General features: G+C 43.1%; 11 protein-coding genes, 1 non-coding gene and 1 pseudogene across 20 annotated transcripts in view; 8 read left to right on the top strand and 5 right to left on the bottom strand.

Moving 5' to 3' along the window:
* aldh1l2 (aldehyde dehydrogenase 1 family, member L2) overlaps window positions 1-11,313 on the top strand; it is a 22,145-nt gene extending 10,832 nt beyond the window's left edge. The window contains exons 6-23 of the mRNA XM_076051447.1: window positions 550-639; window positions 1,380-1,514; window positions 1,854-1,979; window positions 2,397-2,488; window positions 2,887-3,034; window positions 3,320-3,439; window positions 3,545-3,672; window positions 4,517-4,667; window positions 4,867-4,937; window positions 5,434-5,539; window positions 5,668-5,755; window positions 6,655-6,748; window positions 6,840-6,939; window positions 7,896-7,994; window positions 8,146-8,311; window positions 8,990-9,095; window positions 9,724-9,923; window positions 10,827-11,313. Of these exons, the coding sequence (XP_075907562.1) occupies window positions 550-639; window positions 1,380-1,514; window positions 1,854-1,979; window positions 2,397-2,488; window positions 2,887-3,034; window positions 3,320-3,439; window positions 3,545-3,672; window positions 4,517-4,667; window positions 4,867-4,937; window positions 5,434-5,539; window positions 5,668-5,755; window positions 6,655-6,748; window positions 6,840-6,939; window positions 7,896-7,994; window positions 8,146-8,311; window positions 8,990-9,095; window positions 9,724-9,923; window positions 10,827-10,882 (2,076 nt within the window). The 3' untranslated portion in view covers window positions 10,883-11,313. The remainder of the gene's footprint in view (window positions 1-549; window positions 640-1,379; window positions 1,515-1,853; window positions 1,980-2,396; window positions 2,489-2,886; window positions 3,035-3,319; window positions 3,440-3,544; window positions 3,673-4,516; window positions 4,668-4,866; window positions 4,938-5,433; window positions 5,540-5,667; window positions 5,756-6,654; window positions 6,749-6,839; window positions 6,940-7,895; window positions 7,995-8,145; window positions 8,312-8,989; window positions 9,096-9,723; window positions 9,924-10,826) is intronic.
* A 755-nt stretch (window positions 11,314-12,068) lies between these two features.
* On the bottom strand, window positions 12,069-15,221 carry nopchap1 (NOP protein chaperone 1). Its single transcript, XM_076051448.1, has 4 exons — window positions 15,074-15,221; window positions 14,322-14,396; window positions 13,752-13,885; window positions 12,069-13,104 (listed from the first exon to the last, which is right to left on the bottom strand). The coding sequence occupies exons 1-4, from the start codon at window positions 15,132-15,134 to the stop codon at window positions 12,901-12,903; spliced, it is 474 nt and encodes a 157-aa protein (XP_075907563.1). The 5' UTR covers window positions 15,135-15,221; the 3' UTR covers window positions 12,069-12,900.
* A 578-nt stretch (window positions 15,222-15,799) lies between these two features.
* slc41a2b (solute carrier family 41 member 2b) lies at window positions 15,800-54,534 on the top strand. The gene is made up of 11 exons (XM_076011357.1): window positions 15,800-16,010; window positions 17,126-17,761; window positions 18,563-18,670; window positions 24,735-24,806; window positions 26,234-26,378; window positions 26,609-26,755; window positions 32,971-33,118; window positions 34,212-34,291; window positions 41,498-41,629; window positions 43,183-43,331; window positions 53,939-54,534. Exons 2-11 carry the CDS (start codon window positions 17,246-17,248, stop codon window positions 54,122-54,124), a joined length of 1,683 nt encoding a protein of 560 aa, XP_075867472.1. The 5' UTR covers window positions 15,800-16,010; window positions 17,126-17,245; the 3' UTR covers window positions 54,125-54,534.
* Window positions 54,535-79,110: 24,576 nt separating this feature from the next.
* On the bottom strand, window positions 79,111-156,873 carry chst11 (carbohydrate (chondroitin 4) sulfotransferase 11). 2 transcript variants are annotated; one of them, XM_076011585.1, is made up of 4 exons: window positions 156,481-156,873; window positions 99,279-99,364; window positions 81,017-81,246; window positions 79,111-80,930 (listed from the first exon to the last, which is right to left on the bottom strand). In XM_076011585.1, the coding sequence occupies exons 1-4, from the start codon at window positions 156,596-156,598 to the stop codon at window positions 80,306-80,308; spliced, it is 1,059 nt and encodes a 352-aa protein (XP_075867700.1). In that variant the 5' UTR covers window positions 156,599-156,873; the 3' UTR covers window positions 79,111-80,305. The 2 variants fall into 2 exon arrangements, with proteins under 2 accessions (XP_075867700.1, XP_075867701.1); XM_076011586.1 differs by having other exon boundaries at window positions 156,496-156,873.
* Window positions 156,874-161,160: 4,287 nt separating this feature from the next.
* On the bottom strand, window positions 161,161-173,399 carry LOC142877164 (thioredoxin reductase 1, cytoplasmic-like; annotated as a pseudogene).
* A 1,116-nt stretch (window positions 173,400-174,515) lies between these two features.
* nfyba (nuclear transcription factor Y, beta a) lies at window positions 174,516-181,440 on the top strand. Of its 2 annotated transcripts, none has more exons than XM_076011320.1 (7): window positions 174,516-174,655; window positions 176,605-176,695; window positions 177,309-177,439; window positions 178,682-178,879; window positions 180,392-180,470; window positions 180,697-180,776; window positions 180,877-181,440. In XM_076011320.1, exons 2-7 carry the CDS (start codon window positions 176,605-176,607, stop codon window positions 180,907-180,909), a joined length of 612 nt encoding a protein of 203 aa, XP_075867435.1. In that variant the 5' UTR covers window positions 174,516-174,655; the 3' UTR covers window positions 180,910-181,440. The 2 variants fall into 2 exon arrangements, with proteins under 2 accessions (XP_075867435.1, XP_075867436.1); XM_076011321.1 differs by lacking the exon at window positions 174,516-174,655 and adding an exon at window positions 174,687-174,967.
* Window positions 181,441-181,959: 519 nt separating this feature from the next.
* On the bottom strand, window positions 181,960-189,249 carry glt8d2 (glycosyltransferase 8 domain containing 2). Its single transcript, XM_076011318.1, has 10 exons — window positions 189,165-189,249; window positions 187,541-187,586; window positions 186,463-186,555; window positions 186,117-186,366; window positions 185,048-185,165; window positions 184,875-184,959; window positions 183,662-183,774; window positions 183,350-183,516; window positions 183,102-183,214; window positions 181,960-182,374 (listed from the first exon to the last, which is right to left on the bottom strand). Exons 2-10 carry the CDS (start codon window positions 187,557-187,559, stop codon window positions 182,196-182,198), a joined length of 1,137 nt encoding a protein of 378 aa, XP_075867433.1. The 5' UTR covers window positions 187,560-187,586; window positions 189,165-189,249; the 3' UTR covers window positions 181,960-182,195.
* Window positions 189,250-190,438: 1,189 nt separating this feature from the next.
* Window positions 190,439-193,006, bottom strand: LOC142877022 (uncharacterized). 2 transcript variants are annotated; one of them, XM_076011336.1, is made up of 5 exons: window positions 192,854-193,006; window positions 191,927-192,431; window positions 190,952-191,227; window positions 190,752-190,831; window positions 190,439-190,642 (listed from the first exon to the last, which is right to left on the bottom strand). In XM_076011336.1, the coding sequence occupies exons 2-5, from the start codon at window positions 192,414-192,416 to the stop codon at window positions 190,508-190,510; spliced, it is 981 nt and encodes a 326-aa protein (XP_075867451.1). In that variant the 5' UTR covers window positions 192,417-192,431; window positions 192,854-193,006; the 3' UTR covers window positions 190,439-190,507. The 2 variants fall into 2 exon arrangements, with proteins under 2 accessions (XP_075867451.1, XP_075867452.1); XM_076011337.1 differs by having other exon boundaries at window positions 192,858-192,985.
* Window positions 193,007-193,697: 691 nt separating this feature from the next.
* On the top strand, window positions 193,698-214,800 carry LOC142877028 (rab GDP dissociation inhibitor beta-like). Of its 2 annotated transcripts, XM_076011359.1 has the most exons (11): window positions 193,698-193,709; window positions 201,300-201,382; window positions 206,605-206,712; window positions 208,344-208,443; window positions 208,611-208,745; window positions 209,459-209,654; window positions 209,767-209,898; window positions 210,775-210,874; window positions 211,462-211,633; window positions 212,791-212,990; window positions 213,069-214,800. In XM_076011359.1, the coding sequence occupies exons 2-11, from the start codon at window positions 201,338-201,340 to the stop codon at window positions 213,216-213,218; spliced, it is 1,338 nt and encodes a 445-aa protein (XP_075867474.1). In that variant the 5' UTR covers window positions 193,698-193,709; window positions 201,300-201,337; the 3' UTR covers window positions 213,219-214,800. The 2 variants fall into 2 exon arrangements, with proteins under 2 accessions (XP_075867474.1, XP_075867473.1); XM_076011358.1 differs by lacking the exon at window positions 193,698-193,709 and having other exon boundaries at window positions 201,225-201,382.
* ankrd16 (ankyrin repeat domain 16) lies at window positions 193,739-200,752 on the top strand. Of its 2 annotated transcripts, XM_076011360.1 has the most exons (7): window positions 193,761-194,311; window positions 195,401-195,621; window positions 196,392-196,434; window positions 196,532-196,640; window positions 196,722-196,883; window positions 197,544-197,622; window positions 199,765-200,752. In XM_076011360.1, exons 1-7 carry the CDS (start codon window positions 193,974-193,976, stop codon window positions 199,923-199,925), a joined length of 1,113 nt encoding a protein of 370 aa, XP_075867475.1. In that variant the 5' UTR covers window positions 193,761-193,973; the 3' UTR covers window positions 199,926-200,752. The 2 variants fall into 2 exon arrangements, 1 of the variants encoding a protein (XP_075867475.1); XR_012923772.1 differs by having other exon boundaries at window positions 193,739-194,311; window positions 196,722-197,622; window positions 199,765-199,833.
* Window positions 194,450-194,537, top strand: trnay-gua (transfer RNA tyrosine (anticodon GUA)). The gene is given in 2 exon segments: window positions 194,450-194,486; window positions 194,502-194,537. It is a non-coding gene; the product is annotated as a tRNA-Tyr (tRNA).
* Window positions 214,801-214,929: 129 nt separating the features above from the next.
* Window positions 214,930-218,694, top strand: asb13a.1 (ankyrin repeat and SOCS box containing 13a, tandem duplicate 1). 3 transcript variants are annotated; one of them, XM_076011363.1, is made up of 6 exons: window positions 214,933-215,444; window positions 215,688-215,839; window positions 216,726-216,882; window positions 216,974-217,108; window positions 217,738-217,929; window positions 218,015-218,694. In XM_076011363.1, the coding sequence occupies exons 1-6, from the start codon at window positions 215,402-215,404 to the stop codon at window positions 218,143-218,145; spliced, it is 810 nt and encodes a 269-aa protein (XP_075867478.1). In that variant the 5' UTR covers window positions 214,933-215,401; the 3' UTR covers window positions 218,146-218,694. The 3 variants fall into 3 exon arrangements, with proteins under 3 accessions (XP_075867479.1, XP_075867478.1, XP_075867476.1); XM_076011361.1 differs by having other exon boundaries at window positions 214,934-215,444; window positions 215,652-215,839; XM_076011364.1 differs by lacking the exon at window positions 216,974-217,108 and having other exon boundaries at window positions 214,930-215,444; window positions 215,652-215,839.
* Window positions 218,695-218,856: 162 nt separating this feature from the next.
* LOC142877032 (ankyrin repeat and SOCS box protein 13-like) lies at window positions 218,857-224,204 on the top strand. 2 transcript variants are annotated; one of them, XM_076011365.1, is made up of 6 exons: window positions 218,857-219,029; window positions 219,969-220,156; window positions 221,679-221,835; window positions 221,922-222,056; window positions 222,234-222,425; window positions 222,985-224,204. In XM_076011365.1, the coding sequence occupies exons 1-6, from the start codon at window positions 218,987-218,989 to the stop codon at window positions 223,110-223,112; spliced, it is 843 nt and encodes a 280-aa protein (XP_075867480.1). In that variant the 5' UTR covers window positions 218,857-218,986; the 3' UTR covers window positions 223,113-224,204. The 2 variants fall into 2 exon arrangements, with proteins under 2 accessions (XP_075867480.1, XP_075867481.1); XM_076011366.1 differs by lacking the exon at window positions 218,857-219,029 and adding an exon at window positions 219,078-219,326.
* Window positions 224,205-288,358: the final 64,154 nt, after the last annotated feature.

The following is a 288,358-nucleotide window of genomic DNA, read 5'->3' as shown; positions in this document are numbered from 1 at the left end:
CTGATGTCACGGTAGCAATAGAAGACGATTAAAGTTTTCGGACACACTTATAATTTTATTCATCGTTGTCAGTAATTGTTTGCCAGAGAATTTCTTGTTTGTGCCTCAACATGTTTGACTGCATCAAAGGCACAGCAAAAAAATGGAAAAGCTTTTGATTTTGACCCTGGAGGTGTTGCATCTTGCAGAGTCCAGTCCAGCTCTGACCCGGACAGAGCAGCGCAGCATTGCGGGTCGATGTTGGCGACAGCACCAACATAAACTGAGCTTGGAGACTTAAAAACCGATTCTTAGCACGTTGCAGTACATTACGAAGGCATGACGCTTTTTCGACCACTATGCATGTGAACGTTGGGTCGCTGCTGATCCAAAGGGTGTATATTTTTTAACACAGTGTATATGTGTAGAGGTCAGCCTCTAGTTCTTGCCAGTCAGTTCCGAAAGGGGTAAAAACGTTTGGGGTAAAAAAAAACAAAAAAAACAAAACAAAAATGTGACAGAAGAATGTTCAGCACCGCATTGATCCCCGTGTCACTCTGCCCCCTGCAGGTCAACCTGGCCCAGCCGGCTGAGGCCATCCACAACTGGATCCGCGGCCACGACAAAGTTCCCGGGGCTTGGACCGTCATCGGTGGCCAGGTGCGTTTCCTGGAACACACCAGAGGCTGATTGATGGCACGCTGATGAATGAATTAATTAATTAATTAATTAATGGAGGTTTTATTTCAAACGTGTGAGTAAAAAACGAAAAACGAAAAAAGTAACAAAAAATCAGTCAAGAATAAATAATAGGGAAAAGAAATAATATTAATGTCTGAAACAGAGTTTATTTCATATAAACCCGTTTTCTTTATTTATTTTTTCACATACAGTTAACCAATACCAATAATGAGCATCCTATGTGCAACATGAAGTACCGAAGGAATCCTTTAGTGTTTTATCTGCATTACAGCAAGGGTTATTAAAAAAAAATATGCAAAAATGGATTCTACTGGAAAAATTAGCCTCGGCTTCAGGCTGCTCCTGTTTCCCAGTTACAGATTTGGTATATTTTTGTTGAGTGAGAATGTATTGCGCAAATTTGTTAGTAAGGTTTTATCCTCATTGCACACAACTTCATTATCGTACATTGTAAACGAAAATAAACTCCTCATTCATTCATTCAGGTAAAAAAAATAGAATAAAATGAATAGAATAGAAAATTTGCTTTTGGCTTCCATTTTTGCTTGAATTTTCTTTTTTAATTCCCAATTGTTAAGAATTTGTTTTAACGCTGCTTGTGTGTGTGTGTGTGTGTGTGTGTGTGTGTGTGTGTGTGTGTGTGTGTGTGTGTGTGTGTGTGTGTGTGTGTGTGTGTGTGTGTGTGTGTGTGCACTCAGAATGTGACCCTGTACGGCTCGTCCCTGCTGGGCGGCTCGGCCCCGGCCGGCCAGCCCCTGGAGATGGAGGGGGCGTCCCAGCCGGGCCAGGTCACCAAGAACGGCCTCGTCCTCTACGGAACCGACGGCAAAACTGTGAGTGCCTGTTGGGATTCTGTCTCTGATAAAGAAGCAAATGACAAATACAACTGTTTTGGAAACCTAAGAGCAACTTCAGGGCTACTGAGTCTTATGAAGGGCAACCAGTTTGCTAAACTCTCCTGAAATAACATGTTTTCTCAGTTAGCCTTCAGTTATATATGATTATTTATGATACTGATCTATGTGAAGACACTTATTATGTTCATGAGTTCTCAATCATTTTCAACAATGACTTAACAAGGTTGAATACAATTAAATCCTAGATGCAGCTCAATATGTAATGTGTGACGAGGTCCGTTCAGCTTGTCATCCAGCGCCGTGTTCTCTCTGCAGCTGCTGGTGAAGAACCTGCAGTTCGAAGACGGGAAGATGATCCCGGCCTCCAAGTACTTCTCCTCCGGGGAGAGCTCCAGTGTGGAGCTGACTGACGAGGAGAAGAAGATGGCAGCGGAGATCAAGGTGAGCAAACTCCAGAATCAGCTGCTTCGCTTGAACTGAACCCTCTTGAAAGGTCCAGTGTGTAACATTTGTAAGGAAGCCCGTCTGATGGCGTGTTTCAGATTTAGTTCACTGTCAGGCAGATTTATTTAAACACCATTTCCTTAAAAATGGTGGTGCAAGATGGCGGCTAGCTGGGAGCAAGACCCTTCATCTATGCATATTCTTATATATGAATAAGAACTGTACTATGGGTAGGAAAACCAAATGACCTTTATTCTACTGCAAGTATACACCTTTTTAATGTAATGATGGGCAGTATGTTGCGCTTTTACCAATATAAAAATCATAAATCAGGCCAAATTTTACACACTGGAGCTTCAAAGCTGAAGTATTATTAATATATATATATATATATTTTTTATTCTTTGACCACAGAACATCTGGAAGGGCATCCTCAGCAACGTCCCGGCCATCGAGGACTCCACCGACTTCTTCAAGTCTGGCGCCGCCTCCATGGATGTGGTCAGGTGAGAGTCAGACGAGGCTGGGCTCAAATCATTCAAGCAGGTTGCTGTTTTATTTTGTTTTCTAAGAGACTCTGACTCTGGCTTTGGCTCAGAGGGGTTGTACAGCCAAGACTGATATTGATCCAGTTGTACATCAGCTCGTCCCCTACTTTGTGAATGGAGATTCTGGGGACATTTTATAACCTCTTGAACAGTCATTGAGTCCCGCAGCCAGAAAGAATCGTCTGTATCGCCCATGCTCGTGTGGATTTTGCACTGAAGAGGACCTTTAAGGTTGCAGCATGGTTTATCCAAGTGTCGTACCTGCAGCCAAACTGGCCGTGATGCAACTCACGTCCCCCGCAGGGGCGACACTGGCACAGCCACCCGCGGTGCTCAAGTCCCTTCTCTGTGTGCAGGCTGGTGGAGGAGGTGAAGCAGAAGTGTGCCGGCGTCCAGCTGCAGACCGAGGACGTGTACATGGCCACCACCTTCCAGGACTTCATCCAGATGTTTGTCCGCAAGCTGAGAGGGGAGGACCAGGAGGAGGAGCTGGTCATTGACTACGTGAGTCACTTTCCTGGCAAGCCAATGTGTCAGTTTGGTCAGTTTAGTTAAGATGTAGTTTATTTTGAACACGTTCAAAACAAGAATGGAAAGAAAAGATACACTATAAACAGATTTACAGGCAGATATAAGAATACATGGACCTAAACCTAAGCCATCAGCGTTCCTGTGTCAATCAAATCACACCACACAGGTGTTTGATCAGCTGGGCTGCCACCTTTATTTCCCAACAAAAAAAAACACAAAAAAAAAAAAACACTCTAAATGTTCCTCTCTTGCGTCCAGGCGAGCAAAGACGTGAACAACATGACGGTGAAGATGCCGTACCAGTGTTTCATCAACGGCCAGTTCGAGGACGCGGAAAACGGGAAGACCTACGACACCATCAACCCCAACGACGGCTCGGTGAGTCACACCAGCAGCCTCTCAATGGACAGTTCCACGCGCACGGCCACCCGCCGCTTGCAACCGCTCGCTCACTCCCCCCCCCCCCCCCCCCCTTCCTATCAGGTCATCTGCAAGGTGTCCTACGCCTCCGTGGGCGACGTGGACCGGGCAGTGGTGGCGGCAAAGGAGGCGTTCGACAACGGACCGTGGGGCAGGATGAACCCCAGAGACAGAGGAAGTCTGCTTTACAAGTGAGTGGCGTCGCTATTACATGTGTATTTTTGCCATATTGTTAAAAACTACACTCCCCAGGGCACAACAGGCATGGCTAATGTTTTTTTAAAGAGGGAATTTCATCCAATTGTCGATGCTTCAGTACAGAAAAATAGGCATATTTGTAATTAAATGTTACTCATTCATGTGGGTTATATAAAAAAAACAATCAGTCCATATGATGGAGAAGCTGCAGTGAGATGAGTGCACAGTGCTAAGTAGGAGCATCAAACAGAAGCTGGTTTCACATCCCAGTCTTTAGTTATCAGTCAAAGGCAATGTGGGTCTCGAGAATGGCTTTTAAACACCAGAGAATATTTAAATGTGAGAACTGAAAGGCTGTAGACGGTGTTACAGTGAAAAATGGTTGGTCTTGAGTTGGTCCCTCTGTTCTTTGCTGCCATCTGCTGTTCCTGGGGGTTAAAGCACATTCCCCCTCTTAAAAACGTCCAGCGTGGAACATTTGGCTTGATTTATGATTTTTATATTGGTAAAAGCTCAATATACACACCATAAATACATTAATAAATATGTGTACATGCAGTACAATAAAGGTCATTTGGTTTTCCTACCCATTGAATGGTTAATTGTACATCAGAATATCCATAGATGAAGGATCTTGCTCCCAGTTAGCTGCCATCTTGCATCGTCATATTTCTAAGGAAGCCTGGTGTGGACAATCCAGCTGCCTGACAGCGACCTAAAATGTACTGTCAGGCAGGGAAAAAAACATTTTTGGAATAAAAACATCTGGGTCTTTTCTAAAATTTGAAAAGGTCCTCACAGTCTGCCCCCTCTCCCTCCCCCCCACCACACACACAGGCTGGCCGACCTGATGGAGGAACACCAGGAGGAGCTGGCCACCATCGAGTCCATTGATTCGGGGGCCGTGTACACACTGGCCCTCAAGACGCACGTGGGCATGTCCATCCAGACCTTCAGATACTTTGCCGGCTGGTGTGACAAGATCCAGGTATGCTGGGACTAGTGTTGTAGTACTGGAGATTGGTCTGGTGATGTGATTGTTGTGATGTTTCTTTGATACATACAGTCTTGGTCTTGTCTCGATCTCAATGCTCTCTAGTCCTGATAATATTTTGATCTCAGTTAATGCGGCCTTGAGTACAGTACAAAACCCTGACATCCTCAACAATGACTGTTGCTTGTCGCAGGGCAAGACCATCCCCATCAACCAGGCCCGGCCCAACCGCAACCTGACCTTCACCAAGCGGGAACCTCTGGGGTAAGAAATAAGTTGATTGGCTGCATTTTGATGACTTCAGTAAATTACTTTTAACGACTGGGAGTGATTTCTTTTGGCTCTTATATTAATATTAGGGATGTACTCATACCAGTAGAGTACAAGATTACTCAAAGATACTGATACCGAGTACTTGATAAGGCCATTAGAAATGCCTTCATTTATCCCACACTGTAGATATTTGAATAGATGTAGCAGATATGCACAGTGCAAAGACAATAATTAAAAGAGTGCAAATTGTGAATTAAAAAAACATAAAAACTTTTTTATATTTTTCCAGACGTTCTATTATTTGAACAACATTCCTCAGCATGTTTTTAGAACAAGTTGCACTGTAATACAAACACAAATTGAACAAAATTGTCATTTACATACAACTGGTATCAGTGTCGTGATATCGGTATTGGTATCGACACCTGGTACTGGTATCGGTATTGACGCATCCCTAACATGAACCCTGTGTTTGTCTCTCTGGCAGCGTGTGCGCCATCATCATCCCCTGGAACTACCCGCTGATGATGCTGGCGTGGAAGAGCGCCGCCTGCCTGGCTGCAGGAAACACGCTCGTCCTTAAACCGGCGCAGGTGAGTTCAGCAGACACACACGTTTTCGATGGAAAAAGGTACAAAAAGCAACTTGGGCATCACTCGGGGGAAAAATTATGATCGGGACGTTGACTGTTTTACACGCTTTAATCCCCGTGTCTTTACAGGTCACTCCGCTGACAGCGCTCAAGTTTGCCGAGCTGGCAGTGAAGGCCGGCATCCCGAAAGGAGTCATCAATATTTTGCCAGGATCAGGTAATTATAAAAAATACTGAAAACATGGACAGATTAAAATGTTCTATATTTTTGATCACCAGCATCACACTTTTATTCTGGTTTTAGAGGGCCAGTGTGCAAAATTTTGTTTCATTTATGATTCTTATATCAGTAAATGGTTAACATACTGCCCATAAATACATGAATAAAAGTGTATACTCGCAAGTCGAATAAGTATAATAAGTAATTTGGTTTTCCTACCCTTTGAATGGTTCTTACTTATATATGAGAATATACATAGACGAAGGGTCTTGCTCCCAGTTAGCTGCAATCTTGCACCACCATTATTTGAGGGAGCCCCCTTGATAGTGGCCGAAATAGGAAACGCAGGCTTCCTTAAATATGACGCTCCCTTAAAAGTTTGACGCACTGGACCTTTCAAAAGAGTCCAAAAGTGTGGAGCGGTCAGTGTTCTATGGAGGTGCTTTGCATTCACCAAAATAAAAATAAAATAAAATGAATTAATAAATCACAGCTTATCTCGTTAATTACAAGATGATTTCTTCGTAGTTAACGTGATCTTTTCCCATAATTCGGAAATCTTTTTTTTTTTTTTTTTTTCGGATTTAGGAGATCATTTCCCCGTAACTCAGAGGAAAGGTCTCCTAATTTCGAGAAAATTCTATTTGAATTTTCTGGATAAACTAGACGGGCAGCGTGCCCACCACCACCATCATCACACAACTGAAAAGAATGCATGTCAAGTACACAACTTTATATCCATGGAGCATTTGGTGTTTCCACAGCAGGAAGAGAGAAACTTCTAGCACAAGAAAGTCATCTCGCAACGGCGAACGCAGTGCTCTTCCGTAGCTCTCAGCTACAGCAAACAGCTTGGTCGAAAAGCAAACTGACGCATCACTTGTCTCCCCCTGCAGGCGGCATGGTGGGACAGCGTCTGTCCGACCACCCTGACATCCGCAAGCTGGGCTTCACCGGCTCCACGCCCATCGGCAAACAGATCATGAAGAGGTTCGACCTGTGGCGACGTGACCGAAGTCTTTGTCCTTGCGCCTCCTCCTGTCTGATCTCCTGCCTGCTCTGCAACTCTGTGTTTCCGCAGCTGTGCCGTCAGCAACCTGAAAAAGGTTTCTCTGGAGCTGGGCGGGAAGTCGCCCCTCATCATCTTCAGTGACTGTGACATGGACAAGGCTGTGCGCATGGTGAGACACTGTGACACACTTAGAGGGGTCTAGGTATCTTTTTTTGTGGTTCAAAGTCTTTTTTGTTAGAATTTAGCAAATATGTTTTACAAATATTCCCAAATAATTTGTTTGAACTGTGACCCACAGAACTGTTTGAACTGTGACCCACAGAACTGTTTGACTGCACCATCCATTAAGCTAGCAGAAAACATTCTACTGATACTTACGTGTACATAAAAAGCAAACTTTAGAGTTTAAGTGTATAATATTTATAGATTTTAAAGAAAAAACAGCGAAATCAAGTGGTCACATTTTAGATTGCAGTGCTCTGTCACTCTCCCTCCCCCCCCTGAACTTGCCAGCGAACTACGGTGGCCTGCTCACCCAAACTTGGATACTTGGTCCACCTTCTTCTTCTTCGTTGGTTTATTTAACTACGCCAGCGTTCACCCTAAATAACAAATATGCTGTCAGGCAGCTGGATTGTCCACACCAGGCTTCCTTAGAAATATGGCGGAGCAAGTTGGCAGCTAACTGGGTGCAAGACTCTCGATCTGTGAATATTCTTATATATAAATAAGAACCAGTCTCTGGATAGGAAAACCAAATGACCTTTATTGTACTGTGATTATACACTTTTATGAATGTATTTATGGGCAGAATATTAGGCCGATCAGGCCAGAATTTACTCACTGGACCTTTTTTTGAAAAAGAGACAGAAACAGAAAAACACTTAAATTACAAATATGTGCAATATGCAAACAGTGATGATGAGTTGCATCCAATTTTTCCCCAGAAGGCTGTTGAGTTTCACCTGCTTCTGCACCTTAGTTATTGTAAGTTAATTAGTTAGTTACGGTTAAACAGTCATTTCCTGCACTCGCCCTTCCAGCTAAGAGAATACTGAGGCAAACTTCTCTTTGCTCTTTGGTGCCTTATGTCAACTTATTTATTTTGCTCTCGCTGTCCCTCAGGGTATGAGCTCGGTGTTCTTCAACAAAGGGGAGAACTGCATCGCCGCCGGCCGCCTGTTCGTGGAGGAGTCCATTCATGACGAATTCATCAGCCGAGTGGTGAGTGAGCCCCTCTTTCCCCCACCAAGAAAACTGAGGCATCAAAATAAAGACAATTGACAGACAATTTCACTTTGGTTGGAGGTTTCCACCAGGCTGAGTGTTCTCTGTCTCTCCCTCTCCCTCTCTCTCTCCCTCTCTCTCTCTCAAGGTGGAGGAGATCAAGAAAATGAAGATTGGAGACCCGCTGGATCGCTCGACGGACCACGGCCCTCAGAACCACAAGGCCCACCTGGACAAGCTGGTGGAATACTGTGACACCGGGTTGAAGGAGGGCGCCACGCTGGTGTATGGAGGCAAACAGGTGGACCGGCCAGGTAGGAAGAGGCTGAAATCACAGAGTTCTTGACGAGCTGACAACAGGTTCAGATCATTTCAGGCTCCCCAACGCACAAGTTGTTTCCGTGGGAGACTAGCATAGCCTATCACTGCCTCTCACAGCATTTCTGCTACTCACACTGTATTTTTTTTATATATGTATACATATTGACTCCGTTGTACCGACCGGTAGGAGGAACTGATATTTTTACAGAAAAAAAAGTTAAATAGAATGCTAGTTGGCTAGAGAGCAAAAATGCTAGTCTTGTTTCTTACATTATTTTTCTTTCCACACATTACAATGATTTCCTTGATTGTAATGCAATGAAGCTGCTTCATCCTTTCCTCTGTACGAGCTCCACAGGCACTTAATGCAGGGTTTTTCAACCTGTCTTACATTGAAAAAAAAATCCCATGGCACACCACCAACCACAAATATTATACAATGACACTTTTTAGTCTAATAATGACAGTGTGGTCTTCTCATTCATTTACACTCCTGGCAGGAAAATAGGTTGATGTTCCTTTCAACGCACACGTCACTCAACAACGGAATGTCTTTTTTTTTTGTAGACAAATTAACTGTAATTGGATCATTGTTCCCGGCCCGCCTCACATTATCTCACAGGACACTTGACTAGTGACACTGACTTAACAAGACGCTGTTTTCCTCTCAGGTTTCTTCATGGAGCCCACTGTGTTCACCAACGTGGAGGACCACATGTTCATCGCCAAAGAGGAGTCCTTTGGCCCCGTCATGGTGGTGTCCAAATTCCCAGATGGGTAAGTGAAACAGTTTAACTTTATTTTCCTTCTTTTAAAAAAGGAAAAAAAACTGATAAAAATAAAATAATGATGATGATGACAATAATCATAATCATAATAATCATAATAATAATAGTAATAATAATAATGATAATAATAATGATACATTTATTTATAGAGTGCTTTTCAAAGACACTTTGCAGATGTAGGTTAAAGCATATCAGAAAAAAAATCTGCAATTAAAAAAAATACCAAAATACTAAGATAAGTACTAAAAATAAATATGCTTTTAAATTGTGCATCAACAGTACAAAATATCCACATGGTGAAAACAAATCAGTGCTCACCAAATTTCAATGCACCCTCCCTAAAACCCCACGCCCTGATGTTGCAGTACAGAAAAAAACAAAACATGATTTAAAAAAAAACAGGAAACATGAAAAAATGAGACCAAACAAAAAAAAGTATAAATATATTAATTCAAAAAAACAAAAACTTGGATAATATGGATAATAAGACAATAAAAACCACCATGGATTGATGGGTGGGTAGTTGCACTGTAAATCCAAAGGACTCAGGCATCTGACTCTTCAGAAATAATGTTTCCTTCACACTTTCTGACCTTCCCTTGCCCTCCCTCTCACAGCGATGTGGAGGGCGTGCTGCGGAGGGCCAACGACACCGAGTACGGCCTGGCGTCCGGCGTGTTCACCCGCGACATCAACAAGGCCATGTACGTGAGCGAGCGGCTGGAGGCCGGCACCGTCTTCGTCAACACCTACAACAAGACGGACGTGGCGTCGCCGTTCGGAGGCTTCAAGCAGTCGGGCTTCGGCAAAGACCTCGGTGAGCTGACGCACGCGAGCTCTCCGCGCTCGCTTGACTCTCGTCGGGGGTTCAGTTTGTGCCACAGTGGTGGAGTCTCTGGACCCACATTTTCCTCCGCATTACAAAGTCGCAAGCCAAATTTATCCAAACAACAATCTAAACGCGAGCCCACTTGCTGTCATGTCTGGTCAATAAATTATTGAAATGATTGAATGGAATAGTGTGTCCTGCAAAATAAATGCCCAACATTTTCACTGTGAATGTATAGGTATTTTAAAATCATTTAAAAAAAAAAAAAAAGAAAAAACAACAACAGAAAACAAAAACTCGCAACTCAATCACAACAGCTCTGTCACCACTTTTGGGTAGCGACCCACCAGTTGAGAAACGCTTCCCTAAAAGTGACGGTTAAGGTCCTTACAAGCAGGGAGCGAAAAAGAGGCTGTTATTTTTTCACTCTTGTGTCGAATTTTGTGGAGGCGAAAAGGCGAACGGCCGGACCTCTGACCAATCAAAATGATGTTGGCGTGTTGACGACATCACATCAAAACTTTTTGGATCAATTGGCTTTCGGTAATTTGTTCTCTCCCTCTGCAAACGTGGAGTCAGTTGACGGAGCAGCCCTTCAAATTGCCTGATGAACATTCTAAAGTGCTGGCCAAATTTCACTGGGTATAATTTGAGCTCCTGGGTGGTCGTGTTCACCCGTCTCCTCTGTAGAAGGCGCCGGTTCGTCTCATGCACGTAAAAGAAAACTTCTCGGTCGCCAGACAGAAAAAAAATCCTATCTTTTATTCTTTCGTTTAAATCTGTTCCGAAAAGCTTTCTAAATGATGAACACATCTGAAGGAAAGCGAAAAAATATTTTATCGAACTCAAATAACCGACTGACACCCGTTCTGCTTCGCTGTCGACCCGCAGGTGAGGACGCCCTGCTGGAATACCTCAAGACCAAAGCAGTGACGGTGGAGTACTGAGCGCTGCTGGGCCGCTTTGTCTGAACTGTGAAGTCCAATCAGGACGGGACTCTCTGCCAACAAGACCCTCGGCTTCACTCAGCTCCCCCCACCCCCTGGCCCCTCCCCACCTCTTTGGACTGTGTGTGTGAGTGAGTGAGTGAGTGTATTGTATAATGTGTGAGATGGGAGCCTTGTTGTTCACCGTGGGATGGACAACGTGCCTGCGTTTTCTAAAGCCTCAGAGGAACATCAACAAAGACACGGTGGATTCCTGTACAGCCGGCCGGCGCCCTGCCACGGCCCGTTTTCACCTCTTCATCAAAGTGTGTTTTATGTTAAAACACACTCCTTTTTCGACAACATCACACACCTATTTTCCTTTCATTGTCAACGTCAAATCAACCTGCCTGCACATTTTAGAGATCTTTTAAAAAGCCATTTCTTTCAAAGCCTCGTGTGCGTTGCTGGTTTTTATTCATTTGATTGTTTCTCTGCCCTTTTACTGACAATTTGCAATCTCCTGGGCTGATGAGCGTCAGATTTATTCAGGGGGATAAAAAGATTGCGAGAGTTTTGTCTTGAAAATTCTGAATTCCTCGAATTGAATGAATCAGCAGAGTTTAAAGAATACTTAAAGAATTGCAGAGGCTTTTACTCTCTATGCCTGAAATAATATGAAGTCAGTCTGACAACAACAACCCCAAAGTGAAGAAGTTTCATATTAAGAAGGTCCCATTATGAAAAAAACACCTCACAAGATCTGATAGAATCCACTCGACATCAGCCGCAACTTTGGAAATGAAAAATTAAATCCCTTTTCTCACAACTGACCAGTTTGCTCCTGAAAAATCTTCATGTGAAGGGCCAGACTGCAGCTCCCCTCCATCCTCAAGTAGAAGAAGAAAATCCTGTCATCTTTTCTTAGTAAATACAACAAAAATGTGACCTAAAAACGGACGCCGTTAACTTAAAAAAAAAACAAGTCAAGATTAGTTGAAGCTTAATTTTATTGCAATAAATCACACTATGATAAAGTAATTTAAAAGTGACAATTTTACTGTACATCATTTATTGTAATCTTTCGGGCAAATATGCACAACTCAAGTCATTTCACATTAGTTTCTTTAAAAAATGAAAACCCGCTGTAAATATGAGAGGAAATCTGTACATTACCAGTATTCTGCTAGGCACAAAAAAAAAAAAAAAATTGTCAAATATCTTTATTAGTGTGAAATAAGCGAATATAATGACAAAGTAAAGTCGACACTTGTTTCCTTGTAAATGGGCACGACGGACGTTTGTAAATGTAAAAAAATGACTTTATGCATTTATATATGTTCTTAAACTTAAAAATCTTAGAATTAAATCAAGTTTTATTCATCACTTTTAAAAGGATGTTTAAATCAGTCGATTGATGGGTGATTTTTGGCCAGTATTCTGCGATAAAGAACAGGAGAAGATGCTCAACAGTTTTTATTCTTCACCTCTTGCTGTATTAGAGCACAATTCCCCCCGCGTGCCTTTTAGCAATGCACCAACACCTCAGGTCTGACGTTGCAATTCACGACACAATCATTCAACCTAACGCACAGACAAAGTGAGCAGTGACGCTGACGAACAGTCGCCAGCAGGGGGAGGACGCCCCCTTTTCTTCACGTCGTCACCCTGTGAGTCTGCACACCCACAGGGAGTTAAAGCTGCAATCAGATTTCATTTATTCTCACACATCAGACTGACAATGGAAACACGTACTGTCACCAGCGATACTCCACCAGTGAGAAATATTGTGGTGAGAATTTATAAATGCTAATTCTGATGCTAAGAAATAATAATTGCAATAAACTGCAGAGTAAAATGTAAAAAAACTAAATAAAAAGTCCTTTGTTCCCATAGGGATGAGAAAGACCTCCCTGTCTCACACAGGGGCTAATCTGTCAACTGTCTCCGTCGAGTTTCAGTCTCTCGGTGCCAGACGTTGACCTTTTGACCTCGGGCAGTTTATCCCTCATCGTCAACTAAACGTGCCAGTCTGTCACCTAGTTGTCCTGCTCCCCTCGCTGGCTCACCACCTCGATGTTGATCTTCTTCTTCTTCTCTTCGCCGTGTCCGGGAAGTTTAAGAGTTTGCTCCGTTATCTCGCTCGCCCCGTCGGAGTCCGAGTCATCCTCGGAGTCCGAGTCCCTCTCGTCGCCTTCATCCGAGTCGCTGTCCGACTGGCCGAGCTCCACAAGCGCCACGTCCTGGAGAGGAGGGGGAGAAAGTGAGGCGAGCCAGTCGAGTTTATTTCAAAATTTATTTAAAATTAACATTTTGCTTCAACACACACACACACACACACACACACACACACACACACACACACACACACACACACACACACACACACACACACACACACACACACACACACACACACACACACACACACGACTATAATTTTTTATTTTTAAGCGCCTTTCTCAACACTCAAAAACACTCTACAAAGGTAAAACAAATGGAATGAAGCGACAGATAAAAGCTGCACGGAGTAAAAAAAAAAAAAAAGCTGGTGGAGGACGACGTAGTGAAAGGAGGCGGGGCTTCTAGAAATTATACAGGCTGCAGAGTTCTAGACCTGTCGGAGCTTGTGGAGGGATTGGTGAGGGGCACCAAAGACCCAGAGATGATTTTTAGATGTTGCCTTCGTACCCTGACATGTTCTGGTGGCAGCTTCTGTCCACCATCCAAACATGTCAAGGTACGCAGATAACATCTAAAATAGTCGTGTCTGTTATATTAGGAAAAATTCGAATAATCGTATAGATTTTATGAAGACACAATCAACCTCATTCAGTTACAGCAAAGCACTGATGAACCCCAACGGGATGCCAAGTCAAGAATAACCCACCATTTCTATGACCTTCTGTGCCTCCTCCACTCTCTCGATGTCAAAGTAGCCATCAGGAGCTTCCTGCATCTGCTGCCTCAGCTTCTCATTGGCCTCGGCCATCTGGGGGAGGAAACTGTGCAGCCGCTCCAGGACTGAAAAAAAGAAAAAGACAACATAGCATAAAAACACACGTTTGACACAAACACTGACTACTGCAAACTAGGGATGCACCGATACCAGTATTGGGTATCGGTACCGATACTGGGGTTGAGTACGCTACTCGTACTGATATACATGCCGACACCGATACCAGTTGTATATGTACGTATATGACAATTTTGTCAAATTTGAGTTTTTACTGCTGTGAGACTTGTTCTAGGAGAACACACTGAGGGATGCTGTTCAAATAACAAAACATTTGTGGATTTTTTTTTTTTAAATAAAAAAATCTAAGTAATTTTATAATGTGTAATGGCCATATTAAGTACTCCGTATTGGTATCGGTGCATCCCTACTGCAAACTGTAACCAGTCAAGAAGTGAAGAAGAGGATGGAATGAAGGGAAGTGGTGTCTCAGCAGCGTCTCACCGCTGCTTCTCGGGAGCCTCTGGGTTTGCAGGGAGCTGCCAGCCTTTGGCTTCAGGAGAAGCTTCTCATTCAAACCTGGAAGCAACAGTTGGACTTAGAATGGCGAGGAAAGAAAAGTCTTCTGAATGAAGACATACTTGATCAAATGCTGATTTCCATATAAAATCAGATTTGGTAGCGATGCTTTAATATTTGTAAAGTGATTTTCAGTTCAGATCGCGCACTTTAACAAAGACAAAAATAAAAGTAACGTTTTAACTAAAGATGTGTGTAACTTGTGTACTTCTTTAAGAATCGAAGTATTTAGGCTTTGTTTTTTTTTAAACTCTTATCCCAACCTTTCTTTGAAACGCTTCGTAGTGTCATATCGTTTAAATTATCAGTTATTTTTCTATAGGAGGAAAATAAGTTACTTTTCCCTAATACAATACCCAATTATTACAGCAATGCTTAGCAGCGTATCACAAACACACGTATACACAGTACCAATCAAATATAGGCTAACACTTTCCCAACTTTTACTAATCTTAGAAGAGGTGGTTTTTCAACTCAAGCAACACTTTTATAGAACTGTTTTGTTATAATAAATCAAAGCCTTGTTCCATTCGATCTTCCACAGGAGTCTCGTATAGTGTCAAGAGGTAAAGAACCTCTAGTAAATGTGCGTGTTTCTTAGCAAGCAACCCGGAGTTCGCTTATTTCCCGATGGCAACTTTTCTTTTGAAAGAATTGAATAAAAAGATCATCCAAACCTCTTCCATTGCCACAAGAGAGCAAAGCCTGGGAACTCGTTTTCTGCGCATTTGTATCCATTTTTAAACGAGGGCGACTGTATTTTTCGGCATGTGCATAGAGAGCTCAAATAACATCCGGTTTGGAGGTGAACGCATGTATTGGATTTTCTTTAGCGCCCTCTGTAGTTCAGGAAGAATCCTCGAAATGTGGGTAGGTTAGAAGGTGCAGCGTAATTGTAATATAAAACCCTGATATATGCATTTTTTAAACTGAAACATGGCCATTAAATTCTCAATCTGATCGATTTACAACGAGTGGGTTAAGAAGATTTAACAGGCTTACAGGACAAAGTGACGCAATATTATTCCAGAACTGCTCAGTGTCACGTTATTTTGTTAATCGGTCACGTTTTATGTGACATTTAAATATTGGGGGGGGGAATAAATAAAATTGAAAGGAAAATATATATATATATATTTATATATATATATATATATATATATATATATATATATATATATATATATATATATCGTTTATTACGGACGCGCATTGCTGCCACACTAGGAAAACAGCGCTCAGTGTCAAGTTATTTCGTGAATCGTCCACTTTATTACGTGACAGTTTATGCGTGACGTGGCATGTAAGAACTTCACGTAAAAACGTGGAACTTTCACGTTTTTACGTGATACTGAGCCCTGTTTTTTTCTAGTGTGGCAGCAATCCGCTTGCGTACTTTTCCAGATAATAATCACGATAGTATTACGACAGCAGCTGAACGTGTGCGGCGCGCTCGGCACTGCCTTAAACAAACGGAGCGATCCTCCCTACCGACATAGACGAGCTTTGGTGCGCAGTTGTTGATGTGACGCGGCTCTCCTGCTGGTTGGCTGTCAAGAAGCAGGAGTCGGACACCACCTCTCCTCCGTATTGAGATGTCTCCGTGGCAGAAAGGTAACTTGTTAAAAAAAGAAATAATATAGAGCAACTAGAAAAATGGACCATTCCGGTTCCGTTTCTGTTCCTTGTTAACACAGGCCACGAATTTATCCTGGTTAAAGTGTAAGAAAGTGCGGTCGTCCGTGTCTTCGCACTGTTTTATTTTCCACCGCTAGCAAACGTAGCGCAACGTTAGCCAACAAACACATATTCAGTAGTAGTCGTGTTATGCCAAATACATTAAAATGTTCAATTGAATTAACAATGTTCTATGTGGCAAAGCCGTTCCTGTGGTGTTGACGACGTGTAACGAATTGCAACTTTAGGGAGTCGCTTAATTTGCAATCTATTTTTTTTTTTTTTTAAGGGTGATGATGTTGATTCCGCGACTTGGCCGTCATTTCCTTTCACTATCGTTAATAATCGAATTGAATATCGAAACGTGACGACACATTGTCTCTTTTGCTTCGCTACCACGGTCGAACTCGCAATATTCCTCGCACGAAACTTGTGTTGGGACTTATGCTAGCAGAGCTGTCCGTGCTACCAGCGGAGGGTGATGAGCTTGCATGGCTGCGCGGCGTCTGCTCAGAAAGCGGTGATTCGATTTATTTGGGTTTGACATGTCAACAGATGTTTTATTTACTTAGTTTCGTAGCAACTAAAGAAGCACACAACAAAATTCCAGGTGCTACTCGTGCTGGGTTTTTTTTAGGTTTTTTTTAGTTTTTTTTTTTTTTTTTAAGAACGTTTAAACACAATGAGATACAACAAGACAAGTAAATTAAAATAAACAAAAAAGTGCAGTGCACAAATAAATAACAGATGGAGACAGTCATTGCACTTGTGAGTTCAATTGCACAGGAATTTGGCTTATTTCATGTGTTGGGTTGGTACCACATGTTGAGACAGTTTTACCAACTTCTACAATTTGTATTAATCTAGTGATGTTTGGTGTTGAAATATTGAAAATTGAAAGTTTTTTTTCTAGATAGATTGATATAGATTTCAATAGTTAGATATATAGAGATATACATTCCCTCCCTCAAGTCTCCTAGCCGTTGCTCTGGGCTGTCACTCTAGGAAACACCTGTGTTGACTGTCCTCTGCTGCTCTTTGCCCTCCTCCAGGCTAAAGGATCCATACAGCCAGCTTCTAAGATGTTTGCGGCTCCTGAGCCGCTGTAAACCATTTTGCGTCGCGCCGGGAGATGAGACAGTGTGGGCAGCGGCGGCGGCAGCGACCCCAACATGAGCATCCAGGGTCTGGGAGGAGCTCTGGGCGACTACCTGGGCTCTAGCCTGGCGGCGCCCATGAACGCCCTCTCCCTGAAGCCCGTCTCGTCCGGCTGGCTGGCCTCCCTCTTCCACACCATGGTGCCCACCGGCTACTCCAAGCTGCAGGAGGAGCGTCTGGCCATGGTGGACCTGGCCGCTAAACCGGAGGCGGCGGAGTCACCGCCGCACCACCAGAACGGCTACCGGCACCTGGATCGGGCCTCCCGCTCCTCGGTGACCCTGTCCGACTGCGGGGACGGGGGCTACTCGGAGACGGAGCCCATGCTGGCCGAGAGGAGGCCGTCGGGCGACGGCGAGGGTGAGGATGGCGAGGACGAGGACGAGGGCGACGAGGAGCGAGGCTCCATGACGGACGGCCACAACATGCCCAAGGAGTCGCCGCTGGCCATGGCCCTGCAGATCCTGGTGCCCTTCCTGCTCGCAGGCTTCGGCACCGTGTCGGCGGGAATGGTGCTGGACGTCGTGCAGGTACGTTTGGAACGCTGCTGCCACCGCCAGTGGAAGAGGGGGACAGAGTGGGAGTGAAGGTCGCAGCTGAGGCTGATGAGCTAACATGACAGTGTGGCGTCTGTCTGGTCATAAAGAGGTGATTTTAGACGTTTTAGTTACAATTTCACTGGCAACTAGAGCAGGATGACGTGTGACGCGCGTGCGTGCGCGCGTGCGTGCGTGCGTGCGTTTGTGTGTGTGTGCGCGCGCGCGTTCTCCTTGACGTTCCTCACTGCACGAGTGGTTGAAAAACACTGCTCTAGCAAAGACCTCTGTTGACTCTCTCTTCTTCATCTGGCCATAAAGTGTTGATGTAGTTTGCTTTGTTTTTCCCTCTGGGGGGGACAGAATCTCCCGAGCTGATTGACGATCCAAGTTGGCCTCGAGGGTGTTTTGTGGAATCATTTTAGGAGATTTGAGGATCAGAAACTTGTTTTTCTTGTTTCAAGAAAAAAAAAAAGATAATCAAGGAACATTAAGTTTCTTTATTCTTTCGACTAAACAAGTCCGCCCACTGTTGTTCGGCTCTGCAGGTGTGATGCATTTGCAATGCTGAATTTGAATTAAACGTTCCCATGTCACAGAATATTTCTTAGATCTTTATTTTTACCTGTAGATCTCCAGAAAACAGGGTAGTTAGCCCTCTGTTTATAGCCAGCCAATGTATCACTGTGTGTGTGTGTGTGTGTGTGTGTGTGTGTGTGTGTGTGTGTGTGTGTGTGTGTGTGTGTGTGTGTGTGTGTGTGTGTGTGTGTGTGTGTGTGTGTGTGTCACTCTCAGCACTGGGGAGCGTTCCAATACATTACTGAGATCTTCATCCTGGTTCCTGCGCTGCTCGGCCTCAAGGGGAACCTGGAGATGACGCTCGCCTCCAGGCTGTCGACGGCGGTGAGGAACAAACACACACACACACACATGCGTGGACGCACGCACACACGTTTGTGTCAAGTCAGACTGACCCAGCGAGGGTCTTTTTATGAGATTTTATTTTCATTTTCAGTTCTTTACAACAACAAACATTTCCAACCCAAGGAGAGAACAGAACACTAAACTAAAACCAGAAAAACGCCCACAATATTTATGACAAACAACAAAACAAAAAACAAAGACGCACAATATATATCACATACAACAAAGCGAGGACATTTTCCAACGCTGCTATACGACATGCCGGCACTCAATCGAAAGTTATTTGTTTGTTTTTTTTGTTTGTTTTTGTTGTTCCCCTTTCCCAAAATGTTCGCAAGAAAGCCTGTTGAGCGGCAAGGTTGTGGTCGGACATCCTGTAATGTGTTCATCATTGTGTAGTTTCAGAAAACAACAGGCAGCTATTTTTAAGACACGAAGCCACGCCCACTCTTCTCTCTGCGACCGTGATTTTTGTTCTTCAGTCAAGCAGAAGTTCCCAGCGACTCCGCTAATGTTTGTGTGTTTATGCCTTCCAGTAGAGCTGAGCTAGACAAGCCCAGTGACTTTTGGCTTTTTTCTTTTTCTTTTTTTTTCTGTCCAGTATAGGATGACGAGCTTCTTGCTTTGGAAAAACATGTTGTAATTGCCACTTGGGTGGATATTGTTGGTCTGTGGCGGCCTGGTGTTTTTTTCTTGCGGCGGCGGTGCGTCACCTCCTCAGGCTAATAAGACAGCAGCTCCCAACTGGTGGAGTCTCAGGAGGACCCACATCGCCACCAAAATCCATTCCACAAAAATAACAATAAAAAGCGCTACTCAATAAATGATTGAAACAATTGAATTGAATTGTGTATCCTGCAAAATCAATGCCCAACGTTTTCTCTATAACAGACAAAAAGGGGGAAACTGCCCACGAAGCCACGATAAAATCAAAACGGCTCCGCAACCTTCTTTTGGGTGGCGACCCACCAGTTGAGAAACGCTGCTCTAACTAAGCTCCAGCTCCTCTCTGGCTTCAGTTTCCTCAGTTTCCAGTGTTGGGTTATTTCCCTCGTCGCACTCAAGTCGTTGGGAGTTTGCAATTACCGCTGCGCGGCCCCTTTGGCTCCATCAGGTGGAACGGAGGAGACGTCAACCCGAGCACGGAACTTTTTAATCTCCTGTTATGATTAGTTTGGAGAAGTGCGAATGGACCGGCGTTGATTTGCGAGAGCTTTTTTGCGGATTAGGAGCAAAGGGGAGGAATTTGCTGACGCTGTGCAAGTCGCGCGCAGGCCTTTTCTGCAGGAGATGGAAGATGGGCCTGCTGCCACTGGGGGGAGGGGGGGGGGCGGGGAGGAGGGTGGGAAGCCATCACTCTGAATACAGATTTGTTTCCTCACTTGAGAATTCTCAGAGCAGGAGCAGGACAAAGGCAAAGAAGAGAGAGGAGGCTTTTGACAAAGTCATGCGCGTTGCTCTGCCTTTTTATTTCCACTCGTCAGAACTCTGGCAAGTGACAGACAGAGCAGAATCCCCTGCTTTGTGTACTTTGTGTTCCCTCCCACCTTCGCGCACCTCCTGCCCCCTGTGCGCAGGCTCCGTTTTTGCAGCGCTGTGTCAACACCGACCAGCTGACGTTGCTCCTCAGCGGTGTCCCGATAAACTGTTTGTCTTTGGGTGCTCGAGTTCGGCAGCGTCCCTGCAGACTTCGGAGGAGTCTCAGAGTAACTGATGGACATATCCATTTCTTTTCTGAGAGTTCATGGTTAAGTTTGTAATATTTGGATATTTTGAAGAGGAAACGGCAACATCAAGACGTCAATCTTTCACTCTCCCTCCCTCTCCTGAGCTTGCCAGTGAACTACAGTGGCCTGTGCAACCAGGCAGCTGGATTGTCCACACCAGGCTTCCTTTGAACTGTTTTATTTTTGTTTATTTTAAGTTGCTTCAGTAAACTGTTGCCATCAATGTTCTACTTTTGGAAGTTATTACAATTGAGCCATGCTGATAATCATCGGGGAAAAGAGACGATAGAAAATGCTTTGAATTAAATAAAGTCTTTGATTGGATGACGCAGACAAGCAAGGCCCATTAGACTAATTAGACACATGCAGTCAGTAGGTGGGGGCACAATGCTTTACCTTGGCCTCATGCTTGATACTGGTAAACTACACGACAGTTAAAGGGTAGAATTCTGGACATGAGAGCTCATTTCCAAGTTAGCTGGGGTGCTATTTATCAGAAGAGACCTTTTCAACACATTTCATCTGGTCCTACTATAATAGTAATAAATAATAATAATAATTAATAGTAATAATAATGTATTGGATTTATATGTGTAGCTAGACCAGCTAGCGCAGGTCAGTGGTTTCTGTTAGCCTGCCAATAACAATAATCTTACCCGCTCCACGCAGTACACCCAGGGCACATACATTTTAATGGCAGTGTATCTATATATAAATGCCTGCTTTGATAGAATATTGGTAATAAAACTACCCTTGCATTGCAGTGCATTTTAGGAACAAGTTTCTCAGCAGTGCTGAAATTTCACTTCCGTGCACTCTACTCTTCTGCTGCAATGACAGCAGCAGGCAAATTAAGGAGCCGGTTGTCAAGGCAAAATCAGCCCACCACCACCGTAGCCTACTAATGACAGGAAGTATAATTATGTTGCTGCTATCTCCTCGTAAAGCAATGCCTTGTGTAACAGGTGTGGTCAGTTACTGTTTAGATTTCACCCAAAATCTGTTTGTCTTTATTTAGCCAATAGTTCTATTTGTTGTATTTTTTTTTATTTTTGCAGCAGTTTTTTTAAATTATTGTTTTATTTATTTGGTTTAATACATTTTCATGACCTATGACCGTAGCAACGTCACTTCCCCGGGGTTTCGCGGTGTTTTGCTGTGTTTTTCTTCACTTCGCAAGCTCTGAGGAGAGAGAAAATATACGCCAATTGAAGCAGTTCTGAAGCGTTCTGTCATCACTCTTGTGCGAGGTCGCAGCGCGGAGGTTGAAGGCGAAGCAGTGTGCAGCAAGACCGGTTACACTTGCATTCCTCATGTATAGTTTGGAGTGGCTATGCTTGTTTTTATTGGCAGGCTAGCAGAAACCATTAGCCATTGCACTGGCAAACTCTGCTAAACTAGGAGGACTGGATGCAATTTTTTTGAAAGGGTTCTTTAGGGATAAATAGGACTCTGGCTAACTTGGAAATGTCCCAAATTCTGAATTTGCCCCTTAATCCTTGTCATCGTACCCATGACCTGATGTTCCACGTTGTTTCAGCTGTTGGGTGATTAAGCTAACACACTAGCAGCATGCAGGCCGGGCTAAAGTGATGGAGATGCAAGGTTTTCAAGGTGGAACTCTGGCGTGAAGTCAGAATTCTATTGTCTGTTTGCTAAAGTCTTGTTTTATTTACAATTTTCACGATGGAGTTTGTATCCTAACTGACCACCTGTGACTATTTACACCCATATGAACTGGCTACCAGGGTAGTTAGTGGTTGCTGAAACACCTCAGTGGTATCAGATGGACCCTCGGGGGTCTCGTCTCTCAAAGATAAAGACCACAACGTGTCTCATCTTATCTCTGACACAAATGTTTCCAAGCATACAGTACGTATGACGTACGACTGTTTCTTTCTGACTGGAAAGCTTTAGAGTCAGCTGTAAATATTTACAAGGGACCAACCCTCCAGCACACCCTTTTGTTGCAAAAGCCATAATGCTGCAAGTGAAGGGGGTGCGGTCTTTAGGATAACAAAGGGCATCTGTTGACGCAAGAAGTCAAGAAAAGCTCAGTGGAGTTGCAAGGGATCCTTAGTGAAATGACGACACTGAAACCTGACTGTTGTCTCACTACCCAGTCAAGTGTTGTTGCTTTATTTGACAGCAGTTAAAGTTCCAGTATGTAATATTTGGCTTGATTTACTATTTAAGTATTGGTAAAAACGTGATATACTGCCCATCAATACATGAATAAAAGTGTATAATTGCAGCACAATAAAAGTAATTTGGTTTTCCTATCCGTAGAACGGTTCTTATTTACATATAAGAATATCCAAAGATCAAAGGTTTGCTCCTAGTTAGCTGCCTTCTTGCACCACCAGCTTCCTAAGGAAGCCTGGCGTGGACAATCCAGTTTCATATTCTGGCTGAACACTGGCATCCTCAAATAAACCAACAAAGAAAAGGTTGACAATGTCTCCAGGTGTGTGTGCACAGGCAACCGTAGTTTGCAGGCAAGCTTGGGAGAGGGAGTGGGAGGGTGAGCTTATGAGCGCTGCAGTCTAAAATGTAACCCCTTAATGTCGCTGTTTCTTCTGTAAAATCTCCAAACATTACACACTTAAGCTGTCATGTTTCAGACACCTTTCTAGCTCTTAAGCTTCATGGCCTGAGTTTCTTTCAACTGAAGCAACTGCAAACCGCATGCATTTTGTCCCTCTCTGGCTCCACCAGGTGTTTAACACAGAGTAAACAAATGAGGACAAACAGAATAAAGGATGAGAAGATCCGCAGGCTGAACAGGTGTTGGAAACTAGGTGAAGGAAGCAATAAAAACCAACCATTCAGCATGTGTATTAAAGATGTGAGAATGGACCTGATGGCTGCCAGGTGGCGAGGCATGATAGGACTTCAAGCAGGACACGTCTCAGCTTTATTTATTTTTTATTGTTTTGAAAGGGCACACTCACTTTTTCCCCTGAAAAAAACTTTTACACTTCCATCTCATTTTAATTAAGATTTATTGGGAACTTCTCACTTTTTAATTTGCTCCCTAAAACCTCCATTTGTTCAAAGCAGGCGAGTTAATGAAGCGTAATGGGAGGATTGTGCTCAGTCTGCCTGCGGGGCTGTTGGACTGAACCGACTAAAGTGCAGGAATTAAACAAATGAAACAATTGTCGAGTACATTCTAACCACATGGTGTGTTTCAAGCCTTTAAGCACACGAAGGACCAGTTCTAATCCACAACACGTAACAAAGATTTGAAAAAAAATATAGGTCTTGCATTTCCATTGGCTAACAAATACCAAATAACCGTTACCAAACACTTTTTTATTTTTTTTTATTTTATTTAAAGGAAAATGCACCTTGAGGCCGCCAATGAAGGCAAATCATCCTATTGTAATGTTTCCAAACCTTGAGGCACCAGTGGCCTCAGAATGACCCAGATATGACGATGATGGTGATGTGCTGAAAGATGAGCTGTTTTCATGACCCAGATTCTTGGGTTTTGTGTTTGAAGTCACACAATGAACTTCCACGCTTGCATAAAGGTACATCTCAAACAATCAGAATATTGTGGAGAAAATTTGATATTTTTTTGTAAGTCATTTCAGCAAGTGAAACAAAGTGCAAAAGGAGGCCCAGTCAAGTATTGGGAGCATGGAACTGAACATAGTTTCTCAGAATCCGGCCATTTTTGCTGAAAACATCCCCCTTTTTTTTTTTTATTGTTTCTTTGTGTGTTTATGTGAGATACAAATTTTCTGCCAAACTGAATTTTAGGTTTTTATTATCTTTAAGCCATAATCATCAAAAATAGTAGAAATTAAAGCTTGAAATATTTCACTCGACGTGTAATAAATCTATATAAAATAATAGTTGCACTTTCTGAAACAACTGACAAAAAATATTGGAACTTTTTCACGAGATTCAAATTATTTGAGATGTTGCTGTATATCGCGGTAACATTTTTGCACCGTTACCCCACGATAGTGTGTTGCTAAGCCCCCAAGAATTCCTGAAGTCCGTCCTTCACGTCTTTCACCTCTTTTGCGTGCTCCGCTTTTCAGACAATGTGTGCTGAAAGGCACAGCTGTGGGAAGCAGCCCCTGATGTTTTCACAAACAGATAACAACTCCTGTGTTGAGTTATTTGAGTTATTTATTCTTATTAAGCACACACACTTGTGTCTGTGTTGGAAGATCGTGGCCCTGCCTTTTTTTTTTTTTACTGATTTTTTTTTCTCCAAATCTTTGCAAATTGAATGAGTTAAGTTGAATGCTACTTTTTTTTGGCCTTTTGTTCATTCTCCCCCATTTCCTCCACAGGTGAACGTGGGAAAGATGGATTCTCCCATAGAGAAGTGGAATCTCATTATAGGCAACCTGGCGCTAAAACAGGTGCACACACACGCACACACCTCCTAAAAATGCATCCAACGTTATTTAAATACTCAAAGCACAAAAACACTTCAGACGCACAAACACAACATTGTACTTGAGTGCAGTACTTGACCTCATAATATAGAATGTATTATTTAATTTTTAGTGGTGTTTTCAGTGGTGGTTTAGTTTAGCCTTTTTTCATTTTAACTTCCATATAGACACAACTTGTATTGTGTCTTCTAATTGTAGTGTTCAGTCAGGAATACGGAGGTTTAATCTGGTTGGGTTGTTGAAAAACTAAAATCCATCAAAAAATGTGGTTTCTGCTGTAGAGCTGAGCCTGGCAAAAACAGGTACCAGCTGTATCCTGTTTTGCTGCACCATCTTCTTCTCCCACGTTCCTCTTTCCGTCATTATGAAGAAGACTTGGTACAATTGACCTCCCAAGCCGAGTGTAGTCAAGGTGTTCCTTGACTCCCTCTGGACCAGACTGTCCTCCCATCCGGTCTGCTTTGTTCCTCTGTGGAATGTCGGCTCCAAAGCTGTGGCTTTTGCATTTTATTTGCAGCATTTATAAGTATATAATTTATAAGCATATCATGAGATATAAAAGCATATTTAAGCAGATCATGGGATAAAATATAAAATCATTTTCATCTTTCTCTAACATTCAATTAATAGTGACAAATTTAATTGAATCAATAAAAGTGTTCATCGACAATTAATGGATAATTGATCAATTGTTAGCATCCCTAGTTGATTGAAGATAATGGGAAGGACGTTTTAGGGATCATTTTTCTGCCAAAAAAAAGGTTTAGGACTTGATAATACAGCATGAATTTTCCATGGTTGTTCCACAGGCTTAATACTGAGCATTATATCAGGGTGATGGTGAGTTGTGCACATAGACACTGTTCTATGAAGGCAGCAGAGGGACTAATGGAGGTAGGAAGTTGCAGTGAGCTGAGTCAGAAAGGAATCTTCACTGAAAGGCGTGTTGCCATCATAAAACAGATGTTAAGGCGAGTCGTAGTCATTTTAGGAACTGATGTGATGCACAACCGTCACACGCTGTTGATAAAGTGTTGGCCACTGATGGTACAGAGAGAATTATCGCACTCCTAAACTGTAACTATGAATGTGTCCAACCCTCTATTTGCAAGAAAGTAGAGCAGAGAAATGTATGTGAAAGGTCTGTGCAAACCAGTTCTGGACCTGCCAGCTTTCTGCTGTAATCTCCTTCCAACGCCCTTGATTTGCAGTATTCTTGAATAAGCAGGAACTGGCTTAAACCCGGTGGGCGTTCAGCTCAGACTGATCTATTGATCTCTGTGTTCGCAAAGACCGAGTACAGCAGGCTGAGTTAATCATCACCGGTATCTCCGTGTTATAGCAAGCTTTCATACTTTGTCTCGTACTGACTAAACCTCCACCCCCTCCAGGTCCAGGCCACCGTGGTGGGCTTCCTGGCCGCCGTAGCCGCTGTAGTTCTGGGTTGGATTCCGGAGGGGAAGTTCCAGATGAGCCACGCCGTGCTGCTGTGCTCCAGCAGCGTGGCCACGGCCTTCATCGCCTCCCTGCTGCAGGGTAGGAGACCGGACCATATCAGACTGCCTGTTTTGGATAGAATAGATGTACTTTACTGATCCCAAATAGGGAAACTATGCTGTTATAGCACTAAAAACAATAGCAAAAAATCTCTATGGTAATTACAAGAAATATTCAAGTGAATATATATATGCACCAAACAAACAAGGGCAAGATGTTTTCTCGCTGCCGAGCGGCCAGCGTTTAACCGGGGACTCCCTCCGCCGCAGGTATCATCATGGTTGGTGTGATTGTGGGCTCCAAGAAGACGGGCGTCAACCCGGACAACGTAGCCACGCCCATCGCCGCCAGCTTCGGTGACCTCATCACGCTGGCGATCCTGGCCTGGATCAGCCAGGGCCTCTACAAGTGCCTAGGTGGGTTCACAGCAGCACCGCCATACCTGCGACTTTTACTACTCGGCATTTCCGCGTTTGTAGCGTGAAACCTAATTTGTATTGAGCTACAGTGGCTGTTTTAGAGAGGGCTTCCCAAAAGGTTTCCTCCTGCAATGAAAAAGTGTAAAGAACATCATTTGGAAGAGAGAATAAGGTTGCGTTCACACGTAATCGTCTGCACCAGATGCAAGTGGAGCTCATTCTTTCTTTCTTTCTTTCTTTTTCTTTTATTCGTTCACAAAGGCAAACCTGAAATTGAGAAACGTCACGTCCATGAAATGCTCTTTCAAGGTCAAGGCTTCTTCGTTTGTACTTGGCGGTAAATGAGCCGTGCAGACAGGAAATCTCGGCATTCACACTGCAAGACATCATAGGTCAATCACACATCAAAAAAATGTCCATTTCAACCCATTGTTGTGAGTGAGTGAAAATCAAAACCAATTAATTTAGGCAAATCCCTAAAAAAAACATTCTAAACTCCTCTCTACTCTGCTGTAATTGAACATGGCTTGATCATTTCCCCAGCACATCAGCCGTTTGTACCGGGTTTGTCATTCAGGACCTTTGGGTCAAACAAAATACGCTAAATAATTGAATCATACATGCATAATGCATAAGGCGATACGCTGCAATCTGAGCAGACTGGCTGGCCAAAGGCTGTGATGTTCCGTTTAGCACCGTGTTTGTTCCCCCGCTGCGCGTTATTGGTTGGTTTGTCGCCGCTGTGCTCGTCTCGTCTACGGCGCCGGAAATGAAATGTAAACATTGAGCTTGTTTTTTTTTGTTTGTGTTTTTCTGCCAATCAAGAACGCTTTCAAGCAGCCTCATGTAACAAAAGCAAGAGTCGGGTTGTATTCTATTCGGTCTATGCCAGTTGGTCCGACTGCATTTTCAAAGAAGCCTTACTGATCTTCACAGAGGGGTTTATTTTAACACTGAGCAACGTTAAAATGCGACGTTCTGTTCCATGAATGAAGATTTACCGGCAACAGTTGTACGCGATCCAATTTGTTAGGCCGCCGTCGTATGCTGCGGGCGAACGGCCAGCCGGTTCAGCTCACAACTTCATTTTGTCAACAGCAGAGTTGGCCGACAAAAGTGAAGTCGTGCCAAATAAGTGTGGGAGATCTTGGCAGTCCCTCTGTGGTGGGAGAACCTTGAGGTAGAGCTTCTCAGGTGACACAAAATTAGCAACACCGCAAAAAAAAATAGTATTGTAATAGATGGTATAGTAATCTATATATGTATATATATATATATATATATATAAAGTTAAGTTCAGGCTTTTACAGTACCAGAATATTGTCTGATTATCGCCTGCCCTGGATTTATTTTCTGGAAACATATTTGCTTTTTTATGATCAAATGATCAAATGAAATGACAAAATATGTCACCTCCCAAGGTTTTATGGTTAAAAACCTTTTTTTTATTGGTCTACCACTAGAGGGCTCCCTTGCCTCGCTAAGTCCGTCCACTCGCTGCCTGTGGTAGCTGAGCAGGCTGTTCCTTATTCTCCCGCCTCTCACTCCTCATGTTTAATTCATCCCGCACCTCAGACTCGTCCTGCACCACCTTGTATCGGTGAACACAGCGGAGACGGGGAGCCGTTCTCCTCTTGTCTATATGAGGGTGTGGCGCTAACTTACTCCGTCAGCTGCATCTGTCGGACATACATACTTAGCACTGTGAGAGAAACAGTTGAATGCCCCCGAGCTAAATCTATTTAACACCTTTTTCATCCCCCCCCCCCTTCCCCTTTTTGTGGAGTTTCCCCTTTTTGCCACTTACCTAATACACTGGTACTGCTATTCTTCAGCCAAGCCGCGCCGAGTACTTCCTGCTAAATTGAAAACTGCTGCCACCGAAAACTCCAGCAAACCAAATTTGGATCACGCCGTTATGTGTGGAGATAATCGTTTATGACCTCTAATGCTTCCAACATCTGGGTAGAGGCAGGAATAAAAAGTCCAGACCAGACAATAATTGTGATTGAGAACATCTTTTAAGGGTGTCCGAAAACCTTTTTCCACGACTGCGTAATCGCATGAGATACGTTTTTCATGAAGAGTCGGTGTCACATTCACAGAGCACAACAACATGACATGTTTTACATATCACTATGGAGCAGGACTGACCATAAAAGTAGATTTTGACATTCACAGTTGGCTCATGAGAGTCCTTTACCACCGGCGGAAGCAGCAGATAACAATAGCAAGTAATGCAAGTGCATTGGTTGTAGTGCATACTGAATACAGTGGCCATTCTGCAGGTTGACTCTACTACTGATTTAACACTTTAAAATACAAGTTCAGCGGTGACCTTGGTAAGTTCTCATTTGTTAACTTTTTGTTCAGTTTGAACCCATAAAAGGAAAATCTTCATTTTATTGGGGGAATCTGCATTGTAAGACATTGCTTGTGTTGGGTTGAGATGCGTCCGAGTCACAAAACACAGGCTTCATCCCCATGACGAGTGTTGCAGGGCAAGTCTTCTAAAAATGAAATACTGCCCTTCAATAGTAAGACATTCTCCCCAAAGTAGTGCAGTATTTATCAGTCACTGCACCATTACACAGGGACAAACTGCTCGAGGGGCTGTGCCTGAAAACAGTTTAATGCTCCCAAATAAAATATGTGCACTAATAGCTTTCATTGGGAACTCAAAGTGACCAGAAATTGCGCACGAGGCTGCTTAAATTTTATTCAACTATAATCGTCAATGCAGTTTCTCTCTAAAGCGCTCCCTAATGGTCTTTTGCAAGGACATTCGTGACCAAGGGCAGAAATATAGTATTCCTTCTGCAGTGAGTTTTCTGTCTGGGGAAATGTCAGTTTGACCAAAAAAGGCCAAAAGGCCTTTTAATCAGACACGCAAACAGCCTCAGCTCCCTTATTTTAATGTGTCGGTGCTGCTCTCAGTGGCCTTTGAGTGTCAAAACTCTGTACCATATTTCAAGGCTGAATGAGTCATTGAAAAACAACAACACATGTTGCCCAAGCTTTAATGGACGAAAACACTACTGGGCTTTTGTATGCGTATGTATCTATAAAGTTTTGAGCTGATGTACATACGCATATTTATTGTGCGTGCGTGCGTGCGTGCGTGTGTATATATACTATATGTATATCTGTATGTATATGTGTATATATGTATGTATATCTATGCATGCATATATATAGATAGGTAGGTAGATCTATCTATCTATATCTGTATATATCTGTGTGTGTGTGTTTCTCTCTTGTTAGTTGGAAGCTTCATGACCTTAGCTAAGGTCGGCTAAGTCAGACAGCTGGCAGCGTTGCTGCTTTTTCCTGGCAGGGCAAGATGTTTTCTACTTCAAAGAACAGGGGAATTTCATTTATCTAATCATTTGTTCTGTAATGAATAAGCAACACTAGACAGGTACAGCGTCCTAAGTTCTTTAAGCCCTTTAAATGTGCAAAAGCACCTGCAGAGGCCCCTTGGCCAGACTCTGACTCTGTGCCTTGGGGATGTTCCTGCCGAGAATATCAGTGTGACTCCATGCAGGTACTCGAGAATAAACGCTCTTCAGAATTGTTATGTGGTTGAAGAGGAACAAAGTGTGTAGCCTCGGTTTAAACCAGACTGCGTCAGTGACGACATCATCATTATGATTATTATTGTGAAATAAAATAGGCCAGTTTATTGGCTCTAAACTCTTTGTTTTCTTTTTGAGATCGGGACTCACAAATCGCCCAGCCGTGCTGGAGGTCATATTGGCGTGGTGGATGGCAGTGTCACTTCGTATCTCCCTGACTGTCAAGGTCCAGTGTGTTATGGCTGAGAATTGTGTTGCTGCAATCAAGCTGGTGATTTTATTCTTTTCAGCTGTTATCGGTCCTCATGGTTGGGTCAGCCTATTCAGTGGTGGTTTACCAGACTTGAAGCTTGAGGAACTTTCTCCATTGGACAAAATGTGTTTCATCAATCAATCAATCTTTATTTGTACAACGCTAAATCACCACCAAAGGCGTCTCAAAGTGCTTTGTACAGTCAAAAGAAAACCAACTGGGACAATTGGTCAACAATTACAAATTCTGTTTGTTTTGTCTCATATCCAGTTAAACTGGACCAGTTTTTCAATCTTTACCCTCAAAGATGCGTTGAGAGACATTTCCATAACTGTGTCAATCCAAATCTCTTGGCATTGGGCTTCTCTGGGGGGTGCACGTACGATGCTAATAATCCAAATATAGAAACGTGCCACAGAAATATCAACACCTGCACCTGTTGTAGGGCAACGACCCCCACAAGCCTACCTCCCTCTACTTCCTCCAAATACATACTTCCATCTGATACGAAAACATACTCGCACAGTCCCCTCTCTCACTCGGACCAGCGGATTCTGCTGGAAGTTCTTTATTAAGAATTTTCCTTCTTGTAGTCTATTTACATAGCTGTGGGAGCAACCTTCAGTGAGGAATGGAGAAAACCCCTCAGTCAAGGGAGGAGGAAGGAGTGGAGGGTGCAGGGTGGGGGGAGACTACCATTGCCCCTTTATGTCAAATGAATGTGAGTCAGTATGTACTGGCAAAATATTCCATCACTGAAGGCTGTAGTCCAAGGAGGATAAATTGTGCATCGGCGTTACTGTAAAAAAAACAACACACTAAGAAAAATAGTTACAATTTGTTTCCTCTGCTATTCAACAAAAAATGTAAAACTTTAATTTGTCTTGAATTAATTACAGACATCGTGATTATTTCAGATGGTTTCCTGTTAATATTGGAAATAAACAAAATCTGATATGTCACAATATTATTTTCTGGCGTAGATTGAAAAGAAAAGTATTTTTAATAGTGAAATTTCAACCTTCGGAAAAGTCTGCTCATTCATTTGTGCCATTGATGCTCAACCAGTGGCTCCTTTTGCCACAAAGAATATAATATGGTTTTTATGCCAGTGCTTTTTAATAGCAGGTCACGCGTGTCATTTGTATACTGTATGTATTAAACTTTATTGCCTTACATATTATTTACTGCTCACTCATACTTCCTTACTTTACACACTGTGTGGACGTCTGGGGATTGACATGCATAACAACTGTCGACACTATTATTGAACTCAAAAGTTCAGCCATATGAGTTTATGAACAAGGCTGATTACTATGCGCATACCGACCCACTGTTTATGAAATCACATGTGATGAAATTCAAAGATCTGATATATTATAAAACAATGCAAAACGAGGTCAAAGATTGTGGCTGACAAAGATTGTTCTGTTCTTAAGAAACAAAGTATAATTTAAGAGACATCTAAATGTTAAGGTACCAAGGGCCAAAAAAAGAAATTAAAAGGAGATGTGTTTGTTTGGTGTTTTGGAATAATATTGATATTGAGTTAAGAATGTGTAAAAATGGATTGTCTGCAAAGCAGTATTTGAGGGCTGTCAGTGTTTACGACTTGTCAAAGGTTTGATTTGTTTTATCATTTCTTAATGTATCTGAAACAGTTGTCAATATAATTTTTGTCTTTGTATTCCATTTGTGCTTATAAAATTCTAAAGGGTGGCTTAATCTATCATAGGCTTAACATAAGCGTATACTTCTGCCTGTGGCTTTTCAGTCTGCTGTTGGATGACCCTGTTTAAGGTCCAGAGTGGAAAATTTGGCCTGATTTATGATTTTTAGATTGGTAAAAGATTAATACACTAATAAATACATTAATAAAAGTGTACAATAAAAAAGTTGGTTTTCCTAGCCTTGGAACAGTTCTCATGTATATACAAGAATATCAAAGATCAAAGGTTTTACTTCCAGTTAGCTGCCATCATGCATCTTCCATATTTCTAAGGAAGCCTGGTTTTGTATTTAGGATGAATTGTCTTCAAATAAACCAACAAAGAAGAAGGTGGACAAGGTACCCAGGTTTGTGTGTGCGGGCCACCGTAGTTCACTGGCAAGCAAAGTAGAGTGAGGGGCTGTCAAACAGCGCTGCAATATAAAATGTAACCACTTTTTGTCACGGTTTCTTCTCAAAATCAAAAAATATTACACACTTAACCTTCAAGTATGTGAATTGAATAAAACTCAAGCTCAAACTGTAACACAGACCTGCCAAACCGGTCAAAGTAAAAGCAGTCAAAGACTTTAAACCTGCTATCTAAAGAGTTACTAATAATAATGGTACAACAATAATAGCACTGATGCATCTCCCACTTTCCCCCCTCCAGACTCCTACCCGTACGTGTCATCTCTGGTTTGCGCCTTCTTCATGTGTCTCACCCCACTGTGGATCGTCATCTCCTCCAAGCACCCGGCCAGCCGCACCCTGCTTTACTCCGGATGGGAGCCAGTCATCACAGCCATGGTCATCAGCAGGTGTGTGTTTAGTCTTCAAAGGGGCAGCAACCAAAAACCCCCCCCCAAAAAAACAGCTACTCTGCGTCTGCGGCTCCAGCTGTCTGGGTTTGCCTGATGACTCATCCCCCTAAACAAATTGCAGCACTGGGACTCTTCCACCCTTCGGTCCCCTTGAGCCCAGCAAGCCTCAGCTGAATGCAACACAGCATAAAGGGATTGATTTTTTTTGCCCTTCCATCCCCGGTTGTTCTTCCTTAAGCTCACCTGTCATCACTCTGTTCAGGTGGTTGTACATCCCTGAGGTGTTTGTGGAGGAGGCGAGCAAAAGCAGCTTGTGGATGCAAGTTTAGAGTGTTTCCCAGTGTGTAAAATCTGGTTTGATTTATGAATTTTATATTGGTAAAAGCTTAATATACTGCCCTTAAGTACATTAGTAAAAGTGTATACTTACACTTGATTTTTCTACCCTTAGAACTTCTCTCATTTATATATCAGAATATCCATAGATCAAGGGCCTTGTTCCTATTTAGATGCGATATTGCACCACCATATTTCTAAGGAAGCCTGGTTTGGACAATCCAGCTGCCTGACAGCGCATTTGGTATTTAGGGTGAACGCTGGCGGCCACAAATAAAGCAACAAAGAAGAAGAAGGTGGACGAGGTATCCAGCTTTGTTTGCGCAGGCCACCGTAGTTCACTGGCAAGCTCAAGAGAGGGAGGGTACAGAGTCCCTCAAGGGACTCAAGTGAAAGAACGCTGCAATCTAAATTGTAACCACTTGATGTCACTGTTTCTTCTTAAAAAGCTCAAAATGTTACACGGTCAACCTTTAAAAATCCTTTTCCATTTCATTTTAACCCCCGTCCTCTCCTGCCTCTGTCCTCCTTAACCCCATCTCCCCTTCAGTGGGTGCAAATGAAAAACGGCATTCAATGGGTCACACAGAAGTGATGCTCCGTCTTTGTTTTACCTTCCTGTTGCCCTTTTTTGTTCATTTCCTCTTGTCTCATCTGACACACACACACACACACACACACACACACACACACACACACACACACACACACGCAGCTGTACCAGTTAATGATTTTATTATGTTGCTGTCCGCAGCATCGGAGGTCTCATCCTGGACAAAACGGTGTCTGACCCCAATCTGGCCGGCATCGTGGTGTACACCCCCGTTATCAATGGTGAGTCACAGCGTTTGGCACCGCTCCTCCTCCTCCTTTTCGCTCTGAATGCTTTCAAGGTGTCGCTATTCAATTCTTGTAATTGCCCCCAAAGCGCCGGGACACAATGCAAGCCTTGTCACGGGGCTGCACCACAAAAGGTTTTAACACGACAGCCGGTCCAAATCCTCTGGGATTTATCCGACAGACCTAGAACACGTGTAAATAACCAATGTTCTTCGCTCGTGTCCATCACCGCAATCCAATGCGGTACAATTTAAAACATTTTGGATGCGGCGCGACACGGCTGTGTTTACCTCAGTATTTCACTCATATCTCAGGGTATGAGTAAAATATCACGCTCACTACTATTTCTACTTAACATCTGCAAGGATGTATCAGTGAAAACATTCTTTTAAATAGCAGATGGAGAAACTCGTGTGAATGAGTGTGTGTGTACTTGATGCATTTACAGCTAGCGGGACAGTTGTGAGACATCAACGGTTGCATTCAGTTGGTAACAGTATTCGATAAAGACGCTCATGTTGTAGACGTTGTTAAGCCCCATCAATCAAACAAGGTATTAAGTACTCAGAACTGTGAAGTAAAGAATATCATCTGGTCTTTATGGATCAGTGTTTTAAAAGCCATTCAAGAGGGATTAGCTCCGACCAGCCAATTGGAAACCGAGCTAAACACCAGATCCTCTGTAGTTGGAGACGACTGAAACGGGGTCCTTTTGTTAAGAACAAAATGTCATGCTGAGCAAAGGGTTTGCAGGGTAGTGTTTGTGCATTAGACGCATAGATGTCCACCAAAGCTCCCCAGGCTCTGCAGGCAGCCACCTTTATTAGCCTTTCATCCTTGATTAGCTATTTAAAATTTGAAGATAAATCAGCATGATAAGAGTATTCTAAATACCAGACCAACTTTTGCCCACAGTCTGGAAGTCTGGGGTTCCTAATTTACCAACAAATGTACCAGGAGCAAAGTGTCTTTAGTGAGGAAGGTTATACCTGTTACATAGGAATAGATGTTTAGAGCAGCTTTCAAACAAGTGGAGTCTATAAATAATAGCACAGAAATCTGTGAAGCCCTCATGATAATCTTTGTCTTGTTCACTCTCTACCTCTTCTTCTATCATATCATTTATTAAGAGCTTTGAGATTCCCAAATCCTACCATAGTCTGTTTACATAAATATATATATATATATATTTATATATAAAAAAAAAACTATAGCAAAAAAAAACTTCAGTGGGTGCCATCATTACTCTTATTCAACATTTTGCCTCCTTAATCAAACTGCATACATGCATTACAGCATTCGAAACCTTGGTTTCGATACCGGTTCGAGGACTGTACTTTTTTTTTTTTTTGATACCAGGTTATTTTAAACCAGTTTGAACAACAACAAACATACATTGCCATTACAGCACAAAACTATGCAGCTAAATTTTTGACACAAACGTCTTATTTTCATCCACCTTAATGAAGTGGAGCCGCACTTCAGACTTTTTTGGCGTGACATTGTTTGTCACTCTAACGTAAACAAAAGGTTGAGTCCTTGGACCGCTATAATTTGAAAGCCGATCACCAGCGACTTTAGATCTTAAGACTCATATCCCAAATTAATCAGTGGTTTCAATTCACTTTCTTGTATATAAGAATTTGGTTTCAAAAGATGATGACATTTTTTTTCGATATTTGATCGGATTGGAGCATTCCGGTCAGTGCTACAAATGTGTATCAGAAGTTCCCTACCTGGCATCTTCTGTTGTCATTGTGAAAGTTGCCCCCATAACAACATGAATTTCCCCCTTAGGGAAATCAATAAAGTTCATTATATTCTTTTCTATTCTAAACACTGATGTCTGGTGGGACTGACGATCAGATGGCAGTGCTCGCCTCGACTTGTTGCTTTTGACTTTCCTCCAGAAGTCTTGTGGAGGTGACGGCTGACTTTCAGTATTGAACCAATCAGTCCACAGCGTGACGGGTTTAAGAGGCATCTGTTTGTGTTTTAGAGCTTTGACCATAAAACTCCTCTAGGGCACCTTGTCGAAAGGTTCTAATAAAGTGTGTGATGTAACAGCCTCATTTGAATGTAGAAATACTGTGAGCAATTTTCAAAATGATCCTAATACATAATTATCAAGCAAGATTTTATGACAAATCGCACCTGTGGTAAATAACAATATAATTTTGCAGGTAGAGGAATGAATTTGCATAAGACGGGACGCTGCATAATCACAGTCGGACGCCTCGAGCGTTTGTCAGCAAAGACAAACAACCACATGCACTAGACGTCATAAATTTTGTGGGGAGCATTAAATCTTTTTGCAATCCAAATTTCAGCCTTTACTAGTAAAATAACAGCAGGAAAGAGTCATTTAATCAACATTTAAAAAAAATAAAAAAATAAAAAAATAAACCCTGGTAAATTTGGTTGTTACGCTCTGTTGTGCTTATTTTCCGCATCCACTATAGTTTTAACACTCAAGTTTAGGAAGAGAAGGAACTTTTTTTTAATTTTATTTAACCCTCTCGGCAACTGATGCAGTCAGTGACCCTCAGTTGGAAGTGGCGTACGGATGGGAGTGTTTATTACACAAGATGGATGGCACGGTGGACGCTCCATTTGTCTTCTCCCATGTGCCAATGAGAAAGTGGCGAAGAAAGCAAGCAAACGTGCTCAGTCACCGGTCCCAGGATAAATAAAGGTGACTAAATAAAGACTCAAAATGTTCGCCAGGGAATCAGCCCGAATGAGACTCGCTCCGGCGGCGGTTGCCACAGTCCGTCTGTTTCCCCCCAACTCCCTCTCCCCATCGGCCCCTCGCATCCATCTTTCAGGATGGCATTGGCACCTCCACGGCGAAAGAGATAAGCTTTTTAATTTAAATGGAATTAATGGGAGGCATTTAACGAGATGGAGAACCATTTCCACTCTAATGGTTTTTTCCATTGATATGTATCCTGCGTGCTGCCGCTCCTCGGGGAACAAAGTGCCAGTATTCATTTACTTATTTATTTATTTTTATGTTCATTCATTTATTTATTTAGCGACGTCGGAAATGTGTTATTTTGTTTATGATATTGGGCGTCTTTCAAGTAGTTTTTCATTCTGTGTTACACTTTCAATTCTCTCTCTTCAAGGTCCAGTGTGTAATATCTGGCTTAATATACTGCCCACAAAATCATTAATGAAAGTCTATAATCGCAGGACAATAAAAGTCATTTGGTTTTCCCACCCTTAGAATGGCTCTCTCAATATAGACGAATATACACAGAGCAACAAGGGTCTTGTTCCACGTTAGCTGCCATCTTGCACTGCCGTATTTCTCAGGAAGCCTGGTGTAAACAATCCAGCTGAACTTACAGTGCGTTCGGTATTTAGGGTGAACGTTGGTGTCCTCAAATGAACCAACGAAGAAGAAGGCAAGCTGGCAAGCTCAGGGAGAGAGAGAGTTGAGCGAATGAGTGCTGCAATCTAAAATGTAACCACTTAATGTCGCTGTTTCTTCAAAATTTCCAAATATTGCACGCTCAACCTTTAAGAATGCGCCAAAATACAATTTCAACACGTATCTTGTTCGACCTTATGTGACCTTATCCAGACTCAAGGAAGTAGCTTCGTGCAGGTCATCCATGTCTCCTGAAAAATCTGTCCTTTGTTTATACAACTTCTTTCAAAAACCATCAGCTTTGTATTTCTTTGATGTGGTGCTTTGATGATGTTCCTTCTACATGGAAGTCCTTCACATCAGGGATGGTCCCATGTTCCACGTGCCCTCATTTTTTGATTTAAAATTCTTTTTTTTCATCATTAAGACTTTGATGTGTACCTTTTCAACTTGTTTTTCAACATCATTGCATGCTGGCTCTCCTCGCAGTCTTTCATCTTTGCTTGTTTTTTTTGCCCTTGTCCATCTTGTCTGTTGTTTGCTTCTGTTTTTCAGCTCACCTTCACCAGGAAGCTTTTACTCCCCCTCCCAACATGTTTGTCTATTTTTATTTAATATGTGCTGTTTTTTTCATATCGCATTTAAAATCGTGGCTGTGCTAGGATAAACCTGGCGGAGCAGATATGAGATGTGCAGTAAGACGGGTCCCCCGCATTCTTCTCCTCCCCCCTGGGCGGACTTGCCCCAGCTGGGAAGAGCAGAGACCCCCTGCAGTTCGCTGGCATGTCCTTGCTTGCAGTCCCGACCTCCTCATCATCCTTGTCCCCAATTACTCTTGTCAGACCCAATGACCTGAATAAGTCAGATCTCCCTAAACCTGCTTCACTCTGCCCATGCTCCCCTGCTGAGCTTGTAAGAACACCCTCCACCCTTTAACCCTCCCCCGACCCCCGACCCACCCCGAGTGTCTGGAAGGAGCAAAAGCCACATAGCCGAAAACCAGCGCTCGGTCTTGGTGCGTAATTAATCCAATTAAAAAATGTGATTTGACAACGAGATTTGAGCCAAGTGGAGCATATAATTCAATTAGAGTAGCTGATTGCTTACAGAAGTAGTTTATCAATGTTGGCCTTGTAATTGGTCATTGCACTGAAAGAACTTCAAAATAGTTGGACGGTTTTGAGGGTTTTGAAATTGTGTGAAATTGTAGAAGAAAGAAACCGGTAGCAAGTCTTAAGCGTTAGCGTTTGGCCCAACTGGCAGTCTGGGATTGTTTGTTCAGTCCAAGTTCTAAGAGCTTCCTCTCGGCTTTTCACTACATGGGCAGGTCTGTTTCAATTAAACCAGTGTCCGCAAGAAGGAGGTGGACAAACGGGTGGTGAGGTTGGCAATGTGTAGGGTTTGAGAATTAGAATCACCTTTATTGTCAATGCTGTACACGACAAAATTTGGACAGCTGCTCCTAAAGGATAGTGCCTTTAAAATGATAATTACAATAATTAATAGGATTGAGGCTGTGCGGGAGTTTGCAGACCAAACAACAACTAAATACCAAGAGGGAAAGAAGGAGAGATACTGACATCACAACATGGAACATATATTTGCCTTTGTTTCATATCCACACCTGCTGTTTTCCGTCAGTCTTCGTCTTTCCACACATTCACGGTGTTTCACATCAATGTATGTTGAGTTTTTTTTTCTTTTTGATGACATCCATCAGACCAGCGGTATTGCGGCCCGATGAGGTGATACGTCGGTGCAGAATGCTCACTGTGTGGTGACGTCTCTGCTAATCCTCCAATAAACCATCACCCGGCTGACCGGGAACCACAGATTGAATTAAGTGGCCGTCACTCTAATTTAATACACTTGACAGTCCACAGGAACAGACCAGTGGCCTTTGTCGTGTCATTCTCATCATGCAACCACTTCATTCACCAAGCCAAGTAGACAAAGAGGGGTGTGGGTTTTAAGCCACTCCACAATTGATTGAAAGAGAAACATCTCTCAGTCTTGCACTTTTTTTTTTTTTTTTTTTTACAGAATGAAGCCAAACCACTAAGCACGTACATTATATTTTATTGCCTGTCTGCTGGCCAAAAAAAAGAAAAAAAAATAGTTCATGACTTGCCAAAGGGAAGTTGTGAATGTGAAGTGGCTGTGTATTTCATCTGTACGGACAGTGAGGCACATTCTTTATCGCCATTCATCTGCTTCATGTTAATTAAAATCTTGGTTGGAAAAATACAGCTGCAAGTGCATATAAAAGAAGAGTCTGCTCTGAAAAAAAGAAAAAACTGCATGTTTTCCATCGTTAGTCCTTAAAGGTCCAATGTGTAAAATTTGGTTCAATTTGCAAATTTTATATTGGTAAAAGCTTCATATACTAGGGTTAGGGTTAAATTAATTAATTAAATTTCGCATCCTTTGGAATGTGACAATCACTGGGACTTTAACTTCACTGGCAAACTCGGGAGAGGGAGGGAGAGTGAGTGAAAGAGCACTGCAATCTAAAATAAATAAATGTAACCACATGATATCACTGTTTCTTCTCCAACTCTTCAAATATTACACACTGGACCTTTAAGGGGAATTGTTTAGCATTTTTTGCATATTTGTCTATTGCCATTACGCACAGTCCCTTTAATCATCAGTGTCTATTTTTGTTGTCTGGGTCTGCTGCTAGGTTTGTCGTAATGTGACTTAATTCTACATTATTATTGCTTTGCAAGGTGACCATGCAGGTCCCTACTTTTCCTCGAGAGCACCTTGGAGTTGTTGGATTGTGTGTCTGATGAGTTTCTCAGGAGTCCGTGTAACCTTCACCTTCATGCGGTTCACTGAGCGGCTCTCGTCTCTGCTCCTTGAATCTCAAAACAACAAGCACTGATAATTAAAAGGGAATGCACCTCATCGTATGAATTTGCCAAAATGATGAACTCTTCCTTTAAGTGAGGCGTAAAGGGAGACACACGGCTTACTTGTGTCAATGTATCACAGACATAATTATGGCACCCCACAGAGCTTTAAATATTTTTGTGTGTGTGTGTTTGAAATCCAAATCTTCACATGAAAAGACATTTGTTAATAAATATTTTAATCATCTGTAATTTTGCAAATATTAGCAGTGGGTTACCGAGGGCGCACAGTGGGCGGTGGTGCACTCTCTTCTCAGGGGCTGTTGCAAGACTGTTGCAGGAGAATCAGAGAGATGATGCAATCTAAAAGCGTGAAGCAGAAGGAAAACACTCGAGGGAAAACACATGTTTATTTTGTATGTTAATATCAGGAAGCACACACTGTAGCCTCCTCACCCCTCCACGTTGATGTAACATTTCATCTCATTTGCACAAGTGGCAGTTTGCATGAGGTCCCATTCTTTTTTTTGTGAGTCACCACGTACTAGTGTTTGAAAAGATTCCAACTTCAACCATACGTGAAAAAGTTATTTTATTTTTCAATTGCAAGCATCCAGGACATCCTCGCACAGGTTTTAGATACAGCTCACCATCCCAACAAATGACCAGATTTTAAGCAGCTTTGGTTCGTTTGTACAATGATTCTATACAACAAAAACAAAACTAGTTCGGGATTATTTGGATTCACTCAATCCCAATTATTGCCGTTAAACATTTGCCAGAAGCTTGGGAGACTCAAGACTGATTCAGCACAATGCAGTACATCACAAATGCATGAGGTGTGTCCAAAAAACTTTTTTTTCCACCACTGGTTATCAACAGTTGGCAGCCTCTGGAAAACACCATTGTCTTTTGTCCAAACTGAATGTTCTGCTCCACTTACCTCTGACCTTGCTCTCTCAGGAATTGGGGGAAACCTGGTGGCCATTCAGTCCAGCAGGATCTCCACTCATCTTCATTTCCACTGTGCTCCTGGCGAGGTCCCTGAAGAGGCCAAGGGCTGCTACTACCCCTGCCGGACGTTCTTCGGTACAGGTGTGTTCTAGCTTCATACTAGTAGCTCTCGGCTGATGGAGTTTGACAGATATTTTATTATTCAGTGTTTATTAACATTGACATTGGCGTGTATATTGACATTCCTTAATTTCTTATCTTTAATGTGCCTTAATTTATGTCTTTTACGATTCTGTTACAGCTCATGATACTTGTCTTTATCTTCCTTTTTGTACCTACCAGCAGTGGGCAGTGGTTACGTTACTTATGCAGTGGTGCATGCCTCAGGCATTTGTGATGTGCCATATTTTGTTAAGTATCAGTCTTAAAGGTCCAGTGTGTAATATTGGGAGATTTTTAAGAAGAAATGGCAACATCAATGGGTTGAATTTTAGATTGCAGCGCTCTTTCATTGAAGTCCTCTTTTGGACTCCGCACCTTCCCTCTCCTGAGCTTGCCAGTGATATATGGTGGCCTGCACACCCAAATTATGTTAAGCGTTTACCAATTTAAAAATAATAAAAAAAACAAAAAAACAAAAACAAATTGTACAGAGTGGACCTTTAAGCCTCCAAGTACAATTTAATTTTGGGCACAAACATTGACCCGCATGCTGCACCTGCACTGTTCTGTTCAGCCCAGAACTGGATGTTTCAGTAAGATTAGGTCCCTTTGCAACACACAATTCTTTTGTTGCTCAATTTTAATAAGACAAAAAAAAAAAAAAAAAAAATATATATATATATATATATATTTATTTATTTATTTATTTATTTATTTATTTATTTATTTATTTATTATTATTATTTTTTTTGTCTTAACATTGAGCAACAAAAGAATTCCCATTTGTTTGTGTGCCTCTCATGCAACCAAACCTTTTGAAATGCACAAAAAAATCTTTGGAAAATATTCAATGGTAATAATTGGGGATATGTAAAATTTTAGGTGTGTCCGAAAACTTTTTTCCAATATAGTTGTCCGCCAGTCTATAGTCGTGAAGTGCAAACATCATCTATTTGTTTGACAGCAGCAAGGAAAGAAACGTCCAGTTGAGTCAGAACCAAAAATATTGCTAGTTATGAGTTCACCATGGCATTATGTGAAGCACTGGCAGAAACAACATTTCGATTGTAAAATCATATTGTTCTCTTTAATATTCATATTTGCCCGAAAGATCCATTATTATTATTTAAAAAATAAATAAAAATTGTACATCATTTTACATAAATTCTCAATAGTTGAAAACAACCTCTAATGGCAATATGATGGCCGATTTAAAAAAAGATGCAATTGTCAAAATTAGGCTTTAAATTGTACATTATGTCGCCAGTTTGAATGTTTGTTCCTTCTGAGCAGTGTTAGCCAGCTGCTGATTAGCACCATTCCGCGAGCTAAATGATTGCCCGTGAGCCAGCTAAAATAAAAGAATCCCAGCAGGTTTTGAAATTCCGGGGATGGTGGATTAGCTTCAAACTGCTCCTTTTGTTCTTTCGGCACCAAATATATATATATATATTTTTTTTTCAATGCTTTTTTCCGAAAGGGAGCTTTGATAATTTTAAGATGAGTTCAAAATAATTTTCATCTCTCTCCAGGAGCCAATCATCGCTCTGCCCAGGTGCTCCTCCTGCTGGTTATCCCTGGTCACCTCATCTTCCTCTACACCATCCACCTGATGAAGAGTGGCCACACCACACTGACACCCATCTTCATGTCCGTCTATCTAGCGGCAGCCATGCTGCAGGTGAGCGCCCTCCGGCTTTTCTTTTTTAATCTCCGCCGCTGTTTTAGTGCGAGACAATTTAGAAACACTTGAGCATTTTATTGCCATTCTTCTTCTTTAGACCTAAATGTTTTCGCTCTCAATCTCTTCATTACTCCAGTGGATTTAAAAGCTGCTCAAGGGAGAGTTTTCTAGTTTATTTCCTGATTTAATTTTTACCTCAGTGCAAAATGGAGAAAAGTGTGACTGCTAGTTTTCACATATATATGTACATATATATTTGTATATATACATACTTACATATATATTTCCCCTTTTTTGCTTCAGTAGCACTGCTGTCGAGGCTAGTAGAAATACAGGGGGGAGAAAAATATTTGAATTTAAATTTAACAAGTGGACATACACAAAAATACATTTGAAGATCTGGCTCCTCAGTTGAGCCTCTTATCAAGCAAGTGGTTGATTAAACACTTGAAGGGTTAAGTGTGTAATATTTGGAGATTTCGAAGTAAGAAACAGCAACATCAAATTTTAGATTGCAGCATCTTCTCCCTCCTGAGCTTGCCAGTAAACTACGGTGTGACTGTCTTTCTTGGTGTGACTTCAGGAGAAAGCCAATGTGCATGTTATTTGACAACAACAGAAATAAAGTATTCCATCTGAAATTTAGCTTCTGGTGATATTTAATATCTTACAATCTATCGTGCAAATTGCGGTGAGGTTACAAGGGCGCAATTTGCGCTTCTGACTCTTCATGTGCTACATTTCTGGGCATTATGCATTCATTAACACAAAAACCTTTGAGGACATGAAGCAAAGGTAACGGAGATACGGCCACAAAGTCGCCTCAATAAGCGCCCTAATTTACCGCCGTGCCTCATTTTTTGTGAATGTCGCCCTTGTAGACAATACACCCAGCCACTCATGTTTTTCCAGAGCAGACTCTGCGAATACTGCCAGCAGGATTATAGCTTCGTAAAAGCTTCATCAGTGAACAGCAAAGCGCTTTTGGCAATATACAAAGTCACACACAGAATTGCACAGAGCAAGAAACCACGCAATAGCAGAGGAGCTCATATTCCTTCAGCTTTAAGTATGGTTTCAACTATGATTGATGAGAAAAGCACAGAAATTGAAGGTGGTCCCTCTCTCCAATGAGCATAGTAGAGAAAGTTTGAGAACCACTGGCTTACACTATCCATGCACCCTGATTCCCACGTGAAGTGTTTCTTGTTTGCTTGTTTGTTTTTAATCTGGACTTGTGTTGAGCAGCAGCTCCCATGAATCCTCACTGTTTCACTGAGTCTTCACACCACGGGCCGCTGCTTTCGCTGTCGGTGTTTTTCCCTGCTGTATTGTAACTTCTAATTGTGAGCACTGCTCCTGGTGACTTGTGTTGCCCCCTGATCCTTGGCACAAAAAAAATACTTTGTATGCTGCTTTGCCAAAAATACGCGGCCGTGCTGTTATTTTTTCACGCTTGTCGCTCGGCAACCGTGTCAATCGAAGCCGATAGAATCGTTAACCACTGTGTTTTCCAACTTTCTGCCTGAACGATTCTATCTGCTTCGATTGACACGGTTGCATATATATATATGTTTACATATGTGTATATATATATGTATGTATATATACATATACACATATGTGTGTGTATATATTTTTGTATGTGCTGTATTTTACTGTGAAACGTCAATGTGTCGTATTGGCTTCAACACTGTTCAGTTTGACTGTCCAATCATAGAGCAGATATCTCTTTAAATCTTCAACTAGAATGAACAAAATGCAGGAATGCTTGCAATACCTGCACTTTGAACGCAGCACTTTCCAGCCTTTTTCAGCCCGTTTTCCAGCAGCCATTGAGCTCGTCCAGAAATGAATGAGTGATTCCTTAAACCTTTGCGGTGAGGTTTAGAATATAAACATTTTTTAGCCGCTGTGTTTTTGAGTTCCAAGATTTTAAAGGCTCCCGACGTTAACCATTTGGTGGATTCCCGGCTGCTGAGGAATTGGAGGTTTTCCAAATCAATTACGACTTTTGTGAGAAGAGCTCCAGTCGCAGCTGGAATTTTGGATTGCATAGACTGTGAGGATGCAGGGACTTTGACTTTTATTTATTTATTTTACAATTTTTACATTCATTTGAAGAGAATTCTTTAAGATGCAATGTCTTTTTAGGACCTCATAACATAGTGTTTTATGTTGAAACATGGACCATGCATCAAGTCAGAACCATTCATAAATAACCTCTGTTGTGCAGCACAATTTCCTGGACTGGATTTAAAGTGACTCGCAGTATTCTCAGCAGGATTAGCGCTCATTCAGGCGTGCTGCTGATTTTACCATAATTATGTCTACGTCAGTATTTGCGCAGAAGCGGATAGCAGACATTAATAAGCGGATAGCAGACATTAATTATGAGTCTTGGTGCTGCACAAAATTGGAAGAAAAAAAAAAACAATGTTCAGTTCCAACTGCAAGTTTTCCCTGATAACATTTTTCAATCTGGGGTTTATTTGTAATATCGCACCATGATTGAAACAGGGGAAGATTTGGGGAGTTAGCTGGTATGCAATCCCAGCCGGAGAAGTTTTTTCAGTGCAAACGCGGTCTACATTCCAACGCTAACTGGTGAAATTGCAATGTTCCATGTCTGACTTTAAAGCACTGAAGTCTCAAGGGGTAGAATAGTTTTTTGCATTCTAGATTGTAATGAAATTGAATTGATTAAGCCACAAATGAAAACATTGTGAAGTTCTGGTTGAGGGTGGCTAAATAGGTGGCTTCATACTGACTTTAATTTGGTAATTAATTGAGGCAATTACACAAGTGGTTCTGTGATTCTTCTTCTCTGGTACATGTAGTGAATATTGCTTTAATCATTCATAATGACTGTGTGGACGACATGCTGAGCTCCCTGCAGCTGCTGCAGAGGAGAGATTAGTTGCTCTCCAGCCATTTGCACTGCAAGTGTTAACATTGCAGGAGCAGTTTTTAAGTTTTTCACACTGGACACTTTATTAGAATTTATATTAGAATGTTCAATCGCTTGTTAATGCAAATGGCTAATCAACCAATCATATGGTAGCTAGACTTGGGGAAGACACTTCCTGGAGTTCAAAGTGGGGAAGAAAGGAGAATGTGAGAGAGACATTTGACGTGGTGGGGTTTTTTGTGCGACATCACGTCTTTTTTTCCAATTTCCAGGGAATGGGAACGCCCAAAAGAGAAATTATCTGCTGAGTGGACATTTTGTTGATATCAGAAGAGAATGGCGCAGACTGGTTGGAGACACAGACTGTACATAAAGATTGACGAAGCTTCTGGTTGTGCCAAAAACTTGCATTGCATCGCTTGGCCAGCAGGGACCGCCAAAAATGGTCGCAAAAAGCCTGAATATGATTGGTTGTCAGAATTCTAACCTTTACGTACAATTTGAATTTTTTTTGTCGGTCTAAATTGCTAATGACGATAAAGTTGTGGACGTTTCTCAAGTGTTCATGGCCGGACATGATTCCAAATATGGAATCTCCCTCTGTCAAAACTCGTGGTAAACCCCAATAAAGTTTTAGTCGAGTGTGTCATAATGTCGTCCACACTGATTGAAGTACCTCATAAACTTACAGTTTAAAGAAATAATGCAGTTTTTAGAAGTCACGAAGGCACTCGGTGAGGAAGTGTGGATGAGTGCACTGCAATATTGTCATAGAAACAATACTTCATCTGTCTTATCTGTGTGGAAACAAATGTGCTTGTTCTGGAGAATTATGTGCAAGCTGTCCTTTTAGTTGTATACTGTATATATTTTTGTGGCTGCTGAGCCTCTTGAGCCTCCTTGCCTCCTGTACTTGAGGAAGACAGCTAATGACGGCAATAAAAAAAATTCCTCCACTGTCATCGTCTCACCTGACAGGACATTTCGCTGAGATAAGAGATATCCGCCCCGCAACACTTTTGTGTGTGTAAAATTGAGGGTGTTGGATGGTTGTGCGTCCATCGTCATTTCTTAATGCCCTCACTTTATGGCCGCCTATTATGCAAATGTTGTCTTTAGTCAGGGTGGGGACGGTCAACTCACTCTGAGTAGAGTGGCGTGCACACTTGTGTGAGTGACAGGTGGAGATGGCCTGAAGCAAAGCCCTCTTGCTGACTCTGATGTGGTGTATCACTGCTTCCCTGGAAAATTAAATCACTTCATTCACGTACATGTGGTTCCTTTCATCTTCCACATAGCAACCCTTAGTTAAAGGTCCAGTGTGTAAAATTTGGCTTAATTTAAAATTTTTATATTGGTAAAAGCTTGATATACTATACATGAATATAAGTATAAGTAAGTATACTCACAGTACAATAAAAGTCATTTGGTTTTCCTACCCTTGGAACAATCCTTATTCAAGACTTTAAGGTGGATGAAGTATCCAGGTTTGGGTGCACAGGCCACCGTAGTTCACTGGCAAGCTCGGGAGAGGGAGCGAGAGTGAAAGAGCGCTGCAATCTAAAATGCAACCACTTGGTGTCGCTGTTTCTTCTTAAAAACCTCCAAATATTACACGCTGAACCTTCAAGAAATATCTGCTGTGTCCTCCTATAACCTGCATTTCAGATTTTCCTTCACCACAATTCCCAAACAAAGTCTTATGAAATTCACTCTTATTCATACAGACTTGGATACAGTTTGCATTTTTCTTTTTTTGCCCAGCCTTGTGGGGAGAAAGAGTTTGGCTCTATCCGTAGCATGGTGGAATTTGCTAATCCTATTCGGGTAGTAAATTGTAAGTTGACTGCCTGTTTTGTTTTTGTTTTTTTTTAAATAGCAGCGATAAGCTGAAAAATAGCACATGCAGAAGAGTTTTTTTTTTTTATATAGCATTCCATTTAAAGTAGGGTTAAAAAAATAAACTTTAAATTTTTTTGCACAACAGCAGCTCCTCTGGTGTAATCTGTCCGAGCCCCACGGCGCAGTGACGGAAAAAGGAAAAGGAATGTACTTAAATTGAGCACGGCTCTGCATATCCTGGCAGACGGCTGTCAGTAGCTTTTGCGTAAATCCATTGCAACGCAGGATAGAATCTAGAAACAATAATCTGAGAAAACAAAACAAAACATGGTCTCACAATGTTGTTTTAGAACACAGTATATTTGGGAAGGCAATGAGGCAATGCAAAGCAAGCAGAGGCTACAGAGCTGAGAACGGGTGGTGTGAAAAGACCCAGAAAATAGTCAGTTAAACTATCAACTGAAAAATAAATGCAGTCGATCAGAGTGGTCATTTATTATTATTGAGTCAAAAGTCATCAGGACAGAAATTATTAATACGCACCTCTAATATTTAAGCAAAATAACTCAACAACTAGTTAATTGTCAATGTGGCACATCTCAAGTTGGAGGACAATCTCTAAATCCTCAGTGGGTGTGATGCCCCCCCCCCCATCCACCTTCAAAACACCGATCACATTTCCAGGTTTGACCTCCAAAATCTTGAAACAGCCAAAGACCTGTCTGGAAGGGCTCCTGCAGCCCCACACAGCTTAAATATTTCATCATTAAGTGCGATCAATAATTGAGAGGAATTCCAAGTCGATGAATTTCTAAGCATCAAATTTTGAAAGGCGTGTATTAAAGAAGAGTACAAGCGGTGACTGAGAGGGTGAGCAGTCCTTGAGTCAAAGTGCCGGGAATTCTTAGGTCTACAGAACCTAATGGCTGTAAAAGAAGAAGAGAGAAAGTGTGTGTGTGCATGCGTGTAATACTTATATACATATTGTATATATATATATGTGTGTGTGTGTGTGTGTGTGTGTGTGTGCATATATATATATATATATATATATATATATATATAGAGAGAGAGAGAGAGAGAGAGAGAGAGAGAGAGAGAGAGAGAGAGAGAGAGAGAGAGAGAGAGAGAGAGAGAGAGAGATTTGAATATTCTGGTATTTTTCATTTCAAGGCAGTTTCAACCCCTTAATGAAAGGCATTTCTTACCAGAAATTGGCCTGAGGGGCGCCTACGGGTTAGTAAAAGGGACATAAAGGATCACGCTGGGTTCACACCAGATGTAGAAGGGGCGGGCCCACGAATTTGAACGAGCACCCTCAAATACTACACTCTCTTTTACTTGCTGCACATTAAGAGGAATGAATGTCTGGAAATTTTAGTCGATCCACCTTTTTAAATTTTAGCTGCCCAAAGTCCAGACAGAAGTCGCGCTCGTCTCACTCCGGGATGTTTTTTTTTATTTATTTATTTTTTTTATAAACCTCCAGTATTTGGGAGTTTGATTTAATGATGTATTTATTTACTTCTTTAATTGCCACTGTGGAGCTCCGCAGGTCCCATGTTTAGAGAGAGTGTTGAGAAGGAAAGCTCGTTGCTGTCGGCACTCTGTCAAATTAAATCGTTTTAGCCTTAACGGTGTGTTTTGTCCAAGTGATGACTACTTTGCTGTGGTTATTGTTTTTCTTTCTGGCTCTGTTCTCCGTCGTCCCTCGAGATATTAGGATACAGAACTTGAGTATTTTTGCACAATGCCAGCAGGGCCTTTTATCATTTCCCAATAATACTTAACAACAATCACATTTCACACTCCTGCTGCTGTTTGATATAAAAGAGCAATGGCATGTGTAGATTATCTGCTGTGATTAATCATTTTGTGTAAATGCCTCGGTTGTTGCTGTGGCTTGTAAACAATACTTATGGAACAACACTGTGATTTTGATTGGGTCGTAAATTCTGGTCACGACTCATGACTCATTTCCTCATGATAAGGAAATAAAATGTGGGTCCTGAGACTCCTCAAGTGAAGAACCACTGAACTGGACACTTCCTGTAGCCTGTAATGAGGGTCTGGATCCTGGATGAAGGTATTTTGGACCATTGCTCCTGACAAAACATCTCCAGTTTAGTGAGGTTTGATGGTTGCCGAGCATGGACGGCCCACTTGAAATCATCCCACAGTTTGTTTTTTGTTTTTTATGTGTGATATTTAAGTGAATTTCAGAATACTGTAGACTTTGAGCAGTAGTTTGGGTCGTTGGCTCTCCCAAGCGCTCGCAATGGACCACAAATCAGCATTCTAAAGCAAGCCGTAACTTATGGGGAAGGAAGCGGCTTAATCCAATTATGTTTGCCCAGGTGATAAACACCTGCAGCGTTGAAGAGAGACTAATGCGCTGCCGTTCAGGGATACAGTGTGACCTCTTTCACAGAGGATTTAGGGGTTTTCTTTGAACAGGGGATTGAGGGTGATGTAGACTTGTGTTGTGAAGAAATCCGCTGAAGTGGAGTCGACCGGGAAGCAGAGCACTTTAAAAGAGCAGTTGTGTACTGTGCTGCAGCCTTGACCGAAATACATGTCAGTGGTTTTTTCTCTTTTCTTTTTTAATTATTATTCTCCTTACCACTGAATCATTATTTATTATGTCAGTGTGGGTGTGATATTGAAGGAGTTGCGCTGTTGTGTTCTGGCATCTGACGAGCCTTTTAAATGGTCTGGCTCTTTACTGGCAAGAGAAGAGAAGAGAAGAGAATAGAAGAGAAGAGAAGAGAAGCTGCTGCCTGAATATATTTCTGCTTTTAAGGGAGACAAATGAGACCCGCAGATTGAAGATGAGATTTATTGTTTCCATATTCCGCAAACGATGAATTTTAAAACGCTGTCGTGCTGTTGCACCAAGCAATTTTTCTCATCGTGACGCTCAATTTTGTTCTCGCAGGCGCCAATAATGCAATTTAGTCCAAAAAAAAGGATGAATGATCAAAGTTAATCTAATACCAATCCCTAATAATTTACACACAGTATAGTAGCCATTGCTTTTTTTGGGTGTCTGTGTCTTTGTTGGAGCAAGAGATTGAAGTACTAATAAGAACAATCCACTCTGCATCACTTCACAAGAGCTCGCTTTGACTTCATCTTCATCAAGTCATAGACTCATTATAGACTTTGATTGGCTTCAACAGGAGTCCTGACAAATCGAATCAAGCTTTATGTGTGTCTGTCTCTGTGTGTGTGTGGATATATGTATGTGTATATGTGTGTACATATATATGTATATATGTATACACGTGTATACACATGTTTATGTGAATACACACACACATATACTGTACGTGTTTGTGTGTGTATAAAGAAAGAAACTTCTGACACTCAACTGCAACATTGTTCTTCTGAGTGAGTAAAAGGCACTGCATTTTTATTCTTATGATTCTATTTTTTTTATATTGGTGTGGGCCTTGACTCTGTTTGTGATGGCAATCAACCAGCCCAGCCTCTCCCTGCAATCCGAAACAAACAGGGCAACACACAGGCACTGGTTTTCCACCGGCTTTTTCAAGGGTTTGTAATTGAAGAAGATGACACAAACGCAGATGTGCCTCTGTCTCCAGGGATCAAACGGGAGTCGTCTCGCCGACGCTGCCGTCCGCTTCCCACTCTGAACGCATTCAAAGACCCCTTTCCGTTGTTTGCTTTTCGTTGATTGTCTTTTTCTCAGCGTCGAAAGTCCTCCACATTTTAAGATTGGCACACGATTCCTGCGTGTCTCTCCACTCCCAACCTCCCCCGCTCCCCCCCCGAAACAATTTCTCTCCTCGGTAGGAAGCCGCTCGAGTCTTGAGCGACGGATCGTGCTTGACAGTTGTGATGCAGGTTGGCGGAAACAAAAGCAGCAACAATAGTGACGAGTCGGGAGGACGTTCCGACCGTGGCACCCTGTCATCGCGGATGAAAGAACTATCGTGGAGACGGGAAGCTCGTCACCACCCCTCCCCCCAAACCCCCCAACCACCCCTGCGAGGCGCTTTCATCGCAGCGAACATCATCGATTGCGCGTTCCCCAAAACTCCCCCTCATTAAGTGAATAGCCGAGCTGTCAGCACGTCATATCTGGGCCCCGTACGTCCAGTAACTCCCCTACTTCCACACAGTGAATATGATTATTTAGTTTTCTCATTGTCAGTACCCCCGCCCCATCCCCACCTCTTTGTTCCTTCATTGCTACTTTTAATATTCTGCCCGGCAATCTTTTTTCGATGGCTGCAATAGTTGTAGCGTAAGTCTGAGTGTGTTTACCGTGATGGCTCATTTCCACGTTACGTCACAGACCTTTGTCTTTCCCTTTTTAAAGGTCCAGTGTGTAATATTTGGCTTGATTTATGATTTTTAATTGGTAAAAGCTTAATATACTCCCCATAAATACATTAATAAAAGTGTATACTCGCAGTACAATAAAAGTAATTTAGTTTTCCTACCCTTGGAGTGGTTCTTATTTATATATCAGAACATCCATAGAGCAATAAGGGTCTTGCTCCCAGTTAGCTGGCATCGTACATCTTGCACCACCATATTTCTAAGGAAGCCTGGTGTGGACAATCAAGCTGCCGGACAGCGCGTTGGATATTTAAGGTGAAAGCTGGCGTCCTCAAATAAAGCAACAAAGAAGCAGAAAGTGGACGAGGTAGCTGGGTTGGGTGCGTAGGCCACTGTAGTTCACTGGCAAGCTCAGGAGGGGAAGAGAGAGGTAGAGACTCTGCAATCTAAAATGTAACCACTTGATGTCGCTGTTTCTTCTTCAAAATCGCCAAATATTGCAAACCTCACTTTTAACAGGCCTCTCACTCTGCTGCCGCTTTATTCCATCCTTTGCGACAGGAGCTTCAGTTTTGATTGCACTCTCGACTCCTCTCACGCTCCGCCGCCTCGCCCAACGCTACAGTTTAAGTCGTCGAGAGCACTTTTGACACAGTGGCTTTTTTTCTCGAAACGCTTAGACTAAGAGTGGTTCGGAGAAGCTTCGCCGAGGCTCAGTGCTGATCCGGGAGGGGGGGGGCGGAGTCAGAACCCTGACAGGCTTCTTCTTTTCCCCAATGGATGTTTCCTTTGGGTGTCGTCACAGTGAATCGTGTGGAACTTGTGTGCTTGATTACAGGCACAGGTTCTTACTTCAGGTGACCTTCCTGTCACAACCCTTATACCTTCTCAAGTGAAAGAGGCCAGAGGCGGCCAAAATTATTCACATTCTGTGCTTCAGTCAAAGTACAAAGTAATTCAACTCATTTACTCTAAAAGTAAGCAAGTACAGGTTCTGAAATGAACTTAAGTAAAAAAGTATTTATTTAACATTTTTGGCGTTAATGAAACAATACTTTTTTTGTTGTTGCAAAAACAAAAAAGTTGTGACAGAAGTCTGGCCTGAACTTAACCAGAGGTCTTGCATGAGCATCTGGATCCCTTTTTTTTTTTTTTTTTTTTTTTTTTAGCTTTGCTACTCTCAGTGCTGTAGATAGATAGATAGATAGATAGATAGATATAGACTTTATTGATCCCTTTGGGATAACTCCCTCAGTAGACAACCAAACTGTAATCTGTAATAGTTCTGACCAGTGAGCCATTATTCGATGTTGACACTTTTAATTACAATAATCAATGTTCATTTCTATATTTTTATTTTTCTCTGTACTGAAAACGTGCTGAACAGAGACCCTCCAAAATTTGTTCCTCTTTTATATTGAACTGCAACCCAATCAGAACAGCTCCGCAACCCAAGATGATACCCGATGTGAGGTATTCTGAGATTCCCGTCCTCAACCTTTGTCCCAACCTCTTCTTCCTCCTCCTCTTCCTCCGCCAGGTGCTGCTGCTGCTGTGCATCTCTGACTGGATGGTCCACTCCATGTGGCGGAGCGGCAAAGACCCCGACAGCTTCTCCATTCCGTACCTGACGGCGCTGGGGGACCTGCTGGGCACCGCCCTGCTGGCCCTCAGCTTCCACTTCCTGTGGGTCATCGGGGACCAGGACAGCGATGTGGGCGACTGAGGGGCCGATGGCTCGAGGGACTGGAGGGAGCGGCCTCGCGGCGGCAACAGGGACTTTGTGCTGCTTGCTGCAGTGCTCCCCCCTGCCCCCCAGCACCTTTGTGTACCTGACTTTAACACTTTGACTTGCGCCACATAGTGGGTCTGAGGACTATTTTCTGCTCCTGCATTAAAAAAAAAAACATTTTTGTACACCCCTGGCTGGATACAGTACAGGCAAAGGACATTGTATTCAGTCTTTTGTTTTTTTTGTTTTTGTTTTATTGACTGTTGGCATTGTTTGCACCAGAGCACTTGTGTAACAAAACAGAGTTAGCAAGCGAAGGCTAACTGCCAGCCAAAATCCCATTTGAGCCTCTGATGTCGGCGAAGAATGAAAAAGGTAAAAAATAAATTAAAAAATTTAAAATTTCTAAAATTAAAAAAAAAGGCATCAGCCAGAGGACGTCTGACTGAAGACAAAAGAAGTTTGCCGTCGACACTTCGAGCATTTATCACTCAATGTGTTAAGTTACGTTAAGTTTGTTACGTTAGCGGGCGTCGCTGCACTCGCAGGTGTTGATTCGACTTTTGCGCCTTGCACACCTTCGACCGCACTCAGCCCAGCGGCCAGAAGGGGGATTAAGTTTTGTCAACAGTAGGAGTTGCTCCCGTGTGTCCTGCACCGGTTTGTCTTCATATCTTCGGCTTCATCATGTAGGTTTGAGTTTGTTATTGAAAAGTTTGGTCTCCACACACTGACGTGTAAGCAAACGTGTCTGGGGAACACAGAAACGGCCATCTTCGGTAAATTTCAGTCCTTGGATTAAAGTCATTTGGAGTAAATTTCAAAAATAATTTCAGTTTAAAATAAGTACATAAGAAAACTACAAACTCAAAACCTTTCTCTTTTGAAGCAACAACCAAAGTGCCATAGAATCATGTTCATCTCACCAGACACTTTCAGATTCCAATAACTGACTGAAATACACTAAATGTATATATATATTTTTTAAATATCTCTTTTCTTTGGCATTAGAGTCAACAGTTTGATGTGATTTTTTTCTCTCTTGTTTCTATCAAATTTAAATTTAACTTCTCACGACTGGCACTTTTGATGTTTGGTAGCAATTCCTGGACGGTGGCATCATTTCAATGTTGGTCAACAACTCCTGGTTGGGTTTTGGGGAAAAGGACACAACCAGGAGTCCATCCCAATATATTTCTAAAGTTCTGTTGGTCAGTTCACAGCCTGAAGTCTTTAACTTCAGGGTGAATAACGAGAAATGTATTGGACCTTTTTTTTGTTTTCTTTATTTCATGTGTTGATTTTCACATTTAAATCCAGTGATTTCTAACGTCATTTTAAGCCTGTCTTGCCTCAGTTGCTAATTTGCGCTTAAATACCGGACATGCTATAGCCGTCTTTATTAGCCACGATTCCCGTTCTGTCCCTGAATCTCCATCAAAATCTGTTTTCAACGGGGAAAACTAACCCGGGAAGGCTTTCGTGTGTTTGGTCAGCTTGCATTTCCCCAACAGCTGTCGTTCCCTTTGTTGACCTCTCAGTGAGGATGCCACTTCCTGTCGGGGTGTAGGGTCGAGGGTGTGCTAGTGCTAATGCTAATTCTAGTTTCGGGTGGTGTTTACAGCGCGAGCTACTGTATGCTCGCGCATGGGTTACCATCGGTTTTTCCTTTTCAGCGCGTTGTTTTGTTTCCCTGCTTAATGTAATAATCTTGCAGGGTCAAATCTTCTCAGACACCGTCGTAAGAAGCTCGGCCATCATTTAATGAATCTCTTTGACCGCAGGACAAACTAGCATTGGTAAGAAGGAAAACAAACAACCACCACCACCTTCACCTCCTTTATCAGATCAATGTGACACTGTACTGTGTGCATGTGAGCTCAGCCGCTGGTTCTCTTCACTGTGTGCCTCTTGAGATTCACATATCAACATATGGTTCTCTTTTATGCCACGTATCATGTGTTTTTCCCTTTTATTTGGTACAAATTTTTTTTTTTCTACATTCCATGATGATATATCAGCCTGTTTAATTTACTAGTATCAATGTACAGATGTCACACAGGTGGTCAGAATGTAGGGGGAACACTTTTTTTGGAGCGAATTCTTTGTCTGTACTCTTTTTGTTTTTTCTTATTAATATTTTCTGGCTCGTAGTGGGTCAAAGAAACCGCTAAATAAACATATTTGAATTGAACATTGTCTTATTTCCATTTTTTTTGTTTTTTTTGTCCCCCTTTCTGTTGGAGGGTTCAGCTGCCAAGTTAGCCGTCCTCTCATTCACGACGGGCATCGCCCAATTAGCGTCATGAAAGGACTGCGCACGAGAGCTCTCAACGCGAGTGGGTGAGCGAGCGAGCGAGCGAGCAGATGAAAGCTGTGAAAGTGAGACGGAAAGCAAAACATGGAGGCTGTTGGGGAAGAAAAAGGGGGGAAAAAGGCATCCCTTCCTTCTACCATTCTTTGTCTGAGCCTAGAAAATCCAGGCTGGATGGTCCCTGTGTTCTCCAGCCACCATCTCCATGACAACAGAGGCAAGGCCATCCGCCACGCTCTTGACCCCTGTGTGTGTGTGTGTGTGTGTGTGTGTGTGTGCGCTTGTGGGAGTGTTATATTTGTACGCATGTACACCCAATTACCAACACACACGGCGGCTCATGCTGTGCCGTCCAATCAGAGGAAGAACAGCCTGACGATGGGAGTCAGTTAGTACCACACTGGCGGCATTGCGTTAGAACAGCTGGAAGTAAAGTTAGAAATAAATAAGTAAAGTTAAAAAAAAAAGAAGAAAATTTGTCATTCTTAGGTAATCTCATAGGACTGTGTACTTGCATATATTTTGTGTAGACAATATATTGCTGTTGTAGTTGTTGCCAGATCCATTTGCATTTGCTTTGGCATTGCTCATCATGTCTGAGCCGCTGGCAGAGATTGAAAGAGTGTGTGAGGGGGGAGGAGGTTGTTCTGTTCAATCACTGAAAGGATCCGTCCAGATGCGCAGAACCTCCTTGGCGTGAAGTGCACCTCAGAAAAGTAGACCTCAGTTCGGCCATCCAACAACAACTCCAAACTTTGGTGATTGAAGGTCCACTGTGTCATACGTAGAGAGATTGTGAAAAAGATACAGTAACATCAAGTGGCAACATTTTAGATTAATTCACTCATTCACTCACCATCCCTCTCCCGGGCTTCTCAGTGAACTACGGTGGCCTGCGCACCCAAACCTGGATATCTCATCCACTTTCTTCTTCATCGTTGGTTTATATGAGGATGCCAGCGTTCATCCTAATTCCCAAATGTGCTGTCAAACAGGTACACATGTATATATACACGCTACTGCGATTATACACTTTTATTCATGTACTGTCATGTCACGTATGTCAATCTTTTACCAATATAAAAATCATAAATTGGGCCAAATTTTACACATTGGACCTTTAAACCTTTAAACCACTGAATACAAATGTTTATGCTTTCGATCTGGTGAATATTGCTGCATCTTTGCCCGCTAGCGGATGTGCCTTTCAGCAGAGCTGGCATCCTTCCTGATGGGCCACAAGCACGACAGCTGCCACTTCAGATGAGGCCTCATCTGCCTCGCTAATTTGCCGAGGTGTAGCCTCCTCTTGCTAACGCCGCGAAACATCAAAGTTTTTCTTTTTTCCCTCGGTGTTTCCGAGTGATGAAAGTATCTGCGAGCTGTGCGGCTGCTCCTGGTGAGAAAGAGGTACGTGAGCGTGAGAGCGATACACACCTTCAAAGATGAAAAGCAACCAACGAGGTGTCGGGGAGACAGGAAGAGACGTTTGCGTCGCAGGACCGATGGATTCCACTCCTCTTTTCCACCGATAGACACTTCGACAAAAGCGCTCAAAGCCAGCAGACGCTCGCTTTCTACTAGATCTTCGCACACCAGGCCTTACTGTAGCAGTAAGCATTGGCTTAGCAGTTAGCACAATTAGCACAATTCCGATGTAGCATTTCAAAATAAAGCTCCTGAGATTTGTGGTCATATTGTGCTTGATTTCAGGTTAATAATTTAGGGAAAATTCCTTGTTGTCACTCCACCCACGGAAGCACCCACACACAATAAATTTCACAAAATTCTGAAGTTGTGTTTCAAAATCCCTGTGACCCTGAGCTCGGGAAGAAGCGGGTATGGAAAATTAATGAATGAATGTTTCAAAATGAAGCTCCTCCAATATTTGAGATTTGTGGTTGTACTGTACTGTTTCTATATTTTGGGTAAATTCCTAATTGTCGCTGGATGATTCCACTTCAGGGTGGGTAATGCACCATCCCAGAAAACACACCCCCTCCAACCCCACTCCCCCCCACTAAATTACAGGAAATTCTGATGAAACATTTCCAAAATAAAGCTCCTCTATGGATTGTAACTTTGTGGTACTGTCACCCGATGGTTCCACGTCAAGCAGTACAAGTGCGCCACCCCAGGATGTCCCCATTTAATTTTTTATAAATTCTGATTAAGCATTTCAAAATAAAGCTCCACCAAAATTTCAGATTTCTGGTTGTACTGTACCTGATTTTAAATTAATATTTATGGTGATATTCCTACTTGTCACTTGATGGTTTCACTTCAGGCTGGTAGAACACCACCCCAGGATGCCCTCCACCCCACACACCTCCTGCTAAATTTCTGAAATTTTTCATGTAGCATTTCAAAATAAAGCTCCTCTGTTTATTATTCTGGAGTTCAGATCATCATTTTCCTGGTGAGAGACAGCCATGCAGACGCTCCTCAACTCCTGAAGATTTTCCCTGATGTGCTTGTGTGATCAAAGGCCCTATGGATTATTCACGCTGGCGAGGTTCACTTGTCCAATAACAACAGCAGGGCTTCTAAAAATACCTTCTGATCAGATCTGCAAGTGAGCGAGCAACATGTAGTGGGGCTGTCGACTGGGCTCCACTGTTGTATTATTAAGAACAGAGGCCATGATTAATACATGTCAGTCGGCGGGTGAGAGCGTATCTTGCTTAACAACACGCCTCTGTTGGCGTCTAGACAGGTTTTTAACGGGTTCAGCAGGATCCCGATGGGTCAAACAGAGTGGTGATTTTTTTTCTGAGAGAGGTGGAGGGGGTGCAATAAGTTTATCAGAGGAATCAGCCAACTTATGAATCCCTCAACAGCGCCTTTACTGCTCTGTACACATGAAACATCTAATATATAAACATTAGAGGTTGTGAAGCCAAAGTGGGAACAGATTCTCTCACAGTGGTATAACAAGTAAAGTAAAAGTACCCCCATTTCATGTTTGAGGCTCTGTAGAGATTTCAATCTTAAAGGTACAGTGGGTAAAATTCTGCCGTCTAGTGGTCAGATTTTAGATTACAGCGCTTATTCGCTCGCCCTCCCAGTGAACTAAGGTGGCCTGCGCGCCCAAACTTGCATACCTCCTGTTTTCTCCCCCAACTGCTCCGACTGTGTGTTGAGTCATTTCAACTGAGTGGCTGCCTGGAAGTGGCACTTTAACCTTTTTGGCCCCGACTACCAAACACCACCCCCATTTACCCACCACTGATGTTGACTCCCCGGGGCGAGGCGAGATCAATAGCTGTCCGCCGAGTCCAGGAGGAGGATGACTCAGCCGGCAGCATCACTGAAACGCTGGCCAATATAAATAAATCTTCACCCAGCGTCCTTTATCAATCTCATTTGGTATTGCAAAAAAAGTGTGGTTTTTTTAACACCCGCATGGAAGAGGTTCACAGCTGTACGCATCACTCACGCCGATGGATTGCTGACGGCCGAGGACATCGCCCCCGCTCCATGCACCTCCCCACCCCAAGTCCTCTCGTGTCACCACTTGGCACTGGAGTGCCAGGAAGTATTCATCACCCTCCGCCAGCCCACCGGCAGCCACAACAAATGATTGGAAATTTAAGTTGACGCATTTTAGTCCGAGCAAGGCAGCAATGCCTCAGCAGATATTTATTTGCTTATACCAGGGGTGGAAAAGAGTAAACAATGAGCAAAGAAAAGAGTTTTGTATGTCTGAATGTGCTGGAAATCTTGATGCTGCCTACAAAGAAAGAAAAAATAAAGAAGACAACAACTGCACGAAGAGCAAAGTGACTCGTAAAAGTCCAGTCAAAATGTAGTATCAACAAAAAAATCCTTAAAGGTGCGTAATATTTGGCTTGATTTATTGATTTATGGATTTGGCTTGATAAATACATTAATGAATGTGTATAATCCCAGAACAATAAGAGAAATTTGGTTTTCCTATTTCGTAGCCTGTTTCCTGTACCATATTTAGAGTCAACGCTGGCGTCCTCAAATAAACCAACTAAGAAGAAGAAGGTGAATGATGTAGACTAGGTGGAGGCTGTAGTTCACTGGAAACCTCAGGAGAGGGAGGGTACAGAGTCCCCGAGGGACGTTAGTGTAAGAACGCTGCAATGTAAAATGTAACAACTTGATGTTGCTGTTTCTTCTTAATAATCTCCAAATATTTTACCAAAGTCTGCATCGAATAACGGCGACACGGTGGAGCAGTGGTTAGTGCTGCCGCCTCACAGCAAGAAGGTCGTGGGTTGGATTCCGGGGCCCGGGCCTGGGACCTTTCTGTGTGGAGTTTGCATGTTCTCCCTGTGTCTGCGTGGGTTCTCTCCAGGTTCTCCGGCTTCCTCCCACACTCCAAAAACATGCATGCAAGGTCAATTGAATATTCTAAATTGTCCATAGGTGTGCATGTGAGTGTGAATGGTTGTTTGTTTCTATGTGGCCCTGCGGTGAACTGGCTACTTGTCCAGGGTGTCACCCTGCCTTCGCCCTAAGACAGCTGGGAGAGGCTCCAGCAGACCCCCGTGACCCTGAGCTCGGGACTAAGCGGGTATGGAAAATGAATGAATGAATGCATCGAATAACATGATTGAATTTAGTGCAATGTACATATTTAAATGTTTTATTTCTGTATTCCCTAAACAGCCAGGAAGCAGAGACTCTATGTACTAAGTCAAACTTCAGGTGGTGTCTCAATCAGCCTCGACGTGACGTTTGAATGCTCTCATCCATCTGTTTCTCATGTGCGCAGGTGCCTTTTAGCTCAGCCTCAAGATGGAAACGGTCTTAGTGCAGACGGCTCATCAGGATGAGTGGCACATGCAGTGCTCCCTGAAGGTGAAACCTTGCATATTATAGCTTATAGAGTAATTATTCATGCTGAGTGCGTTGCCGCCTGCACTCATACCCAGTCTGCTGAGCGACTGGCAATTGCAGATCTGTTGCTGGGGAGATCCTGACAGAGGGTTTAAATGACGGGCAGCAAAGAGTCATAAAAGGCGGTTCTGGCCCAACAGTCGAACAATCATTAAAGGTTGGGTGTGTAATATTTTGAGATTTTGAAGAAGAAACAGCAACATCAAGTTGTTACCTTTTAGAGTGTGCCAGTGAACTACAGTGGCCTGCAGACCCAAACCTGGATACCTCGTCCACCTTCCTTTAAGTGTAAGTTTTCCAGTTGCTCATGTTGTGGTGAACGGAGTCAAGTTGGGATCAGAGCAAATCATCATCATCATTATTATTACTACGTGCTCTTGGCTTGGGACCCTGCACGAGGCAAACCTCATCTTTCAAAATCGTAGCCTTGGCTTCCGCTGTTTCCACGTGTGCATCATGCTATCTATCAAGTGCAGGCCTTGGGAGCAATGCGCAGCCCTCCAGATTAACGCTCTTTTCTAACCACAGAAACAGTGGGGGTAATAAATCAGGGAAGGCGGACAGTGGCAGCAGAACCACAAATTCTTCTTGTGGAAAGACAGAAAGAAAGAAAGAAAGAAGCTAATTCAGAAATAAGAAGTTTTTAGAGGGTGCATGTAGACATTTCTGTATATTTTCTGTGGACTTTTATCCTGTTTTATTGTGTCTGTAGGATCTTGCCCTGCCCTGACGGACAAATTAAAGTTCTTTGAGTTTGAACGTTTCCAAATTCCTGGGGTTTGACAAGCACCAATATGTTAGGAACTTGTCTTATGAAGAGAATGTTTAATAACTGTTAAAATATTTGTTATAAAGATGAGCTTCCGCAAATGAAGTAAAATCTGAATTTGACATGCCAGATGAAACATTTGACACATTAATGTCCCCCCTGATTGTTAAGACCTGGTGAACTACAATAATCAATAATGACAATCTCTGAAAGAAAAAAATATAAAATGAAAAAAAAAAAAAAATGAAATGGTTATATTTATCCAGTGATTTGCGCTTTTGCACTCTCAAGGTATTTTTCAGATAACTTCACCAGTTTTAGACTTGTTTTTTCCCAAATTGCTGGATTTTCACATTTACTGTTCAAATAGTGAGAAGAGACGTGCGGTGAGGCAGCAGCCTGCTGTGCCTCTCAACAGATTGCTCAATGACTCGTTAACTGTGCTGGCGTGCTCTGCCGTGAGACCGTACTTCTGTCTCTCTGTATGTCGCTATTAAAATGTTTAAACACGTTTGCTAGATTAACTAAATTTACAATGTAAAGGCCGCTAAGTGAGGCACGCAATTCTCCTGGTTCCCATGGTAGGGGGCACTCGTGAACCCAGGGATTCTTCTTGCGACTCGGCTGCAGAATACAGTCAGTGACAAAGTTACTCCAGCTAGTGCTAACTGTTCCAGCGACTACTGCATCGGTGGAATGGTCATTCTCAACACTGAAAAGACTCAAGACATACAGTCAGAACAGGCCTGAACAAGGACGACTTTCTTCCCTGCCAATCAAATAGTATATAAAGTACTCTGTAATGTGATTGTGATGAAGTCAGAGCCTCACCAGCAGTGGCGGATCTAGGGGGTGGCTACTTGGGCTCAAGCCCCGAATATTTTCTCAAGAGCCCCGGATCTCGCTTTTGAGCTGGTCTGAGTGTTACGGGTCCCCAGGATTGAGGACCACGATAGCAAATACTGTACCTGTATGAAGCAGGTTACACGGAGAAACAAAGACACAGTTGGTGCTGTGGATCGTTCCAGAATGCATCTGATTTATTCACTTACATATATTATATCAACATCACCGTCACATAAACACAATACCTTGCTGGTTCCAATGCTATTTAGCACAGTTCCACACACTCCTCTGATCAGTTCTCTCCCATTCACATTTACTTCAATCTCCACAGTTCACAAACAAATACACATACTTTAATACATTACAATAAATGACCGTTTTCTGTATACACAGACCCTTTAAACACTATAATCACTTTACTAGTCTGACATTTTATACGATTAAGTACGTATCCATTACATGCTGAGGTGCGTGAAACACCGTTGAGAATACATGGGAAAACTATATAGTAAAGTGATTCTGTTTTGTGTGACCCTAAGCTATTAACAAAAATATAAAACAACAACAATAATGACGCTTTAACTTAGCGTACAACACTAACTCTTGCTCTGCCGAGCGTGACTGCTGCTCCGCCGGACACAAGATGGCGACCTCGCGGTGAAACTTGTCGCGGTCATTTTAACATAAATAAAGTCTTTAACATAAATTAAATTCTCAAACAAACACTTTTGGTAGTACATAATTACTCATACATGTGACTTTATGGTGTTTTGTACTTTTTACCGACCTGTATGAAGCAGGTTACACGGAGAAACAAAGACACAGTTGGTGCTGTGGATCGTTCCAGAATGCATCTGAGGACACGGGGAAGGCACCGCCCCCTTTACCTGTCCCCAGCGCAACTCGCCCCAACACATCAGTTCCCCCCCCCCCTTGTACTTCACACCTAAATGCCACCAAAACATTCAAATAATGTGTATAAAATTATAAACAAACAAATAAATGATTTTTTTGGGAGTACCACATGCTCCCCAACAACAAAAGTGACTCCTGGCACTTTAACACAAACTTTAAATCACATTTTCTTCCAAACTCAAACAGGTAATGCTAAAACTCCATACCACATTCAACACTTCAAAGCACTTAGGAATGTCTGGTTCCAGGCAAGTAGGTAAGTAACATCAGTTATAATATCAGTCTAATAGCTACATATATGATAAATGTAGGGCAGCCACGGGAATTGAATGAAAGGTGGACCTTGGAATGACGGTAAATATGGCTGCGGATGTCATAAGTCAGCAGAAGGCACAAGATAAGAGTCTAGAGTGCTTACAGTGGGACGCGACTGATATGTAGGATGACCTAGGGATGAATAGGTGAGCATTTGGCCTGGACGCCTCTGCCGAGCAGACCGCCTCAGCGGGGTAGGTGAGCTAGACTGGGAGTCTGTTATCTGCTCCTCACGGCACCCGTGTTGAGTGGACTCGGGCTCTGCATCTGACTGAGGTAAGTTAAGGGATGGCGGACTGTCGCTCTCCTCTAGATCGGTTTGGTGAGAGGTCTGAACTTCACCCCTCAACTGCCGCTCATCCTGGCTCTCCTCCCCCACGACATCGTCTACCACCTGTGTGGGGTCAGTCTCAGGTGCTTCCTGGCTTTCTCTTTCTAACGGACCTCCCTCATAAACCTCGGCCATCCCCGTCAGGTTCTCAACATTGTCTAGAGCCTCCACTCCAGGCACTCTTTGCCCTGGTTCACCACGACTCCTTAGAGACCTTTTCTCTTGGCTAACAGCTGGTTTCTCAGGAGCAACTGCTGCTCTGGGCTCAGCCCAGGTTGGTGGTACTCTCAGCCAATATCCATTAGTTGAGTCATCATCTGAGGTCTCCACGTTTTCTGTCTGTTCCCTTCTGTTATTAGGTCTGTCCCGAACATTTGCATGTCTTTTTGTTGGTTGTGGGGTCGGTTTAGTTGGTTGTTGTGGAAATTGCACTGGCAAGTCATTTACCAGCAGGAGCAGATTTCTGTGCAAGGTCCTAGCTCTTCCCTGGTCATTACCTTCTGGGTGAAAGACATACACTGGATTATCTGCAATCTGTCCTTTGACCACGTATATCTTGTTCTCCCAATAAGATCGCAATTTGCCGGGTCCACCCCGCTCTCCTAGGTTCCGAACCAACACTCTATCCCCTGGTTTCAGTACTACTCCCCTCACTTTCTGGTCGTAGTATGATTTGCCCTTGGCACTGGATGACAGGCTATTTTTGTTAGCAACACGATAGGCTTCTGTCATTCTTTTACGCCACTTTTCAGCATAGCCCTTGTGCGTCGCAGGGTCAGTCTGCTCATCCAAACCAAACAAGAGATCCACCGGAAGGCGGGGATGACAACCAAAAAGCAAGAAATGTGGTGAATAACCCGTGGACTCATGGCGAGTACAGCTATACGCATGTATAACCTGTGGGAGATGATCTTTCCATGCTTCCTTTTCTTTGTCTGTCAGGGTACGCAACATCTGCAACAACGTACGATTAAAGCGTTCGGCGGGATTCCCCTGGGGGTGGTATGGGGATGTCCGAGAGTAGCCAACTTCAAATTCCCGCCCCTGGTCGTGATGAAGCTTATTGGGGAACCCGAAGCGAGGTATGAAATCGTTGTAGATCTTCTCGGCTGCTGTGCGACCGGATTTGTTCTTTGTTGGGTAGGCCTGAGCGAACCGCGTAAAGTGGTCGACCACAACCAAAATGTACTCATAGCCCCCCTTGCTCCTCTCAAGGTGCAAATAGTCAATACAGACTAGTTCAAGTGGCGAGTTGGACTTCAAGCTACTCATAGGTGCACGCACATGAACTGTTGGCTTTTTCTGTTTTATGCAACAGCATTTCTTAGTTACATAGTCCTCTATGTACTTTTTCATATGCGGCCAATAGAAACTCTCTCTGGCAAGATGAAGTACCCTCTCAGTACCCACGTGGCCCATACGGTCATGGAGATGTTTCAACACGGTAGGCTGGTACTGAAGAGGCAATACTAGCTGTTTCCTTTCAGGCGTTCGTCGGTACAGGATTCCATTTTCTAAGTGTAGACAATCCCACTCGCGGAGGAGTTTACAAGCAGGCCATTGCAACGACTTCTGGATACCTTCAGTGAGTCTGGTATTGGATTCCTTGAGCCTGATGACCTCCTTCATTGTGGGGTCCTCCCTCTGGGCCTGCATCAGGTCATCATGCTTGAATTCCTGGAGGGGTGCGCTAGGCTGCAAGATAACATCCTGAGAGGAAGCTAGAAGGGCTGCCACCCACACAACATCTTTCTGCTGGGCTACTCTGGTTCCTTCCCAAGCTGCGCTCACCACCTCCTGTGACAATTCTTCCGTGCACACTGCTGTTAACTCGTTAAAGTCAAGAGGAACACGAGACAGTGTATCAGCATCTATATTAACCTTTCCGGGCCGGTATTTAATGCTAAAACAAAAGTCTGATAGTTCCCCCACCCAGCGGTGCCCCACCGCGTTGAGTTTAGCTGTGCTCATAATATATGTAAGTGGGTTGTTGTCAGTGTAAATGGTGAAATGTGGTGCATAGAATAGATAATCTCTAAACTTTTCACACACTGCCCACTTAAGAGCCAAAAACTCCAACTTGCCGCTGTGCAGGTAGTAGTTTCGTGCCGCAGGTGACAAGGTTTGTGATCCGTAACCAATGACGCGCAACTTTCCGTTCTGTTGTTGATAGAGAACAGCGCCTAGTCCCCGCTCGGACGCATCCGTGTGCAAAACGAAGGGCTGGTCAAAGTCCGGATATGCCAAGACTGGCGGATGCGTTAGCATGTCAATCAATTGCTCAAGTATCCTCTGATGTTCAGGAGTCCAGTCTATGGGCGCCCTATATGGCATTTGGGGCCCTTTTGTTTTACTGTGACGGCCACGTGTAGACTATTCGGAAGGCTTGCTCTGGAGTAACTCATACAGTGGCTGAGCTATTCTTGAGAAGTTCTGGATGTACGAACGATAGTAGCTAAGGAAGCCCAGGACACGTCTAAGGTCACCTACAGTCTGTGGTGATTTGGCCTTCAGAGCCAGGACGGCCTCGAGATCCTTTGGGTCAATCCTGACGCCCTCAGCACTAACTAGACGCCCAACATAACGAACCTCAGCTTTAAATAACTCGTACTTTTCGGGCCGAAGCTTCACGCCATGGACTTGTAGGGCCTGGAGCACTCTTTGGACAACCTCGACATGAGCTTCAAAAGACTGTGAGTAACAAAGAACATCATCGAGGTAGGGTATGCAACAATCATCTCTCAGCGGACCTAAGATCTCTTCCATACTCCTCTGGAAGGCCGCAGGCGCGTTGGTGAGACCGAATGGAATTCTCACCCACTCGTATAAGCCCCAGGGTGTGGTGAATGCGGTAAGGTGGCGTGAGCCCTCAGCCACAAAACCTTGATGGTAGGCCTTTCCTTGATCGAGGATACTGAACCAGGAGTATCCACCCAAGTTATCAAGTAGGTCACGTATCCGAGGAAGCGGATGTCTGTCCGGCACCGTTTTCTGATTTAGTAGACGGTAGTCTATGCAGAGACGAACAACGAAAATAAAACAAAAACAATAAACAAAACAATTTAACATATTCCCATTATCTAGGCACTAATTGTGGTTGAACCATTTTTGGGAGTACCACATGAGTATAATGTGCAGTACTGGAATTCACCAGAATTCACCTAAACCACAGACGGAAATCAAATGAGGTTTTGTAATTTTCCCTAAAAAACGGGACAAATTGTGTCCCGGGAGAGATTTTATTTTTCCCGGGACAGGTGGTGAAAAAAGAGAACAATTCTGGGATAAGACCCAGCCACGCGGGTAAAGGGATATATATATATTTATATACTGTTTACCTACTTTGAACTTGGCTTGGACTTTTTATTTTTTGGATGTATGTACATATATATATATATATATATATATATATATATATATATATATATATATATATATATATATACATATATATATATATTTATATATATATTTATATATATATATATATATATATATATATATATATATACATATATTTTATATGTATATATATATATATATATACATATATATATATATATATATATATATATATATATATATATATATATATATATATATATATATATATATATACTGTTTACCTACTTTGAACTTGGCTTGGACTTTTTATTTTTTTAAAGTTTGAGGTTATTTGATGATAGGGCATTAACGGTAAATGGCAAGAAAGAAATTGTATTTTCTGATTGGCTGATTCAAGACAGCTCAGGTGGTATGTAAGGACAAAGCAGAGGAATCTGCAATCGCCTCATTCATTCATAACATACCAATGTGCAGCGAAAGAAATCAACTCAGCGTGAGAAATGTGATGTGCAGCGTGTGAACCCATTGAAACGCATGTGTTTGAGAGCTCTGCTCGCTGCAGACATAAATAAATGTATGGCATGGCTCATTCGATTCAGCCCAGGTGATGGAAACGCACCACTTCCAACTTTCCTTTCATCAGCTCGTCATCAGATTCACTTATAACATGACGGAAACATACCAACTAACTTGAGTGAGAAGCCTTGAGTGAGGGACTTAAGTGTCCCATGACTGGGACACTTGAGTCTGGAAGCTTGGTTAATTCAGATGTTATCTGTGAAACCGTCTTATCACACTTTTTGACCATAACGTGCTATTAGAATTTCACTGGGGAATGTAAATTCCCATGCACGGTTGTCAGGAATGATCATTTCATCCATGGGAAGAGAGCTTAAAGGTCCAGCACAGAGGAAAGGACCACTCATCCTAAATGTTTAGCAAAACTTCATTGAGCTTCATGAGCTTCACCGGGTTAGTAATGCTGCAATCTGTTAGTTATTATGGACCATAACTATATTTCAGTAGTTATTTTAACTATTAAATTAACATTGTCATGAATACTGCAGTCATTGTGAATACTGCAGTCATTGTGAATACTGCAGAAGTGGAAGTTTTGTTTGAGCTGTGCAACTTTTCTTCATCACAGGCACAAAAACAATGGTATATCACATTGCCATGATCGCATTAGTGTTGCCAACTCACATTAGACACAAAGACGAAGAACACACATTTTTTGTTTTTTCGGATCTTTCTGCATATTTGCTTGCATGACTCTCCACTGACAGCGATGGACACATTGGCAAAACTCACAAGACAGAAGGTTGCATCTGTCACGTAGTCAAGTCAAGAAAAAACACCACATTGTAACATTGCTTCACCAAAATAACCTTAAATGAGGCTCTGTGGATGATTGAACGTATCTATTACTGGCCAGTTGTGACACATTTTTTTGCCACTCTGAACACCACAATCTAATTCTATTCCAGTGCAGAGAAGGCGGAGCACTTGACACTGGATATCTGCAGAACCAGAGCCACTCGTTCAGACTTAGGGTGAATTCCAATTCCTCCCTCAACCCTCAATCTCAACCCTCAATCTCAAAAATGCGCGCTCCCGCGAGGTGCAAGTGCTGTCCCGATTCTAAGAACGTCAAGTTGAGGGACGAGTTTAAGGGCTGTATCGCCCTCAATATTGAGATTCTCCGGCACCACCCTTGGCAGTAAGGGCTACCCAGAAGGCATTGCGTATTTTCGCCAAGACGTCTTCGAAAAAGATGGCGATGTAAAAGCGAGCTACAAATGGAAGTATTTTCTTAGTTAATAAAGATATAAATATTACGAAACCATTTTATTGTCTTTGTTAAAGACTTTTTTTTTTTTTATGGATTATTGACATCGTTGTTGCGTAACATTTTTTTTTTTTTTACTTTACGAGGTTTGTCAACCGGACCGGCGGTCCCGGCTTCACGTTACTTGTATACCTCGTTGTGTAGCGACTTCTTCCTTTTTCGCTGTCTTTCACTTTTTCTCCTTCTTCTTTGGCGTTGTCGTCTTCTTGACAGACTGGACGTAGCTTTGGCATAAGGCCGCCCCCCACAGTCTCAAGACGTAACTGCACTTAAGGGGTGTCCCATTTCTAAGCCCTTACACTTATTTTTGAGGGCCAAGATTGAGGGCCAAAGATTGAGGGTTAAGGGCGAGGGTTGAGATTGTTAGGGTGAGAAGCTTGGCCACCCGGGAGGAGCTCGGAGTAGAGCCGCTGCTCCTCCGCATCGAGAGGGGCCAGCTGAGGTGGCTCGGGCATCTGTTCCGGATGCCTCCTGGATGCCTCCCTGGGCAGGTGTTCCGGGCATGTCCCACTGGGAGGAGGCCTCGGGGAAGACCCAGGACACGCTGGAGGGACTATGTCTCCTGGTTGGCCTGGGAATGCCTTGGGGTCCCACCGGATGAGCTGGAGGAGGTGACTGGGGCCAGGGAGGTCTGGGCATCTCTGCTGAGGCTGCTGCCCCCCCGACCCGATCCCGGATGAAGCGGTAGAAGAAGAAGAAGAAGAAGAAGAAGAAGAAGAAGAAGAAGGTTGAGATTGAGGAGTTAAGGGAGGAATTGGAATTGGCCCTTACTATAAACAAACCTGATGGTTAAGATCCACGCAACATGTCATTTGATTGTGAAATGCGTTTTACTTCGGCGGTGGGGGCGACGTCCACAAGCACGCTTGGAGCACAGATGTCAAACCGGTAGGACATTTTTGTGGGTTCAGCGAGTCAAATGAATCTTTGGAAGCCATCATTGCAAACTGTATGTTATGCTATCTCGTGCTAAAATAAGTGTTTGGGAGGACCCCCCTTAGCTCGAGAGATTCCGACTCTGGAAAGCTCACACACTCCCTTCAGACTGATGCTTAAATTATATGTGTGCTCAGATCAAGGAGCGTGCATTTAAAAGTCCTACGCAAGACTTGATAAATTGTGAAGCCATTGTTGTCATTTTCATCCAGGACCAATTCAAAGTGTTATTTTAGAGGTATTTGGGACTTTTGAGTTTGAAAGGCCTTGCAGAATAAGTGAAGTGTAAAAAGTAACACAAAATATTTTTCACACGTGAATGAAGAAATGAAAACACAACTTGCACATCAACTCAGCACGCAGGCTGTCAAATCAATGTTGCTGTGTTTGTGTGTGTGTGTTACTGTTGCATTTTTGCGTGTGTATAGTTAGAAACGACCCCCCCAAAAAACACGCAGCCAACGTGCCTCTTTCATTTCCCCTGTGGTTCTGCAAAGAGTTTCTGCTTTCCAGCCTCAGACGAAACACACTCTCACTTAAAACACACATGCACTAATGACTGGCTGTGCATTTGGGGTGTGTGTGTGTGTGTGGTGGGTTGGTGGGTGGGTGGGTGGCGGGGGTTGTGTGTGTGCTTCAGAGACAGGAAGGACCACAGGGTCGTTCAGGAGTCCAAAATATTATCAAGCAACCTTTGATGGATTTGCACCGTGACTCATCTTCACTGGCCTTTGTTTTGTCTGTCAGAGTTGAGTCAGCTCCAAAACTTCAAACACTTTCAGCAAAGTTAGTTAGTAAGATATAAATGGCTCAGTGGGGGGATGGAGGTGTCGTCTAGGCCGGCAAAGTCAGAAAAGTTACTTTCTTTCCCGCGTAAATATGATAATAAGGTTATTCTCCATAGTCTGATTCTCTTCATGTCGTATTACCCACTTAGCTGCGTTGCTTCCATTGTTTTTCATCCAATCATGTGTCAGCTAGCTTGTGTTGTCAGCTCCTATGAAATCTACCAACGACCAGCAGAAACATCATTGCAGGTACCTGTTTGTAGAGGTACCACTGTCAGCCAATCACATCTGGAGTGTGCAATGCCAATGGCTGAAGGAGGGGAAACGTAAATCATCTGCAGTTCATAAAATAACATGGCACATTTTTGTTCAATTGTTTTGCTGTTGCATATTCTCAAAAACAAATGCAAAATAATCGGTTTGTCTTTATTTTCTTTGAATACTTTGTTTTTCTTTGTCACGTTGCTGTCTTTTATGACTGCATGAGTTTGTTGAACAAACTTGTTTAAGCTAACATACCGTACTTCTGGCGGACTAATTAAAACTTTGTTGATTTATGTCTCAAAATATTTATATATTTTATGAACTTCAGTCACTCAATTTTTTTTCATGAAATGCTAAATCCCATCCAGCGGCGTCTCGACGTGCCTTGCTTAATCAAAGGAGAAAGCAACTGATCTCCCGGAGCAGCACGAAGCCACGGTGGCAGGGAGAAACTCCCCACTGGGAAGAATCGCCAGGCAGACCCAGACTCTAGAGGGCGCCCTTCTGCCTTCATCTCACTTAACTGAACGTGACTGTTTTTATTCCCAGTTGATGGCAACATCCCAGCGTGTGTTGATTATGTTCTTATTTCATTTTAAGCAAATTAAAAGTTTCCCGAGCAGCCATCGCCACCTCGAGCGCTAAGAAATAGTTCAAGACGACGAGCAAAGCGAAGAGCTACTGGATCACATGTGTGAGTCAAAGCTTAAAATCCCTCAAATCAGCACATTGACTCTTTCATTCGCCCAAATCAGAAGAGAACAAATTACCCATGCGAGGCTCAAACCCAAGGCATTTGTTTTCAATTCTTTTATCCATTTTCTTATATATGAGGAAAATAAATTTTTTTATTTTTTTTGAATACCTGACAGTTTCAACAGACCCTTTTCCGTCTTCTTCAGAGTTGTGTATCTCTCCAACCCAAAATGCCTTAACACTGTATATTATATATATTTAAGAACACACACACACACACACACACACACACACACACACACACACACAAATATACACTTGAAGTCTTCAGATGTACACTCTTGGGAATTGCAAGCATGAGATTTAGGATGGATTTTTCCGCTATCTTAATCTTTTTTGTGTGTATTATAAAAGAAAATAGCATAGTCTCTGACTTGAGTCACAGAACCTGTAAAGTATTTGAGGTGCAAAAACCCAAAATGATCCCACTTCCAGCCTCTGCATTTTGCCTTTTAGAAATAAAAATATATAAATACCTTCATTTACATGTTTTATTTACATCACAGAAAGTGCTGTACTTATGCAGCTCATCATTACAGTATTCCAGTAAATCATTAAGTCCATTTGTCAAAATGTGTGTAGACTGTCTGAGGTGGGACAAACCAGACCACTGTCAGCATAATGAGAGACATTGTGGTCTCTTGCAGTGAGCAGGCGTCAGAGACGACCTGAGCAACCAGAGACGACCAGAGACACATTCATTCGCTTCACTCCAGAGAAAATAATCAGCAAACAGGTAGATCTTCAAAAAAATCCAATAGATTATATGTGATAATCAGAGCTGTATTCTGCCTTTTTTGCACAAAAACTCTAATCTTATTTAGAATTTTAATGCAAATTGTTTCCAGAATAATACCATCAAGATGTTCAATCAGGGCTGCAATCGCTTGTTGACCATAAAGCTTTCTAGACAGCAGATATCTGAATATCTATTATTAGCATCTAGTGGACAGATTGCTGCTTGATGTTTTCAAAGTGCCCAGGTTGGACTTGTAGAGGAAGTTATTTGTGCACAAATATAAGGTGACCTAAACAGCCTGTTTTCCCAGGACAAGTTCTGTCGTGATTTTTTTTTAAATAAAATAATGAAAAAACAATTTTCCGTCAATACAGATGAGTAAACCAAGAGTCAACTTCCAGTACCATTCAAGTACCTTGTAGCCGGGCCAAGTCTCCTGGTTTTTGCTCATCGAAATACCAAACAGCTAGCGGTAATGTTGCTTCGCTAATGTTTGCACCACTTATGTTATTTTGCAGTTGTTGAAAGTCTGTTCACAGCAGTCATTATAACGAGAGGCAGTAGGGCCAACAAGAGTTTTTACCGTAATGTCTAAAACAGGAGTCACTAACTTGACCTGAGACCTGAGAGCTACTTCATGGTTCCTGAGTCATACGGCAGCTACCAGTTTGCTACACTCTCCTGAAATAACAAACTCTCTGCGTTATATATTATTATTAATGATACTCATCTATGTGAAGACACTTATCAAGTTAATGAGTTCTCAATAATTATCAACAATGACTTAACAAGGTTGGATAAAATTCAATTTTAGACACAGCTCAACAAATGAACAAGCCTGCGGGCGACTCATGTGGTCCTTGGGGGCTTCCAGGCACCTGCGGGCGACTCATGTGGTCCTTGGGGGCTTCCAGGCACCTGCGGGCACCACGTTGGTGACCCCTGGTCTAAAAGGTTGATGACATCATGACAACATAGTCTAGCAGGTTTCTGACTTTTCTGTTATTTCCTGCTTTTTTTCTGCTAGCAAGCCCGACAATCAGAAAGTGAAATTAATTTTGCAGATCGTCTGATTGGCTTTTTTTTATTTTATTTTTTTAAATTTATTGTCAGTTCACATTGCAGCTGCTTCTCGTACTCGACAAACACACGACAGACACTGAGCCAGTGATGGAAGTTTTCTGCCTTATTTTGTTTTTATTGTGAAAACATCAGAACAGATGAAGCGCAGGTCGTGCCGCCGTGGGATCAACATCCACACTCAGAGTACAACAAGTACACAGTCAATTATTCATGGAGTCAGCAGTGAGCACGGCTGAGAAAAACAACAGGAGGAAGCCCGGAGACACGCGGAGGTGCAGGTGTGTCCCCCTGTGTGACTGTGTAGGAGGGTGGGAGGGGGTGGGCTAAAAAAAAATACAAATAAAAGAGGACTATGGGGTGGTTGTCTATAATAAATAAATAAATAAGTAGGTGCCTGTTTGATTGGGCGTCCAGCTTCTTTCCCCCTCTGGAGACGATCCCTCTAAGGCAGAGTGGGTGGCCGCACCCAGCGACAACGCACACACACACACACACACACACACACACACGCTTCAGAATGTGTGACCATTAGCCAGCCATATCTATTGAATGTTCCAGAACATGAGGCACTCCGATACAAAGAAATGTTGGGGAAAAAAGAACCCGATGACAAATGGGGGGTTTCACAGTCGAAACTTTGCTGTTGCACACACACAAACACACACACACGCGCACACACTGTCCACTTTACAGCACGATTGCACCCAGTGTGCAAAATACAGGGTGGTCCCCACCCCTCCGATTAACCCATGAGACCCCCTCAAAGCCTCGATATGTCAAAACTTTAAGGGGACTCATTTTTTATTAGGGGGAAAAAAAGCAACAACGTTCCTGCTTGCAGAAGAATTGATAAAAGTGATGTTACTAAGGTTATTACAGGCCTCCTGCATGTTGAGGAAGTTTATATTGGTACTGAGTAACAATGTGGAGGATGGAGACGACCCCACCCACCTGGTATTTCACACCTTGACACACATTGAGGAGGATGTGTTGAGTCCACGATGTTCAGGGCAACATTCAGAAACACCTGCAGCAGCACCTGCAGGCAGGCAGGTCAGCTGAGGTTACGGCCACCACCACCAGGCTGCTGTGGGCTCACTCACTGAGTTCCTTCCATACACATGTATGGAGCGCTTAATCAACAACCCATTGGAAACACTTATGTAATAAATAAATATGGCCAACAACTCGGCGCTTGTAAACACCTCTGTTACCTCCTCAGTGGACGCCAAAAAAAAAAGCTGGAAAAAGCTCAAGTATATGTATTTATACATTATGTGTTAGCACTTGCTTTGCAGTTAATGAGAGTCTAGGTTGGGACAAACATTTCAATATTTGGGGAAATTTAGCAACGTCAGAACAACAGTTTAATCTAATGCAGTTGTAGAAATGTGTTTGTTCCAAGTGTTTTTGTTTAGGTCAACATGTAATCATTTTATTTTTATTTTATTTCCCATGATGGTAAAACAGAATCTGTTGCAGCTACCTGTTTCTACTTGAATGTCTGTTTTCTACATATGTTAGCAGACAGTCGCATCATATGAGTGACAAGACTTGGACTAAGCCGGACTGATTCTGAAAGGTGCATATCATTTTTCAATGGTAAAATGGGAATAACTTCCAGGGGCTTCATGACATTCATTCTACCAACAGATCAGAAGAGGAAAAATTTCAAAGAAAAACCGATACCATTGTGTCCACATTATACTATTGTTTTTGTCATGTGGTCCTCTGCTTCTGTCTGTCTCGGCACAATTAAAAAGGCCTCTGCAGATTCATCACGATGGTGGTAGTGCGTGCATGTGTAGTTTATGCGGCTGCTGACGGATTAAAGAAACAGAGAAAACAAACAACAGCAACAGAGACATGCAAGCTTCCTTCTTGTTCTTTGTGATGCAAACATCCGCTTGATTCTGCTGGTCTCCTTTCCCTGCGTGTCCATATGGGTTGTGACATCAATCATATTCATTTCAGTGCAGCAGCTTCTAAGCATTTTGCACTGTAAAAAAAACAACAAAAAAAAACAAGCAAGTAAAAAAAAACAACTAATGAATACAGCACCTTTCCTAATGTCAGCCAGCAAAACCAACAATCAAAATTAAAAGTGTGAACTCAGATATTAAAGATGGCCCTGGCCTGTTTTTGTTTTTCCCAATTCATGATTTTTACAACAGTTGAATCTGAGAGGGAGGCGGTGGGGCGGCGCGGGGGGGAGGGGTTAAATGTTGGAAGGTCAGGTGACCAAAGAAAGGCGGTGTGCTATTACTCAGAATAAATAAAAAGGCACGGTGGAGCACAGACGTCCTGTGCATGTGGGTAAATGTGTCGAGAGGCAACGTATCGTAACTGGATCCAACATCCAACAAGTTTGTCAATATTGACTGACACCGACGCTGTTACATTGTCCAGAAGAGTGATGAAAGAGTGGAAGAATGACAGGGTGGATTGGAAAAAACGGACTCCGTGTTTTGTTCCTCTGTGCCGAAGATGCGTTAGTTTTCTTATATGTAGTCAAATAGGAGCACAACCCCCTTTCAGTTCTTGTCAAGGGGTAGATTGACAGCTTGTGAATGTACCTGCCAGTTAGTTCCATGACGACTTCTTACGACAAAGCTGCATCTCGCAGAAGCTGATGCAGCTCAACAAATACTAATTGGCTGCTATTGGATAGTGAGTAAAAAGCGCACAACTGAAACACTGTGAGAAGTATGTAAAAGACATTCTAACTTTTTTTCTGTTTTTATTTGGGCATTAAAGAGAGGCTGTATTCACGACCTGGCCTGTCTTGTTTCAGCTAACCAGGTTTTGGTTTCAGTTTAATCAAGAGGATCAATCTCTGCTGCCAGTACATTTTTCAGAAACTGTAATAATAATAATAATAATAATATTTTTTTTTAACTGAGCTTAATCTTTGATAAATAAATGGTGGCACAAATTGCAGCGTTTAACAATTCAAACAAGATGAGCGGAGGAGTGATGGTTGATTCAGTCGAACACTCGACATCGTCGGAGAAAAACTCCCCCTTACGAGAGCGAACACGCCTGCTCTGATACAGAATTAGAAGTCCAGAAATGAGACTGAATTCTTTTTTTTCCCTTGAGTTATAATTTGATGCTATCGTACCAGGACCGAAAATAAATTGACCCCGCAGTGCTCTCACACGCTCCCTGTGATTTGCCTGACTTCTTGCTGCCGCTATTTTAGTCTTGACAGATTGGCCTTTTCCTGTTGGGCACAATAGGGATGATTCACGCTGCCTTCCGATCTTCTATTTTCATTTGAGTCTCTATGATGGTTCAAGAGAAGATGGACAGCTTGTTAGCAGGCTCGAGGCCTGCAGACGTGTTGCGCTTCCTGTGAACCCCCCCGACCACGGCTACTGCTGAGTCAGCTGTGCGTGGCCTCCACATCAGCAACAGCAGCCGCAGCAGCAGCAGCGTGGTGCTGGTTTGTGCGTGTGCTTTCTGTGTGCTCTGCACAGGAGGAGGCCACGCTGAGAACACAGCCTTTGTTTGTGAAGGAGGGTGATGATTGGTGCTACAACTTTACTGTTTGATCAGAGCCAGATGTGTGCGTGTGTGTGTGCGTGTGTAGGGTCAACAAAAAGAAAATAGTTGTTTCTTTTATGCCTCCTCTCCACCTCCCACACACCTAACCACATGTGTGGCAGTCATGCTTCAAGAGCACAGCGCAGACAAAACATTCACCAGGATGCAACCTGGACAAAAGAAAATGCAATCAACCATTTGTTTGTAGCGATCACTCCAACCTCAGATTTTCCAGGCAGGTTTGACTGACCTCGTTACAGTTTGCACTGGTAAATGAAATGAGAAATAAGCGATTGAGTTCTTCATTTCCGTTCAAATATTCAGGGAGTTTTAAAAAAAACAGTACAGAATTACAGTTACTAATCAAAGCATCTTAAAAAGTGTTGCGTCACTTAGAGGAGAGACTCCTCCCAAATATGTAAAATACGTGCTGATACCACGACACCGATACCAGTTGTACATGTATGAATATGACAATTTTGTTTGTTTGAAACTTGTGAAAGTCACCGTGTTCTAGAAAAACATGCTGAGATACGTTGTCCAAACAACAGAACTAAATCTGTTGAAAAATCAAAAAAATCAAAGTAATTTTATAAATTGTAATGGCCTTATCAAGTACTCAGTATCTGTATTGGTGAGTACTGAAATGCAAGTACTCGCACTCTACTTGTTCTGTACAAAAGTGGTATCAGTGCATCCCTAGTTCAAATAAAGAAAAAAAATACAGCCTCACTCAGAGATAAAACAAAAAAAAAGGGATGCAGCTTTTCAAACAAAAAAAAAAAAAGCTCTTTAAAGTTGGAGTGTTTTAACATTTACTGAGATGAAGCCATGGCTTGCCCAGGCTCTTGTGTAACGCTTACGCAACAGCCTAGAAGCCCAATTGATTCATGCATGATGGAGAGTGCGGTCATTAACCTTGGCATTGCTCAGCGTGGCCAACATTAATCACTGCACTGTATGAGACACTGTAGAGTGTGAGATTGTTGACATATACACTGAAAGCAGTGGAAGGCAGTGGCCTGCACTGGACACTGAGGGTGGATGTAAAGCCCTAACAGCGATCTTATATTGGCACCAAATGTTTTGAGAAAAGATGTGAAATGTGATATCCTATATACCTGTGATGATCTTGGACACAGAAGGACAAAACCACGGGCTAAAACTCTTTACACAATCTTCAGCAATGGAAAAAGGCTGCGGCGCATTGAGAAGAGTATCGGAGGCAAGTTGTGAAGAAGAAATCAACATGACAAACTCTTAATTAACAAAGAGTTTCTAGAATGTTAAAAAAAAAAAAGCCCAGGAAAAAGAAAAGGAAATCTTTCTCTCTTTGATTAACAAAGCAAATTAAATAAACTATTGCTGCTCGCAGCAATACTTTTATAGACAGTACAAAATCAAAAAAATCAAGCAATCAAGACAAAAGATTTTTGCTTTGACAAAAAAAAAAAAAAAAAAAAAAGCGCACATTTGGTTGGCAAGGATGGGGGCTCTGTGGACGTAGCCCTGGGTTTGTCTCGTGTGGGCCACTGAAAGGAGGGCGTGGCCGTGACGTGGCAGGGCGGGATTATGGGATCCGGTGCCTTGAAACCCTTTTGCAACCAAGCAGGCTGTTTTCAGTGTCCAGGCGTCCCGCGTGGACTTAACCCTGGTCAGTCATCCTTCAAGAGGCTGTCATACCTCCCAACATGTCTTGCAGCTCGGGGTTTTAAGGGTGGTTGGTGTTTACAGGCAAAGATTTCAACTTGTTCTCGGTGTGGATAGCATCCATTTCTCAAGTCAAACAATCAAAACCAGTGAATATTTTTGTGACAACTGCTGGGTCCAGAAATGAAGTCAGTAGCTGTTGGCTATAAGGGGCATCCTAAAGTTGTAATGACTTGGCTTTCCTTTGGAAATTCGTTAATCGGCCAACGGCAAGGGGATTATGGGCGCTAGCACAGCGCAGCGATGGACAAGCATGGTGCCTTACAATTTGACGGAGTTTCTCCATTGATCAGGTGAGGGAAGGATAAGCTTGGCTTCCTCGAGGGAGCTGGGATCAGGGCACGTGCGAGACCTCCATTCTGAGCTGTGTCTGGGGAGTGTTTGCCAATTTTGTCAGCAGTTTGTTTAAAGACGAGAGCAACGAAAGGAGAATCCGACTTCCAGTCCCTCCTCTGAGTTTCCCCTTTCATTTAAACACTTGAAGACCTGCTTCACAAACATTTGTGTCCTTGCATGTGTTTGGTTCATTTACCCACATCCACGCCTGGTCGACCCTCTCTTGCTGGACATCCTCCCCCTTTTATGCCCAGAGAAGAACACATTACCGCTCTTTCTTCCAGCCATTTACACATCACACATCTTATTAAAACCCCCACTCCTGCAAAAATTGACAGTTTTTTTTTTTTGTTTCATTTAAATAGGGTTGCTTCTAAAATCTTCTGCCCTTCACTCTTTCCGTCACCCCCATTACCTCGACAAAGCAGCCATTCTCAGAGTACCAGCTCTGCCCTCTGTCAGTCTAGCCGGAGGTAGCTGGGTGTGGAGTAGTTGAACATGAGAAAGTCCATCTTGTAAAGCTGGTAGAGTTGGACCTGCTGCTGTGTGCTGATATTGCTGAAGAACTGGGCCGTCATGGCGTCCGTTGTACGGGTGGACTTGGCGTAGCTCGGAAAGCGTACGGAGTCGCCCACGCCGGCCAACCGCAAGACGTAGTTTGAGTCTTCTTCGAGTGTCTCGTACTTGCCCACTAGGTCATAGTGAATATGACACGGGTGGCACAGCTGGTAGACGGTCTGCCAGTGCTCATTGAGTGGGCCGTCGCGCTGCGTGGCCGGGTCGACCAGGTACTCGGCAAACTCTTTGAATTTGACATCGGTCCCGTAGAACAGGGCATCCTGCGTGGCATTCTTGCGGTAGCGGCGGATGATGCGAGTGCCGAAGCGCTTGTGGAACGACGAGTTGTACTTGAGGGTGAACTTGTTGCGGTACGCCGAGACCAGCCTCTCAAATGGCTCGCGAACAAAGAGGAACTTGAGGTAGTTCTTGAGGCGGTGGTTGATCTCGGCAATGCTGTACTGGTTCAGCGTCTTCAGGTTGGCAGGGATGTGGGCCTCGTTGGACGGGATTTCCATCGGGTCACTGCGGGAGAGAAACATGGGCAAAGTCAGGAACATGGTCGAGTTTTCCAAACCTCCTTCGAACGGTATGCCGACCGCCACACCTACCTGTACTTGCCGCGGCCTGTGAGCACCATCATGACACGTTTCCAGTTGGTGCAGGCCACCTTTGGGACGTAGCAGTAGATGAGCTCATGGTCCTCGTCCACCACGAGGTGTTTGAGGTCGCCCGGTGTCAGGACCCTGCGCTTGCGACTGGATGCGTTGTACATCCGACAGGCGTCCCCAACTTGGTCCCTCCTGGCCTGGTGGAGGATGGCGGCCCCAGACAAGTCCGACTGGTCAGGGAAAAGGAAGAGAGGAGGACCCAACAATTACTTTCCAATCAGTTTTATTAGAGTTATTCATCCATCCATTCATCCATCCATCCATTTTCTATATCCACTTCCTGGCTGGAGCCTATCCCAGCTACCAAGTTATCACTGTTATTAAATACGATTCATGATATGAAAATATATTAGCCTATACAGCCAAACAGTAATTTCTCAGTTTCTGTTTCACTATCTCAAGGTCTTGAATCATTAGTTAAATATTGATAACTGATAATTAATGGCATTAAAACTTATTGCCATATTGATTAGACACAGTTGACGGGTAATATTATGCTCCTTTGTATTTCAGATTAACTTGATATGCAATCTTGCGCTAGTCATATTAATAAAGCGTACAAATGAAAGATCGAGATGAGGAGAGCCAGGTGGTAAGACAGACACACAGAATATCAAGAGTTATTAATCTCACACTGTATTATCGTGCTTATCTCTTTATTGACCTATTTCACCCCTGTGTTTAGTTTATGAACAGACTTCCACAGAGATTAGTTTGTGCGTACGGAAGAAAGTAATGACATGGGAGGATATTACAGGCATTGAGCATTCAATATTCATGTATACTGTCATTCACCTGAGGCATATTTCATATTCATGATGAAATGCTGCTTGCAAGGAGGGAAATGGAGAAGTCCATTGGGAGGATTAAAAGTGTCTAAGGGCAGTTAAAACCCTTGGGGTTTCACATCTGAAGGGCAGGAATGTTTTCTTTTGCCTCTTGATTACTTTCCCTCTAGGTCCTGAATTCCCCTCCGGGGCAGTGCCTTTGGTTGCTTTGCTGAGTCCTAATTGATTGTGCCACGAGCGGCATCTGCACTGCTCCACTGCCCTTGCAACAACTGTGGCCTTTCAGAACCACTTCAGCTGGGGCGGAGATGACAGGAAGGAAGACGTAGTAAAATAACCCCATGGCCCATGACAGCTTGACTAAAGAAGCGTATAGTTTTCTTTGAACTCACTTGTTATGCGTGTAAGTGGTTAATTCATCATGCAACAACCCCTGCTGCAGTCCAGACACCAATCTTTTCCACTTTTTTTTAAACCCGATTACACCATGCAGAAACAATCAACAAGTGGGAAGCAGTCAAATACTTCAATGTTTCTGAATAACGTGTGTAGGAGTTCTGCTTCATACTCTGTTATTTTCTCAATAGGCTCCTTTCAATAGTCATGTGCTAGCACAATGTCATGGATTGTCATCCCTACTATGGGAGTGAGAGGCATAGAGTTTTTTTCCCCCACATGTGAATTCACACTTCAATCAGCTGTTCTAAGACGTCACATTAACATTTCCCCCCACATTTATTCCTTCAAACCTCATTTTGTTCTCCAGTCATTCATTCATTCAGAATCGTCACACCTGAGACTTTTGAAGCAGGCAGAAACTGTAGTCTGGGCTGGCCAGTACAAAACTGAATGCACTTTCTCTTTCCAGGGTTTAAACACAAAACTAGAATACACCTTGTTAAGCCATTGCTTAAAACAATGGTTTAAACAAAGTTTTTTAAACGTCTGTTCAATCAATAATCTGACACCAAACTGCCACTTTTTATTCCATCTCTTGTTTTTACCATTACCTGTTGTGTCAAACAGGCCTTGTTTGGCATTTTGAGGGAAATCTGAATTGACAAGGCAAGATGGATTTTGCCTGCTGGAGGAGCCGGCCTCATGTTATTTATTTATTTATTTATTTATTTATTTATCCATCTACTTTTTTCAACCCCCTTGTTTTCTCCCTTCGTGTGCGCAAACCCACCCACCCACCTACCATTCATTCCAGCATAAAAGACTAATGAGGAGCATCGCAGAACAGGTCTTTGTTGATGAAAATCGCGTCTCCCCCCAACCTCTTTTTTTTAATATCCCACTCAGAGACATCAAGCTATGATTCACACACACGCTGGAGAGAGTGCACGGCCCTTTATGCCAAAGGGAGACAAACACTGTAATTAACATGAGTGGGGGGGAGGTGGGGGAAAAAAAGAGAGTGAAAAGGGAGGGAATCTTGTCGTCGTGCCCCAGCCCTCCCTTCCCGGTGGATTATTTTATACCATTTTATCTCCTCTTGGGGCAGCTCGACCGAGTCCCTTGTTCTGTTTTGATGAAAGGGCAAAGATGACTGGTGAGGGGGAAGAGGAAGAGGAGGAGATGATTGGAGAGGCGATAAATACCGATAGAGGGAAGAAGACGGCTGACCTCTGGCCGTGTCAAGGCATTCCCACGGGATTCCCGCGCGATTCGCTCTCGCATTACCGCTCTACTCCCTCACGGACAAGATGTAGTGGCTCGGCATCAGATAAGAGCCGTAAATAATCAGAGCGGCGAAAGTCGTTAGCGAGGTTCACACGGCACGATGCGGTCGATTGGGTTTGATCTCGACCGATTGGTCAGCGTCCCACAAGGGGCCTCAAACCTTCAGTTCAGCACTTTCCCTCTGCGGCAGTGATACGTGATGAATCCCTCGGCCTCGCCGCATGCACATTAGTAAACTACAAAGGAGAGTGTGTGTGTGTGTGTGTGTGTGTGTGTGTGTGTGTGTGTGTGTGTGTGTGTGTGTGTGAGTGAGAGAGAGAGATAGAGATATATGGAGAGAATTTTCACACCCAGTTTCCACCAGCGTCCGTTCACTGAGGTAAAGCGCTCCATTAAAATGGGGGAAGAGGGACCAAAAAAAACCTCCTCTGCTTACATTCAAACCTAATTTCGCCATAAAAGTCATTATCAGCACTCTGTGTGCAAATGAGAAACACTCCATTTCCACCCCCCACCCCCGCCCCCACTCCTCCTCGCATCAGATATTGAGAGAGATTGGAGAAAAGCCCTTTGTGCATTCAAAACGCCTCTCACATCCTGCCGTCGCTGCACACTTGTTTGTTAAAAAACGTGTCCGAAAACTGATGACTGCGGAACATGGGGATTGGGTTTCCAATTTCAAAGGCTTCATTTCCTCGCCAAGGCCACATCCTTCTGTGTGAAAAAAGTTGCTCTGAAAAATGATCTGGCTGTGGGTATGAATAGCAAGACCTGATTCGCTGACTGTTGCAAAGCAGAAATAAGAAGGGATGGAGACTGAAGGTGGCAGAAAAGTTTCTGACAACTCAAAAAAAAAAATTTTTTTTTTTTTTTTTTTTGCAACAGAATCAGGTAAGTCTCCAGTTTTTCCAAGAGATGCTGAATCGTGTCAGCATCTCAGAACCATTTCTTATGCCTTACTGCAGGAATTTGTCATAATTTTTGCTGTTTTATACTATTTTGCATCAGATCCATGATCTGTCATTGCCAGGAGAGCGTCTCATAACTCAGAGTCAAGCGAGACGTCAAACAGAAAATGATGATAAAATTTCAAAATAAAACAAGTTAAAACCCCAAAAAAGAACAAATGAAAATGCAACATTTTTTTTTTAGTTTTTAGGCAGAATAATTGGTAACACTGCGCAGTATGAAGTTAGACGGAGAATTAAACCTTTTTTTTAAAGTGGCGCTCTGCTTTACAATTGAAAGAGTACAGACTCGTAGCGATGTGGTGAAGCAGGCTCAGGTTGCACAAACAAAGATGACGTGTAGAAGAGTTCAACTTGGCTTATATTTATTTTTTTCTTACAAAAAAACAAAAAAACAAAAAAACAAATACTTGCAAGCCGAGCACTACTGTACAAAATAAACACATGTCAAGTGCTGATTCTTATTGGGACCTTGTGATTTCGGCGCTTCAGTCTAAGTGTCTCATCACAACTGTCTTCATGAATAATAAAATAGTTGTTTTATTGTAAAATTCTGTTTCTGCTGTGTTTTGGCATCTGACAAGCCTTCGCTGCGCAGTAATCTGCAGCTCCAGCTGGCCTCGCTGAATGAAATATGACTTCTCAATTCGCCTGGAGCAACAATAAGTGCTCTGCGCTGTTTTTAGTCTGAAAAACCCAATTCGTCTGGGCTGAAATTATATCTTGTAATGCAATGTGATGCTTTTCTGTTGGTGCTTCATTGCTTTGCGGGCACTCGTGCTTTGAAAAAAAAAAGAACAAAAGAAAAACGAAAAACAAAAACAACTTTAAATACCACATAAGTTTAAATGGCACATTACAAAGAACTGATTTACTTGTAAAACTTGCTGCAGCTAATGTTTGATAAAATCATCGGGGGCCTTGACCGGTTAAATTAATGCACTGCCTTATGTGTGTATATAAAGAACGAAAAAAGAGGGGAAACATCACAGAGTGCTTTCAGTGCTAGCAGGAGGCGCTAATAGGAGAGCAGGGATCAGCAGGGGGGCAACATGAAAATATTTCCTGTGGGTGCTATTACATTTTAATCTGACTGTGGTGAAATCACAGTATGGAATCTTTTATAGTTATTTATAACCTAAGAAACTGGATCCGCAAGAATGTCCTGACAGTGTGTAACGTTGGCACTTTGAATTAGCATGCAGGCTGAAAATTAGGATAATTTATTCCACCCCAAACTGGAGAACAGGGTTTAAAACACGGTTGGAGGGCAAAAAGAGACGCTAACATGTCATATTTTGCAGCATTTTCGGGATGGATGCCTGAAACGTTCCTTCCCAGGAGAATTGACAAAACAGACTTCCCATAGCAAGTTGAAGCAGCCGGCAGCTACAGCTCAGATATGCACCAAAATATATACTAAATTAGTTGTGAAGTCACATTTAAAGGTTAAATGTGTAATATTTGGGGATTTTGAAGGAAGAAACAGCAACATCAAGTGGTTACATTTCAGATTGCTGCATCTTTCACCTTCCCTCCCTCTCCTGAGTTTGCCAGTGAGTTACAGTGGCCTGCACACACAAACCTGGATACCTCGTCCACCTTCTTCTTCTTCTTCTTCTTCTTCTGCGTTGGTTTATTTGAAGACGCGAGCACTTCGAAATATGGCGGTGCAAGATGGCAGCTAACTGGGAGCAAGAGCCTTGAAACCAAATGACTTTTATTGTACACACTCTTCTTAATGTATTTATGGGCTGTATATTAAGCTTTTGTCAATATCAAAATCATAAATCAAGCCAAATATTACACACTGGACCTTTAACCTAAAGTGCCACTTCTTGAATTTGCATTTTGTGGAATCTGTGCTCCTCGGGACAGGAATGAGACACACCAATAATAAGAGAATCTATATGTTGATTGCACTTCAGATCAACATGGATGAGATTCCACAGCTAGCACTGCTACCTTGGACATCCTGCTGGCTGTGAAGTCATCTTCACAAAGATCAATAGCATCTAGCAATGTGCCTCTTCTTGCCCAGACACACACAGCGTACACACAGTGAGCAGCGGGCATTGAAGCCGACTGACTCTCCCCAGTACAGACTGCCTTTCATTAGGCTGTCATAGCGCTGCCAGAGAGGCACCACTGGACACCGTCTGTCTCCATCGCTAGATGTTGTGTGCTGTGCACATACCCAAAACTCATTTCATTGACTCCAGTTCACTCTCAGTCTGGATGTACAGCCTTCAATCCAAACGACTTTGCTTCCTTTAGCACCTCATGTTACCCCCACACCCACAATATGGATCACTAACACCTAAACATCCAAAAAATATAAGACTTCATAGTGACAAATTCATAGGAAAAGGGCAAAAAATGTCCTCAAACTTCTGTCAAAGCTATATTGACAAGAGCATACGCATACGCACACGCACACACACACACACACACACACACACACACACACACACACACACACACACACATTCCTTGTAGAATACGTAAAGGCACATCTCTCCCTTAAAACTAACCCTTTGTGGCCTGAGTCATGTAAATTATTTATATCCACCAATAACACGCCACCTGAGAGCCACCTGTACCCACTGTGAGAGACACACACACACACACACACACACACACACGCACACACACTCTCCAGTGGAAATATTTTTTCTCCCCTTATTTATTGAGGGCCGTGAACACTCGCTCCTTCTCTCCGTCCGTCCTCCACGTAGCGGCTCCACGCGGTAGTTCCTGGAAAAATCTACCGCAGGACCACAGACGTCCACTGAGCAGCTTGTGACTAAATATAAAAGAGCCATGGCGAGGGCGAGGGCCAACTTGCGGAGCTTTGGGAAATGATGTTTGACAACTTCAAATACCATACTGGACCAAACACTAACAGTCACCCAAAAATAAACAGAGAAGGAGAACAGTAGTGGAGGAGAAATGGCTTTTTAAATGGAAAAACAGGCTAACAAGTTCATTAAGATTCATTTAAAAAGACCATGCTGAAGTTGTGCACAGTTTCTTATTATTCACTTCACCATTCCGCCACATGCAGTAAAAGAAAAAAAAAAAAAAAAAAAAAAGGTAGCAGTCTCGAGGCAAAATTCCAATTAATTCCAAACAGTTTTTTTTTTAGAACAATATGAGCTCGCTGCCTCTGATGAAGTGATTCCCCCAATTTCACTTTCACTTGTGTTTGCAGATCAAATAGATCTAATTTCCTTCCTCTGGGAGCTTTTGCAACTTTGATATGTATTTTTTTTTATTCTTTCCCCCTTTTAGTTCTCTGCTTCAGAATGGGCCGTTAATATTGATAACCGTTGGCCCAGATTCAACAAAGCAATACTAAATGAGTGGAAGGGCTGTAGCACAGAGTTCAGTGCACTGATATTCAGCTTTAACTGAACATCATGATCAAATTATCAGGGAGTTATGACGAAGGTGATTTACGCAGCAATTTAGCTTTCAGGTAGCTATCAGGTACAGTTTGTACTACTGCAAACGGTTTGTTGCAACAATAACTCAGATCATTTATAGTTCATGTTTACAAATGCCCTGTCTGGTGACATCTTGTTTAGAGTTGTCGTGTCAAATGTTCTCTTCACCACTCCTGCTCTTCTGTGTCTTAAAACGCCTTCAGCAGAGGTGGGAAGGAACAAAGTACAAATACTTTGTTACTGCACTTAAGTTGATTTTTTAGGTATCTGTACTTTACCTAAGTACTTCTATTTCGGTTGACTTTTACCCGCTACATTTGTACACAAATGCCTGTACTTTCGAGTTACTTTTGTGTTTAAAAGCATTTCAAAAATATACAAAATCTGTTCAAAGTGATCCCCTTATTATTTATGAGGGGGAAGGAGATTATTTTAGAGGACCTCAGTTTTTGGAGTCACTGTTCAGTGCATTTTCAGTACGAAGATGTTGAAGAAAGAAAGAAGAAGAAATGTTAGAAAATAACATTGTTTTTAAAGGTTATTCAACATCCAAAAATGGCTCATAACTATTTAGTTTGTTTATATTGTGATTCAGTTAAAAAAGAAAAAAAAAGACTATAGTATTGAGAGTACCAAAGCTGTTCAAAATGATCCAAATCTTTTTCTTTTGCAAAATTATCAATGAATGTATAATTTTATTATTAATGGCAATACATTTTGGAAGCCGTCCTTTCCTATTTTTACTGGAGCAGAGGAGTTGAATCAGTACAGAGTGTGAATGCTTTTGCCATCTCTGAATTCTCGCCAATGCAAAATTTGTTCTGTGACTTTCAGCCCCCCCCCCCGCCTCCACAAAAAAAATACAAAAAATAATTCTTGAGATACCCTGTCTTTCAGAAGGTGAATTAAAAGGACGCCTCAAAGCAGCAGTGAATCAACTGATTCACGACGTTTCACGCCGGTGTCTGTTATGTAAGTGCACTGCAGTGAAGCAGTAAATGAACACACTGTGTGTGTGTGTGTGTGTGAGTGTGTGTGTGTGTGTGTGGTGTGTGTGTGTGTGTGTGTGTGTGTGTGTGTGCCGGCTAAAAGCAGCGGGCTTCCCTAGCTGGGGACGCCGAGGTCAAGTAAACACGCGGATTTAAACGTCACACAGGGCACACGGTGCATTTATTTGCGTAGACTTACAGGATTATGCCTCTTTCTGATGCAGTTAAATAAAAACAAAAAAAAAAGACATTTGAAATTACGAAGCAATAAAGTTGCAAACGTTTGAAAACTTTGAGGCTGAGTTGGAGACTTGCACGCGCCCGAGGGAGGGAGCTGCTCTGCAGTCTGACGCCGTTCAGCCGCACATTCCTCCACATGGCCGCTGTCTGTGTCTGGCTTCGGTGCTGAAGTGTCCTGCGGGCAATGAAGCCGACGCAGGCACCGCACCGATGTCCTGCTTTTGATGCTCCTTTGATGAGAACCATTGATTACGACCCCGGATTGTATAAAATAACCTGCTGGAATGGAGAGGCCTCCTGCCCTGGGCCGTACATGACTCACGTCACCTTGTGATGTTTCCAGACACCACGTTTTCCTCTCATCTTGCATAAAGTGTTAGCAGGAACGACTGGAGAAGAAGAACTCTCTCTGCATACTGAGAAGTCAGAGATGGCAAAAGGCAGACACGTTGTATCAATGTCAAAAGAAATTCTTGCTGCTTCACAGTAAGCAAAAACCTTTTGCACAGGTTTATGCACTGCAACATTATGCATCATCTTTACTTTCAGTCTTATGTTATGTGCTGCAGTGAGGTTGGGACTTTTCTTTCTTAAAAGGTCCAGTGTGTAAAATTTGGCTTGGTTTGTGATTTTTGTATCGGTAAAAGCTCAATCTACTGCCTGTAAATACATTAATAGAAGAGTGTACTTGCAGTACAATTAAAGTCATTTGGTTTTCCTACACATAGAATGGTTCTCTTACATATAAGAACATACATAGAGCAATAAGGGCCTTGCTCCTAGTTAGCTGCCATCTTGCACCTCCACTTTTTATGCAAGCCGCCTGACAGTGGAACGCTCTGCCAGACGGGCTTCCTTAAAGACTTTACATAGTTTAAACACCAACCTGCTTAGAATTGAGTCATGCTAATACTTACAATGTTAAAGACTGAATTGGTCTGATCTGATAGAAATCTCAATCAAACTAGGGGAGATGGTTGGACTTTGTTTTCAATGTGATCAGAGTCCATGTGAACGTGCACGTCGGATTTGCTTCCCATTGTCACTTTGTGCACTTCGGGTGCGTGTCTGCCATGTGAAGAGACAAACATGGCACATCGCACATGAAGATAATTGCTCTGTGCTCTCTTGATGCTCATATTCTCTCATTCAAAAGAAACAACAAGCTTGATTAGCTGCTGGCAAACAACTATGTTAAATACTGCCGCTCTTCCGAGTGTGGTTGGGAGTGAAATCATTTGATGGTATCACTGTATTAGTCCAAGTCAGTACAATCACTCTCCTCAGCTTTCATGGAAACAGAACAATCGGATCTCTCAATTTGGAACAATTGATTGATTATTATTTTTTCTGCTCCCTTTCATTCAGGAGTTGGATTGAATGTTTGTGCTTAATTGTTTTGTTTCAACTCAAAGAAATAAAATACATCAAATTGACCAAAATTAGCAGATTCTGCTCCTTCTTTAAAAACACTGCCAGTTAAAAAAAAAAAAAAGGAGTAAAAAGAAGACCCAAAACCATCCTTCCCTCTACCGTATAGCTTCAAAACACAGCTTTGGTGATACAAGAACTGGACTGAACATGAGACACTTCAGCTAATTGCTGACGCCCAACTGTAAACACGCAGAGATGTAAACACAAAACACAGTCAGGTGTCACTCCAGGACACACGACACCTGGGGAAGTCCAACTTTCCTCGTCCCACGGTAACACTAAACCAGCTTCCACTGGCGCAGAGGTGAGCGTGAAAAGCCAGACAGCCAAGGAAGAAACTTTGTCACTTTTGTAATGCACTGCGGTATTGTGTGCTTGCATTGTCGCTTTGTCTGAATCTCCGGTGAACTTGCTCGTTTCATTGGCGGCTTGAAGAAGAAGCCGCCAATGAAGAGGAAGCTGCTGGAAAAGAAGCCAGCAAGCAGTGTGTTGCGTAGCCGTGGAAAGTGTGCGGTAGCGTTCCAAAGTGTGGCTTCACCAAAACAATTAACCAAGTTTACCAAAATAAATGTCACGAGTGCTAGATGCAAAAAACGTGTAAAAGAAATGTATTGTGCAAAAGAGGAGAGCGCACAACCAATGTGACAAAACACTTCCGAGTGAGACTTCTTGTTAGCTGTGAGCGAGCTCAACTTTTTTGACCCTGCCTCTGAAAAGAATCGGAATTGGGAATCATTTGGAACCGGAATCATTCAAATTCAAGACATTGGTTTTCATCACATATGAGGATGAAGAAGAAGAAGAAGCCTTTATTAATCCCACATTGGGGAAATATGCATAATTACAGCAACAATACAGTAGAAATTAATGGAGATGATGATTGGCTACTTGCATGTCTGTGCAGTGCACCTTTTTACCTGGCGGCAGAACACCGAGTGCAGAGAAAAGCACTTTCACCCAATTTAGACCTTAAACAGAAAAAGCATCTTTGTCTTCATGCGACTCTGAGCCAAACACCTTTTTTCGGGATTTCAAGCTGCAGTGGGGGAATCGGCTGGACTTAAGCACTTCTTTTGTGTGTGTCGACGTGCGGTAAGTAGCCTGATGATCCGGCGGGGATGAGCACGGTAACGAGACGCTCTAATCACAGAGAAGGGAAAATACACACACACACACACACATACACATATATATATATTTACATATATATATATATATATATATATATATATATATATATATATGTATATACACATATATATATATATATATATATATGTATATATATATATATATATACACATATATATATATACACATATATATATATATATGTATATATACACATATATATACATATATATATATACACACATATATATATATATATACATATATATATATATATATATATATACATATACATACACATATATATATATATATATATATACACATATATTTATATATATATATTTCATCTATCCGTATCCTCTGTGGTCCACCCTGATAAACTGTCTCCTCTCACAGTTCATCTATGCCTCAGCGCTCTGCTCATCTCCTCTAAACCCTGCTGCTTTCCACATCCTTCCTTCAGCCCTGTTCATACGCTGCCTCCTGAGATGGACACACACAAAAAGAGTTAAGCCTCCCTCTCTAAACCCCTTTGTCTTTAAAGCAGTCTCTACACACACACACACACACACACACACACGAACACACACACACACACACACACACACACACAGCTGTGCTCTGCTCAGATGGTTCTTATACCCAGACAGCTGCTCTCCTCCCTCATTCGCCGTGGGTGAAAGGTGCAACGTTCCTTTCAGGGTCTACAACCAGTTTCTGCTGCCAGTTTGCTGTATAATCTGGTCCAGGCTGCCAATTTTCCACCGGTTGATGGGGGACGTGTAATGAGAAAGGAGGAGGGGAAGCGCGAGAAAATGTGCACAGGATATCAAGAGCAGGTGGAACAAACCTGGACAGGTGTTATCTTGGAGGCACAGACACACAGAGACACTTTCCTCTCAATGTGAACCAGTAGTGTGAAGGATACAACACAAGACAGGACAAAGCATGTCAAAACAAACCCCAAAAAAATCCTTGAAGGTCCAGTGTGTAATATTTGGCTTGATTTATGATTTTTATATTGATAAAAGCTTAATATATAAATGCATTCATCAAAGTGTGTATTAGCTGTACAATAAAAGTCACTTGGTTGTCCTACTCATAGAACGGTGTTTATTTATATATAAGAATATTCATAGATCAAGGGTCTTGCTTCCAGTTAGCTGCCATCTTGCACTGCCATATTTCTAAGGAAGCCTGGTGTGGACAATCTAGCTGCCTAACAGCATGTTTCGTATTTAGGGTGAATGCTGGCGTCCTCAAATAAACCAACGAAGAAGAAGAAGGTGGACGAGGTATGCAGGTTTGGATGCACATGCCACTGTAGTTCACTGGCAAGCTTGGGAGGGAGAGGGAAAGTGAAAGAGCGTTACAATCTAAAATGTAACTCCTTGATGTCGCTGTTTCTTCTTCAAAATCTCTAAAATTTCACACCTTTAACCAAAAGGATTAAGCTGTGTTAAGATGAACAGAGGGCGACACGGTGGTGCAGTGGTTAGCACTGCTGCCTCACAGCAAGAAGGTCGTGGGTTAGATTCCGGGGCCCGGACCTGAGACCTTTCTGTGTGGAGTTTGCATGTTCTCCCTGTGTCTGCGTGGGTTCTCTCCGGGTTCTCCGGCTTCCTCCCACAGTCCAAAAACATGCATGTGAGGTCAATTGAACATTCTAAATTGTCCGTAGGTGTGCATGTGAGTGTGAATGGTTGATTGTCAAGAAATTAATTTAGCGCTGTATTGACAGCCAGTCATTTTTAGCCGTTTTGCAACCATTTCTGGCGGACCCTGCTGGCCAAATCGATAGAATGCATTTTTTTTTTTTGTTTTTTTGCCAGTGCTCTGCATTGGCCTCCTCTTTGAAACAGTCTATCTCTAAATCCCGTCAATTGGTTGTGGCCAGCACATGACATCATCAGAGCACTTAGGAGCCAGCCAGCTGTCGCCGCACTGCCAACTTGTTGGCTTCCCTCTGAGCTCGTTCAAACGTCCTCAACTGTTGTCAGAGGGGAAAGTGTATTTTATTTTCAAAAAGTGCAGCAGGAGTTGTAAAATATAAATAAGAAATCGTCTTTCTTGATGTGTCGTCAGCCCTCGGAGGGTGAAACTCTTGGGTCTTACTTTCGAGTCCAAATTTAAGCCAGTTTGATATAGCCCAGTAAAACTATTTTTTACAGTAATAAAGCAATGTGAGTACATATTTTTGTACGTTTGTAAGTTGCATTAGATGTTGTGTGATATGCCACTTTGTTTGCCTAAAGACCTCAAAGAACGCTGCTCTGATTATAGGTAACAGAGAGAACATTTGCTCGCACTTAACTGGAGTAGAAAAAAACTCAATTTCGTCCCTTTATTTTGTTGAACACAAGTTGAAAAAAATGACAAAAAAACAACATCACTTTCAAAGCTTTACGGAGCTGCAGGCCTTTTGTTACATCCTCTTTCCCATTTCATTTCCTCCTTTCCTGCACATTGTTTGTCTTTTTCTCTGCTGTCTGCAGTCCAATAAAAAGACACGCACAAGGAGCAACTCCTCACTGTCCTGGGGACTAAATGCTAACCACTCTCTGTCTATACAAAGGCCGACTCAATGAGTTTTCGATCAACCCAAGAAAAACTGTGTTTTCTCATTTTCCATTGTTTTTCCTCCCATGTTTTAGCCACAGACGGCTGCTGACAACATGCTGGTTTGCTATCAATCCAGAGTGACAACAGTACATCCTGATTTGGAAGCGACAAGGTCATTACACAGATTTCCTTGCCACCAGATGGGCAAGTCTAAAACAATGCAGGACTTCCTGCTGGTGCTAGAGGCGAATAGAGCCGAGTCAAATCATGTTGATTTTTTTTTTTTTTTTTTTAATCTTGATTCTCAAATACCGCAGGGGACATGTTATTAACATATAATTACACTTGTGCCCCTCTTATTTATTTATTTATTTGTTTATTCATTCATTTTATTTTTTTTTTTGTATTTTCTTCTGTTCATGCCCAGGATACATCTAATCCCATCCCTCCCTGATGGGAAAATGTTAATGTTTTGATCCTTAAAGGTCCAGTGTGTAGTATTTGGCCTGATTTATAATTTTTATATTAGTAAAAGCTTAACATACTTCCTATAAATACATATATAAAGGTGTATACTCACAGTGTCATAAAAGTCATTTGGTTTTCCAAAATTCTTTAGAATGATTTTTATTTTTATATAGGAATATACAGTACATAGATGAAGGGTCTAGCTCCTAGTTAGCAGGTTTTCTAAGGCAGCCTGGTGTGGACAATCCAGCTGCCTGACAGCGCGTTTGGTTTTTAGGGTGACTGCTGGCATCCTCAAACAAACCAACAAAGAAGAAGAAGAAAGTGGACGAGGTATCCAGGTTTGCTGGTTGCGCAATGCCACCGTAGTTCACTGGCAAACTCAGGAGGGGGAGGGGGAGTGAAAGGTACGCTGCAATCTAAAATGTAAGCACTTGATGTCACTGTTTCGTCTTCAAAATCTCCAAATATTACACTCTGGACTTTTATAAGCACATATTTCAGGGACATAGAGACTATGAACACAGCCGTTGTGATCACACTGTGTTTTTGTTCAGACTGGCTTTGACTCATCTCGTCTCCGCTCCAGCCTCACAGTGCAGCAGTGTTCACTTCCTCAGTGGACCCGACTGTCATGTCTGAATCAGCGCTCCGCTACAAGCAAAGGCTCCAGCTCGCTAATGACGGTGTCTGTCAGTCCTCTGTGAGCCAGATTACTGGTTAGATTTTTTTAAAAAGAAATGAATATTGCCACAAAGAGGAAAAAGTATTATATAGACTGGTTTCCTTCCCTCTATTTAGATCATATTTGGCAGTGTGTGCAGACGTATCAGATCAATACCCAGCCCCTATTTATTGCACTTGGCAAATCTGTGGCAGCGCATTTTGATTTTCCTTTTGATTAGTTAGACCAGTCTAATGCTAAAGTTGTTGTGCGCAGTGCAAACACACTGGCCATTAATATAAATGTTTCAAAAGACACAACAGATTCTGGTTTTATAAATAATTTCATTGTGACTTTTATGTTTTAGTTCACTTTATTTACATCAAACAGCTGTACAGTGGCTTTCAAGGACTACATGGCATTTAAACTTTAAGGCACACAATGATGACCCCTAGCAAAACTCAGTTCCAGCCCTGGTTTTTGCCTTTTCAATAATGTGACCTTTTCTTGCGAATGCGAGGTATAATTGAAGTTTAAAAACGTTGAGGAAAAAAAAAACATGTCTGACGCTAAAATTATTCACATTCATAAAGTGACATTTAAACCATCGCAACCTGGTGGTGATCAAATCTCTATTGAAAGGAAGTAGTGCAACCACTGAAGCTTGGGCTCAAAATATTTGCCTCAACTTTCTTGACTTTTAAAGGGAAAAAAAAGCTTTCCTTTGCATGGCTAAAACACTTATATGTGCCCTTTTTGCATTGTATTTATGACAGTGTATTATGTTGATGACTTATCCAAGTGTCCATAAAATGTAAATATCTTGTTTTTCCTTCCTACTCTATACATGTTTTTGAAAAATGTTATTTCTTTAAATATAACTTTCCTTCTCTTTGCACTATATTGTGGCTGTAATCATACAAATGTCCCCAATGTGGGATTAAGGCATTCTAGTATTCTAATACTCTATTCGAATGTAAGTATTTTTTGTCTTGCTCTCCAAAATGGATGGTTTCCACAATTTTTAATATTTCACCTGCATTTAAATGTGAATGTCAGTCACTTTAACTTGAGCTCTGACTCTCCTTAATCCCCTCCCATTAGCCAGCACTGGATTTATGAACCAAAAAAAACTCAAGGTTATGCAGAAATAACCGCTGGACCTTTGCTTTGGGATCTTTATCCGGTTCAAGTCGGGTGTGCGACCTCTCATTAACGCCTGACCTTAACTTGCCCTCATCTCTCTGTAGATTGTAGGTCTTTTGGCACGTCTTTCAGTTGAGATTGTGCCGGCGGCACGGCGGCTTGACTTTGCTGTTACGCAAAAAAAAACATTTAGAGTCTTTTGCTGATAATTAAGAGTGCTTTAAGGTCGGCACATTAATCTCTGAGCAGCATTTCAGCAAGCTGTTCCTTATTAAAAAGTCTAGACTTTGAATGCAGCAAAAAAGATTAATGTACCTGACTTTTGAATACATTATTTCAATATTTAATAATCCCCCTTCCCTCCTAAAAAAAAAAAAAAAAAACCCTCTTTCCCTTCCCCATATTCTGTGTATTCCTTCTGCCCGCTTTCGTCACATACTAAAAAAAAAATGTTTAAAAAATTGACCTATTGAGGAGTGCACAGCAATAGCCCTGTGTGGACCGCCGACCTCCAGCGCCCCTTGCTAAGGTTTGCTCTCGCCGCTGCAGCAACGCCCCACTGAGCACACAGAAACGCATCAATGGGACTTCACATGAGCGCCGACGTGTGGAAAAATCCCACCTGAGGCGAGTCCACAGGCACCTGGTCTATTTCCGAGAGGTCCGAAAAAAAAAATCCCAAAAAACGCCCACTTGAAGCGTTAGGTGTAATTTAACGAGGTGGCCCGGCGATAAACAGCCCCCACTGGGTGAAGGTAGGGCCTGAAGCTGCAGGGGTCAGGAGGAGGCCGGAGGTGTGATGAGACTGGCTGGGATGAGCTGAATGCGTTTCCAGATAGCATGAAGGACGGCGGCGGTGGCACAAAAGGGAGAAACTGTCTAAATCCGTCACCCTGATAGCATCACCTGCAGCACTGTCCCTCCTGTCAGGCTCCTCCCCCAGCAGCACCAATGGCACACTGTGAATTTGGCCAGCTTCATGTAGCAACACACATTCATTGGAGGTAAAAAAAAGAAAAAGAAACAAGAAAAGCCCTTTCAGTCTCCGCAAAGCACCATTCAACATGTCCCACGCTTCGAAAAGAAGGAGAAAAAAATCGACGTTTTGCATCACGTAGCCTATAAATTGTGCAGTATGGATTTTTTTTTTTAAATGCATCTATTTTTCACACCTTCACAGCTGCTTTCTTTCCACAGACGCGCCCATTGGTTTCAGTTCCCTTGCTCAGTATTGGTAATCCATCACAGCAAACGTCGCGCGTTACCTTGTCAATACAAGCAGGGCCTTTTTTGTAAAAGTTTTGTTCATTGACGCTTTGCTCACTCAGTCAACACTACAAATTTAAAAAAAACAACCTGAAATCTATTAGAGCTACATGTTACTTTTACCAAAAAAAAAAAGGCACCTACAATCTTCTTGTTTCAATCAGCTGCCTATCACTATGTTCATGTTTATTTTATTTGATATGGACGTCACAAATATTATTAACACTGTCGCCGTGGACAGATCAGATGCTTTGCTTTGATTTGTTTGTTTTTTTTAGCATACATGTTAATTCTCAATGCCAGTCCAAAGGCACCTTTTCTAAAAACACAGTTCAACAACAATATCAGAGGAAATAGATACAATTTGTGAATGTAGCAGTAATATCATTGACAATAAATAAACAAAAACAAACTCTGCTGGTGAAAGCATTCATATATAGAGAGAGAGTTAGCTATGTTTGAGCTAATTCTGCCCTTTAGTATCTCTTTGCCACTCAACCAGACCATTGATACAATCTATAAGGGAAGGTTTGATGTAACCCTGAATCCAAATAGAACGTGCACTTAGCCAATATGTCTTTTTTTTTGCCTATGTCCATCTATAGCAAATTGTAGCTGTGTAAATGAGACAGGATGGGCTAGTTAGACATAATTAGAGATTTGTCTCAGTGGAGCCAAAGTAAGGTAATTTTATTTTAAAGCTTTTTTTTTTTTTTTTTTTAACTGAAACCCACTTCTGTATTGATGGACTCAGTCGAACCTCCGTCACCTTTTGCCATCTCACTCTGACACACTCTCCTATCAATCCTCAATACGCACTGCCCACTTACAGCAGAGGGCCATTTAAAATGTGATTCATCAGACGCTTTAATTTCATGCTAATTTCACCAAGGGTCACGTTCTCTCTGGGCCATTATCCCACGGAGATGTTTTTATGTAAAACAGAGATGTTGAGTGCAGCCTAATGGCTGGAACTCAGCTTGAATCATTCCTGCTCCCTTCCACCATGTCCCTGAAGAAAGAAAAGTAAAGGCAACACTCAATTTTGTCCCATTTGTTGCCCCATTCTTGGCATCGCCTGGTCTAAAATGGACGCAAGACAGCCTTGTTGTCTTTAGCTCATGCTAAAGTTTGAATTATGGGACAGAGCCAGGCCTAATGCTAACGCTAACACTGTCCTCAGCAGCCCTAATCAGTGGGCAGTTTTGTGAGAGAATGCTAACTCTTGGCTTGGCATGACAAGAATAATGACACACTCAACGGTCAGTAGAATCTGACTGTTATGCGTCTCATAAAACCTCAACCGAGGAAACCTATGTACTTCCAAAAGACCTTTCACGCATGGATGGGAAGAAACGTGCACACAGGAGCAGGAGGATGTGAACAAGAAAGGCCGCCGGCGTCCTACCTGCGTGGGGTTGTAGAGCTCCTGCAGGGCGTTGCGAGACCCTTTCCTGCAGCAGCCGTCCACCATGAAGGGATTCCTCCTCATGACTGAGAAAAAAACAGAGGAGATAGCGATGAGATGAGGAGCCTTCAAACCAGGAAGACGAGTCCACAACAAGGTGGCAGATTGATTGCATGCAACAGGTCGATTGCAGATCATGTCATAAAGTTTGATCCTTGCCATAAGCAGAAAAAAGCACACAGAGTAAAGTCAGTGATGATGACAGCCTACAGGTCTTCAACAAAACCAGTGGACCATGTTGATCTCTCATTTTTAAGGTAAGCCAGCAGAGCTATGGGGATAAATAATGAGAGCGAGCACAGCGAGGGGGCGAAGCAGCCACAAGTTCAGTCGCATCTCCACTTTTTTTTTTCCAAGCAGCTCCTCAACCCCGCCCACTCTCCCATTAGCCTGGACGGGAGGGGAAAGAAGCGCTCAAGGACAGAGTGGGATCAACGCGGTGCGAACAAGGAGGCCGAGGGGTTTGATAGCGGTTCATTCAGCGCATCACCTGCCTCGACCTTAGGGAGCAGCCTGCGTTCCAACATCTGCTGCCGCTGTTGATGATGAGAATGACAAAAGGTGCGTTTTCCTCTGTATGTGTTGTAGCTTTACGCAGCTTGTGTTTGGCAACATAATGGCACTGCAGTCATGAGGTCCTGGACTGCAGGACACAGCATTAATGAGACGAGGTTTCTCTAAAATTGAACATTTTATATTAAAACAAATCTCCCACAAATTTGTTGTTTTTACATTGTTTCTCAAGAATAACTGTCAACCAGATGTTTATATTGACCTATTTAAAAGAAGAGTTGTCTTTATTTTTTTTAGATTCTAAAGTCTTAATGTTCAATGTTGATGCTTCACATAAGACTTGTCATGGGAGGGGGTTGGAGGCGAGACCCAAATGCAGTCAAAACTTGGATTTATTTCAAATAAAAAACAAAAACCCAAACGAGGGTGTCTTCATTGAATAGAAAATAAATAAATCTAGAACAGGAGACTAAAAAAGTGGGAACCGCAACAGACCTGGACTTGACAAGGCTGCACTAAGACAACCATGATAAGACGACAACCGAACACAAACAGAGGGAGACCAGGACTATTTATCAAGAATGGCAGAGGAACACAGGTGAGAACAATCAAGGTTCAGGACTAACAACGAGACACAGGTGGCAAAATCAAGGGGCAACAAAAAAGGCGGGAAAACAGGAGCAGGAAGTAAAATACAGAAAGCGCAAGGGGAGACTGGACTGCCAAAATAAACCAAATAAAACAGGAAACACGAAGACAGCAGACCGAGACAAGACTTCAACTTAAAGGTTTGAGGAGGTTTTAACTTTAAGGGACTTTTCAGGACCACAGTTCCAAATGTAACAGACCCTTATTGCATAACATCACATGTTTTTGCGCCATGTTCATGTACTTCTCAAGGTTCTCACGTTCTCTCCAGCTTCTAAACAGACAACAAACTCATCTCACGTCACACAGCAGTGTCTTCCACAGCTGGGCCATTTGTCTGTTCCTTCGCTTTGTCAATGACTTGTTGTCCATGTTGCACTAGCTCAACTAGCTGGAGGAGCTAATCACCTTGAGAAATGGAGCAAACCTGTGTGTCACACACACAACGTCATGAACCATGATTTTGACTGGCAGGCAATCACATGACATATTACAGATTAAATTTAATTATAATGATTGAACAATAATTAGATTATATTTGATAATAATAATAATAATAATAATAATAATAATATTAATAATAATTAAAAGATAATCCAATTCTATTATTTATGTATCCCTTTTCCCCCCAACAATGACCCCCCCCCCCCATCTTCAATCAAACCAACCTTCTGCGGCGCCCCCTGGCCCCCCTCCATCCCCCAAGCGCTGCGTGGCAGCCCCCCCACTGTGTTAGCGCCGCAGGATGATTCCAAGATGCTAATTTGCTGCGCGAGGCTGCAAACACTCGAGTGCACACTTGTTTATTATCAGCACACCTGTCCCACGAAAAACCAGGGTGCAAATTTACAGATATGACACCAAAAAAAGAAAAAAAGACCTCACTCGCTAGCAGGGAGATCTGATGAAGGTTATGAGGATGTCCACTCATCCACCCCACAACCCCTCCCCCCACCACCGCTGGAGTCGACTTGTAAAACCAAACAAGAGGTGAGAACTCCCAGGGAGGCGGGGAAGCGGGGGGGGGCACACTGGCCCTTGTTTGTGAAAAATGAAAGAGAGCCGCCAAGGTTGACCGTGCCGAACAACCTCTCCCCTCTGCGAGCGTGTGAACTGTAATCACTCCATCGGGCAGGAACGGCGTCCATCGGCAGACGGAGCCCCGGGGAGCTGAGCTGAGCTGAGCTGAGCTGAGCTGAACGCTTGTTAGCGCAACGAGCCCCAACAGACAGACAGCCGTGACCTTCAAGTGCAGACGGTGGAGGGGGGGGGGGGGCGTCACACCGGCGGGGAAAAAGACAAACACTTGCACATAGACCTGTGATTAAACACACACACACATGGAGAGATTGATTATGATGACAAGCTTTCGGGAACTTTTTTTGGGCTTTGGATTTTTTTTTTTTGCTTTTCTCTCACCTTGGATGACCTGAACAGGCAATTTTGGCATCTCTCTGCGGAGGAGCCACTTCCTTCGCCTTGAATAATGCAGTCATGGACTGTTTGCCTGTTTAAATTTGACCACTGAAAGCGGCGCGAAAACACATAGCCGACCTCGAACGGACCTTGAGACCCAGCGGGCTGAATCAGCAGAGACTGAGCTGGAGGTCAAGGTAATGAGGATGTAGTGCCACAGTGTGTGTGTGTGTGTGTGTGTGTGTGTGTGTGTGTGTACAATGCGTCACAGGGCTACATGATATATACACACATATATGTGCTCACATATACAGTATGTATATATGTATACATATATATATATATATGTGTATACATACGAAGGATAGGAAGTCACTCAAAGGAACACGAGAGAATCCGGTAAATTTTCAAAATAAAATACTGCAATTGACAAATGCGATCATTTGTCAACACACAATGGAATTATTATTGTCCTGTCCATTTTTTCCTAGAGTATAAGAAACACAATAAATATCTTGTAAAGCTACATACAGAGCATGGTAAAACATTTGCAATTAATTTGCGATTAATCGCAAGTTAACTCAAGACACTATGCGATTAATGGCAATTAAAACTTTTAATCGACTGACAGCCCTTATATGTATATGTATACATATAACAAGTTCTGACCAGGGATAGGATGATGCTATTGCCACTTCAAGTGAAAATCATCATACGTCATACATGTGCAATCATCGCTCTGAACAGACCTCACTGTTGCGTCATCATCCTGCAGTGCACTCTGGGTATTCTGGATATTCTCTCTGTTTTTGGGACCGTCCTCTCTGTAGACTGCTGGAGATGGTTGCGTGTGAAAATCACAGTGGATGAGCTGATGAATGTGAAATACTCAGACCTCTCTGAAATCCCTTTTCTTCCACATTCTGACCCTCGATTTCAATATTTCGAGGGTGAACGCCAAGTAACGACATGGTAATGCTTTTAGAGCAGCCGAGCGCTCAGATTAATTGATCAACCGTCGCACAAATTGCCGCGAATTAAGAGTGCGTCAGAAGAAACGCCTTGAAGCTACACTTTTTACCGATAATGTTCATCCGCGGGTGCAAAGTGATTTGGAGTAGAAAAGCTATTAAAAATGTTCAAAGCTGCTTTTCTGAGAACGTCTGACTGGTGGGAGGAGACCCGGGGCGAGACCCAGAGGTCGCAGGGGGAAGGGGAGTTAGGAGGGAGGGATTAAATTTGTCTTATCTGGGCCCAGAGAAGCATCAGGTTCTGCCACATGGAGAATGAAGAAGAAGAAGAAGACAAGGAAGAAGCAGAAGAAGAAGAAGAAGAAGAAGAAGAAGAAGAAGAAGAAGAAGATTTTTTGATTTTTGAAAAATAACATTTATTTGCCGCTCTCATTTCCATTCAATCAATCAAACTACATAAATAAATAAATACATAAATAAATAATTTTCTTGTTGTTTTTTTACACAAGCACGTTGCTAAAAAATAGTTCCCCCTCTGTCACTGCACACAATGCACTGTTAAAAGTCCACATGTCACAAAAAAAACCCAAGTCCCCTGCCCTCCTGTAAAACATAAAATCAATGCGCAGCCTGGACTGGATGAAGAAGAAGAAGAAGAAGAAGAAGAAGAAGAAGAAGGAAGCGGATTGACTGACTGACTAATGACTAAATAATTACTATTACTGTTATGCTACATTGGTAAAAAGATTTTTTTTTAAAAATGGTAAATGGACTGCACTTATATGGCGCTTTTCCAGCACCTTCACGGTAGCCCAGAGCGCTTTCCAAAGGCCTCTCATTCAGGATTTGAACCGCCAACCAAGCTGCAGCAGTTCCACTTCTCCAGGCTTCAGTCCATGTCACGGCAAAACTCGCTTCCTGTGTGGCTTCACGCTATCGACAAAAGAGGAAAGCTCACATTTTTAATCCCAATGTCGTCGCACGGAGCAAGAGCGAACTCCAAAATGCGCACACACACACACACACACACACACACACACACACACACACACACACACACACACACACACACACACACTGCCATAAGGCGTTTCAATTCATCCACACACACACCCAGGCCTTATCGCAGGGCTCTGGGCGGCCCTGATACCTGCCGCGACCAACACAAACACAGCCACACGGGGCTGAACTGCTTAATCTGCTGGTAATCCTGCCTTTGGTGTGTCTGCTGCTTTCATCCCACGCGGAAACACACGTACGCACATGTCCACACACGTACGCAAACAATATCTGGGGTGATGACGCTGGAACCCAGAGCCCAGGGACCAAGCAACGACAAACCCGAGTTGAATCCCATCACTGCCTTCTTTCATGTTCCTCTGCTAAAAATGGCCCAGAGATCGTCACCATTTGACCCATCAACTGAGGGAAGTCCAACCCAGATACTGAGTGCCAAGCGGGGAGGCAGTGGGAACCATATTTGTAGTCTTTGGTGCAGCCTCCCAGAGTCAGGGTGGGCACTCTACCACCAGACCACTGAGCTGGTGATACTTACCTATAATACTTATACTTACAGTCACATCCCAAATCTACTGCGAGTCGAAATAAATCAAGAAATCAAATTAAGTACGACATCACCAAAGACCTGGCTGCTACCTACTGATTTCCCAATTTAATCTCCAAATTGAACCTAATTTACACTATACAGTAAACTGCAGATGAGTCGGCTGTGCGGCTTCTCCTCCTTCCACCATTGGATCTCCAGGGTTAGTTAAGTATTTCAGGCTCTCACGAGTGCTTATCCAATCACAGCTCAGCATCGCAGACTCAAGATCTGATTGGCTGTCACAACCGACTGTGGTGCGTTCACTTACGGCAAACTGGATCCTGCGATGCTGATTCTGCTGGTCTCATGCAGATTTCATAGAAGCTGACAACACAAGCTAGCTGAAATATGATTGGATTAACAAGTAGAAAAAAAATATGAGGTGACGACAAACAGACTATGGAGAATAACCTTATTATCATATTTACGGGGGAAACAAGTACATTTTTTATTTACAAGGCCTTGCTGGCCATGGTGGTGCCCCCCGCTGGTGGTAAAAAGCATCAGCGAGCTCATCTTTGAACAGTCTGGGGCCGGCGTCATCCGTCACAGTTTTACCTCCTGCGATAATTAAGTGTGCAGCGGCGCTGAGTGGATGTCAGGGAGCGACGGTGTTCTAGCAAAAGGGAAGTGGCTGTGAAAGGAAAAGAAGAGTGCTGGTGTTGTTTATTCCACCGCCGCTTCTTTCAAAGGAAGAGGTGAGTGGGTGTCGAATTTATATTCCGCCGCGGACGCAAAGCGCAGCTTAGCCAGAATGCTAATGTCGCCGCGCGGCCCTGTGTGTGCTTGCGCCGCGAAAGCGTGTCTGCTTTTGAAAAGTCGTGCGTTGTTTATTTAATTTTTAAAATGCTTTTTTTTCTTTTTGCTGCACGTCACATCAACTCCTGCGGATTGTGGGGATTTTCAGTCCCAATTTATGACGCTCTCGCAGGAAACGATTGAGCCATTTATTCACAGTCTTTCTTTGTGACCAAATCAGGAAGAAATGGCTTCACATTGATATTTACAGTTTGTTGTGAATGTTTTTTTAAAGATCTTTTTAAATGTATTTATTTGGGTAAAGGGGCCAACAATATAGGCTTATTCTCCTTTCTGCTCCCTTTCATTGGGAACAGTTGGGAACATTTGTTTTCGCGTCTAATTGTTTTGTTTTAACTAAATGAATGAAATGAACATTTAATTGAATAAACAAAGAAGCTACTCTGAAGCTAGCTGCTCCTATGGAGACCCTGATGGAAGCATGTGATAATACCTAATGATTATCAGAAATGTTCCACCTATCCATTAAATACAGATTGCCAATTCTGGAAACTACAAAAGTGATTTTTTTTTCTATTTCAGGTAGAATTATTTATTAGTGCCAGTTGATTACTATAATTACTGGCAGAAGGTTAGCCGCTAAAAATTCAAAAACGAATGAAACAGTTGGAATTTTATCAGGCTTTTGAACCATTTTATGATCCTACCGAGCGAGTAAGAACTTAACTGTGTTGTTGTTGTTGTTGTTTTCACACTCTGTCAGATGTATGCTGGCCTGCAGCCCATAGTAGCTTTTATCGTTCTCTGAGAAACGTCTAGAATTCATATCTCTATGTAATATTTAAAGGGGCCCTATCATGGCCATTTCCTGATTTAATGGATTGATTTTGGTGGTCTACTCTCAATAATAAACAAGGTTTGTTGGAGTAGGATGGCTACTGGCTCTCGTGCAGTGCAGCCGGTATCTCAGCCCGAGTCGTCATAATTATAAATACCAACATACTCATGATAAACAGTTAGCAATTAAAGTAACACCAGCAACTCCCTCCCTTTCTCTCTCCCACCCTCTCTCACCCAGGGCGAGGAGGCAGAGCAATCTATTCAATACATTTCCATCCTGCTCTCTATCGCCCCCCCTCTCTATCAACACAATCTCACGCGCTATGACTGACGAAAATTTGACTGTTTGAAAATGGCTTCACAAATTTAAAACAGCAAAAAAAAAAAATATATATATATATATATATGTTCCCTGAGCAAAATGTTGCCGGCGTTTCATTACAGCAGGTGTTGTTTCAAATATGCAGCTACAACAGAACCTGCCAGCGGTACATAGAGTAAACTGAGTAATAAACAGATCATTAGAGGCCATTACAACTAAAGAATTTGCAAAAAACATTTGTGTTGTGAAAAGCAGATGAATTAAGTTCTTACATTATGATTATTTTAGGTGGTGGGAGTGTAAATTGCCTCTTGACATTCCAAAATTAATTTCATGCTAATTGAAAAATCTTTGTACGCCAGTTCTTCCGGGTTTGTTACATACATATTTAAACATCCAGACACGTCCATTAAGTCATTATCTTCTCTTGAAAAGGGATCTGCTCAGCTGTGTTGTAATAGGGGGTTCCAGACAACTGCTCTCTCTCTCTCTCTCTCTCTCTCTCTCTGTCTCTCACTTTGACACACACACACACTCTCTCTCTCTCCCTCTCTGTCTCTCTCCCTCTCTCTCTCTCTCTTTTTGACACACACTCTCTCTCTCTCTCTCTCTCTCTCCCTCTCTCTCCCTCTCTCTCTCTCTCTCTCTCTCTCTCTCTCTCTCTCTGTCTCTCTGTGAAGCTTTCCAGTCTCTCCTTAGGGCACCTGGAAGTTTTCCAAAGGCCAACGAAATGTACAATTCTTCACATCTCTGTCGCGGAAAACTCAAAGTGGGCTTCCAAGAGTTACTTCAAAATGTCTTCAACAATATTTTCCTCTTTTCTTCTCTGAGCTCTTCACACTGTCCCTAGTTGAGTTGTCCTTTAAAGGTCCCGTGTGTAAAATTTGGCCTGATTTATGAATCTTAATATTCCTAAGTGTATACTGTCCAATAAAAGTAATTTGGTTTTCCTACCTATAGAACGGTTCTTATTTATATATAAGAACATCCATAGATCAAGGGTCTTGCTCCCAGTTAGCTGCCATCTTGCACTGCCATATTTCTAAGGAAGCCTGGTGTGGACAATCCAGCTGCCTGGCAGCGCGTTTGGTATTTAGGGTGAAAGCTGGCGTCCTCAAATAGACCATCGAAGACGAAGGTGGACAGGTATCCAGGTTTGTGTGCGCAAGGCCACCGTAGTTCACTGGCAAGCTCAGGAGGGGGAATAAAAGAGCGCTGCTATCTAAAATGTAACCACGACGCTGTTTCCTTTCAAAATTTTTAAATGTTATAACTCATTCTTTAAGGGGGGACTTTATTCCAATTGTTTTTTTGTTTTTTAGATCTTTCTGTTTGGAAGGACCAATGGACCAATGCCCTTTGACGCAGCTGAAAAATACTGAATGGTCTATTTTCCCGCTCTCACTCCCACTTCCAACCTCTGCGTCCTTCATCCACTGTCCCTTCCAAACTTATCTCAGTCTGACCTCTTTGGCTTCACCTTGAAAACGTCCCTCTGACGTCCTCACTCCTGATCCTCTCCATCCCGGTCGCTCCCAAAGAGAAGCGCATCATTTTTAATCTCTGCTACCTCCAGCTCTGCCTCATGTCGTTCAGCCCTTCAGTGCCAGCATCTCTAAAACTTTGTCGCTGAATGCCTTTTTCGCTCCAAAGACACATTAAATACAGGAGTAGAGAGTCACCTCTGATGCCAGCGGGTTCAGTATTTTTTCGACATCTTCAGTGCAGGACGGATAATTAATCGAGGTCCCGTTAAGAGAAAGTTGTGATCAGCTACCCTCAAAATGTCTTAATAATCTCTGGCAAATGACGCTTGACAAGGTGATTTGTCTTTATGTAGATATTGAAGGTTCTGCAGCGCTGCAGTCTATCGCAATTTAGACGGAGTGCCGCCGATTTTAAAGCATTTAAGTGGGAAAGTTAACATACTGACAGCTTCTGCACCAGAGTGAAGGAGCAGAGGTGGGTGGGGGGGGGTTGCAGGAAATCATTGTTCATGGTGCTTTGTGTGTGACGTGCTGGTTTGCTCCATTTCGCAAGGTGATTAGCTCCTAGCTTCTCCAGCTGGTCAAGCTAGTGCAACATGGACAACAGATTAATGAGAAAGAGATCGAAGGAACAGACAAACGGTCCAGCAGTGGAAGACACTGCCCACACAGACACACCTCAGAATTTTGGCCATTAAAGTTAGAAAATATGAAGCAGTAAATATTGGGAAAAATGAAAATGTCCATGATTATCAAACACGGTAGTTGATAGTGGATGTTCTCATTCTAAACAAATGTGACCATTGTTGAACAGCAAATAAAAGCAAGAACAAGAAACATTATCAAAGTTGATGTTTCTTTACATATTGTGTAACATTGTCTGTTGTTTGGTGAAGGGGCTCCTATGGGCCCATTAGCCTGAAGCTAATGCTGTTTGGGGGGCTTTGAAGTGGAGAAGTTTGGGAACCCGTGGTGCAGGACGCAGAGCCCAGTGTTCTCGCAGCGCGACTGGTGAGTGAAATCATTCTGATGCAGAGAGGAGAGAAAAGAGGAAGAGAAGATAGCGCCTGATATGAGCACACGGGCACGCGCACGCACGCACGCACACACACACCCTTGCTCAAAAAAGAGAGCCAGTTTTTTTTCAGGCCTCTTTTAACACATCGGATCCATCACTGAGCAGACTCGAGCTTCAAGCAGCAGCAGCAGCAGCAGCAGCAGCAGCAGCAGGTTATGAAGGGAGCAGGAGAACAAAGTTTCCACTCCATCAGCCTTGCGTTTATGTTGCACTGCCTCTGGCTTCCATTCATTTAACATGAGGGATCCCATCACTGATGCATAATTCCCGTGAAGACGCACTGCGGTAACCTGCGGCCGATGCACGTTTTCCACGGTCGGTGGCTTGAATGGTTTTTGACCCGACCAGTGAATTTTTTTTTTTTTTACTTTGAGCTTCTAAATATCTCTCGTACTTTTGTGTTAAACAATCCACACGTCTCCCTGTCAGCGGTTTTAAACGCAAAGTCGTGCGCTGTTGCCTGGATTTTCCAGCCAAAAGCATCCGACTTCATGGCTTCACTTCTCAGTCTCAGCTTGTCATTTAGACGGTCGGAGCCTCTAATCTGCTGCGAGCTCACGTCCCATGACATCACCTCTCCACTTCCACATCTGCTCCTACCTCAATACCTCAGGTCCCCTCATTAAAATGGCTGCTTCACATGGAATACCCCAAGTGCTTTTTTTCCATTTTCTTGTATAAATATATTAAGTAAATAGAGGTTTCATGCATCTCCCGTCTTCTTCTAGAGATACATCCTCTCGGTTTGTCTGTGGATATTGAATAAGTATTTTAGAATGCATACATTAATTGCGCGATAAGTACTAAGTAATACATAAATAAATAGAAATATGTATTTCAAAATACCTGACAGGTTAAACTGTCTTAGACTTATTCACTTTATATAAAAGAAAATGGACTTTGTCCCATAACAGCATGGCAGCAGGCAGGTGTAGAAAATAGATGGATGGATAAGAAAATGGAAAAAACACATTGAAAAACAAGAAGGTCCAATGAAGTTCCATGTGATAAAACCAGAAGAGGAGACCATCGCAGGTGGAAGGGAGGAGGTTGGAAACACTGCTGAGCTCTGCCAGGGAAACTCCTGCTACATGGAATCTTAGCACGGCGGGGAGCGTTTCCCCGTACATTTTAGAGTCAGCAAATAATAATTGTCACAAAAATGAAAAAGAAATCCGTGCCGACGACGTGAAGTTTAATGAAGGTTCTTCATTCGCTCGTCTGGATTCCAGCGGTTTCCAGGCTTTGATGGATTGCAGGAAGGCAACAAGTGATGACTGTTTACCGTCTGCCCCTCCCTTGGGAAACACACACACACACACACACACACACACACACACACACACACACACAGTATATACACCCAATCTGGCCCCGGCTGGAAGTAGACGAGCAGTGAAAAGCTCAGTCGAGCGTGAGTGGATTCAGTGGGGAAGGTGGCCAAGCGTGGAGACCAAGTCACATGAGTTGAGAGGGGGGAGGTGGTTGGGGGGAGAGGGGAGGATTGCAGACAGCGTGGAAGGAAACCACGAGACCACGCGGATGCCGCCACGGGGGCGAGGTGGGGAGGGGTCATGAGGTCGGGGGAGGGCGGCGAGGAGGAGACGCTTCTGCCTGGATACAGACAGACGAGGCGGCCGGCCGATGAACTCGCTGAACCTCCAGCTCGCACGACCAAGCACCCACCCCCCACTATCACACCCCCAAGTTACCCCTCCAGTCTCATATTCTCCTTTTAAAAGGAAAAATATATATATATTATTGTCACTAATGGTCACTAAAATGTCTTTTAGGCCGCCCTCTCTAATATTTCTACAATATTACATTTTTTAATAATTCACTTTTTTTGGGGGGGGCCAAGAGGAGCCGAGGAAATGTTGACAGGTTTTTGGCTACACTGGCTGCAACAACAAGCTACAACAAAGATGCTTAACCCCTCCCCCACCCCATCCCCCCATCCCTCCTGAAAACAACAACAAAAAAATGCAAAAAAAAAAAGCCTACAGAGTAAATGATCTTTGTCTTATTCTTCCGTCTTCCGTGCCTGCACTCCAGGCTCTTATGCATAAAACATCTGAAGTCAGGGAGGCGCCGCGGGTTCGTCGGGGAGGTTGTGACTATTTCATGAGGAGTTTTCTTAGCGGTTAGCCGACTCCTTCGAGGCAGATCAGATATTGAGCCGTAATAACCATAAAGTTATAAATGACTGCACAATGACTGATGGACCTCTCTGCCTCTGCCACCATCTGAGATCTGCACGCAGACCAAAACCCCTTTGGAGACCAATTCAGTGAGTTTGATTTAGTTTAGTTTCGTTTTTTTCATCGCCCTGCCTGCATCACCCTCTCTGGTAATGATGTTGTTTATTATGTTCATCACTTTTATTTTCCCGGAGACGACAACTTGGTGGCATTGTGACGAGGCAACTAATGCAGTGTGCATGTAAAGGACTTCTAGCTGTGGCTAATGTCTATAATTATATGTTTAGTTTACTTTATTTAATTTATTTTTTTTGCTTTATTCAACACTCAAAAATAAACACCTTTCCCTCCAGAAAATACAAGTAGACAAAACAACCAATCAGATGGACGCACAAGTTAGCTGTAGCGCAAGCACAGAGTGTTTAAAATAGGGCTATGCAGTCTAGATATATTTGCATTTTGCTTCAACCTTTACCATAGACATTTATTTTTTTATAGGGATATAACCGGTGAGAATCTTGCGCTTGGCTGATAGCGTCAATCTCCACTGAGCACCACAGCGTCTGCTTTGTTGCGGAGGGTTGATTTTTGTTTTTTGTTTTTCAACAAAACTGTCAAAACTAAATGGATTATATTATTTTTATTTTCCATTGATTACAACAATGATAACTTAGAGGGCAGGACAGATGAAAACAAACCCGCTGTCTGCAAGGTGCTGCTACTCATCAACCTGCACAACACGGACACATAGGCAGCTTAGCGCGGGAGCTAGCCTTTCGCCGCGCTCGGCCTGGAAAGGGAACAACTCAGTGCCTCAGATCAGGGGCAGATTAATCCGCATTCGTAAAAGAGGCTCAAAAAAGACTTGAAAATAAAAAAGGAATTTAGACGTAGAAAGAAACAGCCCTCGCATCTGTTAGCTAGCAATGCTACAAAACCAACAACAGAAACCAAATAAGTGAGAGCTGCTGTTTAATTACAACTAACTTGACTATACTGCCTGTTCTGCATAGCACCACTTGACGTGCATGCACACGTTTACAGTATTAGTATTAGTATTTCTCTCAATTTGCATTTTTATCTCAGTCGTTTTCAAATCCGGCTTGAACATTTAATGTTTATGCCTGTTGAATACAGATTCATTGACAGGACAAGGTCACGAGGTCAGGGGTCACATCCAGTGCCACCCAGTTAACTGCTGCCCTGCTACCGCCAGTTCCCTCTTGGATTTTCCATATTGTAATTATAAAATCACCACCGTAATGATGCCCTTTGCCCTGCATCGCTCCATCAAAGCGGAGGCCAAGCCTGTGGTTTCCACCAGGAAGATATTTATAATCAAGTACTGCGGCCTGAGACTCCGGTCTAATTCTCTAACACACGCGTATAAGCGTACATTTTCAACAGACGGGTCACCTTCATTCAACTGAGGCAGCTGTTCTCCGCATCCGGAGGATTAATTAATATATTTAGCGCTTAAAAACTCCCGCGTGTGACTTTTTTATTTCTTTACCCGCTGGCTGCTAGGAAACTCCTTTTCCTGAACTTTTCAGTTTAGCTGGAGGTGAAAAAAAAAAAAAGCCTGAGGGGAATCTTCGAAATACAGCAGCCGGTGCATTTTTATTAGATATCTCTGCTTCTTGCCGGCTGTCTGGAGAATTCGACAGCGGCTCTCAGAAGCAAATTTCCTTCTTCGAAAATCATCAACAACGGAGCGACCGTGATCCGAACCACAGGGGTGGGATATTAGGGTGTTAAAAAAAAAGCGGGGGGTGGATATCATTGCGTCCTTGGTTTTATTTAGTGAGAAAGACAGACGAGAGAAATCCGTCAGGGGAGGAAAGAAGGTGGTCGGGAAGCGAGAACACGCAGGGAATCTTAAGGAGGAGGTTATCTCTCTCTCTTTCGCTCGCTCTCTTCAAGCAGAATATAGGAAGCGACTGCAGTGAGCTGTGCGGAGGGACCAAGAGGTCAGGGAGAAGCGGCGCCCCCCCGGCTGCCGCAGCAGAGACGGACTGAGGGAGGTTCAAAGGGACAAACGGTTACGGGCAGGTCAACCCCACTGCAAGGTCGCCGCTTTGGTGGTGCGCAGAGGTGGGAAGCAACCAAGCGTAAATGTGTGTGTTGCTGGACTGAAGTATATTTTTCAGGTATCTGTACTTTACATGAGTATTTACTTTGACTATCTACATTTTGTTCACAGACATCTGTACTTTCTATTTCTTACATTGGAAAAACACGCTCGCTACTTGTGTTTAAAAGATACAAGTTCTGTTAAAAGTACTTCATGTATCACATCATTATGTAATTGCTATCTGTCTGTCTGTCTGTCTGTCTGGAAAGGCATTCATAAAGTATTTATATTTCCTCTTCATTTCAGTGTTATTACATGCATTACTTAAAATGATGAACAATTTCCTTTTACGGGCCTGAAGATGATTTTTTTTTTTTCATTGTGCTTGTATAATAACTTTCTTTCAGTTCAGATTAAAAACAATTCACTGTTAAGCCAATAGATGACACTGAATGTTTTTTGTATCTGTCAATGTGTTACTGTGTGACAGCACTGCAGGTCTACCTGTTATTCTATATTCTATTTAATTCTCTTAAATTCAGGCTTTTTTTTTCTCCTCACCCAAATGAAGGGTCAGAGGTTAGATGCACAGCACCTTCTATTTATAACTGCAAGGCCAATGTCAAGAAATCCCACATTCTCCCAGGACGGGAACTTGAACTTGGCACGCTTCAACTTTATATTAGACATAATTTCACGCTTCGGAACATTCGGTTTTTCACGCTCAGCGAATAAACATCTAAGCAGCCGTTCACTCAGGCCAGTTCAGCAATGCGGTGCAAACAAAGAGCAGCATTGAGCGGCCGGGGAGACTCTGGGATTTTTCCATCCAGCAGGAGAGGAGACGAGGACAGGGTGTGTCAAGAGTGACGCACGCAGACGTTCTACATCGGCGGCAATTAGCGCCGATGATTTACAGAGTCGGGAGGTTTTAAACGGTCGGTTCGCATCGGATCAAATCGAAGTGGTTTCGTCGTGGGAGGCGAGCGCACGGCGGCGGGGGCCGTCTCGAGGACAGACTCTTGGCTCTCCTGGGTCGAGAGGATGCGGGCAGGCGGCAGGCAGGGCTAAAACACGTGACAGAGTGCTGAAATTTCATGTGAATATTATTTCTTTACTTTGTCTAAATGATTATTGGATCGAGGCAAAGTCATTGTATGAGCCTTTCCAGTTTCAAACCTCACCTGCACATTTCTTTAATCTGTCTCTCTATCAGGAGGGATGCAATACATGTATACCTGTATTTGTTCTATTTTATACTTACTTGTGCAAATAAATAAAGTCTAAAAAAGTCTAAAACTAACACAAATATGTTAGTTTTAAACATATACATATATATGTATATATATATATGTGTGTGTGTGTGTGTGTGTGTGTGTGTGTGTTAGTTTGTCGTTTGTATGTGGAAAAAATGCTTCCTGCAGGCTCTTCACCAGATGGATACATGAGATTTAAGGACTTAGGAAATGATTCCCAGCTGCCATCAGCAGGTTATGAGTTATTGAGTGCAAGCATTGAGGTGACGCCCAAATTCTTTTTTTTTTTTTTCATTTTTCATATTGGTGCTCCTGCTCGCGGGTTAAATGCCAAGAAAAAACAACAACCAAGTTTCGGGGACCGTCGGCAGTTGGCTTTTCAAACTTCCGTCAAAGGCTCTGTGCAGTGATGATGAGCTGGATTTTGAAGCCATTTTCTTCAGCATGGAGTTTTCACTCCAGCATCTCAGCTGCACGATCAAGGAGGAACGAGCGTGTTCCGACCAGCTGTTGGACGCCGCCCACCTCCGCGGCTCGTCTGCGCCACTTCAAATGCCACGTTTTCTGATCCGCCCCGAAGCTGCTCGCTTTTCTCGCTCGCTTCCACCTCGGGGAGCGCCGGACGGCTAAAAATAAGCCTCTCTGTTACCAAGGAGAAAAAAAGAGCCAGATTTTGCCGCCGTCATTTGTGGCTGAAATTTGAAACTGTTTGTGGGGGGAAATAAATAAAAAAAAAAAGCGTGCAGCCCAGCGGGGAGCCTGTTATTACGGCCGGCTGACTGGAATCAACTGCACTCACAACACAGCAGAGGGACACAAGAGAGACGAGCCTCCCGGCTTTCAGCCATGTCCCTAAACGCAGCGCACGATGGTTCAGTTGTCTGGGTCAGATTAAAGCAGGGGGGTCAGAGGTCGCCCGCCGCACAGACACACGTGGGGAAAAAAAGCTGTGAAAAGATAAAGCGAGCGGAAAAGAAGTCAGCAATAAGGAATGATCTCAACATACACACAAACGCGCACGTGCACGTACACGCACACACGGGCGCACGCACAGACTTCTGAGCGCTTCTGCTTTCATTAAAGTCACGGATCTGATAGCAGTCGACTCATCAGAGACTGGCTGCCTTAAAACCCTTTAAAAACCTGCCGCCACCCTGGTAATCTCAAAGCTGTTTCTGCACACGCACACGCACACGCACACGCACACGCACACGCACACGCACACGCACACACACACACACACACACACACGCGCGCAAACGTCAACCCGAGTGACCCCTGAGACACATTCAGCAGGCAGTCTTGCGGTGTGTGTGTGTGTGTGTGTGTTAGTGTGTGTGTGTATACAAGTGAACACAATCCTGATTGAAACAACAAACTAAAAAGACAGTGTCCTACAAAGCAGTGTCCTAAAAACGTGAATGACAATCCAGATTTTTTAGTTTTTTACAGTAGCCACTATGTGGTGCCCTCCAGTATAAAAAGTCAACAGGTTGGCACATGTGGGGTGATGTGGATGTGGCTGCATCACCAATCAGCACAGCTGATCAACTGGGATTTAAGGTAATGTTCCTTTACTGACATTACAAACATCAACTTTCAAAGTACTTTTTACTTCTTACTTTTGCTTCTGGTTTCGCACTGGTTGAAACGACAGGTACAACTAACGCTGTTCAAAGTAATTCACTTGTTACATTAGAGTTGCTGTTGCTTGAATTGAGGCAATTTGAATGACGCTGTTGTGTATTTCAAAGTAAAAGTTTTTCAATGAATGTATTGATTCATTAATAGAAGAAAAAAAAATACTTTTTACTGAAGTACATTTCAGAACCTGTACTTTCTTGGGTTTACTTGTGTAAAGGAGTGGAATTAGTACTTCTACTCGTACCCAAGTCCCAAGTATCTGTACTTTTACTTCAGTACGGAATGTGAATTCTTGTGATTGTGAATACGCCACCTCTGCACTAAACCAATAAAGCCTACTAGTATCATCACCACCTTCAGTAATGTGTTTTCCCCTTAGTCATCCTCACTTTTCTAAATTATGACCTACCATCACAATTTAAATTTAAGTAATAAAATAGCTGTATTTCATCCTTTTTTTTGTTTTTACAGTGTTTTAAGAGTCACTTCAATAAGGAGCTAAATATTGTGTGGCTTCAAGGACACTAGACATTAAAGCTCATGTTTTCTACACATCCCATGATGTATTTTTTTGGTGGGCCACCAAAACACTCACAGCACACTAACGGTGCTGGATAGTGGCAACCCTGACTTGACAATTGCAAATCTCTCTCTCTCACACACACACACACACACACACACACCTTGTCTCATCTTTTCTGCAGCCTGACATTGCTTGCCTCAGACTCGACGGCTGATCTCAGCCTGCTAGCGTGTTTCCAGCATTAAGACCTCGCTGGAGATCCAGGAGAGATTATTTCAAATCTGTCGAGCGCTGGCGACGACATCCATAAGCGAAGCAGGTTTGCTTTTAAAAGCACTCGAGCTCCTACCAGGACAGCGTGCAGAGACAGCAATGCTATTTGGCTCTCTTCAAAAATCACTTCTCATGCCAATTTTTTTTTTCCTTAAAGCGGCATTCGTCTGGACCGTGTCCCTGGCGCAGCAACAAATGAAGATTCCTCCTGTGGAAAAAAAGCATTTAAAGAACTTGTGGGAGACTAAATCCCCTCCGTTGCAGCTGAAATCTGCCACTTTTCCAGCAGTGCCAGTTCCTCTCCAGAGGGGAGGGAGGGAGGGAGGCGGTGCAAGCAGGAAAGCTGGCAAAAACTGAGGCAAAAAAACCCCCAAAAAACCTTCAATTTGTTTAGCAGGAGCTTGAAGCGCCGACTCGGTGTTACAGTCGAGAGTCATGGCGTTTTGGGACTCGTGCTTTTTGGATTTAAATATCCAGTGTGTAAAATTTGGCTTGATTTATGATTTTTATATTGGTAAAAGTTCAATATACTGCCCATAAATACATTGATAAAAGTGCATACAATAAAAGTAGTTTGGTTTTCCATCCCTTAGAACGGTTCTTACTCATATTTCAGAATATCCATATAGATCAAGGGTCTTGCACCCAGTTAGCTGCCATCTTGCACCACCATATTTCTAAGGAAGCCTGGTGTGGACAATCCAGCTGCCTAGCAGCGTGTTTGGTATTTAGTGTGAACGCTGGTGTCCTCAAATAAACCAATGGAGAAGAAGAAGGTAGGCGAGGTGTCCAGGTTTGTGCTCGTAGGCTACTACAGTTCACTGGCTAGCTCGGGAGAGGGATTGTGAGCAAAAGACGCTCCATCTAAATGTAACCACGAGATGTCGCTGTTTCTGCCAAATATTACACACTCCCCCGCCCCCCTTCCCACCTACCCGCCACTCACCACGGTTCTGGTTCTGCACAGAACTGAATCAATTGGCAGGAGAAGGGCATCTATTCATAAAAAGTAAATAAATAAAAACACACAGCCTTTGAAATTTGGGACAATAAAATGTGCGTTCATAACCATCGAATTGCTCCTGTAAAAATCACTGGTTAGCCAGGCATCAACTCTGATTAATTTATTCCTGTTGGACACTATTGAGCTGCCCTGAAGCTCATTTATCCAGCTGGATCATTTATAATTGGACCAGAAAATTGCTTTGCTTGCCGACTGTTGAGATTTATTTTATTTCTATTAGGGCTTTGCCAGCACCAAAGTGGTTCAATCAACACCACCAACTGTACCTGGAAATCAAAAGGTTCATATGTTTTTGTGGCCACAGCGGGCGGTGACAAAAACGGCCACGGCCACTTTATTGAGTACACCTCATTGTACGTATGCTTCGAGGTTCAGGGTGTGTCCAGGTTGGAACCAGTCTGTTGTTGAGCACCTGTTGCCTCTCTAGGTTATACAACCACTCTGACCGCTGACTCTACTTTATTATACAATTACAAGGAATTTAACATTTTACCTACGAAAGTGGCCCTCTGGTGCAGATGTGCTTCAATATGCTAAGAAAAGGGCCTGTTACCTGCCAATCCACAATGTGCTTCGTGAAATAAAAAATAATAGCTTAAGCTAAGTTTATTTTTAGGTCAATAGCTTCAAAAACAAGCCGAGCAATCAACTTTTGGACTTCTGAAATGCAGGTGAACATCCAGGTGCAATGCAGATACGGTTCAGAAGTGTTGGACAATATATTGCATTAGAAGGTCACAACTACTTCTGCAATTTAGCACATTTTGCTCTTTTGCTCTCATCTTGTTTTGTCCCTCCTCAATCTGACTCCCGCTTGGCTTTGCATCAAGCACACGACTTTCCAACAAATGGCTGAACTGATTCCAACCAGTTTTAATCTCCTTTTTGCAGTGAGATCCATTTGGTTGTAATGCGGGAACTTCTTGAAATCAACGACAGAGATGACATGAGTCTGTGTTTATGATGAAGAGGTTGTCAAGTGCGCCTTGGATGAAGCGACGCACCTCATTTACAAATAGTAATTCACAGTGACACACTCAAACGTGCTTGTCTAGCGATACAGCAGCCAAACCGCAGGACTAAATGCCAACAACTGCCCGCCACCACCTACCTGAACCTGATTTAAAAAGTTGTCAAATTTTTGAAAAGTCGAGCGAACCAGCAGAATGTGATGTCCTCACAATGACGGAGGCAGAAAAAAATAAAACAGCGCACACACATGCGGGTCCCTGGAGGCCGGATGATCAAAGCTTCTATCTAAAGCCTCTATCTGAGAGACAGATTTCCAGGAGGCGGCGCTGTGTGAACTCCCCCGACGGAGGGACCAGATGGAGACAGAAAAGGAGACTGAAGTCTCGGAGTGACAGACGCTCACAATCGCGTCGGCGCAGCTAATTGGCTTCCTCTGTTCTGGCGGCAAACAAGGAGAAACTGAGCCCCCTAGTCCGAGCCCCCCGCCCGGCCGCGCCGCAATGACCAGCAGGACCAAAGCTTCGCTTCAGAATACTTCAATAAATAATAATCAATGTTCTGTTGGCCGAGAGCCTCACAGCGGCCTCCTCGGCTAAGCTAATAAACACACAAACATGGCAGATGAAGTGATGACAGATGATTGAAGTCGTCCAGTGCTTTGACTGCAAGTACCGGCCTTAACAACACCGGTAGGATAAATACGATGGAGGTGAATAAAGGCATTTAAAACCTGATGCCAGTGTCAACACTGGGGCACAGTGCAACTGGATTGTTGTTGAATCAATACATTTACTTTTACAAGAGTATATTTTTACACAAGGATCCATATTTTTACTTAAATACAGAATGTGAATACGGTTGCTATCTCTGTGGAGTAGTTCATCACATGCCTCCTCCTCTCTCTCCCCACCTCCTCTTCCTCCTCCTCCTCCTCCTCCTCCTCCTCCTCCTCTGTGTGGAATTTGCTCAAGTAGCAGTTGAGCTGTGACCTGTGTAGCTCATTAGACGCGCTAACTGCAGGATCATTAAGAAAACCATACTGGTTAATTGTCAGTGTCACTGACTGCTACAAATACTAGTGTGAGAGAGAGTGAAGGCAGAGTTCAAACGGCTTGATTGAGCTAAAATGATTGGCTGAAAAGATTAGCGGTTTGGAAGCTAAGGGCAAGAGATTTAACAATAGGCCACATACACAACCCAATTAAACCCCCTGATCATGGCGTAGCTCTGTGGCTTTAAAGGTTAAATGTGCAATATTTGGAGATTTTGAAGAAGAAACAGCAACATCAGGTGGTTACATTTCAAATTGCAGCGCTCTTTCACTCTCCCTCCCCCTCCGAGCTTGCCAGTAATCTGCGCTGGCATGCCCACCAAAACCTGGATACCTTGTCCACCTTCTTCTTCCTTGGTTTATTTGAGGACGTAATTAGAAGTGTTCACCCTAAATACGAAACGTACTGTCAGGCAGCTGGATTGTCCACACAAGGCTTCCTTACAAATGTGGTCGTGCAAGATGGCGGCTAACTGGGAGCAAGACCCTTGATCTTTGGATATTCTCATAAATAAATGAGAAGCTTTCTATGAGTAGGAAAACCAAATGATTTTACTGCACTGTGATTATACATTTTTATTGATGTCCTGTATTTATGGGCAGTATGTTGAGCTTTTACCAATATTAAAATCATAAATTAAGGCAGATTTTGCCCACTGGACCTTTGAAGTAATTATATTTTTTAGTTGTACATTTCAGGTGATATTTCCTGTTCATGTGCCAAGTTAATCAGACTTCAATGTGTTTCCACCGGCTCTTCGTTCCAATTGACACACCTTGATGGCCCCACTGCGAGTCGGTGAATTCTGGATACGTCAGCCAACGGAACGCTAGCGTTCTCTTCCCTTCAAATGAAGAACATTTTTATTTTTTGTGGCACACAAAAAGTGCCAAGAACTATGTGCTATTCTTCAATGGAAGAATAGCTCTGTCAAAAAATGTGACCCAGTTACTCAAGATAATCCCCAGATCTTTTTGTGGGATACGTTTTTTTTGTTTTTTGTTCTTTTTTTGCTTTTTCTTTTAAATGACAGAACTATTTCTGAACACAGCGTGAGAGAAAATGTGCCACTACACATGATAAAGAGCCTCTTCACAAAGCTTTGGTTGAAAAAAAACCAAAAAACATGAACATGCAATTTACTTAAAGGGGCAATACGTAATTTTTCATCATTATCTAAGATTGTATAAGAAGATAAAATGCCAAAATTACAAATCAAAATTAATACCAGCGTAACTAAACGCAAAATCCAGAGAGTCGCCTTCTGGTTACAACTAACAGTGACGGCCTCCAATACAGAACTAAAAAATACGGATGTGGTTTCGTTTTATTTCAAATAGCTTTGAAAATTGAAGAAAAGGTCTCACAAGGGAGCACAATTGTGTGTGGGAGGCAGGTCAGTCACTGATAGCGGTCCCCTTGGAAACATGATTTTACTCTACTCTGCAACATGAGGAGGACACTGATGCAAGGACCCAGCCTCAGAGTCGGAACAGGGCTGGAGCTGCTCTACATCACCTGAACCATCCATCAAACCACCTGAGGTGATATTAACCTGTAAAGGGCTCAGTGGGGAGCCTTTAATGTAGCCTCATATCAAGAGTAACAACCTCAGGAAACCCATTCATATTTAATGGCAGGTCATGATATTCATGACAGGCATTATATTTCATGCAACGAGAGAATGGCCTTGCCCTCCACATGGCCAGATTAAGTCTGACTTAGACTTGACTGATGAGCGGGTGTTTAGCATGATGACCCCTTTGCCATTCATCCATTCTAAATTGATGTTTTTGAGAAATGTGCGTGATCATTCATGCGAAAGCTTGGATTGTACAAGTCGTATTTCCTCACAGCACGTGAATATTAGCCAAGCATTGAAGATGCTGCTGCTGGAAAGTGGCTACGAAATAAACTGCTTGAGCAGTGCATACATATATATATATATATAGATATATATATCTATATATATATATATATACATATATATATATATGTATATATATATGTATGTATATATATACATTGATATATATATATACATATACATAGTGATTATACACTTTTATTAATGTATTTATGGACAGCAGTAAGTTTTTACCAATATAAAAATCATAACTCAGGCAAAATATTACCCACTGAACCTTTAAATCCAATTAGGCAACCAACGATTTCCTTTACAAAAAGGAATGAAAGAGACAGAGACAAGATCTGTGATTCTATTAAAGGCTTAGATGGATGTATAACAGTTTGGTGCAGTCTGTTGTTCACAATGTCTAATCAACAATCGCCACGCCAGCAACTGGGGCTGCACCAATGACTCGGCACGTGGCACACGCCAAGTTTGTTTTTTTTCTCTCCCTCTCCCTGCTCGTCGAGCCCTCACAACAGTGGAGGGCCTGTTGGGCTGACGTCACCAGTCAGCGCTGGCTGACTGTTGACACGGTGCCTGCGTCTACGTCACCAGAGTGCGAGGCGGCACTTCGACAGTGGACAAAGAGAGCGAGGGGAGGAAACTCCGAGTCAGCGGGAAAAAAAGCTGCGTGTAAAATAACTGACGACATTCTGACGGGGCAACAAGGCTGCACTGGGCGTGTGTGAGTGTGTGTGAGTTTGTGTGTCTGTATGTTCGTGTGTGTGTGTGTGTGTGTGTGTGTGTGTGTGTGTGTGTGAGAGAGAGAGAGAGAGCGTGCGTGCGTGTGACTGTGTCTTTCTCTGTCAGGAGCCAATGGCAGGCCAAAGTCAGACGTCTGGGTGAGGTGGAGGCGGACGGTGCAGTGACACGTTGTTCTTCTGATCGGGAGCATCGTGAACTCGTCCCTCTTGCGCTTCTTGTATTTGTGTTTTATTTATTCCTGGTTTCAGTGAAGTAAGTCATCACAGTCTGCGTGGTCTTCCGGTGGGGATTTTAATTATACCATATTTAATCCATTTTGGAATCTTTCTTTCTCATTTATCTCCGGATGATTGAGTTTAAGCCAGGGCTGGGCAAACTGTTTGACTGGTGGACCACACTGGCTTCTAAAATGTGACAGAGGGGCCGGAGCAGCAGCAGATGGATGGAGTGTTTTGGTGACCCACATCATAGGAGGAAAAATATATCATGGGATATGTAGAAAACATGTGCTTTTAATGTCAATTGAAAATGAATGAATGATTGAAAGCAAAAGCGATACAACAAAATCTGTGTCTTTGAAGCCCCACGGTATTCAGCTCTTTATTGAAACGACTCTTAAAACACTGACAAAATGGATGAAATACAGCCATTTTATGACTTACTGACCATTAATATCATTTCTTCAAGTTCAACGGGATTAAAAACCTTAACGGTCCGCATAGGGCCCCCGCACCGTTTGTTTGCCCATGCCTGTCTTAAGGTAGAAAAAAATAAAAGGTGCAACACTCCAGAAAATAGCATATTTCGCCCTCCGTTTACAGCCTCCAGCAGAAAGGCTCTGTGGAGGTGGTGCCACTGAGCCACTGCACAAGTTTCCTGCAAAATCCAGGCCAAAGTATGAAGCAGTGAAGCTTTTGGACTTTTCTCCTTTCTGGGGATTTGATTTGATGCTTCATTTATTTATTTATTTATTTTTGGTGCTTTTGATTGGTTCTCCTGTCAAGTTCACAATCGCAGCGCCCCCTACCACTCACTGGCAAAAAGGAGAGAGCACACACAAGGCACACATTTGAAACGTGCAAAAATGTGAACAGGTGCATTCTCAGTGGGGTTCATTGCGTGCTAAATTAAATGTTAAGTGGTTGGTTTGACATTATAGTGTTTGCAAAAATGTGATTGATTTTGCAGATTTAAAAGACAGTAGATCATGCTGCCCTAATTTTGTATCGCAGATCTCACAGGAAAAAAAAAAAGAGGTACTGAAGTTTGACCCTGTTATTTATTTGTGACCCTGGCTGTTATTTTGTTGTTTTTATTGTTGTTTCGAATACTGCTGAAACACCGTCAGGTCTAAACAGCCAAGAACATTTACACAGAAATTTAGAAAATTATTCAAAATGTAATCAAATGTAATTAGTTACATTACTTTGATAAAATAATCAAAAGTAACGGAACATTCAACTCATAGTTTTGAAGCGAATAGAATAGAATAGAATAGAATAGAATAGAATACCTTCCTTTATCTCACACTGAGGAGTTTTACATAATTACAGCAACACGTAGTGCAATAGAGAATATAATGTTCTATCAATTAAAAAAATAAATGAATAAAACTGAGGGTGGACATGGTTCTATCTGCCTCAGTCACTTGTGTTTTTTCTCTCTTTACTTGATGCCTTGATGCCATCACAGGAGCTCCTTGTGAGCTTGTCATAATGATTGAACTGAACTCAGCCCATTTCAATAGGGCATAAATGATTAAATACCTGCAGAAATAATAGGATTCACACCAGCCATCTGCACTCTCTCTCTCTCTCTCTCTCTCTCTCTCTCTCTCTCTCTCTCTCCCTCTCTCTCTCTCTCTCTCTGCTCTGCTGCCAAAAATAGTCGGCTGAAGAAGCGCCGTGCTGACTAACGCCACCGCCGCCAGCGCAGCTCTGCACCTTGTGTTTATACCTGGTGTGAGGCCAAAGTAATAAGTCCTTGTGGGGGTAATGGGACGATGCATTATTGAAAGAGGAGGAGAAACGCCTCTAAAAAGTTCTTACAGGTATGCAGAGAGTATTTTCCCTGGGGGGGGGATACTGGTCCCCCTCTCCCCCATACCAGCAGTGTGCAAAATACAAGGGTATATATATATATATATATATATATATATATATATATATATATATATATATATATATATATATATATATATATATATACACATATGTATAAATGTCTTTAAGATCACCCTGTGATGTTATGTAGACTGTCATCACTTGTATTATTATTATTATTACTATTACTATTATTATTATTATTATTATTATTACTATTACTATTAGTATTAGTATTAGTATTATTACAGGCCTCCCGCATTTTCAGGAAATTTAGATTGGTATTGAGTAACAATAAGGAGAATGGGACCCCCAAATATTGACGGACACTGGATAGCAATATTAGATATCGGTACCGATATTGGGGGGTGAGTACTCTACTAGTACTCATAAAAATACGTGCCAATACCACAACACCAACACCAGTTGTATATGCATGTCTGTGACAATTGAGTTAAATTTGTGTTTGCACTGCAGTGAAACGTTTTGCTTAGAAACATTCTTAGAAAATCAAACAGAACATCTGTGGGGGAAAAAAATCAGAAGTAACTCTGTAATGTGCAACGGCCTTATTAAGTACTCTGTACTGGTGAGTACTAAAATGAGTACTGATAAGTACTCGTACTCTACTGCTTGTGTGACAGAAAGTGGCACTGGGCGCCTCCCTCCTCCTCTCTAAACTCTCTGCTCGGGTTCTTCCTCCTCTCGCCGACATTCCTCCCCGTTTCCTTCCCTCGACGGCATCTCATTCATCTGGGAGCCTCTCTGGGGTGCGGCCCCCGTGTGATTAAGGGTTTTGCGGGTGAGCCGAGTACACCCCCACCCACCCCCACCACCTCCTCCGGAGCCGCAGCCGCCCTCTGGGACTAAATATAGAGGGAGATGCTCGGGCCTCGGCAAACCCGGAGAGAGGGAAACAGAGAAACAGAGAGTGGAAGGGATACCAGGGCACACGGTTCCATCCATTTGGGGGTTTGGAATCCCAAAAGCCTGTTGCGTCTGCGTTTGCAAGGGGCAGGGGGTGAATATAATAAAGGCGGCGAGGGTGAGGAGGGCAGCAGAGTGTGTTTAACAATCCAAAACTGGCCTGTGGACTGAGGAGATTTGACAATCAGATTTGGCCTCAGGCTGTAAGAGCTCAGTGGATCTGCAGCAGCAGCAGCAGCAGCAGCAGCAGCAGCAGCAGCAGCCAGTCGCTCTTGAACATACATATTCTGACGGCAGCATGAAGACACGGGCAGCTGAGCCTCTTTGGGCTTTTACAATGATGCGGAAAGTGTTCAAAGGCTTCAACGAGCTGGCCGGCTAACGAACGCTATTCCTGTCTGTTGTCTGGCGAAGGCAGCCGCACCCTTCCTCTTCTTCTTCTTCTTCTTCTTCTTCTTCTTCTTCTTCTCCTTCTTCCTCTTCTTCTTCTTCTTCTTGTTTTTTATTCCCTCCCAAAGCCCAGCTGGATAGTCAAGCTGATCAAAAGCTCTGCGTTCTCATTGGACGGCCTTCAAAGGGGGCACCGTCAGTAGTGCTGCTTGCCTCCTCCTGCTTCCTTTTTGGAATGCAACGCCCGCACCCCCATCTCTCTCTCAACACCCCCCTCCCCCACACCAATTACATCTGTCTCTCACCATGTGCGTTGCGTCCAACTTAATCAATTCAGTTGTTGTTGATATTATGGTGCAGTTCTAGGAAGCACAGCTATTGTTTATGGAAGCTATTTGTTAAACTTAAACTTAACTTAAACGTAATTATTTAATCTAAATTCAAGCAGGTTATTATTCAGATTTAAAACATTTTAAATGATCGCGTGTTCTTGTTCTTGTGTTAATGTTGTAAGTAATTTGTGTTCCTAACTATAGTGTGTGACTGCTGCTGTTTTGCTGTTGTTGTATGTATTGCAACTAAGTATTGTAACTGTTTTTGCTTATTTCAATCTCAATGAGTCTTTTTTTGCCTGGTTAAATAAAGGATATTGATTGATGGATTGATTGATGGATTGATTGATTGATTGATTGATTGATTGATAAACAAGAGTGTTTCAGAGTCAATGTCCGTTTCTTTTTTTGAGGTGCGCTTGGTGGCCTCAGCGTGGCACGTGGAGGAAATCTGTATAGCAACAATGTAATTAGTGGATGAACTCATCTATGTCGATTGTATTTATTATTAAAAAAATATTATTTTCTTGCGGTACCACGATAACGACAAAAAGTGTAAACGTAAAAGAATACGTAAAGAAAAGAGCCATATCTCTCTGGCATCATGTTTGTTGCAACCAGTGTTTAGAGCAGAGTCGGAGATTCAGGAGGAAAATTACAATCAAATCAGTTTTTTAAATCGGTTCTTGCCGGTTAATTCATTCACCGGTTCTGCTCTAGCGTGAACGAGACTTTTGCAATGTTTGCAAATGCACACAGGTCTGGATTTTAGATTATTCGATGATAATGTGGCGTCTGTTGCGGTTGCCGAGCAACTGATGCGTGGAGTGGCTGAACAGTGGGTGGTGTGCACGGAAAAAGTGCAACACATAGGGTTTAATGCATGAGGGAATATTTAAAACAGCTCTTGGCTGGGATAAAGAGTAAAAAAGTTAACTTCAGTGTGAAAACACACCATCCATGGATTCATTCTTTCTCGACCTTTCAGACTTCATTGACTCACAAATGGGACACAGGCTGGTTTCTTATCATATCAACACGTGTGCATGCATGTGTAAGACAGCAATGCTACCTGCAGAAGCTCACCTGCAGCTTTTTGCCCAGCAAATAAAATGAAAAAACTTATCATAAAGCTAAAGAGTAGATGAGTTTCAGTCGACAGTCACTTGTGGTGGAACTGCTGCCATTTGAAACTTGACATCCACGAAATGAAAAAGATTTACAGTGTTTTTATCGATTTATTTATTTAAAAAAATAAGTCACCGATCCGCAAGAAGCTTTGAATTGTGAAAACTCATGTATAATGCAGCAGAACAGAACAGTTCTAAGCTGCGCTGTTTCAAAGCTTCCAAAGACTTCCAGGAAACCTAGCCGTCCGACACTGAACCAGTGTCCTCAGAAACTTCTTTTCTTTTGATAGGAAGCTGAGGTCTGGGGTCCTGAGGGATGCAGACAAAACCACTTCACACAGCACCAGGCCCCAGGGCACCAGGGCACCAGGGCCCCAGGGCCGGCGACGACATCATATTGTTCATATGATGACTGAGTATATGAAGGCATTCTGTGTTGTTGCATTATTTTTCTATTTCAGTGGAATGAATTTGGGTGGCGACTTTATGATAATGAGATAAGGAAGTCGTGAGACACCATCAGTTCAGAACCACTGGCTGAGTGCACCTTTGTTTCTCATGTAAGCTAACTGTTGTGTTGAGTCTGCCTTTTTTTTTTTTTTGCTGAGATCTACAATTTCCTGGATCCGCCCTCGATACCCCTGCATGTATTTGTTTTGAACATGATGAAATGCCAATTGAAGTGGGTTTAACCATAGTTTTCCCCTCGGCTTTTTTTTGTTGTTGTTGCATTGGCTCACTTTCCAGCAAGACCCATCACCGCCTTCGTCACGTGACAAGCTTTCAGTGCCAAAAGCCAAGAGATTATTGTCACTTAGCCAAGCAACAAAGTAAAAAAGTAAAATAGAAAATAAAAGGAAAGCAGCCCTCAGCTTGGATCCCATTTCAGCCTTGTTCATGAAAGACGACTTCCACTTCCTGCGCCTGCTTTATTTATGCCCAGTTGCTACTGAAGCATTAAATGACGTGAGCAGCAGCAGCTCGTTTCAGGCCGGTCGCTCGAATCGCACCCCACCAACCCCCCCACCCACCGCCCGACCGAGTGCGGCGCGGCTGAAGCGCAGACGGGAAGAAGAACGGCATTGATTTTCACACTGACAAGGACTCAGACAGAAGGCAGGTTGACTTTAGAGGAGGAGGAGACGTGACAGTTGGCTGCTAAACATCCGACAGTAAAGATCGACTGGACTCGGCTGCTGTTGGCGGACGGTGGGGGGGTGGCACGGGAGGGGGGTTGGGTGGTGTTGATCGTTTATTGGGTCTGACTGGGGGGGGGGGGCAAAACATGTCCTTCATTTCTCATCCAAGTCGATCACACACACAAGACTCGGCCAATAAGATAGCGAAGGAACGCAGTTGAGGGCAAACCCACCGAAATCCCATGACCTTCTGAAGGTCAGTGCGACATTAATTTATTTATGTATTTATTTATTTATTTGTTTATTTAACTGGTACCAGCCAGCAGCTGAGGATGATAACTAATGCTGACTCGCAACTCCAGCCTTGCCTCGTCGACGCAGGCTTTGACATTGTGTTCTGCCTCCTCATTACACGTGATGGCGAATGCACAATATTTTAAAGTTGTTAAAGTTTGCAAAGGGAGGCCGGACGACGTCCCAGTTGTTGACGGTCCGGAGGCCTCGATCAGAAGAAAAAGTGTCCATAAGAAGAAGAAGGAGTGCAAAAACTGTTTGACCGTCTGAAGTTGTGCAGCGTTCAATTTTTCATCCTTCATCACTATGCATGAGTTTCCCCCAATCAGAGGGGCTGTCGAAGAAGAAGGAAAAGAAGAAGGAGAAGTAGAAGAAGAAGAAGAAGAAGAAGAAGAAGAAGAAGAAGAAGAAGAAGAAGGAGAGGAAAACAAACAAACAAACCAAAACAAGCGTGAGGCGGATTGATTGGAGCGAAATGAGAGGACGGCTCTGCGGCTCCTCTCATCGTCCAATCACTTCTGGGCGTCTTTGATGTGCCAACAAGTTGGGCTGTAATTATAAAAGCCTTCATCAGCAGTGAGCTGCGCATATGGAAGGCTGTGTGTGTGTGTGTGTGTGTGTGTGTGTGTGTGTGTGTGGTGTGCATTTTAAATGTAATGCTGCTGCAGCTGCTGCTGCACACCTTGGCCTTGGAGGAGAGTTGGAGGCTGTTGAAATCAGTGCGTTAGCTTGAGGAACATGCATTTATGTATGACTCAGAGCACATGTGGAAATGATTGTGTTCATTTCCATCAACACGCATGTTTGTCTGTTATTTGTGTGTGTGTGTGGTTATAGAGCGTATGAGTGTGAGTTGTGCGCTCTGGGGTCGGTCAGAGGACGTGAGCCCCGTGTCTGAAGCGACCCTGCGCGATCAAGCTAACGATATTAGCCACTTTATTAGCACTCGCTTCCTCGTTACCCTCAAATTGTTTTGCTAGGCGTGCTCGCGCGTAAACACTCGCACATCGGGTTTGTGGCGTGTTGTCATTTTCTTCTTCATTAGTTCATTTAGAGCCCCCCCCCACCTTCATGGGGTAGGGGACAGGGGGGTGGGCACGATGCCACTTTGCTTTCATCTGCGCTCACATTCGGGGGAAATCAATTCCTCGTTATACCCCTCCAAATGAAATGAGAGCTATTAGGATTTCTTCTATCACTCCTCCTTCATTATATTTACAAGTCTCACGCGGGTCCCCCGAGATTGGTGCCGTAATTTGACTGCAGCGGTGGAGGAACCGAGTCGAGTCGAATTCATCAGCACGATACATGAAAGGAAGGAGGGTGAGGGACGGCTTCTGCTATCCAAGCGGTGAACTGCTACTGCTTCAGCTGCTTGTCCACAGAAAAAAATGGACAACAGATTGTAAATGTATGTGAGTGCATGTGTGTGTGTGTGTGTTTGTGTGTGTGTGTGTGTGTGTGATGCATGATAAGTGCACCCATACTCAGATTTTGAGGATTAATAGAACGGTCCACTGTCCACTGAACATTAAAGCTTTGCAGTTAAACCATTTTTTTACACTTAACTTAGCAGCTTGTTCCAGTTAATTCCTCAACGTTCAAGGTTTAAAAAAAAAACAAAAACACTGTGTGTGTTTTAAGACTAGCGGTCCATGTGATAATGAGACTGACCTAAACTTTTACTTGAAATGAATCTTTAAGACGTTCCTGGTGTGATACCTGCGCCTTTGGTATTTGAAATGTCCATGAATAATTAAGTGATGCCGCATTTAATCCTTCTTTGGCCTTCCAGAGCTAATGTATTCAAAGTTAGCGGTGCTACTCCACGATGTCTCCATCCTTGCTGTTATATTTCTCGGGAAAAGGAAAAAAAATGTTATGGAAATTTAATGCAAGCTCAGGAAATGTTGCATGCTGGGTGTGGAAATAAGAGCGGCGTTGAATCAGTGCTCTGTGCCGGCTCTGTTAAACTCCAGAAAAATGACTTTTATTTATAGCATTTTTTTGTATGAAACAAAACGAAAAGAAAAGAGGATGTTTCTTCATAAAGTAAACAAAAAGTGAATATTGTGGGACAAAAGAGCTAGCAGCTATCATTTTAAAGGCTGTTGAAATTGACTTTGGTAACATGGCCCTTTAGATTGTAATCATCTCTACAGCATCCCACCAGAAATTCCTCTGTTCAAACCTGGGGTGAATCACGTCTTTGTTTCTGTATTAATATTAATAAGTAATTGTAACTAAATTGACAGCCAGTCTTTGTGCAACCGTTTTTGGCAGCTCCTGCTGGCCAAATGACAGAATGCAGGTTTCAAACACTTCCGCGTTAATCTTAGTTTTGAAACGGGAAACTCCACCCCTTTCATATAGACAGACAGTCAGTGGATTAGAATTAGGATTAAGGGTGGACGATGTTAGGGGTATTGGCCAATTAGAAGCAGGGGCGGGTCTTCACGGCCATTGTTGAGAAGTTTACTGTGCTGTTTTATGAGCCTTGGAAATTGTTCTTTCCACAGAACACGGCTCTCGTTGAGCGTCTCAGTGGCATCATAGCATAGAGTTTACATATACAGTATCTCAGTGTGTGAGTGTGTGTGTGTGTGTGTGTACACTTTGTACACTAAAGTGACTAGTACACACAAGTGTGTGATATGGGACACAACCTGAATGCCTGCCAAGAAAGTCCAACAAAAGAGAATTACAAATGGCTTTTTAAAGAATTCATAAAGGAGATCCGACATGTTGATAACTCAATGAAGACACGCTGAATCATCTCTGGACGAACATAAACCGTGTCTCTGTCTCTCTCCATGTCACTGTATTAAACTATGGGTGTGTTTATTGTGCTAATGTATCTCCACACCCTCACATGTATCTTCGTCCTCACATGACATTTGCACTTTATCAGCCAATGCATCTTCATGAATAATGAAATAAATGGGATGTTTATACCTGGGTTCAGAAACTACATAGGAAATCAGCTACAAAATCAACAAGGCAATTTAAGGCAATGAACATTACTTTTTGTTTTGTTTTTTCAAAAAATAAATAAATAAATAATTTGTTTTTGGAACAACAATATTATCTGCCAAACCACAACACCTTGACGTATTTAAAGGACAAGCAGTGCGTCAGACATCAAATAAATGAGGGAGACGAGTTGGGAAACAAAGAAAATAGTGTTTAAAATGAAATTGTTTCAACAATAAAATGTGCCTCGGCATATTTTAACCTACTTATCCATCAGGGTGGAAAAGCTGGCAGGCTGAATGAATCCAGCTCCTTCATCTGTGGCTTCCAGACATTTAAGTGGTATCTGATTTAACCCCTTGGCAAGCAGCAGCATATTTCCTCGGAGCCTGATCAAAAAAATAAACAATGTGTTTCCACATAACACTGCCGTTAAAGGTCGTCGGCGCTGAATCATCAGCCCGCAGCCAAAATAGATGAACTCAGAGGTTTTAAAAAGGCAACTGGCTCTCACTTGTTTTGTTTTGTTTTTTCCCTCGCGGTGTCCGTCCATGTTAGGCAATGAGGCACGGGAGATGCGTGTGACTGCCGTGTTTCCCGTGTCCCTCCGGTTCCGTCGTGGAAGAAGCAGACAGAAGCAGACAGCCGGACGATAGTTGGCTTCCGCTTTCTTTGTTTGTCGCCGCGCAATTGAGACATACCACACGAGAAACTATTTCAGCTATTTTGACTGGGGCTGTTATTAGGAACTGAGCCCCAGCGATAAGACCCGCTCTGGAACAGAGCAGGTCTGTCGCCATGGCGAAAGACCCAATCATAATTCGAATGTTTCCTCTATATTTTTATTTTTCTTCATACGCGGCTTCAAAATCCCATATTATCCCCTTGAACATCCTTAAATCTCACCAAATTTGGACTGAATTGCACAAGTCAAGGCTGAAAAAAATAACATTGACATCTGGTGAAGAAATGTAAACTCTAGCTGCTCCAGAGCGCCACCTCGAGGTAAAGGCACGTAAATGAACTTGCCGCTCTCTAAGAAGGTCGTAGAGACATGGGACAAAAACCCACGCATTCCTCGTTTCAACACCTACATTTCAAAGTGATTTTTTTTTCACTTGTTTGAAAAACAGCTAAAAGCTCAAAAGTCAAAAGCCGTTAAGTGCCAGCGACTTCAAAATTTTGTATCATACAATGTTTTGGCAAGTTTAACTGCTTTGATTTTGTGGCCCTGTAAAGTCGCAGTGCACTCAAAATCCACCTAGAATGGCTCAAAATCGCCATTAAAACACCATAAAGCTAAAATGCTCCTAGTGGCCACTCGGCCACAGCAGGCTCAGTCCCTTGAACGCTGCTTGTAGCTTTAATTTATTATTTATTTATTTATTTTAACCATAACATAGGATCAGAGTGACAATCCAAAGTCCTCAAACACGATCCCTTCGGTGACCAATGGAAATAAAAGAGGGACAGTGAGGAGCAGTGAGTCATGTGTGTGTGTGTGTGTGTGTGCGCATGTGGTGTTTTTGCCTCAGTTTGTCCCTCTCTTTCAGCGCAATGCAATGCCTCTAATGCTGCCTGCTTGCAACAGTGCACTTAGAGCTGCTAAATTACAGTGCATGCGTGTTTTCTTTTTTTTTTGGTTGCCGAAAATAGACAGCAGGCCAAATTATGACCCTTTTGTGCCCATATGTTAGAGTTTGTGTGTGTGTGTTTTTTGCAAGTGAGCATGAATCAGTGAGCTGCTGGAACCCTGGAAGGCAGCAGGCAGCAGCGTCTTTCCTCCCCTTCGTGCTGCTGCTGTCAGTTTGTCAGTAGGATCTACAACTGACCGGCCGTGGCTGTGACTCGTCCACTGCATCACTAGGGATGCACCCATCACGATATCAGTACCGGTAACAGTACCAGGCTTGAGTACTCTACTTGTACTCGAGCCGATACCACATCACCGATACCAGTTGTATATGTATGTATTTGATAGTATTTTTAAAATTTTAATTAAAAATCTAAGTCATTCTATAATGTGTAGTGACCTTATTAAGCACTCAGTATTGCTGAGTACTGAAACGCTAAGTACTTGTACTCTAACTCCTGCTATAAACAAGTGGTATCGGTGCATCCCTAATATATACACGCATACATTCTGTGTCCTCAACAAAAGACACCAAACAATCTCCAGAGAGGCAAGAATCCAATGAGGTTTTAAAAGCAATATCCATCCTCCCGTTGGATAATCAGATGTAAATGGTTTACTTCAGCTCCTCGAATCCAATTTAAATACGCAAGGTATCGTTTGGCATCAAGCAGGCCCGAGGATTTCATGAGGATTTCAGAAAAGCAGTCCAGCTCAAAATATAATGCACAAATCTGCGTTCCAAAACAAATAAGAAGCGGTTTTGACCACTCAGCGGTCGTGTAACTATTTCAATTGCTTTTCTAAGTTTTGAATACATATTCTCAACTGTTGGGACCTGACAGTTGTTAAGGTTTCGGCAGTGCTTAAAAAAGAGAGGGACAATTCAACTAGCAGGCCAGCGGTAGGGGGCGCTGCAAGTCCGAACTTGGCAGGGGAATCAATCAGAAGCATCAGAATCAAACTTTGGTAGAAGTAAGTGAAATTGAATTAACTTTTTTTTTCCAGTACTGCAACTGATGACAGCATGTACTAGTACTTACTGATGTAACAGAGTGCAGCCGTGCTAGTGAGCCTAGTGAAACGGTTAGCCCGCTGCTAGCTTTACAGCGATAAGGGCACTGGAGAACTTTGGCTGTGTGTTAGTTTTAGATTCTGATTGGCTGCGCAGTAAACTAAAAACAAGTACCTCGGCTTGGCAATTAAACAGCGCTCGATCATTTAGCCAAATGCTCTGCAGCCACAAGCAGTGATCCAATTTTCCAATTTTCGAAATGCAGTACCCAATAAGGCTGCAGGATGCAAGTTGCCTGATGTAGCATAGATATTATGATGTGACAGTGTAAACACGGCCATTAAGTGTCAAAGACGCACACCCTCCTTGGTTCCCCCGGTGGCCAAATTAAAGCATGACGCTCCAGCGACAAACACAGCTAAGCTTAGACATGGCAGAGCAAAAAGAGAAAGACTGAGAAACGTGAATGTTATGACAGCTGGTTGCGTCAGAAAAAAGAATTTGGGATGGGATCCAAGTGCTTCAGGTATCTGTCGACGCTCGGCGGGCAGGACTAAGAAACCTTTCCAATATCGTTTCAAATAATAGTTGGAATCAACTTTTTATTGTCATTGCATTGTCGAAAATCAAACTACTCTTAGGTGCCTTACAAAAGAACAAAAAAAAAAATACTCAAGAGGTACAGACGATTCTCGGGCTCATAAAAAAATAAAAAAATGTTCCCACCCCAAAGGATTTTATGTTCTCGGAAACAGCATGTCCGAATTATCCTGGGGAACATGCTGCCTCCATCAGCGGGGACGTCTGGCTGAGCACTGCCAGATTTTAAAACGTTCGGCAATTACCACCAACTCATGGCAAACGCAATAATATTTCATTATTTCCTAGCAGCACTGATTTTAAAAAAATTAGGTTTTGTCTGTGTGTGTGTATGTGTGTGTTTGTGTGTGTTTTTCCACAGCAGTAATTTGCATTTAAATGTGTGCCCTAACTAGGCCACACAGACATACAGAGAGCGCGAGATGCTATTTGGTGGGCAGAGCAAGTTGAGGTGCACATCATCCATTATTGCGCGGCCTTTCCGAATTAGACAGATGTGTAAATCTCCGGTTTGGGAACCGGGGACAATGCAAAACTTGTTCTCCAAAGAAGACGACTGGGCTCGTAAAAAACCCAGTCGTCCCCACCGCCAGTGGGAATGTCATAGCATGCTAGCAAGCGACGCCGGAGGCTGCGTTTTGGGGGGGAGGGGGGGTTTTGCCTTTGCATAGAATTATTCAGGTCTTGCTCCCAGTTAGCTGCCATCTTGCACTGCCATATTTCTAAGGAAGCCTGGTGTGGACAATCCAGGTCGCCTGACAGCGCATTTCGTATTTAGGGGAACGCTGTCATTCTCTAAAAACCAACAAAGAAAAAGAAGGTGGACTGGGTTTGGGTGTACAGGCCACCGTAGTTTAGTGACAAGCTCAGGAGAGGGAGGGTACGGAGTCCCTAAGGGAACATAATTGAAAGAGTGCTGCAATAAAATGTAACCACTTGATGCTGCTGTTTCCTCTTAAAAATCTCCAAATATTGCACACTTAACCTCTTTAGGGTCTTGAAAGTTATCCTTTGCTTAATAACCAGCTCTGACAAAACAGTTGCTATTGCTTGCAAGCCTACGCTAGCTTTCCAAAGCCACCGCGTCCTCCTGCACGGTCAAAAATCGCAATTCTTAATTCTCAACCAACTCGACAGCGATTCCGCCTGGGGCATCTTTTTCTTTTTTTTCTCCCAGGAGGAATTCAGACATGAAACACCGCCTGCTTTTCGAATTTACTGCACACTCTTAACTCGACATTAACTCCAACCAACCAACCCTCAGAGGTGGAAACAGCCCAGGAGCCTCTTCCAGAAGTCACACTTCTTCTTCTACTACTACGCTGCTGCTGCGTCTGGGAAAACTCCAGGCCAACTGGGATGTCGCCCAGCTGGTTCCAGTTCCAGCCTTTCATACCAAGCAGTCACCATGGCAACTCTATCCCGACTGAAAAAAAAAACAACAAAAAAAAAAAAGGGCCTGGTTTTGAAGTGGGAAAGCGTTGGGAAAGCGGGAAAAAGCTGCTTTGTTCCCCGCCGCTACCTACTGAGGATTCCTTCGTCTTCTATCTGCCTCCATCAGCAGGTGACAGACGCCTAGCTAGCGCTCATGAATATCTCCTAATCACCGTCTGCGGTGATTCATAAAGGCATGCAGATGGATAACCTTCCGATGCATGTACACCTCCCTCCCCTCCCCTCCCCCAACACGCCCAGGACCAGGACAGATGGGCTGTCTGAGGCAGGGGGTGACTGATTACTTTCAGGCTCTCCTGGGCAACCTGGCGTAAGCGCCCACCGGCGACAAATGAGGCGGCCTCCCAGCTGAGGGTGGGAAAAAAAACGTTTTTGGAGAGAAAAAATTGTGGGGATAGGAAAAGGAGGGGAGGAAAAAGGATAGGAAAATCCAAATAAACAGGCCTGAGTATCTGCTGGTGTCACTGGATGTGATTGAAGCGCTTTATAAATGAAATGGGATTGCTTGATTGATCTCTTTTTAACAATAGAAAGACTTTCGCTGTTACAAGACCATTCGGATGTTCACACACCAACTCGCTGGGCTTTATTGTGACCACCTTGGGGCGCAATATCTGGACCAAGGACACTTCAAATCAGTGTAAGTGCAGGGTAGGAAAACAAAATGAGGCCCCCAAGGGGGGGACATTCTACAACACTGCATTAAAGTGATAGTTGATGCCACTTTGGAACAATTTGCTCATGTTTCGTTCCACAAAGCACTTTAACAGACATTCCCGAATAAGATTTCCTCGGTGAGTGTGGATTGCCGTATGTAGTAATCGTCTGGTCATTTAGTCATTTATCATACAATACAAAATAGGTTTCGTCTAAATCCAAAAACTTTAAATTATAATAATGATTGGGGGGAAAAATGTTTTGTGAGGCCAAGCTCACAAAAACATCAGGTTAGAAATTAATCCAAGGACGGAACATTTGTCAAAACTCGGCCTATCCAAGTGTATATTTTACGACCCCAGGATTTAACGCCTCCAGCCTGAGGGATGACTTGTACTCGGCTGACAGACTTTTTCCCATCATCAATCAAATACCGAAGTGTCTTCACCTGTTTCGGCCTCCTCCCTTTTCAGGCCTGCCCCTCCCCTCTGGCCCGGAGCCGTCCCATTAGCACCCCGCAGGCCTCACCCCAGCCCTTCTCAATCAATTTACCATCCCTTCCCACCCACTTCCAGATTTCACTTTCCCTCACCACCACCAGCCCCACCTCCTCAGACCTTAAGAGTGCCGCTACATAACTTAACTCAAGCTTGACTCTAAATCTGGACCCTGCAATTATGAATCCTGAGACCTGTAGCTGCCTGCGAGCTCAGCAAAACCTCAATCTCCTCACAGTAAAAAAAAAAAAATAAAAAAAATATGGGGCAGCAGTGCTGTCGACATGAGGAACAGCAGGAGGAACTTCTGGCGCAGAGGGCGACGCAGCCGATTCAATTAGGCCTCTTGAAGCACGATTTATAGAACTCATTTCATGTTAGTAGCCACTGCTTTAAATCAGCGCCCCCTTGGGTGGGGGAAAAAAATAAACAACGAACAGGAAATGGTGCCAACTTCACCAATGAGTCGCAGAGTGTTCCATTCCAGTTGTGGCTCTGGCAGCTGCTCTCACAAAGGAAGTTGCGTGATGATTCTGTTTCCGTCCTAACTACATAATTATGCGCCTCGCCGTCCTAATCGCTACTGCATCGCAACATTAGCGCCGCGGCCGAACATTCAATACTCAAATGATAAAGTGCAAGACGACGGCTGCACAGTCTGGGACCTGATGTGCCTCTGTGCTGGTTTAAACAAAGAATAAATAAATAAATACATATACACATAGAGACATTGCTACGTTGGTCTAATGGAGAAAATTATAGTGCCAAGATGCATGAATGCACAAGGTTAGCGTTTGGAAGTTAATGCAGTAGCTGATGCTATATAATCACAAATCAATCACTCTAAGTGCAAGAATGTCTATTCAGGTTCAGGAGGGGAGGGAACGCTATAATGCCATTAAGGTTAGATGTCGCTGACTGTATCATCTCCTCAGTGACACCAATAACCTGAATTGATCTGTTTTTGCCTTCAGGGCCAAACAAGTTCACAAAGGCAGGGACACGATGGTCAATCCAGAGGAGCCGCAGACAGCCAAGGGAGGGATGAGCGCGGCAGGGAGACAAATGACAACGTAGATCAGAGATCAGAGGAGCGGGAAGCTTCTTCCATCACTGTTACGATCTTTCCATCATCTCGTCTCCATGCGGTTTGGCCGCGACCCGGCCGTGACTCTCCAAATCCACATGGCAGACGGACAACAACTCGTCTTTAAAAAGGCTCTACGTTCTCTCTCTAACGATCTCCTGTCAGCACCAAACAATGAACATTTCGTATTTGTAGCTGAGAGATTTCGAAAAATGACTTTAAAATGCCTTCAATTGTAATCTTATAAGGACAACATGAGGAATGTTGAACCTTTTTGTTTGTTTCGTTATGGATATGCAGGCTCGTGTCATCTAGTCTCATTTTAAGTCATCTGAAGTAGCATCCTTTAAGGGCATAGTGCAAGTTAGAAAAACTAAATGTGAAGGAAAATGATGAGAGAGGTGTATTTTTTTTTATTATAATGCGCAGATGCAAAGGTTACACATCTCAGGTCATTTCCCGAGTAAAATTGATTCGCTCTAACAGACTCTTCTCCCGCGAGATTTTAAAGAAAAATATCCAGCATCCAACATTACACATCGCCAGATGGTTCAGTAAGTTAAAAAAAAATAACCTGCAACAATGCTTTTGAATGTTCTCTAAAAACACACGTGCGCACACACACACACACACACACACACGCACACACATCTCTGAGTCGCTTGAGTTTTCTCACGCAGCAGATGGCAGAAAGACTGAAAGTGGCAAGGAATCACTTTCACCACATTTATTTGCCCTCAGCAAAGTGTGAGAGAGAGAAAAAAGGAGACTGAGCGAGCCGATAGAAGGAAGACAAATGTCGAGCAGCTTTGGGAGGGACTGTCAGATAAACCCTAGAAATCATCTGTGGTGAGACCTTAGTGAAGCTTCGCCACAGTCGGCCTAAAATTTGCTGAAACGGCTGAATGATCCCAGTTTTTTTGGAACTTGTTTCTTTTCCACCCCTCTGCCCACGCCAGGGGTGGGCAAACCTTTTGACTGGTGGGTGTTTTGGTGACCCACCTCATAGGAGAAAAAAAAAAGGTCATGGGATGTGTATACAACATGTGTTTTAATGTCAACTGAAAGTGAACAAAAGTGCTGCAACAAAATATGTCTTTGAAGCCCCACATTGTTTAGCTCTTTATTAGAATGACTCTTAAAACACTGAAAAAATGGATGAAATACAGCTATTTTATGACTTACTATTAATATAATTTCTTCAAGTTCGGCAGGCCGGATTAAAAAGCTTAATGGGCCGCATATGGCCCCCGGGCCGCAGTTTGCCCATGCCTGATCTACTGTGTCTTCTAGATGGAAGAATCTTCCCTGCCTGTTGCACGATCTCCATTGTTGTCTCCGCTCCACGGCTTCCTGTGTCTTTTCCTCTTTCATCCCTCTGTTTTCTCAGCTCCCCCTCCTCCTTCTCTTGCCTGCTTCACTCTCAAGTTCAGACACCGTGCGTCCCGGCGTGACCCGGGCAGCAGCCAGACGCTGTGATCACAGCGGTCTGGAGGCATGGTGATATAGTAAATGTACTTCGAAGGGCGCAGGAAGATGGAGGGAGATGGAGAGAGATGGAAGGACAGGTTCGCTTTACTGGGGCTATGGGGACATGTTTGAAAAGCGTTTGTGGTCCAGACACACGACACTGGTGCGCTTTTATTTTAAAACCTAGACAAGGGATGAACAATTTAATGGATGGTCTTTAAATCCGTCCATTCTTCTTTCTTTTTTTGTCCAATAACTGGCTCTGGGGCTGTTATTCATCATTCAGCCGTTTGTTCGTTTTTTTGTTTTGTTTTTTAAATCTGAATCCATCGACTAGTGACTGTGAAGTAACACTAATAATAATAATAATAATAATAATAATAATAATAATAATAATAATAATAATAATAACAATAAGGGCTGTCAAAAGCTCAGTGTTCAGAATCAGAAATGATTGCCAAGTACTATTTTACACGTACAAGGAATTTGTTTTAATGATGTTGGAGCATGACAGCCTTGCAAAAACTAAACTATTCAAAAATAAAAAACACAACAATAGAAGTGTACATACACAGTCTGTTTTACAATTGGCAGTGATACAGTAAACAAGGAGGTCCGAGCTGAGCGTTAACAGTAACGTGTTGGCTTGTGAAAGAGCCTCTATCCTCCACTGTGTTATGCAAACTAGAGATGTTTTCTCATATGAAGAGTTTGATAATATGAAGGATAATTACTGTTATTGTATTCAAAGTACACACAAATCACCTAATTGGAATTTGGAGCATCATTTAGAACCTCTATAATGCACTTGAGCACAGAGATAAAAGAAAAGAAAACATTCATTTTGTTGTGCTTGACAGTAAAGACTAGAACTTTGGACCAGTGGTTCTCAACTGGTGGAGTCTCAGGACCTCCTTTTCTTTACCTTTATAATGAAGTTGCGAAACAAATTGATTCCCCATCACTCAAATATATTCCACAAAAATAAAAATAAAAATGCTAGCCAACTTGCTATCATGTCTATTCAATAAGTTATTGAAATGATTGAATTGAACTGTGTCTTTCAAAATAAATGGCCAACATCTTCTCTATAAATATATGAATTGTAAAATAAGTTTTTTTAGGGAAACCAGTTGGCCCACCAGTTGAGAAACGCTGCTTTAGAGGCTGGTTATGAGGGTGTTATGGAATCACAAGAGGATTGAGCTCCCTGCTCGGCCTACCGCAATCCCCCGAGCCAGATTTCTCATAAATATATATATATTTTTTTAAACTAATGGAGATTTCCACACGTCGAAGCAAAGCGGAAAAAAAAGGAAAGAGAGCAAATTCAGTCTCTAAGACAAGAGGCTTATTTGTGCGTCGTCGGGTCACTCCACAGGTCCGTCTCAAGATTCCGTCAGACTAGTGTGTGTGTGTGCGTTCACGTTTATGCCTTGTCTTCCTCTTGCTGAGTCAGTGACAAGGACAGTTTAGTTCGCTTCCCTCTGCCAACACGTCCTCCCTGACCTCCCTTTTTTCTGAAGCACATGAGAGAAGAGGAGCCTTTGAATCGCCGTGTTTGCATGCGGCCAAACAGCCGCCGCTCTCTGTCATGCCACACTGGGCCGCGAAGTCTGCAGGGCGGCCGGCAGCAACATCCGCTACTACCCTCAATGCCAAAGCAGCCACGCTGGCAAGAAAAAAGTTGCGGTGCGAAAAAGAAGTTAGTTTTCCCTGACAGAACCCAGACAGACTGGGATTGGAGAGAAGCAACGTCAAAAAATGATGGCAATAGTGTAATAGTGAAAGAGGTAGTAATGCTTGGTTGCACACTGATTTATGATTTATTCTTCAAGTCATCGAATCATGTCAGCAAGTTTAAAGGTAAAGTGTGTAATATTTGGCTTGATTTATGATTTTTATACTGGTAAAAGATTAATAGTGAATAATTGCAGTACAATACAATGTTGGTATATATATATATAAATAGGTATGTACATATATGTGCACACAGTATATTAAGGGTCTTGCTCCCATTTAGCTGCCATCTTGTACCGCCATATTTCTAAGGGAGCCTGGTGTGGACAATCCAGCTGCCTGACACCGTGTTTTGTATTTAGGGTGAACACTGCAACCTCAAATAAACCAACGAAGAAGAAGGTGGATGAGGTATCCAAGTTTGTTCACGCAGGCCACCGTAGTTCACTGGCAAACTCGGGAGATGGGGAGAGTGATCGTGAAAGACGCTGTGATCTTAAAAGCCTTAATGTTGCTGTGTCTTCTTCAAAATCTCCAAATATTACAAACCTTTGAATACCAGCGCGGAAAAAAGAAGGTGTTGGAAACTGTCCGGACGCTGATGAAAGACGCACTAGGGAGCCTTGTGGAATGATTTGATTAGTTGTGGTGTTGCTCCTAAAAAAGATATTCCAGCACACTTGAGAGGTGTTACAGTTGATATATTGCGAGGAATGGTTGAACGGGGAACGCCTGCTTCCATCAAAAAATACTTCTTTTTTTTTTCGTCCGCAAACGTGCGAGGACTCATCAATTTTCCTCCTTTCATCCCCACTGGATCACTAGTAGCTTGTGCAGTAATAATAAGACCAGCCCTCCACCTACAATCACTAAATTATCAATAAATTCATCACACAACCGACGTCTGGCTATAACGTAAGCTCCTCCCTAACTGCATTGTTGAAGCCGCCGCCAAATGATTGGATGAGCAGGTTCCTCCGCTATTGCTGCAAGCAGCTGGCAAAAACAGGGGGAATGGAGACATTGGCGTTGTCTGCCGGGCTTCTGTGTCAGTCTCTCAGGATCAAAGAGGCTTTTTATGTAGCGCCGCAACTGGGTCTTCAGCGCTCACACGGAAGGGAAAATAAAATCTATCGTGACAGCGACACGGTGGGAAAAAAGAGGATCTCGGTGATGATGGCACAGCTGGATATTGGGTGGGAACGGGGACAAGGCACTTCGCGTTTTAAAAAATGAAAAATGAGAGGAAAACGGGACGCGACTCAGAGATGATGCAAAGTGACACCGTACATAGTTTAATTCAAAGGAGGAGCCAAATCGGGTAAAAGCGGTGTTCATTTATCAGGCTTGACAATGTAATGGAGGTAAAGTGAGTGTTTGGAGAATGTGTCAGGGTGGATTGTTGTCTCTCGTCTGGCCGGAATAATAAGTAAAAATCCACAGGGAGACGTGAGGTTGGAGACTGGCTGTTGGTACACAAACTCCCAAAAGTTACTTTTTTCCACATAAATATGAGAGTAAAGTTACTCTCCATTGTCAGTTTTTTCTTCATTTTATCCACTTGGTTGCACTGCTACTATTGTTGCATATTCCAGTTGAGTTTTTAATGCAATCATATCTCAGCTAGCTTGTGTCGTCAGCTCCTATGAAATCTGCCTGAGACCAGTAAAATCAACGTTGCAGGATCCTGCTTGCTGTAAGTGAACGCACCGCGGTCGGCTGCGATAGCCAATCAGATCGCTAGCCTGTGGTGCCCAGGCCTTACGCTGAACTGTGATTGGGGACCCGGAGAGACTTAACTAACATTAACAATGGCTAAAGCAGGAGAAGGAGGAGAAGATACATTGCGAAATCATTTACAATTTATAATGTCCATAACATGGCGCAATTCTTGGTTCAATTCTTTGGCGGTTGCATATTCTCAAAAACAAATGCAAATCGTTTACTTTTTTTTTCAATGAATAGTGTGTTCCATTATCATCTGGGTGTCTTAAATGAAACGGCAACGATGTGCACGTTTGCTGGACTTATTAAAACTTTGTTGACTAATGCCTTAAAATTGCCATTTAGTTTTAAGTTTTGACAGTATTGACGGTATTACGAGGTGTACTCAGTTAGACCTAGGTACAACGTTGTTGAAGGCCTTGACGTGAAATGTGCGGCCCGCCACTGCAAGAAGGGAAGAGGAAGCGTTTTACTCTTCACCCGTTCCGTAAATTCTACAGTGCATTTGGCGGTCAAGAACCCCCACTGCCCTCCATGGCCGAATTCTATTTTTTGGGGGCCAAATTCCAAAGACCTCCATGCCTCCTGGTGCCCAGTCGTACTTTCTGTAAATCCTCAATCAATTCGCACAGATAAGGATTTCGCTCACACGCACTTGATGCCTGATCCGCTGGAAGCCAATCTGTCACATTTCGGGATTACTGCATGCTGCCCACTTGCACAGACACTCCACAAGGCCCGCTGCACTACAGTTAAATATCAGCGCCGCGTCACAGCGGAGAGAATCCACCCCTCCTGCCCCTCCTCTCGCTCTCGCCTGCCGTCCTGGTTATTAATGCCCAAATGTGGCTAACGCGCCGCCGCGCTCGCACTCCTGACTTAACGGCAGGGGGATAAAACCTAACAACCCAATCAATATTTATCGGTTGAGGAGGTGTGATTACATTCCCATCTCCTGTGTCCTGCTGCTTCACGGGGCCTGATGATGAGCAGGGACAGCAGGGTTGTAATGACTGCAGGGACAACATCCCGGTCCGACTGTACGCCTATTAACGTGTCCCTCTACACAGTGAGCGACACGTGCACCTGCACCTCAAGCTGGGAAAAAAGAACGAAATAGCACAAGCCCTGAAAAGCACATCCATAATACATCCTGCCCCAATCACAGCTTTTCATCTGATATTCGGAATCGGAAATCAAACCTTGGGGAAGTGAAAACACTGTCTGAGTATTCCACATTAACTGAGCAACTTGAGCACAATGCTTAATGCATCTCTGGTTAGCTGACCCCCCCCCCCCCCTTTTGCCAGGTATTCAGTTTTAACTTTAGGTGCAAATTGGGAATTTCTTTTTATTTTCTCCCTCTCCAATCATTCTCTAGAATTGAAGGTAATACAATACAGCAGAGAGGCCTAAAGAATGTGTGCCATTCATTTACCGTCAACTTCAGCAATAACTCACCAAGTCTTGTGTGTGTTGAGCTGAGTGTGGCCAGGCATTCTGGTGGGGAAATGCTCTTGGCTCACAGGAAGTAATAAATCAGCAGCAATCGCATAATGTTATATTCTCTCTTTAAAAGCAACAGGAAAGCCCTCAGAGGGGCTCCCCAAGATGTCTACTCTGCCACCGTCCATTAAAAGTAACAACATATGCAGTGGCTCCGCGTGACTTCTGCTTACTAAAAGATCCCTAAAACTCACATTTACGTCAGCGCCTTTGAAGCCGCGGCTTTTAACTTGAGTTACTGCCTGTCTCCCGGCACCAGGGGAGCTCAGAGTAAACACTCATATATCGGATGTGATGACTGGGGCAGAGCCTCGCCTCAGCAGTGGAGAAAGAATAATCTCCAAACAAAAGGTCAACAAAAATGAAAATGAATTCCGAGGAAACAATGTTTCAGCTAGGACGGTTCCTGTAACAGAGGCTTAAATTAGGAAAACACGGATTCTTGGTGCACGTCTGTGGACGAAGTGCCGGAGGTATTGATTAGACTTGCGTTCTCCGCACTCTTGAAACGCTGCTGAAATTGCGATAAATCGGTCACAGAAGCATCAACAGATGAACGCTGATTTCTAAAACCCAAACTCAACAATTGTAGTTTTCAGCTCCCCGAATAAAAGGTATTAAAACTACGGCCGGGACTTTATCGTCTTAATCCGATAATTAACACACACAAAAAAATCATTTAAGAAAAAGAAAAATCGCAATTTTACTAATTTACAACTCGGAAATGTTTGTCAGTGCATGAGTTTCTGGCGCACGGATTGTTGCAATGCATTAAAGGAGGAGAAGTTGGGCTAACAAGTTAAGTGCACCAACAACAAACGTGATGGACAACAACGATAACGAAGCCGAGCTAAGCCCGGTGGATGATTGATGGGAAATTGACATTTAGAAAACAGTGGGATGGAAGCCGGGATAAGAGCACTGTTCTGTGGAGAGAGTTTCTCATTCCACCGCAGTTATTCAAAACTCTGGTACCACCTAACTGCCAAAGACGTAGCAGCGAGTACGAATCTGTATAATTAATTCGATCAATCACCACCACTAATTGAAATGCATTGGCCAGACAGCACTTCACGGCAGCACATTGCACTTTCTACCAAAATCAAGTTTAAATTCCGATCACAGTTCTTACCGCTCAGCTTGTCGACAGGATTCCATTTTCAGATCAAATGAAAAGCAAACACGGATTCCGCTCTCCACTCAACTACCGCCTTGTTCATTTTCTTATTTGGACCCACTGACTTGTTGTACGAGTGCCGAGACCTTTTCACTTAGAAGTGGTTTGGCAAATCGGAAAAACACACACGCGCACACGCACACGCACACACACACGCGCGCACATACATACACACACACACACACACACACACACACACACCGCCATGAAAGCGTTCATTCACCCTTTAACGTCTCGTGCTGAAACGTGAGCTGAATGAAGAAAAAATAGGAGGGAGGCGTAAAAAAGGCCAAAGATTAACACCTTTAAAAAAACTGGAGGTGGTTTTTAGAGTATTTAGAGAATATTTGCGCTTATTCACAGCAGTTGCTTGTGTACAGACAGTGGAAACAAAATTCCTGCATCCACTTTTTGTAGGCAGCCATTAAGGAGCGGCTCTTTTCCTTCCAGTAGCAGACACCCACTTCCCCAGCAGACAGGCGCGCGTGCGCGCACACACACGCACGCACACACACACACAGAAACCACAGACATGCCAGATGTCTGTGTGGAACATGGAAGTGGGACAGATGGTTGTTTCAGTTTTTATTGCTGTACAAGGTTTGAACCTGTTTGCAACACGCAGCTTTATATCCAGTCCATTGACATTGGGGGGAAGTTTTAATTTACAAAATTGCCACTTTTTTGGGGGGGAAATCTGAACGAGAAGACTGATTCACCGTCCAGCCAGTGTGCCAAATACCCGTCAATATAATATCAGACGGCAGGGTCCCTATCCTCCTGATTGCTACTCACTACCAATCTAAAATTCCCTCACGTGCAGCACAGATATGTGTGTGTATACATATATATATATATATATATATATATGTATATATATATATACATGCATCTTTCAAAAAGGCTGGTGGGGGGAACTCGAGGGGCGGAGCTTGTACCCGTCGGGACACGCGTTACACCGCTCCACCAACCTGAGACGAGCTTTACGACGTGAGGTAGTGCGAGCTGAGGCGACTGCTGACTGCTCACTGCTGATGTTTCCTATCATTAGCGTCCCTGCCAGTGATTCATGGTCGCACACAGTCCCTCATGGTATTGAAAAAGATACACATCTGGGAACTGGTGGGGCGGGGGGGGGTACTGTCATCTGTTAAATATGTACGTCTGACCGAAGAATGATGCACCTTTGAGTCATGACATGTTCCACACTCATGTGTGTGTGTGAGTGTGTGTGTGTGTGTGTGTGTGTGTGTGTGTGTGTGTGCCACAGGTCTATGACACACCAGACAAGAAGAAGAACCTTTTCTAGCTTGACCTTGAGTCAGCGTCGCAGACAGACAGACAGACCGACAGTGGTCTCTTGTGATGACAGTTTTCCCCTGTGCAACGCTACCGGTATGTGGCCGACTGTGGGGGATTTTGTGTGTGTGTGTGTGTGTGTGTGTGTGTGTGTGTGTGTGTTCGTGTGTGCTCATGTGTGCGCATGTGTGTGTGCTAATCCCTCCAAGCAGGGAAGCCTCCCTGATGACACGCAGATGAAGTTATCAGGGATGCAAAGCTGGAGGCGGGACGGATCTGCTGGGCCACCATACGCATACGCACACATGCACATGCACAAGTATGCACGCGCACACACACACACACACACAAATTCATTGCGAAGGTCAGTGAGCCCTTTCGGTTTTTTTATGCTTTTTATGTCACCGTTTCCGATGATGATGACTTTGTAATTGTGAAAAAATCCTGTGTCAGTGTGAATATGCAAGTTCTATTTTTGCACACACACACACACACACACACACACACTAAGACGTCTTCAAAGAAAGAAAAAAGAAACCTGGGAAAAAAATGAAATCTTTCTCATCCAGGTTTCTAGGTTTCTCTTTTTTCTTTAACACAGCGAGTGTGTGTGTGTGTGTGTGTGTGTGTGTGTGTGTGTGTGTGTGTGTGTGTGTGTGTGTGTGTGTGTGTGTGTGTGTGTGTGTGTTGATGGCTGCCTTTGTGGCAGCCCTTTTATCTGCTCTCTAATGAAGCCCAGACGCTCTTGCAGATGGTCATCAGTTCGGACCCCTCGGCGGAGGCCTCTATCTGCTGCCTGACCCGCACAGTTGCTCAGTTCTGGAGACAGAGAGATTCAGGGAGGCGCCTATAGAGAGAGGACAACGCTACACCAGCCAACTGGGCTCAATCCCATTTCACCTCTCGCCCTGCCAATTAGCCCCTTCCCCTTCCCCGCTGCTCTCAGCATTCATTTTCAAGTGAAGCGTCCTGAGTTGTTCTCAGGGTGGGTCAGGGTTCCACTACAAAGGGCTACGACATATCGGTCCAAATGTCTTCCAAATCCCCGGCAGTGGTGATGGAAAGTCAATATTCTCCCTTTGAAATAAAGCGGAAAATTGTAATCCAAACCCGAAAAAAGAAATACATTCCATGTCCAGTGGTATGCTAATGTCTTGGTACTGATGAGACTAACGCTAACTGCGCAGCGGACATTAGCATTAGCTACTGTTAACTTCATCTAACCACTTCAATCTGAGGATTATTAATGATAAGATGAACATGGAAGGGCTTGTCATGGCCACTTGGAACAAAGGGAAGAAGAGCTAACATGGGTGGACAAAAGGCTGAAGTTCCCCTCTTCAGGGACACCTTCTCATTGTTTGGTTTAAATTAACATTTGTTTGCAAAATCAACAATAAAATGCAACTACAATACAAGATGTCCGGCTGGTTTGGGGGGAAAAAAAATGACAAAACGGATTTGGACTGTTTGCACTTGGTTACTTCGTGTGTTTTTTGCCGATCAGAATACGAAAAACGCATGAAATGACCAAGTGCAAGCAGGGCCAAGATTCGAACCGCACACCATTCGATCAGCAGTCCAGTGAGCTGAGCCCGAAGGTAGCTGTACTCACATCATTATAAATTTCACAGTACTGAATGTAATAGCTGTGAGCAAAGCACCCACGTTCTGAACTGTAATGCTGTTTGCAGCTCTTTGTCTTCATGATTTACAGAACCAGCCATATCAAAATTATTTGGGCAATTGTTTTTTGTTGTTTTTTTTTGTTTTAAATAATCCAATCAGTGCCCTCGACACATTGGGAGCTGGTGCAGCTGCAACCACCCCTGCTGAAATGAACTTGTGGGACCACAGCGAGGTCGGGTTCCGCCCCAAACAACGTTTGATGCGTGCAGGGATCGAGTCGGGCCGGGAAACAGCAGCAGCAGCAGCGCTAAGATCACACAAAACAGGACATCCGGGATAAGTTTCTCATAACACACCAGGCTAAATACAATAACACAAGTACACACAGGGTGTGCAGGGTCACAGCAGTGAGCAGCCACATTGTCACCGAGTTGGCAAAGGTTGGTGCGTAAGAAGCACGGGAAAGACACCTAAAGATAAATTCAATGAACAACGAGCAAATGTGGCCTCCCTCGAGCGTCTTCAATCGCCACCATTAGACGTTTCATAATTTCCTTGAACTTTGGTTTTGTTCTCTGTCAGCGGGATGACACAAGGCAGACGTTTCTCCTCGAACCCTGGTGGGTTTTTTTTTTTCCACCCAGGCCATCTGGCCTGGGTCCCGGCTGCGGGGGTTTGCTCAGTCCTCCGTTTCCCACCACAAAAAAAGTGTCGCGGAAGAACAAGCAGCAGCATTTTGAAAGGCACGCGACCGCATCAAGCAGCGCAGATGTACAAGGCAATAAACAAACAAAAGGTTCCAGTTGCTGCACTGAGCACTTTTATTCCACCATGAGAAAAGTAGGGTAAACAGTCTTTTTTTAGTTTTTTTTTTTTTTTTAACGTTTTGCTCATCGTTTCATCTATTGTTATACCCTCCCTTGTTGTCCTGGGGCCTACAAAATGAGTTGAAAGTGACGGCGTCAATGAGAGCGGAAGCTCTCCAGTTACTGGTTTCTTTAGTTATTTACCCTTTGAAATTTAAAATAACTTCAAAATAAAAATCCGCATAGCATTGAAATAGGATTTTACTAGTCGGAGAAGTCGAGGGGATAAGTTGACAGCAAAAAGGGAAAGTGTCACTGTTGCTTTGCAGCTCAGGTTGAATTATTCATTTTATTACGTCGAGAGATTTTCACCAAGGATTAGATCCCGTTTCCTCGACTGCCGTGTTACAGACGCGAGCCTGCCGCTGATCCCGGTGACCCGGCACGCTAACAGCTGACACTGCGGCCACAAACCAGCCAAGGTGAGGAATTTCGAGTTTCCTGTAGAAATTCCAGGCCAGGATATTTCACTCGCTAACCGAGATGTTCTCCTGTTTCAAACGAGCTCGTTCCATTCCTCTGCTTACCTCACACACACACGCACACACACACATGACGTCAAATACCCAGCAAAGAACAAAGCCACTATATTGGCGTTTTATTTTTTTTCCCGATGAGGTTCTTCGGGTCTGTCTGTGTGCGGAGGCTCGACATGTTGAGACTGGCAGCGAGTGACTTTAATTCCTGGGCCGCGAAAAAAAAGCGAGTGAAAGAGCAAAAAAACCCAAAAAACAAACAGGCGCCATCATGGATGAGCGGAGCTGTGCACACCCACATGCACACGCACGCACAGCACAGAAATGTCCCAGAGGCAATTTGGTCAAGAAACAAACAAGCAGCCCACAGAGCCACATTGATCTCTGCAGCTGCAGTGCCTTTCAAGCAGGGACAGAGCTAGATGGTGGCTAGTGGTGGCCATGCCCCCCCGACCAAATTTGAAGGGAAAAAGAATGCCTTGACACGGCCACTTCCCCAAGTCAAACCTTTATGAATGTACTGTAATTTAATGTAATGTCTTATTTTTTCATGTATTTCTGACTTGATGATTGGCCTGGATTTTGTTCTTGCTGGGAAAAAGACACTCAAAGAGGAACTTTGATGTAACACTGACACAAGGGCAGTAGGAACAAGCTCGTATAGGTTTATTATTAGTCGGTGAAGGTTTCCTGTTCTTTAATCCATGGGCCAACTGTTATGCGGTCATACTGGAAACATTTAATAAAGACCAACAACCACAGTAGCAATTGGATAATAATCATACCAGTCATGTGGACGTTCCAGGTATCTACTTATTTCCTATGTGAGTCATGATCTCGCCCAGCGAGCGGAGACTCAGGCACCAGCCGACCTTCCATTTGGCACCGATGACCCGCTGCAGCGCGCCACACAGCAGGCTGTGAAATGGGATTTATTTTCTTTCTTTCTTTCGTCGAAAACAAACAAACTGGAAAAAACGACAGCAACGTGCTCATTTTGTAGAAAGGCTCCGGCTGCTGCCTGAGAACGGTGAGTCAATATTTCAGGCAGGGCGGAGCCGACTCCCGCCGCTGACCGTCTCAAATAGCGTTGGCCATCTTGGGGTCCGCTAATGTGACGCCAGCAGTCATTTCAACAGATTACTTTTTGGGGTTTTTTTTCCCCTTCCAACCGCTGGCTCATTCATTTTCTCGGAGAGCGAAACTCTGACAGGGCTGCACCAACTTCTGGGGATTTCTTTTAGCTAATAAGAAATACTGGATGAGCAGTTTGGCCTAAAACCACCTGGGTATAGCAGTGTGTGTGTGTGTGTGTGTGGGGGGGGGGGGGGGGGGCAATATGTAATAATGAAACGTTTAATAAAAGTGCAGTTTTTTAAAAAAAAAGTTTACAGGTTTTTTTTTCTCAATTTTGAACCTTGAGCAAGGCATTGGTAGTGGTGGCCCCAAACTAAAGGCCAGACTTGTCACCAGCTGCTGGGCTGCTGCAGCCCAACTGCTCCTAGAATATATAGTTAAGATTTTTAAAACAAAAATATAATGAGTCAAATCCAGACTAACAATTTCACCAAATGGACCAATAAAGCAACTTAACTTAATAACAAGCATCTCCTGCGTGGGCGTAAGTGCACATTGCAAACCAGAAACAGTTGTAATTTCAGTCTCTGAAGCGGCCGAACACTCTGGACATTAAAAAGCATCTTCCATCATCCACAAACAGCAACACTGGGCTTCACAGACTCCTCCAAACCCTCCTTCCTGCTGCTGTGATTCACCAGCCACGGCTCCACCACAGCTTCCCGTCCCTGTGGCCGCAGCCGAAACAAAGCTCCCCTCTTCCACCTCCCACCAATTAAGTGGCTGCGAGCGGCAGCACCTCTCCATGCGGAAGCACCTCTAGGACACTCGCGGGAATGAAATTGTCATTATCACTGAATAGTTCTTCGGAGGCGTGCAATAAGGTTTGGGCATCGTTTGAAATTGAAATTTGAAAGATTTCGGGACCGATTCTTCCAATTCACTTTTATGAATGCCACTATGAATTTCTCACAGTATATAAATATCAAATCTATGAACTTCAACATAAATGCATACTTTCCACAAGAGAGTTTCATATTTGAAAGACTTTTTACACATCCTGAGTGTCTGATGCTGAGCGGAACACACAAACACTGAACAACCCAGCGCAGATGCTAATCGACCGTGGAGATGTTCTATCACATTGGCCGTGCACCCTCCCCCTTTGCAGGATCATTTTCATTTGCACGTTTTGCACCCAGCACTCATGTCCGTCTATTTCAGTAAAGTGAAGCCGGTCTTCCGGTCGGCACTGAAATTAGGAATTGAAATTTAAAAATGATTCCACAAGAATGGAAGCGTTAGTGGCAGTTCCAATCAATGCTCAATGCCCAACCCCCCTGCATACAATATGCAGAGGTTGGAAGCAACGAAGTATAAATACCTTGTTACCGTACTTAAGTGGATATTTGTTCAAAGTGTTTTGTTGTTGTTGCTTGAAGTTGAGCTATTTGAACTCTGCTGTTGTGTAGTTAAATATATAGGTTTTTTTTCAGTACCTCGGCTTTGGGGTCACTGCTCAGTTCAGTCCAGGTTCGTCTATCACAACTTTTTTTCATTTTTGCAAAAATATATCAATTAATCTTCTGTCTCATTAAGTATCAAGTATCTGTACTCAAGTACAGAATGCAAATACTGTTGCCACCTCTGACAATACAGAGGTTCTAATATGATATGTGGCACATGAAGAAGACTCGGGGAAAATCTTGCGTTCACACGCAGGTCAGTACAAGCGGCACTAAAGGACACGGGGGCGCGACAACTTGCTTAAACGACGCTGTCGCCGCCGCCCCCGCCGCTGCGCAGGTCTGTCCGCTCTGACCGAGAATGGCGGCACGCTGCCGAGCCTCAATCGCATTTGTTGCACCGTCAGACTCAGACTGCCGCAGGCCACAGCCGGGCTGTGCTCGCTCTCTCTCTCTCTCCCAGGCCGGCCGCCAGACAGAGGAGCTCGCAATCTCAGCGGGAGCTGACAGGATGAGAGTGAGCCTTGTAGACTTGGAGGTGGTGGGGGGGGGGATCACCATTAGGCACACCTCTTTAAAAAAAAAAAAGTGTGGTTTTCACATGTGTGGGACTGTTTTTAGAATTAGAATGCCTGCATATATCCCATAATGGGGAAATTCATATAATTACAGCAACAATGACGTGCAAAAGAGAACAAAAAAAAACTAAATAAACTGTTCACAGCCTAAGAGAGGAAGGAAAAATCATCTCTTTACATCTATGTGGACAGTTGTATTTATTCCAGATTATTTACATTACATTGAAAATGCAAATAAGCGTTTTATTGCACTTTCATGAAATGTTGCTGATTGAGAAATTTGAAATACGTTGAGCTCTTTGAGCTCGTCGCCGTGTGTGTATTAGCTCCATCTGCCCCGCCCCCCTCTTTTCCTTTTACAAGAGGTCAAGACCCCCTCGGGCCCTGGAAGCGGCGGGGGGGTTTACATTGGTGAGGGGGGGCAGACGGGATTCCCAAGGCTGCCAAACATGCCTGAGGCACGGAGACCGTTTGCCCAGAAACCTTGTCTAAACACACGGAGGGGAAGGTTGGGATTGTTGTGGGAGAGATAAAGACATTCAGCTGTGGGGGGGCGAGGGGGGTTAGCAGATCTAGATACAGAAAAAGGGCGCAGAAACTATGTGTGCGATTAGCGTGAACACACACCCCTCCGGTGGGGAACACTGTCGGAAAGATGCTCACAAGTCAGAAGTTGCGTCAACTTTGTGACTTTGTGTGACAAGCGCAATTCACGAGGTCTCTTGTGACAGGAGATTACAGGGTTCTCAAATCCACTCCCTCCTCTGAGGGCCACTTACAGATGGTGCAGAGAAGAGAAGGAGATCTCGCTGTGCTTCCAGATAGATCTGACCTCTCTTCCAAGGCATTTTTTTTCCAGTGTACGTGGGCCCAGGAGGTCGGCAGGAGCAGCGGGTCGTGCATGCTCTCCGAAAAGGACAAAGTCAACTGAAGTGAGTGGTGCATACAGTGAAATGTACACATTCCATTGGGTCACTATGGATAAAAAAAACAATCTACAGTTAAATATGATCCACTGCAAAACCTCCACCTGCATGTGTTGGTTCGCCACTCGACAATCGATATACATTTTCCCTCCCTTCATCTTCTGCTTAACCTGTCACAACCGTGACAACACACACACACACACACACACACACACACACACAAGCAAAGAGAATTTTCCCCCCAAAGATTACACCCCTCGGTTATTGATCTGTTTATCAGTTAGTGCTTGAAGGCTATGGGATCTGCCCCCCCCCCCCCCGCCCCCCCTCCCACCACCACCTTCCCAATACAAACATTGATTTAATAATCCCTCCCGCCGCATTCTGGGATTGATAAAATTACAGTGCAGCCTTGTAGGGCTCTATAAATCACCCCCACACTCCCCCTCCCACACACACACATACACACACAGACTCACTCACACACCACCACGGTCCCGGGAGAAGCGTCGTCGTTGCCGCTGCGCTGATGACTCACACAGCGCAGGTGGACCTGCACATCCACATCCCCGGGCCGTGGGGGGGGGGGGGGGTGCCGTGGATGTGCCCCCCCACTCCCCCCGGGGGGGTGCCGGTCCTGTATATCACCATCATCTGCCACATCTTGTCTGTTATCTCGGCAAGCGATGGGAGAGGAGGGGGTGAAGGTGGGGGGGCATGCACTTCCATAAACTTAACACGGGAAATCAACTTTGTGTGTGCGTGTGTGTGTGTGTGTGTGTGTGTGTGTGTGTGTGTGTGTGTGTGTGTGTGTGTGTGTGTTCTTAGCGCACCACGCCGTCGGTGCGCTCCTTCTTTTGCGCGTCTGAGCCATCATTATCATCATCATCATCATCATCATCATCATCATCAATATCATTATCATTATTATTATTATCATCATTATTATTATTATCATTACACGATACAGCGCGCACGAGCGCTCCCGTTAAACACAACAAAGGAAAGCGCAAAGCAAACAAACCTCCCGATTTAACTGAAAACATTGAGGCGCGAATTCGGCACCTCCTTCCTCCTCCCGCCATTCCTATGGTTCTATGTGCTCCGTTCATAACCGGTGTTCCGGTGCGCACAGGTTAGTGGGGACATGGTCTGCTAAAAACGCTCCCCGGAGACCTTCCATGGTGTCAAGACAGCGCATGGATTTACCAGTGACACCGTTTTACTTCACGTCAGTCCTGGTGAAAGGAGAGGGGTGGGGGATCTCGGAAGCCACGTTTTCCAAAAGACACACACACACACACACACACACACACACACACACACACACACAAGCGAAACGCCCGATCGCCGCTGTGCCGCCACACGCCGCCCACGAGGCGCCCCGGGCGGGCTCCTCGCTCGCGCGTCAGATCTGAGCGCGCACGAGGCGACGGGAACAACCGAGAGCGCTCTGTGAAGACGGACCGGACGATGGTCCATCCCTAACCAGCGCGTCTCGGATCGGCTCGGATCGGCTCGTGCAGGATGAGGTTCGCGCAAGTGGCAGCGCGTCCTCGTCTGTTCCTCACCAGTCAACACACAAACACAATCAAGCGCGCGCTCGCACGCACGAACACAGCTGCGCATTCCAAGAGAAAAAGCATAATAAGAGGAGGAAGAGGAGGAAGAGGAGGAGGAGGAGGAGGAGGAGGTCCTACCTGGCTGGAACATACTTTGGAAATAAAAGATGACCAGAATAAAGGATCCCAAACAGGTGGCAAAAACCATCCGGCAAATCCTGCTCATCCTCATGAGTTCGCTCAGAGTCTGTTTCATGACGGGACGGAGATCTTCGCTTCTTCTGCTGCGGCTCGCAATGCTTGAGTGCGTGTGAGTGAGTGAGTGAGTGAGTGAGTGTGAGAGAGGGAGAGAGAGAGAGAGAGAGAGAGAGAGAGAGAGAGAGAGAGAGAGAGAGAGTGTGTGTGTGTGTGTGTGTGTGTGTGTGTGTGTGTGTGTGTGTGTGTGGACAGGGAGACCGGGAGCTGCCGGATAAAGCACCGGTCCGTAACAAGCTCCGGGCTCTGGTGGCGCTGCTGCTGCTGCTGCTGCTGGTGGTGGTGGTGGTACTGATGAGAATTGTCCGCCGGTCAATGACCTGAACGCGTCCAGGGAGGAGCGAACCACCGGCGGCTGCTGGAGGGGGAGCGACAACCCCGCCCACACGCTCCGCGCAGATGGATGCGTCCAGAGAAGCTCAAAAGCATCTTTGAGAAAAATAAAATTAAAAAAAAAATGATGATGTGATGATGATAATAAATAAACTTTTGGTCTCTCAGAAAGACGCCCATGACTGATGTTTATGCCGTGATCTCAATGAGGTTGCTCTTGAAATGTGTATATATAAGAAAAATGTGACGGGACTTTGCTTTCCTCACTTAACCTCTCCAACTGTCCACATTTTCCTTGGTTACACCTTGTATTCAGTTCTTTCTAAACATATACATGCACACATCTTTTCATTCATATTCAAACTTGTTTCTGTTCTAGTATATCCACCTTTAATTTATCAACCATGTATAGACCAAAGTACATACTTGCCATAATGCATGCATGCTACATGGCGTTCAAGGAGTTTGTATCTTTATATATTGAGCAGGAAAATATTCAACGCGTAAAACATTGACGTCACAGATGACACGACTAAAGGTTTGCTTCAAACATACTTTTATTCATTCAACAGAGGTTCAAACACATCGGTGCTATCCGGCTACAAGTACGCATGCACACACACACACACACACACACACACACACACACACACACACACACACACACACACAATTACCATATCTGCTGACTTGGTCTCACAGGTAAAAGAGAGACACAGGTGTGCTGACAGCCATTTATTTGGCTGGTGACATCATTAGGGCATAGCGCTAGCAGAGAGGTACAGTCAGTCACCTGCGAGCTGTTATTTTCACCATGTAAATAGATTCATGTTTATTAAGAGGAAGTATACTTTCCTTTTCCCTCTGTTTGCTTCACATTAATCAATCATTGTAAGTTTGTTGATCTGCCTTTGATCTGTCTTTGAGCTTACTTTTCATCATTTGACTTTGTGTCTGGCAAGAAGAAAATACATTGTTTTTAGTTTGTTTGTTTGTTTTTCTTTGTTTTTTGTTTGTTTGTTTTGCAATTGACATTACTTTCATCCAAAAATAATTATGTTTGTGGTACCCAGCTCTACTCTCTCATTTGGCTCCCTTTTAGGTGTTGTTGTCAAACACCAGCCTTTTGTCCATCCAGCTTCATTTCCTCCTTCATCACATCTATTAATGAACTTTGTGATCTCCCCCTTTCCATCATCCTTCCCCCAACACGTCCAGTATTTCCCTGCACATTTACTACTAAGAGCAGCTGAGTGCAGTGTTGCACAAATTGGCATAAGCACCATATTTGATTCTGTATTATTCAGTTCCATGAAAGTTAAGACAAATTGACCTTTTTGGATTGTTTCTCTGTCTGTTTTTCTATTTAAGTTACAAAAAAGCAGTCCAGATGCCTTGATAACTTACAAGCCTACGATCAACCTAAGGACTCAGAACCTACACAGGCAAAATTGTAAACACTGTTAAAACATTGTTATAATTACGGCGCAGAAAAAAAATACTAAATAATGTATGTGGGTCTGTGCGATGAATAATGTAATGTAGCATCAAACCTGTTTTGCTCCAAGAGGGTTAGGGGCAGATGAAACAAAGCTAATGGTGCTTTGCTTTGGGTGTCTGGATAATTGTTCTATTGAAATGAATGCCTTTATTGTCATCACATTTTGTGGACAAGAAAAATGATGAGTGGATGGCCTCTATGATCTGCGCAGGTAACCAATCAAGTAGGCCAATATCAGGAGTCAAGAGCAAATGCTGAGGCGAGCTGCTGCCCACTTGGCAAAAAAAATAGTAAAAAAAAAAAAAAAAAAACAAGGACAAAGAACAGAAGCTTTATGGCTTCATGGTGCAGCTTTGGTTTCGCCGTGCGTTTGATGAAATTCAGAGGTTCTAAGGATTTTAGGGAAATCTTAGATTGGATTTGGTATTGAGCAACAATCAGGAGGATGGGAAGCGCCCACCCTCCGATATTCAGCATATGCAAGGAGGGAACAATAAATAACAGCTCCACTGAGAGCGTTTTAGAACACATTCGGAGTTATTATGTCTGTACGCACTCATTGAAACTTTTCACCGCTGCATTTCTGAAATTCATCCGAGTCCACCTAGTTTCTCTGCATACCATGGTGACAGGTGGGAATAGGTGAGGCAATTAGAGAGAAAAATATATATATATATATATGTATATATATATATATATATATACATGTATATATTCATTCATTCATTTTCCATACCCGCTTAGTCCCGAGCTCAGGGTGACGGGGGTCTGCTGGAGCCTATCCCAGCTGTCTTAGGGCGAAGGCTTGCACGATTGTCCACAATTATTCTGGGTGGGGGGTTGCCTCGGGCCCTAGTGTTGTGACTGCAGAGCGCGTCGACTGCGACAACGAGCGACAAAGCAGCTGTTTTTATCTGTGCTGAGTCAATCAGAGCGTTATTTTGCGAAGAGCCACCGGCTCCTTCCCATTTAGCAGACACAGCCCATCTCGTCTGCCAAAAGAGAAGGGAAGCAGTCAATCTGGAGCTATTTAAACAAACTAATATTTCATTTTTCACACATGTAAATTGCACTGATAAACCCCTGACCTCTAGCTATATTTTCATACTGCTAGTTTTTTCGTTCTGGGAATATGTGCATGTGCACACTGCTCTGCGTCCACAGTTCAGGAGTAAACACAGATAAAGCCACCACCGCGAGCTTTTTAACACGTGTAATTATAATTGCTTACACTTACGTCAAAGTGATGCAACATGCTAAAACTAAATACAATTTGAGGTGAGAGATCATCATTGCGTTTGTGTCAAAAACGAAGGTGCATTGCCTACTATTGTAATGGTGCTGGTTTCACTGGTAGACCAACCAAGATTAGTAATAGAAATCACTTTTATTACTGATTTTGTAAAGCACATTAAGTTGTTTTCATCACGCGTGTCATGCCTGGTCATAGTTAAAGCAGGATCATCAGTGTTTTCCCACTGCATCGGGCCACACGTCCTTCAATCATTTTGTTTTTTTCAATTTGCCTTCATCTCCAGAAATGGCAAAAAGCGAAGTGGAGGGTCTCGTCTCCCTCACAGCTGCAGTGCCATCTAGTGTTAATACAGCATACACACAGAAGAAAAGCGGCTTTGGGGAGCGGTTCATCCTCTGGCAGACAGGCAGTGATAGATAGACCTTTATGAGGCATCTTAACCTTCCTGTGGGACCTGCACAAAGTCACAGAAGTTGCTCCGCCTTGATCAAATTACACTCTAATGGCATTTCCAAGCACTTGCCAAGAGACACATCGCTGTGCACTCGCTCTAATTAGGGTATCCGTCTTACGCAAGCAGGGCCGTCAGGTCAGGGAGAAAATGGAAAGTTGGTCCAGAGGGGTACCTCCAGTTTTAAAAAATAATAATAATGACAACAAAAATTTGCATCCAATGCACTGTAACGCACTCGGCGTCAACAACAGACGGACGCAGGACCTGTGTCCTCCGGGCTCCGGCGACGAGCTGCAGGACGCCGGGAGAATGAAAATGACGGCCTTTGCACAGGAGGCACACCCATGTTGTTCCCGCACACATGTGTTTTTGTAAATGCAGAGTGCGGAGCGAATATGGCTGGGAAGGGAAGGGAGGAGACTTCAGCTGGTCACTAACATACTTTGATTTATTATGCACGCACAACACGCATGTAAGGACACGCGCACACTTTATCACACACATCTATGTGAAGATCTCTCTCTCTCTCTCTTTAAGTGATACTGCCCATTACACAACTGTGTGCCACACAGTGCTGTTGGATTACTCCATAAAAGTAATCCAACTACTGATTACTGATTACTGCTTTTAAAAGTAATCTAATTACTTATTTAACTACTTTGTTTTATAAGTAATCAATTACTAATTTCTAATTACTTTAGTTGAAAAGAGATAAAGTAACAGTTGAGAGTCTTGTTTCCTGCACATAAAGTACAACGACCCACAATAATAATCTTTGATTTAGACGAGATGAACTCAAAATAACGTTTGTATTTCCAGCTACAAACGCAATCGCAGTCTTTTTCTCTTGCCGCCGCCGTGCTTGTTTTAGTGCATCGTCATATATCAATGATGTTGCATTCACGGCTGCATCATCAGTCTGCGACATTGTTGTTTTTAGTTGTTTTTTCGAAATTTCAGACATTTTGTGGATAAAAAGACATTTTTAGCTTGCAAAAAAAGAAAGGTAATGCATCTCATGCATCAGTTCTAGCAAAAGTGTATGACAGCCTTAGTTTAGTGTTTAGTGTGAGTTGTCTGGGTCCTGCCTCCACCATGTCATGACACCACCAAGCCCCGACCCAATCAAAACAGCACTGCGACCCACCAGTTGAGAAATGCTACTCTAGTTCATTTCATGAAGCTAAGCTGTCAAACCCCCCAGGGGCTGCTGGTGCCGCCATAATAAAAAACACACAGCGCTTTAAACCTGAGCTTCCCCCTCTATGCAAATACATCAATCTTATCGCTCTCCTGCAGCCTTTTTTTCTTTTCTCATTTTTTTCAACTGAGCCAGATTTAGACCTTCTTGGGGCTTTTAGGGGCATGACCTCGGGGAGGTGGCACTATCTTCTTTAAAAGTTTTAAGGGCATTAACATGCAGCAGCTGCGAGAAACCGGGTGGTGTTTTTCATACGGAGAGGAGCGCGTCTGAAGCTAGAAGAGTTGGCCCTCGCCCGCCTGTCACTCAGGCTTTCGGGAGAAGACGTCATTGGGCGATCACTCGCTGCCGCTTTGCCTCCATCTCTCGGTCGCATCGTCTGCTCCCTCTGTCGTCGGCGGTTGGTAGAGGCCGCGGTGATTGACAGCGGGACGGCTAACCTCAGCAGTTTCCCCTCACCACCAAGGCCTCGGACGCACGCTGGGTTAGCGTCAATGAGCAGAGCACCTGAAAAAAAAAAAAGAAATGCATGTCTGAATAAAATTATTTCAGTTATAACAACAACTATTGCAATGTTGGATAATACTTAACATAAGTGCAATCTATAAATTTTGAGTGACCAGAGGAGGACATTGTAAATTCAACCTTCTGGTCACTTGAATAACCCAAGATATTTGGCGAATCTTTTCCAGTGGCCACTCGTGGTATTGCAGCCAAAAACCCCATGCTGCCCAGCAAGTGTTTTTTACCCTTAAGACCTTAGACCGCAATACAAAAAAAATTTAATGTAAGTAAAACAGTTGACAGGATGCTTCCAACCTGAAACACGGTTCATAATGAATCTTTCTATTCTTGATTTTTAAGTCATGCACTTTTAATCTTTCTTTAAAAAAATGAAATAAAATGTCTACAATGTCATAAGGCCAGAAAATCCCCAGAAAAGCTTTATATTTCTTGGCAGAAAATAAAGCTTTTTCCAATCTAAAAATCATAAATTACGACAAATATTACACAACGGACGTTTTAGTGCTGCCGTTTAAATTGGCTGGCTAGGAGAGCACGTGAAAACGCCTTCCTCAATGTTAATTCAAGCAATTTACCTTTTTTTGTTCCAAAGCTGGGTTCATTATTTTTCTGGCCTCCTGGATCTAACTGGCGCCCCAATTCACGGAACTACGCTGAGGAGAATTTGTCATGTTTAATGCATATTTCCCTGTTAGCAGTCATTTGTTTGACGACCTGATGAAAGAATTTCCTACATTCCCCTCTGTGTCGGTGAGTTTTTATTCCACAGGCACCTGACGTAAGGTGGTTCTACAGCAGAATGTTTTATATACTGTGGTACTATCAGAACGGATTTAGTAAGCAAGCCGGTGAAATCAAAGATCGACCAAGACGGAACAGTGGGACAGACGCTGATAATATCATAAACACATGGAGAGACTGTTCTTAATTTGCAAATTTTAAATCTGAAAGTAAAATCCATGACTCATCATCATATAAAACACATACTTAAAAGTTAAGCATATAACATTTAGAGATTTTTAAGAAGAAACAGCGACATCAAGTGGTTACATTTTAGAATGCAACACTCTTTCACTACTCCCTCTCCTGAGCCTGTCAGTGAACTACGGTGGCCTGCGCACACAAACCTGGATACTTCGTCCACCTTCTCCTTCTTCGTTGGTTTATTTGAGGATGCCAGCGTTTGCCCTAAATATGAAACGCGCTGTCAGGCAGCTGTATTGTCCAAACCAGGCTTCCTTAGAAATATGGTGGCGCAAGATTGCAGCTAACTGGGAGCAAGACCCTTGTTACACATAAATAAGAACCGCTCTATGGAAAGGAAAATTAAATTACTTTTATGTATTTATGGGCAGTATGTTAATTTTTTACAAATATGAAAATCAAAAATTAAGCCAAATTTTACACACTGGACTTTTAATTACACAATCATTGTCATCCACACAGCAAAAATATACCCAATCAAGCAGTCCGAGGGGATCCATGATCTGCTATTTTACAATCTTGCTAAAGCCCCCCACTCATCTGACTTCAATGAAAGCAGCGACCTCCATTTAACTCTACATTTCATGCCTTATTAATCGAGTCCGAGTATTAACCCACTCGCTCGTGTTCCGTGGCCTAAGCCAATGCAAAGATCGTGAGCAACAAGGGTTGTCATTGAATAATTCAGACAGGAAGCTCACAACGTGTTGAAACTAATTCAAATTCAGCCATTCAGTATTGACCTCAAGCCACCTATTGAGCCTTTTCCGAGGGCTGAACGTAGCGATATCTCAAATTGTCTTCTTGCCGAAGCAGCGGAGGATCAGGGAGGTGACAGTTAATTAATATCACTGCCACTCAAAGCCATATTTTGCAATCCGAAAGCCATTGATTCGGCGCATCGATTGGTGAAAGAGTGATGATAAAGGGACGCTTACCTGGGCTGAACTGGGTCGGACGCCCACGGTGGCGTCCAGCTGCCGCTTCGTGAGGCCACACTTCATCGCTACTGCGAAGCCTTGGACAACATCTGCGGCGTTGGGGCCCATGACGTGAATACCAACAACACGCTCCTCCTGCGGAGAAAAAGCAGCGAAGTCGTCCATCCATCCATCAAAGCTTCAACAACATCAAAGAGTTCAGAGTCCCTGATGTCATTTAAACATTAAGCAGGGGAGTCGTGCTCCATGGGCACCTGCACCTGCTTAATCTTAACAGAGCACATGGACATGGAAATTCTTCATACATCAATAATCAGATCCACATCCAGCATTGGCTGAATGCAGTGTCCTCTGAAAATCTTTATTTTATTTAATTTTTTTGCAGTGCGCGGGATAAAACTCTCTGCAACTCTCTGGCCTATTTGACTCACACCTCTATCTCCCTCTCTGTCTCTATACCTTCTTTTTCTTGTATTTCCTTTTCACTCCAACCGCTCAAAGCAGGTGACCACCTTCAGAATCCGGGTCTGGTCATGGTTTCTTCTCACTGGGGTGAGTTTTCCTGCAGGAGGATTAGTTGGTTTTCTCTTTGGTTGTGCAAATCACTCAGAGATGCCTTTGGATGACATTTAGTGCTTTCTGAAAAAATAATAATTCATACCACACATTATATCTTATTTGTTACTTATCTAGACCAAACCATTATCACCAATGTTGTCCCAGTGCACCAAATTATTATTTTATTATTATTATTTTATAGTTTCAGCTCAGTTCAGGTTTTAATCCGAAGTAAATTTTAAGCCGCAGTCTGAGTCGCTGTCTACACTGACAGGAGAGAGATATCTGTACCAGAACGGAAATGAAGGAAGAAAGATTAAGTCATTGAAAGGAATTTAAGAGGTTACGATGGCTTGAGGCCGCATCAATCATCATTATTGAATGCAGGCTGGGAATAAAGTGTTATTAAAATGTGTCATGAACGGCCGCATAATTTACATGGAGGTAATTGGCGCAAATGAGGAGGGAACACTGATATTAGCGCAGTTATCACCGGCTTGGCTGAGGTACATTGTGGAGAAGGCGTTGGTGCCAAGTCAATTGTGGAAGAGCTAAATAGGAATATGTAGTAGGTGGACTAATGAGGTGTGAACTATTGCACAACTTGTGTCATCATGACTAAATTCCCTCAGGGAGAAATAAATGTACCAAAAAATGAATAAATAAATAAAACTCTATTTCATAGCCGGGCTGCAGGTTTCACTCTGAGAGAGATAAGAGGTCACATTGGTGTGTTTGGACACATCATCAAGATATACACTTAACTTATTGGAGCTTGTCCTGGACATAAATAGATATTTCTATCATAAGTTGGTGTGCAGTGTCTTGCACAGCAGCCAGCAACTCTGATACAAGTGCGAAATGCTGGTTTCTTCAAGGTTGATGGAAAGCTTGTCGCCAGCTCTGTCTGGTTATAGCTCAGGCAAAAATGAGTTTTTGTCTTAAAAAAAAAGAAAAGCATTTGAAACTCTGTGAGCTTCTGTTCAGATGTGATGAAAGCAGCTGATGAAATCATGCTGCTAGTTGCCCTAAAAGAAGCAGCAGAAGGACGCTGAGAACGGAAAGTATGCCGCAAGTGACTGCAAGCCTGGGTGCTGCTAAATAGTTCAACCCAGATGCTGCAGCATCTGCAGCTTGGTGACAAGCTTGTCAAAAATACACGTTAACACGCCGGCTTTCCTCAGTGGGCAATGTCGTTACTGCTTTATGGTGAGACCAGAACACTGAAGTGCATTACGGCTCAGCAGGGGGCGGGGACGTGCGGTTGAGCTTCAAGTCAACATTTATTTGTACAGCACTAAATCAAATCCAAAGGCATCTCAAAGCACTTCATACAATCAATTAAAACCAAATGAGCCCCCAGAGGAAGCAAGGTGCAGCTGCAGCCAGGAAGAATTCCCCTGTAGGGGGAAACCTAGAGCAGATTCAGGCTCCAGAGGGCAGTCGTATGATTTCACCGGTTGCCGGTTAATACTTCCCTCTTCTTTTTTTAGCAGGAGCTAGAAGCAATATGAACCTGATTGGTTCATTTTCAGATGTGACTGAAGAGTTGCCTTTTCTTGCAAGCTCCTTCCCAAAGTGGCCTACCTGTGTGCGCCTTCTCAAAGGTACACTTTCGATTAATTCCAAGGATTCAGGCATGGATGGCATCCTGTCTGGCTTATCGCTGATCATAAAAAACCTGATAAGAGCTTCAGCAAGCCATGTAAGAGGACGTCAGTACTGAATGTCTTACGTGGTCAAGGATGTGACAGATGACTTTAAGGTAGCAGGAGTTTTTATTTCGAGCAGGAAGCTCCCACTCAAGGGGCCAGTAGTAGCTGTGATACACCTGGAAAAGAATAATAAACAATAACAATGACAATGACCCTCTTTAACCATTTATTAAGATGGGAATTCCTGACATTGTGTACCTCTACGCTGCCTTCTCCGAATGCTGAGGCGGCCTCCTCCTCAGAAAGCCCACACGCAGCATATTCCAGTGGCGTGAGCACCACAGTGGGCACATTGGTGTAATCACACTGTGAATGGAAATCCAGACAATCGTTAGCGTCTTCAATGCACCATTTGGCTCAAAGAAATGCTGTGATGGTCCAGTGTGTGAAATTTGGCCCTATTTATGATTTTCATATTGATAATAATATACTTCCAAGAAATACATTAGGAAATGTGTATACTCACATTAAAAGTAAAGTCATTTGGTTTCCTCCCCAAAGAACAGTTCTTATTTATATATAGGAATATACATAGACGGTTTTGCTCCCAGTTGCGCCACCATATTTCTACAGAAGCCTGGTGTGGACAATCCAGCTGCCTGACAGCACATTTCGTATTTAGGGTGAACGCTGACGTCCTCAAATAAACCAACGAAGAAGGAGAAGGTGGACGAGGTATCAAGTTCAGGCTACTGTGAGCTGCACTGGCAAACCTGGGAGAGGGTGGCTGAGCAAATGAGGGCTGCAATCTAGAATGTAACCACTGGATGTCGCTTTTTCTTCTCAAATGCCCAGATTTTGACACTTAACACTTAACCTTGGCATAACGCTGGCATCCTCAAATAAACCAATGAAGAAGAATAAGGTGAACAAGATGTCCAGGTTTGTGCGCATATCTTTTTTCCCACATTGGTCATGTAGGTTTTAGCTTTCTTGGTTTTGAAGACATCGGCGAAAAACATTTTTCCTATTACATTAGCAATAATGACATTAAATGGCACTTTAATTTCAGTGCTTTGAGTTGAAGGAAGCGCAGGCCAACTGCACCTCCTCCAATTAAATTAACAAACAATTGGTGTATGAATGTGTGTGTGAATGGGTGAATGAGAGGCCAATGTAAAGCACTTTGGGGTACCGTGAAGGTGCTGGAAAAGCGCTTTATAAGTGCAGTCCATTTACCATTTACCATGAGTGTTTTAGCTTGTGAGGCTCTGGGTTACAGCTGGCAGTGACGAAAATCACAAAGGTGTTTCAGAGTAATCCGAGTACCTGGATGTTCTCTCCTCTGTAGAGTCGACGGGCCAGCAGTGTGCCGGCATGCACCGATAGCCCGCTAGATGAAGGGCGCCCATGCTGAACTGCTCCGACAGCATAGATGTGATCCACGCTAGTCTGGTCACTCTCGTTCACCAGAATCCTGCCACTGCAACAGCAGCAGCAGCAGCAGCAGCAGCAACAACAACAAGAAAAGACACAGCTGTTCATCAAAACCCGACTGAATCAAAACCACAATTGAAAGGATGAAGTAGCGCTCACTCCTGGCCGCACTGCACACCGACACCTTCCAGGCCCATGTCATGGGTGGCGGCCTCCTTGCCGATATCGAGCAGCACCTGCGCACACAAACACACATACACACGTGCAGAATGAGGTACAGTAATAAGTAAAAGTCAACTTTGTTGACCAGGAGAAGGTACCGTATCAAATTCTTCTTGTCTTGTTTGGCCATCTTTAGACATAATGTTGACTTGAAGTTTTGCAGGTCCATCTGTTGTTTCTCCTTATTAGAAAAAAAAATCTATTAATTAATATAGACAGTATGTGACTTAAAGAAAGAATACATAAAAATGACTGGATTTTTACAAGTGATAAATACTTTCTCTTATAATTAGAGATCAGACTGATCAACAGACACTGATGTCAAAGGTGTATAGTAATAGCGTATGGTGTAACGTATATTACAGACTACTACAGAACTTGACCATTAACAAATGTAGAATTAGTAATGCATCTGGATATCATTAGACACTTTTGTGTGTGTCTTTGCTACAGTTTGTACACAGTGTCAATCAGTTTATAGAGAAAAAACTTCAGCTAAGGAACAGGGTTGAAACCAAGACAAGAAAAAGGGATATGGAGGGGAAAAAATGACCAAATATAGTAATACCTGTGAAAACGACTGTTAGCAATAAAAAAAAATAAAGAATACTGATGTGTTACTGATGTGTTCAATATTTGACATTGGTCATTTATGGATTCAGTTTGGGTTTAGTTTTTGCTCTTTGAATCTTTATACAAATTGATAAATGAGTCACTTGAAAGTAATACCATAACTTGAGTAATGGGAATTTTCGGACTCCTCATATATCTCATAACACATTTGTGCCCATATATCTGTATCCTATAATATGCCGCTTCTAACCAGTTAGTTCACCTGACAGAGGATCTTTCACGCATGGTCCAATCTTCTCAATCTACAACAGAAAGGGTCAAGAGCATGCTAAGGGCCACATTTCCAGTTCCATGTACAAAAGTACGACATCCGGAGCCTCTGTCTCATTCTCGGTACCTGAGCAACTGAACAGTGATGGAGGACCTCCAGTCCTCTGACGACCAGGTCGTTCTCTACCTTCTGAGCCATCCTCCGGTCAAACCCGGGGAGCAGGTCTGGCTGTGGCATGACGGTGACCGCCAGCCCAAGGCCGAACAGGAAGCCGGCGTACTCCACCCCTTCTGCAGTCCCTCCCACCACCAGGGAACAACACTTGATGCTCTGACATCTCAGAGTGATTTTAATTTAAAGGTCCAGTGTGTAATATTTTGCCTGATTTACAATTTCTATATTGGTAAAAGCTTAATACACTGCCTCATTTGGCCTTCCTACCCTTAGAATGGTTCTTATTTATATGTAAGTACCGTATTTTCCGCACTATAGAGCGCACTGGATTATAAGGCGCACAGTCAATAAATGGTCTATTTTCTAACTTATGTAATATATAAGGCGCACCGAATTATAAGGCGCATTAAGCGAAACAAAAGAATCAGAGATAAGCCCGTCAGACTTCATTAACTGCACAGTAACTCTAAAACTTGTTTGTAACAAATAAAAAAACAGAATGATACCGCTAGAAATATGTTACCAACGCGAGTTGAAATCCACCGGAGGTTCTCTACCACGGTTCGGAAGGTGTTCGATTACGCTCCATCAGTGCTTGATTCTACAGCACCGCCGGACTCCTGAACACTGTCTCACTTCATCTACGCGATCTTCATCTTCATCTTAGTGTATAAGAGGCTTATGTATTACTCCGCGATAGCCGTAATGCTGCGAGCGGTGCGGCTTTGTAATTTACCTAAGTCGTACTACGGTAAAACACTTTGACAGAGCGCCGTGTACCTCTCAAAATCGCTTCGACGTCAGCAAGCACAACCAGAATCAATCCATATATAAGGCGCACCGGATTATAAGGTGCACTGTCGTTTTTTAAAAAAAAAATCAAGACTTTTAAGTGCGCCTTATAGTGCGGAAAATACGGTATATCCATAGATCAAGGGTGCTGCCAGTTAGCTGCCATCTTGCACCACCATATTTCTGAGGAAGCCTGGTGTGGACAATCCAGGTCTCCTAACAGCACGTTTCGTATTTAGGGCGAATGCTGGCGTTCTCAGATAAACAACCAAAGAAGAAGAAGGTGGACCAGGTGGAGGTATCCAGGTCAGGCTACTGTGAGCTACACTGGCAAACCTGGGAGAGGGAGGCTGAGCAAATGAGGGCTGCAGTCCAGAGTGTAACCATTGGATGTCACTGTTTCTTCTAAAAAAAAAGCCCAGATTTTACACACTTTAAGCATGTGTTTGTCTGACCTGGTTAGGCAGTGCTCTCTGCTCCCAGGTATGTCCAGATAGCGAGGTCTGCCTCCCGTTGCAATGACAAGGGTCTCCGCAGTCAGATGTCTCTTCCACCCATTTACGTCCGTCACCTGATGGAGAGGGTTGTTGGCTTGCTATGTCACACACAGTGATGGCTGGTAAATGGCACCGGGCCAAAGGTGAGATCCAATCTGATGAACACGTCCCCTGCAGCTTAATTATTATCATTGGGGAGACCACTGACGGGGTGAAGCTGCTCATTGTGACCAGTTAATTAGCAGGAGCTTCTTATAACAGATTTCATTCTTGTCCTACTTTTAAAACCTCCATTATCAAGTTTAATAGAGTGACTGACCGTGCCTCAAAAGCACTTGACACCACACGTTGCCCAGGTTCATGTTTATCATGAAAGAACATATACTGTATTATTCACTATATGTCTGTACAGCAAGAAGGTCACGGGTCCCCACGACCCTGAGCCATAGAAATTGAACAGATACTGAAGATGTCCGCATTTGAGATGACATACTTTGGATGTACTGTGGAAAGACTTTTGCAGACTTTACTTGTCTATGAAGTGCTTACCTCCACCGTGTGTGGAGCTACAATCTCTCCACGGCCACTGAGGTAGGAGACTCCGCAGGTCTTCAGCTCCCTTTTTAAATCCAAACTGCGAGTGGTCTGGAGAGGCTGGACTGCCTTCACCAGCTCAGCCCAGTCGTGAGACACTGGGATCATTCACAGAAAAATCATTTAAAAAATATATTTTCTCTAAAAGTTATTTTTCTAGCTCTGTTAATGGCTTTATATATACATATATATATATATGTACATATGCCTTATTATTGTCACCATTATCTTCCACCTTCCAGCAGTATCTCCGAGCATCTTCAAGAGCTTTTCCCAACAAAGACGCCTGCTGGAGAAATTTCCCTTTGCAGTCGTTGAGGGTGGAGACCCCCCAGTTCTGGGGGTGAAGGCAAAAACAAAGACATACGAGTGCAAGACAGAAAAGTAAATGAAATACATTTGGGGCAAAACGTAAGTGGGAGAAACTTGAAAAGAGGCTAACCACAAGATGAGACGTGGCATTGAAGATGAAGGGCGATGAAAGACAAGTTTGAAAAAAGAGAGTGTCAAAGACTGAAGAGAGGCAAGAGGTAAATGTAAAAAACAGAAAGAGATAATATGGAGGAAAAAAATGAGGGGAAAGTGGGAAAAATGTCATGGCATGGAGAGAGCAGAGGAGAATGGAAAGAGAAAGATTCCTTGAGTGGCCCGGTGGTGAGAGTGAAGCACTCACCCCTCTGCGTGCCTCTCAGAGAGGCAGCGACAGGGTCAACCAGCATCACTCCTTTCCCCAACCCTGCAGCCTCCTGGCGACACAAGAGGGATGGAGAAAAACACAACATTAATGTGTGCGGCGCAGCGCCGAGGGAGTGGAAATTAAATATTGAAACAGGTTAAGCACTTGTCCTTTGTAGCAATCCTCAGCTCCTGCTCATTCCCACTCCTCTCCAGAGCTGCTCACACATCATCCCATTACCATAAAGCCCATTAATATGATAATTACCTGAGCTGCTTGCTGTTCATTGAGTAGATTAGCCATAATTATCAAGGCTGGGTTGTGTTGAGTGCCCAATAGCCGGCATAAGAAGTGAGTTAGGCCTTAAAGCCGATTGTGTGCAGGAATGAAGAAAAAGGTACAAATGCTAATGGGCTGATTTTTTTTAACAGCAGACATCAGATGTTGAAGTATTGGTTTAAGGGACTGTTTTAAATGAGTGACCTTTCCTCCCATAGCAAAGTACGTATCAACCTTCTGCGTTCTCATTTTGTTATTTGTCACATTCTCAAGTGGAGGCTAAATTTAATTCAAACGCCCACATGCGCTAACAGTGCGAGCTAATGCTCGTGTGATTTTCACACAGCTATGCCAGAAAACGAGAGCGTCCAAAATGTTGTTTCTGTGATGTGTGTGATGATCAATTTAAAATTGAACTGACTAGAAACCAAACAATGTTCACTATCCTAACTTTAGATTGAGAACACATTACAGATCTTTCATGAATGTGTTGCAATGCTATTTTGACTTTGGACTTGTGTAATATCAATTAATTTAATACACTTAATTAATCAATTAATTTTATCTATTAACCTATTGAAGTACAATGAGGTGAGGCAGAAGTCATGGTGGGTCCAGGGGGGACACAATTAAACAATTAAACACTATGCCAATTCCGGGGGGGGGGAGAGACACCCATTTCCAGTCCAAAATTGCTTGTAGCTGCCACACATTTTGATATTTTCCTTATAAATGAAAGGAAGAAAGGGCAAAATCTCACAAAAAACCTCAACCTCTGCGAAATTAATATGCAAATGTGTTTCCCTGTAAAGACTCGCTGGCCTGAAGGGAACAACCAAAATGGAAAAAAGAAGATTGGACATATTGTGATTATGAAATGTGATTACAATTATTTCACCTGCTGTCTCAAATGCAACAGGATTTTTAGGGATAATATCTGCAAATCTCACAAAGCCCATTTTACCGCAGAAAGGGGTTGACATTAATATTGAATAGGTTTTAGACAGCACGTTGTTGTAACCAAATGTTTACTTAATTCTTCTGCATTTTCAAACCTTTTTTATTTTTAGCCTTTGTCTATTTTATCTGTCTTTTGCACATGGTTCTAATGTGTTGAGTACTTCACATTAATATGATTTAATATGAGTGTTTAGAATTTTGTTGTTTATTCACGCAAATATCATAAACCAAACTGATATGGGGACGATAAACCCCCTCTCAATACCTCACTGAGAGTCAATAAACAACAGATAGCAGTCAAATGACACAATTGTCCTGCCCTATCTTGTTAGTGTAGGTTCAGTAAACTGTAGCTCACTGAAGAACAAGAAGAAGAATCGGTTGATATCATAAATTAGAATAACAGAAAAGACGACTGTCACTTCTGTGTTTATCGTGTACAAAACTTAAACAGTCTCCTCATTTTGAATATTATTTCTATACCTATTGAAGCATATTAACATTATCTTTCGAGAGTTTAAACACACATAATAATACCTCCTTGGGCTTCCAGTTTGTCAGTATAGCCTATTTTTCTCTAAACTAAAAACAGATTGGAACCCTGGCAAGCAAATTCACCACAATACTTTGGGACTGATCGCAGAGAGATGAAAACGCCGACCTTTGCAACAGCCAGGCCTCCTGACCCCCCTCCAAGAACAAGCAGGTCGTAGCCATAGGACCCCAGTGGTGGCTCCCTCGGTAAGTCCATGTTGCACTGCTAACAGTCCTTAGGGACAGACTTTAATTTGCTGTTGGCAGCTGAAAAATAGATACACAAACTCTGGTGGCGGAAAGGGACTTTGGACTTAAGGTCCGTCTGGCTGTGACCAGATAGATGTAGGTCAAAACCAGCCACATCTATTGATGACCTACTTAACTAATCAAAGTGCAAAATTAATGTTAATGAATGAGCTGCTAAGTCAACGCAATTACTATATGATTAACATTACTATTACTATTTGATTTACATTTTCAATTTATTTTTGTGATTCATTGACTTATAACAAGCAAAACGGCAGCCTTGCCACTAACATAGCACGCATAATGGGCCTCACACAAGATTATGACTTTGGTTACCCAGTATCTTCTAAAAAATAAAAAAAATAAAAAATAAATACTTTATATAACTATCTAAAACTATCAATATGAGAGAAACAAACAACAGAGACATGTTTGCTGAAACGCATGTCAACCCAAAACACAAATAATGTTTCTGCGAAAAACAGCAAAACTGAGAGAAAGCCAGTGGAACATTTTGTAAAATGCATTTTAATTACACAGGCGTTCACTTGAAACTAGTCGCAGAACAGAATCCTAATTTACCCGCGGTTAAATGGCGACATCTAGTGGATTTTCTCTGTTTGCAGCGCGTTTGCAGCCTTCGGCCACCGTAGGTACAGTGGATCGCTTAAAAAGTGTCCAGCGAAAAAGCATTGAAACTGCACAAGAATGACAGTGAACTATTTGGCGTAACTACAGTCCGTGGGTACGATGAACCTACTGAACAAATTGAATAAATTATTATATGTATAACTTTAAACGTCAACAAAAAACGTCAACAAACTTCTCTATTATTGATTAGGTTTTATACAAGTTTACATTTAAATCATTTAGAATACAGTACTTTGATACCTGGTGTTTGTACACAACTAAACTTGTGTGAACCGTGGAACATGGTTTTGATTGAGAGCGAGTCCGGTCAATTATGTGCCGTCTAGCCTCAGGACGTGAAATAAGATACGTTCCCGTGCACCCTGAATGTGGGAATTAATATATTGCTGAACGAAGCTGAAAAAAATCTGTTGAGAGTGGGAGGGGAGATTTCTTTATATCGTGGAACAATTCGCGTTTTCTCCTCGAATAATTCGCAAACTGCATGCAGTGTATTCTACATAAACATTTAGGCTTCAACTTTTGATTTCCTGAGTCGCGGCGTTACACATTTCTCCCACGATAATTTTCGCAGTTGCTGTGTTTGAGCTTGCAAACGGGACCCTGAACGCAGCGCATCCGCCTACTGGCAGAGGGCGGTACTGCAGCTACGACTCCGCGCTGGGACTGGTCCTTTCGCAGCCATTTTCTGTCCAACCAAACAGCCGTCTCGGGAAGGTAACCAACCAGGGCTTCATTGCAGGTTTGTGTCTCGCTCCGGCCAATGATTGCTAACCGAATGCTCGTTAGCTCGAATGGAGATGACCGTCTCCGTGTGACTTTTTTTATTTGTTGTCGAAGTGACCGACTGCTGTTCATCAGGAAGTATACGGCGGGGCGAAAGCGAAAAAATAACCACTATTTTACATTTCGGCCTCGGCCATGACTTGCTGTGCTCTGTGTGACAAAGGAAAGGCCGCCGCCGCTGCCGTGTCTGCAAGCGCGGGTCACTGTGGAATTACAATGAAAACACATTCTTTGGACTCGGTGTTCCTCTTTAGATTTACCGCAGCAGGTAAACACGCCGCCGGGCAGCCTACTTTCTCCGTATCACCGCCAAACTAATGAGCTCGTTCCTCACGCACACCGGAGAAGCGCGGGGCTAACGTTAGCATAATAGTCCAGAGAAGCTGCAGCAGCGGCGAGCTGCAATGCTATCCTCAGCCCACCATGGCTAAGGATTGGGGGCCAGTGTGGTTGGCTTTTACCGCAGCTGCCCTGGCCTGGTACTTAGTTATTCCGCCGTTGTTGTTTTTAAATTGACATCAACGGTGAAATGCTAACGCTAGCGACACAGTCTGCTCTCGGCGTGAAAATCGCGCCATTGTGTGATTACCATTGATTCCCCCTTAGTCCGTAAGACGCCCCCCCCCCCAATCACAAACGTTTGAAATGATGTTTGTTTTATTTTTATTTTTTATTTTTTCAAATATTTTATTTAAAATATTGTTGTCACACTGCCGCCCCTAAAAGCAGAAAGGAAAAACTCAAAGGCCGCTTTGCTAGTCGAGTCAACGAGGTCGCGAGGAAGGAGGTCACTTCGGTGCGTCAACACTACACATGGCGCTGCGTTGCGGACGTGCTCGGCGTCACCAGAGTTGCCAACCGTCCCTTGAAATACAGAATTGTCCCTTATTTGACAATGAAACGGCGCGCCCCGTTTTGAATCGAGACAGGGCGGCGTATTTCTGAGTTGTCTTGTACATTCATTTATTTTCAACGCAAACGACGAAGCTGCAGGCGATACTTTAGCGCAACCCACTCACAACAACTTCGTACTGGCTGCGTAGCTTGCGTAGAGTAGGCTATGAATCGGGATCCGTTGTTCTTTTCAGCTTTATTTATTTAATTCCTTTGTGAAAGCCATCCATCCTGCACTCTATTGATTGTTGTGTAAAAAAAAAAAAATGTTCAGTGAAACGATTTCAAAGCAATGTAAACATTCAGCTTATTTCTGGTGTCTTTTGGGAACAAAGCAGTTCAAACTATGTGAACCATATACTTTTGTGAAACCTTTTATTTTAAATTATGATTTTCGCCGCCACTGGTCCGTGATTGTCATGGCCCCCGAGCACTGCGCGAGGTGTCCTTTATTTTTCGGAATGAGAGTTGGCAACATTAGGTGTCACATCTGTGCAAGTCGACGCTCAAATCGCAGCCAAATGGAGCAAACTCGTCGGTGGTGGACCTCCCTCTGTGCGTTTGCCTCCTCCGACCTCCTTTTGTGTGTGTGTCGGTACGGTGGATTGTGACCATCGCTTGTTACTGGATGAACGATTCACCCGAACACACAACGCGTTTTGTTTTTGCTTTCCTCTTCGTTCCTTCGAGTTGCTGTTGTTTTTGGTTGAAGCAGATCAGGACATTTTCATTTTTTGAGCCGGGGTTGCGGTGAAGCCTTCTACTGTGTACCAAGTGGAATTAGGCGGCAACTGGCTTGTCCAGTAAATGGGTAGAAACATGCACTCTCAAATAAGAAGAAATATCAAAGAGGTGCTTGGCCCAGATAATTCCATCAACAACAACAAAAAAAAAGAAAAACACACATTCGTTCACACGTTCGTATCTTAACTCTCTAACTGACGTGTCCTTATTTCACCTGTATTTAACCACATTAAAGAGAAACTGAAGGCGTTTTTCCTTGCACTGCAGATGGACGGAGACAGCTCGACCACCGATGCCTCTCAGCTGGGCATCAGCGGGGAGTACATGGCCTCAGGCCACTACGTCCTCCAGCCAGATGGTAAGAAGTGACCGAGAGAAGATCGTTGTTTCCAGCGCCTTCAGTCCATGAATCTGCTTTGATTGGAAACATCAGGCCTGGCTCTCTGTATTCTATATTGTATGATGAAGAATCTATGTTTGCATAACAACTGCACGCACTAGCACACACTGCAGAGTCACAGTGCAGTGGTTGCTGATGATTTAAAAACGTGCACATGGGTTTTGGAGTGTATTAGTGGTCATTGGTCCTTCATCATTGTATGTATTGTATGTTTTCAACCCATGTTAATGAGGCTGTCATTTCTTCTGATGTGGTGAAGGTCAACAGTTCAGAGTGGTGCCATATCCAGTGCTGAGCTTTGTTTATGTGTTAATCTTCAATCTTGCACATGGGATCACGTTTGTTCCGCTCTCTCTCTCTCGGGAGGAGGACTTTTTATTTTGTTTTTGTCGTGCCCTGATTGTGGGCATGTGGCAAAATCAAGATGAGCTGCAGGCAAGTGAAGGATCGACAAATCAGCTGTGACATAATGTGGCTCAGCCCGGGAAATGCAAAGAAGTCTACCCGTGTCATCAGCTCACGGTCTGTTGTTTCCCTTCTCCTTTTTTCTCCCCCTCCCTTTTCTGTGCAGACGACGCAGACGAGAGTCTGAACGACCACGACGACGGCAGCATTAAAGAGAACTTCAGGGAGCAGGACATCTACCTCCCCATTGCCAATGTGGCTCGCATCATGAAGAACGCCGTTCCCCAGACTGGCAAAGTAAGTTTCCAGCTCTTGCTGCTCGGCTGGTTTGGCCTGGCGACCGCCTGGGCTCAGCGGGGCCGTTGGCTCCAGCCAGCTTCCAAAGAACAGATGCTTGTTTAGTGGCTCACTTGTTCTTTTTTCCAAAGCGTTAATCTGCAGAGCGCAGGGTGCGCCTTGAGTCAGATGCACTTGGGTAACAACAGGGCTTTAAAATGCATCTGTTGTAGTCTGAGTCCAGCTAGTTTGTGCGTCTCTGGGCTCTAATGTTAAAGGTCTGGGTCGCAATTCTGGGCAGAGGAGCTCATTTCCCAGTCAGCCAGTGTGCTGTTCCAACACAGTTCATCCAATCCTACTAGTTTAGCACATTGGTTTGTTGCCAGGCTAGCGCAAGTCAATGGTTTCTGCTAGCCTTGCCAATAAAAGCAATGTTATTCCCTCCACACTAACCCAGACTATCTATGTATATAGAAGTAAAGCTACCCTGGCATCGCATCGCATTTTGAGGAAGTATTTTCTGAGCAGTGGCAGAATTTGACTTTGCTCTTGCTCTCTTGGCAGTCAACAGACTGTCAACAGAGAAGAGCAATAATATCAGTGCTTCGCTGCCATCTACAGGAAGAATAACCGCGTAGTTTCTGAGAAACTGGTCGCTCAAATATAATCTTGTAACCAGCAGAACCAGCAAACTCTGTTCAACTAGAACAGGGTTGTCAAACATACGGCCCGGGGGCCGGATCAGGCCCGCAAACATGTTATTTTCCGGCCCGCAAGATGATTTTGCAAAGTTTATAAACGAGCTGCAATATTTTTAATAAAAGAAACTGCTGTTGTACTGTCCACTGGGTGTTGCAATAGCGTTTTCTGCCATGCAAACAAACTGTTCACACTGGGGCTGAGCAAGTGGGCCCACGTACAGCCACTCCGAAGCTACCTTGTCTTCCTACCTACCCTATTGCATCTCCTATTTGCCACTCTCACTGGCCAAAAAAGTGCATGCAAAGTAAAAATGAGTGAGACACCCCTGAACTAGAAGGATTAGATTTGAATTACTCTCCACTGTTAAAACGACACACTGACTAACTTGGAACTGAGCCGCTAAGTCCAGAATCCTGAAGCAGCCCTTTAATCAACGATACTACAAGCTGGTTCTGAGGAGAAACCAGTGTCACTTTCGGCATTTGCCGGATGTGCCTGCAGTGTATCGAAGGAGACGTCAATCTTTTTTCTTTTCCTCTGTTTCCCGTCCGTTCTATCCAGATAGCTAAAGACGCCAAGGAGTGCGTGCAGGAGTGCGTGAGCGAGTTCATCAGCTTCATCACGTCGGAGGCCAGCGAGCGGTGCCACCAGGAGAAGAGGAAGACCATCAACGGCGAGGACATCCTCTTCGCCATGTCCACGCTGGGCTTCGACATGTACGTGGAGCCGCTCAAGCTCTACCTGCAGAAGTTCCGCGAGGTGAGTCCCAGGCAGGGGTGGGTGGGAATCACCAGGTACCTGACCATTCACTTCTCTTCCACTTCAGAGGGCTACGATGCAGTTAATCGCGATTAATCCAGAATCGTGATTCATCACAATTCATATCTATATAGATATATAGATATAGATATATTGTATACATGCAATATACTGCAGAACGACAAAGTCCCAATAGACTTAATGTAATTGGCCTCACCCTTTGCGACTGTATTGGCCGCTTTAGTTTGGAGCAAGTGGAGGATTTTCTGTCTTTTCCTCCAACTGCGGGTGCCAGCAGGCGAGATGCTTCCTAATGTTCACTGTGTTCCCACAAAATATTTTGTAACTTCACACAACCTAAAAACGGTGTGACTGTCGAGTTTCTTTTCCCCCACAACCTCGTAAAACCCAAAATGCTGCCGCCTGCTGCCTTTAAATCCCAGGGAACGGCTCAAATGAGTTTTTCAGTCGTCTTTAATGCCGTGCGTGTCGGTGTCTCGTCTCACGAGTTGGTTGGGATCTGCGTGCTCGTGCGTCTAGTGTGCGTCACCTTAAACAACGCTGCAGTGCAGTCGCACATGAGTTCCGGCCTCATTAAAAAATATATATATATATATATTTTTTAATTTGTGAATCGATTCAATATTGACAATGTCATAATCGCCATTAATCTAAGAATGATTTTTCCCAGCCCTCGTTCACAGCAGGAGTGCACCAGCTGCTTTTGCTTCCTAAGCGAGGGCTCGGGGAAACAGTTCACGGTCCAGGGAGGCGGCTTAAAGCAATTTCAATATTCAATGCTTTATTGTCACTGTCAACATTGTCACCAACATTAACTGCGATAATCAGTTTTCGGAAGCCCCACATGACAGACGAAGGTATAAATAAAACCGTACATAATACATAAAAACAAGTTATAATGATAAATAGAATTTCTCACCGTCTCAAGATGAAAACCAATTGTGCATAATGCAGCCTCAATTTGGTGTTTTCGCTCACCATTAAGTAGTACAATGTTATGATACGTGATTCCTTATGATAATATTTCATAATGTCATGACATCACGTCATCCTGTGGCTGCCTGCACTGCTGTGGAGGGCAAAACAAAAGTGGCTGTTGGGCCCAAAAACAACTTTTCGATGATCCGTTTATGTTTGACTGGATTCTTTTTGCTGAATGCAATGAATTTATAATTTAACTACAACCTTTGCTCAAATTTTGGATTGAGTCAAAAGGAGCCGCAGAGCGAAAGGCCTGAGCAGCTAACATTCCCTGAATATTTTAGCTGCTTGAATCAAGGAATAGTCTTAACCGGGTGCAGATTACATGAATAATCAATGGCAAAATTTCATTAGAAATGCAGAAAAGCACAGTGGAAACGGGACGTTTCAGTCAAAGCCAGTGTGTTTAATCAGCTTCTCATGAAAAAGACTATTCTGTCTTGCTGGAGCCCCCGAGCGCACTGCCTTCCAACACCAGTGACACATCACCACCTCTCCACTGTCTTCCAGGCGATGAAGGGTGAGAAGGGGATCCCGGGAGTGACGGTGGGCGACGGCCTCGGCGAGGAGCTCACGGACGAAACCTTCAGTAAGTGGAGACGGCGCCGCTCTGCGGTCAGCGCTCGCTTATTGTCCTTTCAGGGTGTTTTTTTCATTCTCATATGAAGCGTTTACCAGTATAATAAACGTAGATCAGGCCAATTATCACACACTGGACCTTTGAATGGAAGCTTCTTTTTTTTCACCACTTGAAAACCTGCCCAATTGCAGGTACATATGCGTATTGTCACTGACACGTTTCCCTTTGCCTCCAGCGACTCCACTGCCGGCTGGGATCATAACCGCCGACGGGCAGCAGCAGAACGTCATGGTGTACACCACCTCGTATCAACAGGTAAGCAGCAGCAGCAGCAGCAGCAGCAAATCCTTTGTTTGTGCGCTGATGTCGCTGGAACACTGAGCGCCTCTTGTCTCGTCTGGTTCTCCTGCTGCAGATTCCCACCGTGCAGCAGATCCAGTTTTCATGACGACTGAGCCCCGAACACAGCGGCTCCTCAACCAGGCTTCACCACGAGACCCCCCGCCCACCACCCCACCACCCCAGCCGGGATGGGCCGAGAGGGTGAGGAGGGGTGCGGCGGCGGAGACCCTCATGTACAGAAAAAAAAAATCACTACCTGTTCAGTAGAGAGGAAAAAAACAAAAAAACAAACCGTAGTTTCTAGTTGTGAGGTACCAAATGTCTTTTTTTGGATCACATCCAGAGCAACTGGGAAAGTGAGGCTTTATTTCAAAGCTTTGTCTTATGATATTATTTAGTAGCCACCATTGTTTTGTGAGTGTGAAGTAACGTGTTTTGCTTTGTATTTTTTTTTTGTTAGTTGGTTTTGGGGAAAAATGGGGACGTGTACTGGATGCTCATTTTCGGAAGCCTTCTCTATTAAAAGTGGCGAGAAGCTGGGCTTAATGGGGAAGTGAAAACAAAAAAAACTTTTGTATGTTCACACCGTATGTTTAATGTAATGTAAATCATTTGAATAAAAAAAAAGCAGAAGGCATCTGTCTGTCTTTTGAAGTTTGTTCTGCACCATCACCACTAAATGACAGCAGACTAGACGCAGTTAAACCAGCGACCGATTGAGTCATCCGAAACAAACCCAGTGAAGATCTGGTTGAGAACATTTGAACCTTGGACATTGTCTTTCTCACAGATGCTCTGACTTCTTAATAATACCCCCAGTGAGAAGAGTTACGCTGATAATAACCATCAGTTTTGCAAGTCTCCCAAGAAGCTCAAGAGTTTGGGGTTCTGACAGTCATTTGCAAAACAGAGTGTTTTTAATGTATTACTTTCGTTCTCATCTCTCACATTTTACATCCTTATTGCTCCATTGGATTTTTGTTTGAATAATTTCCATTACAAATGCTTGGTAATGGTTTGGTCAGGTGTAAAGTCAGAGCTGTGTGGTTTATCAGAGTGTATCAGACACAATAATATGACACGTGCTTACATGGGCAAATAGTCTTGATGTCATGTGAACATTGTTTGTTTTTTTATTTAAACTTCAGTTTAAGAAAATTCTAAACCTTGGCAGGTATCTGAATAAAATCACAGACTGCAAAATCACAAGAGTCACGTTTTGTGTATTTTGCCTGCACCGAGGGGAGTCTCGGAAGAGCAGCAGCACCTCAACCACAACTACATTCGTCAGTAATTAAATAATGTATTAAAAGAAACTGTCAATGAGTCACTTTAAGTGACTCATTTGTCATGTTGTTTCCAACCACAGGACCTCGGTCAATTCTGCAGCGTTCATCTGTCTGGGTCAGGCCGAAGTAGGGAGAACCTCCTGGAAGGGTCTGGGATGAACCACTTCTCCCACAGGTCTGAGTGAACGGCAGGGGAACTCCAGGGTTTGAATGGACCGTTCCAGTGCAGCAAGTGAGCTTCCTGGAGGAAGCTCTCCGAATAGTGAGCATCAGGACTCCAGCCTGGGGAAATAGGGGGAAAAAATCAAAACAATTTTTAATTTCATTTTCTTTTTTAGCAGGATGTTTTTGCTTTAAAACTGACATTCAAAGACTTTATAGTTTCAATCAAATCAAAGAGCATTTCCATTTTGTTCAAGTTGGATTGATTGTTTATTCACTCAGAATCTGTTGTTCCATTCCTTTCCACTCATTAAAATAATGAAAGAAGACAAACACAAGCAACATGTGTGTTAGAATCACTTTTGCAGCGTCTCCCTTTGAAATTTTGTGTTTTAATTTTTTTGTCAGGCACTTTGTGCAGCATTTTTTGTATGAGAGCTTTATAAATAAAGTTTGATTTTATTTTATTTGAATATGGAATAAGAAATCTAGCTGGTCTGAAAATTGGCTGAAGCTGGAGGAGGATTTTAAACAACAAAGAACGACAGGTCTTCAAGATCGGATGATGCTCTGAAGGCCACATGAAATACATGCCATGTACATGTGGAAAACCCAAACAAAGAATTATCTTTAGTTCACTGGCAACATGACAGTTGTTAAGACAACAGCAACTCATTCAGACCTATGCATTTTTGTAAAAATGTAAAAGAAAAATGTGAAGATTGAGAAATTCAACGCAATTTTTTTTAAATTTGATTGGGATTTTTGTTACACTGAGTATAAATATGCCATGCCTGAAAAATCACAACAACAACAATAAAGACATGAAGAGAGGAGGCCATCATACCCAGGTGTCTGACGTTCCACAGCGGGTCCAGTTTTGTGTATTTTTCATAAAATGCGATGAGCATCGGCGGAGTAGCCACGCCTCCTGCCATGGCACTGCTGTAGATGTTGTTCCTGGTGGAGATAGATGGATAGATGGATGGATAGATGGATAGATGGATAGATAGATAGATAGATAGATGGATAGATGGATAGATAGATAGATAGATAGATAGATAGATAGATGAGCCTGATGGTCAGTGTGAGTACCTGAAGTTCTCCTCCATCCATTTCTCCAGCTGCTTGGTGATCTTCTGTTTCTTCCACTCCGTCATGTCAGCCACAAACACCCCAGGGTTGAAGGAGCAGTCTCTGGGGTGGATGCCCAGATCTTTCACCTCCTGTTTCCTGTAATCCAGGAAGCCCATGTAGGTTGTCTATGGAATGCGCTCAAAAAGAGAGAGAACGCTGTAAATGCTGTAATTTCTCTCTTCTCTTCTCTCTTTTTTTTTTTTTTAAAGTTGCAGCAGAACCTCAACACAAACAAACTGTGGGAAGTTCATCAAATGTGTAGAAGATCACCTGCATGCTGATGCTGCGCACCATTTCGTGCGTGGCGGGCAGGTCACAGTCGGTGGCAAACGCAGCGGCGTGTCCTGCCTTCAGCTGGATGTTGAACAGGTCTGCAATGTTGCCTAGAACACATTAAAAAGCCAATTTAGCTGCAACATAACCAAGGTTTCCTGATGAGATCACAATGAATGAGGACAACAGATGAATAAACAGACCACGAGCCGCTAGACCGGTGGTTCTCAACTGGTGCAGTCCCACCACCCACATTTTTTCCCTTATCATGAAGTCGCAACTCAACAAATTTATTCCATGCTAGCCCACTTTCTATCATGTCAAGTAAATTGATAATTGAAGTTATTGAATTGAATTGTATATCCTGCAAGAACTGACCACACATCCGTGATTCCCCCCCCAAAAAAAATAGCTCTGCAAGCCACTTTTGTGTCGCGACCCCTCAGTTGAGAAACGCTGCATTAGATGATCTCGCTTTTGAAAATGACACCACACAGTTGCAACTGGAATCCAACAGCTTCTCATCTGTGGCCATGAAGAACGGGCGCACTAATCTGCCCTCTAGTGGTCACTTTGAGGCATTGAGCTACTGCATTCAGGAGTACTGTAGTAGGTGTGCGTGACGTGTAAAGATTACTTTGCGTATCTGCTTTCTGCATGTTAACATAATAACGTTAACAAATAAATAGCAGAAAGCTAATATGCCACGAGAGGTAAAATGTATACATTTGATAAAATAGCTAAACTCTACAACCTGTGCTAAGAAAAAAAAAAAAAAAAAAAATCTTGGTTACCATTTATTTTTCAAGTTTGATGCTGAACCCGTCGCCAACATAACCATGACTGTGAGTTTATATTTACCTTATATGTTTTCCCCAAGAATTTCTTTCCTTAACTTTCATCAAACATATGTCATTTTTAATATAAATGTAAAAAAAAAAAAAAAAAAAAAGTTCAATTATACAAAATATAACATGTGAATTAAACATAGTATATAAAAGCTCCCCTGCAACGTTTTTGTTAAAGGAACAAAAGCTTTGCAGTTTTGAACAAATGAACACATTTTTTGACTGGTGGTAATCATAAGATATATTATTATAGATTGTATTTAATAATGATGATTTAACAATAATTATATTGTATTTAATAATAGTAATCAAAAGATAATGCATAATTAATTTATTTGCAATCTTTCTTATCTTTTACGTACCCTGCACGATGACGTCGTCGTCCAGGTATATCACCCTCTTGTGGCTGATCTCGAGTAGTGGCAGGTAGAAACGCACGAAGTTGAGCTGCAGAATAAAAACACAGTTTCCCCCCCACACCTTATAGAGGGACACTTTGTTTAGTTGTTGTTGCTGCTGTACTGTTTCAACTCACTGGGTGCAGCAGGTCCGGTCGAGAGGAATCCGGCTTGACCTTCCCTTTTAGAACCATGGGATTGAATTCCACTATCTTATACTTGATGCCTTTCAGTTGAGTTTTCTGTATGTAGCGCCTGGGGGGAACAAAACAAAAAAATACAGAAAAAACACCTAGAGCTGTGAAAAACCTGCTGTAAAACTACAAGTTAAAGGTCTAGTGTGTAATATTTGGTGTGTTTTATGATTTTTATATCGGTAAAAGCTTAATATACTGCCCATAAATACATTAATTAAAGTGCATACATTACTCATAGTACAATATTTTCTACACAAAATACAGTACATACATTTTATATATATATATATATATATATATATATATATATATATATATATATATATATGAAAACACACACACCACACATGTATATATATAGTATATACAGTATATATTTATATATATACGTATAGATATATATATATATATATATATATATATATATATATATATACATATATATATATATATATATATATATATACAGTATATATATTTAACCTAATTTACAGGAAATCCAGTCCCACACTTTTTTATTCTTACAACGTTCAGTCGCAGTCAAACCTCTCCCCTCGAGCGCCTCGAGCTCAATGTCAACTGACTCAGGCCTGATCTGTGATGCATAACGTCGTTTAGTAGCTTCGTCCCTCGTAAAGGCCAAATTCTGTATATACAGTATATATATATATATATATATATATATATATATACATATATATAATATTATATATAAGAATATTAATAGATCAAAGGTCTTGCTTCCAGTTTGCTGTCATGGTGGACGAGGCATGCAGGTCTGGGTGCGCAGGCCACCGTAGTTGACTGGCAAACTCGGGAGAGGAAGGGATACTGAAAGAGCACTGCAAGCTAAAATGTAACCACTTGATGTCGCAGTTTCTTCTTCAAAATCTCCAAATACTGTATTACACACTGGACCTTTAAGTTGAGATGAAGGTGGATCAGAAGCCAAATCATCCCCAATTGATGGGGCTTGGTTTCTTTTTAGGGGGGGTGTGGGGTGAGGAACCTTGTGAGCTTCACGGCATCACGGAGGGTAACGATGTAGAAGAACAGGCGGGCGTCCGTGTTGCTGTGCACGCTGTTGACGGCCGCCATGGTGGCACCCATGCGCTCCTCAGAGGAGCAGATGACGATGGGAACCACATCCTCCTCCTTGTCCTCCCACTCCTTGTCCTCCTCCCCCCTATTCCCCTCCTTCTTTCCAGCCGCACCCCCTGCTGGGAGTGGCGCTGTGCTCTTCACACTCTTCCACTGGGCTGAGAGGGAGCAGGGAAGGAATGAGATAGTATGTATATATACATATATATAGAATTAGTGAATAGATTTGCCGTAAACCTGCAGAGGTGTCGTACCTGAGAATTTGGGTGGGGCGGAGGTTCGGAGCAGCGCACTGTGCAGCAGGAGACACACCATCAGAACCAGCAGCACCAGGAGGACCCTGTTAACTGAACACAACACATCACATTTTGAGCCCACACTTCTAAACAACTGGCTCCTGAGAGTAGTGACATTTTAAGGGGGGAAATGGCATCCAACTGTCACGCGAGCATGTTTTTGGGCTGTTCTTTTTTCTCATTATTTTGGAAGCAAATCTCTCCAGGCACTTAGCAAAGGTGGTGGAAGTATTCACAATCTGTTCTTAATGTCCATATCCAAGTATGGATACTTTGAAAAATGCTTTGTTGTTAGTATTTAATAACTCTTTTTCTCAAATAATAGTAAGAAATTACAGATACTATTTTGCAAAAATACCAATCCAATATGTAGTCACTAATAGGTATGACCAGTCAGCCATTAGTGGATGTTTACACTTTTACACTTTTAATAACAATATTTAATGTTATTAAAAGTGTGTTCCAACCAAGTTGAAACTACAGATATTTATGTGCAAATTCAGGGAGCAAAAGTATAAAGTCATTTGCAAAAATAAATAGTCAAGTGAAGTACAGATACCTGAAAAATATACTGCAGCACAGTAACAAAGTATTTGTACTTTGTTACTTCCCAAATCTGGCACTTTGTATTAAGTTGACAAAGGCCCGGTGTCAGAGAGTTCAACAACACATGACACATTTGGCTTGTCGTGTGCTTAGTTAGCTACCTCGTTGCGCGCGCACACACACACACACACACACACACACACACACAAACATCTGGTTCATGCAAGCAGCAACTGTCCTGTTTCTTGGCACCCAGTGAGGGGGGGGGGGGTTCCTCTGTTCTGCATTCGTCCAAACTGCAACATCTACATGTTATCTCCTTTCTAAATGCTGACACGCTTGCAGAGAGGGGCCACAGCTGTTAAATCACAAGGAAACAACTCTGGCTGTCGGTTTTAGCATTCAGTTAGAGCATTCAGACTTCTTTGACTCACGTTGAAGCCATATTTCACAAGTTCTACAAGTGCTTTTGGACGTCACTGGCACTTACTTTTTCTCAAGGGAGGCATATTTCATGTCTATTTCCAGTGATGCATCTGCAGACAGAAACGCTCAGTGTGAGAGACAATAGAGAGGAGACAGGGAAATACACAAATAAAAAAAAAAGGAAATTTGTGGCTAAAAATGATCAAGAGAATAGTTGATGGATTTGGCTGATCCTTTGTATAATAATAACTGGACCCACAGCTGAGGGCGACTTATGATGAGGAATAGTTGGACGTACATTTCTACATTTTGCACTTGAGGCGCTGAAAGATTTGATGGTGCTAAACACCCCTTCTTTAACGGCGCTGCTCATCAAGATGGAATTTTTAGGTTCCACTGCATGTGTGTCAAGGTGTGACTCAGGTGTTGGTCATGTCTGCTGGTTAGCAGTCACAACTTGACTCCACTTTTCATTTCCCCTCTTCATTTTCACACTTTCCTCGTGTGTGTGTAATTCTTATTAGTACTGGTTAATATTCTGGTTCAGAAGGAGTGTTTCCCTCTCTGTTTGTACTTTAATGCCCTCCTTGTGAGGATGCACAAGCCTGTTTAGTTCAACTTCTGCATTGCCATTTAGTCTATAGCAACATGCTTCTTTGGTTAAACGCTGTGGTAGCGGAATGTGCAGGTTTTCGTCGCACATTTGTTTTACGTTGAGTTGTCACCGTTTGGAGGCAGCCGGACCATCTGGAGATGATCAGCCTCGGCTTCACTCCATCCACAGGGCACAGCTGCAGAACGTAAAGTGTCTGGCTTCATTCCGAAAAAACTAACAAAAAAAAAAAAACAACCTGGAAAATCAATCCCATCAACATTGGTGCAAGTTAAAATGTATTAAGTTTGAAGCGAAGCACTTTGTTCCTCTTGCTGTTGTAGTTATATTTATTACTAACACCAGCAAGCAAATGAAATGAAAACCAATTTGCTTACAGATTGTATGTTTAATTCAAATTATTAAAAAAAAGAAAAAAAGAAAAAGAAAAGAAAAAAAGCAATGTCACAGAATCTTTTCGATAATTGGTGACCTTGAAACAATGAGGAGGCAGGAAAAAATGATGGCGATGACCTCCTACCCACCAACTTCATTACAAGGAGTACCGATCACGGTGGGCACAAACCACAGCGCATGCATCATCACACTGCAAATATTTAGATGGCCTAAACTTCACAAGGAAAACATCCAAGACATTTTTATATTTTCCTCCACAGTAAACTGTTTAGACTGATTTTTCTCCCTCAAGAAACAAAACATTGAAAAAAAAAAAAAAAAACTAAGGACAGAGTGTAGGCTAAAGGAAGAAAGAAAAGGGAGAAATAAACCAGGATCCAATCACATCAGTATAAGAAAAATACATCTCCAACACTTAGGACGTGAACCTATGTCCAGCTGCGCTATAACTTGTACTGAGGACAAAATGTTCCTCTGAGCTACGACCTTCCTTGCATTCAGGGCTCCATGAGCAGAACAAACGACACATGAAAAACATGTTTCTGGGGGCGCTGATGAAGCAAGTGGGTGTGTCACACCTTCGACCTTCGCATGCAAAACGACTAGACGATTAAAAAGTCAAAGGCACGTTTAGCGCATGTCGAGCGCGTTTTAAATTGTGAGAGAAGTTCAAGCTTACCCGAGGAGAGTGTTTCGTTGTTTTTGTTTTTAATTCCTCTGTGTCTTTAGTGCTCTCAGTCCTGGTGTGCATGGTCCATCTTGTGACTGACTGTCCATGTAAAACTGAGGACCCCCCGCCCCCACGACCACCACCACCTCTTCCAGATGGGTTTCCTCGTGGTCCACCAGTGCCTACACACCTCACCCCTTCCTTCCCCCCTCCCCCTCCCCCTCCCTGTCCCGAAGCCAGAACGATGCAACCGGAAGTTCAGTAATTGAAAATTCCGTCTCTTTTTGAGAAAACCGGTTCTTTTGGTTCGGCTCACTAAAGAGACGGTTCTTTGCTCCTAAGCGGGTCCTTATGTTGTTGTTGTTGTTGTTGTTTTTGTTTTTTGCTTATATTATTTTATTGACCAAACTAAGGGCTAAAATTAATGACTAACGTTCAATGATATCAAAAAATTAAATGTGTGTATTAGGCTACATAACATGGAACACAGTGCTGTAAAAATGAATGTGTGTGTGTGTGTGTGTGTGTGTGTGTGAGAGAGAGAGAGAGAGAGAGAGAGAGAGAGAGAGAGAGAGAGAGAGAGAGAGAGAGAGAGAGAGAGAGAATATGCCGTTCCCCTCAGGAGCCGGTGTAGGTACAGAATTAGTCCGGGTGCAGAATCGTTACGGACCGGCTCTCTTGGGCACTCTTCGTTCTCTTCAAAAAGCCGTCTTTTAGAACCGACTCATCCTAGCTTCTGCAAAAGTCGGGATTTTACACGCCATGTATTCAGCATCTGATACTAGGCAGATTTACTTATACCAGCAAAAACTACATTTCCCATAATAAACCTGACGTCACCGTGGCCGAGGAAAGTTCCAAGTTTATCTCTGCGTTGATTTCTTTTGCCTCGTGCCATGCATTAAAAAAAAAAAAAAACATCGTCCAGTTTCCCCAAGAGGCTAATTAATGTCTAAGTGGACATACAAGTGGATTCTTGCATTATAAGTTCATCAATTGGTTCCCTTTTGAGTTCATATTCATGCTAACAAGTCATTTTTCACAAGACACACGACTGTGAAAGTAGATTTTTATTTTCCATATACACATACATAATTGCAGATTAGTGCAGTAGATTACAAGATTCACTTTACTAATTTTTCTGATTTAGAATAAATTCTTTTTGGACCAGATTTGTTAGTTTTTGGACACATACTTGATTGCACAGTAAAATCTTTGTTTTTATGTACACACACACACACACACACAAACAAAACATTTATTGTGAACCTGCACGCCACCACCCCATTCCTGTTTTTCCATTCCTTTTATATTCTGTTACTTGAAAATCAATAATTTACAAAATAAAAAAATTATGAGCAAAGTGGGTTTAGAGAGATGTCATCAGGGAAAATCGTGTTGAGGTCTGCGTCACATGCCTGCAGTTCCTGACCTTCTGGGTCTGGGTTGAAATCATCGTGGCACATCTGAGGCACAGGATACGTTGCCTGAAACAAATTAAGAAAATAAAAATCAACATTTCTGGGCCTTACCTTCAAGATTCACATTGAACATGCTGATTAAGTTGGCAGAGAGAGGCAACAGTCATTCACTTACCTGGTAGAGCATGCTTGGAGAGCTGAACAGCCCACTGTTCAGATGTGGTGCCACAGGGTTCGGCTGGTAGCACTGAAAGACTAAGAAAAGAATAAGAATAAATATAAGTATGATATCAATGCTAAGCAGAATATTCTAATACTTCAGAAATACACCTTTTTTGTGCACTCAATGTGCTTGCGAACTGAGGCCTTGTTTACCTTGGGGAGCAGGCTGCTGTTTAATTTCTAGAGGGTTGACTCCGTTGGTAAACAAGCTCTGCTGAATGTGCAGCGCATTGGAGACCGGTGCCATCCCGGCGTAGTGGCCACCGGAGGACATCGTGATCCCTTTGGTGAACAGGGGCGAAGAATGAGCTGCATCTGAAATCAGGTATCTTGGTCGGACTGGAACTCCGTTATGGTGTGTCACCACAGCCGGGGCTTTATTGAAGCAGTAGAGTGAATCCTGGAATGTTGCGCTTTGAAGTGGATTGACTGCATAGGGACAAAAAGGACAGAAAAAAGGCCATGATTTCACATTTTTCAACTTGTCTTATTTTTTTGTAGTTGTCAGATAAGACAGATTGACAAATTTCAGGTCACCAAACCATATCCATTTTCAGACTTTGTTGTTGACGTTGGATCTCCAGTAAACAGAACATTTCTTTCTTCCCCCAAAAAATTAATGCGTGGTTATACCATCCATATTTTTACAATGGGGCAAAAACAAGGCAGCCTTAGAGGGTGAGCTTAACACTCTAAGCTCACCCGAGCTTAGAGTTACATTCTCCAGGTTACATTAACCTGGAGATATCTCCCTTTGAGAGGGACCTCATCTTTCATCAAAAGGCGACGCAACTAAAACAAAAATAGGACACTTTTTTTGGAGGGAGGAGGGCCTCATTGATACACTGTTAAAAGAACAGTGGTAATGTTAATTTTGCATATTGTGAACTTTAATGTGTTGTGTGGAATTGTGTGGCTATTGTGGCTTTGAAGGTTTATTTTTTTTAATTAGTTTTTATTAATTATTCCTGCTGCACCGTGGGCTCGAGAGGACTGAAATTTCATTTGTGCTGTATGTCGAGAATGTATGGCATATTTGACAATAAAGTTGACTTTGACTTTGAAGTTCTAATTGCACTCCCACAGAAATGTGTGTAAATCAAGATGTAGTGAAACAAGACTCCTTACCTCTTCGTTCACTTCTGTCCCCGCTGTCACACCAACTCGACCGCTGACGCCGAGTCGGCGGCCGACAGCTGACCTTTAACCCGGCCTGGAGCTTGGCCTTGTTTTCAACAGTGAGCCTCCGCAGCGTTGTGACAAGTCCGGGGTTGCTGCGGTTGAAGTTTGGGTTGGAAAAGTGGTAGTAGGTGGAACAGTGTTCAGAAGGGAGGCTGCTGTCTCGACTCGCTGGATCCACCTTTCGGAAGCCGTAAAGGTTGAGCTGGCGGACGAAGCTGGAGAAGTTCTTGGTCTTGAAGGTGTCAAGGCGGTCCGCGCTGGGAGGGAGAGGGGACAGGATCTCCCTCTCGAAGAGCTGCCGATTGATGACAATGGCCTCGCCCTGACTGTCCCAGAAAATGGATCTGATTGCAGGGTTGTTCACCAAGCGCCACAGCTTGGCAGGGAAGTTGTTGGGGTTGATGTTGACAGGGAGCAGCCTTCCACTTACATCCATGCTTTTTCTTGAGAACTGAAAAACAAAAAACAAAAAAAAACAAAATGAAATAAGAGCACTAAAATAGCGAAAAGTGGTAGTTTTAACCTAGAAAGTTGAAAAACGGTTTAGCCATAGGCCCAATACATCGCCATGCCATTTATAAACATATTTAATCAATCATATTTAAATCAATATTACGTGTTTTCGTGACGTCATACATTCTCGATGACTACGTGACCAGGCAGATATAGCGACCCCTTTCTGTAGTTCTTGTAAAAATTACATTTTTTTTCAGTTGCCCGATACAACTTGTAGCTAACTGTAAAGATGTAAATGAATGAACACAAGGAAAACTAGCGTTCATGAAGAATTAACATTTCGGCGAAGTGGGCAACAGGATGTTTTCAAAACAAGGTCTCAAATACTCAACAAGTTTAGGAAAAAAAAAAACTTACTTACGAGCCTTTTGAAATGATTAAAAAAAAATGTTGGTAGAGGATTTGAAGCCGGAAAAAACAGAAAATCCCTCTTTTCCTTCGATGAATTTTGGCGACAGCTGGAATCTAAAGTGTTGCATAACGGACGATGGTTTGAGGACTATTTAAAGGAATCAGCAGCTTTAATCCAGAATCAAAGCAGTTTTGGCTTTGATCTCTTGACACTAACGTTCTTTCTACGGCTCGTGCGCACGTACACAACTGAAGCTGTTGTTTTTTTGTTTTTTTTTTTTAATTTTGTTTTATGGGGGGGCGGGGAAGGGAATCCGATTTTTATTTTCTTAGTAATTATTTACACTTTCCATGCTGTCATCTTTTGGTAACCTCTCGCTAATAAAACTTGTTATTTTCTTATCATTACAATTCATTTAAAAATATTTTATTTGCTTTTAAAGCCCTAAATGGTCTTATTCCCAATATCGCTCTCTGAGCTTCTGCACCCCTACGCACCCAGCCGATCTCTCAGGGCGGCTGACAAGCTGCTCCTGAGGGTTCCCACCAGGATGAAGCCCAAAGGGGACCGAACATTCTCTGTTGCCGCCCAAAACTGTGGAACGAACTGCCGCTGCACATTAGGCAGGCCTCTTCACTGTCCAATTTTAAATCTCTTAAACGCACCTCTTCTCTTCGGCTTTGGAAACCACCTGGGTTGTTGATTTTGTGTGCACAGAAAATTGTATCCATTTTTTTTTTTAATTTTGTCTATTTTAATGTACATCACTTTGGTAAACTTTTGTGTCTAATTAAACTTTGCTTTATAAATAAAGTGGATTGGATTTGATTGGATATTATTTAGTTCTTATATTTTCTTCTCTTCCCTGACTTCAAATGTTGACCAGAAAATATACGTCGTCAAACTGACAGTAACTTCATGTGCGGAGAAATTGCGCCATAAAGCGGTGTGCGGAGGTGATTGCAGCTACGGCCACTGTTCCAGCGTAAGGTTATGCTTGGCCATCACTTTCTGGTTATTTTGCGACAACAAGGCTCTCCCCAGTATGTCTAAATAAATGTAAGTACTCGTCCCGACTTGTCGCCAAAGTTATGTCTGCACTTAGTCCTGTAAATTACTCCGATTATGGACGAAAACACATTGAAACAGCTGCTGAAGCTCACTCAGGAGGGAGAACTGGCTTTTCTTGATAAACTGATATCATGTGGCGGTTCGGGTGCTGCGGAAACGATCAGAAGCAAACACTTGGGTCGGTCAGGAGACACGCTGCTGCACTACGCTGCCAGACTTGGGCATGTGGACATTGTGGAATATCTGGTGAAAAGGCTTCACATGGACTTGGAGGTGTACAACAACGACTACAAAAGGCCGCTGCACGAGGCTGCGTCCATGAGTCATGAGATATGCGTTAGCTTCCTGCTACGAGAAGGAGCCAAAGTGGACTGTCTGAAAAAGGCAGACTGGTGAGCATGACAACACTTTTATCATCATCATCATCTTTTCCTTCTTCTTCTTCTTCTTCTTTTTTTTTTTTTTTTTAATGAGTCATGTCGGTGCTCATTATGTTTATAACCACATTGAGCCAACCTCTGTGACATGACCCTTCGATAGCTCAGTTGGTAGAGCGGAGGACTGTAGAGGCGATACGCTGAAATCCTTAGGTCGCTGGTTCAAATCCGGCTCGAAGGAAACATTTTTGTTTATTTTGTATATCGTTCGATCCTGTTTATTTTTGCGAAATGTCAGAGAAAATGTCGGAAAATATAATGACGCTATGTAGAAAAAACAATTACTAAAGTTTATGTTCGACAAAAAAAAGTGTACGATGGATGAATACCATTTTAATGACTATCACTACTACTAGGTTCTACAACAACTACTAATGTACGCCTACGACTGTCCACTACATTAATACGTTTGTATTGTAATAGTAGTTTATATTATCTTTATCTGAGTTGTGAGGTCACGCGCGCACACACACACACACACACACACACACACACACACACACACACACACACACACACACACACACACACACACACACACACATCAGAGGTCTTGCATGAGCATCTGGATCATTTTTAACAGCTTTCCTGTTCTCATACCATTTTTTTTTCTTTTTTAACTGCAGCACAACCAAATTATAATCAAGAAATAGCTATGAGCCATTATTGGATATTTACACTTTTAATAACAATTTAATAAAAGTGACCTATGTTATTTTCTACATTTTTATTTTTCTCTATACTGAAGACGTCATTAGCAGTGACACCAAAGCCGAGGTACTCTAAAATAATCTCTTTCTAAAATATGATTCACTTTTATATTGAACTACACAACAGCATCGTTCAAATAGCTCCACTTCAAGCAAAAACAACTCTAATACGTAAATAATAAGTGAGTTACTTTATCTTAAACGCAAAGGTAACCAGCATGTTATTACGATGTAAGGAGTATAAAGTACAGTTATCTGTGTACAATTGAAGGGAGCAAGTACTACTCAAATAAAGTGCAGATACCTGAAAAATCTTCTTCCCGCCTCTGCCCAGGACTCCCCTGATGATGGCCTGCACTCGGAGGAACCTGGGCGTCATTCAGGAGCTGCTGCGCTACGGCGCCGACCCCACGCTGAAGAACAAGGACGGATGGAACTCCTTCCACGTTGCCTGCAGGGAGGGCGACCCTCAGGTCGCACGGCACCTGCTCGACGTTGCGCCTGACGTCTGGCGCACTGAGAGCAAGACCCGGAGAACGCCGCTCCATACTGCCGGTCAGTGGCGTGCCGTGCGTGTGAGCTTAAACTCTTGTCCAAACTGGTCCAATAAACTGCGCAATGTCACCATTTCGCATAAGATGGCAACGCGCCAATGCACAACCTTCTTTACATTATAAACTGCAAATGAGTCCTGCAGCCCTCGTGGGTTTGTTGCGCCAGCTGGGAAATCTCCAAGTTGAGTTCAGTCTGTCAGGTTCTCAGTGCTCATCCAATCACAGGACGCGTGAAGTTCAGCGTAAAGCCAGCTAGGTGGCCTCGGCATCGCAGCCTCGAGATCTGATTGGCTATCGCTACTCACTGTGTTCCGTTCACGTACAGCAGACAGGAGGCTGCTATGTTGGTTCTGCTGGCCTCAGGTAGATTTCATAGAGCCTGGCAACATAAGCTAGCTGAAATACGATTGGATAAAAACTCTTATCGGAATTCACAACAATGGAAGCCAACCAATTGGATGTTATATGATGTGAAATAAACAGACGATGGAGAATAACTTTATTATCATACAGTATTCATGGGGAATTTTACTTTTCTAAGCATGTGTAGGCCAGCAGACAAGGCCTAGCTGGCCCTGAAGGCCCAACACTGCCGGTAGAGAGGACGTTTATTGCCATAGTCTGTCCAGGTGTACCTCACAAATGCCCTGAGTGTTTTACAGTCACTTGACCTCTGAGGCATTGGGGCATCTTTGTTCTTGTAAAGGTGTTGGGCATTTTTCATTTTCTGAACATTTTAAGTACTTACACCCTCTCTGTATCCTCCTAAAGCAATGCATGGCTGTGAGGAGGTTGTCAGGATCTTGCTGGAGAGGTAGGCTTACCTGCAATTTGTTGGGAGCACAATTCTTTAAACAGCCGGGCTGATTCATTCTTCGATGCATCTCATGCGTTTGTCGACCCTCCCGCAGATGCGGCTACACGCCAGACAGCACCGACAGCTGCGGGGTCACTCCTTTCATGGACGGCGTCAGGACCGGACACATACCAGTGGCCAGGATGCTTGTAGAGAAACACCAGGTAGAAATGAGGTTGTTTAGAGCCACAAAATTGTTGCAAATGCGGATTTTTTTTTTAAAATAGATTTTTGCTGCACTGCAGGCTTCCCCAACAGCTGCTGACGCCCTCGGGGCGCAACCTGTGCACCAGGTGGCCGTCACTGGCCAGGAAGAGGCACTGCGGTATCTGGTACTGGATCTGAAAGTAGATGTGAACCAGAGGACAGCAGACAAGTGCCTGACTGCCTTACATTATGCTGCAAAGGTGAGATCACAGTCAATGAGGTGTGGAGAGGCTGTAGTGGTGGTGCTCTTACTATTCCTCTTTAAGGAAAGGGTTACATTTGGCCAAAGAAAAAGGAAAACAGGTGAGAATTGTATTTATTTGCTTTCAGTAATAAGTCAAATTGATATTGTTCTTTATTGTAATGAACATATTTTCCCTTCTATCTTATTGGGTCATTTTGCCCACATTCGACTCCCTGGCAAAATCCTGCATCTTCACATGTGTCACTCAGTGGTAAATTTATATTTCTCATGTGGTACAAAGTGGTACCATATGGGGAAAAATAAACCCAAGTAGATCCAAATATGTCACCAATCATTTTTGTTCATTGAACTCGGTGTGACAAAATTAGGCAAAGTTCCTCATACAACCACATTCTTGCAGATTTGCTGTATTTTACAATTTATACCTACCCCCCCGCCCCCCAAACCCAACTAAACCACAGTCTAACAGTATAAGTTTTACCTTTGATTCTTGCTTTTAGGCTCCATTTGGGAATACTAATTTGACCTATCATGGTAGTTGCATTGCATGCCGGTCTTTGAAATGTCAACATGTGAATGTTCTCCACTTTAGAAGACAGAACTGTGGATGACAGTGAACGTTAACTGTCTTTGCCCATTTGAATGTCTCCTTCAGGAGGGCCATACCTCCATGATAAGAGCGCTGCTGCAGCTGGGGGCCGATCTTTACGCCCAGGACTCAAAGGGAAGAAGTGGTGAGCAGTGAGACACTGAAAATCTCAAATTTCTGGTTTATTAGTAGATTTGAATGAAGCCTGGCAAAAATGTATCATCCAAGATCGTCCAGGATGATGCAATAAAAAGGCAAGGTCCTCATGTTTGTTGAAACACCACTGCACTGCACTGTACTGTACTGCACTGCATTGCACTACGCATTTCAGTGTATGATATTTAATGGCGATGTGGGCTTCTCCCTGGTCACGAATGATTCACACACCCATCCACTCAACCACCTTTCATCCAATAATTTGCTTCCAAACTATTGTGTTGTGTTCCGTTCACTGCTCTACTTCACAAATTCCAGTATAAAATAAAGTTAAGTAATCTGATTTTATATACATATATACATATTTATATATTTATATATGTATATATATATATATATATATATATATATATATATATATATATATATATACAGTTGTGCTCAAAAGTTTACATACCCTGGCAGAATTTATGATTTCTTGGCCATTTTTCAGAGAATATGAATGATAACACAAAAACTTCTTTCACTCATGGTTAGGTTGCTTAGGTGAAGCCATTTATTATCAAAAAAACATGTTTACTCTTTTTAAATCACAATAACAACAGAAATTACACAAATGACCCCAATCAAAAGTTTACGTACCCCGGTTTTTAATACTGTGTATCGCCCCCTTTAACATCAATGACAGCTTGGAGTCTTTTGTGGTAGTTGTGGATGAGGCTCTTTATTTTCTCTGATGGTAAAGCTGCCCATTCTTCTTGGCAAAAGGCCTCCAGTTCCTGTAAATTCTTGGGCTGTCTTGTATGAACTGCAGGCTTGAGATCTCCCCAGAGTGGCTCAATGATATTGAGGTCAGGAGACTGAGATGGCCACTCCAGAACCTTCACTTTAATCTGCTCTAGCCAATGACAGATTGACTTGGCTTTGTGTTTTGGATCATTATCATGTTGGAATATCCAAGTACACCCCATGCGCAGCTTCCGGGCTGATGAGTGCAAACTTTCCTCTAGTATTTTTTGATAACCTGCTGCATTCATCTTGCCATCAATTTTGACCAAGTTTGCCGTGCCTTTGTAGCTCACACAAAGCCCTTTTGTTTTTTCAAAATTCCTCCTTATTGTGCATCTTGAAACATCCACACCACTTTTTTTTTAAGAGAGTCCTGTATTTCAGCTGAAGTAATCTGTGGGGGGTTTTTTGCATCTTGAAACATTTTCCTGGCCGTTGTGACAGAAATTTTTGTTGGTCGACCTGATCGTGGTTTGGTTTCAACAGAATCTCTCACTTTCCACTTCTTAATTAGAGTTTGAACACTGCTGATTGGTATTCTGAGTTCCTTGGATATCTTCTTATATCCCTTTCCTGTTTTATACAGTTCAATGACCTTTTCCTGCAGATCTTTTGACAATTCATTTGCTTTCCCCATGACTCAGAGTCCAGAGATGTCAGTGCAAGGGTCTGTCAGGAGCCAACAAACTCAAAACCTTTTCCACACACTGATTACAAGCAGACAGATCACAGGTGTGGATGGTTACATTTAGTAACCATTCAAACCCATTTGAACTCAACAATCAACTTGTGTGCATGTTATCAGGCCAAAATCTCAAGGGTATGTAAACTTTTGATCGGGGTCATTTGTGTAATTTCTGTTGTCATTATGATTTAAAAAGAGTTAACATGGGTTTTTGATAATAAATGGCTTCACCTCAGCACCAACCATGAGTGAAAGAAAGGTTTTTGTGTTATCATTACATACATACATATATATATATATATATATGTATACATATATAAAACCCATAATATATATATATATATATATATATATATATATGTATATATATATATATATATATATATATATATATATATATATATATATATATATATATGTATACATATATAAAACCCATAATATATATATATATATGTATGTATATATATATATATATATGTATGTATATATACATATATATATATATATATATATATATGTATGTATATATACATACATACATACATATATACAAGAATTAGGTTTCCGACATGTAATATTCTCACTTTTCTATGATTACATATTACACATAATTTGAAAGGTTTCTGGTTCTCCACTTCTTCTCTCCTCCACCAGCCCTTCACATGGCGTGCATCGGTCAACACGCAGAGGCAGCCAAGACACTTCTGCAGCTCGGCTTGAAAGACTCAGAGGACGCGTTGGGCACAACAGCACGGCAGCACGCCAAGAAACCGGACATAGTCAAAGTATTTGAGTGTGATGAACAAGATGCATGAGTTGACCGTGAAGTTTTAGGTATAAATGTGTGTGTTTGGTGGCCCCGAAAGAGAGATGAGAGGAGGGAAAATGTTTCACGTTGTAGATGAAACACACTTGTGGAATAATAGCTAGATGCCATCATTGTAGTCCGCAGCAAAGAGGTCACCTAACTCACACATGGAAATGATCATCGGGAAAATACCCTGCGGTGCTGGATATTAGATTGAATTATATGAAAAATACTGAATCCCATGACATGACTTGAAATGGCATTTTATTTCAGTCTCTTGAATTAAAATCGAGCCAGCTGTAAGGAGTGAGTGCAATGTTTGGTGAACGCTGTGCACTAATGCAAACACGTGACTCAACTTGCTGAACGGGTGACCTTGTTTGCGTCTGGCCTGGGATCGTTGGCAGCCTCTCACTTGCTGACTGCAGCTGAAATCTGAGAATCTGAGATTTAGCAGAGCTAAAATATGGGACTTAACACAGTTTACAGTCGCAATAAACGCTAAAATATATAATATTAGGTGATAGAAAAAAAATGATGTAGAGTTTATGAGATCACATTTGGAGTTTATTTATTGACAATAAATTATATTATAGCATATTGATTATATTAAAAGAAAATATCAAAGTTTGTTGTAATCCTGTATAAAAATAAATTCTGGATACAGATTTGCTGCAAATATTATGTTATTCCTTCATACTGGTGAAATTTGGGGAAAAACAACAATTTGCAAAATGCAATTCTGAAGCTCTCTCACTCTCTCTCTCTCTCTCTCTGTATAAATGTTCACATACATACATGTATGTATGTTGAAAAATAAATATAATGAATGAACCAGTGTGAATGTTTTCATTTAATTTCCAGTCGGTCCTTTGTTGTTGTTTGCTTTTGTCTTTGACCCTATATTTACCGCGTGATTAGCTCGCACTAGTAGTCGCTATTTCTTGTAATGGCGACATGTTTGAGCATCAGTCCGTACACACAATAGATGCATATATTTTCTTGAATGTACTGTTCTGCCATTGTTTTTTAGGGGCTTTGTGACGTCAGACTGGGAAACGGTCAGTCCGTAGTACGTGCTCACGGGTGTGAGGTTCGGATTTGACTGCCATTCCAGCGCACTGATGCGGCTCGCAGGTTAGAAAAAACACGACTCACGAGTTGCCCGGTACGCACCTCTCTAACGTAACGAGGAACAACACGTGGGCCTAATCGTGTTTGGGGCCACGGGGGTTCGGAGCCGTTCCAGTCTTCAACGATACACGTCGTTATTTCCCCCCCCAATGATTGACAGTTGCAAAGCCCCGCCCTCCGAAGCGCATGACGCTAAACCGCAGCCCTGTTAATTTCCAGCCCCGCAGGTCTCCATTTTCTTCTTCTTCCCGTACAGTGTGTGACAGAGGAATAAAGACTTGAAAAATGAATGAAGAATACGACGTGATAGTTTTGGGCACCGGACTGACGGTGAGCAACAAACTTCCGATGTGATTCTTGCGTTTGGAGGGGCTTTGCAACCTGTTAGCGCTTCACCGTTGTGGTTTGAGCTCACTGGGCCTGATAAGTGGCAAGGCTAGCCTGCTCTAAATAGCCTGCTTAGCTGCTAACTTAGATTATGCGTCTCGGACGTGTATTTAACCGTAACGGAATTAAATTGCAAACGTTCGCTGGTGCTTTGTGGCCTGTTCAAATACACAAGGACATACGCGTGACTTTGTTCAAGTTCAAATACTGCTTGTGTCGAGGTTCCTTAACGATTTACTTGTTAGCTTGAACTCCGGTTCTTAGGGACGATTATACATGGACGGCTGCTTTGCTAATGTTAGCTCCACGGAATTATAGGAACGGGTAAGTAATTAGCCCGATAACAACACATTAACGATTGCCTCGTTTTTCAATCGGTGTTGTATGGAGTTTGATTGGTTAACTGGTGCTTTGCATAAAATAATGGATTGTATGCGGAGCTGTTCACATACAATCCATTATTAGTATGTGGACGATGAGCTAGCGCAAGTTTCCGACCAGTAGCGCTCAGTAAGTGTTGTGCGTACCCTGTTCTATCTACTGTTGGCAAGTCGTTTTGGGAAAATAGTAATAATAGTAGTAGTTGAACAGTTAGTGTAATACATATGGGGGGTGGAGGGGAGAGAAAAGAAACTCAACCGGACAGACTACCTTGCTATTAGAAGTGAAACTTTTTTCTTTAAATGTATTTAAACTCAGATACGTGTGCCTGTAAATGTTGCCGCACTTGATTGACTTGATGTTTAACATGAGTTTGGAGCTTGCTCCGCTGTGACTTTGTCACCTATCAACCGTTTCGGTAGTCGAGAGAGCTCTTCGACAGGCCCCGCCGAACCTGTTGTCCGCTTTACGTGACAGCGGATTTTGAAGACCGCTTCCTGAAAAGTGGTGCGTAGTTTTAACAGTGACATAATCCGCGAGACCGCTGGCGTCAACGAGGCGTTGCTACGTCTCCTTCTCCTTCCTTGAAAACAACAGCGCGACTGTTAATAATAATATAACTTTGTATCGGGATACATATGTAAAAGCGGCGACGTGGAAGACGGATTTGGTTACGTTTTACACTGACGGGTTGTGTTCATTAAGCGTGCACTGGGTGTGGTGCTACTAAGACTGCGGAACTGAAAGCACCACGGCCACCCTTCTAAACTACAGTCTATCTACGGTATCCGTCAGGCGAAGAAACATCCGTCTTCTGCGGTAAAGCGGCTGACTCCATGATGTACATTTAGCTTAGCGGTGATATTTTCCTACGTTGTTACAAATCACACACGCACAAATAATGCATGCAAATGTAAGTTTTATACATGAAAAAGTAATGTAACTTGTTGTACAGTTGGAATGGGGATCGATAAGCCGTGGTTATGTTGTGGTCCTCGTGGGACTACCAGAGGGGGGTAACCCATCTGTCCACTACTAATGACCGATGAAAGGGAGCGGTTTAGCGCAAAAATATTCAACTGTACCACACTGCTCACCTTTTTTTTTTTTTTTTTTTTTTTTTTTTGGGGAGGGGGGGGGGGGGGCAACTGCACATTGGCACCTCTGCTGCTGGTGATCAGGGTGCAAGAAGATGACATTACTGTACTTGGAGAGAACTGAACTAAAACTAAAACTTGAACTAAAAAAAAAATAAATAAAAAAAATCTTCCCCTCCCTTATTTTCCATTCTATTTATTCATTTTAATCTATTTAGCATGAAGACTGCTCGTGGCCTTCTTTTTATTTTTGTATTGTTTTTTTTCTCCTAGTTTGTGTAAGGTTAAGCCAGGCTGAATATTGTTGCCGTTCAGTCCTTCTATGTGACCTTTCTTCACCTTTCTTCAATTTTAAGCTTATTGTCTAGTCATGACCTAGCACACGTGATTCTCTCCCAGATACATGTTGCTGATCATTAAAATAATCAACTGACTGTACAATCCTTAACTTTTATACTGTTGTCAAATTGTCTCCTACCTCTTCTGCTATAATGAATCAAAGGAAATGAGCACAATCTAGTAAATAGCAGGAATCACAAAACTAAAAATTAGAATTTTTTTTTCCACAGAAAATGTTGCCAGAATGCAAAACTTGCCAAAATATGATGCATCTGAAACTTACACAAATTGATATTGAAACTACCAAAGAAAATGGAGCACACGGTCTTGGCACTGGTACTGTCCCTGGTACTGTCCGTATCTCTGAACCTGCTGATAACTTGGCATAATCAACAGGTGCTATCAAGTAACCTGATAAACGTCCTGGCAAATCAGCTGAGATGGACTCGGTGTGCCGCAATCAAATGTTGAGGTTAAAATGGCAACACTGAACTTCAGCCACTTGGTGAGTGAGGAGGTCGGGGTGGGGTGGGGGGGGCTGGTGTTTTCCATGTTTGGAGGCTATTTGACTTTTGTTGAACGGCCCCCACAGCTGCAGCTTTATGCAGTTGCGTGTGTTATGCGATGCAATTTGGCTCTTTACTCCACAAACATTGTTTTCTTGGATAGCTGAAAAAGATGTATATTCCAGTTATATAAACCACAAACGCTTCACAAGACCCGAGAAAACCTCTTGAGTCACTTTGATGGAATTCGTTGAGCTGCGTTAATCCCATGAACCAAACGGATTGTAGTCAGAGGTTCTTGTGACTGGAAACATTTGGAAGGGGGAGAAATTGTAACCATCAGTGTTGCCAAATCAAAGTGATTATGTCATACTCTCATTTTGATGATCTGTCATGTGATTGTATTTTCTTTGAAAAAAAAAACAACAACCTAAGACCTATCCACTTAACTACTTCACTACTTTCCAAAACTGTATGCTAATACTCCGCTACAGGAAGCTAGCGCAGCAGCAGCAAATGTGCATTCTGTTCTTCAGCCATTCAGTCCATTGAGCGTTTCTCTGGTTTCTATCAGTCCAGTTTGTTACATATTGAGCTTGAACTTTGTCCTGATGTTTTACACGGGCTCAACCTTCTGCCACTCTTCTCTTGCACTTTCTGTGTGTGTCAGCAGCGCACTCCTTACTGACTCGTACCACTTTGTCCTGCCTCTGGCTCTGTGTCAAAACTCAACCATAACCACAGCCCATGTCTATGCAACCCGGGTCAATGGCGTGGCACGATTGTGAAGTAAATAGAACCTGGGGGTAAAGCAGAGTTTTGCAGCGCTGCCCAATGTCTCCATGCAGTCATTCATTAGCGGCAACCCACCGCAAATTCAGTGTGTGTGTGTGTGTGTGTGAGCAGTAGTCTGCCGCTGGGGTTGGGAGCTGACGTGGCCTCTTGGTTCATGGCTCTCTTGACAATGGCAGGAAGGGGTGTAAGATAGGAGGAAGGCTGACTTGGGTGTAAGTCAGGAGGAAAGCTGACTCGCTGGAGTCGACACCAGCTCAGCACCGCAGCGCCACTTCGACTTCCTCCAAACGTCCGCTGTCTCTTGCCTCTCTCGGCAAACTCTGTTTTGGAGATCCTTATTTGCCACATGTCGCGTCACGTGGCACGTCATGAAGTGTTGGTGTGGCGGAGACTGACATGATGGTGCGTTACCAGGAAGAAAGTGTAAGAAATCACTTATAAAGTGGCCGATGGCAAGTTAAATATAAGTTTTACAAAAAAGCGAAGTTAAGAAATATTTTTTTTAAGAAGTGGCAAGTCCAGTGTTTGAAGTGATATGCAGTGCAATATAATATAGAATTAGTTGCAAACAATGAATCTAAAATATGAAACTATACCTTTATAATATATAGTAGTTGTAAACAAAACAAATGTAGTACTAATGATAGTGCTGTATAATTTAGTAGACCTGATAAATAATATAATATTAGTGCCATGATTTATTAAATATATAATCTAATATAGTAGCTACGTATGAATCTACATGATTATGGGTATTATGGTGCAATGAGGTGCAAGTGATTGTCCATGTGCAAGATGTTGTGGAACGTCTTCTGTCGTCAATCTCGGAGGAAGTCGATAAATCGCTGGCAAGCCCCCCCCCTTTTTTTTTTAAACAACAACAAAGGTCTCACCAGTTTACGCAGAAATGAATTGCGAGTTGCCACTTCCTGTTTCCCCGTAGTCTCCAGTTCCCGTTAAGAGCCCCAGACAGGTTGGTTAGGGAAAGTTGTTTGCATGTCATGTGACGACTTGTACGCCCACAGTGTAAGCGCTCGCTCTCTCTCTCTCTCTCTCTCTCTCTCTCTCTCTCTCTCTCTCTCTCTCTCTCTCTCCACCCCTCAGTAGTAAAAACTTGCTTCAGAGTAAAGTCCACAGTGTCACATGCAGTCTTTTTTTATTTCAAGCAAACCCACTGCTGTTAATCTTAATGAGGCCGCTGGTCAGAAGTCAGAGTTGGAATTAGAAGAGTTGCAGTTTTCAGAATTAGCTGGAATAAACACGCTCTCCCGTCACCGCAAATGTCTGCGTCAGATCTTTTATCAAGAGCCCGTCGGTATTATACAGCACATGTAGCGCTAATACAACACATGTAGCGCTCATACAGCACATGTAGCGCTAATACAACACATCCCAGAATGCTCTTCTGGTATTTTGGCATGACAATCAGGACAGGCTTTTCGTTGAAGGATATTATTATTATTATTATTATTATTATTATTATTATTATTATTTCTTGATTGGTTTATTATTTTATTTTTAAATGTATTATTAGCCAGTGGAAAAAGGTTACTGTTGAAATTTAAGTCAGAAGGCTGCAAATAAAAAAGAGCCATACAATTCTTATTGACATTTTATTTATTTGAATGAGTTTTGTAATTTGAAACTTTATTTTGCATGTGTGAAATATGAAGTAATTTATTGCATAGCATTAAGCTTTGCTTGTTCCATATTCAGTGTTGGAGCCAAAGATCCATATGAAAAAGTTCACTGCCATTTCTGGATGCAGATTTCTTTCAGTGAATATCAATGTTGGCCCGAGACTTTGTCCAAGTTTTGAATTTTGGCCCCACTGTGTATTTGAGTTTGACAGCCCTGCCCTAAATCCTGTGTTGTGTCATGAAGAAATATCACTAGTGCGTCCATTTACAGGTTGTCCGCTCTTTTTTTTTTTTTTTTGCATTCACACACTTCTGCATTGTTTTTCGCCTTGTTACGTCCATTTATTTTCCCTCTAAAACCCAGTCGTGTTTGAGGTTTTAATGCTTCTTCCCCATCGCCCCAACAGGAATGCATCCTCTCGGGCATCATGTCGGTGAAGGGAAAGAAGGTTCTGCACATGGACCGTAACCCCTACTATGGAGCTGAGAGTGCGTCCATCACACCGCTCGAAGATGTAAGTTTTTTTTCTGACTTTTCTGCCTGGGTTTAGGTTTAGGGTGGGCGAACCCTTTGACTGGTGGGCCACAATGGCTTCTAAAACTTGACAGAGGAGCGGGAGCAAAACAATAAATCACGGGATAAGTAGAAAAGACAGCTGAATGCCGATTGAAAATGAACAAAAGTCTCAGAAGCCCCACGGTGTTCAGCTCATCACTGAAAGGACACTGAAAAAAATGAGTGAAATTGATGAAGTACGGCCATGTTATGACTTACTCACTGTTAATATAATGTCTTCAAGTTCGGTGGGCCGGATTTGGCCCCCGGGCCGTAGTTTGCCCATGCCTGTTCTAAACTATATGAGTGTATGAATGTGAAGGAGATTGTGACTGTGACCAGTCTAGGTTTGGCCAAACCAGTCTTGGTGTTCAAGGAAACGTTGCAATCACATCTTTATGTGTCAGTATTTATATTAGGGCTGCAGGATATTAGGAAACCATGCAATATGCCATCATGCTGTTGTGTGTTGCGGTAACGATACATAAACTGTAAATAAACAAATACTCAAGTATACAGCGATCATGTCTTTCTGCTGGTAGCATAGACTGTAGGCAATGGGCAGCCTATGCAGACAATGAAAAAAACCAATATCCAATGTTTCCTTTCCAACAAGATGTTTCTGTTGAAAGAACTGTGCCTGGCAGCAGCTGCTGTATTGACACTGAACCAACCTAGGTGCACAGCAACACACTTTCTCCATCACTTACACTTAGACTTTTAGGGTTAGACTTTTTAGTTGTCATTTAGAAACATTCACTTCACAGTGTACATTTAAAAACCAAATTCCGATGCACCAACTACCGAAAAACCAACAATGACAACACAAAAGAAAAACAATAAAGTGAAATGAGAGTGCGATGCATAAAGTGCAAATGAGTATGTGTGTGTTGAATTGATGCTGCCTTCATTTACTGATACCCATAGGAAGCCGTGCGAGCTGTGGGTCTCGTTAGCTCACAGAGGTAGACGGCTGAGTTTACTGAGTTGTTTTTATTCGGGTGAAATGAAGTCTAGCTCGACGGAAATTTGCGTATACCATTTTTGTTTTAGGTCACCAGCACGTAGTGCTCACTGCTCACGTACAAGAGTATATTCGGTGTGGTAGATGTGGACTACGACAGTAAAAGCGGCAGTAATATGTTGTGCATGTTTGAATTTCTGAAGAATCCGCTGGCGGTGGCGGCGCTGTTCGGTGAGGAAACCCGTTAGATTGACGACCAGTACGGACATAGTTCTGGTGTTGTATCGCGCTCCCGTAAGGCTCAGTCTGATTGGCCAAATTTCTTTACATGTAGCTCATGGATGAACACACTATTTATTGCAGTGTTTACAATGCGTCTGTCGCACGTGTTGATATTGCGATATCGATACATTTACGATATATTGTGCAGCCCTAATGTAGACCACTTGTAAAATAATTCAACTGTCCATGTGATGTGAATGTCTTGTTTTTTCTCTTACTAATAATTCCTCCTTATTCTTGCACTAAATTGTTGCTGTAATTAGGCAAATTTCCTCAATGTGAGATGAATAATGGCGTTCTGTTCTGTTCCGTTCTCAAATTCTTTTTTCTGGTTCTCCCTGCAGCTCTACAAGCACTTCAAACGTCCGGACAAAATGCCAGAGACCCTGGGAAAAAACCGGGACTGGAACGTGGATCTCATCCCGAAATTTCTCATGGCCAACGGTACACATGACCCACTCACCTGTGTGTGTGTGTGTGTGTGTGTGTGTGTGTGTGTGTGTGTGTGTGTGTGTGTGTGTGTGTGTGTGTGTGTGTGTGTGTGTGTGTGTGTGTGTGTGTGTGTGTGTGCTAAATATGAATTTTTAACACCCCCCCCCATCCTCCCCCAGGTCAGCTGGTGCGCATGCTGCTGATCACAGAGGTGACGCGCTACGTGGAATTCAAAGTGGTGGAGGGCAGCTTCGTCTACCAGCAGGGCAAAATCCACAAAGTGCCCTCGACGGAGGCCGAAGCTCTGAAGTCCGGTGAGTCGCTCGAGAAGGTGTTGCCTGATGCGACGCTGCAGGTACCCTGAAAGAAAATAAAACTGTGTAGACTCTGCAGGCGCAGCTTGAAAATAATAGACTATGTGGGGGGGTGAGAGGAAATATTGAACTGTACCTCACTGCTCACAACAAAATAATGATAAAAATAACTCCAACTGCACATTAGCACCTCCTGCTGAAAATGAATTTAAACATTGACTTAAAGCCACGCCACACCTCGGTACGATTGTGTTTTCATTGGCTCTGCGATCACCAGGGCTGCCAATGAACATCAGAAATAATTTTTTACATTGTATTGAAATCTTTTAATTGAAAATATTTTTACACAACAATCCATAGAGTGCAGGATGGATGGCTTTCACAAAGGAATTAAATAAATAAAGCTGAAAAGTTCCTGGCCTGCTACTGCAGCCAGCGCACAGTTGTTGTGAATGGGTTGCGCAGTGGCATTGCCTGCACTGACGTAGATTACGGCTTGGAGTGCAAACTCTATGGAAACGAACGTGCGTTTGCATCGATAATAAAGTTGCATTCAAGACGGTTCAGAAATACGGGGGAAACCCCAAGCCAGTACGTTTTGCTGGGACCCCCGGCATTATTGGTTCCTAATGCTGTTGCCTGTCGGTTGTATGCTGCATCGGTTCTGCAATGCTTGCTTTTTGTTGATTTCTGGCTTATTCTGTTCTTCAAAGGTTTGATGGGGCTATTTGAAAAACGTCGCTTCAAAAATCTTCTGAGCTTTGTCGCCAACTTCGATGAGAATGACCCGAAAACCCACGATAAATTTGAACCCACGACGAACATGAGGGCTATTTACAACCATTACAACCTGGCGCCGTCCACCTGCGAGTTCACCGGCCACTCCCTCGCCCTCTACCGCACAGATGAGTTAGTGCCATTCCTACTTGTATGATGAATACACGTCCGTTGAGTTTTGCAACAGCTTGCAATGTTCACCAATGGAGAGTTTGATGTATTTTCTGCCGATCTCCCTCCGCAGGTACCTTGATAAGCCCTGCCTAGAGACCATAAACAAAATCAAGCTTTACAGCGAGTCTCTGGCCAGATATGGCAAAAGCCCATACCTCTACCCACTGTATGGCCTGGGGGAACTCCCACAAGGATTTGCCAGGTAGGGGAATCTTCCTTTCACACATGTGCAGTATGTCTGGCAAATTACTTTGTTTTCAACCAAGTGTTTTTTCTTCTTACATGGTCCATTCACAAACTTTAAGCCAATGTGACAGCCTGTTTTTCTAAGTTTACATTAAACTGTAGTGACTGAAAAAGAAATGATGGGACTAACGGCAGTCTTGGCCGTCCGTAAAACTTGAACAGCCAGACAGTTATCCGTGTAAGGTTGATTATCTAAAGGTCCAGTGTGTAATATTTGCCTTGAAGTATGATTTTTAAGTTGTTTAAAAGCTTAATATACTGCCCGTAAGAAATTGGCAAGCTTAGGAGAGGGAGAGGGAAAGAACGCTGCAATCTAAAATGTGACAACTTGTTGTCGCTGTTTCTTCTGCAACATCTCCAAATATTACACACTTACCCTTTAATTCTGAGAACTCTTTGGTAGAGCAGGCAGGTGCGTTCACATGACTTTCCACAGTGGATATTATTCCTTGACCAGTGTTGTGTTTTTAGGTGTTTCTGCTGGAAAGTTAATGTGTTGTAGCAGACATGACTCTTTGAATAGTCAATTGATTTGTATCTTTATAAGAGTTATGTTTTTGAAGTGCAAAGGAACAGCATTTCATTCTATAGCCAAAAAAAGTCGCAGCACCAATATTATCCCAGTATATACTGTATATTTGCAACGCTGTGTTTAAAAAAAAAAAAGGAAACTGTAAAAGTTAAACATACATTAAATGGAAGCTAAACACTGGGTTCCAAACTTGTCAGCTTATCTTATTCTTGCTCGCATTAACAATTTCACTCAAGCTTATAGAAATAGGATTGGTTGCAAAGTACCCCCGCCCCCAATGTCTCTGGTTGTGATCTTCAGGCTGAGTGCCATCTACGGTGGGACGTACATGCTGAACAAGCCAATTGACGAGATCGTGGTGGAGAATGGGAAAGTTGTGGGGGTCAAATCTGAAGGAGAGGTGAGCAGCTGCCTCTCAGGCGCATTAGCGAGTGTGGCATGTGTGTGCGTTGCCTGGGACTTCAGCCTGACATGGAACGCAATGCATTTGAAATCTGTATTATGCACACATTGTTTTAAGGTTATTATTTAAGGACAGCTGGGAGTTGTGGAGGCTGTAGCGCAAAGGAAAAATAGATTTGATTTTTTATTATTTCAGTTATGATTCAAAATCGATTTATTGTTAAAAAAAAAAGGCTAAACAATTTTTTTATTTGATCGCTAAACCTGCATTTTTAGGGTGCCCCAGATCACTTTGTGCGCACACATGAAACGACTGAAAATAGCAAAGGCAAGACATTGAAATTCATTTGAATCCTTTAAAAAGTGAAGCTCAGACCTGTCCTGTCTGTAACACATCTGTTGTATAATGTGTCTTCAAGTCAAACTTGAAAGTCCCCCTGAGCAGAAATGTCGCCATATTTGTAAATGTTCATCATTTGCATGGGGGGGGGGGGGGGGCACTTCAAATATGTCACGCTTCAGTTCTTAAGGGGTTATCGCAGTTTTCCTAAACTTTGCCATTTTTTTGTTTTCCTCCTGTTACAGTTTGCCAGGTGCAAACAGCTCATCTGCGACCCCAGCTACGCTCTCGAGCGCACCGCCAAAATCGGCCAGGTGATCAGGGCCATCTGTATCTTGGACCATCCCATCGCCAACACTTCCTCTGCCAACTCTTGCCAGATTATCATCCCGCAGAGTCAACTCAACAGGAAGCATGGTAAGCTACCAAAGGAAGTGGGAGGCCTCGCGTACACTGAAAACAGGTCGCATCAGCTGGACGTTTTCCGTCATTGACGTTTTTTTTTTTTTAACGGTGACTGAAAAATCTGAAGGCCATCGGTCATTTTGAGGGGTTGCAAGTCACACTTGGCGGCATTGAGCAGATTGCAACCACCCCTTAAGACACACGGCGCGGAGACGGGTCAGCCAGTGTCTTTGCGTGTCTCGGTGCGTGTCAGGAGGAAGGTGTGAAGCGGTGCGTTCAGGGCACCGCCAGTGAACTGTTCATATTCATTGGCCCCCGGAACCGCAAGGAATCATGGGGGAAATGTTTAAGGATAATCTGAAAATGCATTCCAATAGAACAGCGGCACAGTTATATAGTACTGGATATTGAATTTGTGGGGTAAATAATGCTTATGGGTTTAATGCAATGAGTCTTAAACTAAAATTAAGTGAATGGCGTCATAGGAGCGTGACGGAAAATTTACCATTTAAACCGGTCAAAATCACCGGTTACGAAAAAGTTTTTTTTTCCTTTATTTCGTTTTGTTTTTTTTCCCCTCTCAGGAACAAAATGCCAGGAAGTCCTTCATCGATAGCGGACAAATGTTTTACAGTTCACAATCGTCTGCTGGTTTTCAAAAATGATTTTGCAAATCACGTTGTTATTTTTGGCCGTCGCTCAAGACTTTTCACCACCACTTTTAGCATCTAAAGTGAAAGTGAGTGAGGACACAGGGCGAGCAGGATATAGAGGAAGTATGAGCCTGATTATTTGTTAGAATTTGGCTTTTCATTTGTTGCTCCACTGCCAGAGTGCGTTATCTGCAAAGAGCTGCTGGTTAATGACCGTATGCGACCATTGAAACTAAGACAAACAAAGTCTCTGACTAATGTTGTTCTATTCATTGTTTGATTTGAAGAATTGCACAGGTAGGTCTTAAAATAAATACAGTTGTTGAATTGAGAACTAGATTTACATGCAATTTATTCAGTAAATGTATTCAAAAATACATTTAAAAAGACTCAAAGGTTTTGGAAGAATCAAAAGCATGGTCCCTGGTTTCAAGCACCAAGAGCAGACTGTGACTCTCTCTCTCTCTCTCTCTGTCTCTGTCTCTGTCTCTCTCTCTCTCTCTCTCCCCTTGTCAGACATCTACGTCTGCATGATCTCCTCTACGCACAAAGTGGCAGCAGAAAAACATTTCATCGCCATTGTGAGCACCGCTGTGGAGACCAGCGACCCCCACGCTGAGATCAAGCCGGCCCTGGACCTGCTGAATCCCATCGTGGACAAATTTGTCAGCATCAGTGACCAGTACGCTCCCACGGACGACGGCTCTGAAAGCCAGGTAGGACCGACCGCTTGGATTAAAAAGTTGAATCAGAATCTTGAATGTAATCCAACACCGACGCCGTCTCCTCTCTAGATTTTTGTCTCCCGCTCGTACGACGCCACGACACACTTTGAGACCACCTGCGATGACATCAAGGAGATCTACCGGAAAATGACGGGCTCGGAATTTGACTTTGCCGAGATGGAGCGCACAAAGAAGGACATCTTTGGTGATACCGAGTAGTGGCAGGGGGGTCTCCGCCACACTCCCGGTCGGTCGTCAAAGAAAGCGTTGCTGATAACAGAAATCTTAATATAGAAAAACCTGCTCAAAATGTACACACCAACGGGCTGGCGCTTTATCCTAAACACCTGGCCTGCCCGTTGAGGAAGAACCTGGTTTATAGAAATATGGCATAGTATTGTTGAATAGGGTTCAGGAAGGAAACTATGCCCACCTCACCCCCGCCCAAAGCCATGCTAGACATGGTTGTAGTACTTAACAGAGGACACAGACCTGGACATTCTACTGCTTTATCAACTTAGTCCAAAGACGCACCAAATCAAATCAAAATTCCTGAGCATAGTGTTTTACAGTATTTCAGAGAGGGGAAGCGATCTGTCTTTGTGTCCGTGTTCAAAGGTTGACTAGGTATCAGCCATGTTCAGGCTTTTTTTTTTCTCAGAAAAGAGTTGACTTGGCTGTGTGCTTCAAAATTAACCAGATGTTGTCTCCGCACCAGTTCACAGCCATGCCAGGTGGCCCTTTGGAAAACCAAAGTAGTTCAAAAAAATGTGTTTTTTCTCCATGTATTTTTGAGGAAACCCTTCTGTCGAAAACCGTAAGCTCAGTCATTCACAGGTAGGAAAGACAAAACCACCAGGCTAACCAGCATACACCACTTGAACCCTTTTATTTTTCTTTTATTCAACAGCGTAATTTACTATAATACATGAAGATATATATTAGCCTGAGTGATTTTTGCAGAGCGATGGATGACTTGTGCATCAAAGTGTGGTCAGCTGAAATTGCTTAAGATGGACCAAATGTGTACTGCAGCAGTATTGAATTGATGACAGTCTTGTAATATTTTATCGACGACTAAGAAAACATCCTTGGCTCTGATGATTTCTCTACTGCAAAGTAAAATCATTTTTTTCAAAACCAAAACTTGTTTTATCCCTTTATTTTCCATTTTTCCATATATCCAGTTTTAGTCGACTCCTAACAGAAGACCTTGGCATGCCGGAGGCAGACAATGGGGATGGATAGATATTTAGAATCCATAATGGAATTCCTTTTCCAAAAAGGAGTGGTGGTTGCAATTATGTAAGACTAAAGACCGCAAGCGAGAGAATTGTGTTTATCAAACACTTAGACAGAATTATAGTTGAGATAAACTAAATATATTAGAATTGAACATAATTTGACAAGTGAAGTAGAATGACAATGTAACATGCAGATAGTTTTGATACTATTTTTTTGCTCTTCCACGGGTAGTTAGGGGTATTATTGTAACCGCTACCTTGAAGGTCCAGTGTGTAAAAGTTGCCATGATTAATGAGTTTTATATTGGTAAAACCTTAATATACTGCCCGTAAATACATTATTATTATACAGCTGCCAACTCTCACGCATCTGATTGGCTTCTCACGCTGAAGTACATGTCAAGGTTAAAATCTGCAGCTGAGAGTTTATCTGTGCTCCATCTCTTGAGCCTGAGAAAAGCCACTCGTGGTCGATAAGTTATTCCTGCAGAGACGGCATGAGACCTGTGTGAAGTTGGCCCTCCTCCCTCAGTAAAAGCTTTTCAAAATACTCTCAATCGCTTGTGCTGCAAAATCTTTGTTTGTGCTGTTTCACTTTTTGAGATATTAACAATTGTTGCAAATGGTCAACTTGAGGTCACCCAGCCCCCTGATCATCAACCAAGTCCAAATGAACCCACAATGGTCACATTTCCTTTGTTTGGCATTTGTGAGAGTTGGAGTTGGCTTTCCTACCTGTAGAACAGTTCTTATTTATATCTAACAATATACATAAATCAAGGGTCTTGCTCCCAGTTAGCTGCCATCTTGCGTCACTATATTTCTAAGGAAGCCTGTTGTGGACAATCCAGCTGCCTGACAGCCCGTTTAATATTTAGGGTGAACGCTGGCGTCCTCAAATAAACCAACGAAGGAGAAGGAGAAGGTCGAGGTATCCAGGTTTGGGTGTGCAGGCCAACGTACTTCACTGGGAAGTTTAGGAGAGGGAGGGTGAGAGGAAGATTGTTGCAATCTAAAATCTAACCACTTGATGTCGCGTTTCCCTCCCAAAATCTCCAAACCTTACACTCTTAACCTTTAAAAACTACAACTCCCACGAGCTTTTGCTTCCACGGACTCCAGGAATGTGTAACTGGAACGGAGGAGGCGCCCGTAAACATGGAGGTGACGGCCGCGCGTCGCTCATTCCTCTGCGATATTGGTGAGGAAGCCCCCAAATTCTTGTGACAGTATCCAAATAGCATGTCTCCCCCTGTTAAAGAAGAAGCAACCTTTCTTTAGACGCCAGGCGCAGCTTTATAACTACTACTAAACTCATGTTGACCAGGTTGTGTTGCGTGGCGGTTGTTAACCTGATAGGTGCACGTGATATCGTTGTTGATGAACGTTGCCGCTTGTCTTATTCGAGGTTTCTGGGCGGACCGGACCGCCCTGCACGAAGCAGCTTCCCACGGCCGAACCCTCCAGCTCAAAGAGCTCATAGAGAGCGGCTCGTCGGTCAACACAGTCACGGTGGACAACATCACCCCGCTCCACGAAGCCTGCATACAGGCGCGTCCGAACTGCGCCCGCTTGCTGCTGGAGGCCGGGGCTCAGGTGGGTTGTGGGGATGGTCCTTGAACGCATCACTCATACATTCGAGGGCCAAATTTTTTAAGCTCACTTCCCCTTATCGTTGTTGATGGTTCATGTTGGTTGATGCTGTAACATGCTCAAGGTGTCGTCAACAGGTGGTGGGAAGTAATGAAGTACGAATACTTCTTACTCTGCCTAAGTAGATTTTTTCAGATATGTGTACTTTACTTGAGTATTTATATTTTTCTGTCGGCTTTTTGCTTTTACTCCTACATTTGGTTCTGGTTACTTTTGTGTTTAAATTATACAAATTCTGTTAAAAGAAATTCACTTATTATTTTTTATATTTGTTATCACTTGAAGTGGAGCTATTTGAAAAGTGCTGTTGTGTAATTCAATATAAAAGTGGATCGTATTTTAGAGGGAGATTATTTAGCTTTGGGCTGTTCATCACGTTTTCAGTACAGAGAAAAATAAACATGTTAAAAATAACATTGCTTATTGTTGAATAATGGCTGACTGGTCATAACTATTAGTGATTACAGTTTGGTTGCACCGCAGTTGAAAAGGGAAAAAACAAAACAAAACTATAGTATTCAGAGCAGCAGATCTGTTAAAAATGATCCAGATGCTTCTGCGAGTCTCTTCAGGCCAGACTATTCTGCCACAACTTTTTCCATTTTTGCAAAATTATCACCAAATGTATTGTTTCATTAATTACATTAACACTTAAGTACATTTCAGAACCTGTACTCTCTTACTTTTACTTGAGTAAATGAGTTGAATCAGTATTTTTTACTTAAACCATTGTTTTTGTTTTGTACACAAGTGTCTATATTTTTACTAAAGTACAGAATGTGAATCCTTTTGCCACCTCTGGCCATCAAGCAGATACTGTTTCCTGCAGGTGGATGTGCGGACCATCCACGGCAGCACGCCCCTGTGTAACGCCTGTGCCGGCGGAAGCCTTGAGTGTGCAAAGCTGCTGCTGTGTTATGGGGCCAACGTCAACCCGTCCCTCACAGCGCTGACTGCATCCCCTCTGCATGAGGCCTGTATCCGAGGTGAACCGTCTACGAAATGAAAAAACCTTAAAAAACAGATCCAAACATGAGACACATCCAGCCTGATTACACACTTCCCTGTTGCCCTCAGGAAATGTTGAAGTAGTGAAGCTGATGATAGCCAGTGGCGCGCAGTTGGAGGCCTACGATGTTCACTTTGGTCCACCCCTTCACATCGCATCTGCAAAAGGACACGTTGACTGTGTCAAAGAGCTGCTTATTGCAGGTCAAAATTTGTGCAATGAAGTACTACTTTTTTGCGGGGGAGGAGAGGGAGAGCGGTTTTTGTAAATAGTTTACTCATGAAATTCTAGAATATGGGTCACCAACAAGGTGCCCGCGGGCACCAGGTACAGTGGCCCCCAAGGACCACATGAGTTGTTTGCAGGCCTGTTCGGAAAAAAAAGTAATTTTATTCAACCTTGTTTAGTCATTGTTGATAATTATTGAGAACTCATTGTGATCATTGTCTTCACGGATATAAGTATTATTAATAGAATAGAATCACATTGGGGAAATCTACATAATTACAGCAGTGTAGTGCAAAGAGAAGAAAAATTATATTGATTAAAAAGAAATAAAATGTTTATAGGGTGAGAAAGGAAAAAAAGAAACAAGATCTTTACATCTTATGGACAGTTGTATTTGCGAGTTATCTGAATTATATTGACAGATAAATAAGTATTTTATTGCAATTCATTACTTCAGGAGAACCAAGCCAAACTGGTTGCACTTCATATGACTCAGTATCCATGAAGTAGCTCTCAGTTTCCAAAAGGTTGGTGACCCCTGTTCTAGATCATCGACCTGGTCAGGATTTCCATAAAGACTCTCTCAATCGCAACCTTTCTGCAGGTGCCAAGGTCAATTCAGTGAAGTTCCACGAGACGGCTTTGCACCACGCAGCTCGAGGCGACATGCTCGACATGATCGAGCTGTTGGTGATGTTTGGCGCTGACGTGTACGCCAGCGACAACCTGGGCAGAAAACCCGTCGACTACGCCACATCCGTGTCTCCGGCTCACACCTGCCTCACGTTTTATGAAAGCAAGTCAAAGCTCCACTGCACTGCACAGTTTTTACATTCACAGCTTTGCCTCATGATTCTCCTCTTTTTTTTTCTCTGGGACAGATCATCCTCTGAGCCTGCAGCAGCTGTGTAGGATCTCAGTGAGGATGGTTCTTGGTACCAAAGCGTCAAAGGTCATAGGTCAACTGGACATACCCCCCCGCATCTGCAGCTACCTAAATTACTGTGATTGACTGTCCCACATTACTGGAGTGAAGTCATCTTTGGGTGTCTGCCCTTGCAGGAGAGACTGTTGCAGCATTTTTTTCACTCAGTGCAATTAATTCAATGAGTTTACGCTTTATTATTTAAGAGACACTGCTGAACACTGTTTGTTTTGACTGGACATCATGGAACCTTGTAGGAATGTTACTGTGGCTGCTTTGGGCAGTGGTGGAAAAAGTATTCGCATGGATAGTTGGGTAGAACTACTTTGACAAAAGTAAAAGGACTGATTCAACTCCCTTACTCAAGTAAAAGTAAGAAAGTTTCAGTAAAAAGTTTTTTTTTGCATTAATGAAACAAAACCTTTGTTGATAATTTTGCAAAAATGAGGTTGTGACAGAATCACCTGGACTGTACTAACCAGAGTGACCCCCAGGGCTGAGGTTGCTGTTCTAAAATAATCTGCCTTTAAAGTATCAGTTACTTTTATATTTGATTACAGACCAGCATATTTCAAATAGCTCCACTTGAAGCAACAACAACAAATTGCAAAAACACTTTTAAACGCAAGCGATTTTTCAAAGTAAGAGGTAAGAAGTAGAGATATTTGTGTACAAGTGTAGGGAGTAAAAACAAAAAGTTATCAATTAAAGAAATAGTCAAAGTACAGGTACCTCAAAAAAAAAAAAAAAAGAAGAACTATAAGTCCCAGGGTGCCTGTCGTGTTCCGGGGACTGTCATGTGACCCTTGCTGCACGTCAAGCGTCACGCTTCTCCCTCCCACCTCCCCAAAAAAGGCCCGTGTTTACAAACATCATGTGTAGCTGTTGTGACATTTGACTTATTGCGGCCGGAGAAGACGGACACAGAATGGAGACAGAAAACGCGCAGCAGTGTTTCTACGGAGACATCGGTAAGTGTCAATGTCCGGAGCTTGACCAACTCAGCATGGTAGAAGAAGAACAAATCCAAACGTAGCTGGTAGCGAGGAAGCTAGCAGGTGCCAGGCGTCGGGCCCGGTGTTATGTTGATTTGTTTGATACTAAACGAAACGTGCTGGTCTACGGTTCTGCAGATGCGCACTACTATTTCGCCGAGTTTCATTTTCATTTTTACGGGTTTGGCTCATCGTTGGCTTAGGTTTCGTTCAAAGCAGCGTCGGTAGCGAAATTTGACAAAGCAGCAGAAGTTGACGCAACACCGGTAGCCGGTGGGTGGGTTTGACACAACTCCGTAGTAACATAGCGTTAATTTGTGTTTTCCGAATAGTAAATTATCAAAGTAATTGATAGAGCAGACAGTTATTTCAAGAAAAGAAAATCTGCTTTTCAGATAGATTACCAACATCTACTGGCCGATTTATTAGTTACACATTGCCAGTACCACGTTGGATCTTATTTTTGCTTTTCAAAACTTGTTAAATCAGTTGGTGGTCATTTAACAAAGTGCTGGAAAACGATTTGACATGATGGCATCACAAGATACGCTGTTGACCTCACACACCCATGAATCAAGTGGGAGGGTGGTCATTAGAATACAGTGAACCACAGTGGACCAGTTTACTCCAAATTTTGACCCTGCTACTACAGAACATGAAAAACCATGTGCTCTGTGCTAAACATTAACTAGCAGTAGAGACATATTGGGGAAAACACAGTATCAATTACTAACATATTAATGTGGTTTTATAACAATAATGATAATAATAATAATAATAATGATAATAATAATAATAATAATAATAATAATAATAATAATAATAATAATTGTAATGATAATAATAATGATGATGATTTAATACTAATGCGTTTGCTGTATTGTGGTGTGTTGTGACCCCATTGTTCCTCTGCAGGGTGCTGGTCAGAGAGGACCGAGGTGCACAAGGCGGCCTCCCAAGGCCAGGCCGCCGAGCTACAGACCCTCATCCGCAGCGGCGAGTCAGTCAACATGGTGGCCGTGGACTCCATCACACCGCTGCACGAGGCGTGCGTCCGCGGGCAGGCCGAGTGTGTGCGACTGCTGCTGGATGCTGGAGCCCAGGTGAGCAGCGTGACCCATCTAACACGGCCTGGGTGACTTTTGGAATTAAACTGAATTTATTTATTTATTGGGAAGAAAACCCAACTGTTCTTTCTACAAGAATCACAGGACCAGTGAATATTAAATATGAGTATTATTTTAAGAATGTTGTTTACAGCAAATATCCTGTGTAATTTATGCTACTGGTCAATAGTTTGGGGGTCACTGACTCATTTCTGCATTTAACTCCATTAAAAGCAGCTTCATGAAATAATCTACTGGAATACTATAAGAACATTACTAGTGCACGGAAATCAGTCAGGATGTGCTGAAGACATGAATATGTCGATATGAATTGAATGTGATTTTAGAGAATGAATATCAAGTGTGCAATGCATATCAGGTGTGCAATATGAGGCCGTCATGACAGAAGTTGACTGCTATAAAATTGCAAACAAACAAAAAAAAATGTAAACATTTCTAAAACAAAACTTTGTATCATAATCACACTTTGTTGTGTGTGCTAAACCAGCGTTTCTCTTTAAAAACAAAAAAAAATACTATGTATATATAAGTATATAGATATGTGTATATATATATGTGTATATATATGTATATATATATATATATATATATATATATATATATATATATATATATATATATATATATATATATATATATGTGTGTATGTGTATGTGTATATATATGCATATATATATATATATATATACCTATATATATATATGTATATATATATATATATATATATATATATATATATATATATATATATATATATATATATATATATATATATATGTATACATATATATATATATATATATATATATATATACATATATATATATATATATATATATATATATATATATATATATATATATATATATATATATATATATATATATATATATATATATATACCTATATATGAAACACAGTGTGTGTGTCATTTTGGAGAAGCATTCGGCTCTGCAAAGGAATATGGTTTTGGAGACCAGAATGAATGGACAGTAAAGGTAGTCAAAGTCTATTGGAATGCGACTACTCGCCCTAACCCAAACAATCCTAATCTATAATTCGGCCCCTCTCTGCATCGGCCTTGGCCAAGGTCGCTGCTGGAACAACTCCTCCAGGAGATGGCTGCAGTTAGACGCTCTGGGCCGTCTGCGTTCATACAGAATTTTGCACTCTTGGAATTCTGTCAATCACTTTGAATTAGACAGTGGAAATGGTTTTCATTAAAAGCTACTTGTTCCAAGCACATCTTGACTGATTTTCATGCATTCATAATGATCGCAGAGCAGTCAATGTCACTATTTCATAACACTGGTTCTACTGGAGTTCATTGCACAAGTGACCCAATCGGTGAACCAGAACCTTTCACCTGTCGTATACATCTGACAAGAAGCGGATGTTAAAAGCTGCAGAAAAACAACACGAGGCATGTTGAGTCGACATGTAGGTGTAATTCTGTCACAAGAGGTTCGGCTAAATTGTTGTAACCATCTTGCATCAGGTGGACGCCAGGAACGTGGACGGCAGCACCCCGCTGTGTGAGGCCTGTTCAGCCGGCAGCCTGGAGTGCGTGAGGCTTCTGCTGGACCATGGCGCTAAGGTCAACCCCGCGCTGACCTCTCGCACGGCCTCGCCACTCCATGAGGCCTGCATGGGAGGTGGGGTTCAGCGCCCCCTGGTGGTTTTGACGTTACTCCTGATGCCATGCTTTTGCGTGACGCCCTATTTTCCTGCCGTTCCTCAGGGAACGCTGACTGCGTGAAGCTCCTGGTTGCCATGGATTCCTGTCTGGAGGCCTACAACCTCTACTATGGGACCCCACTGCACGTGGCCTGTGCAAACGACTACCCTGACTGTGTCAAAGTGCTGCTGAATGCAGGTGAGCATTTAACCCTATTAAATATCGGGGGTGAGAAAATGTAACAAACAAACCCATGATTTTTAATTTTAGCTTCTGTTTGCTTGCTGATAGAGTTCATAAGGGATATTTCTTGATTAAAATTTTCATTTTAAACACTTAAAACATATATATATATATTTTTTTTTAATTTGGTAGGTGCCAAAGTGAATGCTGCCCGGCTCCATGAGACTCCGCTGCACCACGCTGCCAAAAACATGCGAGTTGAAATGATTAAAATCTTGGTGGAGTTCGGTGCAAACATCTACGCCAGAGATCTTCATGACCGGAAGCCGGTGGATTACACCACGCCGGGCTCTCCATCTGCAGCCTGCCTCCACCTTTATGAAAGTAGGTCCCAGAAACTGGCTTTGTAACGCTAACTGGTAAGAGCTGTCCCCCGTTCTATTGTTAGACCTTTTTTAACAGTGTAGTGGTGAAATAGCACCAGCAGATGGCAGTCAAGGATTACGTTGTGGATTCAAGATGGTCGAAAAGTTCTGGAAAAGTTTTTGAAGGAACGGCATGAAAAGAGGAGGAAATATAATTACTGCCTTTTTCTGGTCAAGTATACAGACATATATATTTGCTGTTGTTGAATGCATATCACTAAGCTTTATTTTAAAAGTGCACAACAGTAGGGAAAGATGATTTTTGGATACAAATGAATAAATGTATGTATTCAAGATTTTTTGACACACTGTATACACATATATATGTATATGTGTGTGTGTGTGTGTGTGTGTGTGCGTGCAAATATATATATGTATATGTATATGTATATATATGTGTATATTATGTGTGTATGTATATGTATGTGTGTGTGTGTGCATTTATGTATGTCTTTCCATTAAACCGTTGGTGACAAAGTTTAGAATCACTTCTAACTGAATGTGTGCTCTGTCCGTAGCCACTCCCATGAGTCTGCAGCAGCTCAGCAGGTTGGCGCTCAGGAGGAAGCTGGGCACCAAAGCTCTGAAGGTCATAGGTCAACTGCACATACCCAAACTCATCATCAGCTACCTCTGCTATCAGTGAGCGAGCGTGCAAGCCGGAGGGCCGCAGGATCAGCGGCCAGGAGGAGACTGAGGAGGGACTGAGAGCTGGTGGAGTCAGCGACGAGGACACAGCGGCCGAGGTGCTTCTGCAGGAGAGAAGATGGAAGTAATGGACACACACGGTTCAGTCACAAGCACAGTCAGTCGTCTCACCAGACTCTTCACGAAGCAGCACTTTCACCTCAGGAAGAGAGTTTTAGAAGCTAAAGAGGCTAAAATAGGGAAATCCCGTTTTAGTCAATCAGGAGTATGAATTTTTACAAATCAGTTCATCTATGCTGGCAAAGATTTGAACTTATTTTAATGTTCAATCGCTTAATTAATGGATTAAGTAGAGTATCACTATTTAGAGTATCACGCACTGCGCGTCTTAGTTTTCTTGACTGTTTAACAGCAGTTTTTTTTTTAATCTTAAAAAATATGTTTACAAAAAATATGATCAAAACATTTTTGTGTTTTTCCACCAGACACAAACAAATGCATTTTTTTTCTGTTTTTTGTTAACAAGTAAAAATAACTAAATCAAATTCTTGTACTTGCCATGGATGTGAGGCAATGGGACTTAATCTCACTGAAACATCCTGTAAATGCAGCGCACGTACAGAAGGGAGCACGTGCGTTAATGTTGGTGATAGTACTAAAATAATTGCGCTTTGAGACTTAACACAAAGTATCACAGGTGCATGGAGTATTGAAAAATGTATTTTAAAGTATGCTGTACTGTAAAGGTCTCATTGTTAAAAACAAGTGTAACAGTTGTTGTTGTTGATCTTCAGCTCCAGTTTACTTCTTCTTTTGCATTTTTTAACTGACTGGCCGTCCTAAAAGAAGGAGAATATCAGAGTTCACTGTCGATCTAAGTTAATAACACAAATGTAATTATAGAGCTTAACTAGATAAGAATATTGAGCGACAGACTGCACTTGAACATTTTACTTTTTCTTGTTACAGTGAATTATGGAAAAATCTCAGTCTTAAAATTCACTTTGAGGAGACACATGTGTCTAAATGTCTAAACTTTCTCTGGTGTTTAATGTTCTCTTATTCTACCATTTTAAAATCTTCATTTTCACCTTGTGCCAATACAAGAAGATTTTTTGTTAATGCGGACAGTCCTTGTGACCCACATTTGATCAGTGTGGCAGGAAGCAGCTATTCTGCTGACAGGAAGTGATAATCCTCAAATGGAAATCCAAATAGCTGCTCCTGGCGCTGCTTCCTTTGGATTCATTCATCCATCACCTTCATCATCCTGCACTCAGGATTGCAATTTTTTTCTTCATATTCAGCTTCACTGTAAATTGTTTCTGTCACTGGTCAGACTCGGTAAACACGAGCCCACTGTGTGCTCAGTGGGTGTCCAACGTTACTTCAAATTCCAGCCATAAAAGTCTTCAATAGCCCTCAATGTTTGTCCTTTAAGCACAACAAAGCTAAACTTAACATCACAAGAGGGATTTTTTTGTGTATCTAATTTTAGAGGCGAGACATGGGCACCAGTCGCAGCAACAATGTTCCTCACAAAATGACCTTCACCTTAAATGTTAAAAACACAGTGGAAATGTGAAGCTCAGACAGCATTCCTCAGATATCCGGAGGTATGTTTTCATCTGTAGTAACATCCAGGAAGACCATGCAGCATTTCTTTGGTCCCAGCAGCTCTCACAGTGACATACTCCAGATGCTGCTTGGCCTCCTCAGGTTTCGCCGTGCCTGGTGACAGACCTTTGTTTGATACGGACGCTTGGAGCCGTCGCCGTTGCCGCATATTTATAGCTCCGTCTGTTTGCTCAAGCAAATCTGCTTCTGAAGGCGCCGGCCGAGAGCCTCGTATTTTTAGAAGGAAGCGCGGGGTAGATGTTTATGAATTCCATAAAGTCCTCAAGTTTGAGGTTGACGTGACCTGCTTCGGATTCGGTTTCATAACGTCTGTTCATCCAGGGAGGATGAATCAGCAGCAGACACTTTGTGAACCTGCTGTACGATGCTGTAGCCTGCTGCTGAATGGCATAGCTTGAAGAAAAGTTCAAGAAGGGCGGTAAATGTGAGGAAGAAAGGTCTGTGTGGGATGTTCTTTACTGCCCAAAGGTCAAGTTGCACGACGTTGTTTTCAGGCTGCCCCTGCTTCTTTTTCGATGCTTTTCAATGCTTCACGTTGAAATCTCATCCATTTCCTACGTGTCCCTACGTCGATGGAGGTGTGCATTTGTTTTCTTGAAATAACAAATGATAACGTGCACCATCCATTGTAGCTTTGCAGCTAGCAGCCGAGAAGACACAAAGAATGTTGAAACAAAGATGTCCACTTTGCATAGCCTGCAATCTCGCCGTAAGGGCAAGATCCACATGAAGGCTGTGGTAATGGTGCCCCTTACCAGACAAACTGGACCGCAGCGTCTGTTGGACGGCACCACACAATGCTTATGGAGACAATGGACATCAACATGTCAGTAGTCAATAGGTGAAATTTCAACAAATTTGAGTAACCTATCCTGTGTAAAGTCAAGTGAACTTAACAAAGCTAACTGTCAGTGAAGTCCCCATCAACATTTGGATGATTGTAAGTGATCCATTTAGCGTTTTGCTCTAAATGGGGATAAGCTCTCCATACTATATTTGATAGGAAACCTATTTTTGAAAATGACCAGCTCCTTGCATTTGTCAAGAGTGCACCTAATAACTTTGCTGAAAAATGATGTTTCATTTTTTTCATTCGCCGCCTTCTTCTTCTTGCATTTTAGCTCAGCTGCACAAAAACATCTTTCACTTTGTAAGGATGACATATGTAGGGTTTGTCGCACAAAAAAAAGACCTGTGTATTTCCATGATGCCATTGATGGTTGCGACATAAATACAGGTGTGGGTCCATGAGGGTGGTGGAAGTTGCCACTGACGTGCAACAGTAAAAAGTGCTGTCAAAGTGCGGCTTGTATGTGTGTACTCTTAACGTGCTTGATTTGTAAGCCAATGAATACCTGGTGCACAAAAATAAAAAACTGTTCAACAGAACACTTCTCTCTGGCCTTTTTCCCAACCGGTTTGAAAGTGCATGAAACACCGTCCACGTGCAGGCAAATGATGACATCACTCTACAGGATTTTAATGTTTGATTTCTACAACCAAGTAAGGTAAAAGCTTGCAAAGCTTTAATATGAAGGCCATCAGCTCGCACGAGATCAGCACCTGCGTGTTTACTGTTTGTCTGGCCGACTGTTACGGTACATTTTAAAGGGAAATTTCCTTCATGTCCCCCCCGCTCCCATTGAAATATCTCATTTCACTCCCAACGGTTGGCTCACTCCCTAAACGTGCCGGGCTCACACGGTGCTGGCCCTGAACATGGAGCTACTCCGCCTCACTCTATAAATATGTCAAAACGTTAGAGTTTGTTTAATTGAGAAATAAATTGCTAATAATTGATCTCCCCCCTACCCGAGATTCGGGCGCACTGATGGTCACGCTGCGAAAATGCAGACTTGTTACAGATCCGTCCTTCTAGTGATGGAGCATTCTGGAGGCCTGCTTAAAATAGCTGCTGCAGAAATGTGCTTTTTCTAAGGTAGATGAAAGCTCCAGAATGGAGTGGAAAAAAAGCTTGAAGCACGCAGGGAATGTCCATTTATCCAAGACAGGAAATTGGCTCTTGTTCCAAAACAAGAAACAGCGGAGCTCAGGTTCAAGCAGGTTGGCAGTCGGCTTGTTTTCTTTCTTTCTTTTTTTAAACGTTCCCTCTTCAAAAATACAAACTTATCAGTTTATGAGGTGCTGTAATGAATGGATGAACCAACTGTCAAGAGTCGGTTGTGATGGGGGCGAGCACGGAAAGTTGAGAAATTAAAAGCACAAAAACAATGCGTGTTTGTCACAAGTTTTTATGACGACAGAAAGATACAACACAGAAGATGAAAGTAAATCAGGCCGATGACAGATTCGTGTTGCATTTATGGAGTATATATTAAAAATCACAAGATCAATCTTTGTGTGGCAAGGTGAAGAGGGCCCAGGCAGGCTTTGAACCCCATACTCCCGGGTAATGGCCATGCACGCTTAAGGCCAAAGGGCTATCCCTCTTGGCCAAGTAGCCAGGGCGCATGATCAACTGGTTGAATAATTATCATTCACAGAACATTCAACTATATGTTCGTCCAAATAGTAGCTACATTTGCGAGGTTGGACTGAGTAGGCTTCAAAAACAAAGACGCACAACATTTTCCATTTGGACGTGCCAGAAATGATGGAGGAAGCTGTGATGAAGGGAGAAAAAGAAGATGTCCTCAGAATCTTTAGTGCCTAAGCAGAGAGGGGAAATTTATTAGTTCGCAAATACCCCCAGAATTGTACATAATGAGATATTTATATCCACATCTCCAGCTTTAAAATGTGCCTCCAACTGGCTGTAACTCCTCCCGGCTCTAACATATGTCTCATTTCGTTTTTCGGCTCTAGTTCTGCCATTTCACCTTTTGACTTTTCTTTCTCTGCCAACAGCAAGGTGAACTTCATACTTTGGCCTTCAGGGTGTGCTGTGGCTACAGAAATAAAGTGCCTCGCAAAAACGCGGTGGCCTGAGCGGAGCGGGACGGAAATAAGTTTGTTTTCCAAGTGAGCCTGTGTTTTTGCGGCCTGGTAGACGATGAGGTAAAAGAGCCTCCGTGTCTACGGTCAGTTGGTGACTTTAGCCACCCAGTAAAAAAAACTGTACAAGTATTTGAGCTGCAGAGGTAAACACACAGCTGCAATGATGCTCTGATGGTCCAATGCTTGGCTCAGTAACAGTATTAATTATGCACTGCATGTCTGCAACAGTATGAACAACACGCATCCCAATCAAAGGAGTGGTATTGTTTCTTGAAGGTATTTCTATCAACAACAAAACATTGATGATATGGACAGTTTGCCCACTGCCAGGCTCCGACGTCCACTTGACTAATCAACCATAAATCACACCTTGTGTGCATTTTCACCATGATTTGCTGCAATGGTACAATGCCTGTTGTTGACCTTCAGCCTGCAGGGCCTCCAGCTGGTTGCAGAGTTGTAGAGGACAATCAAACTCAAGATGTGGTGGTTGACTGGGCATACATGAGAACATCTATTTATTAATGCTGTTTCTCTTTAGAATAAATCCTAAAGCTCTTTCCACACAAAGAAAAAAATAGCTGATCCACAAGAGCAAAACATGGAGTGACTGTGAACAAATGAAAAATTGAATTTTAAACAAAGTACACAAATTACAGTGTAGTTTCTTTGTCACATCCTGTTTTTGAAAACAAATCAAAAAAAAAAAAAAAAAAAAAAACTTGTACCATGATTTAATTATCCAGTGGGATGGGAGCTGCCCAGCAAATTGTGTTGACTATGTCTTTGTGGTGTCTTCATGCAGGGAAGCTTTTTGGTTGACTCAGAAGCGAAAGGCTTCTTCCGCCACGACAAGGCTGGTGGATCCAGTGACATCAGGCTCTGGTCAATCACTGGCTTTCTCACCTTCTTTGCTGTTGACTGGGCAGATGCAGACCTTTGGTGGAAGGTTCCAGCAAACCCTGAGAAGGGAACCCTGTGTCATCTGACCATCATTTCATTTGCAACCTCCAGGAGTGAAAATGTGTCCTGGCCAGAGCTGACTTTAACATGTTAATGAAGTCTTGAGATGTTGCTGCTCCATCCTGCAACGCTTTTCTTCATTTATTTTTTTTGTTGCTCAACGTAAGTGACAATCACATTTTTGTGTGTACATTGAAACTGGTGTCGTGGGAATTGCTTGTCTTCCACACATCCCGTGCTGGACAACGGTGGAGGAGGAGAAGGGTAGGAGGCCACTGAGGCTGTGAATAGAGTCCATGTCCATCAACTTACAAAATGCTTTCTTTACCGCTTGTTTAAATTTTGTTGTACTTTTTAATTAAATTTCATTGCACTTTTTAAATGTCAGTGTACTAACTGTATAACACCAATAAAGGAATTCAATTCAATTCAATTCAATGAATGTCTGAGCAGCCTCCGCTCAACCACTTTCGACCAAGCGAAACTGGCCCAGAAAAAGTCGAGTTAATTTATGCTCTCGGATGACTGCCCTCCGGTGGCCTAAGTGTGCAATTACAAATATTTGCTTTATTAATATATGTACTCACGCACACTAAAGCTGCTTCCAGCTTTAATTTATTTCTTCTTTCTACAAAATGTGTATTACATTTATTTTTCTAAATCCTGCTACTCTAGTGAGACAAGACTGTGCTGTGAGATTTGATCTAGACATGTGATGTATGTTTAAATGGAAACTGGGGTGCCTTCTGAGTCACTTCATCAAGTCACCAATGAGTTTTAATTGGTTCAAGGCAGCTGTGATGGTAATTCTTCAATGTGTGCCACACATACAGAGCTATGGTAATCATGCAGTGGACAAAAATAAAAGTACAAGAAACTTGGATCAGACGTAAAATGAAAAGAAATATATATTTTGTGTGTGTCATGTGAGACATAGAGTGAAAAAAAAAGATATACTATGTTTCTTTTCTGGGACAAAAAAACAACTGGAATTCACAGAAATGACCGTCCTATTGTAGTTTAGCATGAGACGGAGTGGTTCAATGCAAAATCTCATGTCAGAAAATTGAAAAAAATGACAATGCGACATACTGTATGTCAAACCAATTTTGTGATTTTCCAAGGGAAAATCCTCATAAACAGTTTGCTCGTACTGTCGCCATGATGACTCACTCATCCAGAATGAGCCTTTAGACCTTCAAACCACTGTTCTACTACGTGATAAGAAATAACAGAAATGTCAACCAAACAATTGTTTCCCGAACATGTTTCCATAAAAAGATCATTTTAGCAACGTTGGCAACTATACTGAACATCAACCATTCTTTATATTTCCTGGTTCCCTCGTGATGACCACCACTGACTACATATGGGCAACTTTTAACGGTCTAACCAGGTTTTTGCCCGTTCAGACCAGAGTGGCATCATCCATCTTCTCACGTGAGCTGCGCAATCCATTTATTCCGCTGCCTCTGACAGAGAGGGGTGGTGGTTGGGAGGGGGGTGGGGAACGCTTTGAAGAGACAGATTGTTTTCACTAGGCGGAAGCGTTCCACAACGCAGCAGCTGCTGCTGTGGTTCTGCCAGACTGCCAGAGGGCCAGAACCCAAACCACATGGGGAGAGAAAAAAAGAGGAGAAAAATAAGAACACAACAAAAGAAGACGTCATTTCACCGGCTAGACGAGTGTTTTTTTTTTCTTTTTTATTCAAATGGAAGCAAACCCTTGGAAGACACTGTGTGATTGAAGACTTAAAGGTCCAGTGTGTAACTGGACCTTTAATTTACTGGAAGTAAATACATTAATAAAAGTGCATACTTGCAGTACAATGAAAGTAATTTGGTTTTCCTACCCTTAAAATGGTTCTTATATACACACATCTGTAAGAAAATCCATAGATCAAGTGTGGGGATCCCAGTTAGCTGCCACCTTGCAATGCCATGTTTCTGAGGAAGCCTGGTGTGGACAATCCAGCTGCCTGACAACGTGTTTGGTATTTTGGGTGAACACTGGCGTCCTCAAATAAACCACAGAAGAAGAAGGTGGACGAGGTATCCAGGTTTGGGCGCACAGGCCACCGTAGTTCACTGGCAAACTCGGGAGCGGGAGGGTGAGCGAAAGATTGCTGCAATCTACAAGGTGACCACTTGATGTTTCTATTTCTTCTTCAAAATGTCCAAGAATGACACACCGTACCTTTAAAATGAACCCAATGGCCAATTATTGATCAGACTGACGAATGACAGAATGCTGTTTGGTTGCAGTTAATTGTTCTCAGCCGCGCAGCCAGCTTCTTCCAGCCCTCCTCCTCTTCCTTCTCCTCCTCCTCATGTCTGCTCCCATGCATGCTTACAGTAAAATGGACCGCATTGGGCCTGAGACAATAACAGTCACGTGTGTCTGGATGACAACGCCCAGGGTGTAGGGGGTCGCACACACATCAAAAGCTGGGCCATCTGGTTGCACTTTCCGAAAGGGAGTCCCCTCGTCTCACGCAGTCGCTCCTGCACAAGCGAAGCCTGCGCAGTTTCCTCCTCAGACCACTTTCCCCTCGTTGTCGTCGTCAGCTACGTCTTTGTGACGCACGCGGGGGGCTCTGCGGTAGCGAAAACTGTTTTTCCGGGGAAAGTCAAGAAGCCTGGTACTGGCATTTTTTAGTGAGTGAGCAAACTTGCTGATGCCCCAACACTTTTTATGTGGAATTTAAATGTAATTTGGTGTTGTCGACGAATCGGGTAAAAATTCCCACGAAAAGAATTTTGCAAGAAAATTCAGAATGCACCCTAAACCTTCAGAGGTGAACTCAATTTGACTGTTCCTCAACTTTTCATGAACTTTTGCCTTAGCTTTTAACTGTTCAGCGTTTCGCCAGCTACTTAATAACATCAAATACAATTAGAATAATCACTGTTACTAAACTAAACTTGATATTTTCCAACTAGAACTAAGAAAAACTAAATGAAATGACTTGAAATTCATAAAATGACCCACTTTACAAGTTGTGACCACAAGAGGTGCACTTACATGGTCACTACTATTGCCAATCTGACTGAATTTGTTTCAAACTAAGGGATCAGATTGTCCCGTTTACATGAACAAAGAATCAAGCGATCGGTTAGACATGTGGGTTCCTCTACTGGTGGGCTTGAAAGAGAGACTTTCTTTCTTTTAAGCTACTTCTGTACATTAGTGTTAAAATCGGGGTGTGCTAATTTGTCCTCTATTGATCCAGCACCCTTCTTTCACTGCTCAGTTTATACGAGTGACAGTTTTTATTTCATTTGAAGCTTTAACCGCATGTATGTTTGCTTGGCGTTTGACAGTCTGAGTGTATGTGTGTTACGTTAACAGACTCTCTATAAACTTGGTGAACTCGGTCATACATCAAAAGTTTGACTGGAACAGCCAGTTCAGGCCAACTACACAGCTAAACTGGAACAGAGACTTCCCTGAGTTCAGCTGTCACATAATACCTGTCAAGAATGTCTGAACACCTGAAGGAAAAAGAGAGAGAAAAAAGTGCACCCCAGCGTCATGTCTTCTTCCCGTGAGGCGAATCTCTTCACGGGCTGCATGCTCGCTTGCACATCTTGTGCTGCAGCTCAATTTTGGAGTCCGTCAAGACCAAATATTCATTTGACAGCTAAAGGCCAGGCAGAGCAGGTCAGTTACATAACAAACCTGAGAACAGTTACACAACCTATAGAACCATTTGATGAATGCACCTCATTACTTCGGTTCCAAGTTTTTCATTGGAGCCGTTCCCGTTTTTAGATTCATCCATTAACGCAACTTGTTTTATGCTGACTAATTGACACAGGGTATACTGTTAAAACTTGGGCCTCATCCATATAGAGATTAGCAGATATGACCGGTTTTTAAAACCATGTTCCAGAGCGAACAAAATGTGGAAAATGTGGAAAAAAAAACACAAGGAAACGCAAAGGAAGCAACCGTTTACGCACCTCTTCTGAGATGATGTCGTCCAGCAAGAACAATCTATGTATGTAAGTATGTATGTGTATATATATGTGTGTGTGGTTGTTTGTGTGTGTGTGTGTGTATATGTATATACACACACACACACACACACACACACACACACACACAATGCATCTGATATATTTATCTTTGTGACGGTAGCAGCACTTTCCTCTAAACATGTTGATTTCCTGTCAAACATAATAATAAACAAATACTAGCTGTAGTTCCATGCATTACAGCTGCACCAATAGCGTCAGGAAAGTCAAGCAAAAAAACATGGATGCACGTCTTGACCCTCAGCGTTGCTCCATTGCTTGCACAGTTGCACTTTCTGTCTGAATGAAGACAGAGTTTCATTCCTCGGCCAGAAAAACAGAAACCTCAAGAACAGAATGTGCTGCAGGTGGCGTTCAGACAGCAGCTCCCCTCCTCGGCAGGCCGTCAGTTAGACCTGTTTCACCTCGCTGATGACACCTGGGCCTGTAACACAGACCCAGATACGTGTTACGCTACTCCCCATACCAGAGGAGAAATATGTGCGTGTGGATGGGCCAAAGCAGAGGTGGAGGAGGAGAAGGGTAGGAGGCCACTGAGGCTGTGAATAGAGTCCATGTCCATCAACTTACAAAATGCTTTCTTCACCGCTTGTTTAAATTTTGTTGTACTTTTTAATTAAATTTCATTGCACTTTTTAAATGTCAGTGTACTAACTGTATAACACCAATAAAGGAATTCAATTCAATTCAATTCAATTCAATTCAATTCAATTCAGTTCTGCCAGAGTTTTTTCATCACTCTGCCTTTTTTTCCAGAGGCCTGAAGCATGACCAATAAGCGCTCATCATTTAAGGTGCACTACACAATATATGCTAAATAAGCATGGCCCACTATTCATTCATTCATTTATTCATTTAAGATGAGTTACCTCACTTTTTTGGCACTGAACACAAGGCGGCCATTGTTTAACGCTAATGTGGCTTTCTTTCGTTAACACTGCTTGGAAAGCAACAAAAACGATTCCTTTTTATCTTTGTCATGATGCACACAAGCGGTTGATCCCTGCTGGGTGGAGACCAACAGTGAATCACAGATGTCTCAGCGGTTTTCACTTGAAGAAGCAACAGCCTGCGCTGCTGCCTGTCATGAATTACTGATGTTAGCAAGTCATTTTTTGTGGAAAATAAAAAAAATTGGTAATGAAGCTCTTCTTGGTTCTACTCGGTTCATCGTTGGCATTTCTAATGTAGGATCAGAGGAATTCGTCATCCAGTGAAAATACTTTGGTCAGTTTATAGAAACATTCCAGTTTTGTTTAGAGAGATGGCAATCCGCTCAAGGTCTTTGCATGTTTGTCCTTGCCACTGTCACCTCAGTGCTTACACTTGGTGGGAACAATTAGCTAGCGCACAAAGGGTTGGACCCGCTCAACATGTAAAGTGACTTGATCCTGAACCTTGTTTATATTGCTATACAAATAAAGGTGAATTCAATTGAAATCTCAATGTCATTATATATATATATATGTATATACATATATGTATATACATATATGTATATTTATTTATGTGTATATATATATATATATGTATATACATATATGTATATATATATATATATATACATATATATATATACATATATATATATATATATATATATATATATATATATATATATATATATATACATATATATATATATATATATATATATATATATGTATATTCATCTGTACAGAGGAGATACCTGAGGGAAAAAAAACTATTTTAATGATGAAGACCAATTGTATGACTGAGAAAATCCGTTTCAAAAGGCTGTTAAATGAGCGTGAGGGTTCAGAAACTGGTAAGAAACCTGAGAAAATTCTTGGTGCTTGGTGTTGATAATGTTTCCTTTTTTTTTTTTTGTAACAATTTCTTAACGTTAACAAAGAGAAGGACACCACAGCATTTGAATTTGCATCAAATCAATTAACACAAGAAGGACCTTTTCTAAATGTTTAAATGTTGTTTGAACTCACTCTTAAGCCAAAAAACAGTTATGTGACATTTGACGGTCTTGTCACTATGCCTCCATTAGATTATGCACCCCTGCTACTTGAATGGTTAAGCGCGCATGGCTATTACCTGAGAGTCTGGGGTTAGGGTCTGGGGTTAGGTACCCGGCGGTCCTCTGCGCCTTGCCACAGCTAGTATCCTCTGCTAAAGACTCTTTAAACTGGCTGATCAATACAGGGAAGCATTGCATTGGGTTGTAAAGGTCTAGTCAGGAGGGTGTGTGTGTGTGTGTGTGTGTGTGTGTGTATGAACACGAATTCAGGAAATTGCTGCCGATGACAAATGTGCAAGACAGAAGTGGCGTGCAGTAACAGTAAATATACACGTGCCTGCAAACAAGCAGTAAACCCCCGACAGGCATGTTTCTCCGAAGCGCCCCTGTATTTACTGTAAGTTGTTCGTGGGTAAAACACACAAAAAAACATAAAACAAAGACCCGGAGGGGCTGATTCAACAAAGTGTTTTTTTTTCTGCACCGTTAAATCACTCCTGCTCTTTAAGCTGTAATAATAGTTTATCGGGCGATGAGATTAGCGGGAACACATCACAAGCTGGCGCCTGAGAGGAGCCGGACAAAATAATTTACACCTGCTGAGGAGCCGCTTTGCTTTTCAAGCCTCACGTGCCTTCTTTATTTTTGGGTAAGCAGCAGACGCTGCTTCATTTACCGCCCCTGGTGAGTTTATCTACCGGGGCGATAAGGCTCGAACACAGAGGAAGCGGCGGTGAAGAACATTCCTGGAGGCAGTGGAGCGTGAAGCTCTCAGGGCTCGTCTTCGTCTCCGTCTCGCTGATGATGAGAGCAGCTGACAGCCAGAATGTGACACCAAATGATTAGAGGTGCAGGTGGGACATCCATCTTGTTAAAGTAAAAGGTCGACTCTAGTGTGTAATATTTGGCTTGAATTATGCGTTTTGTATTGGTAAAAGCTGAAAATACTGTGAATAAATGCATAAATAACAGTATAAAATCACAGTACAATAAAAGTGATGAGGTTTTCCTACCCTTACAACGGTTCTTATTTATAGCTGAGAATATGCATGGACCAAGCGTCTTGCTCCCAGTTGGCTGCCATCTTGCGCTGCCATATTTGTAAGGAAGCCTGGTGTGGACAATCCAGCTTTCTGACAGAGCGTTTTGTATTCAGAGTGAACGCTGGCGTCCTCAAATAAACCAATGAAGAAGAAAAAGTTGGACGAGGAATCCAGGTTTGTGTGCGCAGGCCACCGTAGTTCACTGGCAAGCTTCGCGAGAGGGAGGGTGAGCGCTGCAATCTAAAATGTGATCTAAATCTACAAATACTAAACACTGGACCTTTAAGTGCAGGGATAAATCTTTGTTTAAACTCCAAAGCAACATGAAATGTGTGTGTGGTGGTTTTGTTTTTCCAAATAAAGTTCTACAACCATACAGCTTTATTCATTTATTTTTAGAAATAAGAGTTGCTCGTACTGAGCAATCAAACAAAGAAGTGAAAGCTAAAGAAGGATGTTCACATTTTTTGTCACTTCTAAGCAGAAGTCAGCCATTGAGGACATTGAGTGAGAGTTTTTTCATCATCCAGACCTAGTCAAGCTCCAACTATGGATCATGTGACATCATGTGTGTCATTTTAGCATTCTTATTATATCTTTTTATGATTTTGAGGGATGGAGTAGCTGAGGGAGGGGGGTGTATCCAAATCGGATTGTTTAATTTGATTGTTTATTGTTTGAAGTGGAAGACCAAAATTAATCTATTAAATCTGGAAATCACCATAACAGAGCCCCTTTTATAATCAGGTACATCTGGAGTCTTTTCTGGACCCCTGAATTGCGGACCACCTGTATATGAATGAATAATTTAGACAAGTTGATGAATGTAAATAGGCACGTTTCCATCAACTGGGCCAAAGTGAAGATTGATTGCTAGGCCATATTTACCTGTCAGATGTTAGCCGCACGCTAATGTTTTCCAGAAAAGAATGAAATGGGGTCGGGGGTGGGGGTCAGATTTGGGTAACAGTCTTGGCCGATTCTTGCAGGTTTGTTTGTTTTTTTCATCTTCTAGAAATAAACTACAAACGCAGCTAACATTATTTAACCGACAACAACAGGTTTCAGATATTTTTTGTCGTACCGTTACAGGAGGAATGACACCACCCCCCCACCCCCCCAAGGGAGCATGTCAATAGCTCTTTGACTCTCCCACACTGATTTACTCCGACCGTAGGCTAGTTAATCACTCCAAACTGCCAAACTGTTTAGTCTGTGTGGCGAACATTGTGTGATTGTGGCTGAAGGTCCGCACAACTGCAACCGCACTCACAGGCCGAGGGATGAGGGAGGGAAAAGTGCAGAACACCAAATGTTTCTAAAACGCCCCGCCAGAGACTTTTTTTTTTTTTCCAACACATTGTGGGTTTTTTATTGGAAATGCATTTCCTCCGGCCTTGACCCGGCCATCTTGAAACAGCTGTTCTTGTATACACATCTGCTGAGACACACAAGAGGGATAGGACATACATGCATGCACACACAGCAAATGTATTCTGCAGATTTGCTTTAACCAGGAGGATCTGGTGACAACTTTGTCACGATGATACCGTCTATTCTGGACAATGTGCCTCGTGTGTATTTGGAGAGATTGAGCTCATAAAGCCAACAACATTTGATCTCGGGATCGCACAACAATGGCACGGCTGGAAATAAAACCGTCACAGACGGTAAAAATGTTCCAGGTCCTTAAACCTTCGGAGGACACTCGGAAACACTGAGAAGATAATTTGCCGTTTGTAAGTTTTACAACTTTTTTTTTCAGTTTTAGTCTTTAAACCATAACAATATAAATGTGTTTAATGCAGAGTAGCGTAGAAGTAAAAATGATGAGAATAATCATAAAATTAGCAATACATTTGTTTCCTTCTGAAAATACAAACGTGAGGAAGTCAAGCGCAACATCTCAACTGTCAAAAAACCACTCCACCAAGAGACGGCCTGGCGCAAAGACACAGAGTGACTTTGAATGTCTCATGTGACCAGGGGCAAGATTTATTATTTGTATATGCAACAATACAGCAATGAAAACTACCACATACAGTACCTTGCCTCATAAAGGGTTAATTGAAGTTAAACATATGGCTCAATAGAAATAAATTACTGCCTTGAACATTTTTAGCTCACTTTTATCTTGTCCACACAATCTTATAGGGCATTAAAACTTGTCCTATTTGTGTCTTTGACTTGTAACTCACGGCATCGCTACGGCTAATGGGCCCATAAATATCACTTTTATTGGCCCAGACCTTGTGCAGCGGCCTCACAGCGTTGACCTTTGACCCTAATCTGCAGAGACCCTGAACTGCCCACTGGCCCCTCCACCCACCTCAAATGAAAATCCGTCCTCTCACACCTGACACAGCAATTTTTTTTTAAAACAACTTTCCTCGTCTCCTTTTTCCCATCTGTCAGCCGACGGCCGCCTCGGCATCGGTGTTGAAAATACAACTTTCCACAGGAAACGCTTGTTCACATTTTCCGCGCTCTGGCTGTGAAAAAGGGAAAGTCAGCAGAGGATGAGAGGGCAGGGAGGGGAGAGAGTGGAAGCCGTCCACATGCCACCGCCCGACACGAACCCACTTCTAGCAGGAGACCCCTGAGATCGAGTTTGTGTGTGTGTGTGCGAGCGAGCTAGGGGGTAGAGTGGAAAGGCCTCCAGTTTAAAAGTGTGAGGAGTGAGAGGGTCAGCCAGTTGGCCAAGACTGCATGAGGACGTGTGTGTGTATATGTGTGTGTGTGTGTGTGTGTGTGTGTGTGTGTGTGTGTGTGTGTGTGTGTGTGTGTGTGTGTATCCTGCATTCCTGCACACACACTCTTGCTTCCTTAAATAGAAATCAGCTATTCATCTATGACTGTGCACAACCACCAAATGTCATTGTGTTTGTGTCCGTGTGTGTGTGTTATCTGTCGGGGACCTTTTATGGACTTCACACCATTTCCTGTGAGCAGTCCTCATCAAGAGAGAGAGAGAGGTCCGATTTTTTTTTTTTTTAGATTTATAGTTTGGCTGCTCACAGTGAAGGAAAACAAAGCATTGTCTGAAAAAGGATCACCACACAAACCTGTGAGTGTGTGTGTGTGTGTGTGTGTGTGTGTGTGTCTATGTTTAAGAAACGTATTTTCCAAGTTAAGTAAACTTTGTTATGTAACCAACTTTTGAAATTCTTGCCGCTACAAAACATAAAGTGTTTCTCTCTCTTCACGGAAATCACAATAAGATTTACTGGCCCCAGATGTGTACACACACGCACGGAATCTTTTCTAAAATTATTACGTTTCCAGCAGCGATTTCCAGGAAGATGCTACCAAACTATAATTCAGCGTCTTGTAATGCTTTGTGTAAAATCTGTATTCAAAAAACAAATATTAAATTGTGCGTTTTTGGATGAGGACAAAGGTAAATCCTCTGTCTTTTTTCAATCCGTCTAGTCGCATTGGTGAATGCAAGTCTCAATTCAAACATATACCTGTTCGTGATTGGAGGCCATTCAGACCACCGGGAAGAGAGACACACAACACCAGATGAATTATTGTGAACAACATCTAATAGCTGCGCTGTGTAATCGGTGTCCTGTTGTGCATTTTTGTCACGGCAAGTCTTCATCTTTGGGTTTGACGATACATCTGTATTTAATCCGCAAGTATTGAAGGCAAGAACGACAATTGCATTCATCAACAACAATGAATTAGTACCTACATTTAAAGCTATTTACAGCTATTCCATTAAAGTTGTGTTTTAAATCTATTTCTTGGGCTCAAGTACTTTCTGCGAACAGACTTGGATCTACAAACAGAACTCTTGCCAGCCTGCACCACCCCTCCCCCAAAAGAACCCACATTAAAGGCTGTTTACAGCTATTCTTCATATGCTGTTTAAGATATATTTCTTGCCCTCAAAGAACTTTTTATTGACAAGCTAAGATCCAGAAAAAAACTATTTTCTCCCAATCAGTGCTCGCTGTCCTTACAGTCAATCTTCTTTTAGACCCAAGGGTCATGTTTCACCTTCTGACACAACACTTGTAAACACTGCTCTCGCTCTAAGGTCAGTCTATTGCTTATCTGAATCTGCCTGCCAAAAAGCAGAAAATAAGACCCAGGTAATGATGAAGTGATGTTCCCCCAGACAAACTACCAGTGTTATGTTTTCTTTTCCAATTTGGAATGGAAAAATGTTTCTCTTTGTGGAAAAATTGTTGACATTTTGCCATCGAAACAAACCAAAATCTAACACAAATTTATGAATTCTTTGTTGGTTTTTCTGAATCCCGACTGTAAATTCCAGCCGCTCCATCCCAAAATGAGTTCCAGACTGAGTGCCATAGATTACTGACACATAATACTACATAGGAGCACTGGGGCAGATTTTTCAGACCCCTGGTAAAGACCAAAATACTGTCATGTCTTTTGATGTGTCATTCATCTCCAGCCTGACAAACGTCCCAGGTGACTTGGAACCGGAGACCTGTCGCCTGTGATTCACAGTTCACCGCCATGTCTGTAAATGAGCAGCGTGTGTAACCTTAGGACTCTCTCAGGATCTTGGGTAATGTCTGGATTCCATGCATTGTGCAGTCCATCTGCTGAGGTCATTGTCGCAGACGCTAAAAAGACGTGGGATTGGCTGCAGTGAAAATATGAAGTAACAGGAACAGACTGCAGTTTTTTCCATGTGCTGCGTTGTGCCGTGGAGGGGCTGAAGGCAGACACTTGCCAACAACTAGACCGTGGCTGCCAAGAAGAAGAAGGCATAAACAATCCAGGTGTTGTATAAGAGGAAAGAACGTATTCTGAAACGGCTCATGCGACAATATGTTTTTTCAAAATCAGCTGTTTTTTAAGTTACAACGTCTGCAAACACCCCCCATATTTCCTCAAATGCATCTACCTGCATTTACTATGCAAAGTACCATTGAATCAGTGGACTTCGTGTACTATGTAGGATAGGATGAACACAGTAGTGGAAATGAAAGTCACATGATCCACAGTTGCAACTTGGTTAGATTCATGGCAATGACACTAAGGAACAAACTTAAAATCCATTTGCCTGTATTGTAAATCCCAGACAACATCTATTTTAAACTCTCTGCATTATGTATTTTTACATGTGACGTAATCATGCAATGTAGATTTATGGATCTTTACATATGATCTTATGGATATAGAGGAACTGCTGTTGAGAGCCTCAGGTTTTGGTCATTTCTTTCTGTCCACTTTAAACCCAGAGCAAAGACTTACTGTTTCTGTTCTATATCAGATTTCTGCTTGGATAAATTCATGTGGATGGAGTTAAACGGAATACACAAAGCACAAGACACGTGCTTTCATAACATTTGAACCGACTCAAGAGACCTGCCCTGTTATTTATGCTCCATTTTGCGAGAGCAGACTGGGAGGAAGCTTTGCCATCTGGCAGCATTAAACACTTCAAGTTTATTAGCGAGTGTCGACTTTCTAAAGGAAACCCCTCTATGAATATTTTATGAGACAATGAAAATTCTTCAGTTTCTTTTTTCTCCCCTTCCTGGCAGATCGGTTTCAGGTTAGATTCATTTGCACGTTAAGTTGTTGACAGAGATATTTTGAATTCTGTACCCCCCCCCCCACGCCTTAGTGTATGTGTCTGACTGACAGGTGTGATGTCCTCAGGCTTACGTGCTCTTCAATGAAACGTCAAAGGGTAAATTCTCAAACAGGGCCGAGGGGTTTACACCTTGTCCGAAAGCTGCAAAGCTCGCGCAGCTGACATCTGCTAAAAACCTAAATAGCCTCCGTCTTCCTTTGTCAAGTTAATGGCAGAGCAAGAAAATGTACCTGAAGGGATTTTGGAAAAAAAACAAAACAAAACGCTCAAGCGGTTTCTGTCCTGTTTGTGGAGAAGCAATCTTTAAATTTTCCACCACTGTCTGACTTGACTGTCAAATTTTACTAATGGAATGTGAAGCAGTGATCATCCATAATGAAGAAGAGATCAGGGTAGTACCAGGAAAACCACACAAATGTTAAGTCTGACTGAAAGAGGATCCTTTCCAGGGGGGTTTCCTCCTATTGAGTGACACATGCAAGTGACACATTTAAAGAAGCTCCCATCCAAGGTTGAACCATTTTTTCCCTCCACTTGTGGCTGAAACTTACGTAACAAAACCAACACGGGTCAAATGCATATCTGCAGAAAGAGGTCCTGCTCTGTGTCTTTTTGCTCAAAATGGTTATTTAAGGGGACCAGATTGTATTCCAGAATGTGTTTCACTCCCCAAGCACATCAATCTTTAGTTACTTTGGTTATATAATGCCAGTGCAGAAACACCCTGACAGGGTAAATGCCTTCCCCTTGGCTAAGACTGTTCCGTTTGTGACCCAGGATGTGCAAGAATCTTTGCAGATTCTTTTTCTTTTTTGGTCTTTTGAAAAATAGCTCACCGACGGCGGACTGCTTTGGTTTGACTTTGACAGAGATAAAATGTCTGAATATAGGCTTCCTGAAGCTCCTTTTACGTGCAGAAATAGACGTACATTTCAAACATTCTGTCACTGACCACAATCCCTGTGCTGTTTAGGTTGAGAGTGGCTGCAGAGCATCCACGAGAGTAAATAAGTCTAGTACAGACCTGATACTGATCCAGCCAAGACTGCCATACTTTATCCTTGATTCTGATGAGGGAACTAGTTCCCAGGTAGTTTTACCTATTCACACAGCCCTCCCTTATATACAGTTTATCAGCTGGAGCCCACTTAATGGCTGTCAGAAAATAATACATTTAAGTTTCCATTGAAGCTACTAACTTCTAATTCCAAGAACATAGTAGAGTGCACTTGCAGTGATAACGGGTATCTATTGCCATTGCTATGTTTTGTCTATATTGGCACACTCACTACATTAATGCATATAGCATGCACAAAATTCAAGGTAAATGGGGACAGAGGATGTCTGTTAAAGTCTGTCAGTGAAGTTGGGGTATGAATCTACATTTGTCCAATTGTATGTAAAAAGTTCTGCTGGAACAGAAAATAAAAGTTTCAGTATTTCAGCTATTTCTAAACTTTATGTATTGTTGCGAAGAGAAAGAGTTCACATTGATAAACATTACGCAGATGTCAGAGGATGTCAAACAAAAAAAGAGGGAATAAAGTTTGTCGTGCACTTACTTCTTTTTTTGTCACATACTTTTTATTGATTTTTAATTTTTGTACATAACTAACAAGCAATGAACATGAAGACCTTCAGACAAATGCAAAAATATCACCGGGGAAGTAAAAATGCACAAAAAGAGATTGGAGAACATCTCCTGTCAAGAAGATAAGCCATAGAAGCAAAATGGGGGTAAAGAGGTAAGTAAAGACATACAGTCTATACAAGTGTACATATAAGTGTATCCTCTGATGTGCATATCAGAGGTTACTTGAAGTCCGGTCTCATGGTAGAGATGTGTATGATCCATTTTTGCCAGTTTTCAGTAAATTCCTCCATTGTGTTCTCAGGTTATAAGTAATTATTTCCATGACAAAGATACTGTGCACTACATCAACCCATTCATCTATAGTAGGTGCCTCCCTCTTCAGCCACTTCTTGGTTATGGACTTTTTGCAAGCTACCAGTAATACTCCAAGCAAATATTCATCTTCGTTACTCTACTCCATTTCCTCCAGATCAACTACATATAACAGTTTGAAACATACAGCTGTTTTTGTTGCAAACACTGTGTCTAAGAGTATGCAAAGCCAGAATGGGGTTAAAACAGGCAACTCCAAAATATATGATGATGATTCGCCTCTGTGCTTCCGCAACATCTCCAGCAGATCATTGGGTCGCTTACATAACTGTATACCTACTTTTGCACCCCCTGTATAATTAGACTGATACAACCATTATGTGTTTAAAATGCAGAAATTGCACAGCTCATGCAATAAACTCGATTCAAGCCTTGAGTCCACAGCAAACGTGATGATTGACCCAAGTCCAAGGTCATTGTCCAGGTGTGATAACGCAGATGGAAAGTGATGAAACGACAGGGCGGCAAAAAAATGACCCAATTTTGATCGAGCGACACACTCGTGTTTCTTACGATTACACGTGTTTGGTCTGAACACATCACTAGCACTGCAGTTCTGGCGAGTTTGCCCAGAAGGTCATTGGCTCCACCTTGGCTCCACCGGGGAAAACCCCTATGGTCGTTGAACTGGTAGGGAGAGGCAATAACTTAGACACCGCAGCGCTTCCAGGACCCAGGACGAAAAATGTGACTCAAGCGATTATGATCAGCTTACATAACATGCCTTTGTCATTGTGAGCGAAATGGACATGAACAAATTACTAATTGCTGCATGTATTTGTGTGTGCAGACGCCAAACCTCTTGAACTTGAACTGCTCCAACACGTCTTCCTTTCGCCTTCCTTAGCCTCACACCTCGCCCTTCGCCTGACTCAAGGTTTCCACGGTTCAAAACTCTCTCCTGTGGTGTCCATAGGTTGAAGATGGAAAACAGCTGCTTGCCGGCAGGATTTCCCAGCAACCTTTTTGCCTTTGGAAGGATCCCTGGTCTGACAGGTCTGACTTTACACACTTCACCGTCTGGACGGAAACAATGACAAAACGCAGACAGATCCGCTGCTGCCCGGAGCCTTTGATCCAGGTTTTTGCACCTAATGCAGGGACCAATGAACAAGGTGTTGTCACTGTGCGTGTGCACGGACGCACGCACACACATACGTGGCTGCACAGAAGTCTGCTTTTAAAACCTCATTAGGAACTGGGAGCACTTTTCTCAAAGATTATGTCCAAAGATTAATGGGCTTAGGCCGTGCCCTTTGCAAATGATTCGGAAACATCACAGACTAGATGAGAAAGGAGGCATAAAAACAGAAAACCCTTGACCACTATTTGTTTTGTGTATGCCATCTTCCACCATTCAAGTCCGCTTATCCAGCTGCTTTGCATGTGATGAAATCGATTATGCTCCCAAACCAATGAAAGCATAAATAGTACACAGTAGCTCCAAAGGCTTCTGAAAGTGTTGCAGAATTAAAATTATTTAGGATCCTGCAGAAAAAGCTCAGAGTGCTTCCCGTCATTTCTCAAGTGCAGGTTTTGAGACAAAGACTCCTTGCAAGTTATTTCCACTTTCCACTTCTCCTTTTTGAACTTTATACTTCCATCACCACTCACGTCTGTTTTCACCCAGACTTTGCCCGACATCTGCTTTGGGCAAGACGTTTAATTTCACTTCTTGTTACGTCAGCCGTGCGTACCGACTACCGGGAGAAAGCCATTATAGAAACATGAGGCTGGATAAGGTCTGAGGCTTGCAGACAAAAGAGGCCTTTCACTGCAGCAGCGGCAGCAGCAAAGCCGGCCGTTGTCTCGAACATAATGTGAAACTGCTGCTGAACACAGGCAGACGGCAGCCAGGGCAAGATGTATGTGTTGTAGGAGATCTGGAGGATTTTGGGGGGTGTCGAGCATTACAGTGTGAAAGGAACGTTTTCAATGCTAATTTGTTTAGTATAATTTAATAAAGTGGTGTCATGAAAGGTTTGGGATTCCAGGGATCTTCTGTTGAACTGTAACCTTTTAACTTGACGTAAGTTTTACCAGAACCGGTCCTCTGTTAAGACTAATCGATGGGACTCCTCTTTTTTTGTCATTTATTGCGCTGCAAATCATTTTTAATTTGGATGGGTAAATGGACTGCACTTATAGAGTGCTTTCCAGCACCTTCACAGTACCCCAAAGTACCCCAAAGTGCTTTACAATGGCCTCACATTCATCCATTCACTCCCACACCAGGCTGCAGCCATACAATTTAGGGTTCAGTGTCTTGCCCAAGGACACCTCGACATGTGGACAGTTGGAGCCTAGAATCGAACTGCCAACCCTTCAATCATTGGACGACACCGCTGGACCAATTGAGCCACAGTCACCCCAGGCATACTGTAGGTGTTTTGGTTGGCCTTCCTCACCTTTGAATTCATCCGGCGACATGGAGGGCAATGGTTTGTGCTGCCTTGAGGTTGGAACTCACAGTCTCCGGCCAGACATGCTACCACTACAGGCCACAGTCACATCTTGCTTTGAATAACATGGTAACATGGCAAATGTATCCAGCCCCAAAAACCATTTAACTCCTCAACTGCTAAAATAATGACTATTCAAATTATTGAAACAATACAATTGAGCCCTGATATATCTACATCTATTTTTTTTTAAGGATTGTTTTTTGGTGTTGGTGGCAGTGCACAAGGATAGTTTCATTGCAATGAAAGAGAAGAACATTGGGTAGATAGCCTGTGGGATGGGATTTGATCAGACACTTTACCTTCTTTTCCAAAGTGAAGTAATAAAAATGGCTGCTGTTGCCCAGAGGTTTATAATTATCTTTAGGACACAGTGGTTGAACGGATTGTGTTTTATGGTGTGTTGATTATAGCACAGTGGGAGATAAAGTTTGAGAATTGCAGTGACAATAACCCAGAGTATCATCCCTCAACAAGTCTGGAGGAATTTATCAACAGCCTCATAAATATGGCCCAGAATATTAACTGTATCTTGCTGTTGTTTGACAGTGTTTTCATGACAAGCCGCGGGCAGAAAAATAAAAGCCTTTTGAGAGTTTTTATTTGGTGCGGTCGCAGTGGAAGCACGTGACGTCCAGCGGTGGTTGGAACATCTGTGGGTTCTTCCTCGGGGGAATACTAATTGTTAGAGAGGGGGTTCCAACTGGAAGCGAGGCCTGGAAAAAAGAAGTGGTTGGTAAAAACTCGTGGAGGAGGTTGCGGCATGGCGCAGAACAGCCGCGCGAGACGAAACGCCAAGTCAGTGTGTGTGTGTGTGTGTGTGTGTGTGTGTGTGTGCGTGCGTGCGTGCGTCAGAGAGTGTTTGATGTTCCAGATCCATGGGCCCATTAGCTGCTCTCAGAGGAGCAGGAAACAATCTTTTCATGGCTGCTGTAAGTAACTTTACCATATGGAACGGCTATGGCCTTTAAACCTGTCTGCTGCATGCATTAGAAAGGAGGTCAAATAAATAACCCCTGGAGCTCGCTTGAATGTGTGTGTCAGTGTGTGTGTGTGTGTGTGTGCGTTACATGGGTCCCCTGCCTAGGAAATGAAAGGCCAATTACACAGGGCTGCGTCAGGACTATTAATGCAAACTGTGTTTATCCAGTGAGTGTTGGAGAGCAAGAAAAGCAAAGAGGAGTGTGAAAAGAAGCTGAGGTCAGCAGCGTGGACAGAGTTCAACAAAAACTTCAGTTTGAAGACCCGAGACACTCGAACATGCGATTAATCATTGTGGCACGCCGACGGAGGGCAGCGAGTGCTGCTTTGTGCGTCACACAGGCGACAGCGCAGCCAGTCAAGCAACTCATGAGCTAACCCACCAGCTCTTACAGAGCACAAGTCGCCAGAGTGTTACTTACAAAATCTGATTGATCACAAATCACAGATCTCTGTTCCGGAGTCGCAGTAATTCTGACCAGTTTCGCTCAACCCCACCCCCCCCTCGTCTTTCCTGTGCCAGCGAAACCCAGTAGACTGATATACCAGCAACCATCGACTGATCAGATGAAGGAGAAGTAAAGTTAAACGTGCAGCAATATTAACCAAGTTTTACACAATGGACCTTTAAAGTAAAAGTTAGCTTTTGTGTGACCATTTGCTGCCACTCACATTGTGGATTATTTTCGCCAAGAGTGACTTCTTCATCTCCGTCAGACGGTGGTAACAACCAGAGCCAGAATTCCAGTCTGAAAGGGTCACTGGTGCTGCGGTTGAATCAAAAGCGAGAGAGAAACCTTTTGGGAAAAAAAAATCCACTTGTTATCACGTGAGCAGACACAGCAGTTGAAAACAACTGTTCCTGCACGCATGCAAAAAAAAAAGAAAAAAAAGAGTGGGGATTGGTCTGTCTCGTTCCAGGCAGGACGCCAGAACATGTTGCACTCAAGATATTGTTAGCAAGCATAGCGTTGTTGTCCGAGCTCCAAGCAGCGCTAACGGAGGTCCCGGGGGAAGACGGTGGGGGAGGACTCCAAGTAAAGGTGGTTGCAAGAGCCAAAAAACAGGCTTGGGGAGGATTCCGAGACACTCATCCTTGAGGGCCACGTGTTTCAAAAGAAATGAAGAAAGAGGAGGAGGAGAAGAAGAAGAAGAACAGACCAACAAGGTTTGGATCAAAGTCTGAAATATTAACGCATGTGACGTACGACTGTTGTTTCCAGGGTCTTAGAGAAATATATTTTGTGGTAATTCAGAGTTTCCAGTCTCCACACAATAGGCCTTTTATTTGAATGAAACTCACAGAGCTCTGGCTCTGTAATTTTATTTGACAGTCGGGGCTTTTGAAGTTTCAGTCTGCGATGCTTTAGCGGAAAAAAAAAGAGGCAATGTCACGTGCGGACAAAAGGACCAGAAACCAAAAAGAGATGCTTAGGGCAAGTATGTTTCTCTCGTGACATGTCTTTAACGTATGCAGAGGCTCCGGATGACGAAGAAGCTTGTGCCCTCAAAAGCCTCCAAACATAAACCAAGGCAGTTCTTTGTCCAAAACAAGCTCCTATTTGTGTATGCTATCATCAGTCCATCATTTTATTTTTGTACACTCATTTGTTCTTTGATAAACACAGTGCAAGCATGGCAAAGGCTCTTTCATGGACAGAAGCCGCAGAACCAGTGAGCGTGTTTGGACTTTTCAGACTGTATCTAAAAATTGCATACACAAGCATGAAATGCGATGCACCAACAGCAATTGATACAATCATCCAATTGAGAACGAAGTCTCACAATTAGAATTGGGTTCCCTCCACCTTGTCTCTGGATAGACTGAACACACTGGCTCTTTCTGATTCCACTCCTGGATTCAGATTTGGACATATGCACTCCTCTAGCATTAGCAATATTCTTTAATGCTAATGCTGCATACTGTCATGCCATTGTGATCTATACATGGCGAACCCCCTGCATGTCTACCCATCAGAGACAGAAGGATCCTCCTCTGTGGTTCTTCCTGAGGTTTCTTCTTTTTCCTGTTAGAGGTTAAGTGTGTAATATTTGGAGATTTTGAAGGAGAAACAGCAAAATCAAGTAGTTACATTTTAGATTGCAGCATCCCTACCTCTCCCTTGATGCAGGCCTGTGCATTGAACTTGGACACCTCATCCACCTTCTTCTTCGTTGGTGTATTTGAGGGCACCAGCGTTCACCCTAAATACCAAATGCGCTGTCAGGCCGCTAGATTGTCCACACCAGGCTTCCTTAGAAATATGGCGGTGCAAGATGGCAGCTAACTGGGAGCAAGACCCTTGATCTAAGTATATTAGTGTTTTCGAATATGCGATGTATACATACTATGTATATATATATATGTATATATATATATATATATATATATATATATATATATATATGTATATATATATATATATATATATATATATATATATATATATATATATATACACGTTCTAAGGATAGGAACACCAAATAACATATTGTATTGCGAGTATATACTTTTTTCATGTATTTATGGGCAGTATTTACAAATATTAATAAAATGATAAATCAGGCCAAATTTTACACACTGGATCTTTATTCTTTTTATTTTATTTATTTATTTATTTATTATTATTATTATTATTATTATTATTATTATTATTGTTATTATTATTATTATTATTATTATTATTATTATTATTATTATTATTATTTTTATTAATAATAATAATAATAATAATAATAATAATAATAATAATAATAATTTATTTTTGTCGGCACTGAGTGAAAAACAACAATTTGTTGACCCACAAATGTAAGAACCTGAATCTAGCATTAGCATGGTGCTGTTGACCTATATTGTTGTGCTGTACTGAAGCTCAACTTCCATGCACATAGATCCCACAAAGAAAACAAACAAAATAAAATGCTCAGGTCTAATAAGCCTTGTGGCCTCTACTCGCTCCCTGTGTGGCTGTGTTGTTGCCTGTTGCCCGGGTATTTTGGTGGGGGGTGATTTGTGCACTGACAGATTAATGGTACCTGCAGCTCACCTGCCTCGGCTGCTCACAAAGGGAGGATTTCATGGGAGAGGCCAAACTCCCTGCTTGGTTTGCAGCCTCCAATGGGAGTGGTGGAGGGTGAGGCAACAGAGGCGATTGGGGAGTTGGTATGGAGTCATGCAGCTTATCAGATAAAGCTGCACTCTGTGCCTGCCAGGCCATTACACAGCTGGCATAAATGGAGAGGAAAGCATCTAAAAAAACACGAGGGGGCTGATGATATACCTGTGATGATAGATGGGTTTTAACATATTTCTATTCCAAAAGCCTGACCAAACTCAACCTGCTGGAAAATAAATACAATGCAATGAAGTTGCAGCTTTTTAAACTATTAGCTGAACAGAAACTTTTATCCCAAGCACTCAAACTGGCCCCTTTTTCTGCAAAAACAGCCTATTTAGCATTTGAATTTCTGCAAATGTTATTTGTTTATTTATTTAATGAAGAAAAAAGGCTCTTGCACATTTGACGATGTCTGAACAGTTCACATGGAGGTCAGGGTAAAGATGAGCTGAACCTTTTTCATGGGCTTAGAGGCAATTAAAAACTTTGCTGAGCTTTGCAATTTTATCCGTTACCTCCCACTTTGACACGTTGTTTGTGATCTGAGTTTTGAACTACGGTGCATTTGCCTGCTAAATTCCCGTAGCCAGAAATGGCCGGGAAAAATTGGGTGCTTTCCATGTTCCTTTCCATAAACAGAATTGAAATGTACAATGTCAGAAAAGTAAAGTAGTTAAAATGCTGAAAACAAACAAGCCTTACAGTACCTTATGTTAAAACCTATATTAACATAAGGTGGAGATAATAACTGACTGTAAAATGATTATTGGGAAAATTTGAAATGAGGAATCAACACAAATGTTTTTAGAAACAGTGGTTCTTATGGTCCCAATTTGCAGAAAGATTTGAAGACAAAATAAAAAATATCTCAATCAAAAGCCAAACACGGACTTTTCACCTGGAAAAACAAACACCCACCAGAACGGCCTTTAATTGAGAGTCTCGTGACGGGTAATCACAGTATTTACTCTGGGACATTACGGTTCGGAATAAAAGTGCAGCGAGCGTCTCTCGCGCTCCATCCTGCCATTACCCGCGCTGCCTTTCTTGGCAGGTGTTAGCGTTTCGTGTCAAGACCAAATCAAGACTAAATTGCCCTTCATTACGTCCCTCTGAATCACTGCAGCTTCAACAGAGTCGATGCAAAGTCAGGGCAGGACCGGGAACGGAATGGGTCAAATGTTTTGTTTTTTGTTTTTTTTGTTAATTTATTGTCAATCACGTAGTGTTGCATTTGTTTTGGTGTGTGAAAGGTGCTATATAAATGAAGTTTGGTTTGATTTGATAAAATGTTGATGGACCTGTGATGCGCCCTTGCCCATAATTCTTGCAACTCCCCCGACCCAACAAACGAGAGGCCACGATCCCAGATGAGTGAATAAAGGCTCTGTGTGAGTGTGGGGAGGGTCTTTTTTTGTTACGTGTGTGTGTGCTTGTGTGTGTGTGTGTGTGTGTGTGTGTGTGTGTGTGTGTGTGTGTGTGTGTGTGGTCGCACGACGGTGACATGAAGCATTGACAGAGTCCATTTGCGGTTCGTAGGTTGGCAGGTCAAAAGTAAAGGGGGGCTGAAAGTGTCACCCCCCCCCCCGGCCCTGCAGGGAGGGGGCGCTGATCTACTTAAAGAGCAAGGACACAGACAACTTAAAGAGCAAGGACACAGACACTTCCTGCAGGAAAGAATCAAGGGGGTCGGGAGAGTGGTAACTTGTGGTGCTGCGGTCGCACGTGACAGTGAGAACCTCCCTCGCCAGCACCGCTCCACTACCTCACCCCCTCAGAAGAACGCACATCGCGAGCGCTGAGATGAACCAGATTAGCGCTGCCAAACGCATGACGGGCGGCAACAAAAGGGGGGGAAGACGTAGAGAGCAAAACAAAGAGGATCTGGGGAGACTCAGCCGCCGACATGAGAGCAACACACCACTCTGCCGGAGGGGCCACGGCGGTCCCAGTGTGTAAACATGCCACAGACTCTCGGGTTAGATCGATGCCAACGTGAGGAGCGCAAGAATGCGGAGGAGCCGCGCTATGTTGCGTCCGGCCGCGCCGTTTGACGAGCGCTGCGTTACGTTGCGTCAGTTCCATTGTTTCTCTCCAGGCGTCTCTAGCGAAGACAAGTACAGTTGAGGCCAAAACTATTGAAATTAGACAAATTCTTGATTCTATTGGAAATGAACATTGACAACAAGTGTTTATGGTGCATTTGTTTCCAAATTAACAAGACAAAATGTCGACTAAGTTCACAATTATGGGGGCTAATATTTTTGAACACCCTATTTTTCACTACATTTGATATAAAGCAAGCTTAAAAATGTATTTCATATTCCAAGATGTATCAAAAGCTACTAAATAGCACTGGTGAACAGTTGATGATATCGAATTTTGTCAATGCTGCAAACATTGGGAACAATTTAATGAAAATGTTCCATAATTCTAGGGGGGAGCTAATCATTTTAACCTCAACTGTAGCTCCACTGCACTAATGTGCTCTGCGTGTTCTCAGTTCAACTTCTCCTGCTGGCGAACAAAGAGACCGCAGGGACGTCACAGCACCTCATGGCTTCTGCAAAAAGACCTTGTTGTGGAGAGCGCCACCTTTCATGCGGTTCAGGATGTAAAAGTATCCGCTTGTAATATGAATTCAAGAGCAAACTTGGCTCTGCTCGGCTCGATTTCCATTGGTCGCCTTGGCCCTACTCTCCCAAAACAAGTTGAAGTTGATAACTTTACATCATGTTGGGGACAGAGTATTTTTCCCAGCAGCCATTTTTGTCTATAAATAGTTGGGTTAATGATGGACTTTGCAATGAAACCAAGAAACGATCATGTCTATTCAAGAGTCCAGACACTGCTTTTGAGTTTTGTCGACTTACTGGAAATGCTTACGCTACACTCAACTCAACTGTGTGTCTTGTGTCTGGTGGGGGTCTACAATGTGAAACACTCAAAACAAGGCTGCTTTGACATATAGTGATTTTTTTTTAAAGATGGTATTTGACAAATAAAGTTTTAGATAGTAAGTCACAGTGTGACGTGCAGTCAATCATGGGCGAGGCCAAGGCCCTGGCAACCCAACTTCCATTGTCCCACCAATTCTTTTCAATTCTTAAAAAACATATTTATGAAACAACAAGTCTTAAAGGTAAATAAATAATATCCAAAGATCTAATACTATGTATTAAAACCTTTTGTCTGTATCTTTTCTGTACATTGTTGCAACACTGAGCCTACTGACATGCACACAAAGATGCAATCATCTGGTTTCGTCATCATTTAAATAGCAAAATGCGATATGCTTCATTGGATGGCAATGATTATTGTTGAATCAGGCCAAATCCTAAAAAACACCTACATTTCTGCCCAGCACTTCAAGGTTTTCGGATTATTGCGTCTCTTAAGTGTATGTAAACGCATCAGATATGATTATTACAGAGATCAGATTAGATCAGATTACCCAGCGATTTTTGTGTGCATGTAAACAAGATCATTGTGAAGTGTTTCAGCCGAAGCGTAGCCACATATTTTGGAGAAAAGTTGCTTTGTTCGGCTAAAAAAAAAAAAAAGTCTTACGCTAGTGCAAGAAAAGATTCCACCAATGAGATTTGACTTGTTGGAAAATGATTTATTCAGACGGTGGTGTGACGGAAAATAAGAAGCAGTCAGCACAGTGATCATCTTGAACCGTACCGAACTTAAACATGTGGGAATTTTGGCGGAGAAGACAGACAGACAGAACCGTGGCCAAATACAGGGTACGTTGAGGACAGGAAATTGGAGCCCGGGAGCGAGTGAATGCGGACAGTACAAAGCCGGCGCGGCCAGCGAGACAGTCTGAGGGACTTGGAACCCATGTGAAGGGAGACGAGGAGGGCCGGAGATGTACTTAAAAATTGTCTGGTTTCTGTTGGACTGAGCTGCTTTTAAAGGGAACGGTCCAGACCGCTGCTGCTGCTGCTGCTGCTGCTGCTGCGCTGCATCGTCGACTCGCTTCAGCTTTTCCTCAGGAAACGCTGGAAGTGAGGAGAGTGCACGTTGACCATGCGCTCTGGCCTTTGGATGATGTGTTAATTGAGTCCCGTGGTAGGGGAACTTTTCCGAAATAGGCTCTCTTTATTTTCTCCCAGCACTTCCTGATCACATGCTTTACCGAAGCGCATGTGCTGGGGCCGAGTGTAAAGGTTATACAACAAACAGCTCTGTAGGTTGCAGGAGGCCAGGAGGGTTTTCAGAGGGGCTTAGTGAGAAAAGAGCTGAGAGTGCTTTTCCTAAAGCGCCGCTGCTGAACTACTTTTAGATTTGGCACACTTCTTTTGTGTCTGCGCTCCCAGGCCGGAGTTGGTGGATTAAAGCCCCTCAAAGCCCTCCAAAAAGGAATGAAAACTTATGAATGGTAACACTTTGACCCCCAAGTGCTTTCAAAGAAGATCAAAGATGAAAAGATTTTTGAATTGGCTTTATAAAGTAGACGCCGGTGCACGTAGCCAGTCGGATAATGGCGATTTCACCCGGAGACGCAGGAGTGAAAACGCTTACATCAGAATTTAGACCGGGTCAATTGCCGCTTTCTCCTGCACGCAGTGTAGCGGGGGTTTTGCAGAAGCCCATCCCAGCTGTCTTCTGGCGGAGGAAGGGTTGCACCCTGGAAAGCCACCAGCTTATCATGGGGGCCGCATTCAAAGACAAACAACCATTCACAACCACACTTGTGGACAATTTAGAGTTTCCCAATTCACCTTGCGTGCATGTTTGTGGACAGTGGGTGTTTGGAAGTTACAGAGTATCCGAAGAGAACCCACCCAGAGGAAGGCCCCAGGACCCGGGATTGAACCCGCGACCTTCTGAGCACCCATTTAGGAGGAACTTCACACTCCTCTCGACCTGGAGGTCTATATTTCAACATGAACTATTTCAAACTGTCAGAATACATTTCATTTCACAATCTTGAGTGACTGCAATGTGTTGTTATATATAATAGCTACACAAGCTAGCATGTTAATGTCTAAACCGCCAACTGCCACAGTGCCCAAAAAATGACTTTTCACCACAGCATCTCACGCTGGAACTGATTGTGTGTGTGTAAACAGGAGACTCGTTCGCTTGAGCAAAATAAGTTTAAATTAAGAAACACGTGAGACATTCTGGAATTACTCATTGTTTCCTCAGCTGAAGGTTAGCTAATTGCTAAGCCTAAGCAACCTGGCAATTATCTTCCGCTTGTGTTGACCAATGTACAGCAGGGGAAAAAATGACGATCGTCAACAAAGCAAATTTGAAGGACATTTCAAAACTTGCTTTGCTATTCCACAGAACACATTATTTGGGGGCTAAATGGACATTTGAACAGCTTTTTAAAGGGAATAATAGCAAAAGTGGGGCGACTGTGGCTCAGGAGGTAGAGCGGGTTGTCCAATGACCAAAAGGTTGGCGGTTCAAATCCCGCTCCACCAGACTCTGTCGTTGTGTCCTTGGGCAAGACATTTAACCCTAAATTGCTCCCAGTGGGGCATGGCAACAGCCACCCATTGGTGTATGTGTGTGTGAATGGGTGAATGAGAGGCCTTTGTAAAGCGCTTGGGGGTCCGTGAAGGTGCTGGAAAGATGCCGCTATACAAACTGTAAGTGCAGTCCATTTACCATTTACCAAAAGTCCTGTCGGTCTTGCAACCCCAGGGACCCCACCACACATACAAACACACGCGCACACACCTTAGTATAATCCATGTGCTACCTCCCACGTGCAGTTTTCCCACAAACCAGCAATGCATCACAGAGTGGGGAATTGTGTATGTGTGTGTGAATTTACCACTTTGACATCTCACTACGCTCGCTATAACAGCAGAATGAATTAAACAAATCGTGTAATGTCAACAAATCAAGTTGTTCTGTTTCTCTTTCAGATCCCGAGAAACATCCTGTCATGCGAGGGCGAGGGAGGGAGGTAGAGAGGCGGGATTTAGTGAAGAGCAGGCCGTAAATTTACCTAGGAGTCGGTGTTGGATGGCGTCGGGGCCTCATTCCCAGCAAACACTTGCCTGCCTCACGTGAGCTCCTTACGTTACGAGCTCTGAGGGATCTGAGAGAGCTCATCTCTCACTCCCCCCCGCCACCCCCCCAGCTTTGTTTACAGTGGTGCCATCTGGTTGCAGAAGGATCAGGCTGAGAAAAGAGAAGTTGCACTGCTGCTGCTCCTGCTGCTGCTGCCTGGGTGGCTTCACGTTCAGCCGCGTCGTTGTGCTTGCCAGTGGTTCTCAACGGGTGGAGTCTCAGGACCCACCTTTTCCTTCCTCATCATCAAGTCACAACCCAAATGTATTCCACGGCACTGATATTTATTCTACATCAATAAAAACGCGAGCCCACTGTCTGTCATGTCAAGTAAATAAATGATTAAAATGATTGAACTGAATTGTGCGTCCTGCAAAATAAATGCACAACATTTTCTATATAAACATAAATACTGCCCACGAAGCACAGACTCACTTTTGGGTCACGACCCACCAGTTGAGAAACGCTGGTCTATGTGGCCCGTGTGAGGCCCACGTGGGGAGGAGGAGCAATAAAATAACAGTTTGCCTTTTTTTTGCCCCTGTTTCATCTCGTCTCGTCTCGCTCTTGGCTAGCTAGCCCCTACCCTTCCTCCGGCCTGCGTGCTGTCTTTTTGACCCACTTTGACAGGAGAATGAAAGGCGGTGGCCCTTTGCTGTGTCAACACCACTGGGTATTGCTAAGACCCGGCTGAGATGGAAAGAACGAGCCCAAAAGTGATGAAAGGCAGGGAAGCGGGGGATCCTGTGTCACTGTGTGCACCATTAAGGTGGTGGTGGTGGTGGTGGCGGCTCTCTCCACTGAAGTCTCCATCGCAGTTTGCTGAACTCCTGACCTTCAGCGCCTGAGGGCAATTTGTCGAGCAATTTTTTTTGTAAGGTTTGGCATCCTTGGCGTAGGGGTCTAGACAGCAATTAGCAGCAGACCATCACGTGTCTGGCCGGCCAAGTGCATGACGAGACAACAGCAACCTGTTGCACACGCAGAATTTGAATAATAATAATAATAATAATAATAATGATAATGATAATGATAATGATAATGATAATAATAATCATAATCATAATCATAATCATAATCATAATAATAATAATAATCATAATAATAATAACAACTGAAAAAAGCCAGAAGAGCTGGTAGGAAAGTGTGTTTTTCCCATTAAGGGAAAGCATGAAGGCATAATATTACAACAACCTCAAACAAATTTTTCCTTTGTTTTTATATATTATAATCTATTTTATTTTGTATCTAAAGTATACAGTGCAAGTACTTTAAACATGTATTTCTTACAAATAAACTATATTTGAAATCCATTTTCAGATCTTAATGCTCATCCTGGACTTAAGATGAACAATTTCCAGCATATATATGAAAAAACAACAACAACCTATTTTAGCCGACTATCAAACACAAAGCAGGTATATAGTTTATTAGGTGGCTGCAGTTTGGACTCTATACGGGTGCCCTCTTCACTGCAGGGTTTTGGGGGGTACCTTGGGGAGGCGTCACGTCATCATTGAGGGCTGATCCCAGAACTTTGATTTTAGCTCATGTACTAAAGAGAAAATAAAAAGTTACATAAAAAAAATGGACTTCTCTCATTTCTGGGGAATTTCACTGACTGGCAAACATTGGTGAAGAGAGTTTTGCACAGCAGAGGTTAATTCATTTCATATCACCGTTCGTTCCTTGTGAGCGTGGGCAGATTTTTGTTCTTAGCCATGCTAGCCATGCTAGCTAGCCATGCAGCCACAGGATTTGGCCCCAGACTGAAGCCTGTGGTGACGTACAAATTTGATCGAGGTTTTTTGGAAAATCTTATGAGAGCATTTCCGTGTAACATCATTCTGACAATAACATTTCTGTCCCATTTCCTGACCGAGCAAACGTGATATGCTACAGAGTCGCCTTCTCTCCCTGTCCAGCTACGCGCTGCAGTATTTGTTAATACACTCGGTTTTCCAAATACCGATTGACTGACGTCAGTTGTTGTCGCCGCTCTTCCGTAAAGCAAAGTAGAGTCGTCGTCTTGACTTCAGCGTTTCCTTGACGTAAAAGATCACGTTACAGCAGCGCGAGCTAAGAGGGTTCGAGCCGCAGGGACGGACTGAAATACAAACGACTGGCCAGGATGAAAACAAGAGTCCCCCCCCCCCTTCCCCCCGCCAACCTGCCCTCCCCACAACATCTTTCTGGATGTATACTCTTACCGTGACATCAACACTGTGCTCCAGGTATAAACACAGGGAGAACAAATTGCCCTCTAACTCATCATCTCCCGCTCCGCTCCGGCCTGCTCTGCTCCAGCCCTTACCCCCCTCCCCACCCTCCAACCACCCCTCTGTTTTTCTGCCCCCCCCCACCCCCGCCCCCCATGGTGGGCTTGCGAGCGTAGATCTCCTCTGGATTAGTCAGGAATGCGGCTTCATAAGGGGGGCTTCAAATGCACTTTTCATTTCTAAAGTGGCTCGCCGCGCATCAATAGAAACCTGCTGTGAACCCGCCGCTCAAAAAAAAGAAAAAAACAACAAAAAAAGCAAACCGGACGCTTAGACAAGGGTTGGGGAGGTTTATCACAGCAGAGGCCCCCCGCTAATGCATGGACGACACCCCCGCCCCACCCCAACCCCCTCGGCGGCTACAATTGGCCCTCTTCTTTCAAAGCTGCAAGCCAAAACACATAATTGCCTTATGAGCGTAATGGAGCGCGCCGCTCTCGCGGGTGGTAAAAGCCACACAGCGAGACGTCCGTCGTACAATTTGAAGGAAGACCGCGATTCAATTAGACTCTTTCATCTTGCGAGGGACACGCCCATCTATTTGTGGACAAGGAGACATTTTTTTTTTAACAGCGTTTATATGTCCGCAAATCATCCTTGGTGCCCTAGCTTATATACACTAACGTTAACTGGATGGAAGCTAATGGAGATCTGCCATACTCAAATGAGTGGCAGTGTGACAGAGAGTCAATACAGACAGCGTGATTGTGCCTGTTGCATATTGAGATGTGCTGATTTTCAGATTCTGAGAATCTGTGACCAGTACATAAATGATTGAAATGATTGAACTGAATGGAGTGCCCTACACAACAAATGCCCCATAAGTAAACTGCCCACAAGGCCACGACCCAATCAAAACAGCGGCACGACCCACTAATGGAGAAAGGCTGATTTTAAAGGATCTATTTATGATGGGGAGACGTTTTAACAGCCTTTATGAAGTGCAAAGTGTACTTGGTGTCCTGGTTAATTGCTTATATAAACGTTAATTGGATAGAAGCTAATGGAGCTCTACGGTAATCAAATGAGTGCCACTGTGAGAGATGGTCTGCGTGCACTGTCGCTCTACCGCTCCTGTTGCACATTGAGATGCGCTGATTTTTCGGAAACATTTATATCAATATCGTGTTGGATTCATTTAAAGGACCTTTTAACAGCATTTATATGGCTGGCACACTGAACTTGGCACCCTGGTTAATTGCTAACATGTACCCACTTTGTTCCATTAATTGTATAAAAGCACATGGAGCTCTACAATAATCAAATCAGCGGCACCGTGACAGAAAGTCTGCGTCTATATTCGTCCTGCTCGCCTGCGGTGCAACCGCAGCTCCTTGAATCAGCGCCTCACTGGTCTTAAAATAGACCCTGCTCCCGTCAACCCAGCCTTTCTCCCCCGGCGAGTGATGTCAGCACAGGTGTTCCCAGTCCGTCAAGAGAAGTAAAACACCTGTTGTGACGGCGGCGCTGCGCGTCTGAGTCAGTGCGCGACGTCAAGGTGGGTAGCACGCGATTGCCAGTCGCAAAAACTCTGCGGCGGGAGACCAAAGGAAAACACGCCTTCAGGATGGATCAAGCTGAACCTGTAGCGTGAGGCCGTGAGTCATCGTGTTCCGCCTCTTTGATCCCAGCAGCAGACATCCTCTACCCGGGTGCACTGGGTCATATTGAAAAGCACTGATTGGCAAAGCTTTTTTCCTGTGAGTCGGTTTGGCTTAAAATGAAAAATAAAACAACTATAATATAATAGAATATAATATAATCCCCTTCCTGCACTTGGCTACGTTGTTTAGGCCGGTGCGGTGTCGCCGCAGGCCAGCAATTCGTGCGGACTCGAAATGTGGAAACGCAAACCTCTGAGGAACAGAGAGGCGCCTTGCGATGGCAAACATCTCATTAAAAACATGTTTGTGATCCAAACAGAAAAAAGATGCAGCGAGCACACGTCTTCATAATCACACGCTATAAAAAAAAAAACTGCATTTGTTTAAAATGCAATCATTCAAAAAGATGGAAAAAGAAAATGAAGAAGATACTCGGTTCTACGTATTGGATCTCTGGATTTTTGCTCCGTGAGAAGCGCTGGGGTCTGCAACTGCACACTGAAATGAAGACGTCCAACTGGCGAGGCGCTGAGCGTGAACAGTGTCCTGGCTTCCAAAGCGGACCGTCAGAAGAAGCCTGGCAAACAGTGGAGACAGTGCGCAGGGTTTGTTTTGCAGCAAGGAGAAAGAGAGAAGGCGGAGAGATGAGGAAGAAACCATCACTGCGGGGATGAGCAGGAAGCATCGCTCCCATCCAAGGCTTGCAGCTCCGACGCTTCTTGAAAGGCGTGCGAAGGCCGAACGCGACTCGGCAGCGTCGCTCCGCAGGAACATTTGAAATAAGGCACTGAACAAAAATATAATAACAATCTTCGGGGTTCCAGCTCACAACAGGAAGTCATGCCAACTTCTGCAGACAACTCAAAGTGCTCCGACAGATTTTTTTCCACGTTCTGCAAAATCCATTACTTGGACGTTTTTTCCCCCTCCATGTGACATCCAGGGGACGGGACCGCCCGTCTACTTCCAGGAATCCCTTTTCTCGCTCGAACCTCCGATGGAAACTATTTCCTTTGAGGGGTTTGGGACATTTTTTGGCAAGTTGGCAGCAAATTGATGCTTGGGAACATAGAAAAAGAAAAGAAAAGAAAAGAAAAAGAAAAAGAAAAAGAAAAACACACATTTGCCCGCAAATAAGTGGGCAAACCCACTGGCTTTGTGTGGCTCTTGTCACTCTGCCCGGCAACAGCAGAGGCACCGACCGGCTCGCTGGTCACTACTAAAGCTCGCATCTCGTGCCCGTGCATGCGCACACACACACGCACACACACACACACACACACACACACACACACACACACACACACACACACACTCTCCCACTCGAGAGAAAGTCTTTGCAGACGGTCACATGAGGGGGTGGTCCTGCTTCCCTATCAGTGTTTGGATTACACCTCCGCCCCACCACTACCCCCCCCCCCCACCCCCCCCTCATTACTGGACGTAGCGGCCGTTTACATGAGCTCATGCCTTTCAGCTGATCTCAACGTCCACCCGCCGCCGTCACATGTGAGGGTGGGCGGGCGGGCGGGCAAGACTGAAGGCAGCGGAACGTGAGGAGGTCAGCCGGCCCGAAACCCCCCCGCCCCCATCACTCCACCCTCCGATAAAAAACCAAAACAACTAAACCTGGCAGCGTGACCAACACCGTCGGGGATTAAAGCTCTTCGTCCCTGCGGCTGCTCCGACATTGAAGGCCTCTCGCGTTTCACCTCGGCCGTCCGTCCGTCCGTCCGTCCGTCCGTCTGTCTTCTGTACGCGAGACACGTGAGCCCGGCGAGAGACTCGGGGAGACTGGAGGGGGTCGAGGAGGTCGGAGGATGACGTCAAGTCGGCTCCGCTCCTTAATAACTTCGGTGCGAAAAGAGCGATTCCTCATGATGTCGTATTATCAGTTGTAGATTGCAAAAAGAAAAGAAAAGATGACTTCACGGACGGAGTGTTTTTGTTACTTGAGCTTTTTTTCTTCCTTCTAAAAATGATAAGGGGAAAACATTTATTATCCAATAACTGGACGCAGATACAAGATATTAGGGGGAAAAAAGCAAACTTTTAGTCCATAATGCACTTTTGCAAACCACAATAAATAATTGTTTCCACCAGCAGCAGCAACTTCAGCCCTGCTGGCGATGTTGTGGATTAGACCGGGAAGGGCCAGACAGACCTGGAGCGCTTAATAATGCTAATAAGGCTTTAGCGACTTATGAGTGCTTGTGTTTCTCTTGTGTTTCTCACTAGTCTGTGAGGTGCAACTGAATGACCTTTGCCTTACATATACATTCACATGTACAATAAAAAAATTAATGAACAAAATCAAGGATTTCATCACGTACGGCCCTTAAAGGGGCAGTTCAACATTTTTGCGAATGCACCAATTGCTGTAAATTCCTACTGTCCTCAGTGCAGGTCTGGACTCAGGTCATTTTAATATACATTTGCCACATACTATAAACTGAAGCAACTTTTAAATTTAAGCCGGATCACTGGGCTTCTCTGACGAGTCACCAACGTCTGCGTTAATGTTAGCGTCTCAACCGTTACAGAAAGAAACAAATTATTTTGGCAATCACTAATGCTGTGAATTTAGGGCTGTGGCATGAATTATACTTCAATAATAAATTTGACGCTGAGGTTGCAGTTTAGGATTATGCTTCCACACATTTCAGATTTCAATCAGCTTGTGCTTGTTTGCCTGTGTGTGTGTGTGTGTGTGTGTGTGTGTGTGTGTGTGTGTGTGTGTGTGTGTGTGTGTGTGTTTGTGCCACCCAGGAGGTGGACGTGAGCGTCAACGTGCGCTACGTGCAGCCCGACACTCATCATAAACTAATCTCCCTCGATCTCTGCAGATGTTTATTGAGGGCAGGTGTGATTTACTTTATTTTTTTATGGCAGCTTGTGCGGCTGTTGTTCATTTCTGCCCTTTTTTCTTTTAACGCCACATAACAATCATCGCTCGCCATTGTCACCTCTTGGAAGGTGCCCGGACAGCAAACAGTAGGGCACAATGGCACCATACATTCATAAAGTCAACAAACTCTGTGTTCAACCCCCACCGACTTTAAACCGCTTGCTGATTGGTGCTGATGGGTTTGAAATGATGCAATAAATGCTTGGGGGCCAGGTCAAAGTAGGAAGTCTCTTCAAACATGAACTGCATTAGGTATAAAGGTTCCAATCATAATGGGTCCATCTGAATGAATTTTATCTCAACCCTGACTGCTGAGTTCAAATGAGTTCTTGTGATTTATCTCCATTTCAAAATAATTCCTCTGCACTCTACAACAGATCCAAAGATGAAGCGAGGCCGTGTGACTGTACAATGGGCAGCATCCTGCTGAAAGTGCAGCTTTGACACCGGTGGAACAGGGCACAGGCAGAAGGCGGCATGTGCTTGAAGACTTGAGAGAAAGAGAGCAACAACAGTGATGCTGCACTCTCGCGCGTTCCCACGTTCATTCATTTCCCCTTCGTCATCAGGTATTAAGAGAGTTCAGCAACTTGATCAGAGTGTAACCAGAGCCTTCCACTGTGAATGCCTGAGGTCGTGCTGGCTGCCAATGGCAGCCGAGTGGCACCACCTGCACCGCCGACTAGGAAATCTAAAGGAGGATAGGGCTCTGGACTCCTCTTAAATGACGAGCAATAATATGGAGTGTTGTGTTGTGCAGACGCTAACTGTCTCACTGCGTACGCAAGTTGTGCCCAGAAGAGTTGTGCAGTTGTTGTGGCTGGTTCGCAAGTTTGCCATTTGCACTGAAGCTCTTTATTTTGACACGTTGCCTTGGTATCCATTACTGATTCATGGCCATCGCAGCGATCGTGTGGCTCAATCATTATCCAGCAATTCAGTGCCAGCTGTGTCGGAGGCAACAATAACAAACATGACTTCATCTACCGCAGACCTGTTGATGTCGATTTTACCCCCCGGTCAACAGTGCTTTACTTCAAGGAAGCACAGAGACTGTGTCCAGTGCCGAAACACAAGGAGCTGAGGAAAGAATGAAAGTCAGGCCTGGCTAACATTAGCACAGATCGCTAGCAGATGCTCCCGTTTTGTCTGGTCTCTAACGGCTCCTCCAGAATGGGCTCGAGCTGTTCTGAGGCAACCAGATGTCTCTGTTAGACAAATTCCAAATTCTTCAAATGTCTGGAAAGAAGAAGAAGAAGAAGAAGAAGAAGAAATAGCAACCTGCAGCCGCAACCACTCCCTGAGCTGAGCCTGATTCGTCTCGTTAGCTCGACTTCACAAAGCGAGAGGCGGCCCTGCGACGACGCGGCCGCTCTGAATGAACTCTCCTCCAGCTTTGATGGACGAGACGGCCGATGAATGATAAACTTCCGACCCACGGAGGAGAAAAGCCACATGTGCATTCAATTTTGTCCTGCTCACGTGAGGCACGCACAGGAAGCTAGCCTGTATGGGCGTCTGTGTGTGTGTGTGTGTGTGTGTGTGTGTGTGCGTGTTTCTGTGTGTGTGAACACGACTGTGTGTGTGTTTGCTCAGGCACAAAGGGGCCTTTGTCGCCCCAACAGCACCGCAGGTGGATGACATCATCAGTCCCACAGTGAGACTTCACTTGGGATTAGTGCTGTGTGTGTGTGTGTGTGTGTGTGTGTGTGTGTGTGTGTGTGTGTGTGTGTGTGTGTGTGAGAGAGAAAGAGCAGTTTTGTGTTTACATTATCCAGTTTCATTTTTCCCATGAGAACGTATATCGCTAGCTCCCATTTCTGAGCACACCCTCTACGCGCAGCACAAACGTGTGTGACATTACGTGCACTGAGACGGCAGGTTCGGTTACACAGTGCAACTGTAGCTCAGGACACCACGGCAGCCTCTGCGACAGTAGTGCGTCTAGCGCCACTTACTTTTTAATGGTGTCGAAAAACTTTTCAAAACTCCTTTTTTCACTGTAAAAACAACAGCGATTAAAACCAAACAGTAATTTGCACTGGTGACATTTCTGAAGAAAATAAACGAGTGGCCACAGGATTATTACTGCAGAGACAGTTAATGTGTTACCATGTAATAACTGGACTAATCCTGTTTACTGTCCTCGAATAAAAGTAACCACCAGAGAGGTCTGTAGAGTTATATCATGAAAGTAGGTCAGAAGTATACAGTGTCCATTTATTCATAGCAAACAAACTGAAACAAAAGCTGAAAAAAAAAAAAAAAAAACAGTGGTGAATTTACCGCAAAAAATAGATTTTTTTTTTTTTCCGTTTGTCGTCTTCGTCCGATTGTGTCAAAATGTGGACGGCGTGATGAAGAGGACGGTTTGAGGACAAACTTACCACGGAAGCGGAAGGTAAAGTGCTCGTCATTCATGGATCAGACACTTGGCTGGTTGTGATTTGTCTCGTTAGAGGACAGCATGTTACGCAACAGGCATGGAGCAGTTTCGAGAAGGTCAAATTGAGTTCAGCGGCAAAAGGTTAGAATGTGTTTCAGACGCACGCTGACATTTTACAGGAGAGCAATAAATCAAATGACTTCATGACATTTAATGATGGAAGGCATTCCATCGTCATCATAATCAAAACCACAGTCAAAGCAGATTTATTTATTTATTTTTATGTATTTATTTAAAGTGAAAGTTTATTGAAAGCTTATTTATTTAAAGTAAAATGAAGTTTTGCTAAAGCTCGCTGATCAAAGACTGGCTTTGACACCTACTTAGTCATTACTAGTAGCTTTCTTATCACAATGTAGTGCCTGGCAGGAAGTATGACAATTTTATAATGTCCTTCAAGTAAACCTACCAAAGGCTCTTGTCCAATCCTGGGATTGTATGAATTGTGAAAGAGAGGAAATCAATTGTCTTCAGTAACCCAGCAGTGTAATTAGCATTGGCACAAAATCGCCTATTTTGCTGTAATTGTTTGTTTTAATTTGTACTTTATGCCAAAATAGCCACTTGAACCTCAGGGACCACAACCTCTGGAACTGAAGAATGTGACGGACGTGCGAATAAAGATCTTGATGGACTTCAGACTAATACCGTAATCAATGATAAGCGTTACGCTACGCTCGCTTGTTTCCTCTTATCATTGATTGCTACTAGCGTACACCACGCTCACATGCTACTCGCACTTGCTGGAACTGATCCGCTTTAGTGTGTAAATGAGTCAGTACCCCCCCCCCCCACCTCCCACACAGGGGTTGCCGGTGTCACTGTTTGCTCTGCTAAGCCCCGGCTTCACTCCTTCCTGTCCATGTGACACAAACACATGTGACTTCACCTCTTTGTGTACTGTCAAGCAGATCCCGCCCACAGCAACGCCCACCGGAGTATTGAAGGAGCTGTCAGCGTGAGGATGAGGTCATCCACACCAACAATGCAAAAAGTCTCTTTTGACAAAGGAGCTTCAGGTTTTGTGCTTCTGCTACCTGCGAGGAGAAAAAAAAAGACAATTGAGTACACAGGAGTTAGTTTGCAGGATGTTTGCTCAGGAACACTTGCAGGCCTGACACTGGACAGGTTGAAGGATTTCCCTCAGCCACCAGTGTCAGTGTTTTCAGATTCCTAAAGGCAGGAAGTTCTCACAGCTTCCCTGTCAGGGGATCAAAACCAGAGCTTCAATCTATTATCCTGTTCTGACAGTGAACCAACACAGGAGTGAGATCCAGTGGCCACTGAGCAAAACATCTCATTCACTCTGTACTCAAGGACTACTGCAGAACATTTGCACGTCCTGGGTAGGAGCATCTGTTATCCGTGTCTGGATTGTCTTGGGGATATTATGGCCATAATCATTCCCAACCCCTGTGCACATTGTAAATGCTACTATTCTGTGCTTATGAAGCGTATTGGCTAACGCTAAATGAAACGAGTCAAAGAAAACTAATGTCGCTGACTGAGGGTTTGGGTTTGTTAAACGTCACCATCCTTTTTCAGACATTTGTCAGAAACCTTTGTCATCGCAGATCACCCCACCAGTTCCAGGTAGCAAGAGAGGCTTTTATTTTGTTCCATTAGGACAATGGGGTGAACACCATTTCCAAATGAGAGTGTGTACACACAGCAGAGCATTCTGGGATTTGTAGGATTAGCGCAACATGTGCTGTATAATGCCGGCAGGGCAGCTCTAGCAGTGTTTTCATGCTGTCTCGCGGGCCAAATACAGTTGCACTGCGAGCCAAACATCAGGGTTTGACCCCTATGGTGTGTACTGTGATCGATACCAGACTGTTCACGATGTGTCGGCTGGAGTCTGAGCAAGCGCGCATTAGACTGAAGCACAGCTGCATTGAAAACGCAGTGTCAAAATCTTTCCATTATAATTCGTGTCCTCGTTGCTCTTCGTGATGGATGTGGCCGACGCCTGCGAATCACCCGTACAAGTGCAGCAAACAGGACCGCAGGACACCAACTTGGTGCCTCAGCCTGAGAGAGAGAGAGAGAGAGAGAGAGAGAGAGAGAGAGAGGCTCTCCTCGGTTGGGTTTCAAGGCATAAATAACAGAGTGACTGGAAGATCTGGGTCGGCCTCCGTTCCCGTTTTTCATAGGACGTGAACAGAAATGAGTGATCTGGACATGAAAGCAGTGACACAGCTGATTAAAACAGCCACAATTAACAGAGTATTTAAAAGGGGGAATATTTTCATGTAATAATTCACAGTGGAGGTTTCAGGCTTCAGGCTAGGTTTGTGTGGAGTCTCAACAGGTTGTTCTTTGTTGTCTTATCAGGAAGTCGGGACCCGAATTTATTCCACAAACATAAAATCCTTTTTTAAAAAAAAGTAAAACTGCCCGCGACCCAATTGAAACAGTGTTGGGTCGCGACCCACCAGTTGACAAAGAAACTAGCAACTGATGGCGGAAAACAACTGGTCCTCAAAAACCTGAGCGTCGCACTTCATTTGCAACTCTGAAACAGGGAAATGTGTCCCAGTTCATCCCACTGAAGATCAGCCAAGAGGGACTTTTTCTTGCCGACCTCAAACATTTCTAAACGGAGGGAAAAAAGAGCAAAACTGAAAGCCTCTAATTTAGAGGTGCAGCTCTGCAGTCGTGCAACTGCTGCATGGCTTGATCTGCACGGGCGAGTGTTTGGTTCCCTAGAGTTTCATTGTCAGAAATGACGTGCTTATTGACTGGTTATGGGCACTGTGGCCTGATCACCCCCCAGGACCTTTGGATATTTGGATATTTGGGATGTTTTCACATTGTCGGGAGCGCTCCTCCCTGCTTTGTGACAGATGACAATCTGGACTTTTTCTGGACCCAATCACAAATGTTGCAATAATGGTTTATAAAACCTTGCTTATCCCTGCCTCTGCACAAACTCTGTTTGTTGCTCTTGTTTGTTTGTTGTATATCGATTGACTTGAACATTTCTTGTAATTACTGTAATTACTGTAAAGCTTATTTTTTGTACTGTCTTTCGTGCTGCAACAGCCTAGCTTCCCAGTTTGGGATCACTGAAGTCCATCTACTCAACTCTATTCTATTCTAGGTGTGTGTGCCGCTGATGACTTTTCCAGCTCGCTCCCCCCGGCGCTCTTTCCGTGTTTACTTACTTACTTGGGAGCTACCGCTGCAGCAGTCATCATTACGGTTGGAATGCGGCTTTAATCAGGTTACAGTGAAAACAGCGGCGTGCACGTGGAGGCACCCCGACGCAGTCGGAGCACACGAGCAAGGCTGCGGTTCAGCGAGCCCTCCTGATGACAGCAGCAGCTGCTGCTCTCCTCTTCCTCCTCCTCCTCCACGACACCCCCAGCGGCCGCATCGCACATCAAAAGGCTGCAAGGAAAAAAAAAGAAAGTCGCACGGGCCTTAAATGCACCGTGTGGGATTTTGTTCGGCGGTTGAACTCTGCTGCTCCGCTCACCCTCTAGACCTGCTGTATATATTATCAGGCCCTCTCAGACGTTGTAATGGCACTAGTCATTGTTTGAAGAACACAGAGGGCTTGGATTAGTGAAGGAGGGTGGGGTGGGGGGCCGGGCAGGGTACCGAGCCACATTTGTTGTTGCGTTGACCGAAAGATCCCACGACAATTAAAAAAAATGTCATTTACTCCCACTCATTAATTTGCTATTAACAGTATTGTCACTATTATTTAGTGGTTGTTTTTTTTTTTTTTTTTACTATTTTTGAAAAGGAATAACAAACCGTTATATTGTTTCTTTTTTTCTCTTCTGTAGTTAACCCGTTTACTGTCCCCTCCCTTCTTTTTTATTTTTTTAATTTGATTAATATTATTACCCTTTCTTCTGTCTGATAATTGTAGTATTTATCATTATATATTATACTAAACTTTTTTCAACTGCTATTTACAATTGACACACACACTGTCCATGTCACTGTATTGTCCTAATGAAAAATAAAGATAAAACAAATTTGATTTGGAGGAAACCCTGATTTGAATTATCAGTGAAATGGAAAAGAAAGATATTGTGCTGTAATGGCAATGCATTTTTGTTTTTTGTTCAAATTGGTTTTAAAAAAGATCTGAAAAAAACAAACAAACAAAAAGCATAGTTCTGGAACCGGTATCGAAACCAAGATCTAAAAAAAAAACAACAACATATGCAGCCCTACAAATCACATTAGCACATGTTTTAAGTGCTTGAACCCACTTCCATCCAAATATTGAGACACTAAAAGCCAACTGCACCTGGTAAGTGCAGCCTATCTTTCACTGCGAGGTGGCAGTCGGCCTTTAAAAGACCTGAACGCTGCCATGAATCTCCAGCGGCGTCCTTCAGACTCATCAGTCACCACTGAGCGGAGGGCGGGGGAGAGGCAGAGAGGCAGAGAGGCAGAGAGGCAGAGAGGGAGGGCTGACAGCAGCCCTGTACATAGCAAAGAGAAACGAGGCGGTAATTGAAGGGTGAGCCTTCAGAAGGTGCAGATTGATCGAGGGGGGAGGGGATGACTGAGGTGACGACTTTAAAACTTTGCTTTCTTTGAATCATTGTTGTCCTTTGCTCTTGTGTCAAGGTTTCATCATCTGTCACTTTAAGATTGAAACTCCCTGAACCAAAGAACCAAATGTGGAGGTCGTCTGACAGTGGAGCCTCAGCTCACGGCGACAGCCCTCCACGACGAGCAGCTTGAATGTAGCACCGGCTCTGTTGCCAATGGCTGCTCACATCTGGCTGCCCTCTTCCTCAGGGCAGGACGAAGCGATATTAGAAACATCTTTGTACCTTCAGCCACTGGTAAGGCTGAACAGGAAAGTGTGAGATGGAAGCTTAGAGAGATGCTGAAACACTTTTTTTTTTTTTTTTGATGTGCTGTTTCTCTTTTTACTCTATGATTGTCCTATGGCAGGGGTGGGCAAACTTTTTAACTGGTGGACCACAATGGGTTTTAAAATGTGACGGAGGGGCGGAGCAGCAGCAGATGGATGGAGGGTTTTGGTGAGCCACCTCATAGGAGAAAAAAATATATCATGGAATATTTTTTGTCTGAAGTCCTGCAGTATTTAGCTGTGAAAAATGGATGGAATACAACTACTTTATGACTTACTTACTATTAATACAATTTCTTCAAGTTCAGCAGGCCAGATTAAAAGGCTTGATGAGCCACATTTGGGCCCCGGGCCATAGCTTGGCCATGCCTATGGTGTCGTATTGTGAATGTAATGCAGATCAGTTTCCTGCCTATACATCTAATTTACCGTCTGCTACAAATACAGAAAGTTTGAAGTCAAGGTTCAGCCTTGACTGACAGGCTTTCTGACACACCGGGTTCCCACACGGCCGTGGAAAGGTGACGGTGACGTGTGTTCCAGCGCCTGCGAACAGCACGTAAGCAACGCACTGACATGAACTCTGCACACTGTCAGTGACCGCCGGCGTGCTGGCACCTCTGTGGGAAATTCGCGGGGAGAAGTCGCGTTGCCTCCCTCTGCCGCGAGTTGCAACATCGAGGCCTTCTTGGTGGCAACTCTTGGTGGGAGGGTGTCGGTGATGTCACCCCCAACCTGCTGACTGCAGGGGTCCTGGGATCAGAGCGTAAACGCTGGGATCAGCGGGGTGACCACTCTAACCGCCCGGCAACAAGGGGGGCTGGCCCGCCTGTGTGTGTGTGTGTGTGTGTGTGTGTGTGTGTGTGTGTGTGTGTGTACTTGAAGAAGGGGGAAATTCTGCTCGCAAACAGTTGGTTTTTATCTTAAGGACGTAAACAAAGGTTTGTTTTTTGTTTTTTCTCCGGGCTTCGAGCACTCCGAGGCGAAGTGGCGAGATTGATTGAATGGTTGCGCGCTGCGCAGCCGCTTCGCCGCGATGAGTAATCCAAACCCCGCGCGGTAAATTGGTGGTCCTCTTAGGGGTTTACGCGAGAACAATGTATCGTCATTTTCGGCGCAAAGGCGATTGTTATCGCAGGCTCCTCCTCTCGTAAACACAAGGTGGTTTCATCCAGGAGCAAAAGGACAGGCGCCGTCTGTGTGGCCTGTTTTTTTTTTTGTTTTTTTTCGCCTCCACCCCCGCCCCCTCCCCCACCCGTCCGCTTGCGACAGAAACTCGCTCCTGTGTTGCTTTCGCCCACATGCCTCTGAAAAAAGAAACTGTACCTATTGTGCTCTGCTACCTGCAGAACACGGCGGCGGGACGGGTAGACGCGTCCTGCCCGGCAACAGGTGAGGGCGGGGGGGACGCAGCACCTCATGTTCATTTATAAGCCATGATCTAATGCGACAGGTGGCTTTGTGCGCTCAGGGTTCTAAAGCGAGCCGACGGCGACCGACCAAAAGAAGGAGGACAGGAGTCGAGTGACGTAACCTGCTTTGTAGAGGGGAGTGCCGACATGTTGCGGTGCTAAAATGAGCAGTCGAGGTGTGTGTGTGTGTGTGTGTGTGTCTGGAGGTGTTTTGTTTTGGGTTTTTTTTGCTGGCATCACGCTGCGTTGAAGAAAAGTAATAATAACCTTGACTTTATCAGGTAACGACTGAATGTTAAATGGAGGTACAAGAGAAAGAAAGGGCAGAATCATCTTTTTTTCCAAGTCAGCAGCCGCATTGGAAAACAGCTTTTTGCAAACTGTTTTGTGCAGTAAATATACAGTATATACTAATATTATTAATAGTAATTACTAAATAATAATTATTATTACTACTACTAATAATAATGATATACAGTCAATGTAAATGTGGGGTAAATAATACATAGGCAGTTTGAAAGATCATTGGAATTTTACTGGTGTCTCAATCTGTTTGAAATCAATACACAAAACACCACATCGACCTGTAAAGATACAGCACTCTTTACAAGTTCTCCACAGGAACTGACCAGCTTCCACTTGTACCTGCTTCCAACATATGCCAAGTCACTGTTTGTGTCCCTTTGGCTCTGCTGTGTGAAGAGGGCTTATCCTTTAGTACCTTTAGTCCTGCTGTTACATGTGAGGGCGCTGGCAGCATTGAGGGTGAGAGTGACTCAGCAGATTCACTGTGTTTTGATTAGAGGGCTGTGTTAAGTAAAAATGTTAACATATTTAATTATTTGTAATGTTAAAGTAACTTAATAAACACCAAAATCCTATGGAATCATTAAAAACAACAACACATGAGGTTGTCAAAACAAGAAAACAAAACCTCCACCCCTGCATTCTGCAAGGAGCTAATACTGAATCGTCAAGACAAAATGTGATAACACAGCTCTAAAACGGTGTACAAAGTCTTGCGTCCTCAAAAAACTAACTTTCTGCTTTTTGTAAAAAAGTGAATCTTTCCAAAAGCAGGTTTTACTCTTGGAGCTTTAACATGTGACACTGCCACTCAAAAAAGCCTTTGACTTTTACCCATAAACTCGGTGCCATTATTTTCCCCCTGCATACAGCCCAGAGCACGAAAATGCTCAGCAGTGAATGCTGGAGCATCTTTAATATACAGAGAGAAGAAAAAACAAAAGGCCTGCAGCGTAGCGCTCATCCTCTCATGCTTTGATGGCAAATCTTGTGATTTTACATGGTTGGAATTCGAGAGTTGCCGCCGCCAGCCGATATTGAAACCTTTTTATCGACAAGCTTTACTTCAAAAAAAGCAAACTTTAAACCTTGCAAAAAAAATGTAATTTCCCTGGTGCAAGCTGTGCAATTTTGACCACAATGCGTTTGGTCACCGTGCTTTGAAGTGGAGGCTTCCTCTAAAGCTCCTTCATCACATTGGGTTTCAGAGGTCAGTGTCTGAGATTTACTTGCTGCAAGACAACAAAAGGCTCTATAGGCTGTACATCAAAATGACTGTATCTAGGGAAATGTGCAGGTGCAATCTGAAAAAATATTATACACAACATGGGCACGGTTTGAATTCAAAATGCAGCCAGTGAATAAATACCACTTCCCAGCGCTGGATTTTGGTGAGAAATCTGAATAAAACAGACCAAAATGTGCTAATGTAAAATTAAATGAATTAAAGCTACAAGCAGCGTTTGCGGGACTGAGCCGCCGTGGCCGCCGCATGCCAATGACCCCCGAGACCTGCCACCGCCCGCCGATGAACCCCGACACCTGCCGACGTCCGCCGATAACCCACGAGACCTGCCTATGCCCCTCTGACATCTGCCGACGCCCGCCAATGACCCCCAAGACATGCAGATGCCCCCGGCACCTGCTGATGACCCCCAACACCTGCCGATGACTCCTGCGGACCTGCCAATGCCCCCCGACACCTGCCATCCCACTCCGACGCCTCCTGACCCCTGCGGACCCCTTCCGACCACCCCAACCCCAAAGTTTCACAAATAGCTTTTTGTCATGAAGGTCTCCACAGCACTTATGGTTTCAGAGGCGTCAAAGGTCAGCTTTTATTTAAGTTACCCTGCAAGTGTCACCATGTACTTCTTTGCTGGCTACTTTTCAGAAATCATGAGTTGAAACACATAAACCGGAAACCAGCCATTTGTGATGTCACAAGCAGCATTAATGCCCCACTGATACCTCTCGAAAGCTGTCTCCACCGACGATCTGTTGTTGATTTTATTTTTCTGCTCAGATGAATGCTTATTTACTCACAATTTCTCACAAGGTAGCTATGTCAACATACAACCTTTCACCAAACACAAATAATAATAAATATTACATTTCTGTACATTATATAATTTTTTTATTTTATTAAAGTAATAATTTTAATTGGATATATTCATGAAATATGAAAAAGAAAAGTCCAGCGGAACCATGAAAGGCCTACAGTTAGGAGACCAGACATCTTGACATCCCATTTCCTGGTGGCTTTATAAAATGTCATTTTGAAGCAATGAAGCAATAAACAAAACAAAAAAACAAATCAATCGTTCTTTTTCTTCAAATTGAAAATTTAGCCCATCAAAATAACCTCAGCCTTCTCCTTTCTCTATTTATACATTATATGTTTTTTGAGTTTCTAGTAATAATTTTTTTCTATTTACTGACTAACAACTTTTTGCAAGGTGTAAGTGAAAATGTTCTGCTGCCAAGGCAAAGATCCCTCGGGTTACTTTGTCTCCTTGTGACTCATTTACACATATTAAATATTTAAAACACAAAACATTTGTAAGGTGCCAGTACATATTGTCAAAGTTAATGGTTTCATTTGGGGTTCATAATAAGGAATCCCAGTGGAGAGGGAATGCATGGGTCTCTGCGGATGATGAAATGGATGACAGGCAAATTCTGAGCAAAACAAGTAGAGAGAAACTAATCTCCCACAGAATACAAACCATACATTTAGTATGTTTGAAACGGGTCTTAATACCAACTCTACATTCTCTTGAAGGTATGCACTCACTACTACTACTACTCCTTGCCACTATTTCGATGGAGGCTCTGGTGAAATTTTTCATTTTTGAAACTTCAAAACTTGCAGGTAAAGTTCAAACGGGAAAATTAATGTCAAGGGCATTTTCAAACAGTGCACAAGCCTCTCTTGAGGAAATGTGGTGTTTTAGCTCATTAAAGTGTACAACAACAGGATAGTCCCAGTCATTTCTCCAATAGCACTCTTATGTTACATAATGTGCTGTTTAGTTGTCTGAAGTTTCATCATCACCGCATCATATGGGAGACAAAGTAGCATAGCGAGTTGAAGGTATGGGCAGAAGTTGAGTTGAAAAACATTTCCATTAGAACAATAACGTTAACAATTGGCAAAACACATCCTGAACATCACTGTTTACCTCAAACATGGGCGTGCGGAAATGTGGATAATTAAAGTGACTAAATGATCAAGCTGCAGGGGACTAAGTCCAACATGGGAGTCCCTGCAAGAAGAATTTCATCAGAATGGGAAAAAGTTTAGTTGTGAAGTGTGAAGAGAGCAGTGATTGCATCAGCTCGTATTCTAAATTTGGTCCAACATGTAATATTTGGCTTGATTTATGGTCTTTATGCTGGCAATTAGACAAATTCTTGATTTCTCCATGGAAATGAATATTGACAACAAGTGTTGGTTAGAATGGTGTATTTGCCTCCAAACTACCAAAGACAAAAAACTTACTTACACTGATAAAGTTATTGTATCGATACATTGAGTTTAAAAAAAAAACTGAGTATAAAAAGGCCAGCATCCTTGCTGTCCGTGATGACGCCCCTACTGGTGGAAAGTAATACCTTGGTAAATCCTGCATGTTTACGCCTGATTGATGTAAACCAAAATCCTTTTTGTGTTAATCAATGTGCACCGTCCCTGCCGGTTTAAAAAACAATCAAAGAAAACATGCTTGGACACTGCAAGTAGCTGCACAACATGACAAACAAACTTTCTCCTTTACAGGACAGGCGGAGGGAACAGATGGAATCACTTTGCTGGTGGTCCACCGGCCTTCGGCGGCGAGGTGGCCCAGACGTTCGTCTCCTCCGGTCGCTGAGCGCCAGCCTCTGCTGACTCAGAGCTGGAGGTCGGGAAAAGCGGGAGCGAAGCCAGATGTGCGACAGCCACAGACTTTTAATCAAGCCTGTCTGAGTAGGGAGAGCTGTTGCCGTTGCACAACAGTTACATAATTTACACTTTTACTGGGAATAGGGAGGGGTGTGCAAATCGTGCGCACCCTGCAGGCGGACGATTAAAGAAAACGGTGTCGCCGTGTAAAACTCAAAATGAGTTCTCGGTTTCAAGTGTGTTAGGGAACAAGTCCTTGTGTGAAGTTAGCTCGTGTTTTTGCTGCTGTGCCTCATTGCTAGCAAAACCCGCGCAAACACTGACTGATTGATTGATTGGACGGAGGCGCCCGGTGGGCAGCTTCTTGGGTTTCGGCGGCAAGCTCCGCTGGGATGGAGGCGGGTCGAGCTCCACTCAGGAGTGGAGGTTTTGCCTGGAAACAGAACCCTTCAGTCGCCCCTCAGAGAAGCTTGATCCCTTTTCGGCCAAGTCAGACAGGAAGTGCTTTAATTAGGCCCCCTCGTTCTGCCTTGTTGTGTCTGAAGGAGCAGAGGCCAGAAGCAGAGGAGAGCAATGCGGCAGCTGTTGCGTGAGGCTCTGCGCAGTTCTTGAGAAGTGAACCTCATCATCAAGGAAAAAGAAGCAATTATATTTAAAAAAATCATGTGATTGGACTTAAATGGACTTAAATGGCACTGATAGGTGGAATCTATGCTTCGTTTATGATGGCCAGTGTCCACATTTAGCATTTCCAGAAAACCTTCATGCATATTAAGAAGAAATTAATTTTTGGGTCTTTTTACACATAGGGAAACAATTCAAAACCACTTTGTCTAACTGGCAGTGATGTTTCGACGTTCTGTTTCTTGTCTCTTTTGAATTGGAGCGCATGCACTGAATATTTAAAGGAAACGGGTTTTCTCAGGCAGTTTGCTGCGCTCCTCGCATCTTGCCGGACGTTTCCATAACGAGTGCGGAAACATGGACGTTAGCACTGACAGGCCAGTCCAGAAGAGTGAAGACACCAAAGTGTACTTGGGCTTCAATCACTGGAAATAAAATAATGCAACAGCCATTCTTGACAGCATTTTTGCATTACAATCTCACAACAGATTCACTTTCACAGCACATTTTCAATAGTTTACTTTTAATTTGCTCAACATTCTATGGAGACCAGTCATTGAGGGTCTTTGCAGTGTAACACACTTAACAGCCTCTGAACAGCCTTGAAGTGTACAATATAATACACCACTTTTCATATAAATCCTCATTACGACATCATTGTTGGACTCTCCTGGGAGTTTGGTATATTTGTAAATATACCAAATCTAGAAGATTTGGTATATGTGACACACCCTTGGTTTGGGATCATACAGAAAAGACAGTATTTTATGACAAATAGCATTTTTCTTTGCTAATTAGACCTCTTGACTGATAGGCCTTTTGTGACATTTGGTTTTGAAAATGCTACACAGGATTACGCAATTATAGATAGTAAGAGGGAAATGAGTCAATGAGTCGTCTCCACCGTGGAACTCCCAGGAACAGACTAAACAATCGCCCGCGAGAAAAGAAAGCTCCGGCACATCATTCACACATGTGTAGAGAGGGGAAACGACTCAGTGGGAGTCGACACAAAAAAACATCAGTTTCGAATTTGGATTTTAAAAGGCCTCGACCGAGTCCAAGAATCTGATTTCAGTTAAAGGGAGGGAGGGGAGTTGTTCCACAGAAGAGGGGCACACTGGAAAGTCTGACCAGCGTCAAGGGAGGCCGGCGTTTTGCAGTCAGTCGACATACTCACAGAATTGAGACGTTGCTGAACTAAAATGATGATCTGCAGCTACTTGTGTAACCCTGTATATTTGTTCATTAAAGTGCAGCTCTGGCTAGAAGAGTCATCCACTCAGTGGGAGGTTGACACCCACCGCAGGCCCACCATGTCTCTGCATGTGGGCTATTGGCTTCCATGTTTTGACTATGGTGCCTTCCCACTGGGTTGTTTTTACATTAGCTCTATCTGCTCAACTCGGCCTCAGACGTCCCGCCGTGGACTTAACAACAACAAGTCCATTTATCAGCAGTAAATATCTGAACTCGTGGTCGAGGCACAGCAGACAATGCGCGCATTAAGGAGCGAGACGTGAGCTCACGAACAGGCAAGTTTATCTCCACGGACCAACCGGTTCTCTGTCACATGACACTTCCTGAGTGCAGCTATCAGGGGATGGTGAAGCTGCACACGGGAGAAACAATTGGACTAAAAGAACTAAAAGTCTTTCATCTTATGCCAAACTTGTAGACGTTTTGCAGCACAAATACATAATAATAATGTTGGACTTGTGAAACTGTAGTATCCGGTACCCTCCAGCGTGTGGCAGACCCGCGGTTGTGACATGCCAATGTCTGTCACATTCTCACGCGTATCAAGTTCGGCGACAAGGCTTTGGTAAAACCGGTTGATGGTTCTTACAGGTTGTCTGTTTATGCGCTGCGTGTGTGTTATTAAAGAAGTCTGCTCATTTTCCAGAGAGGTGGCACCACAGAGTTGTCCCAACTTCGTCGCTATTCAAAATTTTTGTGGTGGCTTGTCGCCGCTAGCTCCGCCCTGTCGCACCTTTATCGGTGAGTAAGTGTTGACAGTTGTGACAACCCAGATCGAGATTGCGCTTCTGTGTTTTTGTTTTACCAGCCAGCGTCGACCTGGTGCGATCTGGCTTCCAAACATGAGAGTGCAGTTTCCCTCGCCAACATGCCGAGTTGCTGGTTATTTTGTCTCGTGCGCGGATGGCGGCCGTCGCCCCACATAACACTTCATCCTCGTCTTCTCACACTTGTTATGTCTCCACGTCGGAATGGAGTGGTGTGACTGAAGCTGGTTGTTTGTGCTCGTGGTTGGATTCTCACTAGAGAAATTCGACAACATCAAACACCCGAAAGACAACAGAGCGGCACTGTGAGCCTCACTGTGTAAATTGGACCTACACAACTTGAACACGACCTCAGAGTCTCTGTCCCCCAGAACACCCAACCCTAATTCATACCATAGCTAAGGACCACAGTTGACACTGAGTGTTTAGGTTATTGGCCCCAGAAGTTGGTGGTGGAGGAGGGTAAGAAAAAGAACGCAACAGAGATGAGTTGGTGCAACTGGTGCTGGGACAACACTATTAAGGTTTAGTACCTGGGACTACCTAAGCCATTTTTTTTATTGGTTTGAAGGGAATAGTCTTCAAATAGCATTAAAACAAGACTTATGTTCTATGCATTTGGTTCCTAAAGGTGGACAGCGGGTGACTGTGGAGGTTGTTTTATTGCAGTGAACTCATATTCAAGAATCAAGTTTGCAAGGATTCAAGTCCTAAAAGATGTGGCCACAGTCAGCAACAGTATTTGGATAGGCTGCGGCGTCCAGGTGGTGTAAAGCGTTTCAAGCCATTCTCCTCTGACCTCCTATTTTAGCCCAGAAAAATCACAGAGTGTTTTCTCCACCAATAAATCATCAATTTTCAAACTGAGGATCTTAGGACCACCTCGAAAACGAGATAGCTTATCTCAAGGTGTTTATCCTTTTAATAAATGCAATAATTGAAACCAGTTTGAACCACAGCAGGCTGTCTTCACCGTGATTGGTTGAGTAGCCATTGTGTTAACAGGCCTGCAGGGCACACAACATAATAATGCATCGCCACTGTCTACCAGTCAAAAGTTTGGACACATGTCATGAAGACATCAAATATATGAGAAGATATATGGAATTATGCTCTCTTATTATATAAGTATGCTCCATTAGAAGTGTGGCTATTTTGAAGGATCTAAAATATAAAATGCTTGAGTCATTAATAGTTTTGATGCCTTCCGTGAGGATCGACAGTGCAAATAGTCGAGGAAATGAAACAAAAAGCATGAAATAAATGAGAAGGTGTTTCCAAACTTTTGACGGGCAGAGTCATTTTGCAACCCTTTGAGTCACTCCTGCCTGCCATTACACAGGATGTACAAATAAGGCAAAGTGAATGTGGACATTCGGTCCCACCCAGGAAGTTTTGCTTTGTTGGTGAGGAATGAGCTCACCTGGATGACATGGGCGGCAAATCATTCACCAGCAGGCCGTATAAACTTCCTGTTCGTACGGTGGAAATGCATTTTTTTTTTTACTTGAAGCTTCTGCAACTTTAAATTGAGACGTTTCCTCTCGTCACGTGCAAAAAGGCATTTTTTTTTTCTTTACAGTGGCGACCAAGTGAAGGGAGGAGGTGCCGCCGTGCGTGTTTTCCCTGTAAACTGAGTGAGCTCACCTCTTGTTCCACAGGTCAGTCTTTTTCCACTGGCGAGACAGTGAGGGGTTAACGTGTGCAATTGTAATGTTTATGTCTAAGCAGCTGATGGCCTTCTGCTTTTCGGAGAAGTTCCCACAGCACCGACCTCTCCCATTCCCAGAAATCAGCGTAGTAAAAATATCAGACCACCATGACACTGTTGACACATCACTTGATCCCGCACGTACTCGTCTGCACCTCGTCTACTCTTCAGGTGCGTTTCGCACCACTGCCAGGGTCAGCTACGGGGAATTGCCATGTGAACCGTGCCATTTCTAAACTCAAGAGTCACACCTGCTCCTCTTTAATAGGCTTTTCTGGAAAAAAGCAAAGTTTGAAATTGATTTCAAATTCTTGAATTGTCTGTTTGGCCAAATTCCACATAATTTGTTTAAATTGCAAGGTGTGGAATTGCCTAAATATTTTGCAAATCTGTTTACTTTCTTTACTTTACTTTAAATCTGTTTATTTTATTATATTTCTTTTTCCCAAGAGATGTCTGCAAGTTAAAAGTCACACCCATGTGAGCTTTTATCTGTATGCCAAACAAGACAAGCAGGTTAACTGCAGCAACACATCCTGAGGTTCAGTGTATCCCCGTTCCAGCAAATGTTCAACATTGCTCGTGACTCCAGGATTTTCATTCAGAAATTTGCAAAATACAGACAAAAAAATATTTTCCAATAGACTAGTCTAAGAAGGAACATCTACTCCCTGCATTTGGGCCTAGTATTTGATGTCACATGGAGTGTTGTTTAAGGGGCAGTCTATCGTTTATTTAGGATATCGCTTTTCTGTGTGGCTGCGGAGCTGATTTAAGGCTTCACACACACTGTTGACCGGCAACGTTCACCTCCCAGCAAATGTCATGTGATCTTTTGCAACCTGAGTGCAGGAAGTAACTGATGCCTCTCAGCAGAGCTCACGTGTGCTCCTGGGCTTCACGTTCACATTCATCAGCCATGTAAGCCCCAAAACTCCTTTTTGTGTATCGCTGAGTGATTGTTGTTGTTTTTAAATGACACTGGTAAAATGAACTGTATCATTAAAAGGGAATAGCAACTCTGCACCAAATGTTTGTTTTAAGACGCTGCTTATATGTTTTAGCACTGAATTCATCAATTAAGTTTTCACATTTCTGCACTCTGGTCACTATGATGAATCTGCTGCCTGACTTTCTTTCCTGGCCTTCTATTAACATTGTCTGGGATCCCAGACAACAAAAGTCAGCCTAATCCTGTAAGTCGCCTCCTGAAACTAATTTTATACGCAGGTCTTTTCCATTTTATGGTTTCTTTTTATTTGGCCTCTCTCCTTGACCTTAATTGCTTGTATCTGTTGTTATTGAGGGTTGTGTAACTCAATATTTTCATTTTAATGTGAATCATTTTGGGAAAAAAAACAATTAAGGTAAATGGAATATTTAAAATTTAGCAGTTAAGGTCCAACCGTGCAAACTGCTAAGTTAGCCGCAAACCTGCTTATCAGCGCAACCGGTTGAGCAGCCACTTCAAATAAACATTGAAAAGGGGGCCGAGTGTGTCGAGTCTGAAACATCCGACGACGTGTTCAGTCAAGCATGGAAGTGGGGCAGACAAGAATGCCTGGTGCATGCAAAACATGACTTTGTCGGTCTAGAAAACCGGGCTCATCTCAAAGATATCAGTGCCACGGTTGCTCAACAGAGCAGACTGATAAGGTCGAGCCCAGACACTGTGTCTAAACTGGACTGGAGTCAAATATTGTCAGAAGCTCTGCGTAAAAGCGGCAACAATGTCAAACTCTACCTTTAAACTTTTCAGCAATCGATCACGTTCGCGGGACAACGGCCCCACGTTGTCTTTTCTTATCCCGTCTGGAACCACCTGCAGGTGCTGCAGGGCTAAAGCAGCTGAATATAGCTGAAAGGGAAAAACAATGAGGGGTTTTCCTGTGGCTTCACTCGTGCACGGTCATCGGTCACACCGCAGAAGGATTCGTTTACGGATGTAAATGTGCACATAACGAAACATCGCTTTGAGGTCGTTCTTGGCGAGAGACAAGAGGAAAACATGAATGTAATAGAATATATTAACACTCAAATGATAAAAAAGACACACAAAAAATGTGTGCAAGGAAATAAAAAAGTGTAAATGAATCACAGTCCCAGGCAAGACGGTGAGCGCTCAGATCACTGGAGGCTCAGTGCCTGTGAGAGAGCTTCTGAGGCCTGGTGGTAGAAGCCGCTTTGGCCTAGTGGCAGTAGCTGCTAAGGACTAGTGGTGTTAGCTCCTGAGGCCTGGTGGTAGAAGCCGCTTTGGCCTAGTGGCAGTAGCTGCTAAGGACTAGTGGTGTTAGCTCCTGAGGCCTGGTGGTAGAAGCCGCTTTGGCCTAGTGGCAGTAGCTGCTAAGGACTAGTGCCGTTAGCTCCAAAGGCCAGGTGGTGGAAGCTGCTTTGGCCTGGTGGTGGAGGCTGCTATAGCCAGGCGGTGGCTACAGCAAAGCTGTTGGCTAGCAGGGATGACAAGCCTTGTTCCAATCCACCAAATATCACCTTCAGACTTCACAATCCGCAACCATAGACCGTCAAAGACCACTTTTTGTCAACCAGCAGTGAATAAGAGAGGAATTTCTGCCAGCAGGAGAATTAAAAACAAAGAAATGAACAAAATAGGCTCTGCTGCTGCTGCTGCTGCTGCTGCTGCTGCTGCTGCTGATTATGGCACAAGACAATTTACAGGCAAAATGAGCACCGGCCATGTTTCCTGCCGCTTTATTGAGTTTCAAGGGCTCACTGCCGCAATGGATAAAGACAAATTATTCAGTCCTTCAACATGTGAAATGATAACCTACCATTTTAAAATATTGTTGAAAGATGCTGTGGAGACAACTGTACCGTGTTAAAGAATGCCAAAAAAAAAAAGCGTGCATAATCCAGAACGGACCGGGATGCAATGCAACCACATGACATTTATGGGGCAAAAGAGACGATTCCTAATTGTTTCCTTCCTCTGCACACAAACATCGTGACCAATAGGAGGTTGTGGCTGTTGGCTGCGCTTCAAGGACCCGATTCGCTGATTGCTGCGATTTGGTTCTACTCGCGGTTCGTTGCTGGAAAGATTAGCAGAGCGTCTTCATTTCAATCATAGCCGCAGACCAAGCGGCTGTGAATGCAACGCTGTCTTTAACGCAGTTGTTTTTATGCTCCCGGGCTTACAATCACATCAACAGCTTGGGTCCCTTTTTGGTCGGTGAGCCTCAATTTTTTTTTCATTGCTTTGTGAGTCCAGCCACTGACCTCCTGTCCACCATCGCTGATTAGAGTCAATAGAAAACCCCCAAACTGCCCGTCTGCAGTATAAAAACCACAAAGTTGTGATGAAAATAAGCTTGAGTCGGAGCTCTAGATTTGTCTTTGGCATGCAGCAGGCCCACTGTATGGCTGCTGCCAGTTCTTCCTTCCCATGCTAATGGACGGCGAGAGGAAATGACTACATTTTATTAATTAAAGATAATAGCATCCATCAGCCATGACTCCATCTAATGGTCATTTCATGAAAACAACAGAATGTTTATTAAAACAATCTGCAAGTGCGGATTTTTGTTTGATTTTTTTGACTCTTTAAGCGTCGAACACCCAGATTGGTGCCCAGCCCTGATAGGCTTATCAATACTTTTGTAAATTAATAATATTCCCACAGTTACATCCATGATATCCACGTGACGACAGAAAAAAGCTAAACGTAACACGACCTACAAAAATAGGGACACATACAATTATAATCATTTGTCAGATGGGAAACAAAATATCTTGTGGCCGCTGCCTCCAGGCCTTCTAGAAATTCAGCCAAAGCAAAAACACAGAATCTCCCCTTCATACTTCCAAAACTCTACATTAGGATTTTTTTTTTTTAAATCACAATATAAAAAGGACAGAACAAAGATAAAAAGGAAATTCATCTTTCACAGATCTGGACATCACACAAATCACACATGAATGTAAATGTTCAGGTGTACCTTTAAATCGACCCACTTCTACTGCCAGACGTAAGATACTCCATCAGAGTTGAGCACAGGCCTTTTATTAATTAAAGATAATAACATCCCTAGGCCGTGACTTCACCTAATGGCCGTTTAATGAAAAAAAACAACAGAATGTTTATCGAAACAATCTGCAGGCGTGGAAATGAAAACTGTTTGCATGGGAATTCTCTGGGCTCCCGTGAAAATAGTTCACCCCACCGGGCTCCTCATTAATGAGCCCATGCCGTCGTTCCGGGTAGAGTCGAAGGTCATCGCCATTAGCGTGAACTCATTTTTCCTTCGCCATTTCCACCCAACGACTGCCAAGCAGGCCCCCTGTTACATCAGAGCTGCCAGCTAAGAACCTGCATTATGTTCTCCAGGTAATAGCCTGTGGCGTTTGGAACCAACCAACGGGGCCTGATCTTGAGGTCTGAGGATTTCTGAGGCTTGTGTGTCTGGAAGCCGATAATTACGTGGGGAATGTAACTGGCACAAATGGTTTGGAAAAACAACGAGGGATGAGGTTGGCAATTTTGTGCCGCAGACCGTGAAAAGTTCAATGAATGAATGAATGAATTGGGTTATATGAAAATAATTCACAGTTATCGTAAAGAAAACTAACATTGTACATTATTATTTCCTTTACTGTGAATATTAAGTGCAATTTAGCAATTACCTCTGGCACTAATCTAAAATCCAGATAATTGTTTTTTACAGACGTCCTATTATCAAAAACCGACCTTTTCCTTCAAAATGTCTTTCTGCGTTGCTGGCTGGCCAGCGAATGCAGTTGGAATGCCTCAATACATTGAGGCCGACTGAACACTGTGTACTCACATGGTCAGGGCAGATCCAAAGTCAGAAGTCTAATTGGCCGAGATTGATATGCAGGTCGTGTTACACAGTATCAGCAGTAAATCATTCCTTCAAATGCACAATGTGCTCTGGCTGTGAGACAATAAAGATAAAGGAACAGCTTTCAGCGTGACCTGAGTGGCTCTTTTAGACTTCTGTGATACAATTCTGAGGCATCTTTGTCCATTTTTTCAAACTATTCTATTAGCGCATTGCAGACAACATTTCTGGCATGTCACAGGTAAGTAGATAATTGCAGGAAGCGATCCGTGAGTCGTCGGTTACAAGCGTAATCTCTGCTGTCTTTCAAAACTCACGTTCTGCATTTTGGATCGGTCCAAATTGCCGCACTTCCTTTCAAGCTAATCCAGCACTTTGAGTCTTCCTCCAGCCGATTAGCTCGTCACTGCCGCTCTGTCACTTCGCAGCCGGAAGAAGAGGGTGAGCCCACTGGGGGACAAACATAGGGCGTGTTGATCAAAGCAGCTCCTACAAAATCCAGGGCGAGGCGACGTGAGCCAGGTCGACACAACATCTAGGGGCTTCTCGTGCTAGCTCGCAGGCTCCCAAAATGGAAATTTGCAAGGCCGCTTCAGCCGCAGGAGGTTTTAAGATGGTTCCCTCATGCATTGGAAAACAAATATTAGGCCAGGATTGTCACGTTTCAGTGTTTACTGCCAGCGAACGTGACTTACTGGACGCGTGAGCCTCGCTTTTGTCATCCTGCTTTTGCGGATTTGCCCCCACACACCAACATACTGTACGTTCCAGATACAACCATTCAGTTCAACCATTCGATTCAATAGAAAATCTTGCACTGTTTCAGAAGCCTAAGAGCCTTTCATGATACGAGACACGCCGATCATACAGTCACGTGACCAAGCCCACCACCCACCTTATTGACTTATCCGAAATGGCAAACAGGTTTGAACACAACCTGTTCCACTTAAGGGACGGCCAGTTATAAATGTCAATGTTTGACTTCAAGAAAAAAAATAGCGTGGAACAATATTTGAGGGTGGTGGGTCTATAGTATTAATGTGCACGTGAGCACACACACACACACATACACACACACACGTACAATAGAGTTTTCCTTCAAAATTATACAGAGGTGCATTTTTCCGTATGTATGTCATGTATACACATAGGGTCATGAGACTGCGGTCAAAGAGTTTGCATATTAGTACAGCGCACATCACATGTAGCTTCAGCTGTAACGAGTAGACGTCGGCTCAGTTTCACATGAACCCCAGACAGAGATGCACATTGACCGGCTTGTATTGACCAGGCATAGAGACAAAAGGCACAGCACAGTCTACACAAACAGACAACAGACAGAGTCGCTGATTCCTGTGCAACTTACATTTGTTAGAGGAAGTGCTTGGAGAGGCGCAGAGCCAGGTACCAGGCACAGCATGTCAGCAAGCGTGGAAATATGAGTGACTCACCAAATAGATTTGGGTTTTCTCCTTTGAATCATCACTGAATCAGTAACCCAGAGAGTATGGGGAAAGAAATAAACTCTGTATGCGCACAAAAGCTCCAGCCAGAGCAACTGAGTGACTTGTTAATGTTGCCAGTGGCCCTTGCTAAGCTGAACAGAGAATATTTATACAAAAAAAAAAAAAGAATAGCAGTCACCCAAAACACAACATTGTCTGGTCTCTTCTTTTTTTGCTGTTAGCTAGCAGTTAGCAGGGACGAGTTGGAACAAGTCGTCTGCATAAGTCCAGCTTTGAACAGTTTGTTCAGGGCTCAAATCACATCAAGTCTGCAAAGTTCATTTACAGAGTAACACAACATCTTTAGGGAAGTGTGTCGAGTTCCTGCAGCAACCAGACCACCTGGTTTCCAGTCATGCTGACAACCTCACTGTAGCCGGTTGCAGACTGACCTCAGACTCACACTGTCTGCTGTGCGGATGATCTCAGAGCGGCTGAGATCCTCAACTACTGTGCAATGTTTGAAACGGCGAGGTAATCACAAATCAGTGATGTGCACCAGTGCCGTGAAAGGCACACTGACCCACCCTGCACATGTTTGGATGCTTCCTTCAGCTAAGTTTCCATGGGGAAGGTCTGGGTGAACATCATCACCTTGTTACTGGTTGGCAGTGGTGGGCATGCAGTGAAACAGCAAATGATGAGAAACCCAGTGAGACATTTGTGGTGGCTTCGTGCTTTCCTGCAGTTTTATAGCTTTGCTAGGCTTAAAGCCAAAACAAGGTTGTATCAGCAAATTTGTATTGATGGAAACCTTAAACAAGACCAGTTACACAACAAAAAATGGGGAAAGAAATGTTAGAATTGCTACAACACTAGCAACACTAGCATTAATTGTGGGACTAAAGCATCATATTGGGGTGGAAAGCAAAGTCACTCAGCTAATGAAGAGAAGAGACGGAAAAATGGAAAAGTATATTTTTTCAAATATATGTATCTTATTGGTTACATTTGAAGAAGGTGGTGTAGTAATAATTACGATGCTGCACTAGGACCAGCTGCCTGGACTTTGTAATCACATTGAGAACATTGTGTCCAACCAAGACCAGGACCAGGACCCGGACCAGGTCCTGGAAAGAGTCTCCAGGTCGGGATGAGGCCGAGATGATGTAAAAGTTGAGTACTGTGACACCACAAACGTGGATTGACATAAAGTCGACATGAACGCAGGTTAATGCAGTTTGCAGTTTGCAGTAATGCAGCCTTTTTTTTTTTTCTCACTAAATCATTTTTTTTTGTTGTTGTTGTTGCCTGGCACTCACCCTTTCCCCAACCACCTCTTAGCCATCAAAACCATTTGCGTCTTTGCTCAGTTTTTCCAAATATACATTCTAGTTTGGACTCAAACAATCTCTGCACAGTCATTAACTTCACCCTGCACTTTCTCCCCGCAGCCCAGTTGTTTTCCTTCCCTCCTTTCCTTTGACGTCCATTCAGGTCTGGCTTGACTTGAAGTCAAGAAGTAATCGCTCTGGCCCGAGATTCTCGTCACGCTCCGGCGGCAACGGTGAAAAGAAAGCTCTGCACGGCCGAGGTGATGAAAAATACCAACCCCATCGCCCCCCCCCCGCCACAACATTTGGCTCCGCCGGCTGTTCCGTGACAAACAGAATCAACAAGGTGTCGTGCCTGAGAAAGCTGTATTACGGCGTAAATGGGGGAAAAGAAAAACAGCTGTGCTGCAAGATTATGTAACGTAGGCGAGATGAAGTCAGACGTCGCTGGTACATGTCGACCCTGCAGAAACCTGCGCTTTGATAATCCAACCGCAAATATTCTGGGTCATTTCACAATCTGTGGAAGAGTTTTCTTTTTGCTAAATAACTGGATGTGTCCCATTCAGTTGTACAAGTTAGTTTTATTGTCAATCCTACAATATATGTGGACATACATACAGAGCATTGAAAGTTCATTACTCAGTGGGCCATGATGAAAGGATAGTAAAAGAAATAGTCAAAAAAAGTTTTTTAAAAAAAAGTATAAAACTACATCAGAGTAGTTCAAATAAGAATGAGATGCAAAAAGGCTCCAAAAGTGAGTGCAAAACTGCAAGAGTGCAGCAGTAGCA

Source organism: Nelusetta ayraudi, unplaced genomic scaffold (assembly GCF_046127955.1).
Source record: "Nelusetta ayraudi isolate G7.1 ecotype Tasmania unplaced genomic scaffold, CSIRO-AGI_Nayr_v1 ptg000135l, whole genome shotgun sequence".
Classification (NCBI taxonomy): domain Eukaryota; kingdom Metazoa; phylum Chordata; class Actinopteri; order Tetraodontiformes; family Monacanthidae; genus Nelusetta; species Nelusetta ayraudi.
Note: the sequence above shows the minus strand (reverse complement) of the source record. Positions and strands in the feature narration are given on the sequence as shown.

Bases quoted from the DNA above. Each gene is read 5' to 3' on its own strand.
- nopchap1 (XM_076051448.1), bottom strand. From the start codon at position 15,134: ATGGATACAAATGCGCAGAAAACGAGTTCCCAGGCTTTGCTCTCTTGT. The intron at 14,397-15,073 runs GTTTGGATGATC...TGTTGCTTCCAG, and splicing joins CTCTTGTGGCAATGGAAGAG to GTTTGAATGAGAAGCTTCTC. The intron at 13,886-14,321 runs GTGAGACGCTGC...TCTTTTTTTCAG, and splicing joins GAGGCTCCCGAGAAGCAGCG to TCCTGGAGCGGCTGCACAGT.
- chst11 (XM_076011585.1), bottom strand. From the start codon at position 156,598: ATGAAACAGACTCTGAGCGAACTCATGAGGATGAGCAGGATTTGCCGG. The intron at 99,365-156,480 runs GTAGGACCTCCT...TTTTTTTCTCAG, and splicing joins CCAAAGTATGTTCCAGCCAG to TCATGAGGAGGAATCCCTTC. The intron at 80,931-81,016 runs GTAGGTGTGGCG...TCTCTCCCGCAG, and splicing joins ACAGGCCGCGGCAAGTACAG to TGACCCGATGGAAATCCCGT.
- asb13a.1 (XM_076011361.1), top strand. From the start codon at position 215,402: ATGGAGGTGACGGCCGCGCGTCGCTCATTCCTCTGCGATATTG. The intron at 217,109-217,737 runs GTCAAAATTTGT...ACCTTTCTGCAG, and splicing joins CAAAGAGCTGCTTATTGCAG to GTGCCAAGGTCAATTCAGTG. The intron at 217,930-218,014 runs GCAAGTCAAAGC...TCTCTGGGACAG, and splicing joins CTGCCTCACGTTTTATGAAA to ATCATCCTCTGAGCCTGCAG.
- LOC142877022 (XM_076011336.1), bottom strand. From the start codon at position 192,416: ATGGATGTAAGTGGAAGGCTGCTCCCTGTCAACATCAACCCCAACAAC. The intron at 191,228-191,926 runs GTAAGGAGTCTT...GTCCCTATGCAG, and splicing joins GGACAGAAGTGAACGAAGAG to TCAATCCACTTCAAAGCGCA. The intron at 190,643-190,751 runs GTAAGTGAATGA...AATTTGTTTCAG, and splicing joins CTCCAAGCATGCTCTACCAG to GCAACGTATCCTGTGCCTCA.
- ankrd16 (XM_076011360.1), top strand. From the start codon at position 193,974: ATGGACGAAAACACATTGAAACAGCTGCTGAAGCTCACTCAGGAGGGA. The intron at 196,435-196,531 runs GTAGGCTTACCT...ACCCTCCCGCAG, and splicing joins GTCAGGATCTTGCTGGAGAG to ATGCGGCTACACGCCAGACA. The intron at 196,884-197,543 runs GTGAGATCACAG...TGTCTCCTTCAG, and splicing joins CCTTACATTATGCTGCAAAG to GAGGGCCATACCTCCATGAT.
- LOC142877028 (XM_076011359.1), top strand. From the start codon at position 201,338: ATGAATGAAGAATACGACGTGATAGTTTTGGGCACCGGACTGACG. The intron at 209,655-209,766 runs GTTAGTGCCATT...CTCCCTCCGCAG, and splicing joins GCCCTCTACCGCACAGATGA to GTACCTTGATAAGCCCTGCC. The intron at 211,634-212,790 runs GTAAGCTACCAA...TCCCCTTGTCAG, and splicing joins TCAACTCAACAGGAAGCATG to ACATCTACGTCTGCATGATC.
- glt8d2 (XM_076011318.1), bottom strand. The intron at 185,166-186,116 runs GTTCCTCACCCC...TGTTCCCCCCAG, and splicing joins GATGCCGTGAAGCTCACAAG to GCGCTACATACAGAAAACTC. The intron at 183,215-183,349 runs GTACTCACACTG...TATCTCCACCAG, and splicing joins TGGATGGAGGAGAACTTCAG to GAACAACATCTACAGCAGTG.
- slc41a2b (XM_076011357.1), top strand. From the start codon at position 17,246: ATGAGCATCCAGGGTCTGGGAGGAGCTCTGGGCGACTACCTGGGCTCT. The intron at 26,379-26,608 runs GTAGGAGACCGG...CCTCCGCCGCAG, and splicing joins CATCGCCTCCCTGCTGCAGG to GTATCATCATGGTTGGTGTG. The intron at 43,332-53,938 runs GTGAGCGCCCTC...TTCCTCCGCCAG, and splicing joins TAGCGGCAGCCATGCTGCAG to GTGCTGCTGCTGCTGTGCAT.
- nfyba (XM_076011320.1), top strand. From the start codon at position 176,605: ATGGACGGAGACAGCTCGACCACCGATGCCTCTCAGCTGGGCATCAGC. The intron at 176,696-177,308 runs GTAAGAAGTGAC...TTTTCTGTGCAG, and splicing joins CTACGTCCTCCAGCCAGATG to ACGACGCAGACGAGAGTCTG. The intron at 177,440-178,681 runs GTAAGTTTCCAG...CGTTCTATCCAG, and splicing joins CCGTTCCCCAGACTGGCAAA to ATAGCTAAAGACGCCAAGGA.
- LOC142877032 (XM_076011365.1), top strand. From the start codon at position 218,987: ATGGAGACAGAAAACGCGCAGCAGTGTTTCTACGGAGACATCG. The intron at 221,836-221,921 runs GTGGGGTTCAGC...GCCGTTCCTCAG, and splicing joins CCATGAGGCCTGCATGGGAG to GGAACGCTGACTGCGTGAAG. The intron at 222,426-222,984 runs GTAGGTCCCAGA...CTCTGTCCGTAG, and splicing joins CTGCCTCCACCTTTATGAAA to CCACTCCCATGAGTCTGCAG.